Genomic DNA, 244,338 nt, shown 5'->3' with positions numbered 1-244,338 from the left:
CTAGCCCAGTCGTGGCCTCTTATCCCCTTTTTTTCCCTCTCCCCCAAAAAAAGGGAATTAACCGACTGGGGCCACCAGGTCTAGGGGAAGACACCGCGGAGACCACACCCCGCCCGGGGAGGGTATTTAAGTGGAAATATGTCACATGGTTTTGCCGAGCTTTGTTGGAGGTATGCCATGTGGAGAAGTCCCATGATAGGTCCTACCCTACGGGGGAGGAGTTACTACAAGCATGGTGACTGTGGCAGAGGGGCCTCTGCCCAAGGAAGATGCAGTTTACCAACAGGGAAATGAATTAGTAGAAGATATACGTCGCATGGTGTTACCTACGGGCAACCACCACATGCCTAGCACCTATCCCAGTACAGGGCTTAGTTAGCACGTGTATTGAGCCGGGCTTGGAGGAAATCAACCAGGGAACACAGTTTGTGAACACTACTGGGAGTCAACGGCACACGTCTTCATGCGCAAGTGATAAACCCGGCCGGCTGTCCCGGACTTACCTGCTTGTGCGTGCCACTACACGGGACGAAACCGGTTCCACCCGGAGATTGTAGAACCTCACAAAAGTGTTGGGTGTTGCCCAGCCCGCTGCTCTGCAAATGTCTGTTAGAGAGGCACCACTGGTCAAGGCCCAGGAGGCCGCTACACCCCTGGTAGAATGGGCCCATAGCCCTACCAGGGGTGGCGTGTCCTGGGTGTGATTATGCCATTGTTATTGCATCAATGAGCCAGTGGCGATCCTCTGCTTGGAGACAGTGCTTCCATTCCGCTGTCCACCAAAGTAGACAAAGAGCTGCTCAGAGATTCTAAAGCTCTGCATGCGATCCAAATAGATGCGTAAAGCACGCACCGGACACAGCAATGTCAGGGCTGGGTCTGCCTCCTCCTGGGGCAGCGCTTGCAGGTTCACCACCTGGTCCCTAAAAGGGGTTGTGGTAACCTTGGGCACATAGCCCGGTCGGGGTCTCAGGATCACGTGAGAGTAGCCTGGACCGAACTCCAGGCACGTTTTGCTGACAGAAAACGCTTGCAGGTCTCCTACCCTCTTGATGGAAGTGAGCGCAGTCAGGAGGGCAGTCTTTAAAGAGAGTGCCTTAAGCTCAGCTGACTGCAAGGGCTCAAAGGGGGCTCTCTGTAGACCCTGAAGAACTACAGAGAGGTCCCATGAGGGAACGAGGCGTGGTCTGAAGGGATTCAACCCCCTGTGCCTCTCAGGAACCTGATGATCAGGTCGTGCTTCCCTAAGGACTTACCGTCCACTGTGTCATGGTGTGCCACTATAGCGGCTACATACACCTTCCTCTCCTGCAGGAAGGAAAACACCGATCTGACTGCGCATCTCTGGGGGTCTTCGCGTCGGGAAGAACTCAGGAGGCTGAGAGGGGGCCCTAGCCTGAGTGATCGTGTCTACCACCGTGGGAGGTAGACCGCTTAAGTCTTCCGCGTCCCTTCCAGGGGCCAGACATGGAGATTCTAGAGGTCTGGTCGCGGATGCCAGACAGTGCCCCATCCCTGAGGATGAAGATTCTTCCTCAGGGGAATTTGCTGGGAGGGGGGGGGGGGGTGCCTGTCGCGAGGAGCGTGAGGTCCAAGAACCATGTCTGGGTGAGCCAGTAGGGTGCTACCAGGACGACCTGCTCCTCATCCTCCCTGACCTTGCACAGAGTGTGTGCAAGTAGGCTCAGTGGGGGAAACGCATATTTGCGAAGTCCAGAGGGCCAGCTGTATGCCAGCGCGTCTATACCAAGAGGTGCTTCGGTCAGGGCGTACCTGAGCGGGCAGTGGGAGGATTCTTGGGAGGCGAACAGGTCTACCTGTGCCTGCCCGAATCGACTCCAGATCAGCTGGACCACCTGAGGGTGGAGTCTCCACTCTCCCCTGAGGGTAACCTGCCGTGGCAGCGTGTCTGCTGCAGTGTTGAGGTTGCCAGGGACATGAGTGGCTCACAGCGACTTGAGGTGCTGCTGACTCCAGAGGAGGGGATGGTGGGCGAGTTGTGACAACGGGAGTGCAGACAAAAATATGCTACCATTGCCATGTTGTCTGTCCGAACTAACACGTGCTTGCCCTGGATCAGAATTGCCAGCAACTTGAGGCAGTTGATGTGCCAACGCAGCCACGGGCCCGTATTGGAGGTGTCTGTCGTAAGCACGAAGCGCCTGGAGACCTGCTCTAGGGGAACGCCTGCCCGTAGAAACGTGAGGTCAGTCCAAGGGCTGAAGAGGTGGTGACAGATCGGCGTGACGGCCACGCGATGTGTCCCACGGCACCATGCCCATCTCGGGACTCGAGTCTGAAGCCAGTGCTGAAGCTGTCACATATGCATCAACCCGAGCGGAGTGGCCACCGCTGAGGATGCCATATGCCCCAGGAGCCTCTGAAAGAGTTTCAGTGGAACCGCTGTTTTCTGTCTGAATGCCTTCAAACAGGTCAGCACTGACTGTGCGTGCTCGTTCGTGAGGCGCGCCATCAACGAGACTGAGCCCAACTCCAAACCAAGAAAAGAGATGCTCTGAACTGGGAGGAGATTGCTCTTTTCCCAGTTGACCCGAAGCCCTAGTCGGCTGAGGTGCGAGAGCACCAGGTCCCTGTGTGCACACAACACATCCTGAGAGTGAGCTAGGATTAGCCAATCGTCGAGATAGTTGAGGATGCGAATGGCCACTTCCCTTAGCGGGGCAAGGCCTGCCTCTGCGACCTTCGTGAAGACGCGAGGGGACAAGGACAGACCGAAAGGGAGGACCTTGTACTGATACGCCCGACCCTCGAATGCAAACTGCAGGAAGGGTCTGTGTCAAGGTAGAATCGAGACGTGGAAGTACGTGTCCTTCAGGTCTACCGCCGTGAACCAATCTTGATGCCGGACACTCGCTAGAGTGCATCATTGCATCAGCATCTTGAATGGGAGTCTGTGTAAAGCCCAGTTCAGTACTCGCAGGTCCAAGATTGGCCGCAACCCACCGCCTTTTTTCGGTACAACTAAGTAGGGGCTGTAAAACCCCTTCTTCATCTCGGATGGAGGGACAATCTCGTCGGACGTACCGGTGGGTGGGGCCTCGCGGCGGGGCGGAGCCTGAGGTGCCACACCATGTCGTGGCCGTGCTGAGTTCAGGGACATCGAAGTACTTACCTGGCTCCTTGTGACCACCCCTGGAACAGCCTGGGACGGGAGAAGAAGAGACCTGTCCTCATGACCCGTGGAGACTGTCACATCGGGGGCGGATTTGTGCCACAGCTGGGTGCTCAGGGGCAGGGAGACCGCCGCTGGTGTGCCAAACCTGCCAAAATGGAGTGGTGGACGGTGGTCATGATGACGGCCGTGCACACCGGGTATGCGACCCAGGGAACAAGGAAACCGCTCTTGCTGAACTCTTGGGTACCGCAGCCACTTGGGCATGCGGCGCAATTAAATGCAAAGGTAACAAAAGATTCTCCTCCCAGCCCTCTACCAGGGGATGGAGTGGTCTGCTTACCAGCTCCAGAGCAGCGGGTTTCTTCGTCCCTGGGTCGCCCGTCTCAGGGGCGCTTCGAAGCCTTTCGCAGGTTCTTGGCGGCCATGAGATGGGTGGCGTCTGCTTCCTGCAGTGGGCTCCATGCCGGGGCTGGGCTGCAGGGGCGGGCTGTGGCGGAGCCGGTGCAGTCACCGCAGGGGGACGCCCTTGGTGACGAGCAGACGGGGTGCGGGATCTTGAACCACGCTGGGGCAGGATGTGCCGGATAACATCCGTCTGCTGCTTCACCGCTGAGAACTGCTGGGCAAAATCCTCGACGGTGTCGCCGGACTGGCCAACCTGGGAAATGGGGGTAGCAAGGAACCGTGCCTTGTCGGCCTCTCCCATCTCGACCATGTTGAGCCAAAGGTGGCGCTCCTGGACTACCAAGGTGGACATTGCCCGCCTGAGAGACCGCGCCGTGACCTTCGTCACCCGGAGAGCGAGGTTGGTCGCCAAGCGCAGCTACTGCATCAATCCCAGGGCGGAACTACCCTCGTGCAGTTCCTTTAGTGCCTTGGCTTGGTGGACTTGCAGGAGAGCCATGGCATGCAGGGCGGAGACAGCTTGTCCAGCGGCACTGTAGGCTTTGGCTGTCAGGGACGACGTAAACCTACAGGCCTTGGACGGGAGCTTTGAGTGCCTGCGCCAGGTGGCGGTGCTCTGCGGGCATAGGTGCACCGCGAGCGCCTTATCCACCGGGTGGATTGCCGAATAGCCCTTGGCCGAATAGCCCTTGGGAAGCTGAAAGATCGGGACCGGGCAGTAAAAGGTGCCTCCCATGACCTTGTCAGCTCTTCATGCACTTCCGGGAAGAAAGGAACGGGGGCGGGGCGTGGCTGTGAGTGGGAAAGCATGTCCTCATCTCCGCGTCAGCCTGTGACTGGGCGACCGCACCCGAAGGGAGGAGCCCAGCTGAGGCTTCTGCGTCCGACTGGACGAGCCCGCTCTCCGATGCTGCGCTCGAGAGCTCTTCATCTTCGGGGGCTCCGAATAACAGATCGAACTCGCCGTGAGACGAGCTAGCAGACACATCCGGAAGCCCGATCGGGGCAGACGAGCGTGCTGGGGAATGGGAGGTCCATGGGGGATACTCGGTGGAGGTGGTCCCATTGGGGTCCCCAAATCGCCCCCAGTGCTAGCTGCGTTGGCCTCATACCCTTGGGTAGAAGGACCGAGGCGGGGAGCCTCTGGGGTGGCTTGCTTTCTTACGAAGGTAAGCCGCAACCACATCGTTGCCATGGACATGTTCTCGCAATGAGTACATGACCCATCCACGAACGCTGTCTCCATGTGAGCAGCGCCCAGACACGAAAGACAGTGATCGTGGCCGTCAGAGGGCAAGAGATAACGAGCGCAACCAGGAATAACATACAAACGGAAAGGCATCTTTAAAAAGGCGTGTCTTTAAAAAGACGTTCCATGTGTGCCGCTCTTTTAGAGAATATACTCTTTTAGAGAAATATCCTCTTTTATTTCTGCCGAAGTGCCCAGGGGTGTTCTCTGCAGTGCACCAGTGCAGAGGGGGGAGAATGCATTGAAATACGCTGTCAGATCCAGCAGAGGTGAATGAACAGCCGTGGGAATTCAGCTCAGTGAGCATCGACCATTCGGCTCCGAAGAGAACATCCTGAATGAGTGGTTGCATACCAGCTCCTTTTATAACCGTATGTCCGGGGGAGTGGTATTCAAATACCACTCGCCAATTTTCATTGGCCTTTTATCAAAGACCAGAGGTGTCTCGGGCTCCCAAGAGTGACCCCTAGTGTCACTACATCGACACAACGTCGAGTGAGTGACAGATAGGGAACCAGAAATATTCTTTAAGTAACAAAGTATTTGTTCTTAGTTACTATACACCTCTGCCAATGTAATTATTATGTACACACTAGCAACACATGGAAAGGACCGTAACCACTGTCTGACATTAAGATTTAAATATTGTCTCTTTTTAACATACCTGGTGACTTATTAACAAAATTTTGCACACCAAGTAGAGTTGGAAAAATAGTTACCATTTTCAAACAGGTCTCCCAAACATTTCATCCCTTACTGCATGTACGTACATCCCCCAGACGTCTATTTGATGTGTGTGTTTTAAATCTGGAAGACATATTTTTCTTGTTTTTTGCTAATCTGCAATACGTCTATAAGACGTATGTAAATTTGTATGTCTCGGAATGTTGAAATGTTGAAATGTCAAACAAACTGGTCATGCCCAAACTCATGCCATTGGTTGAATTAATGTTGCTACGTCGGCCTGCTGAGACATACGTTCATCAAACAAACAAACAAACAAATGCAGTAGGGCATCAGAAAATTTGGGGCTTTACAATTTAATGACCAGGACAATCTCAAGCATCCAGACCAGAACAACATCTTGTCATGTTCACACAACTCTCTCAGTGCTTCCAAAAACTTACAATTAAGATAAAAAATAAAATTGTTCCAACCATTTTATTTCCTTTGCACTGTTGACAATTACTTTCTAATTGTTTTATTTGATATAAATTTCTTACATTTATTCCATACAAAATACATTCAGAAAGACACTTCAGTTTTATTCCTTTTTGAAACAGAAAGAATGTGATGATCAAATTTGAAAGCCTTTTCAAAAATAGAGGTGATACTCTTCTATCTTTTAAAGTCACGTAGTTCTCGTTTTGAGCATTGCAAAAATATATGTGTATTTACATGTATTAAATGTTATTTGTTAGGTCTCGAGCTGACAAGCAGGAAGTTACTGATTGATGTTTAGAATCTCTGAGAGTCTCTTACACATGTTAATTCATACTTGCTTTCACCCCTAATTTCTTGATTATTTTCTAATTTATAGATTCTAGTGTTGACTTGCAGTTTTGAATAAATAAAAATTCTTCACAATTAAAACTCTAAAAACAAAAAGAACAATTGTGAACAATTTCTAGAGAACAAGTTTACAATAGCATCCACACCATGATTCACAGTATATATTGATATTTTGGGAGGAATTATATGAGGTCAAGGGAAATGGAAAGTACACATTATTTCAGTGCAGCTCTGTAACTGCTGTCATTATCTAAATTGGGATACAAATTGGTAGAGAAGGGGTTTTTGCCTACACATTCTCATGGCGAAATCGTAAGGATTCATATGACTTTTCTAAATTTGGCTAAATTGTATGATATCGTACGACTGCACTCGTATGAATTTGTACGACTTTCACTACAGCCAATGACGTCGCTGGACATCGTTTCCATCTAATACGCGACACTTGCTTCTGTCACACACAACAGGTTCCTATCATGTTTACACACTCTATTGATCGGATAGGTCTAGATAAGGGGTTTTGGGTTAGGACATAATATTAATAAGCATGTCCTTAATGCCTTGTCCTCGAAACTCGCGCCTACTTCTGCATTAGACATCTGGGCATTTGCACGTGATGGAATCGTACAAATTTATACGAACAAACTCGTATGAAATCATATGAAATAGCCAACTCGTAAAACATGTATGGATTTTCATGAGACTCGGTTGGTTTTTGCTTAATAGATAACTGTACATGTGATGGAGAAAGGGGTGGAACTCTAAAAGGGTCAGTCATTGTGCTATTTCAAGCAATTTACAAGAAGCCCCCATTCTCTTTATAAACATGGGTTACTTTATTATTATTTCCCACTGCAAAATGTCCTAAAACCTCTCTGAAATCCACAACAGATGCTGTCCACACTGAATGAAGAACAGACCAAGAAGGTCTATTAAAAATACATTTTCTGAGCACTGGAAAAAGCTATGGGCTGAAACATCTGCTTACTGGTCTGTTTTTAACTCACTGCACATTGCACTTTTTCACTTTTCAATATTTTATTTTTATTTTTCATTCAGTGTGCGGACAGCTTCTGCTGTGGATTTTGGATATACATTTTTTTTTTTTGCTCTATGCACCTGAGGATATACGAGTCCTACTTGACCGCAACAATTCTCTCAACCTCACAAAACCTCACTTAAAAATAAAAAAGTAAATAATTTCAATGAAGTGTTCTAAACAGATCCAGCAGAAACAGAAGAGCAATAAGGATTTTATATTTGTAACTTGGCTGCAAATCACTGAAGGCTTGTACCAGACAATATGTCATGTTTATGAGTTGTCCATGCATTTATCTAATACTAGTGGCATAGGTTTTTGTTGTTCTTAGCTATTTCTTTAATCAATTACAAGAAGCACCATAACATCTGAAGGCAATGTCCAAATCTTTGTGGGGACAGGAAACTGGGGTACAGGTTTAAAACAGAAGAAATCACAATATAATCCAAATGTGACTAAAGTGTTTAAGGGATCATTGTCTTTAGAGGTGGCTGAAAAGGCCGGTGTGATGTGTGCAGGGGAAACACTTGTGTCCATCTACTGTAATGTCTAACTAATATTATAGAATATAAGCCTTCATAGACAGCATAAATAATCATTGCCTGGGATGAAAAACTTAATTTGTGATACTGAGTTAAAGGGATAGTTCCCCCGAAAATGTTGTCATCATTTCCTAATCTTAATGTTGTTCCAGACCCTGTGCGATAATGTTGGAATAACATCCTTAGTCACCATTTACTCTCATTGTGTGGAAAAAAGATGCAATGAAAGTGAAAGGTGACTGAGGTTGTCAGTCCTTAACATTCCAGCTTTTGTGTTCCATGGAAGAAAGTAAAACATACAGGTTAGGAACAACACAAGGTTGAATAAACGATGACAGAATTTTTCATTTTTGGGTGATCTATCCCTTTAAGGAAGACGGCCCGATGGTTATTTAATTTAATGCCAAATGAACAAAAGCCGAATTGTTGTATCAGCCCATTTCTTGTAATGATCTTAAGATCATTGATGATTGTCTTTCTTTGTTTGGAGGTGACGACACCAGTTATATTTCAGTGTTCTTTTGTGGAATACATAAAATTATAAAAGAAATTCTAATTATAAAAAAAAATAAAAATTGAAATTATGAAAAAATGATTATTTCACCCATAAATGAAAATTCTGTCATCATTTACAGTCCTCACCCTCATCTTGCACCAAACCTGTATGACTTTCTTTCTTCTGTGAAACACAAAAGAAGCAGTTCTGAATAATGTACTGGTGGCTCTTTTCTATGAAATTACAATGGATGTGTACTGGAGCTTTCTAGCTCGTGCACTATATTCCAAGTCTTCTGAAGACATATGACAACATTGTGTGCCATGAGCGTGAGTAAATAATGACTTTTCATTTTCTGTGTGCTATTTCTTTAAAACTGTACACAAACATGGGGAACAACAATAAACATACAGTTTAAAATTCTAAAAAGGGGAAAAAAGATAATATAAAAAAAAAATACTCAAAGCTGAAAGTGTGTGTGTCTGCTGTGAAGTGTAAAAGATGAGTATCATCTCGGCCTGTACTCCTCAGGTACACCAGACAGTTTTCTCTTTTTGAGTGCTGCGTCTACAGTCTTAATGAGCCCATCAATGGTGGCACGCATTTCAGGCGTGTAAGGGTCATATTCCAGCTTTCTCAGCCCAGAACGTTTGAAGTTCCCATCTTTTTGTCCTTCCACACACAGTAGACGTTCCTCTGAGACCTCCAGGCCCAAAAAGATAACCATGCCCTTTAACTGAGTGAAAAGGTCCCGCTTTAACTCCTCAAAGTGCACCACGTGAATTTTCTTCCCATGTTTTAGCCAGTCTAGTGTGTGGGATGCCCACCATGGAGCGTAGTTCTTCACAAACTCTGGCCACTCTGATTGAGAGAGAGAAAGACAGAGTTTAAAGATTAAGAGGCAAATTCACTAAACAGCTGCACCTTTTTTGCGCTTGACAATTCAGTGCAAAAGCGTGCATCTTATTCAGTAATCTAGTTTAAGCAGGCACAATCAGCACTGAAATTGCTCTATGTTTTGAATTTGTATTTAAATTAAGTCATTGTCATTCCTTTCCCTGCAAACATGCCTCCTTTCTGTGTAAATTAGGCTTATTATAGATTGCACTTTATTTACAAAATATGCCTGCCGCAATTTACATCGCGCTATTACTGCTGAATGAAAGCAGGCGGAAATTTTTTTTCTTTAAAAGAGATGTTTGTACACATTTTCTGTTGATCATATCTGTAGTAATTCCTAAAACAATGATGAAATGGAGAAAACAGCATTATAATTTTGTGGCCGTGTTTGTACATAATTCTATGAATCGTGAGCTTAAGCAGCTCAGACAGTATATGCAAATAACCAGTGTTTTTACTGGGTGCAATTTCATTCTTAGTGAATTTCCCAGAAATTGTTTAATTTCTTAGCCCCTTACATCACCAACAGAATGGCAGAATGGTTTTCCGACAGGTTTCCTAAATGCTCCTCCCATCAGTCCATAGGAGGTCAAACAGTAAGTCCCGCCCAAAATCATGCCACAGGGCCGGGACTGGGTCAGGCGGCCTGGGAGGCAGCCACAGGGCCGGGACTGGGTCAGGGGTGCATTAGGAGTGGGCACAGCCACTGTAAGAAGAGTCTCTGGGAGAGCGGGCGGAGCCGTGGAAGACTCTGAGGGCGGAGTCACCATACTCAGGAGCGCTGGCAGAAACTGGGATATGACCTCTGTGGTCGTGAGCATGGGCAATGTCAGGGGAATGACCTCCGTGGTCGTGAGCACGGGTAGTGACAGGGGAGTAGGAGCCCTTCTCTTCTGCTTCCGGACAGCCGTGAGCACAGCTGTGAGAGACTCCGAAGGTGGAGCCGCGGGAGGTGCCCCCCCCCCCGAAAATTCCACTAGGGATGAAGCGGGCGTGAACGCTGGCTCTGGGATGGACAAGGCTGGCAACGCTGGCTCTGGGACGGATGAGGCTTCAAGACCTGGCTCGTTGGCTGCGGCAGGCGTGGGCGCCGGTAGCGGCACGGGGTTCCCGCCATACCCCACAGTGTAAGGGGAGAATGTGAACCTCAAAGCAAGGTCAATGAACTCTACTAAAGAGAGTTCACACCTGCCTCTAGGCATGCAGGACTTTTCCGGCTCATTGAGTCCAAGGCGATAGATGTCCTTAAAACAAAGCTCTCCCCAATCAAAATCCTGGGCGAGACTGCAGAAACGTTCCATGTACTGCTCTATGGTTAGGTCTCTCTGTTTGAGATGCAGCAGTTACAAAGCTGCTAGATCCATGGTTGCTGGTCAGTTGTTCTGTAATGAATGCAGGAAGAGTCAAGAGAGCAGGATCTAAGTGCAGCTTTGATTTAAAAAGAAAACGAGTCCGGATACAAAACTTGGAAAACAAAGGAACCAAATAAAGCTAAAAACCAGGAACTGAACAAACATTACATCCATGGGGATAACAGGAAACAACAACTGACCAAGCCACAAGCAAAAACAAGGACAATAAATACATTGTGGCAAACAAGGTAAACGAGAAACAGCTGGGAACAATCAGTCACAACAATCAAAACCAAAAATCTCTTAAACTCCTAGCATCCTCTAGTGGCCCCTAAGGCATAAGTCTCAGGTGTGACATGGAACTACGTTTTAGAGGTTAATGATTAAAAGATTTGAATTTTGTAAATTTCAAATTTTAGGCATGTGGCATTTAAGAAAATTAAAAAAAATTTGTGGCGTATTTTATATATTTATATTTTTAAACAGCAGATTTTGCAGATCTGCAAAATATGCACACATTGTCATAACAGCGCTTTTTTTTACATTATAAGAGCCAAATTTATGAAATCATGTTTCAGCACTGTCACATCCATAATGTTTTAGAGGTTAAGATTATATCACTAACACAATATTAATTCAAATAAGTTGATAATTTCTGTACAAAGCTAACTTATGTTGATGTTGAGTATGATGAACAAATGCTCTCCCTGTTTAACACCCATGAAAATACGTTACGGACGTGACCGTTATGGATGCTTCATATCAAATCATATGAACTGTATGTCAATGAGAGAATCACAAACATCAGCTCTCCTTCTTTTACTATGATTATTCTGATAGATGACTGACTATTGCTTTGATCTGTGACTTGTTTCAAGCTACTGCATTTATAGCCAGCATTTGGGAAGGGACCATTTTGACACACTTTGCGATTTGAACTGTAAAATGACAAAACATAATTGCTGCACTACTTGCTTTTACTCCCGCCAGGGCGCCACTCGCTCAGGCAACGCTGTCTGAAGCAGTCAATGCAGACTATATATATTTAAAAATGCAACCTTTAGCAGGTTAGGATTTGTGCAAGGCCATATCGCGATTTCAATCTTATTTAAATCCATCTATGCAGCCTTGATGGTTATATCATTCAGATGTCTCAGAGATCAAAGTCTACAAGTTTTAGCATTTTGGATGATTTTCCCCTCACCAAGTAAGTGCTGCTTTCACAACTGTCATGTCCATAATGATGTGTTTTCCTCATTAATGAGAAAACAACAATAAATAAAAAATAATTACAACATGTTCTTAGGAGTGTCAAACCTTCTACATTATGTGGCTGGTACTATTCAATACTACTTTCAATTCAGAGTTTTTACAAAGTGTGTGGTTTCCCAAAAACTCATGTCCACTTCAGTCACGTCTGTAATGCAAGTTCATTTCCCGATCAAAAGTGGAAGAAAACTTGTTTAGACTGAACATTTTCTGATGTCTGGACTTTATCTGCAGGTGTCTATGATTATTCATTGAAATGGTTTGATATATACTGGTCATGGGTACCTGATATATGATGTTAAATTTTACGTTTTCACTACAAATGTCACATTCGTAATGCTGGAATTGCCATATTAGCTCTGTGATTGGCCAAAATGTTGAGTTCGACTTTTCTGAAAGCCTTTACTTTTCTCTGTGAAATCTGGAAGCTTGACCTCTGGCCTACTTTCTGTAAGATCTGAATTTCTGCGTTTCGAATTTTGAATATTGAATTCTACATTGAATTTTGAATACTGAATTTCCTCTTCAGCTGTAATTTTATAATCTGAATATTTAAGGCTAATTTCAGAATCAGAACACAAAATCTGCTGTTCAAAAATACAAATCTATAAAATATGCCCCAAAACAATTAAATTTTCTTAAATACATGTCTAGAATTGAAATTTACAAAATTCAAATTCAAAACTATAAAATACGCCATGGAAAATTCAATTTTGTTAAATGCCACATGTCTAAAATTCTAATTCAAATCTTTTAGTCAATATTCTAGCTCCATAAACAACAACAAGGAATGTGTTTTCGTAAAAAAAAAAAAAAAAAAAAGCATTGTGTTTAAAGACACCAGTCATCAATATCCGATAAACCCAATCAAATATGAAAAGAAAACATAAAGATCATGAAGTTCTCATTTAAAAAAAAAAAACAAGACACTAAAAAGTCAAGAGCATCAAACGAAGAAAATAAAGCAGAAGAACAAAATGCAACATTGCTTAAAACTGGATTTCATTGGGGTAAGGACAATGTTGCACATCTATTTACTGAAAACAAAAGTACTTCACAAACTTTTGATCAATGAAATGGGACAAAATTTTCCTTCTGGTAAAGTACGATTGCATTAAGGCTCAACTGTGAAAAACTGGCATTAAATTATTTTACTTTCTCTGCATTAGTCTTCTGTAGATGTTTCACACAAAGTTATGAAAGGAAAATATCTCATTATAGGAAGTCATGGAATTTTTATGAGACTAATGAGTATATACTCTAGGCTGTGGTACAGCAGCTGTGATCTGCGTGGGAAAATACAATCTGCTTATCCCTAATATTCAGCGTCATGCAGAAAATGGAAAGTTTTTCCAAGAAAAGAGAAACAGCCTCTAAAATCTCTACAGAAGTATTCATGCAGAGTTGTAACAGAAAATTTTGTTCTAAAACACAAACAACAAATAAAAACGTTTACAGGGATGTTCAATATCCCAAGATAACAAGTCTTTCTTCTGTGCTCAATAGGGAAAGTGCCACTAGATAAATGAAAAGAAAGCAGTTTTATTCTGGGGACCTTCTAGGGTCCATCTCTTTTCTCTTACCTTTCCCCCTCCAGTGAGCTTGGGAGGCGAATCCAATATGGCCGCCGTACTTTCGGTTAAATTCAGCCATGAGGGCTTTGTAAGGGTTCCGCATCATGAGGATGCTGCCGTCAAAGGCCTCAATCTCTTTCCTGCCACTCTCATGAGTCTTGATACATATAGTTCTACCACTGCGCCAGTGATCTCTCTCCCCTTTAAAACCTGTATATCCAAAGAAAGACATAGAAAAAGAAAGAAAATGAGCAACCAAGGCAGGAAAAGATGCCCAGAAAATTATTTAGCAGAAGTTCACCTTTGCTGTACAGTGAGCCATCAAAGTAGTAGCTCCCAGTGTAGTAGCCAGTGGCCAGTTCAATAAGGTGACGGGCCCAGGTATTCCCAGCACCTGGGAAACTAGCCAGTGCCATTAGCTTCTTGGTGCGAGTGGGTAAAAAGCGCCGGTCCATGCAGCGATTATCTGTAGAGATAAAGAAGGACTTGTTTTACATGGGCACATGTTGGCACACGTATATATAAGACATTAAAGTGAAAAATCCTCAGAAAGACTCATTAAGAAAAACCAAAAATTGAAGACTGCAGTCTTTGAAAGAGAGTAGAAATGTCTCTTTGCACAAACAAGACACAAATTTTAAAATATTTGGGGTGATCATAGAAGCACACATACTGTATTTGCAACTGCTCAAATGCTCCATCAGCCACTAGCAGATATCTTCTATTAATAGTCTTGTGAAACCATCTGTTAAAGGGATAGTTCACCCAAAAATGAAAATTCTCTCATCATTTACTCACCCTTACGCCATCACAGATGTGTATGACTTTCTTTGTTCTGCCGAACTCAAACTAAGTTTTTTAGAAGAATATCTCAGCTCTATAGGTCCTTACAATGCAAATTAATGGTGACCAGACCTTTGAAGCTCCGAAAATCACATAAAGGCAGCACAAAAGTAATCCATATGACTCCAGTGGTTAAATCCATGTCTTCAAAATATGATAAGTGTGGGTGAGAAACATACCAAAATGTAAGTCCTTTTTTGCTATAAATATCCACTTTCACTTTATGAATGTGAAAGAATGTGAAAGTGGAGACTGATAGTAAAAAAGGACTTAAATACTGATCTGTTTCTCACCTAGGCCTATCATATAGTTTCTGAAGACATAGATTTAACCAATAGTATCTTATGGATTACTTTAATGCTACCTTTATGTACTTTTTGAGCTTCAAAGGCCTGAACATCATTCATTTGCATTGTAAGGACCCATTTTAAGCAGATATTCTTTCAAAAATCTTTCTTTGTGTTCTTCAGAAGATAGAAAGTCATCTACATCTGGGATCAGTGCTCGAATTGAGGGGGGGCTGGGGGGGATCCGGGACCCCCCCATAAGAAGTAAAAAAAATAGACTTAGGGGGGTCCCCAAGATACTTATATTTTAGTAAAAATAATAATGACAAATCTGATTCAATTCATGCAGTGGAAAGAGTAAATTTTGTGAATTAATTATTTACAATAATTTATATCAAGTTTGTTTATAGGCTAGTTGTCATGTCTCTTTAAAATGTAAACCCCCCGCCCCACATCTAAAGACCGCTAAGCGCATGACATCGTTGACATGACTGCTTGCTTGGCGCCGCTCCGGTGAAGCTAACTTTAGCTAAAAAATGGAGAATAATAAACCTCCACTCGCAGTCGGGAAGAGAAAGCTTCTTACTGACTTTTTTGAGGGGTAATTTTCTCTCTCTCTATATCTTTCTACTATATCTATCCACTCCATATCAGGGCTTTTGTATTCCTTGCATAAATTGGAAACATTTAGGCTTACTAATTTTTCATTATTAATAGGCCTGGTTCTACGGGGGTGCTAGAGATCGTGATGAAGATGAGTGACAGCTTTTAATGATTATAAAGGGAGCGCTCATTGTGCACTTTCTATGCTATATATAATCCATTCAGAATTTGAATAAAACTTGTTTTTCATGCTGCTTGTTTTTCATGTACGTACCAATGGCCACGTACACGCTGCAAAGTTTCGGGAATTACATCCGCATATAAATGCGGGATTCACTCTTGAAATAGCAATGATTGACATATTGATAACCATAGCATTATTTGTTCCTGAATAAAGCAGCCTTTTTGACTGAAATGGTTGAATAGTCTGCTGACTGACTGACTCATAACTGTCCCTTGACCGCTACTGACGTAACAATGTAACTGCACTGAAATCGTTGAAAAATCCCCACCAACACTAACACACAGACTGACAGCCTGTCTTGTCACAATTTATATTTTTAATATCTAATAAACTAGTTTCATGCATTTAAACAAGTCTTTTGGAACAAACATTATTATCACAAAGTGTCACATCAATCACCCACTTGTTTTTAGGGTAGTAAATACTACACTGGTAAATAATGCTAGAATTATTCTGTTGGATGTACACTACTGTTCAAAAGTTCAAAAGTCTCTTCTGCTCACCAAGCCTGCATTGATTTGATCCAAAATACAGTAAAAACAGTAATATTGTGAAATCTTAGTGAGTCTGGAAGCCATCTGATTATTTTCTACAGTTTTTGAGACATTTCAATGTATTTTGAATCCACATGCTTTTACGGGTCTTCAAGTGCCATATATGTAGTCCCCTGGTATATTTGCCTTATCCTTTTGGGTCTGCTGCTTTGTCACCCTCTAAATCAAGTATTACTTGGAGTAAGCCATTTAAAAGAAGAATAGTAGCTTATCTCTCTTTGTTATATAACATTTGATTGAAAATGTATATATTTTTTTGTTCTTTATCAAGACTTGATTCAATACGAGCACTGTCTGGGATGCCATGAGGGTGAGTAAATGATGAGAGAATTTCCATTTTTTGGTGAACTACTCCTTTAAAGGTATGGTTGAATTAATTCAGTCTGTTCGTCACACTAAGTTGTTAATATTGCTTCAAAACACTTGGAATATAGAGCAGTAGTTTTACGAACTACTTTTATGGTGCTAATTTGTCCTTTTTGAAGATTCTTTATGATCTATTTTTTTGTTCTATGGAAAACAGCAGTGTGAGCATTCTTAAAAAATATTTTGTGTTCCATGGAAAGTCATACAGGTTTGGAATTACATGAGATTGAGTACATGACCTATCCATTTAATGTCTTTGAAAAAGACATTGTATGCATTGCTTGCCATCTTTCCTCAGCCAAGTTTTTTTTCTTTTCTCACAGTGTGCACCTTTGTAAGTAGGCACTCTTTTTAATAACTACAGTATATTTGAATAACATCTTTTACATGCACTACATACCTGTACATAAACAAGTCCTGCAGTGTTAATAAAGCTACTACAGATTTATTAGCACGGGGTAGTGAAGATCCATGCTGTTTTGAAAAAGAAGTTTAGGCCAATAACACATGTTCATGGGTGCTAAAAAAAACAAACCCAAAACCATGAACTGGTACTGTGTGCACAGTGGTTGATCTGGGTTTAAGCAACATGACAGAGGTAAAGACAGTTTTTTCATGCCAACATCACCATGATGGTTTGTTTTTCTAACTTTGATGAAGTGAGATTTGTTGGTCTTAGAATCTGCTCTTGAAAACATCTGATTCACTCTTGTCAGATGTTTTCTTGCTTAGGTTTCAACTTTGGTTTGAAACAGAACAGTACATGATGACCATACAGAATTTGAACCACAGAGTGGATGACATCTGTACCAAAATAACAGGATGAAATTAGATGAGTTTGTACATTGATTAGGGAGTGATTAGGGAGTGAATAAATAGATGTGATAATAAGATAATAAGATGTGATAAAAATTATAATTTTATTAAAGGCATAGTTTACCCAAAAATGAAAATTCTCTTATCATTTACTCACCTTGATGCCATCCCAGATGTGTATGACTTTCTTTCTTCAGCAGAATACAAATGAAGATTTTAAGAAGAACATCTCAGCTCTGTAGGTCCATACAATGCAAGTGAATGGGTACCAACAGGCAGCATAAAAGTAACTCACATGACTCCAGTGGCTAAATCCATAATCCATATGATACTGTAGGTTGGGGTGAGAAACAGATCAATACAGATCAGAGCTTCAAAATGTTGGTACCCCTTCACTGGCATTACATGGACCTATAGAGCTGACATATTATTCTAAAAATCTTTGTTTCTGTTCAGCATAAGAAAGAAAGGGATGGCATGAGAGTAACTGATGAGAGAATTTTCATTTGTATCCCTTTAAATATTGTAAGAAAGAACTCAGTATAAGGCCATCCCTGCTGAAAAGACCAGCTTCCCATGCTGGTCGAGGCTGGTTTGGTGCTGATCTAGCTGGTGGACCAGCAAATCCATGCTTTTTACTAGCTGGTTGACCAGAATGATCTTTATGATGAAGCTGGTTAAGCTAGTTTAAACTCCTTGTGGGGACACCAGAACACCTAAAACATAACATAAGCTGGTGACCAGCAATGCTGGTTTTTTCAGCAGGGAGGGTGCTGAAAAATATATACAGTATATATATATAAAAAACGTCAATTCCTAAAAAGGAAAAATGAACATCCCGCAACATTTGACCTATGACCTATTACAAAGCATCTGAACCTTTTCTATATACAGTACAATATAACTTACTTTGCCCATAGACCACACATACAATACTGACCACTTATAGTATGTTAGTTCCAACTTGGTATAATTCCAACAGTATATTATATTTAATTTAATTCTATATTTTTTTTACTATTTTGTATTTTACTATTTGTTTTATTTTTTAAGATATTGTATAATTTCCTGCATAAACCTTGTGTGTAAACATTTCTTAGCACAAATAATTAAATAAACATTAGAAAAAAATGTCAATTCCTCCTCCCTTAAAGTGTACAGAGTGTTCTTGCTTGGTTTTGTGTATTTGACAGTATGCGTGCATTTCTGGGGAAGGTGTGGCTTGCCAAGCAGGCCAGTTGCAGTAAACAAGTGTCACAATGGTGCATTTTTTAAAAACCTTAATGCATTAAAAAAAACATATTATGAATTACAAATGTATAAAATGTTTTCAACTCAGTGACAAATTTACATATGTGGGAACAACAGCTTTCAGCACAGTTGAACCCAAAGCAAACTCTAAGCATTCACACTGTTTATGCTGAATTTGTTAAAAAAGTCGGAGGAAGTACAGAGGAAGTGTGAATCTAGCAGACAAGGGGCTCAACCTGTAAGATAAACATTAACTGATATGTGGCCACAAGTTCTCACTCACAAATGCATACACACACGTGCACACACACTCATAAAACCGAGAAGAGAGAATGTCGAAGCTGCACAGAGTGAGGGATTTTTTTTTGCTTCGATGGTGACCTGAACTGTAAATACTAACAGTTATCAAAATTTTTTTACTTAAGCTTAATGTGTTGCTATTCTTGCTAGTTATACTGCAAACCCTGTCATTAATAAAAACAAAGTGTTACTAATTAAACATTTCTTGAAATGTCACATTTTGGGATCATAACTCAAATTTCTATGTTCCTTAAATTCTTTGGCCCCAAAATACTTCAAATAAAAAATTGTAATGCCAAAAACTCAAAATGAAGTACAAAATTCAAGCTGTGGAGAATGCATGTTTGGAAATTATGGAGACACAAAGAAGCTGTTATTAAGAATTTTTGCAGGTTTTAGCTCTTTTGACTGATTTTGATTAGTTGTCCTGTAGCTGGTAGTAGTGCTTTAGTGAACTTCAGGGTCTCTGGTCCTGTTGAATAAAAGCTATTTCTCTCAATACGAATGTAAATAATTAACAAAAGTACAGCTTTATGTGCACTAAGAAGTGCTCAGAAGTCATAGTTTCCCTAAAAATACCAGGTGCTAAAATAGCTTCTTTTTAAAAATAATTTTTATCTAATTCAATTTAAATTATTATGTAAAAACAATGATACCTTTAATCACAGATCTGAGTTTTGTGTACTACTAACTAGTTAACCTTACTTAAATGGATAGGTTCACTCTGGATAAGACCACATGAGGTGAATATAGTGACACAAGTACTTACAGTACAAGTACTTAATTTGAGCCAAATAAGTATTTTTACTTATTTTTAAAGGCAATCAGTTTGCATGTTTTTTTTTTTTTTTTTAGTGAAGTCAACCAATGAGATTGTACAGAGTGGCATGTGACATGCTTGTTTTAAAATCAAACCACTATGATGATAAGATTTTGCATGCATGCTGCCTGTGGGTCAGCTTGAGTACAATGTTTTAGTCAAAACAAGCTGACATTACCCTGCACTTGTGTCTGGTACACTACAAAGAAGTCACTATTCCCACAGCTCTCAAAGTCTTCTCCTGCGCATCGCTGCAGACACATTTCCTCGTCCTCGTGCTCGTGTAGGGTAAACAGAGGAGTGGGAAATCCACAGTGACATTTTTCCCCAGCCAACGCTGCCAGAGAATATTCCTAAATCACACAGAGGAAGAGACTATATAGAGTTTGACAGACTCACACAAAAACAAACCCAAATATAACTTTCCACGAATGGGGTGCAAAATAAGACCTTTTTAATTTTTTGGTCTTTTAAACACACGGCTGGGGAAAGGATGTGCTTAAAGGGATAGTTCTCCCAAAAATGAAAGTTCTCTCATCATTTACTCACCCTCGTGCAATGCCAGATGTGTATGACTTTCTTCCTGCAGCAAATATGTCAAATATAAAGAAAAATATATCAGCTCTGTAGGTCCATACATGCAAGTGAATGGTGATCAAACTTTTGTAGCTCAAAAAAATAACATGAATTAAACATAAAATTAATCCAAATATCTCCAGTGTTTAAATCCATATCTTCAGAAGCAATATAATAGGTGTGGGTGAGAAACAATATTTAAGTCCTTTTCACTCTAAATCTCCACTTCAGCTTTCACTTTCAGATGTGAAAGTGAAACTAAACAGGCACCACATGTGACTGTCAGATGTAAAAGTGAAAGTGGATATTCAGAGTATTTTATCGCTTCTGAAGATATGGATTTAACCACTGGAATCTTTTAGATTACTTCTATGTTTCCTTTATGTGATTTTTGGAGCTACAAAAGTCTGATCACAATTCACTTGCATTGTATGAACCTACAGAGCTGAAATATTGTTCTAAAAATCTTCCTTTGTGTTCTGCTGATGAAGGAAATTCGAACACATCTGGGATGCTCGGAGAATCATCAGAGACTCCAGCCACCCTAGCCATGGGCTGCTCCCACTGCTACTGCTACCATCAGGTAGGCGGTATTGCAGCATCAGGACCCGCACCAGCCGACTTCATGGCATCTTCTTCCCCCAAACGATCAGACATTTGAACTCTTGATTGCTCACGATGCATATTGTGAGATATGTGAGAGTCTCAGACTGGACTCTCACATTTTATACTTCTCTAAATAACACACTGGCAACTGACTATCAACCGACAGCCGAATGTCAACACAACACTTGCATATTTATTTCCAACTGATTACATAGATAAGTCTTATCTTATTTTGTGTATATTGTATACTGTATATTGTATATTATTATGTGTATATTGTGTTGTATAAACAAGATGTGTTAATTGTGTTATGTGTAAATTAGATGTTTATTGTATTGTCATGTTGCTTGGAACTGCACCCAAGACTTTCACCCACTGTTGCACTTGTGTATATGGTTGAGTGACAATAAAGGGATTTGATTTGAGATGACATGAGCGTGAGTAGATGATGAGAGAATATTCATTTTTGGGTGAATTATACCTTTAACCTTAAGAAAATCATCAAGTTCAAGAAATCAAACTAAACATTATATGAGCTGTTTTATTTTCTATTCATTATTTATGAGGTTTGTACATTTGTAAAATTCTGAGCCACTAGCCCCATTAAACAGAAATGCAAAAGTATATATTGCATACTCACTTTCTCTGTGCACATGTCTACACACTTGTCCACTGACATGTTTTGAATGACGGCACAAACTGGAAGTGCCAGGGTCACATTCTCCGGCCTCTTGAAACATCCCTTAAAGATGGCACTCCCATCTAAAGAGCAAAAATACATACATACATCCTTAAAATGTGACAACAACAAATTTATTGCATTTTTGCATGTTTAAATGTGAGAGGTTTTTGCCTGTGCAAATATACTAGGGTGTTTTGTGTTCTATTTTCAGTCCCACTGAGAGCCCACTGTCGGCCATATTGTTTAAAGTCGTTTAGTTGCTGAGTTTGGAATGGCATACAACCCATACTACACTTATTACTTCTGCCATATCTGTCTGTCGCAGAAATAGTAAGAGTAGTATGGTAGTATTACTATGCTATTCCGAACTCAGCCAGTGTCAAAAGCTGTGTCCCAAATGACACACTATACACTATGCACATACAATATATACTATGCATTCCGCCTTAGAATATCTGAATTTTCAAAGTGTAGCATCGTCTCAAATGACACTTAAACATTTTTTTTACTAAATGTAAACATTTGCCATTTAATAGCTGATGGAAGTGACACTAGCTTTAGCATGTTAGCCAACCTCAGTTCAACACTTGTATCTCAAACAACATACATATTCACAACGTGTGGGATGATGATAAAGCATTCAGTCAACATTTGTAAGGTGCTGTCTTCACTGAACTTCTACAGATGCTACAGTCTCCATTATTTACAATTGTTTTGTAAGACCAGAAATGTAGCCAGGTAAATCTGCCCCTTTCGCTATGTATGGCAAGCCGCAAGCATGATTGCAACATTCTACACTCCAACATTCTATACTCCGTTTTGTTGGTTGAAGAGGTGCATCATTCGGGTACTCATGGAACAATTCTTTTTGTTGCATTTACAGTTTGAGCATACCAGAATATTGCAGAAGTGTGTGATTTAGGACACGCCTTTACTTTTGCCACAAAGCAATGCTAATCAGCCTGTCTTATTAAAGACAGATATAAGCTTGTTTTATGCAACAGGCTTTCTCTGGCACCTTTAATTGGTCATACTAATTGTTGGACGTTAATCGCTAGGTGTATGCAACCGGCCCCTGGGTGGTTACTAGGACATTGCTAACTGAAAGCCCACGTCAAAAGAGATCACTCCCTTTACGATTTGTGGTATCATTTCTGCCTGTAGCACAAACTGTATAAGATATGTGCCATGCTTAATATTTAGGGTTAGGGGTTTGTTCAAATCCTTACATGCATTAACAAGCACTCCTAATAATTTAAATAACTCATTCACCAATTTACAGAGTTTCTGCAGGTTCGAAGGAATGAAATGTAAGACTTTTTAAGACTTTAAGGCCAAATAAAAGAGAAATTTAAGACCACTTTTGCAATATTTTTAATAAAAAGAACACATTAAATAATTCTTTAGCTAGTAAATACAAAACCGCTGAGACTACTTGGATGACTCTGGACATGTTTCTTATATTTCATTGTGCATTTATGTGTTTCCTTTTTTTTAAATAAGTTAATAGAACATTAAAACTCTAAATGAATTCATTAAGAATGCATATAGCCTAAAGTATGTAGCCTATATTGTGACACTTCTCTTTAGTCACTTGCTTTCTAGCAAGACGTGGTGCAATAGACCAATGCTTTGGCAATGTCACCGCTTATGTCAAACACGGAAGTGGTGGCAAAAATCATGCGTAAAAAATAAACTTTTATCAGATTACGTTGTTGAAAAATGATTCCGAGGGCTCTCGTTGACTACTGTGGCTTCAAGCCATCAACAGAGCTGACTGGACTGAGGAGATCATTTCAACTCACAACTTTGCAGCAAAAATTTAAAGCGAACATGATTACATGTTTGTTATGAACTCATTTTATTATAGTAATTGTATCGCTAAGAATATGTTTGTATTTATGATGGTTCTGTGTCATACTTTCGTTTAATCATCTAATCTGTCAAATCTAACGCAACAGTCAGTGGGCTTTCTGCCACCACACTGCACATGCACTGACATTTTTGTAAACAAGAGGACTGGTCTATAGACCTTATGTTTGATTTTTAGTGGGAATGGAAAGGAAGCTGTGATGGATAGACTTACCATCTCTTCAATGGCAGGCACGGTGTAAATCTGTAAAAAGCTCCAATATCCCATCTGATTTTCCACAACTCATGTTGTCTGGAGTTTTTTTTTTTTTTGTCTACTGAGTATCCTTGAAAAGATACTTTTCCAATGTTTTGTCTGTGGAACGATCCAAAAACACTTTAAACTGCAGTACAGCCCATTGAAGAGACTGTACATCTATCCTGCACAGCCTCGTTGTCATTCTCGTCAAAAATTAAATATGGTGCTGCTGTGAATAAGGTCTAGCATGTGCTAAATAACATTTATATTTTTTTTCTTGGCAGATACCTTTACCAAATACTTTAACAGGTAGTTAAAGGGCAGTTCATTTAAAAATGAAATTTCTGTCATCACTGGTCACTCTTGAGTCTGTATGAATTTTTCTCTGCCATGGAACAAAAAAGGAGATGTTAAGCAGAACGTTTAGTCTCAGTCACCATTCGCTGTCACTGCATCTTGTTTTTCATTCAATGAAAGTGAATGGTGATTGAAACTCCCTAATATCTCCTTTTGATATCCACTGAAATAATAAAGTCATACAGGTTTGCAACAGCATGAAGGTAAGTAAGTGATGACAATTTAAATTTTTGTGTGAAATATCTCAAGTAAAAGTCAAAACTCATCAGTTACCTTAAAAATGGCTGTTAAAGTTGACAATATGTACTGAAAATGTAAACAGATTAAATTATGAAAGAGAACTGTGCTGCATAATTAGTTATGATGTATATTGAAAAAAGATTATATACAAAACATTAAATATAGATAATATATTTTCATATTATGTATATTATTAATATTATATTTTTTTTAATTATATTATTATTTTGTATATTATAATTTTTTTTTTTTAAATTGACAGATTCAGATGGCAGAGAAAATACCTGTATATGTCAGATGGAGCTCAAAAGAGGAGGAGATGAGAGATATAACAGGAGTAACTCTGCAGCTGAGTAGTTCTGTTAGCTTAACAATTATTGTCAAAGGTAATGCGAAATAAGGAAGTGCCATGATTTGAAAGGCGTCAAAAGACGCTCCAACCTCACGCGCTTACAAATTGCAATGTTGACAGCTTTATCGATTATAAACAGGAACGACAGTGTTAGCGCATCGCTCGCTTACAGAGATGCAAAATAACGGCATTTGCATTTCTGATTAATTTTATCACACATTTGCAGTGAAATTCTTTTTTTCACATATCCCAGCTAAGCTGGGGTCAGAGTGCAGGGTCAGCCATGATAAGGCACCCCTGGAGCAGATTGGGTCAAGGGCCTTGCTCAAGGGCCCAACAGTGGCATCTTGGCAGTACTGGGGCTTGAACCCCTGACCTTCTGATCAATAACCCAGAGTCTTAACTGCTGAGCCACCACTGCCCAGCAGAGCCACTACTTCATAACGGGTTTATGAAGGTTTATACATGTGTAACATCGTAAGTTCAGTAAAAATGCTCTTCCCTACGCGATCTCACCCTAAACTCAAGCGACAGCTGCTAAATGACGGATGCACGAGAGGGAGAGATGATTTTGATTCTGCTGTTTTAAGCGTCTCCTCTACTCACGCCCCAAAATTTAATACCTCAGCAAACTAAATTTAAGACTTCTTGTAAGTTATTTAAGAAATTTAAGACTTTTTAAGGACCCGCGGAAACCCTGAATTTATTTGTGTGTTTTTTGTTTCAATGTATTTACAATAGACTAGTTTACCCTTTTTATTTTATTTATTGTCTTTTTTGCTTTTATTAGAGAGGAAAGTGGAGAAAGGAAAACCGTGATCGGGACATGACCCGGGGCGCATTCGAACCTGGGTCTCCTTTTACACAAAGCTCTTTATACTGACGTACTACCCTCTGTGATTGAATTCTGCCGGATTCCAACTTTTTTTACATTTACTAAAACATATCTTAAGATCTTCTAAGAATATTTTAGAGAACAATGACAGAATCAAAGACATATGTCTCTGAAATCAAATACTGTATATCACAATAAAAGAAACATTTAACGCAAATCTCTGTGACGCCCAGGACTGCATAACCGAGGGTATTATCATGACTGTACCTGGACAGCTATAGTTTTTGCTTGCAATGTTTATCCACATAACCTCTTTCTGTCTGACGCACCCACACATCCTGTCACATGAAAAAAATGCTTATTCAATACGCAGGGATGGATTGTCACAAGTTCCTGCATAGGCTATTTTTTGACCAATATCGAAAACATGAAACACAAGGGAAAGGGAGAAGAGTATGCCAAAAAGATCTGTACTGTGTATGCTATGCATGTCAGCTTGACAATATTAGCACATGCCAAGTTTACAAAATGTAATGCATGTAAATGCAAAGAAATTAATGAGAATAGGAAATTGCAAACAAAAGCCCACTAACGTTATCTTTCTGAAACAAATCTCCCCTCAAGAGCTTGATGGTGGTGAGCCCTTTCCCCTCCATTCTCCTCTCTGTATGCATGCTCTGATTAAGAAGCATTTTGAGATAAATATGATAAGAAAATTTCCTGTTTGGTGGTAGTCACACGTCTTTCCATTTTCTTGATAACAACATCAGTGTTATGCTTGCATGCATGTAAACTGTAAGTGCATGTATGTATGTGTGTGTGTGTGTGTGTGTGTGTGTGTGTGTGTGTGTGGCAGAAGCATACATACTTATGTGATCATATAGCAAAAAAAGTGTATTTGTGCTTTTGGACATTTAAGCCACACTTTAATATCACACTTCACATATCAAATCAAGTGACATCTTCAAAGAAGTGATGCAAAACCTTTTTTCAGAACTAACTTCACATTTCTTTGCCAATTTTGCCATTACTTTTAATAAACTGGCCTCAATGTTATTTTTAGTGGATGTATGACTTCAGACCCTCTAAAGTTCACACAGATGTCCTAGCAGAGTAATGACAGGTGTGGTTTCTATGGACATTTTGGCTTGCTTGAAAAGTGTACTTGAGCTAATTATCTTTAAAGTACCACTTGGTTTGATATTTTGTTATACAATTCAAAAATATTTAAGTAGCTAAAGCGTTTAAATACTTTTTTGGGAAGCTGTATGTCAGTGTAAGCATCCAGATGCATGTGTGTTTGTAAGGGTGCTCACATCGGCGAGCAGACTCCTGACTCAGCTCTAGTCTGTATATGGAGAGTCGATTAGGTCCTCCACAGAGGTTCCTCTTCTCCCCTTTACACTCCATATTGCAGTCACTCTCTGACACATTGGGTGCCTGGATCTTGTGGCCACAATAGCACTCTGCTCCGAACTCCAGACCAGCATAGAGATAACCCCTGGTGACACACAAAAGATTTATTATTAAAATTAATTACAATGTAAGGGCTGTGGTCTGCTGGTTAGCACATATGGTCAGACAGGCTGAGCTTTGGTGCTCATGCAGTAATAATAATAATACGTTTTATTTATATAGCGCCTTTCAAATCAAAGTTCGCGTAACAGAAATATCAAACAAAACAAAAACATAAATAGAGTGCACAAGAAACATGATATGAAAAAAACAGCAAGTGAGATTAATCTTGAAAATAACACGAAAAAAGATATGTTTGGAGCATTGTTTTTAAATCAGACAGAGAACGTGCAGCCCTGAGATTTGGAGGAAGTGAATTCCAAAGTCTAGGGACAGCCACACTGAAACCCATTGAAGCTAGTCTAAATTTTGGGACAGCCAAAAAGCCAGCATCAGAGGACCTCAGAGAACGTACTGGGGAATAAACCTGGAGTAGCTCAGCTAGACATTGAGGCACGAGATTATTTAGAGCTTTGTATGAGAGAATGAGGATCTTATACTGTATACGCAGAATGATAGGCAGCCAGGGTAGGTGCAGAAGTATAGGAGTAATGTGCGCAGTTTTTTTTTTTGTTTTTTTTTTTTTTTAAGGCATAATAAGACGGACTGCAGAGTTTTGTACATATTGTAAGCATTTGAGTGTTTTTGTAGACAAACCAATGTAAAGTTGATTACAGTAATCCAGCCTTGATGTTACAAAGGCATGAATTACAGTTTCAGCATCCTTGAGGCTTAAAGAGGAGCGAATGTGAGATTTTTAACTGTAGAGGAGGGCGTGATTAAATCACCATCAAGATCTATTGTCATGCTTGAATATTTGGAAGTGAGTGATTCTGGGCTGGGATGCTGTCTTATCAGAGTTAAAGTGTTAGTTCACTCAAAAAAGAAAATTCAGTTATTGTTTACTCACACTTGTGTTGTTATAACCCCATATGACTTTCTTTTTCTTAACACAAAGGGAGAAATTGTGAAAAAATGTTGTGCTCTGTGCTGTCATACAGTGGCAGTTTATGGCCACCTCTTCAAGCCTCAAAAGGATGCAAAATTATAATTCAGAAGTCTAAGAAATTATCACATGAGACTCATGATTGTAATGAAAGAATACAATGAGGTTTGGTGAGAAACAAACCAAAATCTAATGTATAATTTAGTGAAACTGTTGACAGACCCTTGCTCTCCTCTGCGCGTTCATGAGACTGCACGAGAGCTGCAGTCTCACAGCCCCACTGGCGAAATGGGTCGTTCAAGCGAAAACTCATTTTGTTTATCTAAAAACATGTCCACCACAGCCATAAAAAGAACAGAACACAACACAACACAGCTGCACAAAAACCAGAGAACCGAACTTACAAAATATGTCCGATGAGTGTGTGTAGTTGGAGAATAGATGCATTTCTATGCCCAGCCTCATTTGTATGAAACCAAGTACTCAATCAAACTGAGAGAGATAGAGGAAGCTGGAATGTTTACTCTCCATTCTGAAATGGTGAGTGTTCGTGACAGACCTCTGACTGAAGCGATCGATACCTCAGCGAAAACATTCGGTAGGTGTAACATTCTCGGCCAAAATCAAGTAGTGTTTATTTTTATTTTTTAGGGATTTTTCCCCTTTGTCTCCCAATTTGGAATGCCCAAATCCCAATGTGCTTTTAAGTCCTCATGGTCACATAGTGATTCACTTCAGTCCAGGTGGCAGAGGATGAATCCCAGTTGCCTCTGTGTCTGAGACCATCAGCCCACGCATCTTATCACGTGGCTTGTTGAGCGCGTTGCCACTGAGACATAGCGTGTGTGGAGGCTTCACGCCATCCACCACGGCAACCACGCTCAGCTCACCACGTGCCCCACCGAGAACAAACCACATTATAGCGATCATGAGGAGGTTACCCTATGTGACCCCAGGCCAATTTGGTTGCTTAGGAGACCTGGCTGGAGTCACTCAGCACACCCTGGGATTCAAACTAGTGAACTCCAGGGGTGGTAGCCAGCATCTTTACCACTGAGCTACCCAGGCCCCCCACAAATCAAGTAGTTTTTAACCAGCTAGCGAGATGCAGGCTTCAAAAAACTGTTTTTGGACTGGTTCCAGTTTATAGTGGGTGGGGTTTCCCGCCCCGATGCCAAAAATAGAAACCAGAATGTCTTGTCGCTCATCACAGCCGGTTAGGACCAAAACTCTGATTAAAATAGAATATATCTTTTATCATGTGTTAGGACACAGTGTGACTGTAGCTGCCTTCAGCCTCCTCTGTCTATCTCTCTCAGCTTGATTGAGTACTCTGTTTCAAACAAATGAAGCTGGACAAAGAAATGCATCTATTCTCCGACTACAAACTCATCAGTCATATTTAGTAAGTTTGGTTTTCTGGTTTGTCTGCAGCTGTATTGTGTTCTGTTGTTTCTATCGCTGTGGTGGACCTGTTTTTAGATAAACAAAATGGATTGTTGCTTGAATGCCCCATGTCACAATGGGGCAGCGTGAAATGTTTCTCTCGTGCAGTCTCATCATGAACGTGCAGAGGAGTGAATAATACATTAGATTTCGGTTTGTTTCTCACCAAAGCTTATGTAAATAACATTTATAAAAAAACATTTAAATACAGATGAAAGGACATGAAGGTGTCCTGTGTAAGTCCCCTCTGCTGTAGTTTAATCTCGGATGACAGGCCCTCTCTCCTCTTCATCTGAGCAGTGAGCACCAGTGGGCGGGGCCAAAGGTGCAATTACGAAAGATAGGCGTTGATGTCTTGTTGAAGAGGCAGTCATATGCAGATGTATTTGGTCCTGTGACCAGGGATGTGCACAGACATTTTGGGGGGCAGGGGCTCAAGTGGAAAAAAAGGGCACTTCTTATAATTATTTATTTAAAAAAAAAATTTTTTTAAACAAAACGTTAAATATATTAACAACTCTTGTTTCCTTACTAATTTATTTGAATTCCCTCACACTCACGCAATTGTCTCATACTCAACAGATTTCTACAAAATAATCAGTTCACACAGAGACCATGGCCTTCTTTAGTATTCACTAGGTTTATCACATGAGCAGGCAACAGCAAAGGAAACTATGCCACAATGTGCATGTTTTCTATGCTACTAGTTTCAAGTATATATTTAGAATAAATGACTGCACCAAGGAGAGGGACATAGTTTCACTAATAATTTGTTTATTGTACGGCAATAAATAGTTTTAATTCTTTTGGTGTTATTGGAATACATAACACTTCAAAATCAACAAAAATCTTCACACTAAACTGAAAAAGACTGTTGCTGCTATTTTGTTAATTTTACAGGAAAAAACAGCAAAAATAATGAAAAAACACTGCAAAAAATGATTGACAAAATACAAAAATGCAGCAACTTCACTGAAATTATTACAAAAAAAGGTCTTGAACTTTGAAATAAAATCTGTTACTTCCATTCCCTGGTGATATGTTTTATTTATTTTGTTTATCCTATTCACCTGCAGTTCCTTGTCAAATGTATGCAAATTAGCGCATTTTAATTAGTTAACACCTAATTTGCATATCAATGTGGCGACTGTGATGACGTTATTAGACACAAATTTTACTGTATTCACCTGTAGTGTCTCCATTAAGTACAGTACATTAGGCTGTATGGCCATGATATATTGCCTTAGCTAAACTTTAGCTAACTTATTACATTAGCTAGTAGTTCATGAGTCATGCATGTTAGCAAGACACAAGTTAACTATATTTGTCTTTTGGCTAATTAGCTGTAAAGTCAAGGCACTGGTAGCTTAGTCTTTTGTTCATCACCACTCACCTCCACTCAAGCCAAGAAAAACACAACTGGGATAGGAGCTGGGAGGGGATACTGCCTGCCTGTCTGCCTGTCTGTGTGTCTGATGTGCCGATGTGTGCTGCACTGCTGCGCGGAGACGCGGAGGGAGAGGGAGGGAGGGCATCGGAACTCGACAAAGTCTCATCTCCCGACCTGATATTTAGATTTTTTATTCAATAAATATATTTGTTATGTGTGTATATATATATATATATATATATATATATATATATATATATATATATATATATATATATATATATATATATATATATAGATATAGATGTAGATAAAAAAATAAATAAAAAAAAACACCCCAGAAAAAAGGGGAAGAAAAAAGGCAGGTGCTCAAGCCCCCTTTGATGTCTATGTGTGCATGTGCCTGCCTGTGACGTCACAAGTTCCACAAATTCCAAATGAGCCGTTTCTGCAGCTTGATTTAAATGAATGCTATTTTTCTATTAAAGAGGACGTTTTCAGTTTTGAAACTTACAGTATGTTTTTATAGTACAATGACCTCTTATATGTCAAAAGATCAAGGAAAATGTGATTTCTCATATCATAACCCCTTTAAGATTTAATTAAAATCAATGCCTGTAAAAGTGTCCAAAGAAGAAACACCCTTAAAGGGGTCATGACATGCCTTTTTATTATTCTAGGGTTACTATAAGAGGTTCACTTATAATATTAGTAAAGTTTTTTGTACTCTCAGACTCCACTGACCCCACTTCATCTGTCTTTATACCCTGAACCACAATCTAGGACACAATAATCAAACAGTTATCATCCATATTACAGAATCCGTCATTTTAGAATGACCTGAGGCCAGTTATGGCGTCAATTTTGTCAATTTCTGTAAAGCAGGGCAGGAAAAGGCTATTTTTATTCAGTGCCTGGCATAAGCCAATCCTTGAAAGCTGTCTGGCTTCCACTTCTCCTAATCTCCTCAACAGTTTTTTTATGACAGGCCTCTTAAACTTCTGAGCGGATGTAGTGCTGAGAACAGACAGAAGTGCCATTTATGTTTAAACACTCAAATCCTGTCTCTGTCCTCAAATCTGTCTCTTTCACATTTCCCTTCACTCCCTCCACCCTCTACCTCCCTTTCCTTCTTATTACCGCTCTTCCATGACAGATTAATGTGATTGAGTGCATCTGTGTTATGCATTTTGTTAAGACACAATAGAAAACAGGCAGGGTTGAGGAACTGAGGCAAAGAGGAAGGAACCCAACAGCAAATCAACATCAAGTTTTAGAAATCTTGAACCTTTTTAAGAGTATTTTTATCATGGTTTTTATTCCATTTTTAAACATAATTGCTATTGAATGCACTGTAAAACGCTTTCCCTCATTATGTTCTAACAACACCACTGTTTTCATCCATTTAACTTATTTTCAGATTTTTCAGTTTCTTATTGATTTTCTTTGCCGTAGGTAAATTTAAAGTGGTCAAAAAAGTGCAAACAAGGTATGATTTTACTTAAAAAGGGATAGTTCACCAAAAACAAAACAAATCAAAACAAAACAAAACAAAAAAACATTATTTACTCACCTTCATGTTGTTCCAAACCCACAATGGCTTCTACTTCTTTTTTTCATTAAATAAAAGTAAATGGTGACTGAGATTGTCATTCTGTTTAACATCTCTTTTTGTGTTCTATGGAAGAAAGATTAGTAATTCGGGTATGGAGCAACATTAGGGTGAGTAAATGATGACAGATTTTTTTATATTAAGGTAAACTATCCCTCTAAAACTGCAATATAGTGTTTTAGTTTTTAATTTTAGTGGGTTGATTTAGTTTTTCTAAAACTCATAGGAGTGCTTGTTAAAGCAAAAATCCTTTTAAAATTGAACACAATATCAGAGAAAACAGCAAATCTATCTTTTCAGTCTCAGCTAATTAGGGGTCAAAGCAACAAGCATAACACAGGGAATTAGATTACCGTAGCAAATGTTAAATTAGTCATGTTTGACCATTTGTGACATTAACTCTAAGCATGAGAAGCAATTACATGTGTGACTCATTGTGAGCATCTGTGCATGATAACATAAGTGTTTAAGTGGGTATGTTTGTGTGCGTTCATGCACACTGAGATTAAAAGTTTCAACAGACCTTTCGGCACAGTTGTCCTGGCAACGGAAGACAGTCATTTTTTTGTAGTCAAAGAAGGACACTCCTCTAAGAGCCCGCTTCTGTGTGTCATCAACATAGCAGCCGACGTACTTTGCTTAAGAAAGAGACAAATGCAGAGAGACAATGTCATTACTAGTGCAGGGAATTTAAAAATGAAATAAAAGACCTATTTTGAATCCTGTTGATAATTAAATCCTAATTAAATCATGAGATGTTTCTAAAATAACATTCATCAGTGTGATGCACTGGCACGTTTAGTAATTCTAATTTTGAAACACAGTACCTTCTAGTGGCCAACAAGTGAAATCACAGCTGGATCTGATTGGCTTTGCACAGAGTGAGGGAATTTTGAATACAGGTACATATCTTAAACATGCAAAGTATCAGATTAATCAAGGTATTTCATTTATCATAAAAGTATTCTTATGACTGAAAGACTTTTACAGACATAACCAATAATAAGATTGTGTAATTTCATAAAAAAGCTTAACAAGTCCTCTGACAGGCATGTTAACTATTCAAAACAAGATTTTCTCAAATGGCAGCGTCTAATATGTACTCATCCCTCAGCTTCTTAAATTATTTTTATTTTTTTTAAATGTGTTTTCAGTAGTACACTTACAATGGAAGTCTATGGGAAAAGGCGATGGATTTAAAAGCTTAAATGTGCAGCTCGTATTTTGTTAAACAGCTTTTATTGACTCTTCCATACAAAAACATTTTTTTTGAGCTGTAAAGTTGTTTTATTATGGCTATACTTCTGAAACATTATCCCAGGGCAATGATTTGCCCCATAGACTTTCATTGTAAGTGCATTACTGATTGTTTTTGCAAACTAAGGGATACGTCTAAATTATTTTCTGTGGTAACTGACATGCTGTTGACACAGCTTTAATTTCAATGAACCTGGAACATCCCTTTAAAAATGTACTTAAAAAAATAAAGCAAATGCTAACACCTGACAAGTGTCAGGTTTTAGTACATCAGATATCATGACTGTACCATTTGCTATTCTATAGAGAAAAACATTTGCAATTGCAGATGAGAGTCATTGACATAAAGTAAGAGATTATAAAACCTACAATCTGCATATTAAAATCTGCAATCTTATTCTGGGTTGTTTTTATCCTCTAAAACTTTTACAGCCTGATGCACCATCATCTGCTCAATCCTTCTTACCTTTTGTGACAAAGACAAGCAAACACACACACTAAAATAACCAAAATGGCCTGTTGTATAACATTTATTCTTTTTCTGTAATCGAATCTCTCCCCATTAGGATTGAATGTCTTTTCTAATAGTTTAGACGAACTGGGAAAGGGTGAGGGGTGGGGTTAATGTGTCACATACAGTACACACACTAAACAGTATTGTAATTACAATTGTCTAAAAAGCAGTAAGCAGGATCGCAAGCTGTGGTCTAATTGTATTGGCAGGCACAGAGGGCAAGCTCAGTAATCTGCTTTATCTACAAGTCAAACTCCATTCACTCAACACTGTATTCCATTCTCTGAAACAGCTAAGTGCTAGGATGAATATCTCACTCACAGCATGACCACAGAGATAATGATGCTCTGCTGTACTCACATTGTGAGGTATCGTTGTGAACAGTTTGTGCTGGATTTATGTAAAATAATGAAGAGGTTGACATGACAGGTTCACATTTGATACATTTTATTTAAATATATTAAAATGCAATCACTGACTAAACTGGAAAGCTTGTTCTAAACTCTCCGTTACTGCTTATAAACTCTGGAACTGTAGTGTCAAGACTTAAATCTGTTTTTAATAATAATAATAATAATAATAATATGAAAGGATAATTTAGGAATTTTTATGTTGTTGTTCTTCTACTGTTATTTCATTAATTAATTGTTTATTTAACTTTTAATTTATTTGTAAAACACTTTGAGCCACCAGGTGGTGCTTTATAAATGAAGATTAGTGTTACCATTGTTGTTAATAATACTAATTATACTACTAATAATAATACTAATAGTAAAATGAAAGCATCCTTTAGTCACACTGACAAAATATTATCATGGTAGTACCACTGTATTATTTGAAGTTCCTTAGAATACCATGTCAATTCCATGGTAAATAAATATTATGCATAAATATTATTGAAAAAATATAGCAATTATTCAGAACCCTATATTAAAGTGCCATATGTGATATACATATGTACCATGATATTGCAATCTAAAACCACAGTACTTTTTGTAAGGGCATGAACAGTGTGAGAATGAGTGTGTCCAGAAGGAGGCAGAGTGGAAGCATGCAAATGGATGAGTAAATCTGAAGAAAATCAAGCATGTTGACCTTTCAAAATTCACCCATGTTTTAAAAATGCTCCCTGGTAGATTCACACTCTCTCTGTCTTGATCTCTCTTTTTCAGCGTGCAATATAGTGTGTTTGTGTTTCTGCCGGCATTAGAATGCAGAGTATCACAAGAAGACAAAATAGTTATCATTTGTTTGAAAGAGTAGTTCACCCAAAAATTAAGATTTTGTTATCATTTACTCACCCTTATGTTGTTCCAAAACAGTTTGAATTTCATTCTTTCATGGAACACAAAAGTACATTCACCTCAGCCTCAGTCACCATTCACATTAATTGTATGAAGAAAAAAAAAAGAAAAAGCAATAAAAGTGAATGGAGACTGAGCCTGTCATTCTGCCTAACACCTCCTTGTGTGTTCCACGGAATATAGTCATACAGGTTTGAAACCACATGAAGGGGAGTAGCCTAAATGATAATGGAATTTTCATTTTGGGTGAACTATCTTTTCAAGCTTGATTTTGATGTATAGTGTACAGGGATACAGCGCTTTGACTCATCTGTCGCAGCCTATCACAATTTATTCTCTCCCCAAAACACCTTAAAACTATTTTAACTGAGAGAGAGTGCCAGAGTTTTGCATTTCCACCTCTGGTACTTATTTTCACCCTATCTGGTGCTTTCGATGTTGCAGATATTTTAGATTACAGAAAAGGGTGTTGTCGGGCTGAGCTTGTCTTCCTATCCTCGACTTTCTTGAGATTAAATGTATGCCTTTGCAGAAATAATGAAGATAAAATCTCCCCAATTATTATACAGCATCTCTCTTTTTCAGAGGATTATAGTGAAAGTCATGGCACATATGATTGTCATGAAGTGTTTTCCTAGTGGCCCATATAGTTACACTTGAGGACCATCTGTTTAAAATCCTTTAACCTCACTATGGATAACTGTAATGACCGGAGACTTACACAATCCACTAATTGGCTTTCTCGTGCCTTTGTTTTGGGGGGGGGGGGGTATTACAAAGGGCATTATTGATGAGTGCATTCTGTATCTAGTCCATCTTACACAAAGAGAGCAATTGTTTACATTTTCAAGAGCTCATATTTCTATCAAGTTGTTTCCAACTGTGGCTTAAACTTTGAGTAATTTGCTCTTTCATTTGCTTTGAAATGCAGTCTCTTAATTTAAAGAATATACTGTAGTGTAGAATATAAACTATATAATGAAGTCTTATAAATTCTATTCTCAACTTAAAGAAATAGTTAAAGCAAAAATTAAAATGATGTCATCATTTACTCACCCTCATGTTGTTCCGAACCCATATGACTTTCTTTTGTGGAACATTAAAATGAGAAATTTTGAATAATGTTCTAGTTGTTCTTTTCAAAATTTCTCATCTTGTCTAACATAAAAGTGAGTCATTAAGGTCATAAGAAAAGCCAAACAGGTTTGGAACAATATAAGGGTAAATAAATGATGACAGAATTTTCATTTTTGGGTGAACTTTGCTTTAAGAGTGTAAAAGCAGCTTGGGCAAATGCATAGACAATGAATTAGGGATGATATTCTCTGCCCTGGACTAGATTGTTCATTCTATGGTCATTAAAATACAAAAATGATGCATACACATATATTAAATCCTGCCATAGTTCAGCTTTATCATCTCTTGAGCCACAAGTCCTTCAGCAAACACTCTCAAACACTTTCCTAGAGGGCCAAATATGATGCAGGTCATGTCATATATGTTTAATGACATCACCTCACAGAAGAAGCTTTTATTTTCAAAGATTAACAAACTGACTTTACCTTTATGCAGACAGGAAAATTGAGTTCTTGAGAAAGTCTGAGGTCAAATTTTTCAGCTGTACAGGACTAACTTACTGACATTCATTAAGAGCATTACTTGAATTCTACATTTTCATTCATCCACAATAAAATTCTGCATATTCCATTAATTAAGAAAAACAAACGGGAAATTTGAAAGATACAATTAGTTGCATTTAAAAGCTATGAAGTAACTATCACAGGCTATGCAACAAACAACAGTTCTCAAATGTGCCACTCTACAACGCTTTGAAAAAGCACATTATTTATTTACTTAAGCAATCACCAAAAGTACACTTCATTCCTCCAGCTTAAAGCTGCAAAGACCCATATAGATCACCATACTCCACTAAACTTAAACCATGTATGTCTGTGATGAGTCGACTGACCAGTGATAGGCTGAATCTTTCTTTTCTGATGTTGAAGAGCCAATCAAGCTTGTTCCAATCATGTCTTTCTGTATCATAAACAGTGATTCTTTAAACATACTAAGTTAAGACTCTCTGATCTCCAGTGAGTGTCAGAAGTTTCTGTCATGAAGAGGAGAACTGTGCTTCGTGGTTTGCGTCATGACCGAAGTGAAACTTTTATCATGTCTTTTTTTTAACACATAAAACCACCCGTGACATATGTGCTAGAAAGTGTAAGGTATTATGTTAGGCGAGAAAACCTACTGTGTATACCCTGCTGAAAATACCAGACCATTGCAAGTCATCAGTATATATTGTGTTTTGATGCTGGTCCCCAGCATTGGATGTTGGTGTAATAATGTTAACCTGTAAAACATCCTTATCTTCAGAAAGACTTGCATGGCTTACCGACCAGTTTAAGTTTTGCTGTAGATTTCTTTTTCTTCATAACACAAAAGGAGATGATAGAAGGGATGGAAATCATTAGGAATTTAACGATTCTAGTTCATGATTTCTGGTTCCTTTTAATGATTCTAATTCCTTAAAGGTAACTTTTCGCTCGTGTCATCTTGGACTTACAGTGACACCTAGTGGTGTGGATGTAGCATAATTCAAAATCAATAGTTTTCAGTTTCAGATGCCATTGTAGAAATTCACTATTCACAGTCAGCCATGATTAATTTAATCCAAGAGTTGAAGTGTCCAATAATAAGACGGTTACTGAGATAAGCGAGTTGTATTCAGCTGGTCGTGTGATTATAAAATGGCAGCATGAGGGCGCCCCTACCCCATGTAGAATAAAATAGATTTTAGAAGGTTACTGATATGACTAGAGTCCTCATTAGTGATGTCCAGTTCGTGAATGAATCGTTCCTTTTTAGTGAAGGAGTTGAACCAGTTCACCAAATCGGACTGAATCGTTTGAAAAAGTTTGCGTCTTGAGTCAACACTGTTCCACAAGTTACTCTATCTTAACCTGTCTCTTGGATGTGCATGACACTCCGACTCGAAATGAGCCGATAACTGGGAGTAATATGATCCTAGAAATGGTGATATCTGCTTTTCCTAACTCTTCTTTGCAATGAAACCGCTCAAACTAGTTCACAAATCGGACTGAACGCTCCACTCATTACAGTTCATGAGTCAACAGTACACTGAACTGAGAATCGCCTCTTTCGGGGGTGTCCGACATACTAAGAACTGATGAGATGCTGACATTGAGCATGTGTGTGATTAAGGGGCGAAATGTATGTTTCAGGTGTATTTTGCTGAACAGCAGAAAGTATAAAAAATAAAACATACTGGAAACATGTTTATGACTTGATTGTATTACCGTTTTATCAAAGTATGATGAGGATCACTGAACTGAGAATCACCTCTTTCGGACATAATACTGAGAACTGATGATCAGTGAGCTTCTGATGAAGCCTGAACCGAGGTCTTGAACGAGGGGGCGAAACGTTTCAGTCGAGAGATGTAAATGAATTTTACTATTGAGTACTGTGCATGCAGATTATATCTGAAGTTGTTATGAGCTGGATCATGGTTTCTGGAAAAAAGGGTGAGTTGATTCAGACTAGTTTAATCACTTTATATGCTTTAGACAGGTAGATCATCCACATTTGTATATCAGTGAATGGATAAGTTCCTACCTCTCCCATCATCTATCTCTTTGGTGGTTCTTCCTTTGGCTCCATGGCTCCAGCTGTTGGTATGATCTCCTCCTCTGCCTGCCCACTCTGGTGCATCCTGTGCCCCATTTTCCTTCATCCACGGTGGTCCAAATCTCTGGGGGGCTCTCCGTGTCTCTTTAAACATTCTTCCTAAGAGTCCCAAACCTTCAGAGGTAGAGCTCCCACCACCTGTGCCGCCCCCACCTTCAGATATAAGTGGGCCACGGCCACTCCCAGAACTGGCAGTGGTGGAGCTATCGCTGGACAAGCCAGAGTGGAGGAAAACAAGGCTGCCAGCGGTGAGGTAGAGGAGGATGAAGGAGAAAAAGCGAACCGGTTTACGCCGGAAATAGCGATGGATCCTTAACAGAGGTCTGGCCATGATGGGCTCTTGAGCCACAAGCACTGGCCTTCGATGTTACACAGAAACATATAAAATAAGATTCAACAACTTCCCAAAATGTTCCTTGAACCTTGTCAGCCTCTTTGAAACTCTCAAAAGGATTTCCTATCCTGGAAACAGTAGTTGTACAGTTTGCTTTAAAGTTGATAGTGAACACCTTAAAATCGATGTCTTGAAGTCTGAAGACACTTTCTGAAGCGTTCTACAGGAATGCGTCCATGTGTCCAATATCCAGGGTCTTGCTACATCCCCAAAGAGGCAGAATTAGAGGAAAATAGTGCCACTGTAGAGGCCATGTTGTGAAAGACGAGTGGCAGTAAGGACTGAAAGATGATATTGCCGTGGCGATGCTTTCACTCCTGTTATCGGACTCGTGCTCTCTCTCTCTCGAGGCCTTGTTTCCCACTGAGCTGTCTGTCAATCAAACTCGTGCTGATTCACTCCTGACTCAGCCCCTACTCCCAGCCTGAAGAACACAAAATGATAATGAACAAGTACTAAATACTGGTGACTTTTACTGACTACTTAATCAGTTATTGGTTCTTTAATATCAGGTCTGCTGAAAAATGTCACCATTAGGTGAGTCTCTGAAGAACAGCGTCCAACAAATGTCATTACATCAAACGTTGAACTTATTCAAGGTATTGTTTGCATAAATTACTTTCTATCTAACAGCATTCATTCTCAAGTGAGAAACGCATAGCATTTTCAGCTTCACGGTTAGACACAGTAAAAAAAAAAAAAAAACAGTTTTTAAAATAATTAGCGACCATTTTGATGGTTAGAAAACGAATTTGCATAAATATAATGTCATAAATAATATTTATACACATATTAATTATTATTATTATATCCATAACGCATATTATGTTTGCAGTTGTGTTGTTGTAGTGATGATTTAGTTAATGTGTCAAAAAACAGAAACGAAGCAATAATTAAAAATTGGTTCTGTGTATGGGTTATTGGACACTTACGTAAGAACATAAGAATAATCAGTGTCAGATGTAAAACATCAATATTTGTTTATCTCTAGTGTGAAGATACAATTCAGCTACACAGTGCCACAGCTTTACTTATGAACACACAAATCTTCAAACAAAGTGACACTCTATTGAGTACTCAGAGAGCAGAAATGTGCCAGCAAGGGCCTATACGTATTTACATAACAGATACACTGAAAAAGAAAGGTACTGTTTACTTTGAAATTATCCAAAAGATGTTAGGTTTGAGGACAGTGTTGGTGAGTTTACATCTCTGGATGACACTGCTACTATCTATTCTTAAGTAGATTTTGACATTTGCTGAATAGAAAGTGTTGCTTGCCCATGCAAACCTCCCCGCAAGAGAGTTCTGTGTGTTTGCCAGGGTATTGCTATGTGGTTGCTAAGGTGTTCTGAATGTTTTCTTTTTGTCTGTTGCGATACGGTTGCTAGGGTGGTTGCTTACTGACCCAAGTCAAAATAGTCCATCCCCAAGTCTCTATGATATTCTAATCTCTAGATAAGGCTTGAATCCCCCCTTCAGTAAAAGTCAGTACAAGTGATTCAACATTAGTGATTTTTTTCTCTTGTTTTATCATCTTCCAGGTGAAAAAGACAACTTAATTTGCTTAGAAAAGTAACATTACACCTCTCATCAATAAGCCACATGATTTGATCTGTTGAACAACAATTTTTGAAAAGCCACTACAAGTACAGTAATAGTAACATTTACTTAGGCATGCACCTCTTATTAAAAATAACAGTCAATGATTTCATGAACTTGCATTACATTTAGATCATTAAAAGTTGTTTAAAAATGTATGTGTTCTTTTGTTAATCTCTTCTTTTCATATAAAAAAATTCAACATTATATAAATCACTGGTACACTGTCCCAAACACTAAGACAAATCATTAATTTGCTTCAAAGAAGGAAACGGCCAAAACAAATTGCTTTATTCAGAGGAAACGAAAATGAATCTGTGTCAAAATGATACTGTGTCACAATCTTACTCCTTAGTATATTAGTAACAATGGAGTATTTTGCCAAGTAGAACAGGCTGGCTTTCCGAACACTGCAAAATAAATTTTCATAATTAGTATATTTCTATTGTTTTCCAGTAAAAGACCTTAACCTTAAAACAAAAGAAGCAAAACTGAATAAGATATGAAGACAAATTTTCAGATACAGTAAAAATTAAGCTTATTGTCTGATCCAATTAAGCAAACAGTTTTTTTTATTTCATTGCAAGTTTAAATGTTAACTCTTAAAACAAGTAAAAATTATTTGCCAATAGGGTAATAAAAATACAAGTATTTTAACATATATTCTCTGAAAATAAGCCTTATTATTTTACACAATTTGCTGCTCAAGTAAATTGATCTTGTTTTAACAGTGTTTAGATTTTTTACTGAAAAACAAGACCAAAATACTGATTCAATGCTGCAGTGAATGAATTGTGAGAGGTAACAGAACATTTTTGAAGCTACATGAGGAGAAACGGACTGTTACCCCTCTCTCAAAGACTCCAGTGTCCACAGTGGGAAAAAACATTCAGGCAGAAAGTCATAATCAGCCTCCTTCTGAGGTTAACGGAATTTTCCGTAACTAACATCTCGCTACAGAGTTTGCGTGAGTGTGCATGTGAGACTATGTGTGTGTTTGGGTAAACAATGACCCAATGTCACCGTTACCTGACCCTCCGGTCTTCCACCTGCCACAGTCAGAGCGGAGTCAGGCTGATGTTATTGTGACAACATTGTACACCGCCAGCACACAGAGTTCATTCAGTGCAGATATAGCTCAGTTCCTACAGAGAGGGGAGGGACGAGAAAAAAGGAGAGGGAAAAAATAATTAAAATTCACATTGTACGCATGGGTGTTAAAGGGATAGTTCACCCAAAAATGAAAATTCTCTCATGATTTACTCACCCTCCTGGCATCCCTGATATGTGTGACTTTCTTCTGCAGAACACAAATTAAGATTTTTTTGAAGAATATTTCAGCACTGTAGGTCCATTCAATGCAAGTGAATGGGTGCCAGATTTTTGAAGCTCCAAAATCCACATAAAGGAGCATAAAAGTTATCCATAAAACTCCAGTGGTTAAATCTGTTAAAACACTATATGATAGGTGTGGGTGAGAAACAGATCAATATTTAAGTCATTTTTTTGTCATAAATTTCCCTCCCTGCCCAGTAGGGGGCGATATGCACAAAGAATGTGAATTACCAAAAAAAGAAGAAGGAGAAAGTGAAGGAAAAAGGACTTAAATATTGAACTTTTTCTCACCCACACCTATTATATCGCTTCAGAAGATATGGATTTAACCACCAGAGTTGTCTGGACTATTTTATGCTGCCTTTATGTGGATTTTGGAGCTTAAAAATTTTGGCACCCATTCACTTGCATTGTATGGACCTACATAGCTGAGATGTTCTTCTAAAAAATGTTTGTGTTCTGCTGAAGAAAGAAAGTCATACACATCTGGGATGGCATGAGGGCAAGTAAATGATGAGACAACTGTAATTTTTGGGTGAACTACTGTATCCCTTTAAGGATTTCACTTATTGTAGGCTCTTAAAGGTGCATTCAGTAATTTGGGGCTAATTTTAAAAGTTTTACACATTAACAAATTAATTGTGTTTTTGTGAAGAGTGATCTGAATGGTGTACACTCATATGAGTTGAAGACAGTACTCATAATAGTTTTCTATAAAAAGTGTTTTTATTACACATGGTGCAGATCACCCCCCTCAATGTCTGTCACCATGTTGAAATTACATGACCTGCCGTGTTTCACTAAACGTCAAAGAATGATCCTCATGCTCATTGGCTGCTGCCTATGTAGATACCCTTGGCTGTGTTTAGCGCAGTGTTGTTTGGTGACGCGAAGAGCGAAAAGAACACAATGGAACATACTTATTATTGTGCTTTAGAAGCGGAGACAACAGGAGATTCAGTAGCTGTACTGCTGAAGTAACGAAAAGGGTCCAAAGCAAGAAGACAGAAAGAGCGGCAAAGACTAAAAACTAGAGTAAACATCGGTACAGCATACACAAGGTGGAAAGATTGGATGACGGAGAAAAAAAGAGTAGTGATGCCAAAGTTGCTGCTTTTTTGTTGGACAGGTAAAAAATGATTAATTGTTTAGACCACTCTCTAAAATAGTATCAGTGGAATTTATAGAAAACTCATACAAGTTTCCCTTGAACTTTTTAAAATGACGTGTAGTCAACGTATGTCAGTAATGGACAGTTTTCAGCTGTGTTTACAAACGCAACCGGAAAGCAACTTTATTTTCTTTGTTATCACAGCTATAGTAAGGGGGGCCCATCTACCTCCACCTCTATGAAATGGCATATGTCTTCATTCATTTAGTAGACTGCCACAGCGATTATTGTGGATTTTGAGTAAACCATGATTTTGTTTTGCTTGAAAAAAAAAAAAGAGTTCTTCAAATACAGTGTTCATGGACATGCTAAATTTGATAATCAAAAACAATTCAAATTTTTCCTTTACCATGACATTCTGTATCGCTAGATAATTGAAGTTTATTTCACGCTAAGCAGTTCTCTAATAAAGGTAATAACTGTCTTTAGAAATAACGTGAAATGTAGACAGTCTCCAAAGATTATTGCGATTATTGGGTGCGAGCGAGAGTTGTTGGGGGAAACACTGTGCTGCTGCTTTCCCCCTGATTGGTCTGAATAACTCGCTGTTGCACGGTGCTGCCTGCTCCGTCTTGCCTGTCCTTGCACTGTCAGTGTCCTCTTTGCTCCGCGACGTTATCACCGGTGAGAAAAGGGACATGTGGCGTGAGAGTGTGAGAACAGTGTCAATTGCGTGAGTCTCACACTCAGTGTGTGAGAGTTGGCAGCCCTGCATATACTGACTGTTAGTGTGACTTGGTAAAAAAGCCTAGAGTGTAGACATGTTAAATGAACAATATGATTACACGGGAGGTCGGCAAGTTGTTTTCCGATACCTTCAGTACCCTATGATTGGCCACATTATGCTGACACTCTGACAAGTGGCATCTCCAGTCAGACATGTTATGAATCCATTTGGAGGATGCATTTTTCCCTTTAACATTTTTACTCCACAGATGTTTAGGTTTAGGTTTGGGATTTGGTTAGGGGGTTCAGTTTATAAAACATTCATCTTCACTGTGTTACTGCTTTTACAGCAAAAACAACTTGCTTCAAAACTTGCTTTTGGCACCCCCTCCGTGGAGATTACATCCGAAAAATGGAGCTCACACGTGCAAATACGCCAAACTACACTTACCACTTTGGCCACTGGGGGCAGTGTTTTGAATTTCGGTGACCACAGACAGATTTTAGCTAAAGAAAAGTCAACCCACTGTACTGTTTCCAATTTCAATATGAGATCAGTCTGCAATGAAGGACTGATGGACATTAGGACACTGACTAATTTCACTGATGTTTAAACAGAATAGCCTGAAGGCGGACAGACATAGACACTTTACAATGTTTCCTTTTGTTAACATTAGTTAATGTGTTCGGTATCATGAACTAACAATGAACAATACTGCATTTCTAAACAGCATTTATTAATGTTGGTTAATCTTTATTGGTTAATGTAATTAGTTTATTTTAGTTCATATTGCATTAACTATTGTGAACAGATACAACTTTTGGTTAAATGTTCAAATTAACATCAACCAAGATTAACAAATACTGTAAAAGTATTGTTCACTGTTATTGTAGTTAACTAAATTTAACAAATGGAACCTTCTTGTAAAGCATTACAGAATTATTTACAGGTGTTCCAATGTGAATACATCCAGCAATGGTTAATTTAGGACAGTTAGATTAAACAATGGTTAATACTGTTATCTGCAATCCTTGAAAACAATTAGGAAGAAAAATGGTAGACGTGGACAGAGAAAGAAATTAGTAATGGTTCAAGATACACTTCAATTGCACATGGCTGGCATTATCTAATGGCAATTTTTTTCACATTTGGACCGAGTACACCTAAAAATATTCAGCAAAAGGGAGAATTATGGGCAAATCATGTCAGGATTAATCTTGACTGCTTCAGCTAAGGGCCATAACCTCAGGTTATGGTCCACAGGCCTTTCCATAAATACACACTCCATTAATGCTAGAGCGGGCAAGCCACTGAGCATCAGCACATAGTGCTGCACTGTGCCATTATAGAGCTTTCCTGCATTTGCCTCACTGTAAATAAAAAATACCCCTGGTCCTGAGGGACCACCCACACATACAAACTGTCAAACCTCATCTGTAACTCTGGTCACTAAACAAGTGCAACACTGCAGTGTTTTCCAGATATTTGTTGGCCAGATTGGTGGAGATTCCAAAATCATTCTTACTTTATAAGAATTTAAGAGTTAATATAAGAGTTTCAATTTAACTTCAAACTTAACGTACACGTTAAGACAAGTGAGACAAGAGAGCAGTGTAAATTTCTTCACTTTCTCGATACAAGCACTGGCAACAAGTCTAGTCTCAGAACTCCCTTGTTCCCCATTTGAGTGATTGAGCAATAGGAGCAATAGAGGTCAAGTGAGGGAAAAACATAGATCTTTTCACTGTCAACTCCTCCCAGACAGTTCACACAATGAGGAGTTTTGATTTCAAATCCTGAACTGTCAGAATATGTCTGAAGAAAATAAGCTTGCTTATGTAATGTAAGTAATGTATAGTCCATTCCTTATATAAATGCATACCAAAAAACTAAACAAATAAGTACATAAAATTAATAAAGAAAAGGATCATTTGTGAGTATAGCAACAATAATCTGTCCATTTCAGGAAAACAAATGATTCCATCATAAATTATGTAAGTGATACTCTCCACATGTGATCGTGGTTTGGCCGCAGTAATGGTAATGTAAAGCATTCAAAAGGCCTTACACATGTTGCCAAAAGAGATGTTGCTCTCCCATATGTTATGCAGTCAATTTAATAGCCTCTTCCAGACCTTTACTTTTGTTTATTTATTTATGAACGTAATTGAACCCTCGACTATTTATTTCAACACACTCTCAAGGCAAAATCGTCAGGATTCATATGACTTTTCTAAATTTGGTTAATTCGTATGATATCGTGCGACTGCACTCGTTTGAATTCCTACGACTTTCAATACAGCCAACGATGTCGCTGGACATCGTTTCCATCTAATACATGACAATTACTTGCTTCTGTCACACACAACAGCTTCCTATCATGTTTACACACTCTATTGATCAGTTAAGTTTAGATAAGGGGTTTGGGCATAATATTAATAAGCATGTCCTTAGCGCCTATTGCGCGGAACTCGCACTTACGCATTGGACATCCGGGAATTTGCACGTGATGAAGTCGTACAAGTTTATGCGAACAACACTGTGCGAGACCATACAAAATAGCCAACTCGTAAATTATGTACGAATTTCATGAGATCGGGTTGATTTATTTGCTTAAATTGGCAATATATAATTTAATTTCACTATTTTCATGCATTGTAAGGATTGAAAACCTGTTGAACTAATCAGAAACCTAACAAATAAATATCCTTGAGTAGTTACAATGTGATCTAAACTAGGTGACTAATGTCAGACATGATTGTGATACAGAGAATACATACAGGGTGGATACAAATAGAAATATGTTTTGTATGTTATGGATAACAAACCTTATTGAGACAAAGGAGATTCATGGGCAAAATCAATCATTTAAAAATATGGAAATTATTCAAAATTTTGATATAAAATATCATTTACAATAAAACTATGTATTCCATTACAATATGGAGGTTATAACTAAAGACATTTTATGATTTTTTTTAATATTTAACAATGAAATGTAGGACTTTTTAATACTTTTAATGCAAATAAAAAATTTAAAAAAGTTTGCAACAAAACAAATATTTAAAAAAAAAAATCATATTAAATCATAAAATAATAGGGTTCATCAGGAAAATATAGCTCTACACAATCAAACAATGTCCCCAATTTCAGAATATCCGAAAACAAGAATATTTAAACTATTTACTATATTTAAAACTTTTTGGATTGTTTACATGTTCATTTACACATATAACAGGGTTTTTATCAAAAGCAACTCACGCATGAGGAATGCTACATCATTAGCTTATTGTAAAGCGCTTAGAGATTGCCTTGCGATGTAAAGCGCTATATAAATGTAATGTATTATTATTATCAAAATCCTAAGGAGACAGTAACATGGTAAGAGCTGCAATACAAAGTACCAAAATTGCTTAGAAATGCTCATGCTGGACCAAAATGTAGGTATGTCAGTGAAACAACAGAGAAATAAGAGTTTTTCTTAGGTTGTTTTGCAGTAGAGGTTTATATTATTCTTTGTACAGGAAAAATGCTTTATCCTGATCAAGAGGAGAAAGGCATTCCCCAGTCCCAGCTAATTTCAGGGCAGCACCCCATGTAGTGGGTTACACGCATAAAACATGCCGTGACCCCACAACCACAGGGGCCCTTCTCTCTGTCTCTGTAACCCTCTCTTGCTCTGCCTCCTGATGTTTTCTATATTTTTCTATTCAACAGCCACAGCTTTCACTGCAGATTAAAGGCTGAATTCCACAGGAACAACCTTAATGATGTTTACATTATAATCAACAGGACTGCAGGCTTCTAGCCATGTACCAGTATGTCTCAAACCACTGATTTCCACTTACTTTTGCTATGAATACCTTAATGATTTACTAAGTGATTGCCTTAGTGCAGAGTTTCCCATCCTTTTTGTCTCTTGTACCTTCAAAGTCCCATCAGTAAGGCTTCATCAAGTACCCCTTCATCCAGACCAAACCAGAAATGTGTTCATTTTAACTCAGATTATGCTGGATATCATTTAGCATTATCATTAATAACATACAGTGTATATATATATATATATATATATATATATATATATATATATATATATATATTACTGAAAATTTAATAAATAAGCTTTACAGTTGAATTTAAAGTAAAGCTGATTTCTGTAATTTTTCAGTGTTACAATTACTTATTGTCTCTCAGCATTATATGCAGAGACAATTATAAGTAAGCCATTTGTAGGTTGATTTCACCTAAAAAAAAAAAAAGTAAATCACAATGTGGTGCGATTGAAGTCCTTGAGCAATCTGTCAAGCCTGACACAGCAATAATTATTTGACCAGTGGTGTGAGTTTGGGGGCGCAACTAATTGTTTTATTCTTTCCTTAAAAAGCAACAGAATGTGTTAATTACACACACACACACAAAAAAAAAAGATTAACTGCTTTTAATAATTTTCATCTTTTGAAAGCCCTAATATTTTTATTTTAGAGTCTTAATTTCTATTTTATAGGTTTATCAAAGCCAAATGGAAATCTTTCCAAGTGCCCCCTGGAACCTTAATATAATATTTCAAGCAAATTCGGGCACATAATGCTCATTATATCATTATATTTTAGCATAAACTGCACTTAAAATGATATATCTTGAATGATCAGTTTTCCATGACTATTGGCACAAGGTCTATCTCACCCTGTTGCTTTCATGCCAGCTATTTTAATTAGAGAGATGTCTGATCTCATAGCATGTGTCTGTAACTGGCTCTATGCCCAACTGCAATTAATCACTGGTGTGCCTACTCAATCGATCTGGCAGCCAGATAATAATTTCTCACTGAGAGTCCGCAGGGATTTCCTCTCCTCTGTTTGATCCTACTGCTGGGGTTTGCACGCCACTTAAGGCCATTTTCATGGGTAAAGCAGGTGAGAGAAGTGGTATATCTGATTTGTGAGGACAACTTCTGTGAAATCGTTGTGTCTCTGATTCCAGACACTTGCGCAAACATAAAATCTTTCCTCAAAACTGTATAAGGGCACAGCGGAGAGAGAAGGGGTCCTAAGGTAGGTAGGTAACTGTCAACTTCAATAAAACAACACTCAAACTCTGTGTCTGGTCTGGTTTCACAAGTACCACATTCCATTGGTGTTATGATTTGCTGCATACATTATTTCAGTTGCTTGGATGGGCTGCTGTTAAGAGTTCAAATCCTTAAAGGTGAAATGTGTAATTTCTGAGCCACTAGTGAGAATAATGAAAATGATAACTGTTTCCGAACAGGTTTCCCAAACAATCCCCCTATCTGCTATTGGTCAGACAAAGCTGATAGTCACACCCCAAACTCACACCAACGGTTTGGCCAATCTTGCTGTGTCAGGCTGGTAAGCATGCTCAAACAATGATTTGCACCCTAGTGTTTACACCTTTTTGGGGAAATAAATCTACAAAATAAATAAATACACACTCCAGCTTTAAACAGTAAAACTTATTTTGTCAGTTTGAGTTCAGATTTGTGAAAGCAACAATTTTACTACTTTTTCTGTTCCCTTTTTAACTGAGTTTCTAAGTGGATTGACTGCATAATGCTACTTTTCTACGGTTTTTATTTTTATTTTTCCATTAAATTACCAAAATTGCATTCTGCAAATTGCTGAACTAAAATTATAAGAAACTGGTGAAATACACATGAAATTAGATTTAGCTGATCAGCCCTAAAAATAGGGATCTAGGAGGACATTAGACATACCGTATAGACAGAAAGAAAGAAATAAAAAAAGATTCCTTTCTCTGGCCCAACAATTAAAATGCTAAGAAAATACCTGTTTGTGCCGAATTGTTCCTTTGTTCTCCATAGGCGCCATGCATCTATTTCATACAACTGTCTAACATCGGCTAATAGTGTCTGTTGGTTCTATAAACAGCACAATAAAAGCAATGGGTTTTATGGTGAAGCTCAAACCGAGGGATTGGAGAGGAGTGCCTCATTGTAAGCTTTATAATAATATATAGTCCATTACCCTCAATCCTCATGTTTTTATTCGTCTGAGGAAATAAAGGGTGGTATGGAGAGAGAAAGAGACATTACAGTACAATAATCACTCACATATATGGTGAAGAATAGCCCTGATTTTGTGCATGATATTCTATTTGTACTCTTATATGCATATTTATGCATTCTTATGCTTGTCCTCTGTTGCCCTCAGTGGATTCTGAGTGAATTCCTGCATCTTGCATTTAAGAACAAATCATGGCAAACTATCAAGGCCTTTAATATTTTTGAAATATTTTATGAGGAAGAGGTGAACTCTACTGTGGCTTTTACACAAATGAAATCCTAACCATACTGATTCTCAAAAGAGAAGTATAATAAAGAAGCATAACATTTTATCCAGCTGTTGGGAAGCAACAGAGGTTCATTTTTAACAGCCAATTAGTGCAAGAGACCTTTAAAACTGCCTCTTTTAATGGATTATATTGTCATTAGATACAAAATTAGTTTTGTTTTTGTGAGAGCTTAAATGCTGAGAACAAAGATCTCTATTCAGCTGATGACTGCTCTTCTCATACGCCTGGTTCATAACATATTTATTACATGACTGCTGACATTTCTCATGGATTTAGACTCCTGGTATGGAATTTAAAATTAAAGAAGGATTATTTTGTTAGGTAGAATCCTCCATTGTAGATTTAGATGACATTTATTAAGCAATGTACTTAAGTACTTGTACTTAAGATGTTATTGTCTACTGTTGTCTTTCTTTATTTTGTTTGCTTGTCCTCTTTTGTTTTTGTGCTCTTTTGGCTTTCGTCCCCAATAAAGGAGTTTGCTTTGAATGTTGCTTTAAAAGACATTATTGTTGAGTTTACAGTTAAGAGTTAGGTGCACTCAAAATGAATAATGTGGGCATTCCTGCTATACTCTTTATTGCACAACTTTTTCCACAACCAATTTGGTCAAAAAATGTCACTGAATCTGTCTTGGACCATGATTTGTCCTGTGTCAGACGGGTTGGCTCAACTATGCTCAGATTCAGAGAAAATGCATTTTTTTATTTGCTTCATTTGCACATTTGCTTTTATGAAACAATTGGTTAGGTTTAGGTTTAAGGTTTAGGAAAGGGAGGTAAGTAGGTTTTGTTTATTTTATATCTTTCAAAAACATAGCAGGCAACTCGTGAGAGCTGAGAGTTTTGCCATTCTATCATTAAAAAAAACAGACATGAAAATGTATTTCGATTGCTAAATGTGCTTGGTAAATTAAGCTAACTATTGTTGGCGGATAAAAGAAAAGAAGTAACGTGTGACCAGTGATAGGCAGTAGCTTCGCTACAAATAGCAAAGCTATAAGTTTAACATCTCTCAGTAGCGAGGTGATAGCTTCGCTAGTTTTAAATCAAGTAGCTTTTCAGTGACAGTTAGCGTTCATTCTGTGTATCTGGTGTTTACAGTTTTTAATCAGAACTAAAGATGTCAGATTCACAAATAAATCACTCTTTTGAGTCGGTTCTTTATAAATGAATTGGACACATGTGATAGCAAAGCAGTCTGAATCAGTTTGTGATTCAATCTGAATGACTGAGAAAGCTCATGCGCGCACTGCTGAATCATTTAGTGCATGCTCTCGCCAACACCCTAATGGAATACTTTAAAACACGGAAAATAAAGATAGCACTGGTTGCAGTGGATATTTATTTACAATCAATGGAAACCAAACCAGCAAATGAATCTTATCTTTTGCCAGTAATGAAGAAGGTCTTTATTAAGTTCAACACGTGTGCATCTTGTGAATGACCACTGCAGGTAAAGACATTTTCCAACCAGAGTATCAAAACACTTTGTAGACTACATGAAAACACATAAAAAATGTACCATGGCATAACCATGTTTTTTGGACATGTACAATTACCTGGGAGCACCATGTGAATACAGTAGTATATGAATATGGTAACCATACATCATAGTACAATGGTAGCACCATGGTATTCTTTGACTTTGAAACACCATGTTAATACAACAGTATATGAATATGGAAATCATATATCATAGCACCATGGTATTCTTTGAAGTACTTTGAAGAACAATGTAAATACAGAATGGTACATAAATATGGTAGTTGTAAATCAGTGATTGGAGTGTTTTTGCCCAGGTATGCTCACAAACTCACACACACACAATCATACACACAAAAGGAATTTAGCCTCTGAACAGAAGCTTCCCGTACAAACAGAAATATAATAGCTAGACACAGAATTACAGTATAGGCTACTTGTTTAGGGTATTGCACATACCTTGGCTTTGATAAGCACCATGTGAATAAGTCTTTTAGATGCTTTGCCTAAGTGTATTTATATAGTATGCTCTGTGCATCTGGTTAAAAAACTAAAAGTTGCTTAAATGTAGCAAGCTACTTTTAGCATGTAGCTTCTAGTGTAACGGCTACTTTCTCTGAAGTGTAGCTTTTAGCTTAGCTTAACTAATTTTTCTGTTGAGTAGTTGGTACACTCAAAAAATTAATAATATGCACTTGTAGAGGTAAAGAAAGTTATTTAATTTAACTTTAATTGAATTAATCAATTTTGTGAATTAATTTAAAATACTTAAGTTGAACCAACATAACTATGCCATGTGTCAACTCAACTAATAACATTTACATTATAGTAATTAGAAAAAGTTGTGATTTTTTCAAGTCTTGCAAGTTTTCATTGCATCGCAAGACCCTCAACAAGCACCTTTACATACCTTGTGGAACTTTGGAGAAGGAGGGAAAGGGAATCGTGTCGAGTAGTGTAAAGGTAAGAGCTCTTTTAATTGTTTAATTCAGTTAAAACACATGCACTAGATCTGTGCTCATATGTTTTCTGTAACTTTTAATTGTTATCTTGCATAGATTTAGTAATATTTTTGGCCATTCTCTGCTTTAATGACCTATCGACACGTGCTCTTTCTCTGGCTTTCAAAATTGTTAGCCATTCATGTTAATTTAGATATTCTTATTTTGTCTGTCTAAACGTAGACCTACTGTGAAATATTATTATATGCTTAAATTAAATGTACAAAACTTTTTGTGCTGGTCTTGTCTTTTACTGAAATCGCAGTCGACCAGCTCCCCTCCCCTGCACACTCCACACACGTTTTTTTTTTTTTTTTACCAGTAGACAACGTATGTTCATTTAAATTATTTTAATCAAAACTACTGATGAAAATGTTTGTTGATGCTTGGGTATTTTGATTTTGTCCTCACGAAAACGACGAGACAAAAAAAATCATGATAAATTATGTAAATTAAATGATTATGCTATAATTAAAATGTACTGTGGACTGTAACGTTGGGGTCTGGAGTGGAAACACACAATAAATCTTAACACTAATAATCGCTGGAGTGGAACAAATGCTGGAGTAGAACTAACAATAAATCGTAACATAACACTTCACTAACTCAACGTAACACTTCAAAATAAGAGTCCTTGAAGAAAATGAGGGAGACAGACTGTGACATTACTCCCCCCCCCCCTTAAAGGGTGACTCCTGGCGCCCAACGACAGATGAGGAGGGTATGATGACGCAGAAGAAGAAGAAGGATCCAGGGAGGATGATCAGGAGGCCTAGGGGGCGGCTTCAGGGCTGGGAAAGGATCCGGAGGCCTGGGGGGCGGCTTCAGGGCTGGGAATGGATCCGGAGGTCTGGGGGGCGGCCACAGGGCAGGGAATGGATCCGGAGTCCTGGGAGGCAGCCACAGGGCAGGGACTGGGTCAGGAGGCCAGGGAGGCGGCCACAGGTCTAGAACTGGGTCAGGAGGCCTGGGAGGCAGCCTCAGGGCAAGGACTGGATCAGGAGACTCTGGGGAAGCGGGCGGAGCCGCATAAGACTCTGAGGGCAGAGCCGTGAAAGAGTCTGAGGGCAGAGCCGAGGGAGGTGGAGCTGAGGAAGGAGGAGCCGTGGAAGACTCTGGGGGTGGAGCCGTGGAAGGCGGAGCCAAGGAAGGTGGAGGAGCCGTGGACAGCAGGGCCAGGAAAGGTTCGAGGGGCAAAGCCGTGGAAGGCGGAGCCGTGAGAGGCTCAAGGGGCAAAGCCATGGAAGGAGGAGCCGTGAGAGGCTCGAGGAGCAAAGCCGTGGAAGGAGGAGCCGTGAGAGGCTCGAGGGGCAAAGCCGCGGAAGGCTCGGGGCAGAGAGCCATGGAAGGCTCAGGGCAGAGAGCCGTGGAAGAGAGTACAGGCCCAGACTGGGGATCGACCTCTGCGGTCGAGAGCTCGGGTAGAGACTGGGGAACAACCTTCGTGGTCATGAGCATGGGCAGAGACTGGGGAGGAGGAGTTCCTCTTCCGGCCAGCAGGGAGTATAGATACGGGGACGGTCGAGGCTACAGGCACTGGCTCTGGCTCTGGGACGGTCGAGGCTACAGGCACTGGCTCTGGCTCATTAGCTATGGCAGGCATGGGCACTGGCTCATTAACCGTGGCAGGCTTGGGCACTGGCTCGCTAACCATGACAGGCATGGGCACTGGCTCGCTAACCGTGGCAGGCATGGGCACTGGCTCGCTAACCGTGGCAGGCATGGGCACTGGCTCGCTAACCGTGGCAGGCATGGGCACTGGCTCGCTAACCGTGGCAGGCATGGGCACTGACTCGCTAACCGTGGTCGCTACCGCTGACTGCAGCAGGGAATCGACCACCGGAACCTGGAGAGGATGAGCCCCCCCAATAAAATTATTTAGGGGAATAGAATGGAGAGGAGTTACCTTGGAGATAGGGGGCGTGGAAGGCGTTACCTTGGAAATGGATGATACTGAGGGGTGATGGATGATAAGTGTAGCTACTGTATGATATTATCCGCTAGGGAAAGATTCCCCGCCTCCGGAAGTGCTGTGGGTCTGTGAAAATGTAAACCCATACCGTAAATTGACTTGAGGTATAAATCCGATATGGAGGTTGTAGCAGCAAGTTGGTAGAATTTCGTAAGGATATTCCAGGAGGGGAAGATCCTGCCTGAAAAGCTCCATGAATAATTATATACGGCAGATATTACTCAAGGCTCGACATTAATGGTTGTCCGGAACAAGTGAATTTTTGCAGGGGCAAGTCAAAGAGAATTTTACTTACCCGAACAGAGCATAGGCCTTTGTCAATTATAAAAAAAAAAAAGTTCATATTCTGCTGTTAAAAATAGTCTACAGTTCCTGAAATTTTGCACGGGATTCTAAGTATTACGCACAGTTGTAATCATTCCTGCATGTTCCATGTTCATAATGTGGGGAATTCCTGCACACTTTTATTCACATAAACATTTAGATGAGAACTGGTAAACCAATCCAGATAAACACATCAAATCAAGTATATTGTCTTTGTATTAATTCCAGAATTTGCGCGAATACAGGAAATCAGCTTTGGCGTGTCCCTCTCCCTCTCTCGTGCAGCAGCGCTTGTTGAATTTGGTACAAGCGTGCGAAGTGGATGCGCATTTTGTTGCAATGCCATTCGACACGCAAATTGCACTGTACCACGTCTGAGCTATGCGATTGAACTATCGCACCTATTTATAAACAACAAAGCTGTCAACGCTGCAATCGCGCGACGTTGGAGCGATCTAGTTTTGCCACCTTTCATATTGTCCCTTATAAGTCACAATATAAAACCTTTGACAAGAACAGCAGAAATAGCAAAAATGCTTTTTGTAATGCTACCAGAACTACGCAGCAGCAGGTTTAAGACAAATGCTTAAACAGCTATTACATCTCTCATCTCCCTCTCTCTAGAGCTCCTTCAGACATACACAAGTATCAGACAGTTTTAATATGTAATAACATATATACATACATAAAAATAAAATGGCAATATAAACACTAACATTAATGATATACATAAAATATTTGATGTCTTTAAAATACATGGATCAATGATAAATAAGGTTGTCCATGAAAATCTACATAATCTAAATGTATATACTCTACTGGTCAAAAGTTTTGAAACACTTGCCTGAAATGTTTCTCATGATCTTAAAAATCTTTTGGTCTGAAAGCATATGCTTAAATGTTTGAAATTAGTTTCGTAGACAAAAATATAATTGTGCCACCATATTAATTTATTTCATTATAAAACTAAAATTTAATAGTAAAAAAAAAGTTTTTGAAATTGATGACTTGGACCAAATAATAAAGAAAAGCAGCCAATAAGTGCCCAACATAGATGGGAACTCCTTCAATACTGTTTAAAAAGCATCCCAGGGTGATACCTCAAGAAGTTGGTTGAGAAAATGTCAAGAGTACATGTCTGCAAATTCTAGGATAGGGTGACTACTTTGAAGATGCTAAAATATAAAACAGTTTTGATTTATTCTGGATTTTGTTTAGTCACAACATAATTCCCACAGTTCCCTTTATGTTATTCCATAGTTTTGATGACTTTACTATTATTCTAAAATGTGAACCGGTAATGTATCTTAGAATTGTAATACTATACTATATTTATATTGCAGTTTCATGAGTTTTTAAACATACCAAACATTTTGAACACATAAAAAAAATGTATTTAATCAATAAAATGTCAGATGGTATAACCATCAAGTAATATGTAGTATAGCCTATTGTATTTTCCTTACACCTGATTCAACAAAGTTTTAAAAATATATATATTATTTAAATTAAAAAAAATGTTGTGGTAAAATTATTTAAGCATATACCATACATTTTTAAGACATTAATATTATGATTTATTTATTCATTTTTTATTATTATTTATTTATTTATTTATTTTTTGGTAGGATGTACCATCTGACATTTTACATCCTGCTGGGACATGCCAAATGCCTCTTGAAAAAGAGAACTTGAAAAAATTGTTTGTCAACGACCAAAGAAATAAGGTTCTTTCTCAGAAAAACAATTAATAGTAAAAATGACATGTTGAAATATTAACAAAATTTAAAGGACATTTTCATCAAAAGACAAATTATGGGGGCTTGTGTAGCTCAGCAAGTAAAGATGCTGACTATCACACCTGGAGTCCAAAGTTCGAATCCGGGGCATGCTGAGTGACTCCAGTAAGGCTTCCATAGCAACCAACTGGCCTGGTTGCTAGGGTGGGTAGAGTCACGTTGGGTTAACCTCCTTGTGGTCGCTGTAATGTGGCTCGCTCTCAGTGGGGCACTTGGTGAGCTGTGCATGGATGCCGTGGAGGACAGTGTGAAGCCTCCACATGTGCTAGGTCTCTGCGGTAACATGCTCAACAAGCCACGTGATAAGTTGCGTGGATTAACGGTCTCAGACGCAGAAGCAACTGAGATTCGTCCTCTGCCACCTGGATTGAGGCGAGTCACTATGCCAACACAATGACTTAGTGCGCATTGGGAACTGTGCATTCCAAATTGGGAAAAAAGGGGAGAAAATCCACAAACACATAAAAAAAAGACAAATTATGACCGAAACAAAAACTGTGTTAAATGTAACACTGGTTGTAGTGTTTATAAAAGACATTATGCATAGTTGTCAACTTAAAATATACAACCAAAGTTTGTGTTGGTCTAACAATTGTATCCATCCATTGTTTACTGTATGACATTGCCTTTTGATTGGAAGTATTTCAACCTTTGATGTTCTAACATATTTTCATCGTCATGCATCAGGCAAATTCCATAATGAGTTCTCTCTGTTTTTACTTTCAGATCCTGAGTGTGCTGTTGACGTTTTATGCCTCTGCTCTCCTAAGGCTTTTTGCAATTACTGAGTAAACTCAAAGTTTACTTCCATTAACAATATTTTTTTTTAAAACTAGTTTTCCCTTTTTGATTAAGCAGATGTGGAAATGTAAGGATTGCGGTGTAGATGTTCCAAGCAGCAATTAACTTTTAAAGCATTTAAGATTGCAGCACCAAAACTATGGACGTCCATGTACATACACGTGCTGTCCATGCACTTTCAAATCATGGAATGCCTTGCGTATCAAGTAGAGTTCATGCTACAAAGAGTTCTCAGAAGCAACTGGAATTTTTTGACTGTCAGAACAATGGAACAACATGACTCCCATGTGAAAACAGCAGTAGAGAATGGTCAAAGCTGTTTTGGAGTGAAAAGACATTGTGTATTCACTGAAAATCTCACCCACTTCAACGTCTGCACTGGTTATCCCCTAGACATCATACATGATGTGTTTGAGGGCATATTGCCAGTTGAGCTAGCCCATTGCTTGGCATTGCTGATAGCCAATAAATATTTCTCTCTCGAAGACCACAACAAGGCTATCTTGACTTTCCCTTTTAAATGAGGAGACAAGACAAGTAAGCCCCATGTAATCCCACTCACATTTGCAAAAAAGAAAACCATAGGTTGGAACGCTCATGAAATTTGGGCCCTCTTAAGTCTACTCCCGTTTATAATTAGGCGTCTAGTTCCTGAGGGAGAAATGGCATGGCAAGTACTTCTGGATTTAAACGACTTTGTCAAACTTGTTGTTGCTCCAGCACACAATGACGAGTCCATTTCAGAACACAGTCTTTAGTATCAAGAACTCATCCCTGGTGTGAAACTGCTTCCAAAACATCACTATGTGGAGCACTATCCCCAAATGCTCATAATGTTTGGTCCTCTTGTGGGTGTCTGGACCATGTGTTTTGAGGCCAAGCACAGTTTTTTCAAACAGTGCGTGGGACACACCAACTGTTTTAAAAATGTGCCCCTGTCGCTAGCCAAGAAGCACCAGCTTATGGTTTAATATCACCTACAATCATCTAAACTTGTAAAATCTGACATTGATATGACAAATGTCTCAACTGTACAAGTTTTGAAAAAATACATAGCTCAGACTGTTGCTGAAAATTTCCCTGATGTAACTGAAGATCATATAGCCAAATATGTGTAAAAGAATGGAGTACATTACAGAGAGGGAATGATTGTTGCCTATGGATCTGCAAGTGGATTGCCTGAATTTGGGCAGATTGTTCAGATCTGCGTAGTGAAGGAGAGGCTGTGCTTTACAGTGAAAAGATTATATGGATGTTACAGGGAGCATTTCCGAGCCTTTGAGTTGACTGCATGTCCATCAGGAGAAAATGTTTTCATTGAGCAAAGTGATTTGGCAGATGAGTATCCTTTGGCTGACTACTTTGTTGGACCACTATGAATGGTGACACTGAAAAGGCACATTCTCATATAAGATTTGGCATCATTAATACTAAAATCCTTAAATGAAAATTCTCTCATTTACTAACCCTCATCTCATCCAGATGTGTATGACTTTATTTCTTTCAACATTCTCTTTGTATACTTTTCATTATGGAACTACAGAGCTTTGTGTTCTGCAAGGGATCAAGTCTATTATATATTATTATATATATTACTTGCAGCAATGCCCTTTAATTGTTATGAATCAATTGTGTTCTGATCAATGTGTAGCATGATATAACTTTCATTCTTATTTATTTGCAGACTCACTACTTGCAAAATGTCTATGAAGATTAGGGTCATTCTTGGTGAGAACAGCTCCCAAAAAGTAGTCCTGCCAGATGGGATGAATCTGCTGATGAACTTTCACAAAAAATAAGGAGGCAATGTGCAAAAAAAGGAAACTTCAGGCTGCAGTATATAGATGCTGACTTTGGGAAAGAATTTATTAACTTGACCTCAACATCAGATATTGAAGACAAGAGTACCATCAAGGTTATTTACTTGATGGATGACACTACCTCTGGTAGTCCTGTTTCACCTGGAGAAAACACTCCCTCCTTAGACAGCCTTCCTACTCTTTCTGAATATGACACGTAAATACTTTCGTCACCTAAATCCACGTCCTCATCAAAATCCACGTCCTCAAGGTCCTCTGGATGGCTTAGCACCTTCCTTGTGCCTCAGTTTTCTTATGATGCTGAGATTCAGCTGCAACAAGCCAACATTGCCTTCCAAGAAAATTGCATTTTTTTAATCCTCAATTTAAACTTAAATCTGCCATTCTCAAAGGCTTGACAGGACAGATAATGAGTACAAAGTCTACTGCACTGACGCAGGGTTTAATGATGTTGCCAAAGCCCTTGTATCAGCACATCCATGCTTAAGAGAGCCAGCTTCCCCCTACAGTGGATGGAAGTCAAGCTTGAAGTATAAGCTTGCAAACTACAGGACAAAACTAAGGCAGCTTGGCTGCCCAGAAGTTGCTGTAAATGCGTTAAAATGCAAACCTGATGGCAAATACAGTCCAGCTTATGGCATTAAAAATCTGAAAAGAACAGAAGTGAACTACTGTCCCACCATTCCATCAGGCGAAATGACTGAATCTCTTGAAGATATGAGAGTGACAATGCTCTCAGAATCAAAGAAAAGAAACAATTAACAAAAAATGAAAACATTGATGGACAAGACTTTTTCAGTAAGAAGACAAGAGGTGGTTCAAGACTCTCCTTTGATTGCAAATTTCAAAATAAGATGGCCTGCACTTTTTGAGGTGAACAAGGTAGGTCGTTTAATTATGGGAATGCATATTGCTTTTGTACCCATGTAGGACAGGTGGAGAATAACTCATATTTATCTAATTCTTTTGTCTTTGCATTTATTCCTAAGTGAATGCTGAATTCAGATGAATTATAACAGTGCATTTGCAGTCAAAGTTCTTCTCAAAGCTGGATTTGCTCACAGAAAAACTTATAAAGGTGTATGCAAATAAGGGTGGAGTAGCTGGGAGAAAAATCAGGACCATTATGGCAATCATGACCCAGGTAAGTGTATGCTCCTTATTTTTGTGCTGTATTAAATGTGAATAGGTAAATTCATTAAAGTTCAGGGCTGTGTTAACCTTGAAGGAGCTTGGTGAGGTAAGTAAGGCCTTGCCTTGGCTCTGATAGCATACTGCCCGGTAACAGCTTTTCAGCCAGGCGCCTTTCAGTGGCCCAAAGAGGGCATTAAGTATTTGGGTATTTTATTCCCAGCAAATTTATGTGATTTAGTCAGAGTTAATTTTGAACCTTTAATAAAAAGGTTTTCGAGCGATGTGGACTGGTGGGCTTCACTACATTTATCTATGACTGGAAAGGTTAATGTTATAAAAATGAATTGTATTCCAAAATTCAACTACCTACTATCAAATCAAATCAAATCAAATCACTTTATTGTCACACAGCCATATACACAAGTGCAATGGTGTGTGAAATTCTTGGGTGCAGTTCCGATCAACATAGCAGTCGTGACAGTGATGAGACATATACCAATTTACAATAACATCAAATTAACACAACGCAATTTAAACATCTGTTATACATAATTAAACTCAACTTAAAACATCAAATTAAAACAACGCAATTTAAACATCTGTTATACATAATTAAACTCAACTTAAAACATCAAATTAACACAACACAATTTAAACATCTGTTATACATAATTACACTCAACTTAAAACATCAAATTAACACAACACAATTTAAACATCTGTTATACATAATTACACAACTTAAAACATCAAATTAACACAACACAATTTAAACATCTGTTATACACATAATTACACTCAACAATATACAAATAATAACATACACTGTACAGTATACAATATGCTGTTTTTGTTTTTTTTTTGTTTTTTACTACATAGATACTATATAGATACACATTATTCAATAAAAATTAAAATATATATGAAAAAAGTATATATATATATATATATATATATATAGAATGTACAGTATTGTACTGTATTGACATTCAGGCTGTCGGTTGATAGTCAGTTGTTAAGAGAGACATAATATAATAACAGTAATATAATTTATGACAGTCCGGTGTGAGATAAAAGAGTAATAAAGTGCAGGGCTGATGTATTTTGATCGTGGGAGATCAAGAGTTCAGAAGTCTGATTGCTTGGGGGAAGAAGCTATCATGGAGTCGGCTGGTGCGGGTCCTGATGCTGCGATACCGCCTACCTGATGGTAGCAGTGAGAACAGCCCATGGCTCGGGTGGCTGGAGTCTCTGATGATCCTCCGAGCTTTTTTCACACACTGCCTTGTATATATTTCCTGGAGGGAGGGAAGCTCACCTCCGATGATGTGTCTGGCAGTTCACACCACCCTTTGCAGTGCTTTGCGGTTGTGGGCGGTGCTATTGCCGTACCAGGCGGAGATACAGCCAGTCAGAATGCTCTCCACAGTGCAGGTGTAGAACCGTGTGAGGATGTGGCGGTTCATTCCAAACTTCCTCAGCCGTCTCAGGAAGAAGAGGCGCTGATGAGCCTTCTTCACAACGACTTCAGTGTGGACGGACCATGTGAGTTCCTCAGTGATGTGGACACCCAGGAACTTGAAGCTGCTGACTCTCTCCACTGGTGCTCCATTGATGGTGATTGGACTGTGTTCTCTGTCTCTTCTTCTGAAGTCCACCACAAGCTCCTTTGTCTTACTGACGTTGAGGGAGAGGTTGTGCTCCTGACACACTCCTGTCAGAGTGTGCACCTCCTCTCTGTAGGCTGTTTCATCATTGTCAGTGATCAGACCTACCACCGTCGTGTCATCAGCAAACTTAATGATGGCATTGGAGTTATGTGTTGCCACACAGTCATGTGTGTACAGGGAATACAGTAGTGGGCTGAGAACACAGCCCTGCGGGGCTCCAGTGTTGAGGGTCAGTGATGAGGAGATGTTGCTGCCTATTCTAACCACCTGGCGTCTGCTTGACAGGAAGTCCAGGATCCAGCTGCACAGCGAGCTGTTTAAGCCCAGAGCCCGGAGTTTCTCATCTAGCTTGGAGGGCACTATGGTGTTGAATGCTGAGCTGTAGTCTACAAACAACATTCTCACATAAGTGTTCTTTTTTTCCAGGTGGGAGAGAGCAGTGTGTATTGTAGATGCAATGGCATCATCAGTGGAACGGTTGTTGCGGTAAGCAAACTGCAATGTGTCAAGATTGAGTGGTAATACAGAGCAGATGTAATCTCTGATTAGTCTCTCAAAACATTTGCTGATGATGGGGGTCAGAGCAACAGGACGCCAGTCATTTAAACAAGTTATTTTCGATTGTTTTGGAACAGGCACAATGGTGGATGTTTTAAAGCATGTGGGGACTACAGACAAAGAGAGGAAAAGGTTGAAAATGTCCGTAAAAACACCAGCCAGCTGGTTCGCGCACGCTCTGATGACGCGGCCCGGAATGCCGTCTGGACCCGCGGCTTTGCGGATATTCACCCGTCGGAAGGATCGGGTTACATCCGCTACAGAGACGGAGAGTGAACTAACCTCTGTAGCTTCGGCCGTGAGAGCTCTCTCCGCGAGGGCGGTGTTAGTTCCCTCGAAACGAGCATAAAAAGTATTTAGCTCATCCGGTAGAGAGGCAGCGGTGTTCATGGCGGAGTTTTTATTCCCTTTAAAGTCCGTGATGATGTTAATTCCCTGCCACATGCTTCTAGAGTTGGTGGTGTTAAACTGTCCTTCAATCTTGCTCCTGTACTGGCGTTTTGCTGTTTTGATAGTTTTTCGGAGGGCATAACTGGCTTGTTTATGCTCCTCCGCGTTCCCGGAATTAAAAGCGGAGGTCCGCACATTAAGTGCCGCGCGAACATCGCTATTGATCCACGGCTTCTGATTCGGATAGATTCGCACAGTTCTGGTCGGAATCACTTCCTCTACACACGTTCTGATGAAACACATTACGCTATCAGCGTAAAGCTCGATGTCGTCATCAGAGGCGGACCGGAACATCTCCCAGTCCGTGCGATCAAAACAGTCTTGTAGCGTAGAGTCTGATTGGTCCGACCAGCACTGGATCGTTCTGAGGGTGGGTGCTTCCTGTTTCAATTTCTGCCTGTAAGCGGGCAGAAGCAGAATGGAAGAGTGGTCCGATTTGCCAAATGGTGGGCGGGGGAGGGATTTGTAGCCATCCCGGAACGGAGAGTAGCAATGGTCCAAAACCCGGTCCCCTCATGTGTTGAAACTAATGTGCTGGTGATATTTTGGTGCGACTGATTTTAAACTGGCTTTATTAAAGTCCCCGGTCACAATGAACGCGGCCTCAGGGTGCGCGGTTTCCTGCTCACTTATACTCCCATACAGTTCCTTGAGTGCCCGGTCTGTGTCGGCTTGTGGCGGGATGTACACAGCAGTGATAATGATCACTGTGAATTCCCTCGGTAGCCAGAATGGTCAACACAGAAGCATAAGAAATTCCAGATCAGGAGAACAGAAAGACTTGATGGAATGTACGTTCCTCTGATCACACCAGGATTTGTTGATCATAAAACATACACCACCTCCTCTAGTTTTACCTGAGAGGTCTTTCGCTCTATCCGCTCGGAGCATGGAGAACCCCGTGGGTTCAATGGCTGAGTCTGGAATCTCCGCAGACATCCAAGTTTCCGTAAGGCAGATAATGCAGCAGTCCCTCGTCTCTCGTTGGAAAAAGATCCGCGCTTTCAGCTCGCAGAGCTTGTTATCCAGAGACTGAACATTTGCCAGTAGAATAGTGGGTAGCGGGGGTCGATTTGCGCGGCGTCTTACTCTGATGAGAACGCCGGCTCTGTTTCCCCTTTTCCTCCTGCGTTTCCGCGGCCGTGCTGCCCAGACAAAGGGCTCCGCTTGCGTGTTTGTAAACAGCGGGTCGGCATTGAGGAATGTGAAGTCCGGTTTACGGTGTGAGATCGCTGAACCAATGTCCAAAAGTGTTTGTCTGTCGTAGACAATAAGGCAGACAACATCCAAGACAAAAAACATAAGAATTGTAAACAAAACAAACAAACCATTGCTATGTTGTGTCGGAGCTCGCAACGCAGCAGCCATACTCGGCGCCATCTTGAGTCCAGAACTCAAGTCTCTCCCCATTGAAGTTCCCCTCTTTTATTTTAAACAATTTGATAGTATAGCTAAATCTTTTATCTGGAATGGTAAATATCCTCGGATGCATTTTATTAAGTTACACAGGCCAACTGACAAAGGTGGGTTAGGTCTCCCCAAGATTTTGTTTTACTATAAAGTTTTTGGTCTCAGACATTAGGCGCATTGGTCGCATCTACCTGAGAGAGCCCCTCCCTGGCTCTTTATTGAACAGGAGCTCCTTGCCCCTATCTTGCCATTGCAAAGTCTTTCTACCAAGCTGCCCGGAGAAGTAAAGACACATCCCGTTATCTCGCACATGCATTTAGTGTGGACAAAAGTTTCCCACAAGTTCAATTCGGACATTTACCTGAACATTGCCGCAAGTTGTTGGTTAAACCCTAAATTGTGCATTAACAAGTCCCCTTTCTGCTGGACAGAATGGATTGAGAAGGGAGTTGCTACGCTGGATGACGTGTATGAAAATGGAGCGTTGAGATCTTTTGAAAATATTATTCAGCGGTTTGGGATTCCCAGATCTCAATTCTTCAGGTACTTACAGCTGCGCCATCTACTTTGCACCATCTTTGGGTGTAGTACGCAGCCCCCTAAAGAGGCAGACACTCTTGAGATGGTGCTTGCTGCTTTTGAAAAGGGTCATGAGGCTTCAGTGTACTGAAGTGTCCTGACTAATTCAGAGGTTTTAACATCTCTTAAGAAGTTATGGCAGAGAGACTTTAATGTAGTACTGGAAGATGAGAATGGGGTAAGAGTTTAAAAAACGTCAAGTCTACCAAGAGTGGTGATCTACAATGCGATAAGGGCCACAATTATTGACTATGTTGTAAACCATGGCCTCTCTTTGAGAGAGGCTGGTCTAAGGGTGCAACCAAATCTGCACCGTTCAACAGTTGCATCAATAGTACGAATTTTCCGGCAAAACAACAGGTGACATGAGCATCCTTTGATGATAACTGAACTACATATTACAGTACAATACAATATGTCTACATTTTTACATGTACTGACATTTCGAAACCTATTACAATACAGTAATTGTTGTGTTTTAGGATCCAAAGGTTGCCTCCGAGAGGAGGGAGAAGCAGAATCTTTTCAGATGTGCAGGAAATTGCCATTGTTGACATGGCAATTGCCAACAATGCAATAAAATTGCAGGAAATTCGGGACAGAGTGTTAGCAGACAATTTTACTTTTGGAAATGTGAATATGGTCAGCACAACGACAATTGCCAGAGTCCTAGAGAAACATAAAATAAGGATGAAGCAATTGTACACTATACCCTTTGAGAGAAACAGTGAATGTGTAAAATAACTCCAGTATCAGTATGTCCAGGTAAGATGTCTATTCAGTAACCAAATAGGGTACATACACAGTTATGCATAATGTAAATTACTGTAAACTGTCTGTAATTTAGAGGGTAATGGAGATGGAAGCCAGCCGAACTCCACATACTTTTATTTTTGTGGATGAAGCTGGATTCAACCTGGCAAAAACACGCAGCAGGGGAAGAAATGTGATTGGACAGAGAGCAACCTTGGATGTCCCAGGCCAGAGAGGAGCTAACATCACGATGTGTGCAGCACTGTCCAATGATGGTTTGCTGTTACACAAACCACTCATTGGCCCCTACAATACAGAGAGGCTTATTTCTTTTCTGGATGACCTGCATAATCGACTTGTGCCAGCAGAGGAGAGAAGGCGAGAGGCATCAAACTTCCCTACCTTCGTTGTTGTGTGGCATTCCACCACCCTGCTGCAGTCAAAGACTGGTTTGCTGCACATCCCAGGATGTCAGTATTATTCCTGCCTAGAGGAGTTTTTCTCTGCATGGAGGTGGAAGGTTAATGACCACCATCCACATGACCAGATGACTTTACTGGAGGCAATGAATGCGGGGTGTAGAGACATTTCTCCTGAAGACTGCCAGGGTTGGATTAGACATTCCAGAAGGTACTTTCCAAGATGCACTGCCAGAGAAGACATCAGATGTGATGTTGATGAGAACTTGTGGCCAAATGCAAGAGAGAGGGAGGACTAGAACCCTCACAGTACTTTACAATCAGTGATTAGACTACACATGTTGTTGATGAGTTGACTTTTTTTTTTAGTTATCATTGCAGCACTGGAATTTCAGGAGTTTTTTTTTTTTTTTTTTTTTTTTTTTTCACCTTTTATTTTCACAAATAAAGTACTATATTCAAAGAAAACAAATTGCAGCATTTCTGATTCATTCTTGTTACATATGCTTGTTACATATTTTTATGAACTGAATGGGAGGCTAAACAAAAAGTAAAAATGTGACGAGACTACAGTATACCCAACAGACTCGTGCAGCGCGTGCAAGTCATTTGCGCATCAAAAGCAGGTAGCGCTTCACTTTCTGTTAATCACACGAGTAAACGCGCCCGCATTGCTTCGCTCAGACTGCGCGGATGACAGCCTACATTCCGTGTTTCATTTGTTTCTTTTTGCTTTCAGAACAACACGTGATGTAATACGAAAAACATGGAAGTTCTTGAAAAGGAAAACTATCAATGATGGTTATGTGGGACAGTGGGATAGAGGTGTGCCATGGGATTTGTTTAATTGTAAAAAGTGTGCCGTGGCAGAAAAAATGTTGGGAAAAACTGGTCAAGTGCATTACGTTTTTTATGCAAATTTTGAGTTTATTTCCATATCAAGCGTTTTCATTCAGGATTTCTAATGCACACTTTCAAAATGAACATCAAAATAGTTGGATGGAAACCCAGCAACTGTCCTTTTAGGAGATCACTGATATGGGTCACAGTACACTTTCATTGTATGGAAAATGATAGATTAGAGGTCTTAAACTGTGTTGCCGGGAACAAAGAAAAGCATAGGCGTCTTGAACAACATCACATTAAATAAATGACAGAATTTTTTTTTTAGGTAAACCAGCTATTCGTGTATGGCAGCCATAATCATAATACAGAGTAAACATAATTGTGCAACCCTACACTGAATACTTTGATTAACAATGTGTTTGTATTAAAAACTCATGTCATTATTATTTGTAAATTGCCATTTTTAAATAACTCCAGTTGATGTCATGAGGTGGTATAATGAAATTATAATTCTCATACAGTATAACATGAATTGGTGCCTCCTTGGTTAACATTTGGAATGTTGTGCCATACACCCTGTTTTCTTGATATCCGAAGATAAAATTCCTGATGTGTTAAATTTCTCTGCTCTTTCCTAGAATGACAGCATTGATGTCAAGCATGATTGTGTTCTCCGAAGTCTATGTGTGTACATGAAAGAAGATCCAGGCAATCTGGTGATGGAATATTTGGTATGTTTATCTAACCCATTCTTACACTTTTATTATTTTTACCTTGTACCCACCTTTACCTTGTAAAGCTTAGAAAATTGTGCACAAAATATCTACATGGTTATATGGGTTATATCTGTTCTGCAAGATTTCCATACAACTGTAGCAGTAGAGGTCTGCAAAGTGCAAACTGAAGTATTTGCATTTTTAAGGTACTAATGATCATCTAATATTTTGTCATAGGACACGGAGAACTGCCAGAAGATGATGTCAGAGACAGTCATTGGAATCTTCTTAGTGAAACATGAAGGTGCATGAAGGTCCGCCCCAGCGGAAATCGGAATAATCCTGGAAGGTGTAGAGGTGCTCAACGAGTTACCTAGTGTACTAGTGGTAATGCTTCTGGGTCTTGTATATGCACTCAACCCAAGTTATCCACCAGAGCGTAGGTACACTTTTGAAGTTATCCAGAAAATAATTATTGAATTGGATGGAAGCAACCTATCTGTGAAAGCACAAGCACTCAAATCCAAGCCATTCTGTGTGTGATGTCATTGAAAACATGATTTTAAAACACTGAGGCACTTTTTTTGGAAAGTTTCATTTGTAACTTTTTTTTGTTGTTGTTCTCAATAGTGTTCATTGTAATTTTGGTTTACTTTTTATTTGAAAGAAAAAGTCTACTATTCTTTCTGCAATTCTAATGCTTTGTTTTTTGGGGGTTTTTTTTACATGCATGTTAACCACAAGAAGGTAAAATTTAAAGTGTTGTTCGGAGTATTTTACTAAATATAAATTAATGTTTTTAAAATATCTGAAGGCAGACTTTTGTTTTCAGTTACTTACTGAACTTCAAACAACTATAACCACTAGAAGAATATTATGTGCTTCTTAAAATACTCTGAACAAGGTTTTAAAATGAAATGTTTTACGATTCCTCTGTTTTAAAGACAGATGTTCCCAATGTTCCCAACAAGAATGTTTTAACTGTAATGTTCAGTGTGTTTTAAGAAATACAGGTTGACACTTTTGCAAATCTCTTAATACAGGATTTAGAGTATGTTGAAAAAGACAGTTATTTATTTTGTTATTATTATTATTATTGTCAAATCCTGTTATGGGGCATTATTTGAATGCTTTCAGTTTTGTTTTTAACTATAAACTTCAGAATAATAAGTGAAACATGAAGTGTATTTAAAAAAATAAAACATTATATATATATATATATATATATATATATATATATATATATATATATATATATATATATATATATTTATTTTTGGCAAATACTAAGACAGGATTGTAACGCTTTTTTTTTTTTTTACTTTGCACATGCAAAAAATGTATGTTAAACTTTGCACAATGTATGTAATACAAGTTAATGAGTTTGCACTCCTGTCTTTTATGTTTTCATATATCTCTTGCATTTAAGTTACACACATTCTCAAATTATTCAATATGTAATAATAAATTGTGTGCAATACCAAAAATATACTAAATATATTGAGAAAATCTATTTATAATAGTAAACATTATGAAATTATTAACAATCAAATAATTCCATTTACAAGTAATGCTTAAAAAACTAAATTAGGTTGGACCAACATATGAAAATTAATTAAAGCTTAGTAGTTAAAGTTAGCTTAACATAAAACAATCAATAAAATAAACCATAGTAAATTAATAAAATTATGCTGGATCAACATAATAAAATTAATTAAATAAACCTTAGTAAAGTAATAAAATTATACTGGACTAACATAAAAAAATTAAGTTTGATTAACCACATAAAGTTGCGTTAAACCTACTAAAGTAAATTGATGACCTAATCCAACTAAATTATGTTGGTTTAATGAAACTGAATTAATTTGAAGTAACTTAATTAAATTCCTTGTAAATAATTTCTTAAATTAAGTAAAGGTAATGAATTTGTTTGAGTGTAGCTTAGTTTTTTAAGTAGCTTGCCCATCACTGTGTGTGACCTTATGGCCCATGAGTGACATAGTAGGCATCATCTTAGATCTTTGCAGGCAGAGAAGACTAGACTTGATATCATGTTTACCTTATGCTTCTTTACAGTTTCTATATTGCTCATTTGAACACTAAACCAAGCAATAGCTGGACCTAAAAAAATAACTTACCTGAAACACTCTCATGCTATTCCAATCAAGATAATGTACAGGACAGAGGTTAGAGCCATTGAACTGATTAGATCAGTCAGTATAAATTGGCCTTAAACATTTTATAATGATTGCTCTGTAGGGCTGATATTTTTTACCATACTGATTACTGGTATTCATATCTAGGCAGTCTATTAGTTGTGCAATGCATTTCGCTTGAACAAACATTTTCATTACAGAGACTGATACAACCTTAATCTATGTGCTAAATATGGACATCAAGAGATAAGCTAAACAAATCAACCCGAGCATTTACAGGCTTCTCCATCTCTGTTTCCCACATAGAGTAGATCGTGCTACTGCACTGTTTCCTGTGTCACTTTCAGTCAACAGAGTCATTAATTAACTTAGGGGAACAGTATGTTTTTCCACACTATGGTCAAGCTGGAAAAATGCTTCACTGATCCTCCTGTGAGGAGTGTGGCTCTCCCTTCCTGTCTGCAGTTCCCAAACTCCAGTGATTTCCCTTTCTTTACATCCCAATCCTTAATATAGTCATATGAAGTCCTAATACACTATAAAGAATTTTTGTGATGGTTAAGGAAATAGTATACCTACAAATTTTAATTCAATAATTTACTCACCTTCATGTCTATTAAAACCTGTTCTTTATTTTGTTTATGGAATGCAAAATAAGTTATTTCTAGCAGAATATCCAAACTGCTCTTTTTCATACAATGAAAGGTGAATGATGACCACAGCTGTCAAGCTAGATTTTCTTTGAATAATGACTTTATTGTGCTCCTCACACAAAGCTATTATATGGCTTCAAAAGCTTTTATGGTGCTTTTTTGTCCATTTTTGTATCTAGACAGCCCCTGGTCACAATCCACTTTCATTGAAGACAGCGGCTCATATATTAGGGCTGTTAGAGCTGCACAATTAATCCTATTTTAATCGTGATCATGGTTTCTGCCTCTCACTGTTATTTATGCATAACCGTCTGCTATATTAGTGAGCCAGCAAGCAGAAATCACAGCCAGGTGAAGTTGGAAATGGTTGTTCATTTACATTATAGGCTGTGTCTATCGATGACTGTAGAGCTGGGTATCGCCAACAAAGTGAAGATCCAATATGTATCCAATATGTATCACGATACATGTTGATTTTGTAATGCATTTCTCCTGAGCATATGTCAGTAGTAAAACAGTTGTTTACAGTGAACTATCATTTTGAAACACAATAAGGTTCATTAAGATAAGAGCAAAATAAATAATTGTCACCAAAAAGCAAATTACTGTTATTGGTCTTTTCTTCTTTCTGCTTTGAAGTATTTTGTGCTACCCTTCCCTTGCTATAGATTAAAATATTCTGGTTTAAAAACCAAATCCTGTTTTTAAACTGTGCAACCGATACGGAAAAGACTCTAGAAATAAACACAAGTCAAACACAACTCTCTTCTACACACTGATCTTGTATTCCAAAGAAGAGTTGTATAATATAATAATAACATTAAATAAACATGAAGAGTCACAGATTATAGTCAGTGCAAAATATACTGTGCTAGACCAAGTGAAAAGACATATTAGGCTGCAATTGCAATTTTAATTAAAGTTAGTCTAACTCACCCTCACATGTGATATCAATGTCTTCACTGCAGATCTTTGATATTTTTAATAAAAGCAGGGTATGAAGCTAACTTTTTTGTGTTCCACTCTGATCTGTAGTGTCCACGAATTTCATCCCGTGCTCTGATTATGTGTTATACACTAAACAGCTGTGTTCAGTTCATTTCATGTATGTCCCTATCATGCGTTGACCGTGTCATTTTTAAAGCGCTCCAGATTTACTTCAGTTTCACATTTGCGTAATTCCAAATGTTTAGCCATTACAAGTTTCTAGACAAATTTAAAGTAACCCCATGGCACCAGACTTTTGTGGACAGAGGAGGAGATGAGAGTATTTCACCATGTATGGAAGGAGAAGCACAAAGCTGTTGTCAACTAAAACTAAACACAGAAACAACAACAAGCACTTTCTTAAATTTTCCGCCAAAATAAAGGCTTGAGACCAAATAGCAATGCTGCATGCCAAATTATTAAATAAATATATTACTATTGTATATTGCAATAATAATTATAATTTCTTTTTTTTTTTTTTTAAAGAGGACTAAAGTGTGAACTGCCTACAGAGTAACTCTTATATTGGCAGTAATGTATAGGGAAAAACATTACTTAATTTTGGTCAAAAGGAATAATTTAGGCCTACTAGTTTGTAGTTTTAACAACTTGTTCAACAAGAAAGGTGCTGTTTATTGTGCTTTATATTTTCTTTCTTTCAGAATTGATATCTTAGCAGTGGCAATAGTTTTTTTTTTTTTTGGCATATTCTTTTCGCAATTAGCAATAGATGCTATTTGCACTAAGTGTGAATAGCAACCAAGAGCATCTTCTTTGTACTAAGTGCAAATAGTGTTAGATGTTATTTGCACCCTGGTGCAAATAATGGCAGATACTATTTTCACCCCTAATTAAACACTAACATACAGTATAGGGGCATCCCTACAGCATGTTTATTGTGTTTATTTAGAGTCCCACTGACACCCTACACACACCCCTACCCCTAAACCTTACCCTAACCTTCTCTTACAAAAATTAACAATGGTTTTACTACAGTAAATATAGTATCACCATGGTATTTTGTAGTAAAATCATAGTAACCACAAATTAAACATGGTAACTACAGTATATTAACACCATATTATTGTAGTAACACAATGGCTAATTGCATTAAAACTATAGCTTCCACCAAAAAACATGGTTAATATTATTATAGTAAAACCAAGGTTAAGTTTACCCAGATCAAACCTTTCTCTAAACTCCCTGACATTCACAGTGACCAAATCACTGCGAGGAAATCAACCTTGATATTCATTTTTATTTATTATTATAAGTAGTATTAAAGGAAATATTAAAAGAGTGGAGACCAGAAACAGGATGGAAAAACTGGGACAAAAGGAGGAATCGAGCCCAGGTTGTCTGTATGAGAAAAACACATCTATAGTGTCTTTACACACCATGCCATTGATGAGATACTTAGGGATGCAACTTGTCTTTAATTCCAGTGTTTCGACCAGACTATTTGAGTGCAAACAGCCTCACAGTGCGGCAGGTGCTATTTGCACCTGTAGTGTAAATAGTCAATACATCATTTTTTTAATCCAAATCATGCAGCCCTGTAATAATAATAATAATAAAATCTTAAATGACAGAATAATTGTGATTTAAATTTTGAGCTAAGTAATTGTGATTATCGTTTTAACCATTATCTTGCAGTCCTTCATTCTGCTACACATTTCCTTTTGTGTTCCACGAAAGACAGCAAGTCAAATGTGTTTGGAACAACCTGACAGTGTGTATATGATGACAGAATTGACACAAAATGACACAAAATGACACAAAATGACTTTTTTTAGGGGGTGAACTATCCCTTGAACTATCCCCCCCACTCCCCCAACGAATGGATTAGTATTGATGGAATAGATAGGAGGAGATGGGGGGATGCCGGAAACTCTCAATGCTACATAGAGGTAAGCAGCTGTTTATATACACTCACTCTGGCTGTGTGATTGGTCAGATTAAATGAACTTGCTCCTCTCGAATTTTGTTAAAAAAACACCATTTCACAAGCCCTAGAAACACACAAATATCTGAAATCAAAGCAAAGAACACAGATTAAAAAGCACAAAAGTGTGCACAGCTACTTCAATCTACCATACACTGACCTCTGCATATCTGAGTCAGAGAGATGGGCCAGTGATTATTTTTATTTTTGAGCTTGGCCAGAGGATGTATTGTGTTACCTGACTAATGTCAGTCAAACAGCCACCCACACAGACCCCCAGACTCAACACACAGCACAACGCTGCTAAAATCCAAACTTGTTTCTGCTCAACTAAAATTAATTAATTACAATTAACTTACCAACCAGAAATCTAAAATCATATTTAAAACAACTATAGTTCCGATTTACTCCACACCACTACACAGAAGATGATGCTGCAGAAATGACTGTAAATATTACAATTTAAAACACTTTACAGCTCAAATAATACACAAGTTTTAACAGAAGAATTAATGTAAGTGTTTTTATCAAATTAAAAGCTTCAAATTGACCCTTCACTAAGCCCTGCCTTAAAAGTATTTCTGACCTTAGCAACTGTTGCCAGGCCGCCATTACTGCCATGACAGCCTATGGGAGCAATGCGTGTTTGAGTAGTTTTAAGCAGGAGTTTATCAAAATGATCCAAAAAATTCAAAACACGTTGTTTCCAGGTCACTTGCAATAGTAACATGGGGTATTCAGAGAGGATACACACCATGTTTTTCCTTCTTTAAATTAATTTTAAAAAATAAATGTAGAGAAAAGCATGCTATGGTTTAAACTCTGTCAGTTCTCATTCCCAAATGGACATGAATAAACATCAGCGAGGACACTGACATTTGCTCCAAGGTAAATTAAAACTAATAACTGAACGTTAATTCATTTACATATTGATTTAGGTCACAGTAAAAGCTAGAGTAAATAAACAGTTCTCAGCATCAAAATAAGTGTTTTATGAGACATTATTAGCAGTTCTGTTTGCTTAAACTAATGTTATCAGATACGTAATCGCTATCAAATGACGCTTTTCTCTTTTCCCTTTATTCTGATTCACAGTCTTCACAGTTTTCAATCAAATAACTGTGTAATTTAACAATTTCTTTTACAAAAAACATCATATAAATATGCCTTACAATGTCACTCTTCATTCAAGCCCACTTAAAAAAAATATTATCCATTCCGTTTGAGAATATTCTGCCAAAAGCCACGCCATTGATGGCAATCTCCCATTCATTCCTACTGGAAGATCTGCAGAGCTTGTCAGAGTGAGCGGCTGTAACCAAGGGGGGCCGAGCTTAGCGAAGGGTCAATTTCTGCCTGTAAACCTTCCATAAAATTAGCCCCATTCACTTCCATTGGAAGTGCCTCACTATAACCTCGATTTTTCCTTTTTTTAAAGAAAAGGAGGGATGAGTCAAAATACATTTTTGCGATAATCAACATTATGCCACAAATGCTGTTGATTGAGCTTAACTTGTATTGAACCTGGAATATTCCTTTAAGCTGGGATAAGAAAAAATCTTTTAACAATCCCCAAAATTACACAGCTTTAATTTTTAATCAGCATGACCATACAGTATGCTATTTGGATATACACAAAAGCAGTAAAATGACAATCCCGATCTGTAAATTTAATACCGCTCAAAAGGATGTTGTGTTACATAACTAAGCATAAAACCCACAGAAGTTAAATGTGAGATCTCCAAGAGACTTTACAGTAAACTGAGTTTGAGGCACCAGATTAAAAAATGTGGAGATAAAAGACTTAAGAGAGAGAGATTAGACTTTCAAAATCTGCATAAAATTTATGTAAATAATTTGTGTCAATTTCTACGTTTATGTCATTGGTTTACCACTAAAAGCAGCACATCCTTGTGAAAATACAAAAACAGTAAAATCTGGCTAAATTTACAGTAATATCACCGAAAACAATGTTGTTGTGTGTTACATAACTAAGCATAAGACTCACAGAAATCAAATGTGACATCTCCTGTAGACTTCACATCAGTAAACTGACTGCGAGAAACCATAATCTCATCTGTCTTCTGCTCCCAAAGCCACTTAGTCTAGACTGATTCCTCTCAACAGGTCAAAAGAAAACAAGACTGGACGCTGTTAAATAACAAAGTCACCACCTCGAGCAGGGGTAGAATTATATTATCAAGTACATATTTACAGATGCATGCCCTTTCATTTTCTTAAACATCACTTTGCTCTCTTTGCCATCACTGCCAACTTGTAGGCCTATTATTTGTAAGATAAAATAGCTGATTAAATAGCTCATTCAAAATGTTACATCTCTACTCTGTTTCCATTCTCCTACTTAAAATCATGTTTTTATATATATATATATATATATATATATATATATATATATATATATTAATTATTATATTAAAGGGATACTGTAGTTCACCCAAAAATGAAAATATATACATACTGTACATGCCCTTTCCCTTAACATCACCTTGTTCTTATTACCCTCATTGGGTACCATCAAGTGTACAGATTAAATAGCTATAGTTTAAATCATTGCATCTCTACTCTGTTTCCAATTGACTGCTTTTAATCATGTTCAATATGAAATTGTATTTTTGGAGATTATATTAAACGGAATATATTAAAGTTGTTCAAAATGAAAAAATAAAATTCTGTTATTGTTTACTCACCCCATGTTATTCCAAACCTGTATGACTATCTTTATTCCGTGGAACACAAAAGGAGATATTAGGCAGAATGTTAGTCTTTGTCACCATTCACTTCTATTGAATGGAAAAAAAGATGTAATGAAAACGAATGGTGACTGAGGCAAACATTCTACCTAAAACATCTCCTTCTGTGTTCCACAGAAGAAAATGTTCTTAGCTATTTCTGATGTTTATCTGAAAATATAGGCAAGCAGTTATTACTGAAATAGCAGCTAAAGTCAAAAAACAGTATTTAGTTTGTTTTCCCTGGCTCGAGGTACTATTTCATTATGTGTTTTTAAAGGCATCATTATAAGCATCTTAAAAGCTGGTTTACAACTGACACTGATTTAACCTTTATGTCATTTTACTGTGTTTTTGAGTCTACATTCATGCCACAGGAGAAACAGTGCATATGAATACCATGGGTATAAAAAGTTGAACTTTACGTAAAAGCATTGAAATTTTATTTTAGTACTTAAAACATAAAACATTTCTCAGTCTTCTCTGTTTCTGTCTCATGCCATGAACTTAAAGTGATAGTTCACCCAAAAATTTAAATTCTCTCATCATTTACTCACACTCATGAAATCCCAGGTGTGTATGACTTTCTTTCTTCATCTGAACAAATTTGAAAAAAAAAAATAGGAAAATATCTTAGCTCAGTTGGTCCTTACTGTAAAATGCAACTGGATGGAGATCCGACTTTAAAAGCTCCAAAAATCACAGACAGTCAGCATAAATGTCTTCCATACAACTCCAGAGGTTAAATTAATATAATGTCTTCTAAAGCGATGCGATCCCTTTTGGTGCGAAAACAGATCAATATTTAAGTACTTTTCAACTACAAACCATCGCTTTCGGAGAGCGGCACGATCAAGTGGTCTCTCGTGTGACGTATTCGCGTTGGCATATTACGGACTTAATCTCACGTTCTTCTCTCAGTAGAGAGATCCATGATAAGCACACAAACGCAGTATTGTGAGTAAAGAAATGAAGAGAGGACAGGACAGGAGAGGACAGGAGAGGAGAGGAGGATGTGATTTTTGTCTGCACAACTTTCTTTTAATTGTAAGTATATTCTGTACATGCTTCAGACTGACATCTCTGGCTGTTGTGTCTTGCTGATTTTTTTTTTTTTTCCAAAAAAACGTTTTTTAAAAGATGCAATTTATCTCTGTTCTGTATTCCACTGCACTCTGTCTAGCTGCTGAATGCCAGAACATGTCCTGTTTGAATGGTCCTTTAGGACACATCCACACTAATCCATTTTCATTTGAAAACTCAGTTTTCAGTTTTCTAACATTATCATTTTCCAAATTAAAATTATACTCTTTACATGTTCAATGCAAATGCAATACAAACGTGTTCAATGCATTCGCACTACGACTGCATTGTGAAACTCTTTTAGAGAGTTTTGTGTCACGCCTACTATGCGCGTTCCAATCAGCAACACAGACATCCGGAGTACAGTATACTTTGGCCTTACGTCTGACTTGCTGAATGATTACTGAAGTGTAACGTGGTTCTAATCACAGCAGGAGCACGAACAGAAGTCTAGATTCGTCAGTCTCATTACAGTAATTGGGACATCACATTTTGACTCTTAACGCTGTTTCAGGAGAGTACTGTGTCTCACAATGCAGTGAAAATACTACTAGAAAACAAACTTGCACATCAACACACAGAAAGACTTCCAAAGTGTGTGTGTGTGTGTGTGTGTGTGTGTGTGTGTGTGTGTGTGTGTGTGTGTGTGTGTGAAGTGCAAATGTCCTTGTTGGTGAGCTCTGTAAGCAGCTCTGAAGTCTCCATACCTCCTTTCAGAAACCATTCTGAATATGAATAAATAATGAGCTGTGAGAGCAAGAGAGAAAGAGGGCGAGAACATGACAAGGAGCTGGTGAGTCTTGAGAGAGTGGGAGGAAGAGAGATTGCAGAAGTAGGATAAAGTATGAGAAGAATGGAATACACACACATATGGGAGGGGGACCAAGGAGAAAGGTGCCTGCATGATAAAGAAATGGTTGCAGGTCCCTCTGAGAGACTTGAGGCTTGTTGTTGCTAAGATGCTATATTTACTTAGAGATAATTCACTAAAAAAAATTTAATTCTCACATCATTTACTCACCCTCATGCCATCTAAGATGTGTATGACTTTCTTTCTTCTGCAGAACACAAACGAAGATCTTTAGAAAAATATCTCAGCTCTGTCCATTCAATGCAAGTGAATGGTGGCCAGAACTCTGAAGGTCCAAAAAGCAGATCAAGTCAGCATAAACATAATCCATCAAACTCCAGTGGTTTAATCAGTGTTTCTGAAGTGATCCATTTGGTTTTGGGTGAGGACAGACTAAAATATAACTCATTTTTCACTGAACATCTCGACAGAAGTCTCCTTGGCGATCATGATTTCAAGCTCGATTACCCTTCCTATAGACCATTTCAAGGACTATTCATTGGTTAAAGGAAGTGAAGTCTTTGTCCCTTGAACATTTCCTTGACAGAAGGTCTACTGTGGCGCAAGTCATAGAAAATGTTAATGATGGTTATGGGAGGAAAGTGTCACAACACACAGTGCATCACACCCTGGTGTGTATAGCCGCAAACCAGTCAGAGTGCCCTAGGTGACCCCTGTCCACTGTCAAAAGTGCCTACAATGAGCACATAAGTGTTGGAACTGGACCTAGAAGCAGTCGAAGAAGTTTGCCTGGTCCAATGAGTCCCATTTTCTTTTACATAAATTGGACACCCATGTACGTGTCAGCCGTTTACCTGGGGAAGTGATGGCATCAGGATGCACTGTGGGAAGACGACAAGCAAGTGGAGGGAGTGTGATGCTCTGGGCAATGTTCTGCTGGGAAACCCTGTGGCTGATCCTAGGGTACTGGAACTCTCGGAAACAACATGCCGATTTCGCGTATGATCATGTTGGACTTTCACAAAAATTGACATCAGTCTCCTGTGATGCATGTACATACATTGTTTGACACTGTCAGTAGACACATTTCAAAAAATGGTGAGAGTGTGAAAAATGTTTTATAGAGACTTAAAGTTTACAGTGCCAAAAGTGACAGAAGTTTGAAGAAACATCCAAATAAGTGCAAAATCAAACAATTGTGAAAGACAAATGCTTGTTTAACCCTTACTTAATTACAAAGCACTAAACAAATTGACCTCGGTCAAATTGGTTCCTTTTCACTCTTGAATCTGACTGATCTAAGTGATTCATTGACAGGCCTAAGGCTCTAAGCCAGATAAGAACAGAATACTCACATACACAGGTGCACTCTTACAACAGAATTAAATGTAGGGTAATACCCAAGTCTGCTTAAAGGAGATTATCTAATTTGATTGCTACCCTGTAGAAGTCTAGTTCTCAAATCAGACCTGTACGACACTAGTAGAGGAAGCCATTTTGACCTATTATATGTTGTGTTTATTCAGCATGTTTATTCAAAGATGGCGAAATTGCAGAATTCCAAGGTTGACATCAAAATCGCAATTGTTCGTTCTTATTACGTCACTAAAAACCAGACCTCCCACCTGACATTCAGGAATAGCTGTTGACATTCCAAATGTGCCTAATTACATTGTTTAAACTCTCCTCTTTGGTGGGAGCAAAGCACTTGATGTTTTGTCCAAAGTAAACACACTCTACAGAGATGAAATGCCTCATAGCAGTGTAAGGTAAGACTGACTCATTAGACTGCAAACACACCACTACCACCAGAGAGGTTTACATTTTTTGGTAGTCTGCAAGGAGTAAATCTGAAGTGCTTTATATACAATGCAGTTTGTGACGAGAAGGAGGGCATGGCCAGGCTGTGATGGAGCATGGCTGGTGCTGAATCAGCTGATCAGCGGGAGAGTGAGATAAGGGGCAGACGGAGACGTCGGTTCGAAAGAGAGAGACGCACGTGGCCCCTTATCTCGCTCTCCCGCTGGTCAGCTGATTCAGCGCCGGCCGTGCTCCATCATGGTCCGGCCACGCCCTCCTCCTCATCACACAGTGTTAATAAAGTTAAACAGAGTACTACTGATGTGTTAAGGCCTGTTCACACCAAATCCGTGACGATTTTGCGAGATGAAACTATTTCACCCCCTGTACAGTAAGGTCCGCTGTTGCTGACCTACAAACAACCTGTATATACCAGTGTCCTGCCCGCACCTTCAACTGTTAGAGATTAATATATTTAATGATGTTAGAGCATTTATTTACCTAATTTGGCATAACTGTTTCATTATGTTCTTTCCATGGTGTTGATGCATTTTGAGGAGTATATATTCTAAAATGAATATATAATGTCTTTTTTTTGCGAGTGAGATGAGTAAAGAGCACTGTTGGATATTTATTTGCACATGTATTTTGCTACGAGTATATTCCAAACGGACTCCCGAAGCCAACTTCTCTTTTAATAATGCCTGGATTAATGCCTGGATAACATAACACAAGGTACAATGATATAAATACATGTGGAATAATGTAAGTTAAGAATAACAGGTTTATTATCAAATATGAAGCATAATATTAAAAATAATGTACAAGAGAGCACTGGCTCATGGTCTTTATATAAATTATGGCAATCCTTTGTTATATTATCCTTGCAATACAAATAGCAGTGTGGTTCAATTCGTTTGTCTACAGTAAAATATAGCATGTAAAGAGTCTTTTTATGGGATTTTACTACGAGCTTAATACAAACAAACTGCCAAACCTTGCTGCCATATTTAATGCCATGAGAATATAACAGGCACAGTGATATAGGCTACATATTAAATCATGTACATTTAGACAAAACACCATAAGCAGACTTTCAAAAACGGACCAGATTTATGTTTGCAGTACAAAGGGCTCATCGTTCATGAACTGCAACTATTTATTTTTAAGTGTATAATTTTTGGGGTTGCGCGTCAAATGCCAGTGTTTGCCAATTGATTAGCGCCACCAACGTGCTGCAAAGACTCTGGAAAAATGACAAAAAGCTCTTATCTCGTTGGTCAGTCAGTTTTCATCGCTGTCTGTAGAAGAAAAAAAATGGACCACTTTCCATAAAAAAAACTTCAGATTGTCACAGATGATTTGTCGGATCCGATGTGAATAGCGCTATAGGAATGCACTGTTACCACTCAAAAACTCGTACAGACCGAACAATCGCATTGAAAAAAATGGATGTGGTGTTAACATGCCTTTATTTGCATAACATGGGATGAAACAGACCACGACTGCAGCATGTGTTGCAATGATGAATTTTTTACATTTACTTATGTAGCTGACAATGTAGCTGAAAATAACACATAAGGACAGTTGACATTGTTTCAAAACAAAGTAAATCCATACCTAAGCAGAATTTGTGTTAAGTGAGCACAACAGTCTGATATATCTTGCTGATGTATGCAAATTAAAGGAAACCTATTATGCCCCTTTTTACAAGATGTAATATAAAAGTCTCAGGTGTCCCCAGAATGTGTCTGTGAAGTTTCAGCTCAAAATATCCCACGGATCATTTATTATACCATGATGTAAATGCCTCTTTTTGGGTGGAATCAAAAACACACTGTTTGCATGTCTCTTAAAATGCAAATGAGCTGCTGCTCCCCGCCCCCTTTCCGGAAGAGGGCTGTGCCTTTACAGCTCATGCTTCGGATACTATAGCAACAACAAATCAGAACCAATATGACTGACACCGTAAATACCGGAGTTCAGCCATATATGTATGAGCAAACGTAAACGATGCAAGACATGGGCATTTTAAGTTTGTGAAAGTGCTTCTTATGTAGAAAATCACTTCCTGCCCTCCATCTGCATTTCACGCCACAGCAACGCAGTGACGTGACATCATGTGCAAACAAGCTATAACGACATGGCTCTGTTCTCCGTGAATACAATCAGAGACAATGGTAAACTTTAGCTGCATTAGCCGTGGAATCAGCTAACAAGCACATTCGGAAAGGCGATTTGCAAACATTCACAAAATATAAAGTGTGATACTTACATCATCAGGATATAAAGCTGGAACACAAACAGTTGGTACTGATCCATACTTGAGAGTCAAATTTTTTGAAAATACTGCTTTATATTGATCCTCATTCACAAAGCAGTCCGGTGTAAAATGATTTGCACAAACATACACGAATTTTGGTATGTTTTGGGGCACATTTTCTTCAAAAACAAAACTTGTCCACTGCGTCTTCAGTGGCTCTGATGTCGGGAGTACATGAAGACTCTTATGTTCACTTTTACAGCCAACAACAGAACACTTATGACGTTTACGAAGTTGAGACATTATTCTTCTCACTGTAGCTGCACCAGCGTGGAAAAAAATGGCGGACTGTGTGTCGATCACTCAGGGGAGGATCTATGATAATAGGGTGGAGTCCGTCACCAGTCGTGGGCGTGGCCTGCTCTAAAGTGATGTCACTTTAGAGCGGATACGAAAACCAGTCATTTTGAGAAACTGTTTTGATTAATAGAAATATAAGAAAGAGGAGTGGGTGGACTTTTAACATTGTAGGGTGGTTGTGTGCCAACTCACATTTATGTTCAAACACCATGTAAAAGTGAATTTTGCATAACAGGTCCCCTTTAAAGCTAGCATTTGTATGTGCAAAAATGCACACAGGGACACTGTGAGCAATTCATATCTCAGAAGTAAATGTTTTTGCTCAGAGGATGTTCTTTCAAAATGACTATATAAACAACATAATATACAGTATACATACTAGTGTTGTCAAAAGTACCGGTACTTCGGTTCCATACTAAAATAAAAAAGATGAAACGATACCAGTGTTTCTGCAGTACCTGTAATACCGAGCACCGACTCAATCCGGTACCAGCGTGCAGTTTGACTGACACTCGACTGTTTTAAAATGCTCATTTTGAACATTTGCTCTGTTACTTCTTACACTGAAATAGACAATTTATCAAATTAAAATTGTGACATGTCCCAGTGTGATTTATTAAACTGTTAAAGTCTGCAATCTTAGTGTGGAAGAGCTGCGTACTTTGAATGAATGTATAAATCTGACCTCAAAAACATACTGAGAATCATTCATGACACGTTGTATCAGATGACAGAGCAGAGCACTTATCCATTGTGAACCAAGCAGCACACGTAAACTATATATTTATATAGCATTTGTGCTTTAATCTCAACTCAACTTTATTTATAAAGCATTTAAAACAACAGAATTGAGAAGTACTTCACAATAATACAATTTAAAGCATAACATTTCAAAATGACCACATACACAAACACCAATAATCTAAAACACAAAATACAAACACTCCAAAACTGTGTCCTACATTCATTTGTCAGACTCAAAGGCCAGTGTAAAAGATGAGATTTCAGATGTGACTTAAATGTGTCGCAAACTGTTTATCCGGAAAGTGAAGCTTCCGAAAAAAAAAACACACGTCACAATAAAAGCTCAATTCAAAATAAAAGCTATATGCCTAAAATGGAAGAAATTGTGACAGAAATATATTACAACTGTATAGTCAAATGTTATATTCACTGTAATGATGATGGTGATGATAATAATAATAATAATAATAATAAAGCAATATATCACAAGCAAGACTGCTGTTGAATAAAACTTTGGCAAAAAAAAAAAACAATGCAATGACGTTGAAAAGTTCTAGTTTCACTTATTATAATTTTTTTTAATTAACTGATTAGACACCATTTTGATGATGAAATTAAATTAAACTAAAAATAATAAAAATGATAACAAAAAGGAAAACATCACTTGGTAAAGAATAAAGCAGATTTCAGTAGGTCGTTACTTAAAAACACATAAGCAATGCATCCTTGATTGAGAAACACTTCAAGGAAACATGGATTAATTTTAATGTATTATTTACATTGAAAAGTAACTTTTTAAATAGGCTAAACGGGTGTGTTCAGTAGCACATTGTCATATTAGCATATTTATGCTGTGGTACCGAAATTGGTATCGAGAACTGTGAAATTTCACTGGTATCGGTACTGACTACTGAAATGTTGGTACTGTGACAACACTAATACATACTGTATGTGGTAACACTTTACAATAAAGTTCCATTTGTTTACATTAATTATTGCATTAGGTATCATGAACGAACAATGAACAATATATTTTTTACAACATTTATCTTTGTTAATGTTAGTTCATAAAAATACAGTTATCATTGTTAGTTAATGTTAGTTCATAGTGCATTTTATATATATATATATATATATATATATATATATATATATATATACAGTATATTAGTGCTATCAGCGATAATGCATGCGATTAATTTAAAATGTTTAACGCGTTAATTTTTCTTAATTACAATTAAGGCATGTCTTTAGATTCTGACATTTTATTCAGCTCTGTGTGAGTTGTAAACACTGTTAGAGAGCGGAGCCTTTACGATGTGTTTAGCGGGGACATTACACTCTTACACACTAAAAACAAACACACAACAGCAAGTCTGTGCCAGTGATCAGGTGCTGGAGAAAGAACCTCTTCTAAAACTAATGCTGAAGGGGCTTCGCGGGACTTCACAGAAGCATGTCAATTCTTACAAGCCCACTGTGCAGCTAGTTTTTCTCCCTATTAATGCTCTGCTAAAACTGAATATAATTTCAACTTTGTACCCAATGCCGCCAAGCTTTTGAAGTGTCAGCTAATGATCACCGGACAGTTCGGATGAATTATCTTTATATTGGAAGTACCACCACCGCTAAAAGCTGAACAAGACACACTTTCATATGGAGTTCAATGCAGTTCAATCAATCAGTCAACATCCCACTTAGACTTTGGGAAATGTTTAATGTTACTCAAATCAATCAGTAAATTTCTGGCTTTATACTGTGGAGTTTGGAAAATGTTAATAAAGCACTTTTGTTACATACTGTATTATTTTGTTCTATTGTGTTGTTCTTTCCAAAGAACACATAAATCCATTATGACAGGAAATAACTAGTGTATATATAGAGTCAAATTTTACTACTTTTAAAATCTGAGATTAATCGTGATTAACTATGAAAAATTATGAGATTAATCATGATTAAAATTTGTAATCTACTGACAGTCCTAATATAAATATTATTTTCTTCCTTTTTTATTTTTTATATTTATTTTCTTACAGGCAATGTTGTCTCCTAAAAGACAAGGAGTTTCTCCTAAAATTGTTGACATACCGTACAGTTAGAGAACAGATTTATACAATTATTGTGGATTGCATTGCTCAGATCATTTGATAAGATATGATAAATGTTGAGGTTATCTTGAGATCTGACTTTTGATAGCAGACTTTGCTATATCTGCAAATCTGACAACAGTTTTGAGACATTGTTGACATCTCTTCTGAAACTCTAGAGACACATACAGTATGAGATTACTTTTTTCTCAGAATAAAATCAGCAAAAGGCTACTATTTGAATTACATTTAATATTATTGCTGTCTAGGAGATATCATTTGTGATTTTTCATTCCTATGGGATTGTCCGACTTGATTCATGTTTCATACTGTCCTCATTTAGAGTGCATTTACAAAACGGAATGCTGAAAAAGATGGAACAGAAAGCAGAAAAAACAGCAGCAGTATGTTCATCTTTCTCAATCAGTCCTGCTGATTAACTCTCTCTGAGTGCTTTAATTACTTCAGAATAGGAATTAATTTAATGAAATTAAGCATAATACGGCTAAATTCCACAGATGGGAGTACTGTGTGTATATTATGCTGTGCTTTTTTCAAAGTCACATCAATAGGAAAAAGAGGGGATCTTACCATCCTTCCTGTCTCATTCATTTCCTTTAATTCACTCTCTTCTACTTCCCTCCATTTACATGTATTCTATTTCCCTCCATCGCATTCTATTGTTACTCATAATGCATTCTGAACTATTCTGTTTCATTCCATTATGCACAGTCCCATTCCTAGCCATCAGCTTCCATTCATTTTCATTCTGTTCTATTCCATTCCATTGGTGAAAGTGGATCTCACATTGCCGCCATTGTGGCTGGTAACTGCATCCAACATCCTGATTGGAGTGGAAGTGGGAGTATAAATTGGCAGAAGTTCAGACTCTAGTGGCCCTGTGTACGGCCACCCTCTCAGGTTCACACCCACCCACAAAGCCTGTCCTCTGAGCCAACGGAAGAGTTCACTATCGAACAAGCACTGGTCTGCTGTTCCCAGAGGGTAATTATTGCTTGCTGCAAGCCCAGCAACCAGCTGAATGTTATCTCAAGACCACTTTTAAGTCCTATTATTCTGTCTTTCAGGAGCCTCTATCTCATGGTCCTCTGTCTCTCACTAACACAATCAGTTCTTCATTATGCCGCTTCACATTCAATCTACCCTTCAGAAAAAGAGACTGCAAAAGCGGGTGAGATGGCCACCCCACTTCTGTGAAGGTTATCTGTTGAGGAGATGAACAGGGCAAGTAACTAAGGCTTTGTTCACACTGAACACAATTCCAATCCGGCTTTCAAATCCGTTCTTTCATACTGACTTCTGTCATTCTGCAAATAATGAAATGTTATTCATTTGCTCACACAGTGTAGTAAATATCCAATGTATATCTATATCAGTTGCTATAATGATGATATAGGCCTAAACATCAGCATGATGCCAAGAGACTCTCGTACAACAACTGGGTAGCTGTCACAGTGGAAAGAGAGAATGGAAAACTGGAAATTTTGCCTCCGCTCATGTCCACTGCAGCAACACTAAACTCACAAGGCGCATGAGAGAACATATGAAATAGAGGCATTTTACGCATTCATGCATATACTTAAACTCATTCACTCATTCACTATTCACTACATAATGAATGTTACATAGTATGCTATGGGATGAAAGAGTAAGCATAAATGAGTGCATTACGGACACAGCTCAAGCACATTACATATGCATCCTGTTCTGAAAGAGAGAAAAATCTACTTCCATTTTAAATTTTGATAGGAATATGTCAGGCAGCATACAAGTTAAGCTTAATTGACAGCAAAAAAGAATTTTGACTCGTCCTTACTTTAAAAAAAGCAAAAATCGAGGTTACAGTGAGGCACTTTTGAATGAGAATTGAATGAGGCCAATTTTTTGAGGGTTTAAAAGGTAAAAAACTGAAACTTATAATTTTATAAAAGCACTTACATTGATTCTTCAGTTAAAACTTGTGTATTATTTGTAAAGTTGTTTGAATCGTGTTTTTACAGTCGTTTAAGGTTTTAGGGTTTACTGTGTTACTCATGCAAGAAGTTGTAAAATAGGATATAACTTTACAGAAAAAAGGTTGGTAATCTAAAATCATGTTAACACACATATAGTTTATGCCTTTTGGCTATACTTATGAAACAGTGAGTATTTTAAGATTTACAGATTTGCCCCATCTTTTTTTAATGAAAAGGAGTGACAAGTTGAAATGTATTTTTGTGGTAATCAACATTATGCCACAAATTATATATGTGAAAAAAAGAAGAATTTCACTGCATATGTGCAAATGTATAATGTGTGATAAATAAAGAAAATTATTAAATTATTATTATTAAATTATGCCCTTTTTTTAACCCAGAATATTCCTTTGTCACATCCACACTAATACATTTTCATTTAAAAATACATTGATATTGCTATGTTTATGCCTCTTTTCCACACTGGAAACCCGTTTTCCTGCAAAAACTGAGACTTACGAAAACACTCTCGGACATGGCCTAAATCTGACTGTTCAGACTGAGACACATTTAAAAAAATCAGAATTTCATCAGATTTCAAACCACATTTGGATGTAGTTTGAATCAGGGTTTATGTGGGTTCTTGTTGATCTTGCTGTTCAGACTACATTAAACTTGGCGGATTTGATGAAATCAGATTTTTGCTTCCTCTCTGAAAAAAAAAGTATAACAGACAGATGAACTGGCTACATAATATAGTGAATCTTTAATCATGCGTCACTGCAAATTCATAATTGCAGATTCATCTTTTCTGCCATTCAAAAGCATTCTTAATTTCAAGGACTCTCTTGGCTAAATGAAGAGAGACTCATGTCATGCAAAGGTCTCGTTTTAGACCTTTAAGAAGAGCCCATTAATTACTTCCAGTTTCTTTTCCACTGAGGCTTTTTTCTGAGAAAATCAATCACTTGTTTCTTACACAGTCATTTCTGCTGGAGAAAAAAAAAAACCATTTCCATATCTTTTTATGTTGCCACATAAAGACAACTCCATACTTGTGTTTCTTTGGACAAGTACTCTATTGCTGTCTTCTACAGCATTCCTTTGTTGGAAAATGACACTTTCTCCTCCATTTGCTACACCTCACAAGCTACTAAGGACCAAGGCTGAAATCTCACCTTGTGTTCAAGACCTTGAGGAATGCCCATTAAATTCTTCTGCTATATTATAGATGTCTAAATGTCAGCACCCCACCTTTTTATCTTGGTTATGTTGTGTGATAAAGGCCTATTACTGGCCTGGCCAGTGTCCCATGAAGTGCACTTTGAACTTTATTAACCACTTAACATACCTTGTTAGTGGTGCTTGCTAAGGCAAGCATCAATACTGTTTCTCATACTTTACATTTTACACATACTTTTTCGACACTCCAGACCTTAAGTATTACATTTTGGCATGTAACTGTTTGCACTACTTATATGAAAGATACCTCATATTGTGCATCTTGTTGAGGCTGTTACTTTTCAAAGCAATCAGATGTACAATTGTTTCCTAGTAGATGATAAAACAGGAAAAAAAAAAAATAATTTAAATCCCATTGACTCACATGATGAAGGGACCCAAGCCATCTAAAGACTTGGGGCCGGAATCTTTTGACTATGGCCAGTAAGCAACAAATGAGAACAGAACACCTAATATCAACCACATAGCAACATGCTAAAAACTACTCAGAACATCTTAGCAACCATATAACAACCGCACCACTCTTCAGAAAATGTAAAAATCTTATTTCGTTTTTGAAAGTCCTATACAGACATGCCATATTAGTTTCTGTTGTGATCAGTCATCCTCCATTATAGATATAAAAGAGTCAGTTTCTCAGTCTCCCCACAGAATCCTGTAACAGGGCCATTAATCAAACTGATTCATCATCCATGAAATAAAAGTCAGTCATGGCTTAGAGTTGAAAAGTTTACTGATGTGAGACACCGAAGCATCTGGAAAGCAGCTTTCAAACACCCCCTGCTCACACCTTCACAAGAACACACACACAACACAAATCTCTCCAGACTGTACACTGTAGTTAATTCCAGGGGCACAATGAAGTGTGTCAATCACTGGGGATTTAAAATATCTGGCCAGAGTTTTTATTTCAAAATTCCATTTCAGGTTTGAAACTTAAATTGTACCGATTGATTCATAAAAACACTTATTCAAGAAGTATGCGTAAATTATTTATATATGTTATGAAAATATTTTTTTGGTATCACTTTACATTAAGGTAAATGTATTATTCATTAATATTAATTAATGCATTATGTATCATGAACTAACACGAATGAACAATATTTTTTACAGCATATATTAATCTTAGGTGTTAATTTATCAAAATACTATTGTTCATTGTTTGTTCGTGTTAGTTCATATTTCATTAACTGAACTTAACATCTGAAATTTTAATGTTAAAAAAAGTATTAGTATATGTAAAAATGTACATAACCAAGATGAAATGTAAAAGTATTGTTCAGTGTTAGTTCCAATTTTTTCATTTTGTTTTTTCTCCCAATTTGGAATGCCCTATGCGCTTTTAAGTCCTCGTGGTCGCGTAGTGATTCGCCTCAGTCCAGGTGGCGGAGGACGAATCCCAGTTGCCTCCACGTCTGAGATCGTCAACCCGCACATCTTATCACGTGGCTTGAGCGCGTTGACACGGAGACATAGCGCGTGTGGAGGCTTCCCGCCATCCACCGCGGCAACCACGCTCAACTCACCATGCGCCCCACTGAGAACAAACCACATTATAGCGATCACGAGGAGGTTATCCCATGTGACTCTACCCTCCCTAGCAACCGGGCCAATTTGGTTGCTTAGGAGACCTGGATGGAGTCACTCAGCACGCCCTGGGATTCGAACTAGCAAACTCCATGGGTGGTAGCCAGCGAGTTCCATTTGTTAACAATAGATAGCATGATCCTTATTGTAAAGAGTTACCATTTTTTATTTTATTATTTTACAAAATCTGATTAAATGTAGGAACCTCAACAACCTAAACCTCAACAAACAATGCTAACAAATAATTGCACTGACAGAATTGTTTATTTTTTTCATCATGCCAACACAACATTGCTCTTTTCTGCCATGGCCAACCACCTGTCCAAAGAGCGATTACTTGAGTATTATTTACTGAAAAAGCCCAGTGTTGCTGGTAATCCAGTACTAAGCTGACAATCTGTCTGAGATGTATACGGCTGTTCTGTAGTCAACCCATTGTTCAGGCAAAAAAAAAAAAAAACCTCAACAACTTTTCTTTCCTCCATGGCAAGAAAGATGAACACAAAGATCTTGAGGCCTAATTATTTGTTTATAAGAGATGCTATTAGAGGAAGGGGTTTATAAAAATGTAATATTGTCAGGCCATGGCCAAGTGAAATGTGACTTGCCCTGTGTCTCAATCAGCTCCCTAGCTTCCTATGCCGATAATCATTATATCATGAATACGAATTTGGGCACTGGTAATGGTACTGATCCACTGAACATTGGGACACTTATGACTCAATCACCTGCGACATGTTAACGAGCTCGCGCATTGAAGCGCAGCTGCTATTAATCAGCACCATCGATGTATAAATGACACTATCGTTCATTTTCCTTGAAGATATTGAAAGGTACAGTGTTATTATAACAGATAAATGGCATAAATAAAGAAATAAAAATATATATGAGTGTATTTTAAACCTTTTAACAACTCAAATATTTAAAAGATTGTGTCACTTTCATGGTACAACATTTTTTAAATAAAAATAATAATAATAATAATAATAATAATGCCTTACATTTATATAACACTTTTCTAGACACTCAAAGTGCTTTACGTAGTATAGGGGGAATCTCCTCAACCACCACCAGTGTGCAGCATCAATCTGGATAATGCTACTGCAGCCATAGTGCGCCAGAACGGCCACCACACACTAGCTATTGGTGGAGAGGAGAGTAAAGTGATATAGCCAATTCAGGGATGGAGATTATTAGGGGTCCTTGATAGATAAGGGCCAATGGGAGGAATATGGCCAGGACACCAGGATTATACCCCTACTCTTTACGAGGAGTGCCCTGGGATTTTTAATGACCACAGAGAGTCAGAACCTCAGTTTAACACCTCATCCGAAAGACGGAAAGAGAAAATAAAGCTTGGACTTCATAGTTTTACACTTGTGATCATCTTCTAACGACTTGAAAAGACTTCATGATGACCTTCGTGAAGCCCTGATGATGTTTCCGGTAAGAGAACATAGTGAGCAACGATGCTCCCTGGTTTTTACGGTGCATTGTGGGATTTCTTAGGGAGCGAACGTTTCAGTGCACTGGAACAATTTTACGAATGAGACAGCCCTAAAAAAGCCTGACTCACTGATCAGTGCCCTGACTACTGAACTAGGGAACTGACTGAGATGCACCCTTGTTGTTTTCTGATCTTTCCCCCATTTTTATCCATATACATTCCTGCACACTTTTGACAGTCAGTGTGAAACAAAAAGGCACAAAAGAGCACTTTCTAGGAGTTTTTTTGGTGAATAACATATAGAGGAGTGTGTGGTAAGATGTGCAACTTTTTACTTAAGTTGTCTTCTTGGCAGGATGTCTGAAATCAATGGAAAAGAGAAGAAAGTATTATAACATCATAACATAGGGTTTATATAATAATAAGACCGTGAAAAAAATAAATAAATAAATAAATAAAAGTCTTGCCATAGAAATAGGACTTTGCAAAAAAACAAAACTTGCCATAGAAGTAGGACTTGGCAAGATTTTTTTTTTTTTTTGCAATATAAATAGGAGTTTACAAAAACAAAAAAAAAACTTGCCACAGAAATCGGACTTTGCCAAAAAAAAAAAAAAAAAAAAAAAAAAAAACTTGCCACAGAAATAGGACTTTGCAAAAAAAAACTTGCCATGGAAATCGGACTTTGTAAAAAAAAAAAAAACTTGCCATGGAAATAGGACTTCGTCCTAGTATGGTCCAGTGACACAACTTAAAATCAAAACATTGAAAAAAATAAAATTAAAAGAAATTACGAATAAATTTTTCTCACTGCACATTAATTGCAATTTTAGTAACCATTAAGGAAAAGGTTTAATATTCTGAATATTTGACTACAGAGAAAACCCTTTTCAATATTTTGTTTTTGTTTAAATATTTTGTATTAGCAATAGTATTTCCTGCATTTGGATGCAAAGCTCACTAAATATTTTCGTGAATCACTAACACAGCTTTCCCAAAGCATCTGACTCACTTTACCCCACAGCTACGATTTTGAGAAATGTAATAATTCATGGATAATCTTTAGTCAAAAATCATTAACATAGTTTAAATTACTAATTCAGCAACATGCTAGATGTGTACTTTTAGACCTGGATACGAATTCATTTTACCTGCCATGTAGAAAATCATTTTTTCTCATGTGCATCTTTCAATCACATGAGCTTTTTTGTAAATACTGTATATGGTCATGTGACCAAAATTACACACAGTTGGCTAGATTAAGGGAGTGAGACAGCTTCCCCACTGACAAATCTAACTACACTCTCCCATATATAGTAAAGCCACAATCTTGTACATTATCTCACAGTGTTTCAGCTAAATGAATCTGGAGTTTCCGAACAGCAAGATAACTCAGTCAGTGCAGATAAAAGTGCCAGGCCAGCCTTTCACTATGTGGCAAAAAAAAAAAAAAAACTGCTGAATTTTTTTGTTAAAACCCATTCTCTGAGCCAAGTATTTGCAACAGATTTATGCTTTTGCTGGCTTGACCACACATCCCCTCACAACCCGGGCATCTTATTTGCAAATATCACTTACCCAGACTCTGAAACCAACTCAAAAAGGTTAGTGGGATCTTCCTCAAAGATGATTTCATCTCTTGCCGAGTCAACAAATGGTCAAGCAGAGGACAGGGATGATGAAAGAAATATATTACACACTAAGCTCTAAATCAACTGAAAAAATTCATTCAAATGCTTGCACTACCCCTCCCTTCTGTGGAGATACAAGACATGCAAAATCTCAAATGTAATTGTAAGGTTATTATCACTTAACATCATTATATCTGTGCAGGTTAGTTTTATAGTAAGAGGTAGAGTTGGGGTACTCGAGTTCGAACATCAGCCCAAGGTGAGTTTGATCTTGACTTTAAGGAAGTAGGCTACACCTGGAAGTGTAGTACTGTAGTATATAAATCTTTTTTTAATGGTATCTGATCTTTTCTGTTTTTATTTTCTGTTGTTTTATTTATTTTTATGGGCATTATTAAATGTTTTAATACAACCATTTATTAAATGTATTAAACACATTAAATTTATTTAATTAATTATATTAAATGTATTTCACCCATAATTTTAGATAAAAGTAAACTAAATTGAATGGACGAATTGAAAATGAAGAAGGAATAAAAACTAAATTAAAATTAAAAATAATAATAACTTTGGTTGTAATGGTTTAAAGCAGCTTTCACTTTCTTTGGTGTATGTTTTGAGTGGAGGGAAAAGCAACAAATAACTGCAATAAGGGGTTTTGTCTTCATACACCTAAAGCATAATCTTTCATTCTGAAACCACTTTGAAATTAGTTCAGCAGGATACTAATCATTTGTTTTTTGCATTTATATTGACAAATTGTTTTTCTTAGTTGTGAAGGTTAAAATCAGCTTAAAATATTGATGTTGAGTTTACGGTTACAATTTTAATTCAGATTCTTGAACAGATTCATTCGGACTCGGACTCGGCTCAACTCGGCCTGTTATGGATTCAGTCTTGAGTCCAACTCGGCCCCTTTTGGACTCGGCCTCGACTCAGACTCGATTGTTTAAAGACTCGGACTTGACTCGGACTCGACTAAGGTGGAATCGAACTGAACACTAGTAAGAGAGCATATTATAATAAGCAGTTCAGACTGAACGTGTTCTTGCATTAAAAAAAGCTAAACGCAGTGCAACGAATGGATCAAAATGCAAGCGTCTCGCAACATGCTTTTAAAAGTTTAGGCTCTTGTAACTTGAAATGCTGTCTTAAAATGTGCCGCTTTATATATGAGATGCTGCAGCACAATGGTCGAAGAGTACATCTTTATTTAGAAAAACAATTAAAAACAGCTTTAGTGTATTGGGTGCGGTTTGCAGATGCACGTCAGAGTTCAGAAAATGGCTTACACGCCAATGAAACGAGCCAAACTCTGACATCAAACAGACTCAGGTTTGCACCAAAAGTTCTAGTGTGCAAAGCACTCTTACACATGCCACTTAGCCAATCATTTATTTTTCATCTACTTCACTTTTTTACAGTGAACCATCTCCAGGACATGCACATGTGTATGCAGGCTAAGACACAAATCTGCAGCCATGCAATCAGCTTCAGCTCTGCCAAGGTCATGAACAGAGTACAGATATAGACAGTAAGTCTTCAACTCATACACTCAGCACACTGATAAGAGAAAATTAAAAGCATAATCATAAATACAGTGCAATGAAAAGGTAAATCAAGGATAAAGTATCACAGAGCCCAGGGGATTGTTAAAAACACTTACACACACACACACACACACACACACACTATCCTATCTTTCTAAGGAATGTTGTAGAAACAGCCTGATCTCATATTCCTCTATCGAGTTTAAAATCAACAAAGCCTACCGCCCTGCCCCAAACTCTAAACCTAAATGTAGCCAATAAAAAGCAAATGTGTGTGAAAAACATGAAGTTTTTAAGATTAATACTCTATCGATTTTTAAATAAACAAAACCGACATCCCTAGTACCTAAACCTTAAACTCAAACCTAACCGATAGTGTCATAAAAGCAAATATGAGGTGTAAAACGCAACTGCTGAAGCTCTTTCAACTTGATCAAACTTCAATGAGGTTGAAAACGTTGTTGGATATGTAAAGCAAGTAAGTCGGGCACTATAGTAAAAGTGTTTAAATGTCATCAGATAGCATTGTGTGAGGAACAGGATGAGTAAAGTAAGTGTTTATGAACTCATAATCAGCCAATTTACTCAATTTACATGATTTGTGTGAAAGAGAATAAAAGTCTTTGTTGTTTTAGTGCCTCTAGTGTTTATTTCACTAGGAAACTGGCACAATATGTAGAACAAACCACCAAAAAGTCACTTTGCAAAAATGTGGTTATAGTTACGTGATTCTAGGAGACCAGGTTGTGAAGAAATGGATTTTCTGATAGTTTCCAGAGACTTGCTGTTGGATAGGAAACTCAGTACTGACAGACTTGGTCACAGCAGCACACTGGCTGGACTGCAGAGTAAATCTTAACGATGCTCTCAAATGATCTAGATTTTTGGAAGTTTGTTCAGATGCTCAAAATAAGTAACAATTCTCAAACTTATATTAAATTTCAGCAAAAGAAGAAACATCCAAACTCTCTTTGTAAGAGGCAATTTGGGCATTCAAGGGTGTACGTAAAGGCTATCCTTGGCCCATCGGTTCTGTTAATAGATATATGACTTAAATGACTGCTTTCATGAATGGCAACTGGCTGAAATTCCCATTAGACAAAACCAATTTAAAAACCCATGATATGTCTACAAACAGAACATGCCATTAATTAACATAAAACATTTAAAAATGGGCCAGAAATTCCATTTGTCCCAGATCTTGCTGAAACAAGATTGTAGCCCTGTTTGTTCTACACATGGATAATGTTCAATATGACATCCACCATACCCTCAGGAAAAAGTTGATTGATTTCCTCTACCGGACTACTGAGCTCCAGTTCAGATCCTTACCTTACCTTACCTTTCAATTGCAGAGATTTTACACTTTCAGACCAGTAGTTGATTGCAAATTAAAAGGGTGTTGTGTCTTATTTAACACTTACTGATTAGCAATCACAGTCAGAATTCGAAACAACTATTAGAGGACAATTAACCGCTTTAACTTAATTAAGTGCAACTAATTAAAGGATTGTTCCAGGTTCAAAACAATTTAAGCTCAATTAACAACATTTGTGGCATAATAGTTATTAATAGAAAAACTTGCACATTTACTGCTCCACAAAATATGTCTTTAATAAATAACCATACTGTTAACATTTCAACCCATGTAAGAGTACTCCTCGGAACATTAAGACAAACTTTGTGATGTCAATTTCAACAAAATATCAGTCATGTCTGCTCTAACCAACATATCTCTTATATTATGTTGTATGTATGTTGGTATGTTGGTTAGAGCAGACATGCCTTCTCGAAATATTGGAACGTTCTTAGATAATATACCTGATGGCAACTATAAATGTGGGTCCCGTGCCCAATGTAATTTTACATATAAATGTCGATTTTTCAACCATCCTAGTACAGGCAAAAAAAAAAATAACATCAAGGGTGTGATTAGTTGTAATACGAATAATGTAATTTATCTTAAAAAATGTCCATGTGGTTTGGGATGTGTAGGTAAGACAAGGAGACCTTTGAAGATTAGAATAGGTGAACATCGCAGCAATATACACACTGTTTCAAAAGAATTAGTGCCCGACCGATATATCGGTTGGCCGATATTATCAGAACATATAATGCAGAAAACAATGCTTTAGAATTGGTGTCATAGCGTAGTTTGTCCAGCAGAGACTCCATTGTTTACAGAGCTGACTCTGAACTGATTATGGCTCTGCAGACAGGGCCGGAGTTCAGCGGTGTCATCACGGTAAGTTGTTAACTAGTTTGTTAAATACATACTGGAAACTTAATAAACAATGACCCCATCATTTTCCCTTTTCAATATAACTAATATAATGTTAACATTGTCCCTGACAACCATGTCACTCATGTCTGTTTGCTGTTAGCCAGCTATAGTTTGTCAGTGTAGTAAGTAATGTAGCAGATTGAAAGGTAAATATCAGAGCATCTTTTTGCAGCTCAGCAGACAACAGTTGGTAGTGGATTGTGTCTGTCTGTTTAGTGTTGATTTCACACTTTTTATTACCTAGTTGGTGAGACACAATGCTGGAAATTAAAATAAACAACGTCCATCTTTTACTCTCCATGACAACGAGCTTATAGCTATCTAGCTAATCACGTAGCTACTTTCATTGTTGTCAGCTGAGTGGAAGCTAATGAGTAAACATGTATTCACCAAACTGTTTTGTTCAGGAGTCACAGTTTTGTACCCCCTTCAACCGAACAATTCCAGTCGTGTCATTTATAAAATGTAATATTTAGAAGTCTGGTTTTCCACCGTTGAAAGTTTCCCCTGTACTTGTATAGCGGAATACGGTGTAACACCGCTGCTTATCTGTTTATCTTGACTCAGATGTATTAATATAGTCAGCATTTCACTGATACTAAACAGTACTGATGTTTATTTAGCTATTTATTTTATTTTTATTTATTCTAATGGTCAGCATTTGACTGATACTAAACAGTACTGATGTTTATTTAGCTATTTATTGTATTATTATTTATTCTTTATTTTAATGGTCAGCATTTGACTGATACTAAACATACAGTACTGATGTTTATTAAGCTATTTATTGTATTTTTATTAATTCTTCATTTTAATGGTCAGCATTTGACTTATACTAAACATACAGTCCTGATGTTTATTAAGCTATTTATTGTATTTTAATTTATTCTTTATTTTCTCAGTGTTCATTTCTAGAATTTGTTGACAATGTATAATAATAATGTCAAATATTTGTTTAAGAAAGCAGCCTTCTGACTACCTTTGCATAGTCATCTCGGTGCAAAATCAGTGAAAAATCCACATAGAAAATGTCTGTTTTCATTCCAGATCAAAAATTAAATATATCAGCCACCATATCGGTAATCGGTGAATTTTCCCTCTCTAAAATCGGTATTGGTATCAAAAATCCCATATTGGTCAGGCTCTAAAGAATAGCCACAAGATGCATATATTAAATGTGTTGACATGATTTTAATGTTATAAAATCAGAGAATTACTGGCATTTACCGTGTTTACTGCACTGTAAAAAACTTCTGTAAATTTACAGCAAAATGTATACAGCAATCTACTGTGATTCTTAAATACAATAGTTTGCTGTCAAAAATGTTGCATTCTGGGAGATCAAGAGCAGGCTCACTATGAAGTGACTAGTTTTACGATAAATAGCTGTTGTTTGTAAGGCATTATGGGAAAAGGAACATTTAAAATCATGATAACATCTTGGTGAAAACTACTGACACATAAACATTTATTGAAACATACAGTAGTGTGCAAAAGTTTTAGGCACTTGTGAAAAATGTTGCATAGTGAGGATTTCTTCAAAAATAGTGCCATAATTAGTTTTCATTTTTCAATTAACATCATCCAAAGTCTAGTAAACATTAAAAAGCTAAATCAATATTTGGTGTGACCAACTTTGCCTTCAAAACAGCACCAATTCTCCTAGGTACACCTGGACACAGTTTTTCTTGGTTGTTGGCAGATAGGATGTATCAAGCTTCTTGGAGAATTCACCACAGTTCTTCTTTCTACTTAGGCTGTCTCAATTGCTTCTTTCTCTTAATGTAATCCCAGACTGACTCAATGTTCAGTGGGGGGCTCTGTGGGGCCATGACATCTGTTGCAGGGCTACATATTTTTCTATTCTATTCTATTCTATTCTATTTGCAGAAGGAATGTTTGGGAGTCTAAAATGTATTTTACCTATTGACACACTACATCTAAAAGATATAAATAACCATCTTAAGATAAATGTTTTTGTTAAACATCTTATGTGCCTAAAACTTTTGCACAGTACTTTATATTTTAAACCTTAACAAAACTTAAGGTTAGACTGTAAGTCTGATCATAACTTGCAAATGACACTATACAGAATGTGGCAATAATGAATGCATTATACATAAATCATATTACTAAAAACAGTGAAGGATATTTCTGCAATGTGACATCAGTAAACTGAGTGTTTGTTGTTTCAGGTGAACTTACAGTATAATATGAGTTGTCAACAAGACACACACAGATATCAACACTTGGCATAAAAAACTCATCAATAGTGATAATCAACAAACATACTTTTACATAAAAAGGAAAAACTGAACTTTAAAATACAAGTAACTAAGACTGCATCAAAAACAACAGCAAAATAAACCAGTAAATAGTAAAAATACATGTAATTTCTTCATGCCACAGTGCATCCTGGGAACTTAAGCGACAACATAGTACTGTGAACATCACACTGTTACAGTTAATGTGTAAATATATACAAGAGATTACTGTACTAAAATGCAGTTATGAGTCGCATTTGTAAATACAGTGTGCAGCTAGTATGGTGTTATATTGAAATGTACTACAGCAGTAAGAGAGTATAGAGAGCTATATATATATATATATAAAAGTTAATTACTAGTGAATTTGCTACCAGTAACATACTGAACATCACTGCTGCCAGAACTACTGTAATTACTTTGAAAAACAGTATCTGCTAGTATTTGATGAATACAGTAAAAACTGCATTTGAGCTTTACATTATGTGTGCTGTTTATTTGCAGTAAATTGCTGGTAAAATTGCTGGCAATATTTTACTGTAAATCTAAGAGGAAATTTTTTTACAGTGTGGGTTTACCAGCTGTAACAAGTTAAATGGAAAGGAGGAGGCGAGAACCGGCTAAACAATATAAATAATAGTTTAATAATAAACTTAACCAAAAAGACACAAACATAAACAGGTGTCAGACAGCTGTCCGTAACTCTCTCTCTGTCGCACTGCCGTCTCCGGTAGGCCTTATCCCTCTTGGGCTTAATCAGCCTAATTCGGGGCCGGGTGTGCGGAATCACGACCCGGCCCCGCCCTCCGCCCTGCCACACCAGCCCTACGTTTTTATGATAAAATTTGTAAAAGCTGGATATAACTTTACATAGATAAGTTAGCGATTTTATCACACTACAATCATGATAACATGAATGATGTTTACACCTTGTAATTATACTTATGAAACAGAGTTTATTTTAATGTTTATAGACCCATTCACTTCCACTGAACAGTAAGTGCCTTACTTTAAAGGAATATTCTGGGTTCATTACAAGTTAAGCTCATTCGACAGCATTTGTGGCATAATATTGATTACCCCAAAAATTTATTTTGACTTGCCCTTACTTTTCTTTAAAAAAAAAAAATATCTTGGTTACAGTGAAGCACTTAAAATGGAAGTGAATGGGGGCCAATTTTTCAACGTCAGAATACTCACTTTTTCACAAGTATAGCCACAACATAAACAATATGTGCGTAAACATGATTTTAGTGGGATAAAACCACGTTCTAACCTTTTCTGTGAAAAGTTATAGCCAATTTTACAACTTCGTTTGCCAAGACAATGTAATGTCAACAAACCCTAAAACCATAAAATGACTGTACAAAGTACAATTTAAACAACTTTTAAGCTCAAATAATGCACAGGTGCTTTTATAAAATTATTAGCTTAAAATTGGTCCCATTCACTTCCATTGTAAGTGACACACTATAAACTAGATTTTTGCTTTTTTTGTTTTGTTTTTTTTTTTAAGAAAAGGAGGGAGAAGTTGAAAATTATTTTTTTGGTAATCAACATTATGCCACAAATGCTGTCGATTGAGCTAAACTTGTATTGAACCTGGAATATTCCTTTAACTGTGATTGTTGCTTCTTTTTTTCTTAAATAAAGGAGGGACGAGTCTAAATAATATTTCGTGGTAATCAACTTTATGCCAAAAATGCTACTGATTGAGCTTAACCTTTATTAAACCTGGAATGCACCTATAATGAACCTACCAGTGAATGCACCTGATGTTGAGATAAACCCTGAAAGTACTGTATTAACCCTATAATGCATGGGTGTTTTGCCAAACATTATTATATATCTCGGGTCTTTAGTGACCCGGCACTTATATCTGTCACAAATAGATCCAAAGAGTGAAATTTTCAAAGCATTTTTAAGACAATTAGAAAATAATAGAATAGGATATATTCTGATATATTTTTATGTTTTATTTTTCATATATCAAAGATATGATGCAACAAATGATAGAACGGGATTCATTACTTCCATGCTGAAATTTTATGAGATTCAACTGGCTGTTGAAAGCAAACTGAACCACAGTACACTTAACACATAAGCTAGTTACACATATGTATTTTCTTATGCACTTATTGAGTCTAAATAGACAAACCACTTACAAAATGTCAGTAGTACACCCAAATGTCAATGGCCTTATCATGTGCTTTACATGCTATAGTTCACTTCCATGATGCTTCTTCATCAAATAGCAATGTGAAATTAAATCAAGTCAGTCACTAAAACAACAGTGCCATTTTGAGTAACAAATAGCATTTATAATTTCTACAGTATGTGTAAACACATTTGGGGTACTGATCACTCACTATCATTATGCAGAAAATTGACATGATATAGCAGTAATTTGTCTTGTCTTAAACAAAGATATAGATGTCCTGTGACAGTAAACTTAAATAGATAAAATAATCATAAAAATATGATTTATAGAAGTGGAAATATATATTATAACACTATTACATATCTCGGGTTACTAAAGACCCTTTACACTTTTGAAAATAAAACAATTATATATATATATATATATATATATATATATATATATATATATATATATATATATATATATATTTTTTTTTTTTTTTTTTTAATTCGACAATTCATAAGAGAAAGGTTGGGGGAAACTAAAGTGGGGGCATAACTTCAAAAAATGGATGAGGTAAAGGAGGCAGAATGGGGTCCCATGTCACTAAAGACTTGTGGTATGCATGAAAGGGTTACGACATGAAACGAGATTGCATGTCAATATAGAATTGTTTTTAAGAACACAGACCTACAAGAGTAAAATTGACATTTATGGACAATAGACATCTTTAGGTGAGGAATTTCAAATAAAATGAAATAATCCTGATAAAAATTAAAAATAAAAAAACAAGTACACAAGCTATACAGTTTATGGAAGGAATCTAAGTTAAAAATATGTGCTCTAGTTTAAAACCCATCATAGATCACATAGATTGTGACAGTATAGACATCAAACATCAAACAAGCTCTAAAGATTCTGATAAATCTGGCGCCTTGTGTCCGATAGCGAGTCACGTGAAACACAGTATCAATTTAGAGGACTTTTGTATCCCCCAGATACAAAGACTAATTAATCTCACCCCACTGATCAGATAAAAAAAATAAAATACAAGACTAGTGCACTCAGAATCTGTCACGAACAACACAGATTAACACAATGCTGCCTTGCAGCTGGTCAGTTATGTAAAGTGGCAATATACTAAATTACAAATCTACTAATCTAAAATGTAAATTAGGGCTGCACAATTAATAGAAAAACTAATTGCGATTACAATTACGGTTGCCACAATTATGTAATTGTGAAAACTGATGATTACAGTGTTCAATTTAAGTCTGCTCAAGTTGCGTCAATGGTTTCTATTTACAACGTGTTTTTGCAGCGATTGAGTATTCTAACCAATCACAGACATGTCCATTGAGCAATAAAATGGCAATGGCCAATCAGATATGCTTAAATTAATCGTCTGTCCTATCAGTAATGACAACTGATCCTAATCCACAAGTTTTGAACCATCTGAATGCCCAGATGCTTGCTTTATGTTTCACCTCTGTTCGCGATGGCACACGAAAATTAATACTGAAGAAACATCACCTGACACTCGAAAAGAAGCTGTAGAACAAGAGCGAAAAACACTTTGGAATTATTTTGGATTCACTGCATATAGCGCAGTTCGCTTTATGTTAAATATATTGCAAATGAGCAACACGACAAAACTAAAATGCTCCCGTTCTAATCAAGGCATAGTCAAGGCATAGACATGGGGTAAATAATTGATTTATTATGCTGATTAGCCAGCTTTGTTTTTAATGAGAGCATTCGCGAGAGTGCAGAACTTTGTGTGGAGCGTCAGTGAGCTCGCGTCAAAATGCAGGTCTCAAACAGTGTAAACCTGCAGTGAGTGACAGCAGTCATTGTAATGGGAGAGTTTGTTGTGTTGCTTGATTTCTTAACAGTTTTGTTTTGTCATGTACAGTTGTGCTCAGATGTTTGCATACCCTTGGGGAATTGGTAATATATGTACCATTTTTAAAGAAAACATGAGTGAGTAGGCAAAACACCTTTCTTTTATTTCTTATGGGATTCATATTCAACTGTAGGTTATAACAGAATGGCACAATCATAAAACAAAACATGGTAACAAAGAAAAAAATTAAATGACTCCTGTTCAAAAGTCTGCATACCCATAGATCTTAATACAGTGTATTGCCCCCTTTAGCATCAATGACAGCGTGCAGTCTTTTGTAATAGTTGTCTATGAGGCCCCAAATTCTTGCAGGTGGTATAGTTGCCCACTCGTCTTGGCAAAATGCCTCCAGGTCATGCAAAGTCTTTGGTCATCTTGCATGAACCGCACGTTTGAGATCTCCCCAGAGTGGCTCGATGATATTAAGGTCAGGAGACTGTGATGGCCACTCCAGAACCTTCACCTTTTTCTGCTGTAACCACTGGAGGGTCAACTTGGCCTTGTGCTTAGGGTCACTGTCGTGCTGGTAAGTCCAAGAGCGTCCCATGCGCAGCTTTCGTGCAGATGAATGCAAATTGTCCGCCAGTATATTGCTTTACAGTGGAGATGGTATTCTTTTCACTATAGGTCTTGTTGACCCCTCTCCAAACATAGCGATTGTGACCATAAAGCTCTATTTTGGTCTCGTCACTCCAAATTACAGTGTGCCAGAAGCCGTGAGGCGTGTCAAGGTGTTGTCGGGCATATTGTAACCGGGCTTTTTTGTGGCATTGGCACAGTAAAGGCTTCTTTCTGGCAACTCGACCATGCAGCTCATTTTTGTTCAAGTCATTCAAGTATCGTCGTATTGTGCTCCTTGAAACAACCACACTGTCTTTTTCCAGAGCAGCCTGTATTTCTCTTGAGGTTACCTGTGGGTTTATCTTTGTATTCCAAACAATTCTTCTGGCAGTTGTGGCTGAAATCTTTTTTGGTCTACCTGACCTTGACTTGGTATCAAGAGATCCCCGAATTTTCCACTTCTTAATAAGTGATTGAACAGTACTGACTGGCATTTTCAAGGCTTCGGATATCTTTTTATATCCTTTTCCATCTTTATAAAGTTCCATTACCTTGTTACACATGTCTTTTGACAGTTCTTTTCTGCTCCTCATGGTTCAGTATCTAGCCTGCTCAGTGCATCCACGTGAGAGCTAACAAACTCATTGACTATTTATACACAGGCACTACATTTATGCATTTGGCAGACGCTTTTATCCAAAGTGACTTACAGTACCCTTATTACAGGGACAATCCCCCTGGAGCAACCTGGAGTTAAGTGCCTTGCTCAAGGACACAATGGTGGTGGCTGTGGGGATAAATTGCACTAATTGCAATTTAAAAAGCCACAGGTGTGGGAAATTAACCTTTAATTGCTATTTAAACCTGTGTGTGTCACCTTGTGTGTCTGTAACAAGGCCAAACATTCAAGGGTATGTAAACTTTTGATCAGGGCCATTTGGGTGATTTCTGTTATCATTATGATTTAAAAAGGAGCCAAACAACTATGTGATAATAAATGGCTTCATATGATCACTATCCTTAAATAAAAGACTTTATTTTGCATGATCAGTCATATTTTCAAAATCAATGCCAAAATTTCACAATTTCTGCCAGAGTATGCAAACTTTTGAGCACAACTATAAATAAGTAGGCCAGTGTGAATTTTTACAAAATAGCAATAAACTAATTCAGCTTAACTGTTCTAAGTTTGTTCTGAAGGTGTAACCAACATAAAGAATATGGCATGAATAGCATATTTCAAGAATCACCGTCATTATCAAGTCTGCTCTAATAAGACCCATTTGCCACGCAGCTGCTATTGGTAGATTTAAAATTTTCAAGAATCGCACAAACTACGATCGCAAATGGCTGTTTTTAAGTGCAACCACTGAGGCCAAAAATTATCTAACAACATAGCCGTAACCATGTCTTGAACATTGGGGGGTACCAAACCATTTTGGGGGTGGGGGGGGTCGCGGGTGTCCTCGGTCCTTTAAAATAGTAAATGCGTTAAATGCAATAATCTTCTGAATAAAGGCTTTAAAGTTTTTAAAATGCCAAGTCATATGGACTACTGTTATGATGTCTTTATACTGAACCTTTAATAACAATTTATAGAATGTGTCTTTTTTTAATCTTGACAGCTCCTGCTCTCTATAAACTGTTATTTTTTGGAATAGAGCTACTTAAATATCTATTTTTATGTTCCAAGAAAAAGTAACAGCATATGGGTTTTGAACAACATAAGGGTGAGTAAATGAGTGAGCAAAAGTACATTTTCCATTTTTAGGTGAACTTCTCCTTTAACTGGTGGCTCATCCTCAAAATCAAATGGTCTCTTTTAAAAGAAGACTCTTAGGAGATGCTGTACAAAATTCAGAATTAAAGACATTAAGAAATTATTTATAAAATCTTAAATTGATTGTTAATTATTATCTTATTCTAGGTATTATTCTTATTTACACTAAAAATATATGACACTGTCCTTGCCACTAGGGATGCACCGATACTACTTTTTCTCTTCCGATCCGATTCCGATATCGGAAATCTCATTATCTGCCGATACCGATCCCAAGCCGATACCAGTGTTGTTGTTTTTTGCATAATCAGTTTAGAATATCTTTACCTCATTGTGTGGAACTAATTGGGAGTACTCTTTAATATGTAAAGAAAAATCTCTAAATACACATTATTTCAATATAAATGCATACCTTATTAAGAAACACTTTATTATTAACTAGTATACTGGATAATGTAGCAGCAAAATTAACAGTAATTCCAGTCTTCAAGTCTTCAGTAGAAAAGAAACCAGTGTTTTATTTTTGCCCTTTTTTTTTTTTTAATGTTTCAACTTGCATCTGGACTTTAAAGGATTCAGATCTCTTTTTTTTTTCAATTTAGTTAGACATCAGTCCACTTTTCATTCACAGTTATTTTTTCGAACCCATTCAACTTAAATATTGTTATAAATTGTAAACAAATACTAATGATGACAATAATAATAATAATAATAATAATAATTATTATTATTATTGACTTTTAATTTTAAATACAACAGTAATATATTTAAATCATGCACTTTTTAAACCCTCACACTTTTATTTTGACATTCTAAACTTCCCAGGAAGTCCTGTATGTGTCTGTTTGTAGGCAAGTTCACAGTAGTTTAATTCACTTCTTATTCAAATTCTGGTAAAATGAACCGAACTATTGAGCATCTACATCTGAGATGTTGTTCATGAGTACTGCTCAAGTATTGCACACCTCGTGCAGGCTGAAAATAGCCACGAGTGCACCAGGCTGCGCATGCTTGTTGTGTGTCAACAGAGCAGCGCCATTCACTAACGCGCTGGCTATATAAACTATATTTACTTATTAAACACAGCCTTTTGTGATTCACAGAGCTATCGCACATCTTCAAGTGGCTTTGAATAAAATGCACGAGTCATATTAACTGCTTTAATGGTGTTTTTATGGTTCTTTTATGTCATTTTTGGAGCTTGACAGTAACGAACATGACTAACACATAGTATCGGATTTGGATCGGGCTCGTCGGACCGATACCCCATCCGTCTAAAAGCTTCAGTATCAGAGCCGATACAGATCCAGGTATCGGACCGGTGCATCCCTACTTGCCACAACCTAAAAACACAATGGAAGTTACAAGTCACAGGTCTTAACATGTTCTAGTTTTAATCAGAGGGTGAAAACACTCTACTTTGTGTTATAGATCATTTTCTAAGACAATGTCAAGTGAATTTTCTAAAAAGGTACTTTAAAAAACCTGCCAGATAACCACATTCATTCAATTCCTTTATAAAATACACACATTCGCTTTTTGTCTTAAATCTGAACTGAAGATCTAATGGGATGAATGGTCCCCTGTCTCGCCACCACAGTGCTTACTGAACGCAGTAAGTTACTTGCTCAATTTAAAACAGCTGTTAATATGTTTGAATATTGAATATGTCATATTATTTACTGTACGTTCACTAATAATTTGTGCAACAATTTAGCAATAATTTAATTTATTCTATACCATAGATATCCATTTAAAAAAAACTTTTATTAGGCCTAACATTATCAAACATTGCTACAATATTTAATGCTTAAAAGATGCTTAAAAGAAACTGGACCGCAGCTCATATCCACCACTGAAACCTCTGAAGGTTTGCACAGTTGCCTACTTTGTGAAGTTACAGTAATTTAATATTTTAATTGACATTAATAATCATGATTACAATATTAAGGGCAATAATCGACTTTTTCCATAATCGTTCAGCCCTAATGTAAAGTCTAAAATTCCAGTGGAGCATTAGTAATGAAATGAGAGGAAATAAAAGGAAATATCCTCCAGTAAGCGCCAATGTGTTTGTTCACTAATGCAAACTAAAATCCCCCAGTTGTTTGAAGGTTCATGTCGCCATTCATTACCTCTCTGTTTTACGTTTGCTGGTTTAGACTGGCACTTCTTTTCAACATGAGAAAGATCTTCTAAAACAACAACAGACTGAACAGAAAATGCATTCCGTAGATAGCATAACAGAGAGCGTTCAATTGCATTACAGATGTATTTCAGCACTTAGGAGGTTTCTAGAGGAGGTTGAGGGTGGACAGAGAGTTTAAGAGAGAAGAAAGGCTTTTGAGAACCATTTTACATTACAAATGGACCTCTTTGAAAAATAAGTATAAAACAAATCAATGGACCAGCAGAATCTTGGAATATGCGGATGGTTACATGAAACTCAATAGCAACATCTCAGCATTGGAGAATGCATTTTGCAGAGAAGCATTTCAGACAGTAGCTAGTTATTAAACCTTATTGTTACATGTCAAGCTCAACACAACTGCTCACAAATCAGTTGCATTCAGAAGCTTGCCGTTCAAACTTGTCAATGTGAAAGGGCCCACTTTCTTTTGTAGTTGAGGAATTTCTGTTATGTGAACAGTCTAGAAGTTTTGATGTGCTAAAGTGCCTCTTGTGGATTTTTAATATCAATATTGGGTCTAATTCTCCTCCTGAACATTACACAGCTTGAGGAATTCAGTCCCTGATGATAAAGGCTGCTCTTCAACAAGAGCACCAGATCATGCACAGCAGCACTTCTTTCAAAACACTGATCATGTTACATGAACACATACTAATGGTCTGTTATGTATCAACATGTATATTCCAACAATGGTGCATGTTTTAGTTACAGGCAGAGTATCAGACTGTTCAAAGACACACAAAAACTATTTGACTTCTTTTTAACATAAGGTCTTCTCTAGATAATGTATGTCCAGGTGAGACAGGTGCTGATAGTAGCTCATATTGGTATAATAATTCACCCATCCCATGTGGCAGGAGTTTAAAAGTCTAACATGCTAGAATATAACAACTCTTAGTAGTTTACATTGGCATGCATGAACAGCAGTGTCCTGCAATGTGACATGCTATACTTCATCTAAATCTATTTAAAAAAAAAAAAAAAAAAAAAAAAAAAAAAATTCTAAATATTGTAAAATAAATAAATAAATAAACTTCATTCAAAAAAAGCAAAGTGATTAAAAAAGATAAAAAACTGAAATGTTGATATGCGCAACATCTAAAACATGCTATTTGTTCTAAAAAGACGCTATTTGTCATGCTACTTCTTAAAAGACAGAAGTTAACGGTGCATGTCTCACCAAACATCCACGTGTATGCAACAATAATGACACAGGAACTCTGTTAAGGCTGACTGATATTAAATTTGCCCCAAAACGTCATTCTCAAAATCAGCAGCTTGCATGTTTGACGTCTGATAAGACTTGTTAACTTGTATGTTGACTGCTTACCTGGTGTCTTTCCGGCAGATCTGAAACTGACCACCGACAGAGTCTGCAGAATCACTTGCACCGAACCCAACGAGTCTGGATTCGCATTAAAATGTTTTAAGCTTGCCTTCCTATCCACTGTGATATTTCGATCAAAGATTGGATACGTCTGCAAATGATTGTCTAGTTGATTATTTGCTCAATAATCAGCGTGCTTTTCCATGTCTCGCTGAGTTTCCCAATCCCGTTATTCCGCGTTCACAGTTGCCGCAGAATCTGCACGCGCTGCCTTTCCATCGTCGCGCACTAAGAGCCGCACGCACGCACCCACAACGCGGGCACATAGTACCCGCAATTCGCCTCCTTTTCCTCACAGGCAGTGGATCAGATCGGAGAGGAGGTGTCCTGTTTTTGTTATGTTGGCAAGAGACTGTCTGTCTGTTCTCTCCTTGCGTGCGCGGCGCGTGTCTGACATCCCTGTGGTTCACAGCAACAGCAGCCAGCCGCGCGTCAGCTCGCGCTCCACACGGCCCGACAGCACTGCCTACAGTTCTCATACAGCCACAGCACACCACGACACACGTTATTAAATAAATAAAACGAAGTGATGATAGCCATAAAGTGCGACCGCTAGAACAGAACGTTCTGTGCATAATAATAAAAAATAAAAAACCGTTTGACTCATTAGATTCACAGGACAGTGGCAAGGGAGTCAGGGATGCAATCCGTTTTATTGTCCATTGTAAAAATAAATGTAACTAATTTAATTTAACTTTATGGACGCGGTTATTCCTCGCAAACTATCAAACGATCGACAAAATCCCATTGACCTTATTCACAGCAGCGCCATCTTTGAAGTTATCTCTCCAGGAACATTCAGTTAGTAAAACACTCCAGAAAACATGAGTTGTGGAAAATCAGATGGGATCTAGGAGCTTTATACAGCTTTATACCATGAATAGAGGGTACATCTATCCCTCACAGCCTCGTTTTCATACCCGTTAAAAATCAAAGATGGCGCTACTGTGAACAAGGTCTAGGGTGACCACCTGGTTATTGCTCTAACATGATTTTGCTTGACAGTGCAGGACACGTGGGAGAGAGGGAAAATACTGTTATGAGACTATTTAAATATTTATTTTTTTATTTTATTTTTTTAATTAGACAGAACACCTATTTGTATTGACTTTGAAGGAAAACATGCTTTAAATGGCCGATTAGCTTTATGAAATGCTAATTCTAAGGCAGTGCTCTGACCAGCACTCAATTTGCCAAGGCTCAAGTGATATAATCTCATTTTAACAGCACAGGACATTCAGTCTATAATGAGCTGAATATAACAGTCATTTAAAAAGTAAGTAACTCCAAAGTTCCTTTTTCAAAGGAAGTCAATCCACACAGCGGCCATCTTTGGAACTCTCCCGGGCAGTGTGGTCAGCTATTTTTCTATGTAAATAAGCGGGATGAAAGTGCAGCTCCTATCTACTTTAATGGGGAAAGATCTAAATCTCCAAAACGGTTGGTCAAGATTATGACAAAAGAACATATTTCAAATCAGCAGTAAAATCTGACAACAATGGTATCAGTAATTGTGGTTCTTTTGCTCAGATCACACTAAAAAACTAAATTGTTTCAGTCTGGTTCAGCTAATGCACATGTGTTGAGTTGACTGACAGGCAATCTCTCTATCTAAAAGATGGTTGGCTCTTTTACCTGTGAGGCAGGACTTCCTTTTCAACATCGTTGGGGCATTCCAATTTCTCCCATTCATTTAAATAGAAGTCCTCCATCTCTTCTAAATAGTCTCTGGTAACACCCTAAAGACCTTGATGTACTTCCGGAGAAGTTCTTCTTCTTTCTTCATTCAGTGGTAAAAAGAAGTTCTAAACAGCTGACCAATGGTATACTGTTTCCGAACATTCAGACACCCGCCACACCGCTGTGGGACAGCGTTTAGAAGAAATTTAAATATGAGAACGCTCAAGACTACATGTAAAACATCAACAAAATTGACATTAAAATGTGTTATCAATGACTTTATGCCTCATTCTATGAGTAGAATTCATATGAGGTCAGTAAAAGAAGTTGTTTTAACCACTCGATAATGATTTGAAGTAATATATATTCAGTAGAAAATGTTAAAATTACCTTGATTAAATTCTAAATTAATGACGCTAATGCACTAACATGCTACATGCAGCCATAATATGCACCGATAACATGCTGTAACTTATACTATTGCAAAGATGAGTGAATAAAAGTGTTAATGTGCAGAATAAAGACAAAAGAATGATGATAGAGGCATATCTTTCTTTGGGCAGATGTGTGAATGGCTTTCAGCTGCAGATGGCACATGAGTGAATGGGCATTTGAGAGAATTCGAGTAGATTTGATTCCTTTTGTGGACTAATTAAACAAACAAACAAAAAAAATCGCATGGCATGGTCTTGGAAAATGTCTCTAAGCGAACGATTGTACAGATGTAGTTACATTTCCACCAGCTCTCTAATAACTCTTCACGCCGATGTGTTCATGTTGACTAATTTTGACTGACTCAAAATGTAAATAAAATTAGCTGTTGGCCTCAAGGTAGGTGAAGCTCTAGGTTACACCTACCAATGACATGGACCAATGGCGGTAAGAAGGTGTTTAGCAGCTGGTCAGAAGTTTTCCTAAAAGTTTGCCCCAGCTAGCTGTTATGAATCATCAAAACAAACTCAAATACACCTTCTTTTTGTTCTAAATGACATCACACCCATTCATTCTTCGATTTCGTAGGAAGTAAATTGATGCTTTAATAATGGCCTAATAACCACCCAGAACACCCTAGCAACCACCTAGCCACATGTCCAGTGTTGCTTGAGAAAACTCAATTTCCAAATCAAGGTTGAGGCATGCAGTTAAAATTTAACTATAACATATAACTATAACTTTAATAATCACACTATAAAATTGATAATTTGGTCTGTTCATTCAACAACCAACTTTTTGCTTGGCTTTTCTACAGCCATCCTTCCTTCTATCCATCCTCATATCTATTTATCAGGGTCTAATTGAGGCTTCTTCATTTGTTATGTTGATTATTTCACATGCTAACTGTTCTCCTGCCTGCTCATTGAAATGAATAAAACTTTATCCTCTCTGATCTGAGGCTGATCTCATCCTTCTGAATCTCTCGCCCACAGACCCCCAACTCAAAGGGGAATACAGAGAGCTCATGCAATACTTCATGTAAGCTCTTTTCATGCCCCCGCACTGAATAAAGCTTCTGTCTGGTTCATCCATTTATGTGTTGTGCTGTATGTCTCATTTGGGTGAGTGTCTTCTGGTCCCCACTTCTGTAAACAATCAGACAGTAATGGATTTTATGTGACCACATACACGGCTAATAACTAGCCTCAATTAACTGTCAGTTTTGACTCATACACACATTCAAATTAAAATGTAACATGAAATCCTTACTGCAAGAGCCTCCTGAAATGCATAAATACAAACATGTATAGTCTAGTGAAATCAGATGTGTAAATATGGCATAATAATATTTCAAACAGCCTCTATTCCAGTTCCAAAAGGAATAGTTCACACACCAAAAAATGAAAAAAGAAAAAGATCATTTTAAAGAATGTTTACATAGCTCTTTCTATGCAATGACCATTTGCAATGACCCATCTGTCAAGTTTCAAAAAGGACAAAGAAGCACCATTCAAGTATCATAAATTTAGTCCATACGACTCATGCACTATCTCTGAAGTCTTCTGAAGGCATACTGTACAATAGCTTTGTTTGAGGAACAGCCTGAAATTTAAGTCATTTTTCACTGAAAATGTCAACCTGGTCTAATAGAATCATGTTACCTACATTTTTTCAAGAAAATCTGTACATAGCTTGTTTTGCATATCATGGCAGTTTCCTGGTGAAATGAACACTAGAGGCACTACAACAACAATGACTTCTATTTCCTTTCATAAGAATCACAAGCAAAATGTCAGATTATCCATTAATACATTTCTCCCTGTTCTTCACATAATGGCATCTTATCAAAACACTTTTACTATAGTGCATTATTTTTTTTATTTATTTTTTTTTCCCCCTTTTTCTCCCAATTTGGAATGCCCAGTTCCCAATGTGCTTTTAAGTCCTTGTGGTTGCGTAGTGATTCACCTCAGTCTGGGTGGTGGAGGACAAATCCCAGTTGCCTCCGCATCTTAGACCATCAACCCACAAATCTTATCATGTGGTTTGTTGAGCGTGTTGCCATGGAGACATAGCGTGTGTGGAGGCTTCACGCCATCCACTGCAGCAACCACACTCAACTCACCATGCGCCCCACTGAGAACGAACCACATTACAGCGACCACGAGGAGTTTACCCCATGTGACTTTACCCTCCTTAACCGGGCCAATTTGGTTGCTTAGGAGACCTGGCTGGAGTCACTCAGCACGCCCTGGGATTCAAACAAGCAAGCTAGCAAACTCCAGGGGTGGTAGCCAGCGTATTTTACCACTGAGCTACCCAGGCCCCCATAGTGCATGACTTTTGCATTACATATCCAACAACATTTAAAACCTGTTCAAGCTATCAAGCGCAATAGCTTAACTGATGAATGCGTTGCATTCCAGGGTAGGAGTGAGCAAGGACAATAGGAGTCCTGAAGAGCACGCGAGTCGACACGTGAGCTGAAACTGTCAAAGAAGTACTACAAAATGACTAATTTGCTTCAGCAGATATGTTTTTCATGTCAAATTAGCTTTTTATGACACTATCGGTTAGGATTACTGTGGGTTTAAGGAGTAGCGTAGGGGTTTTATTTTGATTTAAAACTCAACAGATCATTAAACATAAAAATCTGTTTGAGGGAACATTTAACCCACTTTTAGTGGAAATTTTACCTCAGAACTGCCACAATATGTTCAAGGAACCACGTCACATCATTTTGCAAAAATGTCACCACAGTCACATCATTTTCATGAGATCTGGCTCGAAAATCTTCCCCTGCACTGAAGCAAGTGTCTAGCAATCACGTCTAGAAATATCATATGAATAACAACGAAACCAGCATAAAGGTTTAGAACAATATGAGGGGTATGAGATTTCATATCTTAGGTAACTATTCCTTTCATTTTAGAAGTAAAACCTCCTGTTTTTAAATGTATCACCTATTGACAGCGGAACAGCGATTTATTGTTGTAAGGGGATGATTCATGCTGATCAGACCCTTTTACTAAAAGCATCTTGTTGGCAGCTGACCCTCTGAACTGCTGGAGGGCAGTAAAATGCTATGAGAGCATATAGGGCTGGTTTGGGGGTTGAAGAATTCCACTGATAAGAGTAGAAGCACTACTCTGCTTCAATCATAATATTAATGCTGGGCCAGACAAAGACCTTTCACTGCCCTCAAACCAGACTGAATAGAGCTGTACTGTGGAGCCACTGTCCTGCTGGACAGACATATGAAAATGTATTACATTTGAACGTATTCTGAATGGCTTAATAGGAAACATTCTGCATCTGGATTTGTAGCATCAGGTCTAAGTGTTTATGTAATGTAAAAGAGTGGACCCCCCCAGTTGGATGAAGAGATAAAGGGATAAAGAGATAAACCCTGAAGGTGAAAATGCAATAATTTTCAGAATAAACAACACTTTCACCGAGTTATGTAGCTCATGACATTTTCCTAACTGTATGATGTTCCAGCCTGATCTCATTATTTGTATTATTATTATTTATTTTTATTATTTTATAGATATTTGAGATCCCCTAACCCAACTCTAAACCTAACCACTAACCACTCAATGATAGATCAATGTAACCATTTCAATGTACAGTCACAACAACTTTAGCTACAATATACTTTTATATAGAAATGTTTGAGACCCTGCCCCTAAACCTAACCATTTTTAAAACAATATAAAAAAAATAAATAAAAAAAAAAAACGTACCAGGCAGATAAATATAATCACAATAATTTATTGTAAAAAATAATGGCAAAAAGCAGTACAAAAGTAGTCCAAAAGATGACATGCATGTATTCGAATTGCTTTGACGGCATACAATATTTTTGTGTACAATATCTAATGAACCAATAAAACGGATTATTTTAATGATCATTTTATGATGCTTTTGTGGTGTATTTTATCGGATATGTTTGCCGCAGTCTATTCAGAACAATTAAATGATTAAGTAATGATAAAATAATGACAGAATTTTTCTTAATTTTACCATTTTGAAATTTAGTCTTGGATAAAGTGAAGGAAGTCGTCGAAAACGCTTATTATGGCACTAGAGATCAAACAGAACCGAATGAAACCATAATAATGTCAAATTAGGTAAATGCATCAACTGAGTTAAATAAATGTGATTGCATTGAACATTTAATTACTGTAATCTCATTGATGTAAATACAAAAAAATGGAATGTTTAATTCCATGAATACAATATAAGGATTTGTAAAGATCTGTACAGTACGTCTCTAAAGTTGATCAGTCTTAAAATGATTTATATTTTAGATGCTGTTAAACGTCAATGTTGTATGTGTTTTAGTGTCTATGCCGACGTGAACAAATGTACACACTTTACCACACTTTAATAGGAATACCTATGAATACTCATGAAATCATGTTGGATGTTCAATGTCTTTGCAAAATGACACAAATCCTTGCAGAAAACCTCCAAAACAGTGAAAGAAAGCTCTCTTTAAAACACTAGTCCACAAACACATCATTGTCACAGCATTCAGTATGTCTGTTTCTCAGAGCATGTTTTCGAGCATAAGGCCTCTTTTAATGTTACACATGAGATCATATTTAAAGCTGAGGTACAGTTGGGTGGGAACTACACTGTGGCCTACGGCCTGTAACAACAATGAGCTTATACAAGCCAAATGTCAGAAATATGAACAACTGTGTCTTTTTCTTTAACAGCATCTTCATAACAACATTTTAAGGTTTAAACTCAACTTTCAACTCAGTTTCATTAAACACAACAGATTCTTTTTACACTATGAATGTTCCTTTTGAAAAAGTAAGAATAAGGATTCTAAAAACATTCAATAACTGTATATACTGTGTACATGCTCCATTTCATTAAAGAAGAATGAAAATAGCAGTGAATCGCATCATAAGAAAAGCCAGAATGAAAAAAATCGTAATGTTGCAGTATCATATACTGTCCTTAGAGACACAGAGACTCATTAAGTCAAAGGGAAAACCAGGACATTTTGGACATTATTGAAATAGCAACCAACATTTATCACAGACAGCAAAGTCTGTTGAAATGAATTATTCATCTTGGCACTCGCAGAAAACTACAGAACAAAAAGGATGTGAATTGTTGAAGGCACATGCAGAATTAATTAGCAGTCAGATGAATAAATAATGAGATTATCTTAAACTATCGCCTGTAATCCACAACTTCAGCTCCCCCACAATCAACAGAAATATCCGGTAGGTGATTTCAGTTCTGGAATGTAGGTTTTATTATTCAAATTCAGGAACCAGAATCCCATCTCATGTCCTGAACAAGACTGATCAATCAGTGCAGGCAATGGATTCATCCCGCTGGGGTCCAGAATTAAACACAGTATTTATTAAAAACCAATATTTTATTCAAAACTTGTTCAAGATACTTCTCTCTTTAGATGTCACTAAACTCCAATGTGTTTAAAGACCTCTCAGGATTTTATTTGCTGAGATATCTCGCAGTAAACGTAATTAACTGGAATAATGGAATAATGTGTTGTGCTGACATAAAAGGACGCCTTAGGTTTGGAACACAATAAGGGTAAGTAAATTATTAAAACATTTTTTGGGTGAGCTGTAAATTATTAAAACTAATTTAATCAGGGGTTTAATTTTTCCACATGCCTCTAAATTTACCTCTATTTTACCTAGGTTCAATAAAGCTTTAAACCATTTCATTGACTGAAGTCCACCTATTCTTTTCGATGCTTCTTTATTTCAGGTACAAATGAGAGGCACCTTTATTGGCCATCCCACTGTGAATATAATTTATAAAAATGGTCTCTGCAATTATTATTATTGACTGACTGCAAGGTATTAGGGTGACTAAAAAACAGCTTTTAGACTATTCCCGGCCATAACCCTCGACAAAATCACCAGCTCCTTAAATTAGGTTTATTATCGAAGAACAAAGGCCAATAGGTTGGTTCAAAGGCACAAAGAGGATTTTTTCATAGGAGACATCCTACCTCACTAAACTGTTATTTTTCCACTTAGTTGTGCATTCCAAACAGTGCATCAGTAGTGAGACTGAGTTAGAGAGAAAGAGATTTTTGAAGTTTAAATACACTCCATCGAGTTAAAAACAAACTATTATCACAGGCAACACGAAAGTGAATGATGTACGCAACTGTCCCTGGTCCTCATCCACTTTCTTTGTAAGGAAAAATGCAGCTTGGACATTCTGCAGGTTTGCTCCTTTTGTGTTCCATAAAAGAAAGAAAGTCATATGGGTTTGACTACATGAGGGTGAGCAAATGATAACGGAATGTTTATCTTTAGGTGAACAATCCCTCCCTGTAACGGAGTGTCTGGTGAAGAGACAGATGTTTCGCTGTTTAGACCCACACATAAAATTACACTACGCTGCAAATCATGGGAGCGTTAATAGGGAGTGACAGCTCAAATGTTTACTGCAGAGACACTCCATATCACAGCTTATTTTCATGAAAATAAAAGCTATTTAAATCGAGGCTGACAAATGCAAAACTATGCACTGATTTGTAGACATGCAATCATGCATAAAATGTTGTGTCTGACATTTTCATGTGAGCTCAGGGCCTAACTCACCAACATCTTATTTGCTATTTAACTGTTCTGTATGACGTCCATGGGCATCTCAAAGGGAACATAAGAAATTCCCCCTGAAATAACATTCAAACTTTCTTTCACAAGCTCCGATTTCATCTCTTTAAATTTCATCTGATTTCCAGCTGATTTTATCTGAAAAGAACTGAACCAAAACAGAAACAAAACAGACTGTACTTTACTTTGTACTATACTTTGATTTAAATAAATACAAATATTTAATTTAATTTTAGATCATTTGACTTGATTGCACTTGATTAAAACTAATTACTGCTGCTCATTACTAATTAAAAGCTACAAACAAATGTAATTGCTTTAGAAAGACATTCAAACCTGTCTACCCTGCTATGGTGAGCTGGTTTCCCGATCAGACTAAACCAGCAAAACTTCATCAACCAGCTTCACCAACTAGTTTTGGTGGTGAAAAGCATCTGGGCCTTCAGCTAGCATTAAACCTGCATTAACAAAGATGGTTTAAACATGCCTGGACCAACATGAAAATTAAAGCTGGTATAAACTAGTCTTTCAACAGTGGTCACAAACAGCTGTTTTAAGACTGTGCTTAAACATAAACTCCTAATATGGGTACTGTACGTAAAAGGGCTAATAAAGGAACATAAAAGCCCATTATTTTTAAACTCCTCCTCCACAGCAGACAGCCACATGTGTGCCTTGTTTAAAGGGAGTAGAAACTCAATACTGTACATGCAAGTTGAGTTATCTCATTTCCTCCCACATACTGGTATTCTGTGGCTCCTTTACTTTCCTGTTCTACAAACACGTCACATTTCACTTGGACCCTGATATTGGATCAGAGTGAGACCGGTGAACCATAAACACCTGGACACTTAATCTGGGACAAATGATATGAGACAAACTCCTGGAGCTTTATATTGAGGAATGAGAAAGAGAGATGAGAGAGTATTTAACTTCAAAAATTGGCAAAAATCCCATTGACCTACGTTGAAGGAGGGACTCTAGCCAAATCTAGGGGCCAGAATATCATGGTAAGCAACCACCAAGAACACCCTACAGTAGCAATGACCTAGCAATCCCCCAGAACATCTTATCAACCATCTAAAAAGGCGTCATTTACGGGTGGGACAGGTGGGACATGTCCATACCACTTTTTGCCTTTGCCAATTTTGTCCCCACCACTTTTTAAAATACACTTTCATCAGGTAAGTGTCTAATGCAGAAGAAATAGACACCTGCTCTACTCGCTCCGCACTTCGTGCTCCTTTCCAGTTAAATTTCAAAGCAAATTGCAAACAAATGCATCCCCGCTCTTGCAATCTACATTTATTAAAATAAAAGGTTATATAAGAGCCGACTAGTAGCAAAATCTTTACCATGAAACCATTAATGAGTTTCGTCACTTCACGACTCAAGCTGCATCCGAATATGCATACCTCCCTACTATATGGTGTGCCAAAAACAGTATCCCAAAGGATTAGTATGTCCGAATCCTCAGTTTCATAAAAGAGTAAGTGAGAAATCCTGGATGAAATTCTGAAGTATGAATTGACTGGCACTTACTATCCCATAATGCCTCTTGAGCTGAGAAGATGTCACGTTCAAACACATGTTCAAATGCTTGGACGGCTCTTCTCATCTGTAAGTGCTATATATACCAAGAAAATTGTTCCTTAAAGGTGCTTGTTTAACAAAACCAGAGTAGATTATTTTCATGGTTGTTGTTATTTCATCATATATTCGGGTCACAGGACAATTCCCACGTTCCCGGATGAAGTATGTCTGGAATTGATTCATATTACTCACATGCATACCTAAAGAACGCAATGTTTTACCATTCGAGAAGTGCGTCCTTCATCAAAAACAGTACATACAATACTGTACTCTGACAGTACTCGATTTCAGATACAGCTTCAGTTTTTTTTTAACAAATCAGTTGAATAAATGATTCAGTGACTCACTCGTTACACATAAAAGACACTCATTTGTTGCCACCTACTGCCGTAAAGAAAAACTATGTATTGCTATATCGCAACACATTTTTGAGTCTAATGAAAATATGCAATTTTATAAATGTAGATGTGCAAGTCTCTTTCAGGTGAGAGCTAATGGCACAGATGGAGATGAAGCAGCAGTGGATGTGCTGGACTGTATGATTGACTCAATGCTCATGGGGAAGATGAGGCCAGTGTGTTAACTGCATCACAGAAATCTAACTGAGATCGCTATGGGACGCCCATGAAGCAGGACACAGAAAACAAATCCTCATAGGAAAGAGAATAAACTGAATTTGGGCTGTTGATGAATGCAAAAAAAAAACAAAAAAAAAACAAAAGAACTAGGATTTCCATCTCTGTTTCCTCTCTCTACAGGCCCCTGTTGTTTATTCAACCAAATCTGACAAGGCAGAGGAAGAGAGGGATTACATTTACATTCTTAGCAGGTACTTTCTTATGGGCTGCTGCTTTGAGTAGACTGCAAAATACACATAGGCAAAGCAAAATAATTGACCTGTTTTCATTCATGGAGAAATGGACTGTTTAATAAATGAAAATGATGATGTGCCCTCAAGAAAACAATCCAAATGGTATGCAGCAAATGCACTTGAAAAAAGTGACAATACTATTTCTGTCACGGTTCCGGCATTCGTGCCAGCTCATACTGTTGTTTGTTCTTTCTCTCCCTTGTGTCTCGCAGGTGGAGCCAGCATGCATGATCAGTGTGTCCATGGGAACGCTGATCGTTCTTGGGGAGACGCTGATCACGGCAATGATTTACTCACTCGTTCCACCTGCTTCACTCTAATTGCACTCCCTACTTATTCCTTGTGTTTCCCCTCTTTCTTTGCCAGTTTATTGTTCGCTGTCATGTTTAACTGTTCTCTCATGTGTAGTTGGAGCGTGCTCATGTATCTGTTGGTTGCCTGTCTGTAGAGGTGCGGTTACCTGCCTGTTTGCTGTCGCTCACCAGTTCGGTGCCTAGTTCATGTGGAAGAGGATTCCTCTGCCCGCATCTCAGGAGAATTGTCTGGACTTTGCTTCGCACCACACCAGCTTCAACGGACTCTCTTCAGATTGCTCCAGACTACCTCAATGCACACACTCGTCTTACGAACACACTCTTCACTAGCCCATAGCGGCTCGTTGGATCTGCATCAGCAGCCGGCACCAGGAGCACCTTTCATTGAATTGAATTCCTTTGTTAATAATCCCTAACTGTCATCTCTGCTTTTGGGTCTTTTGTCCAACACTTCCGTGAAAATTTCATGATTATACCATAAGCAGAATACACTCATAAATTATGGAAGTATTTTAATGAAAAATGTCATTGAAACAAAAAAAACACAGTGAATTTCATTTGGTTGTATTTTTCAGCTGTGAATAATTCAATTGAAAACATTTCACATCAAATTTCATCATTAAAAATTAAATAATAAATATATACCTTCTAAAATTCAAAAAAGTTTCAAAACATATATATATTTGTTTTACTTTTTTTTTTTTTCATCTTTATAATTCAGCAGGTAATATTCGGTCCAATATATTTCACTTGCAAATTTGCCTCTAAAATTTGTGTAGTTAAAATTAGAAAATTATTATATGCCATCAAAAACACAATCCACATGGTATGCAGCAAATGCACAAGAAAAAAGTGAAAATACTATTTCAAGATTATACAATAAGCAGAAAATACACATAAACTATGCCATAGTAAACAATAATAAACAATCAAAAGATTGCATAAACAATCACAGGACTGACAACTCTCAAGTACTTTTGGGCAATCTTTGTTTTGGGCACAATTTATTTGTACTGTATAGTGAAATAAATTGGTTTATAGACAGTATAGTCTTAGAAAAACTTCTGATTGGCTCTCCTGTCTAAATGTACATATCTGCCATATTTGTGCACACATTTTGGATGAACACAAAGAAGAAAAGTTCCATTTTGGTATTTCCATTCTGTTTTTTACCTCACTGCAATTTATCCTCATAATTCTACTTTTGTCTACTTAAAAAAAAAAAAACAAACAGGTGTATAGTACATGGATTGTTGACATCATTTTTGGATAGTTTTTCACCATTTTTTAATTAGTCTCTCAACTAATATAAAGTTATAACAACTGCATGTATAGTTATAATTAATTTTACAATATACTGTAAGATGGGTAAAGCATGTCACATCACAGGGCACTGTAACTTACATATCTGCCTTACTGTGTTTCATATCATGTCAATTACCCACATCTAAATATTAAAGCTACTTTTGGAATATCTGCATCAATATTGTGTGGTTAACTACATGGAAACTTTTTCATTAATTGACACACTAATGCTCTCTATCCCCAAACCAGCTTGAACATCACAAAATCACTCCTACTTTAAAAACATCTTGTTCATTCAAAGATTACTGTCACATCATCTTGACCAATTTAAAGCAGAAAGTGGAGAAAAAAATCATTGTTAATGACCTGTAAACATATCTAAACCAATTTGATCGAAAAGCCTAATTAATCTTTAATGTTTGTAAATCTCTAAGATCTACATTGGTGTATATGCAAAGTATGCAGAATACTAAACTATTTAAGTATATTACAATTATTAAATGCATAGTCAATTCTCAGGTGAATGGTGTAGGCTACATTTGACGTACTGTAAATGCACAAATGCAAAATTATAATATGCACAGATGTTAAGCAGATGACCAGTGTTGGCAAACCTAATCATATATAAACAATCTTATATGTTGTGAATGCGATCAAAAGTTTCCTACAGCAAATTACAGCATTTGGCATTCTCCTCAAATACTGAACTCATGTGGTAGACAACAGAAAGGTTGAGAGCATTTGAAAAGTGTACTATCATAGCAAAACTGAAAGGCAGGATGCCATCACTGAAATGCAGTGAAAACAGAGTGCAATGCTCTTCTCTGCTATGCTGACTTAAGGCTATGATGAAAAGAGTATTGTATTAATTTTCTGATTTCCTGTGAATAGAAAAGGTCAGACTGCAAATATTGCAATAAACAACTCACTTATATTATGAGGCATCAAACATGTGATTGAATACAGGTTTAGGAAGTGACAACAATAACATCTTAAGTACACATTTGCAGACAACTGCTGTAACAGCACTATTCTCTGATAAGACCATGCCAAACAATACACTTGCTTGCTACTAAAATCATTATACGAAGTGAAAACAAAAAGCTCAGCCAAAATTACACTGATATAATTACTGACTAGGGGGTAAAACTTAAAGAATTGCACTCAGCTAAAATACTGTGAGCAGTAGAGTCACACAACACAAATATGCCCATTTTAGGCGAGCCTATTTTAAGAGACCAGAGCCTGGTTTGAAGTCTGAACAAACATACACACACAAACTTGTTTTTATATCATTGTGGGGACTCTCCATAGACTTCCATACATTGTATGGATTTTATACAGATGTAATGATGATTTCTATACCTTAACCCTAAACCTAACCCTCACAGAAAACCTTTTGCATTTTTACATTTTCAAAAAAACATCAATTAGTATGTTTGCTAAGCCATTTCCCTCGTGGGGACCGCTGGCAGGGCCCCACAATGTAGGTGATCTCAGGTTTTACTATCCTTGTGAAGACATCTGGTCCCCACAATGTAGCATAAACATGTACATACACACACACACACACACACACACACACACACATGTTGGTGCAGCTATCCTTATGAGGACTCTCCGTAGACATAATGATTTTTATACTGTATGACCTATAGATTCTATCCCCTAACCCTACCCCTAAACCTAACCCTCACAAAAAACTTTTTGCATTTTTACATTTTCAAAAAAACAAACAAACATTATTTAGTATGTTTTTTTAAGCGATTTGAATTATGGGGACACTAGAAATGTCCTCATAAACCACATTTATAGCACAATACCCTTGTAATTACCAGTTTGTAACCTAAAAAAAAAAAGTCCTCATAAACCACCCAAACTCGCTCACACACACACACACACACACACACACAAAACCCATCTCAAATGTTTATTGCAGATTCATAACCACTATAAGCAGACACATCAGAGCAGCCTTTCATGAGAAGGGCACATGCATGTTTACAGCTCACAAACTCATGAATATTTAAATACACTGTAAAAAAAATAAAAAAAATAAAAAATCAAAATTTATCAAAATGTGTCATGTGATTTAACAAACAAATTCTGTATAAATGGAATACTTTAAATATCTGTTTTTTAAAAGCTTTTAAATGACAATTTTAATAAAATTAACCGTAAAAATAAAGTATTCTTTATTGACAAAAGTAGCATCATTTTCTCTAATTTTACCAAAAAAAATGGCTTTTGTTATGCCGATATATCACTATCAAATACATAAAAAATACTGTTAATAATACATTTAAAAATGTATAATTGCAAGAAAATGCATGACTAAAGAAAGAAATATTTTGTCATTTTGCATAACTTAACCACTACTTTACATACATAAACTGAAAAAACACAGGTATTGACTATCCTATGAGAGAGTTAAAAACAAAATTCTATCAGATTTTGACTTTCACTTTATCACTACATTTGTATTAATTTAAAGATTGTTTTGTTATATAAGTGCATTTCATGTCAAAAAAATAAATAATAATAATAATAATAATAAAAACTGTGTAAAACCATAGAGTTCAATCTGTGTTTTACGCTTCCTTACATTTATATATGTAAATGAAGCATAAATTACCCATCACTACATTCCCCTATCACTATCATTCCAAAATACAATGTATAACGCCATTTAAAAAGGATTTGACCTGAATAACAAACTTACTGTGTATTGAAAGAATCAATTAACATTTTTATGTGATGTGCAAAGCAAAGCAAGTACATTAAAAACGTTAAAATGTTGAGCTGGAACAGACACCTTTACTGTCGTGCAAATTAATTTGGGCATAATATCTACTTATTTATTGCACCATACGCAACAAAATCAGTTTGCATGTATTTAAGACATGCATGTAGCTTCTAATTAGAGGACTTTTGAAGGAATATATTTCTGTTCAAACACATGCTGTCTCTGAGCGCGCACTTTTCCTCCATCAAGATGTTCGCTGCTGTCCGAGTGGATTCTAAAGTAAGTTATTTCAAGTTCAATCATAACTTCTGTTATTATTTTTGTAATATGGGAACTACACATATATTAAATTTAGATGTATTTACATAAATATCACAAACAGTACTTAAAGTTGCTATATGTAAGACTGACAACAAGCGTTTTCCATTTTCAAAATATTGGAGTGTTGTCTGCCCCGCCCCAGACTCGAAGCTCATGCGGGTTGCCAGAATATTGACACGAAAATTAGCCAACTCAGCATCCGTTTTAAAGAATTTCTGGGCTTTGAGCTGTCTCCATCTTCCAAAGGTATCTCCAATATTTATCCTTGTTTTACTACACCTCTGGTCATGGTGGTTTTTAGACGGATGGCGAGGCTTTTTATGTCGGGTGGAATCTGTTATCTCTGATCCAGTTTGTTTGCTGGCTTCCATGGCTGCAGCATAGTGTTGTGTGCCTGCAAACTTGTGCAAATCTGGCAACCCGGTGGTGTCGAAATACTATTGGTGAGTGGGCAGTGGGCGGGATCACACAGGCCAAAACATAAACAGAAATTCCAGCCCGGAATTTAAACTTAAGAGTAGCCATTGTTATCGGAGAAGCCAGTATTTCAACTTAGCATGTTTCCTAATTCTGTAATGACATATGATGGTCATTTCATGATATAGTACAGTAAAAATATTACAAATAGCACCTTTAATGTTGGAAGGAGACATACAGCAAGTTGTTGGTTTAGGTAACTTAAGTAACTTCTTAGTTTAACTTCAGTTTAATATGATATTAAAGGATATGTAGAATACAAAACAAACAGCAACAGTTATCTAAAGAGCATTTTGTCCATCTACAGGATATTATTTGAAATGATGCAGCGTGTGCTTAACTTAAGCAGCTCCTCGGTGTATCGACAGAGGTATAATGTCTACATTTTACAAGCATTTTAACATTGAGGAATTTTTGTTTAGTGGAGTTAGCCTTTGATTATTTAGATTAAATTAAGTTTTTTTAAGGTTTCTGTTGTATAATTTAACTGATAGATTTATATGCTATTCATTTTTCTCCCCATTCTAAAGAATATTGAGAGCTCAAAGGACTTGTTTGGACTAGTTTCCCTCCCTAGTTTGAACAAGGTGGATGTATTCTTGTAATATGCTGAACAAAATAATTTGTATGTTGTTTTTTATGTTGTTTTTGCAAATAATAATAAAGAAAAAAGAAAAAAAGAAAACCAATGGTGGTGGTGTATTTTTTCATTAGTATTGTGAACTATTTTCCAAAACGTTGCTACAGGCATAAAGTTTTAATTTCTATAGCATAACCTTTATGCAATATATATATATATATATATATATATATATATATATATATATATATATATATATATATATATATATATATATATTTCTTATTATTATTATTATTTTTTCACTATTTCAGTGATTTTAAAGGATTATGCAGACAAATCTTATCCTGCTTCAATAAGATAATTAGTTTTTTGCAGTTTATATATTTTAAATGAAGAATGACACAATGCAAAAGTACAGTTAACCTACATTTAGAGAAAGAAAATGCATTTATTTTGACAGTTTATTAATGTATTTGAATAAAAACAAATGGACAGATTTTTTTGTAACACTTTTGCAAAGTAAAATTACATGGTGTGTGTGTGTATGTGTGTGTGTTTTATATATAAATGGTCTTAGATTTACAGTATTTTTTTTTGTAATAACAGCAGTAATGATCTGTACTTAAGCTTTTCTTTATCATTCTTTTAAAGATAATTATTCTGTGTTTTAGAGGTGTATGACTCTATTTTAACAATTAATATATGTTAAAAATAAAAGATTTCATGGAATTATAGGGAGATTTCTTGTAGAATTACAGTAATAGATGTTAATTATGGTAAACCTAATTATTATTTTTTTTTTTATAGTTTATTTTTTTTTTTTTAATCTGACAGTACTTTTCTGTTTTTCAACAGACATTTTCCGGCACTCCTGCTGCCAGAAAAATACTGTTTTTTACACTTTTTTTTTTTTTTTTTACTGTTTAGCCATCCAGTGTAACCAGCTGGGTTTTGTGTGTGTGCTTTATTGCAAAGATTAGATTCCTTCTCATATATAAAACAAGGCTCAAGATCCAACTCACATTTCCTGCACAGATCCTTCTCAGTTCCTTCCAAAAATCACCAGCAGGAATTATTCCTGTTGTCCAAAAGTAAACTTTTAAACATATATTAAAAAAAAAAAAATTCTCCCCTTTTCTCCCAATGTGCAATGCCCAATTCCCACTACTTAGTATGTCCTCGTGGTGGTGCGGTTACTCACCTCAATCTGGGTGACGGAGGACAAGTCCCAGTTGCCTCCGCTTCTGAGGCCGTCAATCCGCGCCTCTTATCACGTGGCTCGCTGTGCATGACATCGCGGAGACTCACAGCATGGGAGGCTCATGCTATTCTCCGCGAACCACACACAACTTACCACGCACCCCATTGAGAGCGAGAACCCCTAATTGTGACCACAAGGAGGTTACCCCATGTGACTCTACCCTTCCTAGCAACCGGGCCAATTTGGTTGCTTAGAAGACCTGGCTGGAGTCACTCAGCACACCCTGGATTGGAACTCGCGATTTCAGGGGTGGTTGTCAGCGTCAGTACTCGCTGAGCTACCCATGCCCTCATTGTTTACATATTTTAATGGACTGCACACAATAAACTAAATGTAAATTGAAATGTTGAATATGTTGAAGAATTATGATGTATCAGCTCATTTAAATTGAGTTAGCGGCAAAAACACACAAAAAAAACTTTTTTGAGTATGGACTCCATCCATACCTGTTTGTGGTACCACATCAAGCCCTGTATTCTTGATGTGGTACCACATTCTACCCCCTGTCCAAAACAGTCAATAGATATGCAACCATATCAGCATCAACAGTCTGTTAGAGACTGAATAAAGATGATCTAGAATCTATCTGCTCAAGTAACGGATGTGAAAAGGACACAGACAAATGGTCTGGCACCAGACTGAAAGGTAAGACTAAAGGTGACTGAGTGAGTGTGTATTTTCAGACATGGTTTTTTTTTTTTTTTTTTTATCTTTAATGTCTTTCTATATCTCCCCGTCTCTGTGCTCTGAGCTGAGCTGCTCTCATTCGTCCCTGTCATTTTCAGACACAGCTTCACTACACAAACATGCAGGCTGCCCCCTTAAGCAACCTCTAAGACATGCAAACACTCAGCTGCCTCTTCCTTCCCTATATTATATATAGATGGCTTATGATTTTATAAAAGCACTTGCATTAATTCTTCTGTTAAATGTCATGCATTATTTGATCTGTAAAGTTGTTTAAATGGTCATTTCTGCTGTCATTTTGTTGACATTACATCGTCATGGCAACGAAGTTGTAAAATTGGCTATAACTTTACATAGAAAATGTTAGTAAGTGATTTTATCACACTAATATCATGTTAACACACATATTGTTTATTTCTTGTGGCTATACTTTTGAAATAGTGAGTATTTCAACTTTTACAGATTGGCCCTCATTCACTTCCATTATAAGTGCCTCACTGTAAAGAAAAAGAGGGATGAGTCTGTAAAAAGCCTAACTCAGATAATTTGGTCTTGAAAGAATTTAATGAGAAATCTTTGAGATCAAATTGAAAGATTTAGAATTTTGATTGCAGACTTCAGTATCTTGGCAAATCTGAGCACAGTGTGAGACATTGTTGAGATCTCTGAAACTGAAGTGGACACATATGATTACTGGGGTCTTTTTCTCAGGATAAACATCTGAGAAGCAGGAGATTTAAAGTGAACATGATCCACCGTTCATCATCCATTTTACTTAGAGTGAAATAGGATATTCAATGAGACAAAAACTGTAGGGCGGGAGTTGGTTTATCTCTAGAAGATAGTCTGTCACTGTATATGACCTGTACACAGGGTTGGGAGGGTTACTTTTGAAATGTATTCCACTACAGATTACAGAATACATGCTGTAAAATGTAATTTGTAACGTATTCTGTTAGATTACTCAAGGTCAGTAACGTATTCTAAATACTTTGGATTACTTCTTCAGAACTGGTAGATTTTTTCACTTGTTTTGACTATAAAAACTCTGCCAGTACAGTAAGACAAAATACACGTTAAAAATACATTCTCTGAAAAACCTAAATATCTTATGCAGTGTTGTTTCTAAAACAAGATAAATCAAACTGATCATGTTTGAAGGATTTTTAGATATTTTTACAGGAAAACAATACAAAAATTATTATCAAGAATACGATTTTTGCCCTAATATCAAAGGTCTTACTAAAAAAAAAAAAATTATGATCCAACGTGAAGTTTCTTGATAAAAGATATGATCGTACCTGATAACACGTGCATGTAAAATGGCTAGAAATAGCATTTTAGCTTAGCGTAAAGATGACAATTTACACAAGTTTTATTTTTATTTCTTCTGCTCCAAACTTCAAACGTACTTCTCTGTCTGCTCGTATGAATGTAACACATCATAAGAAAGTGTTTCACTGCTGTTCAAATGCACTTTGGATCGCATCATTTATATGTATAAATGTTTTCCATCTGAAAGGACTAAATATTAAATGAAACAAATGACAATAAAATGCAAAGTAATCTCTTCAGTAATCAAAACACTTTTTGAATGTAACTGTATTCTAAATACCAATGATTTAAATTGTAACTGTAGTGGAATACAGTACATCTTCATGGTAACAAATTGTAAAACTGAAAATAACTTTGGACAGAAAGCGTTAGTAAGCGATTTTATCACACTAAAATCATGTTTACATGCATATTGTTTATGTTTTGTGGCTATACTTTTGAAACAGTGAGTACTTTAACGTTTACTGATTGGCCCCATTCACTTCCATCATAAGTGCCTCACAATAACCACGATTTTTGCTTTTTTTTTTTCATGGTAATCAACAATATGCCACAAATGCTGTCGATTAGGCTAAGCTTGTATTAAACCCAGAATATTATTTTTAAATGTTGACTTTAAGCTAAAGTCTCTAGTATTTGCACTCTATTTATTTATTGCTATAAATAAATTAAAAATTATTTATTGCTATCCTAAAGAATCAGTTGAGATATTTAATTTGAGATTTTTCTATCCTACAGTATCAGACGTTCAGTCTTGCATAGATGTCCACCATTTGACTAACACTGAACAAATGGCCTTGAGTTAAACAATTTTGAGCATAGCTACAGTTGTGGTTTCACAGTAAGCCAGCATTCGTGATTATGTGATGTCAGTTATGTAAAGTCATTGTAAATACTTACAACATTGGATGTTATTTTTCCCACCAGAACAGCCTGTATGTGTGTGTGTGTGTACGTGCATGCGTGCGCGTGTGCGTGTGTGGAAGGGAAGAGAGGACATGTGTCTTCATTTCCCTTTATGGTTGATTTCCCCTTTCACTGCAAGGGAATCTACCCCAGCAGCGACTCCGAGTGTGATACATTAAAGTGCACCTGCGCTCTTCCACACTGTGGAACAGAAAGAGAAGTCAGATCTGGCTGGGGTACATGCAAAGTTACACCACAGGTCAGCTAGGGGCCAGACAGAGGTCTCCAAGAGGTCATCCAAGCCCTAGGGCAGCTCTCCAAAGAGCTGAGCTCCTCTCTCATTGCACCGGGTCCTGTCGGGTCACAAAGATATCAATTCCCTATGCCAAACACGGATCGAAAGCCCCATGCATTCTCTGTTATACAAGCACACACATACTCACACATTTACTTAGCTATCTAAATGGGGACATACAATTATTTCAATTATTATTATATAAAGCTAATTATTGCTAATAAACTTAAAACTAAGCCTAAGCCAAAGCCTAACCCTACTGATAAAAAGCTTTTTGCACTTTTAGAATGAAAACAAATATATATTTTTGATTTATGAATTTACAAATTGCATATCATACCTCGTTAAATTATTTTATTTATAATAATAAATAATAATTTATTTTTATGTCACTATATGTATACAGGTGCATCTCAATAAATTAGAATGTCGTGGAAAAATTAATTTCAGTAATTCAACTCAAATTGTGAAACTCGTGTATTAAATAAATTCAATGCACACAGACTGAAGTAGTTTAAGTCTTTGGTTCTTTTAATTGTGATGATTTTGGCTCACATTTAACAAAAACCCACCAATTCACTGTCTCAAAAAATTAGAATACATCATAAGACCAATAAAAAAAACAAAAAAACATTTAGTGAATTGTTGGCCTTCTGGAAAGTATGTTCATTTACTGTATACGTACTCAATACTTGGTAGGGGCTCCTTTTTGCTTTAATTACTGCCTCAATTCGGTGTGGCATGGAGGTGATCAGTTTGTGGTACTGCTGAGGTGGTATGGAAGCCCAGGTTTCTTTGACAGTGGCCTTCAGCTCATCTGCATATTTTGGTCTCTTGTTTCTCATTTTTCTCTTGACAATACCCCATAGATTCTCTATGGGGTTCAGGTCTGGTGAGTTTGCTGGCCAGTCAAGCACACCAACACCATGGTCATTTAACCAACTTTTGGTGCTTTTGGCAGTGTGGGCAGGTGCCAAATCCTGCTGGAAAATGAAATCAGCATCTTTAAAAAGCTGGTCAGCAGAAGGAAGCAAGAAGTGCTCCAAAATTTCTTGGTAAATGGGTGCAGTGACTTTGGTTTTCAAAAAACACAATGGACCAACACCAGCAGATGACATTGCACCCCAAATCATCACAGACTGTGGAAACTTAACACTGGACTTCAAGCAACTTGGGCTATGAGCTTCTCCACCCTTCCTCCAGACTCTAGGACCTTGGTTTCCAAATGAAATACAAAACTTGCTCTCATCTGAAAAGAGGACTTTGGACCACTGGGCAACAGTCCAGTTCTTCTTCTCCTTAGCCCAGGTAAGACGCCTCTGACGTTGTCTGTGGTTCAGGAGTGGCTTAACAAGAGGAATACGACAACTGTAGCCAAATTCCTTGACATATCTGTGTCTTGATGCCTTGACCCCAGCCTCAGTCCATTCCTTGTGAAGTTCATCCAAATTCTTGAATCGATTTTGCTTGACAATCATAAGGCTGCGGTTCTCTCGGCTGGTTGTGCATCTTTTTCTTCCACACTTTTTCCTTCCACTCAACTTTCTGTTAACATGCTTGGATACAGCACTCTGTGAACAGCCAGCTTCTTTGGCAATGAATGTTTGTGGCTTACCCTTCTTGTGAAGGTTGTCAATGATTGTCTTCTGGACAACCGTCAGATCAGCAGTCTTCCCCATGATTGTGTAGCCTAGTGAACCAAACTGAGAGACCATTTTGAAGGCTCAGGAAACCTTTGCAGGTGTTTTGAGTTGATTAGCTGATTGGCATGTCACCATATTCTAATTTTTTGAGATAGTGAATTGGTGGGTTTTTGTTAAATGTGAGCCAAAATCATCACAATTAAAAGAACCAAAGACTTGAACTACTTCAGTCTGTGTGCATTGAATTTATTTAATACACGAGTTTCACAATTTGAGTTGAATTACTGAAATAAATTAACTTTTCCACGACATTCTAATTTATTGAGATGCACCTGTATATGTTTAAATGTATATGTTTGAATGTATGTATATATGGTTGCATTCTCTTTGCACTGGAAGCTTCTGTCACCATGACACATTGTGTGTAAGCATACTTGGCAATAAAGCTCATTCTAATTCTGATTCTATTACAGTTTTCCAGTTGAGAATGTGCCCCAATGGCAGGTTTTATTTGGTTAGGCTCACATTTGGAGACAATAGCCCGCAAAATATAGCTAAGCACACACACGTTTGTTATTCAGTTATGTTGGGGACTTTCCATTGACTTCTGTTTTCATACAGAGCTAATTGCATTTTAAATCCCCTAACCCTATGACTTCTGTATTTGTACATTTTCAGAATGTGCAATTTAGGAGATTTCAGGTTTCACTGTCCTTGAGGGGACATTTTGTTTCACCATAGGTGCTTTTCCACTATTGGTTCTAACAGTTCAGAACCGTTCGTTCGCCCGATGGTGGAAAAGAACTTAAAGGGATAGTTCACCCAAAAATGAAAATTCTCTCATCATTTAATCAGCTTTATGTCATCCCAGACGTGAATGACTTTCTTTCTTCTGCAAAACACAAAGATTTTTAGATTTTTTTTCAGCTCTGTAGGTCCATACAATGCAAGTGAATGGTGACCAAAACTTTGAAGCTCCAAAAAGCACATAAAGGCAGCATAAAAGTAATCCGTACGACTCCAGTGGTAAAATCCATGTCTTATCAAGAGATTTTGATCGTTTTGGGGTAAAAACAGACCAAAATGTAACTTCTTGAGCTACAGATATTCTTGAGCTGAGATATTCTACAAAAAATCTTTCCGTGTTCAGCAGAAGAAAGTCATCCACATCTGGGATGGCATGAGGGTGAGCAAATGATGAGAGAATTTTAATTTTTTAAGTGAATTATGTTGGTAAAACCTTACTTGACACACACAAATATAGGTCCACACGCACATTCATGTATTTTGCCTTTTCCTGTCCCAAAAACACACATACATACAACTGTTCCTGTCTCTGTACCTACACCCCCACATACACACAGTTCAGCTAACAGGAGTGTGGCATGTCGCTCCCACAGAGGCACTGCTCTGCTGCAGGCTGCAGTGTATTGATCTGCTGCTGGCTATAAATGAGACACTGTGGTGGCATCCAGCCTGCTTTTGCACTGAGGGAGGGTATTGATCTGCCATCACAACAGCAGTCTCAACTAACTTCTATTAGTACTTCCTCTTTCTGCTTTATTTATACATTGACACAGGAAATGCTTGAAAATTCTATTGATCTACAGGATGAAGTTACCACACTTACTAGTGTACCACTTGTGCTTATTGTAATCTGACATAATTAAAAACGTTTATTTTAAAGTGCAGTATGTAAGGTTCAGAAACCCATGTTATTAATGGCACCTGTGGCCATTAAGTGAACTGCAGCCAGCTACCTGTTGCTCGCGCACACACTCCATAGGGATGCGAGCTAGCTAGCTTCGACCAAAACAATGACGTAACGTACAAAGAGACTGAATGTGATCCACCGGCATCATGCTGACAGATGAGGTAGCATAATTAAAATTACACAGTTATGATTGTTTTACTACAAACTTTGAGACTAAACTAAAACTACTTATCAGCTAACATAGCATACTGATACACACATACAGCTACATACTACCGAACTATACCAGACAGTTTACTGTTGCACTGCACTGTTATGTTGCACTATTGTGTGTTTTGTATGTCATATGTTGTACTACGATCAAGAAACCAGCATATTTGCTTAAATTTATCATGTATACCTGACTTTTAGTATAAAGAGAAGATCGTTGAAATTATTTCAAAACTATGAAGCAAGATAGCTCGCAATTCATTAGCGTTAGCAGGCAAGATCAAGTTAGCTAAAATTACACAGATCAGTCCTTATGGCACTATATTTCACATGCTTTGCACTTATGTAAGCTTACCTGTCCAATAAGAAGAACGCCAATTCAGGGTCGGTGTACCTCCAGAAATCAAATGCCCTGCCGATGTTGACTCTAGTTTTCGCTCGACCATGATCACGTTCCCGCTTAGCCAGACAGGATTCAGTAGATAAATGTGTTTTTTTTTGTTTTTGATTTTTTTTTTTTTTGGCTTACTCGGAGTTTGTGTAGGAGTTGGTGTTGTGCTGGGTGCTGGACGTTTGCTGGATTCCACCTCTAAGATAACGTTACCTAGTGTTGTAGTTTGTTGTCGCTGTTGAATAGCGGAAGAGAATCACTGAGGCAAGGCTCTCGGGAGTGCACATAAACATCACATCCTTTGGATTTTCCCGGCAAAAGCGACCCACTCCCTTTGCATGAAAATCAGTCTACAGGCTTTAATAGGCAACCTAGGAAGTTCAGGAAGGGCTCATTTTTTAAGTTGCATTAAAAGCCGTTCACACATTGGCAAAAAAAAAGGTGAATATTACATGAAAATTGTTACATACTGCACCTTTAAGGTGCACTCCGTAACTTTATGTTTGTGTCATCTTGGACTTACAGTGACACCTAGTGGTGTGGATGCTGCATCATTTAAAATCAATAGTTTTCAGTTACAGATGTCATTGTAGAAATTCACTATGGGTAATTCCCAGGATTCTGTAATCTTTCAGTCCTCCAGACCTTATGAAGAGGTGGTTCACTAAAATAAAATGTTGAAAGCTTTTTACAAGATGTTGATATGTCCATTATAATGAATTAAATGAATTATTGCATTAAAATAATCTTTATCACAAAAGAATGTCTTCTTTCTATCTTAAACCAAGCAAAGTGTCATGTCCCTGAGGCACTTCACTGAAATTGCACCTAGAAAAAATAATTTTTGTCATGAATGTAAAGATTTATTTGTGTTCCTTTGCTGAGAAAGATTTTTTTATTTATTTTTTTTATTATAAAAACCAGGCTATAAAAGTTTGTCCCTCAGTCTGAACTCAACCCCGTCACACCAACCATTTTCAGCCCATAAAAATTTTTGTTCTGCCCATATGTGACATTATTAATCAGAAGTAACATCATTCACCTGTCTTCAACAGCATGGTACAGAAACAGCTAAGAAATATCATAATCTGTATTCATATTTTGAATACAGCTTACGATATTTTCCAGTGAAGAAATGTGACAGGGTTGAGTGTGACGGAGTTGTGGATTTTTGCTCAAAATGGACACTGTTCCTCATGTGGTGTAGGACAGAAGACTACATAGCATGCATGATATTAATAAATTACATATATATATATATATATATATATATATATATATATATATATATATGGATTAAAATATCATATTGAAAAGTACTGATTTAATATTTTAATTTCATGCAACGCCGTTGAGTTGTTGAGCTTCAGTATGATGGAAGTTCATGGCCACTGTAATGGAGCCTGTTGCCATAGCATTTCTCTTTCATTAAAATAAATGTATGTTTGCAAATAATTAACTTATATTTACGTAAATGTATTTTACAAATATGCATATATATACAGATACACTACATGACCAAAAATATGTTGACACTCAAACACCATACCCATATGTTCTTGTATCGAGTTGGTCCTCACTTTTACTGCTATAATAGCTTCCACTCTTCTGGGAAGGCTTTCCACTAAATATTTTAACATGGATGCAAGGATTTGCTCTCATTCAGACACAAGAGCCTTAGTAAGATCAGACACTGATATAGGGTGATGGGGCTTCCAGATGGAAGTTAGTGTTCAATTGGGTTCAGATCTGGGTTTTCTGCAGGCCAGTGAGGTTCTTACATACACACACACACACACACACACACACACACAAAATCACTGGTTATACCCTATGACAGTGCCACATTGAATGTCACTGAGCTTTTTGTTACACCACATTATACTTAAAATGTGTGTCTAAGGAGCAGGGCCGTTTCTGATCATATGGGGACCCTAAGCGAAATCCCCACCCCCTCTGTTCTTCTTGCCTGTTTTTACTTCTTGAACTTTGCTCTTATACTTCTTTCTGGTTCTAAGTGTGTTTAAATTTGAAAATGCAAATAAGTGCAGGTGCAGGTAAAGCATTTCACTGCCTATGCACCGTGTGTACGTAACAAAGAAATGACTTTGTTTCAGTAGCTGTGCTAGGGTGACTTCGTGTGGTGAAACTGCAGTACTGCTCTTAATCATCTGGAAATGCACATTTTATCAGAATTGAAGTTGAAGACACAGACACAGGAGCTACATAAATCAGCAAATGACAAAACAATGGCTTTTATTTCAATGAGACCACTTATTGCTTAGAAAACTGCCTGTCACGACAAAAACATTTTAAATATAAAAAGGCTTTATCTCAACTTCATAGATAATCAGAAAATACACAACAGAAATGATTAAACAAGGCAAAGCTAAACTGTATGAATATAAATGATCGTACTATATTTTGTTCTTAGCAAACAACTAATGAAAATTATATTTAAATAAAAAAGTATTCATTCAAACAGATAACACACACAAAAAAGATAAAACATGACAATATGAATACAAAAATGACTCTATGGTCTTATAGCAAAATAACAAAAAGAACAGCAATGTTTTTTTTTAAGTCAGAAGGACAGACTTCAGCTCAACAGCTGTGATTGTATGACATAATAATAAAAAATAAAAAATAAATAGATACAAATAGGTTGTAATTGTTTGTGTGTTAAAACATGTAGTCTTGTTGAATAATTCCAAATTGTCCATTTTCAGTGATTTATCTGTAATCTGCTCTTTTGTAATTACGTCAGTATAACTTTTCTATTTCTAATTTAATACTACTATGCCAAAGAAATTCTAAATAAATATGTGCTTCTCTCATTTTGGTGTCAGCAAACATTTTGATATCAATTTTGGCTATTTCTTTCTGAAAAAAAAAAAAATAAAAAAAAATTGCATAATCTCAAATTAAAGACATATATTAAAGAAGCTGTTGTAAATGTAAACATTGATTTCAGTCAAATCTCTGCTTACTCTTAAGGCCATATACTTTACTTTCAACTTTTAACTTTTTCTCTAATTTTCCACAAAATTAGGAATGTTTGGCAAATGTAATGATGTTGTTGTTTTTGCCACTTAAACATTTGAATATGCTTTAATATGTGCCATAGTAACTGTCCAAGCTGCTAAGTAAGGGTAAAAGCGACAAAAGTAAAAATTGGTCAGTCCTAAAGGTGATTTTCAGTTAATTTACACTAGTATATGTCACCTTGGTCCTCTGTGAACACAAATAACGGTATCAGCGGCACTCAGAAAGCAGCTTTTCTGTATTTCTCTCTTTTCTATAATCTACTGAATCTGAATGTGCTACAGCCTGTGAGAATGCATATTGTTGTATCCACAAGGTGATGTTGACATTTGAGAAACATTCTTGTTCTGTGAAGGCGTTTTGTCGGTGCAGTGGCACCAAACATATTTTAAAATTATGTTTTTCAAATCAAGTAATTTTTCCCTAACAACATAAACATAATTTCTGTTTTTTGTTTTTTTAATTAAGTGTATCAAAAGATACATTATATGTAGACTTAAGTAGACTTAAGTCAACCACATCTTGCCATCTCTCTCTCTCTCTCTCATTACATTGTCAGATATATTTTAGATTAAAAAAAACATGCATTCAAGCTCTAAATCTGACATTAAAAAGTTCTCTTTTTTACATTATTAAGCTGTTTAACAGCCCTCTTAATTAAGAGATCAAATAATGAAACATGTATAATAAAAAATAAAAAACATTTGTATTTCCTTACAGTTAATGCCATGTTGTAATTCTGAGACCATTATGATAGTTTGCACTTTTCAGCATAAATCTCAAATACATTAAACAGAAAATAAATGCTTAATATGTCAAATATTTTTACAGTTAAAGCTGAGCTACTCTCTATCTCTAATGAGTAAACACATTTAAGAATACACACACTTGCAGGTGTCTAAGAAGTAGTAAACAATGCAATGGACTCCGCAGACGGTTTCTCAGAGACAGACTCCAGATCTACAGTCGGAGTTAAGGATATTTTCAACCTCTGCGACAGAAAGAGAGGCACTAGGTTACTTTTGGCATGGAGAACCAAGACATGTTTTTACATAATGTGAGTGAATGCATTGTACATACCTGCAGCAGAGATCCTTTAGTGGTCCAGAGCTCGTGTAGAGCCCCCAGTGGGATCCAGATGATGGAGACAAGAGAGATGAACCAGCCCATCACCTCTGCCCACAGCGGGTATGTGTACGACTTACCGTATCGAGCTGGAGTATACTGAAAAATACTGGAGATCAGAATACCCTGCAGAAAGAGAGAAGATGCTCCATTATAATGTACATTTCTCCTAAATTTCTCTTTGAAATGAATATGAATTTCCCATCAGAACCTTTCTGTTCTTATCAAATTAACATAATGTAAACAGATACTGTACATATCAGCGCTAGGAAGGTAGTCAGTAGAAATAGCCAGTAATCAGCTAATATTGGATACTGAGACACTTCTAAAAAAATGAAATTTGTATCACTGCTCCTTTTAGTTCATTATTCCCCAACACTGATAGAGTATAGGATCACTCAGTTAACCCTTTAGTGTGGTACGGTTTGCTGGTTTCCTGCTCACCAGTACAAGCATGGGTGACAGGAACTGCCAGCACACACGGAAGAACAAATTTGGTTTTTTTCCCAACATTTTCTCCACCATTACACTGAGTCGTTTTACTCCTGCATGAGAGAGAGAGAGAGAGAGAGAGAGAGAGAGAGAGAGATGGAGAAGAACAGAAAAGAAGTGAGATGGAAAAGCATGAATTATCATATCTAAACAGGATCAGCAATAAAGTGGCAACATGGCAGTAATCAATGATCTGCTGTGAAGAAAGAAGGAACTGTGATGTTTACCAAATATAACAGTTACAGCGAGCACCTCGAAGAAGGCCAGAAACATCAGCGATACCACTGCTGTGTAGTGATCCATCAGCTGAAACACATAGATCCCACCCTGTACTCACAAACAAACACAAAATGTATCATTAGTATTGAAATCACAATCACTTCTGTTTATTTTGGTCAAGTGTTCAAGCTATCCAAGTAAAATCTAAACCGCAAGAATACAACAGATGTTTATATAGTGAAACTAGAGCATGTTTACCCTGGTAATGTGAGGAATCCCCAGCAGAAAGCCAAAACTGCACACTGCCAGTACAATCAGCTCCTTCCTCTTAAAAACTCGCAAAGCTTTCTTGCCAAAACCATCCATGATGAATGTTACAGCCACTTCCACCATGGCAAACTGCACATATACATACAGTACATGTGAGCATGTAAACATACAAACTAAAGCACCAAAATACATGCTTATGCACAGTGTCCAAAATTAACAACCCCCCCACCCCCAAAAAAAATCTATGCTGATTGTTGCAGATAAAACATTTAAAAAAAAATTCCTCCAGGTCCTCTGTGGCTGGTGCTGGAGGATTCATTAGAGCGGCTTGGTTCTACCTAACAGCGGCCTCTAAAGGTGAAATAAATCCAATCATGCAGGGATTTGCTGTATCTAAATCTTTCATCATTGACAATATTCATCCATATTTTTATCCTCACGTCAATGCAATATTTGTTATTTTGATTAGATAATTAAGTGTTCTAAATTGAAGCGAGGTCATGCAAAGAAAAATGCGACTATAACATGCCCTGTCAGCAGATACATCTTGTCTCCAACTTTATATCTTGTAAAAACCTAATCAGGTGATATATAAAATAAACATATTATAAATACACACACACACAGGCACACTATATATATATATATATATATATATATATATATATATATATATATATAATGTTTATTTTTTTATTTCACCAGATTTCTATATTAACTACTTCACCAAATCTTCCTTTTTTCTGGTTATAACTGACCCATCGCTAAGCTCCGCCCCCCTTGGTTACCTTTGCTCGCTCTGACAAGCTCTGCAGAACTTCCCATTGGTATGAATGGGAGATTGCAGTGAATGGCGCATTTTTTGGCAAAATATTCTCATAAACAGAATGGATCATATTTTTACGTTGGCTGGTCTGAAGAGTGACATTGTAAAGCATATTTATCTGAAGGTTTTGAAAAAGAAACTGTGAAATTACACAGTAATTTTATTAAAAACTGTGGAGACTGTGAATCAGAATCAAGGCAAATGATTATTACAGTCACTTGAAAAGAGAAAAACGTCATTTAATAGCGATCACACATCTAATTAGCATAAGTGAACAGAGCTGTTTATAACGTCTCATAACACACTCATTTTGATGCTGTGAACTGTTTATTTACTATCGCTTTGACTTGAATCAATACATGAAAGAATGAACGTTCAGTTATTAGCTTTAATTTACCTTGGAGTAAATGCAGGTGTCGTTGCAGATGTTATATGTTCATTTGGGAATGAGGGCGGACAGTTTAATCCATAACACGCTCTTCTACAGATTTATTTAAAGATTATTTAAAAAAAAGAAAGAAAAACACTGTGGGTGTCCTCTCTGGGTAACTTGTGTCACTATTACAAATGACCCGGCAACAACGCGTTTGACATTTTCTTAATTATTTTGATCAAATCCTGCTTAAAAGTACTCAAACACACATTGCTTCCATAGGCTGTCATTGGAAAATAGCAAACGCGTGTCAGTTTAATGGCGGCAGGGCAACAGTTGCTAAAACAGGATTGGTCAGAAGCGCTTTTAAGGCGGGGCTTAGCGAAGGGTCAATTGGGATTTTAGTTAAACAATAAATATGAGATTTTATTTATTTATGATTTTTGTAGCCTCTTTGTCTGTGCTCATCATACTAAGGAAAAACTAAGACATTTTTTGTAACATTTTATCAATCGATTTTAAAAACTTTCTGCCGATTAATCGGTTAGGCCTATCTGCATTTTCCACCACCATATTAGTTATTATATCGGTGAAATCCACAATCAGTTGACCTCTAACTACATTACTGACTGTACACTTTCCACTGATGCAAAAGTTGTTTTGCATCACACACACAACAACAGTGACTTTACTTTAGTCAGCTGATTGCATTTCTTTGATTTGATTCGCTGCTGCCACTTATATCAGTTAAAAACAGTTAGAGTCAGACTTTCATTTTATTCCATCATTCTAAGGCACAAAAAGGAGCTTGTTTATCACAAGCAAAATCACAAAGAGTTTTATATAGCATCTGCTGCAATCTCCAAAACAGTTACTGACCAAATATCACTTTATTTATGGTCAAAGGCATTTGGTGCTTGGCGAGAGTTCATTTTGGACCCTATGTATGTGTGTGTGTGTGTGTGTGAGTGTGTGTGTGTGTGTGTGTGTGTGTGTATGTATTTTGGGTGGTTTGAAGCCTCCTCTACCTGACTGTCCAGTCCGAGGCAGAGCAGCATGATGAAAAATAGAGGAGCCCAAAGCTGAGAGATGGGCATAGTGGAGAAGACCTCAGGATAAACCACAAACACCAGACCGGGGCCTGCAGGAAAAACATGCATGACAGAAATCTCATTGATCAAGAGAAAGCTGACAACAGGTCACAAGAGTCTTTATTTACAAACAAGAGCTAAAAACTAAGAAAAAACTAAAAGTAATGAAATGAGTACTATTTGTCTATTTGCAAAGGTGCGAGAATTTTTCTCAGAACTAACTTCACATTTCTAACTATCTGAGCCATTTTTGCACTGACTTTTAACCAACTGGTCTCAAGGTGTTGAAGTCAGTTCCCGTCAAGTTCACACAGGTATCCTAACAGTGTAACCACAGGTGTAGTTCACCACATTAACTATGTTTGACATCCCCAAAGTGTTTAAGTATTTTTAGTCTTATTTTGAACCGTATGTTCAAACCAAGCAAACTTCTTTTCCTGAAATGCTTTGTCGGAAAAATGTGTTTGTGCTGTCCCTTCAAATTAAATGCTGCTATGACAAAATACATTTGTGTCCAAACACTTTCTGAGGATCTTTATGAAGGCTAGCTCAGTAACTCTGTTTCTAGATATTTTTTTATTTTGCCTCAACACAGTTCATCCAGGAAACAGCTTTTTCTAATGGGAACACAATGACATCTTTTATCATTTTTTTTTTTTTTTTTTGTAATCATACTGTTTTCCCCTGCCCACCTTGCTACATTTCACCCTGATTCAGATTCTTCCATGAATAATCCCCTTGATTCTCTTTCTTTGATATCATCTTATCCAACCTTCACCTCCCCTCATATTGATCTTTCCTCCACAGACAAGAATGAAAACTTTTCATTTATTCTCCAGCTTCATCTCAACACATGGGGCAGGAATTTTTCCCACTGCATTCTTATATCAATAGCTTGAAATGTTTTGACATTGACTCCATTCCCATTGCCAAAGTGCAGTCTTTTCTGTGCGTGTTATAAAGAGCTTTAAACAGTTTTTTCAAAGCTTGAAGGGGACGTAAGAAAAAACAGAACAGAGATCCATTGTGATCCTGGTCCTTAAAGGGATAGTTCACCAAAACAATGAAAATCCGGTCAACATTTGGCTGTACTCACTCGTGGCTTTAAGACATGATTTTATGTAAAGCTGCTTTGAAACAATATTTATTGAGAAAATCACTATATAAATAAACTTCAATATTCACTCACCCTCATGTTGCTCCAAACATTCTTTCATTAAAAACACAAAAGGAGATGTTAGGTAGAATGTTAGCCCCAGTCACCATTCACTTTCACTGTACCTTTTTTCCTTACAATGAAAGTAAATGATAAGTGAGGCAGCCGGCTAACATCCTGCCTAACATCTCCTTTTGCGTTTCACGGAAAAGAGTCATACAGGTTTGGAACAACATGATGATCATAGAATCATTTTTGGGTAAACTCTCTCTTTAAAACTCAGACAGAGCAACAAAGAAACAAAACCAAAAAAAAAAAAAAACAGATGATGAATTCAGACCTTGCCAGTCCAAGAGATTCAATCTATTTCCTTCTTTTCAACAAACATTGAGAACACACAAAGACACTTGGGAGGACAAGGTCCACAGCTGCAGAAACTGATAATACAGAGGGAAGAAAAGAAAAAGAAAAAACTTACCATCTGTTGCAATGTCATCCACAGGCAGGTTGTGAATGTGGGCCATGTACCCGATGGCAGAGAAAATGACAAAGCCAGCCAGGATACTGGTGGCTGAATTAGCCAGGGTGACGATAAATGTGTCCCTGTTAAACCAGAGGTGAATAATGATGTTGACACATGGAGTCTTTTTTAAGGACATATTTATTTTTCGACTATTGAAAAATAATAAACCAAAGAACTGAGTGTATATTGGGGGTGTCCATTGTGCGTGTATATGCATGTTTGCATAGTATGTATTCTAAGGTGCTAATGTGATACAAAAAAATCTTAAAGCTGCACTACGCAAAGTTTTTTGGTTAAAAACTCACAAATTGCCATTATTGATTGAGTACATTACCCCAATTCACTATGTTTGGTAAGCCTACACAAATGATTTGTATTTTGAGCTGTCAGGTCTGATTGGTGCAGAATCGCTGGCTTATGTCGTTCATCCTTGCGTCATTACATCACATCCGTAAACACTGGAAAGAAGTACCGGCTATCGCATGTTCCGGCTGGGGAGGCTACGCTGTTCAGTTCAGTCAAACTCACACAGTTCAGGACAGCATCGCTGCAGTCTGGATGGATTTATATCTGTTATACGTTTGGCGAAGTTGTTTACCTGCTATAATGCTTGGATAAGTTTTCTGGTAGGGTTGTTGAAGCTTATATTGCTTGTCATGCTTTTATGAATCAAACATTACTCACGTGCCAACCGATCGTGATGTATCTTCATTGTCTGGGGAAGTTACTGTGACATTTTTATTAATACATATGACTTCTGAGATTGCCTCCTTGTTATTGTTAAATTGCACATTTCTGCATATTATTTATGTTTAATAAAGTATATTTTATCCTCATCATTTTTGAATCCTCGTTTTATATTTTTAGTTTACAGTGCTATTGTGTGCATTACATTGACATACTATTGTAGTATTAAGGTTCACTTGCCTTATCAACTGAGGCTTAAAAATAATAAGGTCTGCCACTGAACTCCTATCGGCAATTTTACGAGTTTCACCTCTTAAATTGATACATGTAGTACAACGCAAACATTAATGGTAGATAAAACACTTGAATAATCATATTAAAATATACTGGGAACTGGTGGTGGTTGAGGACAGTCCCCTGTTCTGTACGTAAAAGTGTAGTGTCAGAAAAGCGCTATAAGTGTGAAATTCATTCATTCAAAATATGTAAATAAGAGTGTTGTTTATCTTCATCAAAGCAAGTAATATTTCCGTTTTAAATGTTTAATCATAAAACATAATATCAACATGAAAATAGCACATTATGACTCCAGCTCTGAATATCTCCCGCTAGAAGAGCAGTGCCGAAACACCACTGACGTTAAGTGTTCTTCTGCAAATTGCTTGCAATTTTAAGTTTCAACCACAGATGTCGCTAGACAGCACAAAGTTCAGTAGTGCAGCTTTAATTGTAATTTCCCTCACCTGAGAATGTTGTTGTTGTACTTATTGTAACTGGCCATAGATATCATAGAACCAAAGGAGATTCCAATGGAGTTAAAGATTTGAGCAGCAGCATTGACCCAAACCTGAAATGTCAGATTTACAGTGTTCATCTCAAACAAACATACGCAAGCACAGCATTTTGTTTGTATCCTTTGACCATATTTTTATCACATACAGACATACATCTAAGGCATTACCTTTTACATCAACATTCCGAAACACTTGATTTATTGTGTATTTTTACATGAAGCATTGTTGTTTTTCATAGATCAGCTAGTGCTAAGGTTCTAGTTTGACCAAGCACCAATTAAACGTGAAAAAAACACCACAATTTCAGCAACAATGTTGTTTTTCCAGTGCAGTCTGCAACTAAATGACAGTACCACAATTTTACAGCAGTGTCTGGTAATGATATGGTATGGTTGTGTTTAAGCTGTAATAAATCCTTAACTTGCGGTTACTTGTATAACTTGTCTAATGAGTCTAAAATAGTCTAAACTAAAACAACAACAGATTATCTCACCTGGACTTCCAAGAGCTTGCTCCAGTTTGGCATGAGGAAGAAGAGGATGCCATCTTTAGCTCCAGGCAGCTGGACATTATTGATCAGCAATGCAAACAGTATGAAATAAGGGAACGTAGCAGTGAAGTACACAACCTAAGGACAGAGTTAATAGGAATATATATGAGTGAGAATTCAATGAGGTTTATTAACCGGAACAAATACAGTATATATTTAACACAAAAAGTGTGTTAAATATGGTTACTATTACATTTAACATACTCAACCATTTTAAATAGACAAATAAACAAATGATCATTTATATTTTGTTATAAAATGTCTAACTAGCTATAATTTGTACTGTAATACCGCTATGGTGTTCCATACTAAAGGCTAGTCTAAACACATTTCATCTATACAGTGGGGGTGTGGCCTCTAAACTCAGACCTTTCCGGTAGATTTGACTCCTTTAAAGATGCAGAAATAAACAATGGCCCAGGCCAGCACCAGAAGGCCAAACAGCTCCCAACGAATCCCTCCAGCGTGCTCAATCCCCGTTGTCATGTCTAGTACCTTATGACTGAAAAAGACACAATGATGTTCTGATTTCACAAAGCATGATCACATTTGGTCCTGATGATGAAAATAATCAATCTCATTCTGTATTACAGTAATTGTGTAACTCTCGCTCTCAGTTTGAGGGTTCATGGAACATAAAACAGAAAGCGCTAGATGAATAATGACTTTACAACTCTGAAATGTTTCCGCATGGATAAATAGTTCACAAGCATTTTCAAAGGTTAACTTCATTTTCAAAATTTTCGAAAGAAAAGGTGAATTGTGCTTGCCAGTGCAAACTTGCGGCCACATGGTTAGGAAGCGGTGAGTGGTTTTTAGCATTCTCCTATGAGGTTGCTAGGTTGTTATGGATTGTTGCTAGGTGGTTTCTTCATGGCCCAAGTTAAATGAGTCCACTCTTAAGTCTCTATGATACTTTGGTCTCTCAATAAATGTAGATCTATGGGATTTTTCACCCATTTTATTGTCCAGGTTAAAACTAATTCTGATTGCTTAAGAAAATAATGAAGCCACATGATTTGAGGTTCAAGTCGAACACTCTCACCAAATAGTATAACGAAAAGAGAGAAATAAGATTCAATCCACCACTCACTCGAAGAACTGTTGACTCGCTGATTGCAGATGTGTGGCATTACCCGGGAAACCAGTGGAACAGTTGTTAACTGCGTTCCATGTGTTGTTGCAGGATTGCCATGGCAATGAAGGGCTGAAGGAGTTAAACAGGTAGTAAAGGGCCCAGGTCATGAGCACATTGTAGTAGGTGCAGAGCACGTAAGAAATTACCACTGTGGCAAGTCCCACACCTGAGAACAGACAAAAGAAGAGTGAGAGACCAGGTGACGCCATTGTTTCCTGCCAGCTTCTCCAAGTCTCCAAGACTCATATTGGAACAGCACCTAGGGCTCTTCAGAGGCTCTGAAATGTTTAGTTTTTGTTTTGGAAAAAAAAAAAAAAAAAATGCTGACCTCCAGAAGTACATTTTAAGGTTAAGTTACAAGTTACACAAGAACAGACATAGCAAATCTCTGGGACAGACGTTTCCATTTGAATCTAAGTCAAGTCATATTGAGAAGGCATTATTTGAGAACATTTCTAAACAAAAGTGAAGAAAAAAACAAGCCTTTTCTGTTTCTCAGGATTCTATGGTTATCCTTCTTTTAATGAATATTTTGCTGGTTGTTGGACCAGGGCTTTACATTGCTACATACACCTAATGCTTGAGGTTCTGAGAAATTTAAATTGAAAGGTCAATTTTTTTCCCAGTAGTTTATGCTGGTGAATCAGGTAAGGCTGTAAAATCTATGCTAACGCTTGTATAAATAACATATTGTAGCCAATCTCAAATATTAAAGACTCCCAAGATTTAAGTTCAAAAGCTCTCTGGCATTAACATTATTAACGAGCTTCAAATGGATTTGCCCAGAGAAATTTTTGGTTGCTCAGAGGTTGCTCTTTCATAGCTCAGGAGACTTAATGAAGTTCTCAGTCATGTGTCATATAAGTTTCAACTTGGTCTCAGATGTTTCTCCTAAAATTCCTTATAGGAGAAAAAAAATGGACACAAATAAGACAGCTGTTGTCCTACAGTAAGAGTATGGAGCTATATAAATAATGAACGTGATTTGGTATTGGAACAATTTGATGAGAAATTGATTGAGTTCAATTTGAGATCTCTGACTCTTGATTGTTGACTTTGGTATCTCGGAAAATCCTACACAATCTGTAACATTGTTAAGGTCTCTTCTGAAACTCTAGAGAGTTTACATGTGAGATTAATGGGAGGAGAAAAATCTGAGATATTAAGGAGGTCTTATTTGTAATTATTCGGACTTTCCGAGGGTTGTTCCCTGACGTTTGCTAACATGCGATTCTGATTTTTGGAATTATATCCTTGGATACTAAATGTCCCAATGGATCAAATAGCCTAAATCTTCCCACTTAAAATCTCATGATTCAAATTGCTTTTATTTCCTTAATATTACACATCGGCACTTCTATATTTCTGCAATTTCAAGTTTTAAAAGCATTCCTCAGAAAACAAAAAACAGGACTCTAAGCAAATCACATAGCATGCTTTACTTTACAAAGGAGTTCAATAGTCAGGGGTAAACTTAATATAAATCCTTTGACATTCTGATATAACAAGAACTTTAGAAAAGAGTTGCTTACAGCAATCTAGATTTTTTTTACTTTCATTCTGTAATCAGGATTGAAAGTGATCTCATAGAAGCCTGGGGTGAAGCAGAATTTGAATTAGAGACTGAAAATGTTTAAGAATTAACTTTCTCATAAGAAACATTAAGCATGCTTCAACGACATGTTTAGTCACCAGGGTAGTTTAACTGCCATTAAAAATTCAGTATAAAGAAGGTTTTTCCAATGATTAACTCCATCTGCAGTTTTAATTCAGTTAAAAAATACATACTACAAGACAAAAGTTTAAACACACCATCTCAATCTTTATTATAAATATTTTCCAAATTTTAGAAAAAATATTCAAGCATCAAAATTATGAAATAACACAAATTGGAGTATGGGAATGATGTAGTGACCAATAAAATACTAAATGTATCAAAAATATCTTTTATAGTATTTTCTTAAAAGTAGCCACCCATTGCCTAGATTACAGCTCTTCACACTCTCTAACCAAATTCATGAGGTGCAACATGGAATGCTTTTTCAACAGTATTTTACAGAAACAGAACAAAACAATTGTATGCAATTTAGTTTAGTAAATAACTTAATATGTAGGAACAATTTATATTTGTCTACAAAACTCATTTCAAACACTCAAGTATATGCCTTTATATCAAAAGGTCTTTACGATCATCATGAGAAACATAAATTCAGAAATTCAGTCAAGTGTGTCCAAACTTTTGACTGGTTGTGTATAATTAAGCCAGCATATATATCGTCTACAAGTGTTTACTGTCTTCAGTGTCTTCAGTGACCCTGGACCTCATTCCACCCCCTGTACCTGATTTATTTTTTGGAGTTGTGCCTCAAGCCTCTTTAGAATTCTCCAAGCTATCTCTGATAGATCTATCTCTAAAAATGCCAAAATTTCAAAAATAAAAATAATAATAATAATTATAATGGTTTAAGTACCAAAAGTGTTTGAGACCCTAGGAATGTAAGAGTGTTGTTGTTTTGTTTAAGTGCTTATTACAAGATAAATTAGTACTATATTTATTCAAATAAATACAATCTCACTTTGATTTTCTGTGCAACAATGAATTATCAACATTGGTGAATTATCAGTATTTTATATGCATATACCCATACATATTATACATGCTTTTTCTAACTCAGGGTGGTGCTGATGTTTCAGTGATTGACTTGATTTACATTTGACATTGCTATTTGATGAAGAAACAACATAAAAGTAAACTACAGCAAGTACAACAAATGAACAGTATGATATGACTGTTGTCATTTGGGAGTACCATTGAAATTAAGTTGTGCATCTATTTAGACTCAATAAGTACCTGAGAAAATCAATATGTGAAACCTATGTGTAACTTATGTGTAGCTCAGTATGTTTTTGACAGTCAGTTACGTATTTCAGTGTAAAAGTAATGAATCTTGTTCTAGATTTATCCTGATTTGCAGCATTAAAATCAAAATATATTTCATTCTATTATTTTCTAATTGTCGTCTTGAAAATATTTTGAAAGTTTTACACTATCTGGGCATTTTGTAGATACATTTGTAATAGATTTAAGTGCTCTAAAGACCTGAATATGTTTGGGTAAATTCCCATGCATTTAAAAGTGTTAATCAACTTTGTATTAGTGGTCTATTTATGATTTATTTGTTGCACAAAACTGTTCCAACTGTTTTGAACCCAATACAAACATATCTGCTCAGTGTGACCCAGTTTTAGTACCTCGTCACCAAAATCAACTTGGCAGGAAGACAAGGCAAAAATCTTTATTTTGGCCTTGCCATGTTTGGATGCCTGCTTTAAGTCCTTGGATTAGCTATCATCACTTGATTTGTGCCCTTTTCCCACCATCTAAATAGAATGTTCATTAGTTGTTTCAGGCCTGAATAATAGGAATGTTGTTGTTGGCACGTTTTTGGTGCCTCTATGATCACCTAGATTCCCCCGCAGCATGCAGGTTTCCTGAACTAAAGCCTAAATGAGTCCATTGCCTCAACTATACAGACCACTGTGGGCTTATTGGTTTAAAGCTGGATGTTCTATTATAAATTCTATGTAAAATCCATAATGGTGAAATCAACTACAAGTATATTTTTGTAACTTTAGTACATTAGAACCTTATGTGTATTTTGCCAAATGCTACAGTTCTGCAAGTGTAAGATTAATAATTATCATACAAAAGTGATCTTAAAATCAATGTTAAAGTTATTTAAAATTCTGTATTCATTTCTATTCATTTATATTAAACGGTAGGAACAAGATTGTTTTAAAACATGTTTCATCCTAAAAATATCATTACATTCTTTTTCAGAGGTCAAAAATGTCCTTAAAACCATGTTATTGTTATTCTTTTGGGCATAAGCATTGCATTATGGGTTCATAACAGCTCTTTGGCTTTAACTAGATCAGCAACAGTGGATATGCAACTGCAGAATAAACTCTGGTTTATTAGTATTATTGGAATTGCTAGTGTTTGAACAGCCAGGAAGGAATAAAACCACAAGACCTCTGGATGAATTAATAATTGCACTCAGATAGTCTGTTGCATTTAATAAAAATGTATGCAAATGTTTTGTTTGCTTGACAAACAGTCCAAGGCATTATAAATCCGAAAGCAACATTCCAATGATAGTTTTTTGCTCTTTCATTTCAAATCCAGTCTTTAAACAAGATAGAGAAAGAGCAAATTGTGATTTTGATTTCATCAGTTTTCTTGACAGTATAAGAACTTGCAATATTTTTCCTAAGTACCACTGACAGCAGCCATTTTCACCTTGGGGTACACTGTTAATTCATTCAACCCATGTCACCATAACCTCTCTTTTTAAGACAGAACTCAGTAGAAGCCGATTATCCCAGAGACAGAAAACTATGGCGATAATTGTGTCAATTATAGATTCTGTGAGGTTATTTTCCCTTCATTATGAAACAATATGACACTTAATTTTGATCATAGCAAATTGCACCTCATTAGAAAAAAGCCCCCTGTTAGATAAACAAGTCACTGAAAAGCCCATTACTTACTTTTGTTGAGGGATCGTCAGAAATATCACAAAGAACGTGACATAAGCATACAGTACATTTCAATTAAAAGAATATACAGAAAGAACTACCTGCTTTAGTCCCTCTGATAGCAAGGAGCCGTAATCGGCTGAAATGAGCGTTATATCAAGGGACGGACCCAAAAGATTTGACCGGGTAGACTATCTCTGTCTTTGAGGAGATAAAACAAAAACTATGGAGAGAAGTCTTTAGTTAGCAGGTGAAAGAGTATGTCAAATAAAAAAGGAAAGAAAACCCTATGAGAAACTGATGACCGTTGATGGCTGAACTCCTTGGAGGTGACATTTGCTTTGGTCACAAAATGTGTATATCTTTTGGTTGCCCTATGACAAAGTTTTTAACACATAAAAGGTGCTAGTCTATCTGTAATGTACAATTGTATATTTATTTACCCTGAAAAACAATATAGTTTGGATAAAAAAAAAAATTATAGAAATTATTCTTTGTTCAGTCATTAGATTCTACATGGCGCAAACTGATAGGTATTTTGAACATTCTGTTAGCCAATTAACTTTCGTATTCTCTCTCTGTCTAACATTTAAATTGCCTCAGTTGTTTGCAGGTAAGCCGGGTTCACTGCAGCGTGCTCTAAGAATTTTCTCTCTGAAATCCTCCTCCTCTCCAGCACCACTTGTCTAAGTCTGCTTCAAGGGGATTTTATGTATAAGTGTGCAGCAACATGTCCTTCATGCTCAATGCAGCATGTCTTGTGTGTCTAATTGTGCAGCAGCAGCATGTCTTATATGCTCAAATAGAATGCCAATGTTAATTCTAGCAGAAGCAAGTCTTCATACTTTATCTGCAGCAGCAGCGTATGGAGATCTAGTCTGCCAAGACACAACCTACCAACTTTTCATATTCACTATAACACCTCAAATTTATTCAGAAGGTTGTCATGACTGAATTACATTTTTGACACAGCCTCATCATCAAATGTAACTGTTGCTAAGTTTAAATATGGCTTGTAAATAAAGTGCTGAATTTATTTCAGTACTTTAAGCTGCATGAAAATAAATCATGTCCTTTTTAAAAAACAAAACAAAACTCTGATTTACCGATTAATCTGAGCTGATAGTTACATTTTTTAACTGTTGGCTATCGGAAAAATTCAACACAGGCAGATAGTTTCCAATGGTTACTTTTGGTTTCATTTCTCTGTGGCCGTCGCTGGGGGGGGGGGGTTCTACAGTCTGAACTCCGGGGTTCTACAGTATAATGGCGCCCTCTAGAGGTTAAATAAAAACAATCACAGACTCTGCGTGGAGTTTGTTGTACAACATGACTAGGCTATGCAGAGAGACAGACGCTTCAGAAGCAGATTTAACACATCAACAGGGAAAAGCCAAGGTATGTATACAATACACATTATTATTATTATCATGATGAGGGCACATTGATATATAATATATACAATGCCATTCTAAAATTACATTTAAAAAGACAAAACTTGAGTTTCATTAACTTCAGATGGCAAAAGATTTGAATAAGGTACCAGTGTGGGAGAAATTTTTTGAAGTATCGCCATGGGAAGCGATACTTACTAAAGTTCAGCGCTATTTTACACTGAGTGGAAAGTTTCCAGTCATATTATAGATTTTAAAAACTATCGGCCGATTAATCGACTGTTAGCCTATTTCCTCACCTTAGTTATTGGCATCTGCAAATCCCACATTCGGTCGACCTCTACTATATACTACATAATTCCACATTTTTGTAATGAAATTGTCTTAAGGAGCTTCAAAGTGTCAAAAAACGGCTTAGATTTAAGAATAGTTTTTCTGTATTATAAGTAACAATGCTTCATCACTTAAAACTGAAAGGGGGGCCTGAGTAGCTTAGCGAGTATTGATGCTGACTACCACCCCTGGAGTCGCGAGTTCGAATTCAGGGCATGTTGAGTGACTCCAGCCAGGTCTCCTAAGCAACCAAATTGGCCCGGTTGCTAGGGAGGGTAGAGTCACATGGGTAACCTCCTCGTGGTCACGATTAGAGGTCTCAATGGGGCGTGTGGTAAGTTGTGCATGGATCGCGGAGAGTAGCATGAGCCTCCACATGAGGAGTCTCCGTGGTGTCATGCACAGCGAGCCACGTGATAAGATGCACGGATTGACTATCTCAGAAGCGGGGTAACTGAGACTTGTCCTCCGTCACCCAGATTGAGGTGAGTAACCGTGCCACCACGAGGACCTACTAAGTAGTGGGAATTGGGCATTCCAAATTGGAAGAAAAAGGGGATAAAATTATAAAAAATATAAATAAAAAAACTGAACGGGGTTCTAGAAGGCATCTTGTTGTTTCTGCACACTAAATGATTCAAATTTCCTGAAATGTGAGAGTTTAAAATGGCTGATTAAAGGTTGATTCGGGCACAGAACACTGATTGGTGATCTGGTTGAACACAAGAGATTAGCCATCACCAGATCATCAGGGATCAAGTGACATAGTGACCATACATTTTAAAGGGAGAAAAGTAAAACAAAATTAAAGATGAGAAGGTGAGCTTTGTACTCAGTATCCATGTTTGAACTACTAAGTACATGCAAAGATGAGTTGCTTCACTTAAAATGATTTGGATCTTGAAAACATAGCCCAGCAAAATGGTTATAATGCAGTGTGATGCCATACAATTGAATACTATTGTGCAATATAAAAAATACCAATTACTTACAGAATTTGTATAAAGTAGTTTGGTTATTCCTTTAGAACCCTGTTCAATTCCTATATTTGCAATATGGCAAACTACAGCAGTTTACAGGATGGCAACCATGCACCTTTGTTAACAGATTAAGAAAACCACCAAAAACGAATGAGGTACACAACAACTGACTAAGCAAATAAAGTGATTTGTGCACCTTATCACTTTGTTTGCTTTTCAGTTGTAGTGTACTTTGTTTGTTGTGTACCTCAGGCAAAGCCATCCAGAGTTTATACAAGGAATATTTTTCATTACTGTGACTTTTCATTACTAAAACATTTTCCTTTAATTGTTTTGATGCCAAATTACCACTGAATAGGCTTGAACATTGTTCATGTATTTATTTATTTAGCAAATGCTATTATCCAAAGCGGCTTACAAATTAGAATAATACAAGCAGATTAATCATACATACAAGTAAAGTTACTACTATTTTGCTGGACTGTGTTTGGATGGTATAATTAAACAGTGGAGATGAAGGTGATTAGGGCAAACGGACCACTCACCTTTGAAGAGGGGACATATTTTAGCTAGAGCGTGGACTGGCCCCAGTCGAGTGTACTGCCCAATGGTGAACTCCATGAAGAGAAGGGGGATGCCACAGAGTAACAACATGATAAAGTAGGGAATCAAGAAAGCACCTGAAACATAAGAAAGAGTGGAAAACAAAACATTAATTACATGATTAGATATTCTCTAAGTAAAATTGCCATTGTTTCCCAAATGACCTGACAAAAACATAATATAATTTGTAATACAGACATTTTGTTTCGCTTTAATGGTCACAAACATCTTTATAAATTTGAAAGGGATCCATCAATGGGATGTTAACACAGTCAAACTGTCATATAATACCATTGTCCAGCCCTTAATTTGACCTTTTGCTGAGTCACTGTGAGAGTGCAGAAACATTTTCTTGCAACCTCTGTTAATGCAAATTTTCAATGAGAAGAGGAAATGTCTTTCAAGAGGGCGAGATGATTTATTCACATGCTCTGGATGTTAAAAAAAAAAGGCTTTGCCAAAACTCTTTGGACATTTTGAAGATTTAGACATTTCAGAATGTCCAGGACATTCAAAATAATTTAGAAGATAAAGAAGCAAGAATCTGAGGTCCTGAATAGTGCTTCTGTCTATGAAAGTACAGGTGCAAAAGGCAAATATTACACCTGGACAACACAGACATGAACTGAATGAACTTGAATAAAAATGTATGGTGCTTTTCCAACCAGAAACAACAAGACACATGATTATCTGCTGTGAATTTGTGACAATGTCTTGTTAAATATGTTTGTTCTTCTAAATCTCACAGATCTCTTCATACAGACTGGTGGACTTCGTCACCAATGGGGCAGTGTGTGCTGCTGTGCTATCTCAAAGTTCTTATTCATTTCAAATAATTTTTGCACACCTGACCTGCACATCTTTTCTAGGATTTTAGCATAAATACTGTAGGTATAAATACATATAGGTATGGCATTGTGCCAACCCAATAACGAAATTTTATGGTCAATAAATATTTGAGGACACAGTGACCCATATATTCTGACCTACTTGTGCATTTAAGTCTATGATTAACAAAGAGAAAAACTGTCAAAAGGGCAACACCAACAACCAGGCAGAATTACAGCATTGCAAAGATGAAAAACATCTGGCAGTAGAAACAATAGGCACATCCAAATGGCAAAAGAATCTCCTGTTACATACCCTTAGTTACACAGCTACAACACATTTAGCTTAAAATAAGTTATTTAAAAGCATTTCTCTGGCATAAAGACATATTTATTAGATGTAATTTGTTGTGTCTAAAAATTTTGCACAATGTAAGACAATTGTAATTTTACAACTTTGCTTGGGATTCAACAAAGTAGCTAAAATGTTTTCAAAAGCAGCTGAAGGTAGTTCTAGTAGAATATATATACGCTAAAAACATTACCAACAAATGTATTACTAATTATGCCAGAATGTCAACTTGCATCATATGCAGCACCAGCACTGACATAAGGTATTATTTATGAATCTTTCATATATATTGCTGTGCTGCATATATTACTGAAACTTGGTTTTGTGACTCTGCAATGTGTTTGGTCGCACCTTTCTTTTGGTCAGACCATTGGATTAAACCCTGTGAAACACATAACCCTACACATTTGATTACTGTAATACACTCAGCACATGGCAGCTTATAAAATACACATTCCTTCATTATGTTTCTGTTCTGGTGATTGCTTTTTAAAGCCATTATAGAAGACTATAACTTTAAGAAAGCTTGTTCTCACCTGAACTTTATCAACCCTTTGTAACATAACCTGGAGGATCATGTTACCTGGGTGTTAACGACCATGAAAAACAAAGTAAATAATTCCCTTTAAAAATTTAAATGTGAGGTTGGAATTCAAACATTCTCAGTTTTCCTATCAATTCAAACCTATGACTTGAAATAGCTGAACCGTCCATATTATCAAGTTCCATTTTTCTTAATTTCAGGCTGCTCATGCTATATAATCATATCATGAAATTTCACTAAGGAACAGAGGCACACAGAAAGACCAAAACAGCCCTATCTTAGAAACAACTCTGTCATAAACATTCACACTATCCTCTAATAATCGAAGAGGAACATTAGATTTGCGACATTTGCAGCCATAACAATGATAGGCCATCAACCTTGAAAAAAATCCTTGAGTTCGATTTATGTATGCTGTGGTGTGGTTGACCATAATTTATTAGTGTTTTGCATTCAAAGTGTAACTGACAGCGATAACGTCATTGTAACACTTGCATACAGTCTTGGGATTGGTCTTTATTTTATTCATTTGCATAGTGTATTGTGATTAGTCTTGTCTTCCTTAATTCAAGGCCAACTGAAAACAAGGCAGATGCTCAGTTTCAAGACAACTGCACTAATGCAGCATTTAATCACTAATCCTAAAACCTACAACTTTAAATTAACACTATTATTTTGTTGCTTCAAAAGCACTGGAATTTCCTTCAGGAAATGCAAATCTAGTTTAGATTTAACCATTTAAGATCTATTTCAAAGTAGGAGTGGTATAACCCAGAGGCAAAAAAACAGGGTTGGTGACCCAAAGGTTTGAAAAACCCTTGAAAAAAAATAGTTATGTAAATAAAACTATGGAAACTTGGAATTAGCAAATCCAGTCATCAATATAAACAAATAAATAAACAAAGATTCAAAAAAGACTTTTAGATAATTTGAAGGAAAACCATAAATATGTATTATGATTTTACAGTGTTACCAATAACTATGGTCTTTTGGGCAGTAACTGTGGTTTCAATGGTACATTTTGCAAGTGGTAATGATAAGCTAACTAAACGAAACTAACTAAACTGACTACTGACTAACTTTCTAAATAAATGAATCACTAAAACTCTCTAAAAGACTCTTGAACTGTTTGAAGAAGAAACTATTAGTGTATAACGATTTTAAAATTGTAACATTAAAAGAGATAGTTCACCCAAAAATAAATATTCTCTCATCATTTTCGCACCCTCATGCCACCCCAGATGAGTATGATTTTATTTTTTTCTTCTGCTGAACACAAACAAAGATTTTTAGAAGAATATTTCAGCTCTGGAGGTCCTCACATTGCAAGTGAATGGGTGCCAAAATAATCCATAAGACTCCAGTGGTTGAATATATATCTTCAGAAGTGATATGATAGGTGTGGGTGATAAACAGGTCAATATTTAAGTCGTTTTTTACTATAAATTCTCCTCCCTGCCCAGTCAGTGGCGATATGCACAAAGAATGTGAATTGCAAAAACAAAAACAAAAGAAGAATGTGAAAGTGGAGATTGATAGTAAAAAAGGACTTACATATTGATCTATGTCTCACCCACACCTATCATTTCACTTCATAAGACATGGATTTAATAACTGGAGTCATATGGATAATTTTTAAGCTGTCTTTATGTAATTTTGGAGCTTCAAACTTTTGGTAGGCTACCCATTCACTCACATTGTGAGGACCTAGAGATGAGACATTCTTTAAAAAATCTTTGCTTGTGTTCAGCTGAAGAAAGAAAGTCATACACATCTGGGATGCCATGAGGGTGAGTGAATGAGAGAACTTTGATTTTTGGGTGAACTATCCCTTTAACACTATTCTTTTGTTGCTTCAGAAGCACTGGAATTTCCTTCAGAAAAAGCAAATCTAGTTTAGATTTAAGCATTTAAGATCCATTTCAAAGACTTTTAAGGAGTGGTGTAACCCAGAGGCTAAAAAACAGGGTTGGTGACCCAAAGGTTGTAAAAACCCTTGAACAAGACATCTAATAATAGGTTGTTCCAGAGGGACTGCTCCTGCTGTAAGTCACATTCAATAAAAGCGTCAAATTAACAAATTAATCCAGTTTTTTCCACTAGTTTTCTTCAAGAAACAAATATAAAAACAGGTACGTAAATAAATCTATGAAAACTTGGTATTGCAAACCACAGTCACTGAAATAAGCAAAGTCTCAAAAAGCCTTTTAGACTGTTTAAAGAAGAGTCATAATTTATTATGGTAAATTTTGTAGGGGTAATAACAAGCACTAACTAACCAACTAAATAAAATCACTGAAAGATTCTAAAAGCCTCTTGGACTGTTTGAAGTAGAAACCATTAGTGTATAATGATTTTAAAATCATAACATTAACTATGGTCTTTGGGGTGAAATCTATATTACCATAGTAGATTTTATAAGTAGTAAATAAGCACTAAATAAATTGATAGAAAGATTTTGAGAGATTCTTGGACTGTTTAAAGGAGAACTCATATTAATGTATTATGATTTTACAATAACTATGGCCTATGGGTCAGAAACTATGGTAACCATGGTACATTTTGTAAGGGATAGTAATAAGCACTAACTAACTAAAATAAAATGACAAATATTGTAAAAGCCTCTTGGACTGTTTGAAGAAGAAACCATTAATGTATTACAGTATGAGTTACATTGGTAACAATAACTATGGTCTTTTGGGCGGAAAGTATTGAGGTGAATTTCGCAAGAGATAGTAATAACCACAAAGTAAACAAACAAACACATATACCCATACAGGCTACACATTGATCTGGTTTCTCATTATATATATTGTAATGTTTGAAGGAAGTATGAAAGCAGGATAAATCAAAGTACAAAAACAAGGTAAACACTGGAACAAGGCAAAACTAGGAACTAAAAAAAAATCCATGATAGGAACCGGTACATGAAATGGAGAAAACACAACAACTGACAAAGACTGAACAGAAATCAAGGCATTATATACACAAGGACTAATGAGGGAATGGAACACAGGTGAGAACAATTGGGAACAGCTGACAGAGATGAGGGTAGTGCATTTTGGGAAGTGTAGTCCAGGAAAAACAGAAGACAGGGGATAAACACAAGGCCACACAACAGTGAATCATGACATATATATATATATATATATATATATATTATTATTATTATTATTTTTTTTTTTTTTTTTAAATTGATGACTTGGACCAAATAATAAAGTAAAGCAGCCAATAAGTGACCAACATAGATGGGAACTCCTTCAATACTGTTTAAAAAGCATCCCAGGGTGATACCTCAAGAAGTTGGTTGAGAAAATGTCAAGAGTACATTTCTGCAAATTCTAGGCAAAGGGTGACTACTTTGAAGATGCTAAAATATAACACAGTTTTGATTTATTTGGATTTTGTTTAGTCACAACATAATTCCCATAATTCCATTTATGTTATTCCATAGTTTTGATGACTTTACTATTATTCTAAAATGTGAAGAAAAACATTATAATAAAGAATGAGTGTTTCAAAACGTTTGACCGGTAGTGTGTGTATATATATGTATATATATATATGTATATGTATATGTATATATGTATATATATGTGTATATATATATATATATATATATATATATATATATATATATATATATATATATATATATATACAGTGGTGTGAAAAAGTGTTTGCCCCCTTCCTGATTTCTTATTTTTTTGCATGTTTGTCACACTTAAATGTTTCAGATCATCAAACAAGTTTAAATATTAGTCAAAGATAACACAAGTAAACACAAAATTCAGTTTTTAAATGAAGGTTGTTATTATTAAGGGAAAACAAAATCCAAACCTACATGGCCCTGTGTGAAAAAGTGTTTGCCCCACCTGTTAAAACATAACTTAACTGTGGTTTATCACACCTGAGTTCAATTTCTCTAGCCACACCCAGGCCTGATTACTGCCACACCTGTTCTCAATCAAGAAATCACTTAAATAGGACCTGCCTGACAAAATGAAGTAGACCAAAAGATCTTCAAAAGCTAGACATCATGCCGAGATCCAAAGAAATTCAGGAACAAATGAGAAAGAAAGTAATTGAGATCTATCAGTCTGGAAAAGGTTATAAAGCCATTTCTAAAGCTTTGGGACTCCAGAGAACCACAGTGAGAGCCATTATCCACAAATGGCGAAAACATGGAACAGTGGTGAACCTTCCCCCAAAATTACCCCAAGAGCGCAGCGATGACTCATCCAAGAGGTCACAAAAGACCCCACAACAACATCCAAAGAACCGCAGGCCTCACTTGCCTCAGTTAAGGTCAGTGTTCATGACTCCACCATAAGAAAGAGACTGGGCAAAAATGGCCTGCATGGCAGAGTTCCAAGACGAAAACCACTGCTGAGCAAAAAGAACATTAAGGCTCGTCTCATTTTTGCCAGAAAACATCTTGATGATCCCCAAGACTTTTGGGAAAATACTCTGTGGACTGACGAGACAAAAGTTGAACTTTTTGGAAGGTGTGTGTCCCATTACATCTGGCGTAAAAGTAACACCGCATTTCAGAAAAAGAACATCATACCAACAGTAAAATATGGTGGTGGTAGTGTGATGGTCTGGGGCTGTTTTGCTGCTTCAGGACCTGGAAGACTTGCTGTGATAAATGGAACCATGAATTCTGCTATCTACCAAAAAATCCTGAAGGAGATCTGTGGCCATCTGTTCGTGACCTCAAGCTGAAGCGAACTTGGGTTCTGCAACAGAACAATGATCCAAAACACACCAGCAAGTCCACCTCTGAATGGCTGAAGAAAAACAAAATGAAGACTTTGGAGTGGCCTAGTCAAAGTCCTGACCTGAATCCTATTGAGATGCTGTGGCATGACCTTAAAAAGGCAGTTCATGCTCAAAAACCCTCCAATGTGGCTGAATTACAACAATTCTGCAAAGATGAGTGGGCCAAAATTCAACCACAGCGCTGTAAAAGACTCATTGCAAGTTAGCGCAAAGGCTTGATTGCAGTTGTTGCTGCTAAGGGTGGCCCAACCAGTTATTAGGTTTAGGGGGCAATCACTTTTTCACACAGGGCCATGTAGGTTTGGATTTTGTTTTCCCTTAATAATAACAACCTTCATTTAAAAACTGCACTTTGTGTTTACTTGTGTTATCTTTGACTAATATTTAAACTTGTTTGATGATCTGAAACATTTAAGTGTGACAAACATGCAAAAAAATAAGAAATCAGGAAGGGGGCAAACACTTTTTCACACCACTGTATATGTATATGCAGGGTTGGGGAGTAACAGAATACATGTAAAGGGATTACATATGTAAAATATTAATAACTGTATTCACCTACAGTTACAATTTAAATAATTGGTATTTAGAATACAGTTACATTCAAAAAGTGTTTTGTTTACTGAAGAGATTACTTTACGTTTTATTGTAATTTGTTTAATTTAATATTTAGTCCTTTCAGATGGAAAACAATTATACATATAAATGATGCGATCCAAAGTGCATTTGAACAGCAGTGAAACACTTTCTTATGATGTGTTACATTCATACGAGCAGACAGAGAAGTAAGTTTGAAGTAAGTTTGGAGCAGAAGAAATAAAAATAAACCTTGTGTAAATCGTCATCTTTACACTAAGCTAAAATGCTATTTCTAACTATTTTACATGCACATGTTACCAGGCACGATCATATTTTTTATCAAGAAAATTCATGTTGGATCATAATTTCTTTTTTTCTAGTAAGACCTTTGATATTAGGGCAAAAATCGTATTCTTGATAATCATTTTTGTATTGTTTTCCTGTAAAAATATCTAAAAATCCTTAAAACAAGATCAGTTTGATTGATCTTGTTTTAGAAACAAAACTCCATAAGATATTTAGGTTTTTCTGAGAATGTATTTTTAACATGTGTATTTTGTCTTACTGTACTGGCAGAGTTTTTATAGTCAAAACAAGTGAAAAAATATACCAGTGCTGAAGAAGTAATTGACCTTGAATAATCTAACGGAATATGTTACAAATTACATTTTACAGCATGTATTCTGTAATCTGTAGTGGAATACATTTCAAAAGTAATCCTCCCAACCCTGTGTATATATATATATGACAGAAAGAGTCCAAAAATCCTTCCTCTGTTTGAATGAGAAACCACATTAATGTATTATGATTGTACAGTGGTAAACAATGTCCAGGTCTTTTGGGCGGAAATTTACCCTGGTTAATTATGTAAGGGTAGTAATAAGCACTATGGCAACCAAGTAATTCATGAGAGAAAAGCAGCAGTCTCGTCCCTCACCTCCTCCGCTCCTGTAACACAGGTACGGAAAGCGCCACACGTTTCCCAGACCGACCGCATAACCGATGGAGGCGAGCACAAACTCCAGGCGCCGACCCCACGTCTCTCTCGGTTCCGCCGTCTGATGATCAACCTTCGCCAGCTGCATGGCTTCAGCGTTGCCGGGTGTCAGCTGGTCAAGCTCTGCCTCCTCTTTTCCCTCTCCAACGTGCAATGCAAAATTACTAGATGTGCTCGGGGTTCTGTTCTCGGCTCCAACTCCCATTATTACAAATGTTTAAAACGCAAGTAAAGCGTTATAGTCGCTGGGTTTCGTAAACAAGAAACGGGTCGCTATTTCACACGAAATAAGACAAATATTGCCATAAATTCAAACTGAGACGAAGAATTAAATGGGAAATTAAATTGGGAAAACTTGCTAAACGAATGAAAGCTTGATTGTACAACTGTCTGGCGCTTGAAAGAATTTGCCGGTATATTATTATGTGTAACTCAGCCTCACTCGCTATAACCTTCCCGTTTTATACTGTAGCCTATTTAAAAAGAAAGTGTAGCATAAGTTAAATTCCACCATTACAAAACAACGAGACACCGCATCGTATATAACTGACACGAACACATAACACACAGATGGTTGATCTAGCCGCTTATATAGTGCAGTTACACAATTTTAAAGCCAGTCCCCTTTAAACTATAGTTTCCTGCGTTACATAGATGAATGTCACCATGCTGACCTTCAGGTCCGCCTCTTTAAGTGACGTCAGAAGGCTGTGAAAGCGCGTCGAGCTCAGTGCAAGGTGGTTCTCTGCTTTTAATGCTCACGTGCTAATAAAAACCATACACCACGCGCACGCGCGTTTGCTTTTGTTACGAAATGAAATATTATACTGATTATGTACGAGGTTTTATTTGTGATAACCTTTGCTTGAAGCCGCGAGGGCATCTCTGACTACATTTGATTCCCGTTTCGAGGATAAACTGATGGGCCATATTTTAGATATGGCCAGTTGATGAGTATTTAACCTAAATTTTTTAATTTATTTATTTATTTTAATATGATTACGCTCAACCTAATCGTAAAGGTTCCTTATAATCCAAACGTATACGAAGACAATTGTCGACTCAGCATGAGTTTGCAGAATGAGAGAAAGGGCGGTGTTAGTGAGCAGATGGGCTAATGGGGAAACGGGCAGGTTCTTTTAGTAGTAAAACAACTCAGAACGAAATTTGTTTATTTATTTCCATGCCATTTATTCATTAAGTGCAATAGTATTTGCAGTATTGGGCTTGAAATATGTTTACCTTCTTTTTCCAGTCTAACACGTACGCGACACAGATCTTACCACAAAACCACACACACGCTTTTGGACCTAATAATTATCATTATTCAGTTCGGCGGTATCCAGAGCCGGAGTGGCAATCGGGAAGATCGGGAGAATTCCCGCTGGGCCGGTCAAAAATTGGGTCCGCATGTTGATTGACAAACTTTCATAATATGTCGCATAACAATTGCCAACAGTCCGTAACATCCGGTATTTAAAGGATCAGGACTGCGTTTCGTATTATAGCGGACGCAGTCTGTATTTTATCATCTCACACCCAAACAAATAAGAGAGTATCCTGTGAGAGACGAAACTGATGTGCTTCACTTTACAGCGCGGGAAGGATCACGGAAGATCCACCGAGAACAGATAGGCTACTATAGCTGAATGGATGAACGTGCCTCAGGTACAAGATCATCACAAGTTTAATACTGACTGCAGTCTCACAATCTCAATCAATTAATCTCTGAAATCCTCTTCCTTAGCAGTGCAGAATGATAATAGCAATATTATTTTTTGTCACAAAATAACAGAATACTTAAAGTAAATTAATACAGATGCAACAGCACGACACGGTACGACAATAATGGGACTTTACAGCTCTCAAAAGATTAAACTCAACGAAACAAACTGCATAGAGTGCCTTCAATGTTGTATAATGCGATAAAACCCTCTTAAAGAGACAGAACATTTACATTCCAAGTAAAAGAAAAGTACAAATGTGTTATTTTTAGTCTTTTATTTCACTCTTATCATTGTAAAATGCCACGTTTTTGAATGGCATGTAAAAATGTAAAAACAATCACTCAACCTTAATTGTTTCACTGGATCTGTTGCTATTTTAATTATCTAAAATAAAAAGCACTGACCATTTAAAGTGTGAGCCTGTACATCTTGAAAGAGTTATAAACATTTACAGTTCTATAGTGTTATTATGTGCCTAGATAGTCTTTAAAATAAACTTAGTTTACCCAAAAATGAAATTTCTCTCATCATTTACTCATGCCATCCCAGATGTGTATGACTTTCTGTCTTCTGCTGAACACAAATTAAGCTTTTTAGAAGAATTTATCAGTTCTGTTGGTCCTTTCAATGCAAGTGAATTGTGATCAGAACTCAGAAGGTACAAAAATCTCATAAATGCAGCATAAAAGTAATCCATACAACTCCAGTGGTTTAATCTACGTCTTCAGAAGCGATATGATAGGTGTGGGTGAGAAACAGATCAATATTTTTATTTTATTTTATTTTTTTACTATAAATTCTCCTCCCTGCCCAGTATGGGGCGATATGCTTATGTAAATCACCAAAAACAGAAGAACTCTTAAGAGCGCTTATGAAAGTGAAAGTGGAGATTTGTAGTAAAAAATGACTTAATTATTGATCTGTTTCTCACCGCTTCTCATTTACTTGCATTGAATGGACCAACAGTTCTTCTAAACATCTTCATTCATGTTCTGCAAAAGAAAGTCATACACATCTGGGATGGCATGAGGGTGAGGAAATGATCAAATATCCCTTTAACATTCACTTATTTTTACAACACATACAATGATGTCTTATGACAAAGTGAAAATCTTAGTGAATGCCGTATGTGGTATAATGACATGGAGAGCTTAAATAATTTTCAAGTAATTACATTTATTGCATATTTTTGCTGTGATCTTGTTTTATTGTTATCATCTTCACCACCAACCCCCCATTTGGGTGTGGGCTGACTTGGACATGACATCCCGTGCTGAATATGAATCCCACTCCAGCCCTGGTGGTATCACAGCAATTTAGGATAGTGGTGGTGCTCACGGAACATCACGTAATCTCGAGGCAATTGCCTTTTCTTAAGGGTGTATATTTCTTTTAGGTTTTAGGCAACAACAGTTTAAGCCTATTCCGCTCATATGTCTTCATGTAAAACATATTTGGTCTGCTTATGCAATTTTAAAGACACTGACAGACAAAAGTTTATAATGTCATAAACATGCTTTATTTATTTTTTTAATCAGGCAAAATTATTTTGGAGCCTATACTAATTTTCTTTATGTTGTAGACCTATTTGCAGCTTAGCGTGTAGATTGCACTTGTTATTATGTGTGTTGAATGCTGATGTGCACATGTGTGACGTTAACAGGCAGTTTGCAATTTGTCAAATTGTTTGAAGTTCTTTTGTGATGGTTTAAACATGACAAGGCAAATTTATTCTTTTTCATCCTGGTTCTATGGCGTCAGCATCCTTTGAGCTGTTTCCACACATTTTCATTATCATCCCAATTTGAGCAATCTCATTCTGACGTGCATTTGTGACACCTGAAAAAACATTTGTCCCGTTAAACTGATTGGATATACTGAATTTACTTTTAGTCAAGCAGCTAAACTAATGGGTGTAGCTGATGTATTCTGACAAGACAACACATTACAGATACAGCTTCAGGCTTATGTAAAAGTGTGTGGCAGAGGGCGAGTTAGTCTTCATTGTTTAAAACAAGGAATTTGAACACAAAAGAGTTAAAAGCAGGTGTGACAGACCTGAAATGGGTTCAATTAGGTTTTTGAAAAAAGTTACTCAAATACTTATAGCGACAAATTTTTTCACACATCTACTGGCTTCGTGTAAAAAAACGTAAATAAAACTGCGCCAATGAGAAGGCCCAGACGGAATCTGTTGTCATTCACAAAAGTTATATGCGTTCCACACCCTTTAAATCAGCGGCGGACTGGCAGTCGGGAGCACCGGGCATTTCCCCGGTGTGCCGCTAGGTAATTTGGCCCGTCCTACAGGCGATATAGGCGGCCACCCTGGGCTCCAACATGCCCGGGCGGACCCCCATTTCATAGTGAATTTACTAAAGACTCTGTAAAGTCAAACTTATAAAATGGCTTTTATTTTGAAAGTACTTACACATCGTAGCATATTTCCACGTGCATGTATAAACGCCGTACCTCGCGTGGACCTAATTATTAGGGCTGTTCGATTCCAGAAATTTGGGAATCAACTCCGTTTCCGATTCCTGGATTTGGAATCGTTAGAATCGATTCCAAGAGTCAATTCCAGACCTATTTAATCGAATCGGGTTTATTCTCATAATAAACAAAGAGTTCTTTGCACTGTTTATAATAGCATGAATGACATTTACTATTAATAGGTCTATTCTCAAATTAAATCAGGGCCTGTATGCACATACCCAAAGCTCGATGCTTCAATCCCATGAGATAAATTTGAGGGACGTTTGAGTAGATGCGCCTGTATTTCCAAGAACTACCGAAAATAATCTTTAAAGCACCATTGAAATCTGGTCTGTTGAAAGAGTCTGTATTAGAAGGAACAGTAATTGTCCACTACCTTTTGTACACTGAATAAAATGTCCAAACAATACATTTCAGTTTTATAAAAAGAAAATCCATTGTTGTACTGGTTTATACAATATATACACACACACACACACACACACACACACACACATATTTGAACGTGTATTTAATATTTTTGTTTTTTAATTATGAATTATTATTTTTTTATTTAATTTTAATGTACATTTTTTAAATGTAGGCTAATAAAAAAATAAATATATGCAAAAGGTTTTAAACACTGTAAAAACATCGAGAACGAGTAGAGAAGTGTTAGATTATCGCTTTAATAAGTGCAGCACAATGATCATTTAAACTTTAACATACCGATTTATTGATGTGAAATGGGAAGCTATATCAACTCTGCCATCTTCTTATTGCAGACTTGTGTTGTAACATCAGGGAAGTTATTACTGTATGCCAATTTACTGTCACAAATTTGGCATGTTACTTGATTATTAGTTTAATCCAAAGTAAAATACCTGCAGACTATCCAGGTCTGGAAAGCAGGTGTTGAAGGGCTTGTGGGATTACTTCATACAGATGAACAAACAGAGTGGGTTTGATTCAGAGTCAGATTGATGATCGTTAAGATGCAGTCATTTTATAATCATTTTGTAAATTGTATTAGTGCTGTTAAGCTTCTAAAATGTGTAGTAGTTCAGTGGTCGAGGAAATAAGCACAGTCCGATAATATCAAACGGTTTCCCCGGAAGGAATCGACTACAGCTTTGGAGTCGATTCCAACATTTCGAAACGATTCTCAATTCCCAACGCCTCAGAATCGAGGCCTTACTAATTATTTGACATACGATTAACAATAATGGTGTCAACCAAAGACAACAAATTAAGTATAAGATGAGCTCTGAATAATCACAAAATGACAAATAACTGCAAGTTACAACAAATACAATAACAGTAGCGTAAATAAAATCAACAAACAGTAAAGCTATGAGCAGTACATAGTCATTTGCATCATTTATTGATACCGAGGGAGCTGAAGTGCAGCTTGCTGAATAATGCTGACGTCTGATACAAATCAGAAAAAAATCATGCAAAATATTACTTTGAGTCTATGAGGTTTACTTTGTTTAAAGGAAAGCAGAAACAGCGCTTGTCAAAGCATTGGGTTTTTCACTTTTGCTCAAGAATAATCTGGGGAAGGAATTAAAACACTGCAGATACACACTGGCGGCCAAAAGTTTGGAATAATGTACAAATTTTGCTCTTATGGAAAGAAATTGGTACTTTTATTCACCAAAGTGGTATTCATCAGATAACAATGTATAGTCAAGACATTAATAACGTGAAAAATTACTATTACAGTTTACTTCTCAAACTACTTCAAAGAGTTCTCATCACAAAATCCTCCACGTGCAGCAATGACAGCTTTGCAGATCCTTGTCAGAGGACATGTGAGGCGTCTATTTCTCAAACTAGACTCTTATGTACTTATCCTCTTGTTTAGTTGTATCTGGGCCTTCCACATCTCTTTCTGTCCTTGTTAGAGCCAGTTGTCCTTTGTCTTTGAAGACTGTAGTGTACAATTTTGTATGAAATCTTCAGGTTTTTTTTTTGTTTTTTGTTTTTTTTGGTAATTTCAAGCATTGTATAGCCTTCATTCCTCAAAACAATGATTGACTGACGAGTTTCTAGAGAAAGCTGTTTCTTTTTTGCCATTTTTGACCTAATATTGACCTTAAGAAATGCCAGTCTATTGCATACTGTGGCAACTCAAAAACAAACACAAAGACAATGTTAAGCTTCATTTAATGAACTAAATAGCTTTCAACTGTGTTTGATGTAATGGCAAGTGAGTTTCTAGTACCAAATGAGCAATTTAGCATGATTACTCAAGAATATGGTGTTGGAGTGATGTCTGCTGGAAATGGGGCCTGTCTAGATTTTATCAAAAATTACTTTTTTCAAATAGTGATGGTGCTGTTTTTTACATCAGTAATGTCGTGAATATACTTTGTGATCAGTTGAATGCCACTTTGGTGAATTAAAGTACCAATTTCCTTCCGAAACAGCAAAATCTGAAAAAAAAACAAAAAAAAACTGTGAAAATATGAGCAATTAATCTGCAAAATATCTGCAAAGATCTACACTTTAAGAGGTATGTTTATTTTGTTTTACATATATTTATAATTGTTTATATTTATATATGTACATATTCTGACCAACTTTCTTTCATTTTGTTTTAAATAAACATTTACATTTAGTTATGTGAGTAATTGACATGAAATGTTAAGCATTGTCATTAGTGTCCTGCTGTGTGACACTTTTTTCATCTAACTATTTTAAAGAACATTTTATGATCTTGTATAGCTATATATACATATATGATATATTATATTATACTTGTTGTTTCCCTTAACCTAATATTAACTAAGATAATAGTTTATTTGCACTTCTAGAAAAATGCTGAAAGGTGATTAAGATCTTTAAAAACTTTGAAGAAATGCTGACTTGTCACAGCACCTAAAATACACACTTTCCCTTGTACTTTCATGTACATTTTAACCTAACATCTGTATGTTTGGAAAAAAGTTTTCGGACATGTTATTTGTCTGATCTATAAAGTACTTATTTGAGTGCTTTTTCTAGAAAAATCCACTCATCACATTTAAAGTGGTTTTATATGTTTTAAAATTATGACCATTTGTGCACTGTGGAGCCCGTTGTCATGACTAGACAAGCAGTCAATAGAAATGTTTTTTATTTATTTTATTTTTTTCCAAACACAAAAACTGGAAATTGAGCCGAAAAATGAAATCAGTGAGCCAGTGTGTTGTGGTGTGGTGTATTGCGGGCCGGGTTTGGTGGGCTGCTCTGGGCCAGAAAGTCCAGGGCCACTTTTTCGTCCCAGTCCACCCCTGCTTTAAATGTTTTTTTGTTTTTTTTGGTACATTTACTTTTGCTACTTTTAGCTAAGAGTGTAGTAGAGCCTACTCTCAGCTCCATTTAATGCTTTTGACTATCTTTAAATCCCTTCTGCAGAATTCTGCATATTTTCCCCCAAATTAAACCACAAACACTATGGGAAAGTCACAACACAACAAAATTAAACCATTACACAACCAGGGTTGGGAGGATTACTTTTGAAATGTATTCCACTACAGATTACAGAATACATGCTGTAAAATGAAATTTGTAATGTATTCCGTTAGATTATTCAAGGTCATTAACATATTCTAAATACTTTGGATTACTTCTTCAGCACTGGTAGGTTTTTTCACTTGTTTTGACAATAAAAACTCTGCACGTTAAAAATACATTCTCTGAAAAACCTAAATATCTTATGCAGTGTTGTTTCTAAAACAAGATCAATCTAATGAATCTTGTTTTAAGGATTTTTAGATATTTTTACAGGAAAACAATACAAAAATTATTATCAAGAATATGATTTATTTAATTTTTTTTGCCCTAATATCAAAGGTCTTACTAGAAAAAATGAAATTAGGATCTAACGTGAATTTTCTTGATAAAATAAATTTGATCGTGCCTGGTAACACGTGCATGTAAAATGGCTAGAAATAGCATTTTTAACTTAGCGTAAAGCTGACAATTTACACAAGGTTTATTTCTATTTGAAATAATGAAATTAAGCCTTTTCTTTTCTGAAAATACTGTTGTTTTGCAGCTTAATTTCATTGTGTTGTGGCTTAATTTTGTTGTGTTGTGCACTCCTGGGCCACCATATAGTAATGACTATATGAGCAACGACCACCTAAAACATCAAAGGTGTTGTACATATTAGAATATGAATTGGATTTGTGAATTAATGGGATGATACTTCACCCAAAAATTTTAATGATCTTATCATTCATTCACCCTCATGTCATCCCAGATGTGTATGACTTTATTTCTTCTACAGAACACAAAGATTTTTAGAAAAATATCTCAGCTCTGTAGGCCAATGCAATGCAATGCAATGCAAGTGAAAGGTGGTGACCAGACCTGTAAAGCTCTAAAATCACATAAAAGTAGCATAAAAGTAATCCACAAGACTCCAATGGTTAAATTTATGTCTTCAGAAGCAATATGGTGGGTGTGGGTGAGAAACAGATCAATATTTAAGTCCTTTCTTACTATAAATCTACATGTTCACTTTCACATCCTGAAAGTGGAGCTTCAAAGTTTCAAGAGGAAAGGAATGACAACTAGGCTATACTAGGCCTACATCATACCTCTTGTTTTTTCACATTTAGATGGATTTCAGAAATTGGAGATTGAAATGAATAATATAATATATTCTGTAATAATATTTCTATTAAAATGTCGATGAAGCACATAGATAGAATTGTGTCTATCTATGGGTCTTTTTCTGCTTTCTGCTTTGAATAATGAACTGCAAAGACAAATGAAAGGGAGAAAAATCTCTAGAGAGTGCTGACGCTTCTTACTTTAAAGCGACAGATGGCGCTGCTTGACACCGGCTTTGTCGCGCAGCCCGCAAACGCTCCTGCTTCAGGTGATGCTGTTTGATCCCTTCCGGTCTCCGTACATTTTTTACATTATGACATCATCTCTTCGGACAAGGGAGAGAGACACTTTGTTTTTCGTTTGATTGGACTTTGTTTTTCCCTCAAGATTCATCTGGATTTACTTTGTGGGTCTCAGACGTGGGTCAGAAATGGAGCATCGCTGATGCGCAGCGTGTGACATTTCTGGACCAGCATGTGAGCCTGAACAAATATAATCGAATCAGATCAGGGAGGACATGGACGAACGAGAAGGTGAGGATTCCGTGAACCATATTTACTCTTGTACCAGTAAATGTTTACGTGAGCTGCTTAAATTACTATTGTATCTGCGTTGAGTCTCTCACAGTTCACAGACGCACCCAGTTTCTTTAGTTACTCAACGTTATTCTGCATTTAGATAGGAAAAAAGTGACTTGCTGAAGGGATTTGCTCAATCGCTTGTACTTTCTTTTGTAACTGAAAAAATGCAATAATAAACTTGGAGTTTGTACTATTTTAAAATGTAGCGATGTATAAACTAATATTTATATTCTGAATGTTAAACCATTAAACTATTAGAATAATTTTGTCCAGTTTCCTCACCAAAACAAGTAAACAAACTACTAAAATGGACTCAGTTGTAGCTTTGAACTGTTTTTCATTTCTAAAAGAAAAATGGAGTCTGCTAAAGTGTTTGTCGAAGAACCGCCACTACATTTAAATGTCTAGGTTTACTTTTCAAAGGTACATTGCAACTAAATGGTGTCAATGTAACTTTAAACACAGTGGCGTGAACATAATGTAAAACTGCTTGCCGCTCAAGGCACAAGTTTTGCCCTGTTTTAAAACGCTAAAAGGACATGTATACGTCTTTGAAGGTCTAGGTGTGTTTTCACATGTAAACATACTCATTACCTGCATTAAGGATTACCAGAGGTTTTGGTTTATAAAGGTTCCTCTTGTATTTGATTGACAGATGTGACGGAGCGCGCGTGCACGGGCTGTGGCGGGACGATTCAGGACGCGTTCCATGTGAAGGTTCTTCAAGACGCCTGGCACAACTCATGTTTTCAGTGGGTCTTAATCCTATATAAATCATAATTCCTCTTTTAAACTGAGCCAGACTGGCAAATAATTGGCTGAAATACACAGACGTGGGGTTTAATTGCTTTTCTTGGATTTGTCTGACGCTTTTTGTAGCCTCAGAGCGCTTTGTAGTATCAATGCACAGTCATAAGTTCATTCATTAGAATCATTTAACAACAACGTTTCGGTCATTGCCCATAAAGTGGAAGCACCAACAGACATGTCAAGCCATACGAAATTACCAAGGTGGCCCAGTTGACCCGTAACTTGAAACCTAGACAGCGAGAAATGTTTCCCCCATCTCAAGAGGAAAACATGCAGACTATTGCATTCAAATGTAACCACTCACTATTGTTTGTTTGCACACCTACATGCAGGTATTATGGGCTGTTTAACTCAATGACGCTTGTCAGCATCTACCGAGGACTCCTAGAAGCTTAGGGGTTAGATATTTTGTTTGTTTATGTGTGTCAGACATGTCTTTGTACACAAAACAAACAGTGGAATGATGAGCAGTTGTCGTAATGGAATGCTATTTTGTTATTAGAGGTGGTTTGTTTACCATGTTTTTCATTCATAAAGCAGATTTCTTGTCTTTCTGGCAAACTTTTGCTACTGATCAGTGTTTAACTTTCAAATGGTGTTTGTCAGGCTAATAAAGTAACTCTTAGAAGATCTATGTTGACAGTGCTTAGCTAAATTACAACCTAGTCTCATAGAATGGACATTACTATAACAACGTTTTTTGCAAACTTAAGGGGGTCACACACCGTACGTGTCTGGCGACAAAAATTATAGTACAGCTACGACTCTGGAGGCTGCTCAAATTTCTGCTGCGCCACAAAGCACAACTCACATATTTTCGCTGGACATTTTACAGCGAAACTGCAGCGAAACGTGAAATAAGGCACGTAATTTCGTTTTGCAAAAATGTTGCCATGGTCACGTAAAGTTCATGAGATCAGGCTGCTAAATTAATGTAGTTAAACCAGAGTCCATATTGCTAGGGCAGCAACAAACATTTCTTTATTGTACTGTTGACTATTGTTGCTCAAAGGACATCAGTTATCATAACGGACCTCAGGAAACTTATTTTATAAGTGATCCTATTTGAATGGACGTTTCAATTAATTGCAGTTGAAGTTTGCTTTCGATGACCTGACTTGTATTTTGTCAGGGAATGAGGTCACTGGGACAGGAAGGTTCAGGTCTCAGGTGAGCTTTTAATCACAAACTTAGGGATAACACAGTCACAACTGGCACAGTAACTTCTTCAGCTTCACAAACTCTTTAGCGTCACAGGCTCCTAGTCACAGCCTCTTAATCATCACAAAGTCTTTATCACAACTCTGTAGTGTCACGAACTCAGTAGCTTCGCCAGAAGAGGGAGGGAGAGTTTGGCACGAGAGTCTCACGGTGGTGGTGTGGCTATTTATATGCCGCACTCCCCAAGCTCACTGGAATTAGAGACAGGTGTTAGACATAATTTAGCTCAGGTGTAAGTGCCCTTACCACTTTCTCTCTCTCCGGACATGCGCTCAACCACGCCCCCGCTGCCACATATCCCCACCGCCTAACTCAGGCCGGGGAGACATCCGGCCTGTCTACCACTCCCCCCCCCCCCCCATTTCTGAAAAGGAAGTCAGTGACAGCCATCTGCGCTCCCGGTCTGTGGACCACCTTGAACTTAAGCGGCTGAAGAGCCAGATACCAACGGGTGATCTGCGCATTGGTATCTTTCATGCGGTGGAGCCATTGGAGTGGGGCGTGATCCGAGCAGAGGGAGAAGGCCCGCCCCAGCAGGTAGTACCGGAGAGTGAGGACTGCCCACTTGATGGCAAGACACTCCTTTTCTATGGTGCTGTAATTAGTCTCCCTCAGCGAGAGCTTGCGGCTAATGTACAGCACCAGGTGCTCCTCCCCCTCCACCACCTGTGAGAGTATGGCCCCCAGCCCTCTGTCTGAAGCGTCCGTCTGTAAGACAAAAGGGAGAGAGAAATCAGGTGAATGTAAAAGCGGCCCCCTGCAAAGTGCGGCTTTAACCTGCGTGAATGCCTGTTGACACTGCTCTGTCCACTGGACCGGGTCTGGAGCTCCCTTTTTAGTGAGATCAGTCAGCGGGCTGGTGACATCCGAATAATTAGGCACGAATCTCCTATAAGAGCCAGCCAGCCCCAGGAACTATCTCACCCCCTTTTTGGTCTTGGGCCTCGGGCAGGTCGCAATCACCGCAGTCTTGTCAATTTGGGGACGCACCTGCCCGTGGCCCAAGTGGAACCCCAAATACCGTACCTCTACCCGCCCAATCGCGCACTTCTTGGGGTTCGCTGTGAGTCCCGCTCGTCTCAGCGATCTCAGAACTGCCCTCAGATGCTGCATGTGCCGCTGCCAACCATTACTGTAAATGATGATGTCATCTAAATAGCAGCGTAAGCCGAATGCGGTCTGAGGATTCGGTCCATGAGATGCTAAAACGTAGCCGGGGCTCCAAACAAACCGAACGGAAGCATAAAAAAATTGGTGTAATCCAAACGGTGTAGAGAAGGCTGTTTTTTCACGGGAAATTGGTGTCAAGGGGATCTGCCAATAACCCTTTGTCAAATCCAGTGTCGAGTAAAATCGAGCAGTGCCCAACTGATCGAGCAACTCATCAACGTGAGGCACTGGGTATGTGTCAAATTTAGACACCGCGTTGACTTTTCTATAATCCACACAGAACCGTACAGACCCGTCGCTCTTAGGAACTAGAACAACTGGGCTGGACAAATCGCTGTGGGATTCCTCTATTACCCCCATATCGAGCATTGCATCCAATTCTTCCTGGACAATTTTCTTTTTGTGCTCGGGTAATCGATAGGGGCGGCTACGTACCACCACCCCCGGCTCGGTCTCGATGTGGTGCTGGATGAGGTTCGTACGACCCGGCTGAGGGGAAACCACGTCTGCAAACTCCTTTTGCAACTTGGCAACCTCTGCGAGCTGACACGGTGAGAGGTGGTCTCTGCAAGTGACCGGGGTGAAAAATTCCCCGCCAGCAGCCATTTCCGGCACACATCTCGGAGCTGTTGGGAAAAGGCAAACGGGCGGTCTGTCTTCCCTAGCTCCAAGGTCCGGAACAGTTGGCGATACTGTTACGGGCTATGACCCACCCGCTGCAAGATGGACTTTTTGAGGTCATCATAGACCAGGAGATTAGCCGCCGGCAACTGTTGGGCCGCAAGCTGGGCTTCCCCGGACAGTAGTGGGAGGAGCCTGGCCGCCCACTGTTCATGCGGCCAGGCCCAGATATCCGCGGTCCTCTCAAATAAATCGAGGAAGGCCTCGGAATTGTCCTCCGCACCCATCTTCAGGAGTGTGGGGGGAGGCTGTTGGCTGCGGTGATCCGGGGTTGCCGCTTGCTCTCTCTCCTGGCTGAGGAGGCTCCGGATCACGAGCCGGTCCTCTGCTTGAGCTCGCAGGATCTCAAAAAACCATCATTCCTGGTCTTGGCGTACCTCAAGTAGGGATTGCTGGTTGGACTGATGCAGGCTGGCGAGGGACTGGAGGATCTCGCCCACCTGGGAGGACTCCATGGGGCGTACTTTGATTCCTGGGTTTCGGCACCAGTGTGAGGGAATGAGGTCACTGGGACATGAAGGTTCAGGTCTCAGGTGAGCTTTTAATCACAAACTTAGGGATAGTCACAACTGGCACAGTAACTTCTTCAGCGTCACAGGCTCCTAGTCACAGCTTCTTAATCATCACAAAGTCTTTATCACAACTCTGTAGTGTCACGAACTCAGTAGCTTCACCGTGAGACTCTCGTGCCAAACTCTCTCTCCCTCTTCTGGCGGTGGTGTGGCTGTTTATATGCTGCTCTCCCCAAGCTCACTGGAATTAGAGACAGGTGTTAGACGTAATTTAGCTCAGGTGTAAGCGCCCTTACCACTTTCTCTCTCTCCGGACGGGCGCTCGACCACGCCCCTGCTGCCACATATTTGTTTAAACCTTTAGACTCATTAACTGACTTGAAAGCCAGAAGATTTTTAGGAATGGTTGTTGTTGAGGTAAACCGGTTGGCCTTAATGCATGACTGAAAGGTAAAAAAAAAAAAAAAAAAATCCTGAGTCATTTAAAGTACAAGCCAAAAGGTCATGGAACAATTTTGTCATCAAATCAGTCCAGCAACAGGAGAACAGGGCCAAATGGAGGGTCTGATGATGATTTACTAACCCTAATGAGGGCAGCAATTTGTCTCAAGCCCATACCACAGCATTTTATGTAATCTGGAACAAGAGTGAAGTGTGGACTCCTTTCAACTCTATTGAATACGTTCCAGGTTGAATCGATATGAAATAAAATGTGTGTGTTCCAGCAATTGTGAGCTAAGCATTTCTGGCTTAAAACCATTACAAGGTTTACTACCGTAGTCTGGTGCTCTTGAATCGGAGTCTAAGCCCAGGATATATTTAGTATTTAATTGTATGTTTTCTGTAACTCATCTAATCTTCTTCGTTCCTTTTAGAATCCTCATTATGTTATGGCAGGCATTCCCTGTTTTCCTGTAAGCATTTGATTGGTTGTAATGCTGGTAGGATCTCCTCTTTAGTTAGCTGTCACATTCCCAGACATTGGCTCATAGCCCCTCCAGACAAATGCAAGACTGTATTTTCTCCCCTTTTGTAAAGCGGAGGCTGTCAAGTGTCTTCTAATGCCACTTTTTTTTATTTTATTTGAGGGACAGAGACTGAACTCTTATGCCCTAATTACTGTTTGAACTATAATTATGGGACGGGCAGGAATATCTTCTGAAAGCATCCTGCATGCATGCTGATGTTCTTAGTACCATAACAGCCTTGATGCCACATTTTTTTAAACTGTGTCTTAGCCTGTTAACTTCCTTAATTAAGTAATTAATCTGAAAGTACCTGTTAAATAGCTAGCCTTTCTTTATTATGTAACTGAGCTTGTCAAAAACCTTATAAACATAGCTATTTGGACTATGACAACAATCCAGATTAAAAATAATTGCTTTAAGCACAGGTGCCGTTTGAGTTAATTCATAAATGTTTTTTTTATTTTTATTTTTTTATTTTTTTTTGGTAAATTAAGAATTTTGAATGTTAGATGATGTGGCAAGGAGGAGGGCCAGGCTGTGATGCACGCCCGCCCCCTAATCAGGCAAATCAAGCCCATGAGAGGGATAAAGGCGGCCGGAGGTGGCAGTTAGGGAGAGAGAGAGAGCTACAGGCAGCTGCCCTGTATGCGTGTGTGTTATATGTCCTTTGCTTTAAATTAATCATTAAATTATTATTTATATTGTCAAGCCGGTTCTTGCCTCCTCCTTTCCCTTATACCCCGTTACAGATGATTATTTGAATGGGCCTGTAGGACATCCGCAGTCTCCTTCAAAACAATTTACACTTGTTCATCTCTCTCCTCTTTTTATAGCTATGCTTATTTTGTCTCTTTAGTTCTTTTTCCAAAAGAAACCCAATAGACAGTGATGGGTAACCTGCAGGGATCAGTTTGACTGAATACCAGTCATGAGCACTGAGCAGCATGAAGGAAGTGAACAGAGTGTTTGTTCTGTATCTGTAATGTTTGTCTTGGAGTGTGTCAGGGCTTGAATAATTTCTTTTATTTCACCTGTTGTTTTTTCTCTGGGCGTAAACTCAGAACAGGAAGAAGAATAGGTTCTGACTCCTCAGAGCAGAATGAAAGGGACAGAGTTCTTGAGATTTTTGATAATTTAAAAGGGTGTTACAGAGTTGCATGGTTTTGATTTAGAATTGTTTACAATGGAGAAATTCTTGTTTTTTGTGTTATTTATATGGCCCAATAGAACAATGGCTTTACCCTCCACAGTGAGAATTTTGGAAGGTTAAAGGGTATAGGGATCGGAAATAACTGTATCTTTCCGAGCCAAAGGAGTATTTGTGTTACCGGCGTCACACAAATTCTGACGTTAAAGTAATATTTCACCCAAAAATAAAAAAATCTGTCACCTTTACTTACCCTCGGTGTACTTTTTTATTTTTATTCTGTAGAACACAAAAGATGGTTAAGCCCAAAGTATACTTCAGTCAGAAAGGACATGTGATGCAAATTTTGTTATCAGTAGAGTACTCGAGTACTGAACGATTGCAGCCAGATTTTTCTAACCGTGCATACTCGTGCACCTGGAAGTATACCGGTACTTTGCAAGGCTGCACGTTGTGTAGCTGTGCTTCAGAACTGTTTGCCTTAGATGAAGAAATTTTAAAAAGGTTCTAAAAAGTCATAAAAGTAAAATTATAATAGTGAAAGACCTTTATAAATGCAAAGTGATCAAAGGCTTCACAGCTTTTTGTTTACAAAACCAGAGCATGTTCGCAGGTACAGTTGGTTAAGGCTATGTCTACATTAATCCGGATACATTTGAAAATGCCGTTTTCATTTTCGAAACGCTCTCTGTCCACCCTGCCGTTTCAAGCATTTTCCAAAAGTACTGCACATTCAAAAATCGCTGTTTAATGTACGGTCTGAAACGCAATTGTCATCGTTTTCCGTCACCGGACACCAATTCCGAGTAAACTTCCCGTCGCCTTTGAGGGAATGCAATGTGAATGTTGTACAAAGAAACATTTATCTTTAGCAGTGCTGTCAAAGTGATTATCAGGCACAACAGCGCTGCAATCACACGGGCCGCCATCTTGATTTTTTTGGTTGAATGGGTCACATGACTGCATCACATGACGACAAATAGGTCATCGTTTGCAGATATATCTGTTTTTCCAGTCCACACAGCAACATGAAGACAGCGTTTTCAAATGTATTCACTTGGGAGAGCATTTTCAAAAAGCTGTAATTTTGCTGACAAAAACGCCATCTCTGTGGACTGAAGGCCAAAACGTAGAGAAAAAGATGTGTTTTCAAACGAAAACATATTAGTGTGGATGTGGCCTTAAAGGGATAGTTTACCCCAAAATTAATATTCTCTCATCATTTACTCACCCTTATTCCATCCAAGATGTGTAAGACTTTCTTCTGCTGAACTCAAATTAAGGTTTTTAGAAGAATTTCTCAGCTCTTTTGATCCATACAATGCAAGTGAATGGGTGCCAAAATTTTGAAGCTCCAAAAATCACGTAAGTCAGCATAAAATAAATCCATAAGACTCCAGTGGTTAGATCCATATCTTCTGAAGCGATATGATAGGTGTAGGTGAGAAACAGATCAATATTTAAGTAATTTTGTACTATATGCTCATACAAGCTTCACTTTAACTTTCACATTCTTCTTCTTGTGTTTTTGGTTATTCACATTCTTCATGCATATCGTCCCCTACTGGGCAGGGAAAATAATTTCTAGCAAAAAAAAATGACTTAAATATTGATCTGTTTCTCACCCACACCTATCATATCACATCTGAAGATATGGATTAAAACATTGGGGATGTATGGATTACTTTTATGATGCCTTTATGTGCTTTTTGGAGCGTCAAGAGTTTGGCACCCATTCACTTGCATTGCATGGACCTACAGAGCTGAAATATTCTTCTAAAAATCATAATTTGTGTTCTGCAGAAGAAAGTCATACACATCTGGGATGGCATTAGGGTGACTAAATGATCAGAATTTTCATTTTTGGGTGAACTAACCCTTTAATTTACATTTATACTAGGGAAACCATGTGCAGTTACATGCCGTCTGCTCAAGACTGAGGTTTTGGTGCAGCACCAAATAAGCTTGTGAGGAAAGTGTCCAACTGTTAAGGGCCCTTTCAACTTCTTCTTGAACATTTTCATTTGCAACAACACTAACAAGGCTACCGTGATTGTTCTTTCTTCAAAGTGCTCTACAATGGAATCATTTATAACCTTGGAAACGCACTGCCTATCAGATATGTTTAGAAATGTGACAAAGGTACGCATCTGGTTAACAGGTGAAATTTTGTCATTTGTGCACACCTGCTCAGCCTTCGTCACATCTTCACAGATGTTAGTTCACTCATGTTTTTAGTGGGTGATTCACAAACCTTATCTGGAGGGATTATTATGATGTCACTATCGGAACACAGGTTGCCCAACTCGCAAATTCAACTCATAAATTCCTCACAGGCATACAAATGGTGTCTCAGGATTGGATGACGGGGTTCTGCCCACTCTACTTGGGTGACTGGCTTATTGTGTCTCACTCTAGAAACAGAGCTTGTCAACATTCCTCCAAACAAAGGCACCCACCGGGCAAATGGCCAAAATCCAGCCATTCCGTCTGCAATCTAGTGGGTTTGGTGGCCTTCTCACACTAATGTGATCGTTATCAGGACTTCTCAGCACTGTGTTGCTTTTCCACATCCTCCCTGTTTTCATACCATTGAGTGGGGTTTTTATATAATCTTTGGTCTTTCTTCCCCACTTTTTCCCTTTTTCTGGCACATGGTGAGTCAGAGAGAATGGCCTTCATGCAGAATATAGCAAGCCAGAATCTTCCCTGGCACTTCGTCTCGTTGGGTTTAGGCAGAGAGTGAGCCTGGCCTTCAGCATACAAGCCTTGATTCAGACTCTAAAACTCTTATAGTTTACCCCAAAATGACAGTTCTGTCACCGCCCCCCCCCCCCCCCCCCATGTTGTTCCAAACCCATATGACTCTCTTCTGTGGAACACAAAATGAGACTTTTTTTAAAAATTTTTTTAAAGAATATCCTTGCCGTTCTTTTCCATATATTAAAAGTGAAAGGGGACTGGGCTTTCAAGCTCCAAAATGACACAAAATCCTTCATAAATGATGCCTTAAAGTATTTAAGTAGAGGTAGACTGTTGTATCTGTTTTACAGATTAATCTGTGCCGATAGTTGCTTTTTGGAACTATCGATTATCGGCAAACATCTATGCCGATTGTTGGCAGTAGTTCTTCTTTTTATTTCTCAATTAACATCATCTGGTGAAAAACACCTATCAGCCACAACATTAAAACCACCTGCCTAATATTGTGTAGGTTCCCCTCGTGCCGCCAAAACAGCACCAACCTGCATCAGAATAGCATTCTGAGATGCTTTTCTTCTGACCACAATTGTATAGAGCGGTTATCTGAGTTACCGTAGACTTTGTCAGTTTGAATCAGTCTGGCCATTCTCTGTTGACCTCTCTCATCAACAATTCATTTCCATTCACAGAACTGCTGCTCACTGGATGTTTTTTGTTTTTGGCACCATTCTGGGTAAATTCTAGAGACTGTTGTGTGTGAAAATCCCAGGAGAGCATCAGTTACAGAAATACTTAAACCAGCCCATCTGGCACCAACAATCATGCCACGGTCCAAATCACTGAGATCACATTTTTTCCCCATTCTGATGGTTGATGTGAACATTAGCTGAAGCTCCTGGCTCATTGCAGCTGCCACACAATTGGCTGATTAGATAATCGCATGGATGATTGTTGGTGCCAGGCGGGCTGGTTTGAGTGTTTCTATAACTGCAGATCTCCTGAGATTTTCACACACAACAGTCTCTATAATTTACTCAGAATGGTGCCAAAAACAAAAAACATCCAGTGAGCAGCAGTTCTGTGAATGGAAATGAATTGTTGATGAGAGAGGTCAACAGAGAATGGCCAGACTGATTCGAACTGACAAAGTTTACAGTAACTCAGATATCCACTCTGTACAATTGTGGTGAGAAGAGTAGCATCTCAGAATGCTAGGCAGGTGGTTTTAATGTTGTGGCTGATCGGTGTATATTGGCTATAAAAAGCTTCATTTGGTAAGTACTTGCATGTAGAGCATTGTAACGGAGCAAAGTCTGTAATTTCAAAATAAGAGTCCCCTGTGTATTTGGGCTTGTTTATAGTTAAAAGTCCAGTGTTTCCTGGTTATTATTGGGATAATAAAATTATTGCTTTTGGGATTTTATTCATTTTAGACTCTTGTGGCCTCTATGTCTGTGCCCATCATATTAAGGAAAGACCAAATTTTTTTTATCATTCTGTAAATTGATTTAAAAAAAAATATCGGCTGATAAATCAGTTATCGCCCTTCTCCACAAACTTAGTTATCCGTATCTGCAAAATCCACTACTGGTCAACCTCTACTTGATAGTGCCAGTCCCCTTTCACTTTAATTAAATGGAAAAGAGTGGTCAGGATATTATTTTAAACTTTTGTGTTCCACAGAAGAGAGAAAGTCATAGGTGTTTGAAACAAACTGAGGGTGATTAAAAATGATCACAGAATTTTCATTTTTGGGTGAACTATTCCTTAACTCCAAATCAACACATCCTTTGTGGAAGAATAAGTCCATGAAGCTTGTAGTTGTTTAACCCTCAGAAATTTCCATTCGTACTGCAGACCAAACCATTCATGCTGCATATTTTAATAGGGTATTTAAAAAGATTATTCGTTAATCCATTCAGCATTGGAGAGTATTCATGTTTTCCTTAATGTGGAAATGAAGCGCATTGTACTCCTGGATCGTGGCCTGGATGTGATTTCCTGACTGAAACTCTACTTTGGTTCAGACCGGGTGACTGCTTACCTCCTTTCCTGACCAGATTCAGATGCTATGCTCAGACTGTCAGTCCAAATGCATTTATTTTTTGTTCTTTTTTTCTTTTTTTGTGTATTTGATCGGAATCCGATCTTCATGACTGACTGTCCACACTGTATATCGCAACTGATCAGATCTGATTTGTGTGTCCCGTGGCTATCTTCATTTTCTGGCATGTCTGCATTGATTGCTATAGCAATGACGTTGTGTCAATACGCAAAAACATGGAGGGGAATGGAATAGAGATTTTAGCGTATAACATGGCAATTTGTAGATACAGCGCTGGACTACTGCTTTATGAGGCAGCAGCAGCAGAGACGGAGAAGTCTGGCATGCATCTCTTTATTTTGTGCTGCCGTCTCCGCAGGTAGCATGCGGGAAGATTCCATTAATAATATTCTCAGCTAGACCTACACTCGGACACCACACAGCTTATTTCCGCCACTACTGCCAGCATGTTTCCTGCAACGTGTTACGTAAAGTGTCTTTACATAGCGTGAAAAAGTGATATATGGCAAAAAGCCACTTGAGATCTGATCTGAGTGGTCAGACTGAAACAGATTTCCAGAAATGTCTTTTGAATAGGATTTCAAACCACATATGAATAGCTTGAAACAAATTTGTTAAAATCGTATTTCATAGTTGTTTGTTTTTTTGCCATTCCAACTTGTCAAATATGATCAGATTCCAATCGGATATGCACAAAAATCATATTGGGACTGACAGCCTGAACATACCTTGAGTGTTACAAAAAACTTTAACTATTTTCCAACCTCATGACTGATTTAATCATTGTCTTAAGAGTTTAGTCTTAAATTTTGCAGCTAAATATTTTCTTTTTTGCCTCCTGGCGTTAACTAGCATTAATGGCATTTAGAGTGTTTAGTTTCTTGAACTCTGAACATGCTGTCCTCATTGTTGCTCTGCTCACAGTGGAAAGTTTTGCCAGATTCACTCAATCCCTTGCCAATGCTGGATGCAAATCGTTTTAGCTTCGAGGTTTTCTGACTGGTAGAGTAGTATGCAAAGGATTGGCTGCCTGCTCTTGAGCTGCAGTTCTGTCCTGATAGACTTCAGCCTACTGTGATAAATAATGACTCAATGTAAAAACTAGAGGTGTGAATCTTCACTGGCCTCACGATTCGATTACGATTCAAAGGGTAACAATTCGATTATAAAACGATTATCGATGCATCATGATGTATCTTGTCCTTCAATTTTTTCTTTTTTCAGTTTCTTCAAAATTTATTTTTTACTCTATTTTTTCCCTTTCAGCTTTTTATTTAACAGCTGTTTTAAAAAATCAGAACGAGTCACATTACATAAACTGGCCTTTTACATTCAGTATGAGCTGTGAATAAAACATGGAACATCCACAAGATTAAATAAATGGTTCTATAGTTTAGGTCAGGTGTGCACACTGTCCTGACAAGCGAGTAACCTGCAATAAAGCAAAAGCCAATGAAATGGAGAGCGCGCAAGAGTAGAGAAAAAAAAAAGAATTAAATGAAAACATCACCAACATCTCCCGAACTGCTGCCTCGTCATTATTTTCTTCTGTGTTTTACCCTATTGTGTGCAAATCAGTGCAATAATGGGTGCGAGCTCGTCTTTCATGTTGTTTGTAGGCTTGTTATCACGAATAAACTCTCCCGTTGCTATTCGTGTGGGTTTGTGAAAGAATTTCAGGATCGTAGATTCTTTCGGGCACAAATGTTCATGTGTTTGATATAGCTGGTCTGCAAACAGTCGTGTTTGTGCACTTGACTTTAGTGTATGCACTTAACTCACGTCTTTGTTTCTACATCTGTCTTTGGTGCGCGCCACTGCTCTGCCGTGATTTAAACTGAACTCAGAATCGATCCTGATTCTTTTGAGAATCGATTCAGAATCGTTTAAGTATGAATCGTGATGCATCGCTGAAAGATTTTATTCCCCCACCCCTAGTAAAAACTATCCAGTACAAAGTTGAGATTTACCTACTTTGATTATAGACAGACAACTATGACAAAATAGTCAAATATTTGAGCAAGAGCAAAGAACATTCTAGATTTTTGTATTTTAGCATTGGATATGGCATGGTCATGGGTTTAATACCTGAAAAACACCATTAATCGCTAAAGATAAAAATTCATCCTAATGAATAAATTTAAATCTAGTGCTATGTCTGAACATTCATACTTGCCTACTGTATGCAGAAAAAAAGAATATGCCAATGGAATAGTATATCTGAATCCTCAGTATTCATTAAACAGTAAGAGAGAAATACGAGAATGACCTACTATTTCTGGCAAGATTCTGAGGTGCAGATCGACTGGACACTTTACGATCCCATAATCCCTTGAGAGTTGAGGAGACGTCACATTCAAAATGCTGGATTTAAAATAATGACACTGAAACGGAGTCGGATGGCTCTTTTCAACTGTAAGTGCTACATAATTAGAAAGCAGGATGATGTCCCTGAATGTTGTATTTCTGGAAGCTATTCATACTCCTCTCATGCATACCTAGAGAACGTACTGTTTAATTGGCTAAGAAGTGTGTCCTTCGTCAAATACAATACACTGTCTAACAGTATGCAACATAGTCGGATGCAGGGTAGGTTCTCAGTAGTTTTTGGTGTCTTGCTTTGCTGTTGTTAGAGTGTTCTGGGTGGTTGCTCGGTAGTTGCTTACAGGCCCAAGTTGAAAGAGCCCACCTGCAAGTCTATATGATATTCTGTTCCCTAGATATGGCTCGGGTCCTTCCTTTTAATGCAAGTCTATGGGATTTATTTGCTCTCTTTATTGTTCACCAGGTAGACGTCTGATCGCTTAGAAAAGAAATAGCACACCTTTCCTCAACAAGCTGCACAATTTTAGGTATAGCATTCATTTCCGTAGCACAAACGGTGTTGGATGAACTACTTGCTGAAGTTTAATACTTAGGGTTAAGGGTTTGTTTAAATCTCCAGCCCTAAGTAAGAGCAATAGTAAAGCTTGCCTTAGCTAGCACCACTACTTCAGGCAGCACACAAACAGTGAATACATGTTGCAGGGCTCGGTGTGTATATTATATAGAGGAAATATTTAGAGCATTTATCATGATAATGCCGTCTGCCTTTAAGACTGTAATTTCCCTCTAAAATTATGCACCCCCCAGGTGTTTCACATCTAATGTGGGTCCCACTATGTTGCTCAGTTGGACTTGTGTATGCATGCATCTCCTTTGACATCATCATTTACAGAAGTAGCTTTCACTCACATATGTTCTGCAACATTAAGAGGAAAGATTTCTTACAGTACATTGAGCCTTATGAATCCCTAACTTCAATCTCTTGGCTGAAGCACTTCCCTTTAAAAAGTCAGCCACTAAGCTTTGAAATTAAGCCTCACTGCTTCCTTTCATGTGCTGCAAACATTCTAATAACTTAAGATGTTTTTTTTTTGTTTTTTTAACCTAACTTTGCCAGAATGTTTAGTGCAAGTTATTTACTCTGTCATGTTGTTCCAAACCTGTATGACTTTTTCACTTCTGTGGAACACTAAAGGGGAATTTTGAAAGAATATTTAAATTTTCTTTTCCATATAAAGAATGTGAAAGAGGACTGGGGGCTGTTAAGCAAAACTTTTATATTTGGGGTGAACTATTCCTTTAAAACTTCCTTTTACACATACAATTCTAATGTCACAGTGAACATGTCAAATACCTTTAAGCAGTCACATGCTCTTGTACTGTTTATGGCCTAACAAAATAATCCTCATTACCTAAACATTTCAGCAAGGCAGGTTCCTCCCCTGTCCTGGAGAGCTGATCTCAGATCAGTTGCTCAAGGGAATGTCTCCAAACAGAATGTTTCACTTTTCCATTCTTGTTCCTCCAGGTGTTCTGTGTGCTTTGATCTCCTGACAAACTGGTACTTTGAGAAGGAGGGGAGGCTGTACTGTCATAAACACTACTGCGAGAAGTTCGGAGAGTTGTGCCATGGCTGCTCGCTGCTTATGACGGGACCTGCTATGGTAAGAAAAACATTTCTTGTTTTTTGTTTTAAAAAGATTGACCTTATTCACTGGCCCTGCTTACACCTGGCATTAACATCTGGATCAGGCAATCTGATCACAAGATCTAAATGAGTGTTGGATGGGGATTATTAGGAAGCCATGATTGATAAGGGCCAATGGGGGAATTTGGCCAGGAAACTGGGGTTACACCCCTACTCTTTTTGAGAAGTGTTCTTGGATTTTTAATGACCACAGAGAGTCCACGGTTTAACGTCTTATCCGAAGGATGGTGCCTTTTGACAGTATAGTGTCCCCATCACTATACTGGGGCATTAGGACCTACACAGTCCACAGGGTGAGCAGCCACTGCTGGACTCCCCAATACCTCTTCCAGCAGCAAACTTAGTTTTTCCCAGGAGGTCTCCCATCCAGGTACTGACCAGGCTCAACCCTGCTTAGCTTCAATAGGCAACCAGTCTTGAGCAACAGGGTGATATGACTGCTGGCAAATATATTTGAATTTGAGCGTAACCACAAACGTAATGTTTCAAATGGATTTGACAGTAAATTTAGTAAATCTGCTTGTGCATGCTTCACATAATCTGTGACTATGTTTGTTGTTATCAGCTATACTGAAATTGCGTGAAGTCTTGTGCATGATTATGTATTAGCTTTTCCATTTATTTATTTTTTTATAAGTATAGGATAAATATTTTCTTAAAGCCGGCAAGTATGTTTTCTTGCAATGGATGATTGACATGCGAATATGCAGTCCTCCACTGTGGTCCAGGATTTCACAAGGCAAAGACTAACCTGGCAAGAGCTTCTTAGAAAACATGCCATTGTCTTATTCAGTAAATATTTACACAGTTTAATGAAGACAAAAGAAACTGAATAGATACAGATGTTTTTCATAGTACTTAGAGGTCACTGATAATATAAAAGGTGGTGAAGCCTTTAGACTCACTATTCCATGTTTGCATTCCTAATTTGACCAGTGAATCACATCTGAGTGATGCTTGTGGGAGGAGAAATTGCAAAACACAGTGTTTGAGTATCTCTTTCTGAAGTCCTTACCTCAGCACTGGAGTCTACAGTCTTCCAACTCAGAATTTTGAGGTCATATGTAGGGTCTTATTGGAATAAGGCAGAGGTCATCAGTCCAGACTAGGGATGTAACGTTGTCACGGTTTCATGGTATACCACGGTTTTAAAAAGAGAAGGTTATCAAACCTTTGACATTTATAATTCAAAGTATTGCATTCACGGTATTACTTTGTTTCTAAAAACCAAGTAAAGGAATTAAAGTTTCCATTGTAAATATCAGCTAATTTAAGAGAGAATCGGTTACATTCACACTGCATCATATAAACATGATCAAATAAATCTCTAAATTGTGATGTACATCTCCTGTTTCACTGACACGTCACTTCATTTTAAAAGCCACACGCGTGGACTGCACGGCAGAGAGCGCAGCGCACTGAAATGTCAAAGACTGAACCTGTATTTCCCTCCACCAAGCGGCTGAAGTCCACTATTATTTAAAAGACCCACAAGGCATAGTCAATAACTATGTTTCCATTTTTTGCGGAAAAAGTTTTAATGGAAAGCTGATGGAAACGCAAACTATCGCTAAAATCGAGTCGACATAGTATTTTTCCGTTTAACTCTAGTGCATAAACTCTGTCGATACTTCAAATGTCGCGAAAAACTGGTTTGTCGAGAAAATTGGCATTAGCGCAAAAATGTAGTGTCACATGACAGAATTTACCCCAGTCGTTAGCCTGTGTTAATCATGACGACAGTATACATCCTTGAAAGCCAATTTATTGTACGTGATTATGGATTAATCTTAATGGCATAGCAATCCGATGCTGCAAACATGACACTTCCAGGAGTGCTAACACAAATATCTCCTATCATGCACATCAGCAGTTGCACAGAGAACAAATTAATGGCCACTGTTTGTGATTAATCACGGTAGCCATCCGTTTATTTAGGAAAGTTGCTTTTCCACACCATTCAAAATAATAGACGGCAGTCATGGAATTAGCCCATAATACAAAAAACATATAATTTCTATGCACAAAGTGGAACAACATGAGGGTGAATAAATTATGACTGATTTTTCATTTTTGGTTGAACTATTCCTTTAACTGTCCTTAAGTCTTTGTCTTTGATTGCAGACCAGACTTTATTGCTGACTGACTGCAGTAAATGATGTCATTCCTGTGAGCAGGGTGACTGTGATCTGAAGGTTGGAGTGGCCTCAGTCTTGTGTTGTTTCATCATGCGTCTGGAATGCCTTTGCATGGGTTTCAATGAAGAGCTTTGTCATCATAACACTAATGGGAGCCATATCAACATGAAAGTGAGATTGACGAATTTGTCTCTAATGTAAACAAATCGCTGCTCAGCGAAAGGAGTTTTTAATTGGGTTAATAGAGGACCTAAAAGGAACTTTGGAGAAAGAGGGGAGAGAGAGGAGAATTTGCCAGCAAGCAAAACACATAATGGGCCTTTTCTGTTTGGGCTCGGATTGAAGGATGCCAAGTATTTCTGGTCAGGGGTGCGTTGCCAGTTGTGGGCCCAGAAAGCACATGCAGCGGGGTGTCAAAACCTCTGAATGACTGGCAGAGGAAACCACGTTGTCCTCACAGCTCAAGTGTTTGTTGAAATATGTTTGTCAGACTAACTCTTCACGATAATGTGTGTTCTAATGAAGATTCTCGAACAAATGCTAAACTTGATGGACTATTATTATTATCTTTGGCTGCCCTCGTTAAATCTTCCATTGTTCCGAAACCTTGGTAATTTTTGTTCCTCTTTTCTTCTTCTTTTTACCTTAACATTTTTATATCTAAAGCTGCTCCATCTGGTAGAGTCCTGACCTTTTTTTTTTTTTTTTTTTACACGACATTCTGGCCGTACAGATAATCTTAACCAAATTAGCTGTAATGTTAATATTGGTTTTGAACTGCAGTGGGTTGCAGTGGGTCTGTTCTAGTTGTGGACGGCAGAGAAAAACAATCCTAAATGCAAATAATAGTTAGCCATATAATCATACAGTTAAAGTCAGAAGTTTACATCCACTTAGGTTGAAGTCATTAAAACTAATTTAACCACTCCACAGATTTAATATTAGAAAACTATAGTTTTGGCAAGTCGTTTAGGACATCTACTTTGTGCATGATGCGAGTAATTTTTCCAACAGTTGTTTACAGACAGATTGTTTCACTTTTAATTGACTATCACATACATTAAGTTAACTGTGCCTTTAAGCAGCTTGGAAAATTCCAGAAAATGATGTCAAGCCTTTATACAATTAGCCAATTAGCTTCTGATAGGAGGTGTACTGGATTGGAGGTGTACCTGTGGATGTATTTTAAGGCCTACCTTAACTGGGAGCAATTTCCAAACGCCTGAAGGTACCACGTTCATCTGTACAAACAATAGTATGCGAGTATAAACACCATGGGACCACGCAGCCATCATACTGCTCAGGAAGGAGATGCATTTTGTCTCCTAGAGATGAACGTAGTTTGGTGCAAAAAGTGCAAATCAATCCCAGAACAACAGCAAAGGACCTTGTGAAGATGCTGGAGGAAACGGATAGACAAGTATCTAAATCCACAGTAAAATGAGTCCTATATCAACATAACCTGAAAGGCTGCTCAGCAAGGAAGAAGCCACTGCTCCAAAACTGCCATAAAAAAGCCAGACTACAGTTTGCAGTTGCACATGGGAACAAAGATCTTACTTTTTGGAGAAATGTCCTCTGGTCTGATAAAACAAAAATTGAACTTTTTTGGCCATAATGATCATCTTTATATTTGGAGGAAAAAGGGTGAGGCCTGCAAGCCGAAGAACACCATCCTAACTGTGAAGCATGGAGGTGGCAGCATCATGTTGTGGGGATGCTTTGCTGCAGGAGGGACTGGTGCACTTCACTAAATAGGTGGCATCATGAGGAAGGAAAATTATGTGGATATATTGAAGCAACATCTCAAGACTTCAGCCATGAAGTTAAAGCTCGGTCGCAAATGGGTCTTCCAAATGGATAATGACCCCAAGCATACCTCCAAATTTGTGGCAAAATGGCTTAAGGTCAACAAAGTCAAGGTTTTGGAGTGGCCATCACAAAGCCCTGACCTCAATCCAATGCTCAAAAGTAATTGGACAAACTAACATTCATAAAAATTAAAAAAAAATCCTTTGTAGTGAACGACTGTCTGAAGTCTGGAACCCATTTACATCTCCAAATTCTGGGTTCCCTCTCTTTACTGCAGTGGTCTTAATTTGCTGCTTGTTCGTGGGTCTTTCTGCTGTCAGTTTTGTCTTCAGCAAGTAAAATGCATGTTCAATTGGGTTGAGGTCATGTGACTGACACAGCCATTGAAGAATATTGCACTTTTTTGCCTTAAAAAGCTCTTAGGTTGCTTTCACAGTATTGTGAAACGCCGTCCACTCAGATTTGCAGCATTTGGTTGAATCAGAGCAGAAAGGATTGCCTTAACCACATCAGAATTCATCCTGCTGTTCTGTCAGCAGTCATATCAACAAACAATTGTTTACTATTATTTGTGTGATTTTAATATTTTAATTATTTAATTATTATAATATTTAATCTAATTATTTAATGATTTTATTTGATATTTTAACACATTTGCAAATACTTCTTTCTTTGTTTTTTGTTTTTATTTCCCAATTTTGTGCAATGAACAACTTTGGTATTGCCCTCGAACAAGGCACAGTAAATGCAGACTGAATTTAATGTTATGATATAGACAGAGTCATTTTATAATGGTGACACATTTCCCCGATACCTAGAATGAGCAAGACCTAAACCGAGAAGGCTTAAAATCTTCTAATTGCCAGTCTGCAAGTTCTAAACTCTGATTGTTGATTGGTTTAGTCTGCATGCGGAGGCATGGCTTACTCAGCTGAGAAATTACTCAAGAATTTGGTTAGTCAAACCCTGTGATCTTGATTCACAGCTCAGTGAGCATTTTTGATAATCTGTCTTTTGTGGTTCATGTTAAATGAAATCTCAGTGTGATCTCATACTTTCTCCATCTAAGCAGAATGAGAGGAAGAGCCAGAGGCAATTGTGCAAATCATTTTCCATTTTAAATAAGAAGTTATAAGTTGTCTTTTTTCATTTTATAACCCTTGTTGATTGACAGTTTCATTTATATTAAACTAAACTTCATAATGCATGTTTTTTTAGCCTCTGTTTGCAGTTATCATCCCGTCTCAGTGCAAACAAAGTGTTGTTACCTGTGAGTGTTATTTGTAATCTCTAAGAAGCAGCAAGAAAATCTACTATATAGAGCTGCACGATAATGGTAAAAATGATAATCACGATTATTTTGCTCTAAATTTTAATCATTATTAATCACGATTATTCTGTTATTTGCACAAAAATTTAATTACAGGGCTGCACAACTAAAAAAATAAAAATAAAAATAAATTAAATACTGTTGCCACTGCTTAGACTTTGATTCTAAAAGAACAAAAAACATAAAATTACATTAATCAGTAGCTCTCATGTTAAACAAGTTGTTAGAACTGCTAACTAGTAAATTATTCCTTTTGACCAAAATTAAGGCATGTTTTGCCCATTCTTTACTGTTAATAGAAACAGTTACTCTGTAGGGTGTTTACATTTGCATCCTCTTTTTAGATCCAATCTTAAATTATTATTATGATTATTATTGTAAACAGTATTATTATATCCCCATTCCCTACAGTAATATAAAGGCTAATGTAGGCTAATAGTAATATAGATTCTATACAGATTCTATACAGTCTCAAGCATCTATTTTGAGGGAAACCTCATTATTTTATCAACCCTTTTATTTTGAATGAAGACAGTGTTGTTTCTGTGTGTTACCAGTAGAAGTTACAGTGTGGCGTTTTATGCTCCTTCCATACATGTAGAAATGCTTTCGTCTCCTCCTCGCTCCACACAACCCCGGTGCCATGGGGTTACTTTAGATTTGGTTACACACTTGTTATGGCCAAACATATTTGGAATTAGGCAAATGTGCAACTTAGGTAAATGTGTAGCACTTTAAAATAACTGTGCACATTAGCGATGCACACAAACCGAACTCAGCTGTTCTGTATAAAACATACATTATCAAATCACGAGATGGAATTAATTTCATGTACGTCGAGCACAGAATGCTGCATCATCATCCTCGTGCGGCGCACATATGAGACTCGTAAACATCTGCGGTGCGGTTCTGTATTTCAGCGTGTGCTTGAAAGAGAAACAGTGATTGGTCAGTAGTGAACTTCTGAAGAGAGCATGATTGGTCAGGTGAGGTGAAAACGGACTAGGAAAGAGCTTGTGATTTGGTCTATCATCCATAGACATAACCTGTAATGAAAATGAACAACAATTTGCAACTTTACCTGGACAATAACTTCTGTTTGCTAGCTCACTAATATTGCAGACGATTATGCTTAATTAACCGTAAAAGGCAGAAATCGGGATCACGATTAAAATAAGATTAGGTGTGCAGCCCTACTACCATATATCTGGCACTGAGATTCTGCTATTGGCAAAGTAGAGGTGTAAGGCGTGTGTGCGTGAGAGAAAGAGAAAGAGCCTCCATGAGAAAGTCTAAAGGAATATGTGTGTGGGTGTGGCTTTTTCTTATGCAAAAAATTGTAAGTAACATCTGTTTCTGTGGACTTATTTGTTGCTAGTGAATGAATGTTTACTGTATGTTTAATGTATTTCCAAGATTACATTCCCAGGTTAACCCTTTGATGCATGGCTATTTTTTTGCAGAATATGATGTTGCATCCGAAACAACATGGGTGATTACCTTTGACTGTTACTCGTATTCTATATGGCTATCATTTTTTTTATTACTTTATTCTTATCAGTTTGAAAAAAAAAAAAAGACCATTATTAACAAATCACAACAGAATCAATAAGAAAAAAACTAAACAAAATAAAAATACGAAAACGCACAAGCAAAAAAAAAAACAAAACAAAAAAAAAAACATATGGGCCATTTACACATGTATAGAAATATAGACTTGTAATAATTACCATAGTTGGTGTCTTCACTAACATACACTCTATGGCTATCCTTTTTATGCCATTATGTGTTTGTTTTTTCATATATGACAACATAATTCGAAAATGGCCAACAAAGGGTTATCAGTGTATTTTCATTAAGATTTATTTTCATTTTGACCTTTAGGTTGGCATTTTTTTTTCTACTACTGAAGACTACTGTTTTTCTGCTGATCACTAAATAACCTGGAATAGAATATGTTATGTATCAAATGTTAGATAATAAAGTAAAAACACAAGAGGAATTTACTATTGGGGCATTTTTGCCCCCACAAAAATCATTCCCAAAGATTGGAAGTTATTATATTGTTGTTTTGAAGTAAAAGGAAACGTCACAAGTATTTCCATTGCGATTTAACAATTCATACATCAAAGGTTTCAAATGTATTTGTGTGGTTCTGCATTTGAAGACCTTGTTGTGATTGTTTCATTACTCAGGGTCTAATAATGTTTGAGATTCAAAGTAAAAGACACAGGCATGCAATTAAAAAAAACCCATCCAAAACATTTCTGATAACAAAAGCCTTTTATTTTCTCAGAATTTTTTATTTTCTTAGATCTAAGAGAGGAGTAGAGGGGGCCTGGGTAGCTCAGTGAGTAAAGACGCTGACTACTACCCCTGGAGTCGTGAGTTCGAATCCAGGGTGTGCTGAGTGACTCCAGCCAGGTCTCCTAAGCAACCAAATTGGCCCGGTTGATAGGGAGGGTAGAGTCACATGGGGTAACCTCCTCATGGTCTATCTAATGTGGTTCTCGCTCTCGATGGGGTGCGTGGTGAGTTGTGCGTTTGATGCCGCGGAGAAAAGCGTGAAGCCTCCACACGCACTGTGTCTCCATGGTAACGTGCTCAGCAAGCCACGTGATAAGATGCGCGGATTGACAGTCTCAGACGTGGAGGCAACTGAGATTCGTCCTCCGCCATCTGTATTGAGGTGAGTCACTACGCCACCATGAGGACCTAGAGCACATTGGGAATTGGGCATACCAAAATTGGGGAGGAAAAAAAGAAGAAAAAAAGAGAGGAACAGAGAGTCAGAGAGATGGCCAGCATTAGAGAGGAGATGTGAAAGTAGGGTTTAGACCGATATTGAGACGCATGATGTGTTGTTAAAAGGGCATGGGATCATTGTTTCCGGGAGGAGCTGGCAGCATTATATCACCTCTGATATCAGACACTTGCAGGTGTTGAAGAGAAAGTTGGCACGCATACTTGCGTCACTGCCAAGGAACGCAGACTGAACAGACACAAAACTGATGAAGCACAATGAAAACATCCACAACTGCCTTGTATTGACAGACAGAGAACTTCTACACTGAGCTACAGGAGTACTACTGTAAGAGCGTAACGGGGCACTGAGGATTCGCTGTTGGGATGTACTGTACAATGTACCATTAGGGGTAAATGCTTGAGGTGCTTTGGTGGTGTGCTGATCTGCACTGGGCTTTCATGTGTTTCAGGTGGCAGGAGACTATAAATACCACCCCGAATGCTTTGTGTGTTTGAGCTGCAGGGTGGTGATTGAGGAACGGGATACCTATGCCTTAGTGGAACGTGCAAATCTCTACTGGTGAGAAACTTTACACATTTCAACTACCAGCTGTGCTTGTGCGGAAACTTTTAATATATTAACTCCAATCTGTACTGAGGAATGTTTAATGGTCTATAAAAGTTAAACAAAGTCGACAGCATTTGTGGAGTAACGTTGATTACCACATACTAATTTACAATGCATTTACAATGGAAGTAAATGGGGCCAGTCCATAAACATTAAAATACATACTGTTTCAAAAGTATATACTCAAGATGTAAATATTACACGTTAACACGAGTTTAGCGTGATAAAATAAGTGATTTACCATATTTACCAGATTATAGGGTTTGTCATTGTGACAACAAAGTTGTATTATTGGATATAGTTTTACACACAAGGTTAGTAAGCGATTTTATAATATTAAAATCATGTTAACACATAAAATGTTTGTGTCTTGTGGCTATACTTTTGAAACATTTGCATTTTAATGTTTATGGACTGGCCACATTCAATCCCATTATAAGTGCCTCAGTGTAACCACAATTTTTGCTTTTTTCATAAACAAGGGACAAATCAATAATTTTTTTTATTTTATGTTTTATAATTTTATCTTTTGTAGTGATCAACATTATGCCACAAACTCTGTCATTTGAGCTTAACTTGTATTGAACCCAGAACACTCCTTTAACCCCAAAGTTTACTGGCGAGGAAACTTTACACATTGAATCCAAACAATATTGATGTAAAAACTTTATATTTAGCTCTAGACTCTGCTGTTGAGAAACCATATTTACATCATATTAACACCACATAGCGGTTGTATTTTTGTTTGCTGTATTGTTTGTTTATTCTCTTTTTTTTTTTTCATAGTTAAGCAAGTGTTGACAAAAATGCTTTCTTGAAAAGTGTTTCGTAACATGTCTAGAGGTGTATTGCTCTTGTCAGGTCTTGCCCTTAAAGTTCAAATTGTGCTTTAAGGACTCTAGTCAGGTTCATCAACTTCTGTTTCTCACGCAGTGGTAAATGCTACAAGCAGGAGGTCCTGACTCCGATGTTGGAGAAGCGTGGTTTGGCCGACTCTCCAACCGACTTGCTCCCTCACACAGTGACTTTGGTGTCCATGCCCGCTGCCACAAATGGTAAACGGGGCTTCTCTGTCAGCGTTATTAGAGACTGCACCAGTGCCACAGCCAGCGTACAGGTCAAAGAGTAAGTACTGACCAGAGCGAATCAGTAGAATTGTTCTGCATTTGCGGTGCTAAATTAGATTTGATCCATTCCAACCATTGGAAAAATGTATAATTTCCTTCAAATGATCTAATGAGCCGTAATATTAAAGGTGTTCCAAATAATATTTAGTTCATCCAGAATGAAAATTCTGTCCTTTAATCACCCTCATGTCATTTCAAAACCTGTATGACTGACTTTCTTCTGTGGAACATGAGGAGAAATTTTGAAGAATGTTTTTTTTTTTTTTGTCATACAATGAAAGTGATTGGTGACTGAGTCAGTCCCTAACATTCTGCCTCACAACACCTTTTGTGTTCCACAGAAGAACATGAGGGTGAGTAAATGATGAAAAATGAAAATTTCTGTGTGAACTATCCTTTATATTAATGAACAGGTGAGGGATGTTTAGGACTTTGTCGATGTCAAGTGTTCCAATTCTGCGAAAATTTGCGGAGCTTTCTGCGAAATTTTTTCTGTATTACACATTGCCCTGTTAAAAACATCTCCGTAAACACTTTGACGTGAAAACTCTTCATGCATTCCCCACTCACTCTTGTTTGAGATCTTAGTTTGAGTCCTGGTAAAGGCAGGCAGCCAGCCAGTTTTGGCAGATTAAATGAGGGAACATTTGGAATAATAGAGGCTTACTGAAGGAAGTTATTTATCACCTCAGAGATTCACCACAATGCTGCCACACCCCATACCAGAGACATTGTAAATGCCATATGGAATGTGTTGCATAACTGTGGTGATACGACTGCTCATGTAGAAATGAGGGCACAGACTGACAATTTTTGCTTTGTTCCCCCTGCACACAAAACCATGTTGTTCCCATGTTGTTTTTTATTGTTCCTCCTGCGTGCAAAACAATAACATAAACTGTGATATTTACCTGGCTTTGATGAAGTAAACCACCCAAAACATATTGTCCTTACAGAGTCAGAGGTATGCATATTAGTCCAGAGGTTCGGAATGCCATCCACGTTGGGGACCGGATCCTGGAGATCAATGGGCTCCCAGTGACAGCTCTGATGGAGGAGGAGGTACGCTTCATTTTAGCACCAGCATGTTAAATGGATAGTTCACCCAATCATTTACTAACCCTCATGTCATTCCAAAACCATATCACTTTTTGTGAAACACCAAAAGAGACTTTTAGCAGATTATTTGAGCTGCTCTCTTCCATACAAAGAGAGTGGATGGAGACCAGAGGCTGTCAAGCTCCAAAAAGGACAACATTGAACCGTAGAGTCACCATAAATTAAGCCCATATGACTCAAGTCTTCTGAAGCCATACAATAGCTTTGTTTGATGAACAGACTGATTCATTATTCACTTAAAATCTTGATAGTCATGGTCACCATTCACATTTATTGTATGGAAAAAAAGAAGCTTTACCATATTGGTATAAATAACTCATTTCATGTTCCTCAGAAGAATGTCATGCAGGTTTGGAACAACATAAAGATGAGTAAATGATGACAGGACATTCATTTTTGAAACATTGCTTTAATAATAGCTTTTATACCAATGGGTGCGGTGAATAGATCGAATATGTAAATGCTTTGCATTCTTATCATGCATTTCAGATTTGAGTTTGTTTTCCCACAGTTTCCTCTTAACAGTTGGCTAATCTGTATTGCTCTGCTTTGCTGTCATTATGGATCTTTGCCTTAATTTAATCTCTTACACTGAGGTTCTTGGACTTATTTTGTTACTACAGTTTGGCACCAATCTTCCCGTTGTAATGAGCAGCCTAATGTCCCGCAATTCTAAATATATTGGAATAGCTTAGTGGTATCCAATATAGTTAAAGGGATAGTTCACCCAAAAATGAAAATTGAAAATTTACTCACCCTCATGTTGTTCCAAACCCATATGACTTTCTTCTGTGGAACGCATAAGGAGATGTTAGGCAGAATGTTAGCCCCATTCACATTTATTCAGTGTTGTATAAAGTATCCATTTGTCATACTTAAGTAAAAGTAAAGATACCTTCATGAAAATTGACTGAAGTTAAAGTAGCTCATGAGAAAAATACTTAAGGAAAAGTATTAAAGTAACTGATTTTAAATTTACTTAAGTATCAAAAGTACAAGTAAATTGCATAAATTACGGAACAGCTAATTAAACTTATTTGATTGACGGTGCTCATCATTTACTCACTCTCATGCCATCCACGATATGTATGAATTTTTTCTTCTGCTTAACACGAAAAAAGATTTTTAGAAGAATATTACAGGAGAAGAATAGGTCCATACAATGCAAGTGAATGGTGACCAGAACTTTAGAGCTCCAAAACGGAGATAGTCAACATTAAAGTAATCCATACGACTCCAGTGGTTTAATCCATGTCTTCAGAAGAGATCCTGTTAGTTTAGGGTGAGAATAGACCAAAATATTACTCCTTTCAATTAGTTTTGTAGACAAAAATATAATTGTGCCACCATATTCATTTATTTAATTATAAAACTAAAATGTAATAAAAAAAAAAAAGTTTTTGAAATTGATGACTTGGACCAAATAATCAAGAGAAGCAGCCAATAAGTGCCCAACATAGATGGGAACTCCTTCAATACTGTTTAAAAAGCATCCCAGGGTGATACCTCAAGAAGTTGGTTGAGAAAATGTCAAGAGTACATGTCTGCAAATTCTAGGCAAAGGGTGACTACTTTGAAGATGCTAAAACATAAAACAGTTTTGATTTATTTTGGATTTTGTTTAGTCACAACATAATTCCCATAGTTCCATTTATGTTATTCCATAGTTTTGATGACTTTACTGTTCTAAAATGTGAAAAAAAAAAAAAAGTTATAATAAAGAATTAGTAAGTGTTTCAAAACTTTTGACTGGTAGTGTATATTGGAATCCAACTTTAGGGATATAGTTAGATATTCATAACTGGGTATCCAGATTTGAAGGGCTAAAAAAATGGAATGTCATCTCAAACGTATTCCACTGCTTCTATGTATTACATAATTTGGAATTCAATGTTGGTATTGCCTTTTCTTTTGGCCCATTTAAGAAGACCTTTTTAAGTGTGGAAAGGCATACTTGGGAGGTAAAATCAGAGTTATATATGTGAACCCGTTAAAAAAAAATGTATACAGATAACTTAAAGCCATTGTACAGATTTTCTTGTTGCTTATCAAGAATGGTGGTTGTGGTGTTCGTTGCAGGTTGAGGACCTCATCCACCGGACCAGTCAAACGTTGCAGTTGTTGACTGAGTATGATCCAGTCAGACAGCGTCTGGACCGACTCCGCCTGGGCTCATCACGTAACCAGCTGGGTGTCCCCGCAGCGTCGCGAATGCGTCTGTCCTCCCCATCAGATGCTGAGATTGAGCGGAGTGACTCTGTGGACAGTGGGACATTGAAGAGAAGGTCCCTCAGGTAGCTTATGTCATCCAATCAATTCCTAGCACTGGACTTAAAGATTTCAGCACAAAACATTTAACACTGCGTCCTTACCCGGCATGACGTGAAAAGGTGATTTGCGAAAAACTAAAATCAGCCATTCGGAACATATTTGATATATGAATATGCAGTTACGTTGAGCAGGATGTTGGACCAGTAAGATTTCACTGTTGATGGAGCAACTCACTGCAACATGAGAAACAAAAAACAAGTGATGGATAAAATATCCTATCACTTGGAAAATGTTGCATAGTGAGGATGTCCTCAAAAATATTGCCATAAATAGTTTTCATTTGTCAATTAATATCATACAAAGTCCAGTAATAAAAAAAAGCTAAATCAATATTTGGTGTGACAACCCAAACAGCACCAGTTCTCCTGGGTACACCTGGACACAGTTCGTGGTTGTTGGCAGATAGGATGTTCCAAGCTTCTTGTAGAATTTGCCACAGTTTTTCTATCTATTTAGGCTGTCTCAATTGCTTCAATCTCTTCAGGTAATCCCAGACTGACTCGATATTCAGTGGGGAGCTCTGTGGGGACCATGCCATCTGTTGCAGGGCTCCCTATTATTCTATTCTATTTGCAAAATAAATGTTTGGGAGTCTAAAATGTATATTTCCTATTGACACACTAAAGCTGAAAATATAAATAACCATCTTAAGACAAATGTTTTTGTGAAGCATCTTATGTCCCTAAGACTTTTGCACAGTACTGTATATATTTCCAATTTCTTTTTATACAGAATTGATACTGTTGTCTATGTGTTGTAGACGTAGCAACAGCACCTGCAAGTCTCCAGTCTCTGCATCTCTTAAAGACCCCCAGGGCTTGTCCCGGGATATTGGGCGCTCCGAATCCCTCCGCTCTACTTCCAGCTGCTCACATCGTATCTTTCGTCCCTGTGACCTCATTCACGGGGAAATCCTCGGAAAGGGCTTCTTTGGGCAGGCCATCAAGGTGAGCTAATGCAAAACAACATTTTCCCATTTATGCCACCAGTCTTGTTCCTGTGTGATGCAGACAGTAGGATGTGGGTCACTGGATTTGAATAACCTTAGTTCACAGGGCAGATCTTTACTTCCTCATTTAACAATTCTTATTCAGATTCACATTCCATGGTTCTGACAGAAGTTTCTTAACAATTCTGTTAACGATTTATTAGACCGTCTCAAACCGATAACACGTAAGTGTTTTTGACCAATTCAATAAGAAAAACTGCTCATGAGAGTCATTCATTTGTGAATCAGACTATGCTGGTCACGTATGCTGGTACACTGTATAAAAGCACTTTATTACAGTGTTCCGTTTGCATCACAAGAAGAATACACATGTGCAAGATGCATTAATGGAGCTAATGTCATGAAAATCATTTGGTTCTAATACTTTTTTTAAATGTGATTGGTTCTGAATCTGTTCTTCCAACCCTAATACATTGTCTTCTTTCTTTAGGTGACTCATAAAGCTACGGGTGAGGTGATGGTCATGAAGGAGCTGATCCGTTGTGATGAAGAGACACAGAAAACATTCCTAAAGGAGGTAAGATTTTTTTCCCTCTTTTTTTTTTTATTGCTGTTTTTCATTCTTTCATCTGATTAACCCTTAATGTTTTCCTTCATCTCTCTATTGTCTGGTCTGGGTCAATATCAGGGTGTGATTTAAACAGCAGATAAAGCAGAGCTATGTGGCGCCATTCTTTAGGGTTTATTATTTTCTTTCGAGGAAAAGAGACTTAGGCTTAGATTTATCCAGTGTGTATTTAGTATGAATAACTTTAGGAATCTTATCAATTAGTATTTTGGTGTTTCTCTCTCTCTCTCTCTCATTCAGGTTAAAGTGATGAGAAGTCTTGATCACCCACATGTTTTGAAGTTCATCGGCGTTCTGTACAAAGACAAGCGACTCAATCTGATAACGGAGTTCATTGAGGGAGGCACTCTGAAGGATTTTATCAGAGACACAGTGAGTCCTGGTTTATAATTCCCTCTTCCTTTCCTCCTGCAATAAATCATCTGTTAGTGTGTTAATCTTGGTGACTGTCTCGACTCACCTGAGATGAACTTTACAAAGATTAAAGGAGAGAGACAGGCAATAGGGGTTGGAAAACACACACATTAAGCAGTTGGTGAAATGAGAGAGTGAAAATGCAGCTGTGTGGTTGCATGGCATGCGAGATAAAGAATGTTTGAAGTGTTTCCAGGTGAGGGATTCTAGAGGGAATGTTTTCCAGATCACCCACTGGGTTTGCTTTAAAATATCCGTTTCAACACCAAACATATGGATAACAGATGAGATACAGGGAGATGCTGCTGTCTATGTGTGTGTCTCTCTCTCTCTCTCTCTCTCTTTCTCTTTGTATCTCTTTAGTACACTAGAATGATTTCTAAAAACAAAAGTCTGCTTGTTATTCGTGTCTGTAATTAGTGGCTGCTATTATGTAACAATTTCCTCTCTAATTCATGGACAGCATAGCGTGGTCACACTGCGCTGAATAATAGTGTGGTCGTAAACTAGGCCAGCAATTCATCTTCTGTCTTTCTCTCTCTTTCTGTCTCTCTTCCTCTATCACTCTCCCCACAGGACCCATTCCCATGGGAACAGAGAGTTAGTTTTGCTAAGAGCATTGCAACTGGAATGGTGAGTGGTCTCTTGGGTCTGCACACATATAATATTGTCACCGGTACAACAACCGCTCATGTTGCGCAAGATCCGAAGCACATTTGGATCAGAAATGGTGATATAAAGCAGGCCATGAAAGTCCATGTGATGTTTAAATGTAATTAAACATGCTCCAGCCTATTAAAAGTATTGACGTGTTGTTCCCATAAGCATTAGCCTTGTTAAAAGATTAATCTGTGATATTGCTGTCTCCATGGTCACATTTTTTGAGACATGGGAGGAGAATATTCAACCTGCGTGACATGATAAAGTGCAATAAAAGTGATAACTCTTTCATGTTGAAATGAGTTTTTGTCCTAACCTGCTGCGCCAGCGATGAGTCCTTCCTGTTTTCTTATTATTGATCTGTTATTTTTTTTTTTTTAATCTTTTTTAGGCATATCTGCATTCAATGAGCATCATACACCGAGATCTAAACTCACACAACTGCCTGGTCAAACTGGTACGAGATGACTTTTCCCTTATCTTCACAGATGCACATATGAACTAATATTAAAATGTACATTTATTTGGCCTTGCTTGGGATCACAGGACCTAGAAACAGATTTTCATAGTCAGCAATAGCTTAGAGCAGGGGTTTTCAAAGTGTGGGGTGCGCACTATATATATATATATATATATATATATATATATATATATATATATATATATATATATATATATATATATACAGGTGCATCTCAATAAATTAGAATGTCGTGGAAAAGTTCATTTATTTCAGTAATTTAACTCAAATTGTGAAACTCGTGTATTAAATAAATTCAATGCACACAGACTGAAGTAGTTTAAGTCTTTGGTTCTTTTAATTGTGATGATTTTGGCTCACATTTAACAAAAACCCACCAATTCACTGTCTCAAAAAATTAGAATATGGTGACATGCCAATCAGCTAATCAACTCAAAACACCTACAAAGGTTTCCTGAGCCTTCAAAATGGTCTCTCAGTTTGGTTCGCTAGGCTACACAGTCATGGGGAAGACTGCTGATCTGACGGTTGTCCAGAAGACAATCATTGACACCCTTCACAAGGAGGGTAAGCCACAAACATTCATTGCCAAAGAAGCTGGCTGTTCACAGAGTGCTGTATCCAAGCATGTTAACAGAAAGTTGAGTGGAAGGAAAAAGTGTGGAAGAAAAAGATGCACAACCAACCGAGAGAACCGCAGCCTTATGATTGTCAAGCAAAATCGATTCAAGAATTTGGGTGAACTTCACAAGGAATGGACTGAGGCTGGGGTCAAGCCACCACACACAGACAAGTCAAGGAATTTGGCTACAGTTGTCGTATTCCTCTTGTTAAGCTACTCCTGAACCACAGACAATGTCAGAGGCATCTTACCTGGGCTAAGGAGAAGAAGAACTGGACTGTTGCCCAGTGGTCTAAAGTCCTCTTTTCAGATGAGAGCAAGTTTTGTATTTCATTTAGAAACCAAGGTCCTAGAGTCTGGAGGAAGGGTGGAGAAGCTCATAGCCCAAGTTGCTTGAAGTCCAGTGTTAAGTTTCCACAGTCTGTGATGATTTGGGGTGCAATGTCATCTGCTGGTGTTGGTCCATTGTGTTTTTTGAAAACCAAAGTCACTGCACCCGTTTACCAAGAAATTTTGGAGCACTTCAGGCTTCCTTCTGCTGACCAGCTTTTTAAAGATGCTGATTTCATTTTCCAGCAGGATTTGGCACCTGCCCACACTGCCAAAAGCACCAAAAGTTGGTTAAATGACCATGGTGTTGGTGTGCTTGACTGGCCAGCAAACTCACCAGACCTGAACCCCATAGAGAATCTATGGGGTATTGTCAAGAGGAAAATGAGAAACAAGAGACCAAAAAATGCAGATGAGCTGAAGGCCACTGTCAAAGAAACCTGGGCTTCCATACCACCTCAGCAGTGCCACAAACTGATCACCTCCATGCCACGCCGAATTGAGGCAGTAATTAAAGCAAAAGGAGCCCCTACCAAGTATTGAGTACATATACAGTAAATGAACATACTTTCCAGAAGGCCAACAATTCACTAAAAATGTTTTTTTTATTGGTCTTATGATGTATTCTAATTTTTTGAGATAGTGAATTGGTGGGTTTTTGTTAAATGTGAGCCAAAATCATCACAATTAAAAGAACCAAAGACTTAAACTACTTCAGTCTGTGTGCATTGAATTTATTTAATACACGAGTTTCACAATTTGAGTTGAATTACTGAAATAAATGAACTTTACCACGACATTCTAATTTATTGAGATGCACCTATATATATATATATATATATATATATATATATATATATATATATATATATATATATATATATATATACATATGTGTATATATATATGTGTGTGTGTGTGTGTGTGTGTGTGTGTGTGTGTGTGTGTATGTATATGTGTATATATATATATATAATGTGTGTATTGAGTTTAACTATTATGTTATATTTAAAATGTTATTTAAACAGTTCTGAAAATAATAGGCAAAAAAAAATAATTTGTCAAGCCAGTCAATAAAGCGGACGTGACATATTAGTCTGTAATTACAATGGAGCAGTTTCTGAGACCACCAAATTCGAATCCTTCAGTTTCAGGGGTCAAATCCAAAAGACAACGATACGATGAGCAGTATTTAAGTTTAGGATTTACATGGACAGGATCAGTTGATGCACCAAAACCTTTGTGTCGTTTGTCAGGATATTTTAGCTAATGACAGCATGCGACCTGCTAATCCCCACAGACACCTTGACACCAAGCATGCTGAGCTAGTGGGAACACCTCCTGAGTTTTTCCAAAGAAAACGTCAAGCCTTTCAAGGTCAGAAAAAATTTGCCAGAGAATTTGTCAAATTAAATGTAAGGGCCACTGAAGCTTCATATCATGTTGCGCTGCGTATTGCCAAGGCGGACAAAGCACATAACATTGGAGAGACATTGATTCTGCAAAAGATATGTGTTCCTTGATGGTATGAGAGGCAGCGGCTTCTAAGCTTGATTCTATTCCACTCTCTGACAACACAGTGGGTCGGTGCATCTCTGATATGGCACAGGATGTGAAGGAGAACATGTTAGACAGCATCAGGCACAACCCATTGTTTGCACTCGAGATCGACGAATCCACTGATGTGGCCAGCTGTCCTTTGCCCACACACACACACACACACACACACACACACACACACACACACACACATACACTCCTCTCTGTTACAGATTTTCTGACTGGTTTGACTGAGATTGACCGTTATTGGAATTTCAAATTGTTATTTTATTTTATTTTTTTTGCTAGGGACTAGCATTGTGTTTGTTCCATTTTTTTCTCCACCATTGTAAAAATGATGTAATATAAAAAGTGTGTACGTTGTGTCACAAGGGAGGTCCACTCTCTTTGACTTTGAAAACCCCTGGTTTAGAGGCATGTGTCAGCACAAACAAAAAGGCTAAAGGAGACCCCAAAACAAGTTACGCAAGAACACTTGAGCTGGAGATAGAGAAACCTCAGAGGAGGGAGAGGGGTCCATTCACACTTTAGAATTGTCTAACTGGTGGTTGGTCATTCTGATAAGAAGATAAGACAGTAAATTTGGTCTGATCCTGACTGACCTCAGCGATTCATATAACCCGAGTGTTTCAGTTCGTGCTATTCAAAGAGCCTTTTTTATGAGGACATATAGCATTCCTTTGGGAGGTAGTTAAACATTCAGACTTGCGTAAACAGATTATAGCTGTGGTGCTACCGGTTTCTTTGCCACCCTGCTTTGAGTTTTTGATTTTTTCTTTTGTTTGTTTGCTTTTGTTTTTATTTAGCTTTTTGTGCGTGTTTTGGTTTGGTGTGCCTTTTTCTTTTTTGCTCTTTTATACCCATTAACTTGTTTTATAATAGTAGCACAGTATATATATGTCTTGTAAGCTGTAAGTGCAATGAGACACCAGATAATTGAACTCATGAACTTAATAGCTGTTACATTATTACAACTATTATATTCAACAAAGTAAACTGGGCCTGTGATTTCGTCATAGTTAACATTTATTTTATACCTGTTAAGGAAAGTCCCTTGTAGCTGAACAATTTTGCATATTAAACATAAATATGTTCTGTCTATTCATCTTTGTTCTACATGTCTGACCCCTGCAGGACAACACCGTTGTGGTGGCCGATTTTGGTCTGTCCCGTCTTATCATGGAGGAAAAGGTCAAGCAGCCGCCTCCTGACAAGCCAACCAATAAGAAAAGATTATTCAGACGCATAGACCGCAAAAAACGCTACACAGTGGTGGGGAACCCTTACTGGATGGCCCCAGAGATGCTCAATGGTGAGGAGAAAGAATTACATTTTGTGTTAGGGCTTTTCAATATACTTCAGTTCAGACTTTGCTGCCGTGATCAAGTATTGAATTTGTGAAAATTGCAAGTGTGGGTATCTTAAGGATCTAGGCTGGTAACACAAAGGTTGTAGGTTCAGGAGGGTATATAGAGCTTGTTGTGTGATGTATTTGTCCAATTAAAGTTTTAAACCTCACAATTATGCAAAAAATGACAGTGACCCATGGTTTACTAATATTACATTGCAAATTCTTGCGACATAACTACCGAGGATTGTTTATAAACTCAAGGTAAATCATGGTGTGAAACATGGAGAAAGATATCCCAGGGTTAAAAATTACCTTGGTTTAACAGTATGGTTTTTGCCATATTTTGGTTGCACCGTAAACTGCATCTGGAATTTAATTCAATTTGGGCTCTTGTAGCCTCTGTCTGGCCCTCCCCATCACAGGAAGGAAAGACTAAGAACATTTCATATAGACTTACAATTTTAAAAAACTGTTGGCAGATTAATTGAATTTCATTAACTCATCATATCAGCAAAATCCAATATTGGTCCACCTCTATTTATTTATTTATTTATTTGTTTATTTATTTATTTATATAATGGTACATAAACCAATTCTAATGTGATATATTTGTGGTATTTTAAACTTGCATATAGCCTACCCTGTTTTACTGATAAGCAATGTTAAGGCCATGTTGAATGTGTGCACCTACCTGTTTAAGTAAGAGTATGTGATACATTATTTATTTTGAGATTGTGTTTGTTTTGGTATGGGGATATGGTTATTTAATTATATTTGTTCAGGTCTTGAAAAGGTCTTTAAAAAGTCTTAAATTAGATTTTAAAAACTTTGGTTTAACAAGTAACTAAATATGGTAGCAGTTTGGCTGCAACTTGCTGACATACCTTTTTGCTGTTATGCATAATCAGTGCCAAAGGTGTTAACTACTTTATTGCATTCTGAGAATATTGTGTTCCAGTTTATTGGCATCATCTGCAATAAACAAAATTGTTTTGAGAACAGTTGTGTCTTGGGGACTTCCTGATTGGTTTCTTTTATCTGTGTGTAAACAGGTAAACGCTACGATGAGAAGGTGGACATATTCTCCTTTGGCATTGTGCTTTGTGAGGTAAGACACTTGTGCCAGATTTTATCACTCTAGAAGGACAGCATGTGCTCTTTGCACACACTAATAATTTAAGCGATTGCATTTGAATGTCGGAATGCTGAAATAAAATTTTACGCTCAACTGGTTGGAGTCACAAGTGCCACATTTAATTTTCAGTTCTCTCTTATATAAGCGTAGTCATGAAGGTTTCATATTTATTTCTCTCCCCCCCACCTTTCTTCAATTGGACTTTTTTGATCTTCTTGCGCTATAGATTATAGGTCAGGTAAATGCAGATCCTGAGTGTCTTCCAAGAACGCTGGATTTTGGGCTCAACGTGCCAAAGTTCATTGAGAAATTCCTTCCTGAGGACTGTCCTCCTGCTTTCTTCCCATTGGCTGTGGCATGTTGTGACCTCTTCCCTGACAACCGGTAAGTGGCTACAGATCTGATAACTGTCCTTGTCTCTTCAACAGTGATGGTTGAAGTTGAACAGATGTGAAATGAACATTTACCTGAGGGTGATGTGGCATTATGATGAAAGATCTGATTTGGTCACCGAAAAGTACCCTGCATGGGAGATCCATGTATTACCATCATTGTGTCCTTCAGCAAGACACTTAACATCTAGCTGGATTGTCCCTGTAATTAGTGTTGTGTAAGTCACTTCAGATAAACGTGTGCTAAATAACTACTTTATTACTTTGTACTGATAAGACCTCGAACTACAGACTATTGTCAGGAATCCATTTAACAACTCTCATTATTTCCTCTCCAGTAATGACTGTTCTTAACAGGTGAGTCAAATCACTTATAGTCACAGTGGAGTCTAGTTGAGCATTTTGTTGATCCCTAGTCCAGTCCAATACTTGAGTCTAGTGAAGAACAGATGATCACTCCCTCTGAAGACAGTAAACAGACTTCACATGCCAAAGCCGCAGCAGCCATCAGCAAAGACGCGCCCAAACTGCAGTACAGAGCATATAAAACCAGCATGCTTTCCCATAAACGCACCCAAAACATTTTCCCTCAAACTTTCATATGCAGGTGGAAGATACTACTAAAAGAAACAGTAGATAATTTGTCAATTTCAAGCATATGATTGTGGAATCTCTTTTTCACAATTGTCCCATTCACTTCCATTGTAAATGCCTCACTGTAACGTAGGTTTTTTTTTTTATTTGATTATGTTTTATGTTCTCCCCAATTTGGAATGTCCAATTGTCCAATGGTGTAGTGAATCGCTTCAATCCAGGTGGTGGAAGACGAATCTCAGTTGCCTCCGTGTCTGAGACGGTCAGTCCGTGCATCTTATCACGTGGCTTATTGAGCGCGTTACCGCGGAGACGTAGCTTGTGTGGAGGCTTCACGCTATTCTCAGCAGCATCCACGCTCAACTCACCACGCGCCCCACCGAGAGCGAGAACCACACATTATAGCGACCACGAGAAGGTTACCCCATGTGACTCTGCCCTCCCTAGCAACCGGGCCAATTTGGTTGCTTAGGAGACCTGGCTGGAGTCACTCAGCATGCCCTGGATTCAAACTCGCGACTCCAGGGGTGGTAGTCAGTGTCTTTACTCACTGAGCTACCCAGGCCCCCCAGTTTTGCTTTTTTTAAAGAAAAGTATACATTACCAGTATACATTTTGATCAGTACACGATCTCAGGGAATAAAATCTATGACCTTTGGTGTTGCTAGCACCATGCTCTACCACTTGAGCTACAGAACAATTGCTATCACTGCTTGAATTGTCATGTCTATATTGCCAATATGCATGTAATTAATTTACATTATAAACAATGGTCATTGAACTTGCCCTCTGTTGGAAGAATAGTTCCTCTTAACCACTCCCTCTTTGTCTTCTTCAGGCCTGCTTTTCAGAAGTTGGAGGACTGTTTTGAGGCATTAACTCTGAATCAGGAGTTGGGCATCCCTCTACCGGCTGAGCTAGATGAACTTCAGCAGAAGTTTGTAAGGACTTATGGAGCAAGTGGCATTGCCTCTGAAAAGCAGGATAACAACAGGACCTAATCCATTGGTCACAGCTACCAAAATGGGCTCAAACTTTTTTTTTTTTTTTTTTGGATGAGTTTACAGAATTAAACCAGTGCATATATTTTGGATTTGCGGGGGAACACGGACGCTGGTATGCTTTCTAGAGATCGTCACAGCATGCAAACCTTTTGAGGGCATTCGCAGAGTTCTGTTACAGGAACAGGTACATTTCAAATACCTTGAGTTTCTTTCTGAGGTCGAGTGGCACTTTTTTTCTTCTGTCTTTCATAACAGACTAAATGGGATGGTTTAGTGTTGGTCTAACTCAAAACCTATTTGAGTGCCTTCCACTGGATGACAAATCTCCCTGATGGAAGTTTCCTCACCAATACGGTAAATTCGTAATGTAGCAACACATTGCATTGATCATTAAGTATTTTGACGATTTCAAGGATTTCAAAAGTGTGTATGGTTGAATCTCATGAGGCATGTGGGGAACATGTCCAGGTCATAGTTCACATCAAAATCAAAAGAAAGAAATTAGATTCGGCTTGAAATGAAGTCTAAAAATGAAAAGAAAAAAGTTAAGAAAATGAAGCCTGCTTTAGGAGGGTTAAGATTTTTTGCATTGTAACACTATTTTCATGACAATTAACACCCTGCCCTCGCACGTATTTATATATCATGGTAGTATTTGTTGCGCTGCCTTTATGCTGATTTTGCTATAAAAAAGTTGTATTGCAATACTGAGACTCTTAGGCCACATTCGCACTAATACGTTTTCATTTGAAAACTGTTTTCAGTTTCCTAACGTCAACGGTTTCCAACGTATGCTGTACCAGAGAGCATTTTCGAAAGTCTTAAGTATTCGGTGGAGGAAAATGCTGTTCCAGTGTGAATGAAATTAGTAAACGTAGCAAAATCAATGCGTTTTTAACTGACAATGTATTCGTGTGGATTCGCCATTGAGAATAAGGGGAATTCAAAAGAAATACAAAGCAAAATGTCTGGCTGCATTAAGGAATGAGAATTGTTCTTAATTGTCATAAAAATTGTAACATTGAAAGAAAAAAAGCTGTAATGATCCTAAAATAAGCTTCATTTCTTTTCATTTTTTTGGGACCTGGACATGTTTTTGTGAGATTGACCCATTTATGTCAAATTAACATGGGCAGTTTAAAGTATTTTGTGGTTATTGAAACTACCTTGAACTCTAGGAATGCAAATCAAGCATTGTTGAATCACACTGCCCCCTGCGGGTAGTTGTGCATATGTACACTCGATCCCTTTTCAGTCAAATAATAATATGATTATTTCTGTACCACTAGCACTTGAGGTCATGACCTCTGTAACTTGATAATCCAAAAACAGAGTGATACAACTGTTATGAAAGGAAATAACTAGTTTCTGAATTCTGATTTGGTTTTCCATGTGTGGTTTCTTGGGAATACTTTTCTATATTGTAGAAAAAACTTGGTAGATCAGTAATTCATTAATTCCACAGTCATGGACGTCTTGTATTCCATGACACAACAAGAGTTCTTTTTTTTTTTTTTTTTTTTTTTTATCTAAACTTGCGCTGGAGTTGTTCTCTCCAAGTGAAATGATAAGTGAGATCGTAATGCTGGATCTTGACTGGCTGTTTCAGAGTTTTCAGCTCATTGAAACGGGCTCTAATCAAAACGTTTGCAATCGCAGAATGTACTGGTGACATTTTGTGAGGATGCTTGAAAATTTCATCCTCACTTTGATCACAAATGCTTAAATTAATAACTGGAAATATTTTTCATGTTTGTATAGATTTGAAGAGGTCAACAGATGTTGGATTTGTTGATCACAGATGTTTGTAGAACGTGAAAAGCTGTGTAAGAGCATTTTTCTAGACTTATATGTCAAAGGTTCTGACTTGTACAAAATTATAACCTCTACTTGTATGTCGCCGATTTTCTGACACTAATGTTTCATGAATAAAAATGAGCAGATATGTACTGACTCCACTAAAATAATCCACCCATTTTTCCTTTGTGTTTAATTAGTCACACAGAGGCGCTGTTGTTTTAAGTATTTGGTGTTGACACAAGCTGATTATTTCTGTCTATTGCTGTACTGTATGTAGTATGTAGAGTATACTGTGCATAGTATGCAAATGCTCTGCATGCACAGAATACTCATTGTATTACCTACTACGTTTGCCAAAATGTGCAGTTTACAACCGAGTACACTGCACTTGGTGGGTACTGTATACTTGACCTTCATTTATAGTGTGACAAATCTGGATGAATTATTCACTATGATTTTTATCATCTTTTCTTGACTCGTTATTTAAATACACTGCCAAGGGTTGAGGTATTTATTCAACGTTGGATTAAAAAAAAAAAAAACATTCGTGACATTTTACATTTAAGGATCCATTATTTAACATGAACGAACAATGAACAATAATTTTGCAGCATTTATTAATCTTGGTTAATGTTAATTTCACCATATACTAACACACATACAAATTTTTTTTATGTTAGCATTAGTTAATGTACTATATGAACTAACAACGAACAAATGTGTTTTTATTAACTAATTTGAACTAAGATTAATAAATGCTGTAAAAAGAATTTAACTTTGTTCATGATACCAAATGTTAACGAATGGAAACTTTATTTAAATATGTTACCAAATAATTTTTTTAATTTAAAGATGATACCTGGATTTCACTTGCAGGTTTAAACATGTACTGTGTGACAACTGTGTAGCATGCTATTTAAAAACATTAGTATTTTGTGTATGCGATTCAGTATTCAGTCCCAAATATGGTTTTGCCCAAAGGGTACAGTAAGGAAAACAGCTACTGTGGGTACAATACGACAGTATACTTCTCTTCAAACTGATTTTATTTCACAGCAGTAAAAACTGCTAAACATAAAAATGCACACTGGATCTTTTGAAACTACAAGCAGTTGTACAGTCCAATGTATCACAGGAAAAAAAATGCATACAGCAGAGACTAAACAAAATCAAAAGTTACAACTTTGAAACTTGTCTTTGCACACAGATGCACAGAACCATCCCATTTCAGAGACTAAGATCTTTACAAAATGCTAAATGAAACCTTTTTAATCAGGTGGAAAAAATATAAAACTGATTATCTCCACCTTTAGTACAGTGACTCAAACTCATCTTGCACTCTCTTTTGCAGTCCTTGAGAAATCTTGACAAACTCATTTGCACCAATTGCTTGGAATAAAATGCAACCCCTAAACAAGCGATCAATATTTCTCAGCGGAACAGTTGGATCTTTTAATTGTTTCAAAGTACATTGTTCCTGACCATACAGAAGGACGGGTCTAAATAGGACAGAGAAACAATGACCGCGTTTACATGCGTGATGATTGTGCAACAAATAAAGTCGTAAATACCTTAAATGGTTTTCCTTAAGGTCATAAACCATTTAAGCATAAACCAACTGCCACCGGTACATTTTTGCCTATTACCCTGATTTAGCTCTGCATGCAAGCCCTTTTACCAGCTTATCCAAAATGCACAAGTGCTGTGTGCATGCCTATGTTTATGTTTTGAAGTCAAAAGCAGAGAACAACCTGATGATTTCCAATGTCATGTACACACAGTGTTCTTGCATTGTTGGAATTTTTTAATCAACTGATTTTTGGGTGTTACCAGCTTGTTGCTGTGCATGTAAACGCGCTCATAAACAAACAAAATGTATCAAGAAGCCCCTGGTGCGACCCTTTTCTGACTGGTCTGCTGAGGTTTCCTTCCTTCAAGAAAACATTGCTCATTCAGTTTTCAACACTCATGAACCAAAAGCAATAATACATTCAAAAGTAAGGCAACATCTCCAGAAAGCTAGTTTTTGTATTTGCTTTCCTCTTCACTTTCAGTCAAAATCCTTCACTTAGCAAAGGCAGTACTAGAGTCCCAGACCACATGATCTGACTAACTTTATGTATTTCTGGGATAGTGCTATCAAAGACAATTAACTCTAGTCCTGCTCCAATAGCACAGCACTGGAGCATCAGTTTCAATTACACATTTACACCATTTCAGTTTCTAAGACACTTTTTTTTTCTCCATCTCAGTTGCATTAGGAACAAAAACAAGATACAGTAAAGTTAGAAAAGAGGAATAGCATGTAGTCTCTTTCAAAACACTATCTCTTTAGCTGATCTGATCCATGGTCACTTCGTAAAAGGATACATTTTAGTCAATGGCACTGTTGCCCTCTCACTGGAGTTAACAAGCAGGGAGTAATACCCTGTAATGATGTGCAATGCACTTGAAATTTACTTGCAAGGAAAATGACAATCCCTGACATGCATATTTATACAAAACCACATTTTTAAACCCTTTCCAGTTCACCCGTAAGTACACTAATTTACCAAACAGATCCATTGAGGAAATAAAGACACTATTTGGGGGGGAAAAGCGTTCCACTGCTCTTTCAGGGCACATGCTCTACCTTTTACATGAAACCGTGCTGTAAAGGCAGGGCACAGAGAATAGAGTTGACAGACAGGAGGTGGATGTGTGGTTTGGTCCTCTGAATGTTCTACAGTAGTGCACTGTCATGTCTTAAGTAACTAGGCCTGTCCAGGCACCCATCCTGTTCCTCAATCAGGCTCCGGGAGTCCCCGCAGGCCCCATAAGAGGGTCGGCCCCCTCAGCGGGCTCCTGGGTTGGGGTCTGGTTGTTTGGTTCAGCTGTGATGATGATGGTGTTTTCGTCGACCAGCTCACAGGTGGGGTTGGCAAAGGCAGAGAGGGGAAGAGTAATGCGATGCATCTCACGCTCATAAACGCGCTGGTCATGCTGTTTCTTAAGGTTACGACCCCTGCAGGACAGACAGCAAAAACATAAGTAGTGTTTCAATAGAACTTCAACAGTCACAACAGAGATTTTTTGTTTGTATCTACAGTCAAGTTTGAGTTGTCAACTGATCAAGTAATACAGTAGCGTGCAAAAGTCTGAGACCACTATTGAAAATGTTTCTATTTTGCATTCCACGAATTTCATAATTTCTTAGTATTTGGCATACTTTTGCTTTAATGACTGCATGCGCTCAAGTTTGTAAAAACTCAAATTTTCCAAAGAGCATCTTATGTGTTTCATTGGAAGCAAATCTAACATTTTGTACAAAAGAATTAACATATCAATGTTCATTATTAGTGACCTAGAAATAGTGCAAAATCTGAAACATTTGCCATTTTGTTGTCATGTCACAAAGAAATACAAATAAAATACAAAAATAACACAGAGAGGACCCCTTTAGACCCTCCATATGTGTGAATTTAAAAAATATTTTATTGTTTATGAAAAGGCACATTTTGTTTAGGTCATATGAAGTAACATGTGAAAACGTCTTGATATTCTTAACTAAAAAATTCATTGAGATATATATATATATATATACACACACACACACACACACACACACACAGAGTATTGTGCAAAATCTTAGACACCTAAGATGTTTTACAAAAGCATTGGTCTTAAGATGGTTATTTATATTTTCAGCTTTAGTGTGTCAATAGAAAATATAAATGTTAGACTCCCAAACATTAAATTTGCAAATAGAAAAGATTAGAATAAAAGAACAGGGAACCCTGCAATAGATGTCATGGCCCCCACAAAGCCCCCCAATGAACATCGAGTCAGTCTGGGATTACATGAAGAGACAGAAGCAATTGAAACAGCCTAAATAGATAGAGGAACTGTGGTGAATTCTCCAAGAAGCTTGGTACGTCCTATCTGGAAACAACCAAGAAAAAGTGTATCTAGGAGAATTGGTGCTGTTTTAAAGGCAAAGGTGGTCACACCGAATATTGATTTAGCTTTTTTATGTTTACTGGACTTTGTATAACACTAAGTGATAAATGAAAACTATATATGGCATTATTTTTGAAGACATCCTCACTATGCAACATTTTTCACAAGTGCCTAAACCTTTTGCACAGTACTATATATACACTATATGGACAAAAGTATTGGGACACCTACAGGAGCTTTTATGACATCCTATTCTAAATCCATAGGCATTAATATCGAGTTGGTCCCCCCTTTGCAGCTATAACAGCTTCCACTCTTCTGGGAAGGCTTTCTACAAGATTTTGGAGTGTGTCTGTTGGAATTTTTGCCCATTCTTCCAGAAGAATGTGAGGTCAGACACTGATGTTGGATGAAAGGGCCTGGCTCTGACAAAGTTGGAAGAATAGAATTTTCAGAAATGTTAATGCTTCAGCTTACCAAGACATTTTGGAAAATTCTATGCTTCCAAATTTGTGGAAACAGTTTGGGGAAGCCCTTTTCTGTTCCAGCATGACTGTGCCCCAGAGCACAAAGCAAGGTCCATAAAGGCATGGTTGGATGAGTTTGGTGTGGAAGAACTTGACTGGCCCGCACAGAGCCCTGACCTCAACCCTATCGAACACCTTCGGGATGAACTAGAACGGAGATTGCGAGCCAGGCCCTCTCGTCCAACATCAGTGTCTGACCTCACAAATGCTGTTCTGGAAGAATGGGCAAAAATTCCAACAGACACACTCCAAAATCTTGTAGAAAGCCTTCCCAGAAGAGTGGAAGCTGTTATAGCTGCAAAGGGGGGACCAACTCGATATTAATGCCTATGGATTTAGAATGGGATGTCATAAAAGCTCCTGTAGGTGTAATGTGTAGGTGTCCCAATACTTTTGTCCATATAGTGTGTATATATATATATATATATATATATATATATATATATATATAGATATATATATATACACACACACATACACACACACACACACACACAACCTTAAAATATGTTTAAAGACTTATTTGAAATGAATGGTTAAGTTATGTACACTCATGTTTTCAAGGTTCGAGGAAAGTGTATTTTAATATTCTTTATTTGATGGTTACACCACATGACAGTTTTGAAGTCATAAAAATTATTTTAAATGGTATCTAAAATGGTATGAATGTTTTAAAATAATTAAAACCAACATGGACACACTGATAACATTTCAACGAACTTGAAACGTGTTTTAAACTAGATATTTAAAAGATTTCTCCTTTTTATCACTTTGGACAACCTTATTTCTCAATGACCCACAAGTAACTTCTTGATATACCAAGAAAGAGTTTTCAGAAGTCATTCTTCAAAGAACCATTCAGTACATAATCCACTACAATTAATGACATATTATGCAGCGGATCCACTTCATTTCCCCTGAATATTCACAATATTAAATTAAGCCTCTCAAGTGCAAGTCCATTTGAGCTAGACTGATATTTATCAGTAAGGAACTACAGACTGAGGGAATGATTTGGCTCCAATAGGTGATATATTTAGCTACAAGATATGAATCTGCTTCTTTAAAGAGTGAGGCCAGCTCTGATTCATCATCCATTGCAAAGGAAGAGATGGATCTCAAGGATTACTATCTTTTACAGATTACTAGAAGTAGTTGAGACAGAAAAATGGGAGCTGAATACTGGACAGATGTCATATTGCTCAGCTGCAACTGAACTTCGGTCTTTCCATTGAGGTCATATTTTTTCTAGTTTCCTTCCTTCAACTCCATCTCTTTCTCGCTCTCTCTTCTTTCAGGCTGCACTCATCCAATCTGCAGCAGGTTATGCAACCCTCCTATTCTCAGCACTTCTAGAGCCTGTGTATCTGCTTCTCAGTGAGCTCTATATATCAGAACTGAGCAAAGCCTTCTGCATCAGTTTATAAAAGACATGGGCAAACTATGGCCTGTGGACCAGATCCGCAGGTCATTTATCTGGAAAGTTTTTATATTCTATGCAGTTCAAGTCCATTACATAGCAATAGCACCTAACAAGCCTTCACAAGCTTTTAACATGCTAAGGGTTGCCAGAGTTCAAAAGATCCAAACTCAATCAGAGCTTTAAACATTTGCCCAATCTAGCAGGCATTAGCGTGTGGACGGATGGATAGTTTTGGACTTGATTTAGGGAGTGAAAAAAACAAAAACATGTCCGTAGAATAATACTATGTTGGCTTTGTCAAGCCAACAAAATTATACTGTGGGCATAACATAATTTTACCCCCTACCTCCAACTTACCCCCTGTGTACTTTTTAAAGTCTAATGTGGCCCCTGTGCCAAAATCTTTGCCCACCCTGGTATAAAGTCTTTTATAATCATATATGACATCCATGTGGTTTTACATCATAGCATGTTTCCTGTGGGTGACATTGTCCTGGTATTACACACAAACTCTTCTCTCAACTCAATGCCCTGCCCCGCTTATTAGCCAATTAACTGCAATAAACACAACATAAACACATAATCAGCTGACATACAAGTACATGCCTAAGGCAACTGGGTGCCCTGCCAAATCCAGATTAACACTTTTTATTGATTCTTCAACATAATCCAAAATAAAGCATAATATATATGAACAGAATCAACAATTATCCCTTTTTAACCCCCACTATTTCCCTATCCCCCTCCCAATCCCAAATCTCTGTGGTCAAGCCTGAGTTACATAGGTATAAACACAAACATACACAAAAATAATAATAATTGAGAAAAGAAAAATATAAAAATCAACAAAGACTGATAAAAGAGAAGAGAAAAATTCACACAAAGAATACAATTAACAATTTCTACCACAATCATGTTTCTCTCTACATGGTCCTCACTGAGAGCCTTCCAGAAAGGTCATGTACTTGTCACATTTTTTACTATATGCATCTAATCTGCCAAGCTGTATATGACATCTTTTCAAATGCCACCACCCTGCCCAATTCGGTGAACTATTCTTGAAATGAGGGAGCGCCTTTTGACTTCCATCCTCTAAGAATTATCTGTCTGCCAATCATTAAACTAGTATGGACCAAGCTTTTCTATATTTATCACCTACTTTAAGAACTGCTCCCTCACCCAATATACATACTCAATTTGAGTATCTAAGCTTCATAGATAAAATTCCGGACTCTTACCCAGAATTCTTGAATCTTAGCGCAGAACCACAGAGCATGGGCTATGTCCCCATCCTCCAACTGACATCGCCAGTAGATAGGTGTGTCTATTAAACCAAGCCTAAACAATCTAGAGGGAGTCCAGTAGAAACAATGCAAGATCTTAAACTGAATAAGCCACATCCTTGGACATAGTTTTAACATTTATTTTTATTCTTTCCCACTCCCCATCCTCCAATACCAAGTTCAAATCTCTTCCCAAAACCTCTTAAGAGCTGTTAAGGCTCCGTAACCAAGACTGAATAAACTAGGAGAAGTACACGGATGCTTCATGACCCTTTCCAAAGGCTGTGAGCACCATACAGAGAGTGTCTGCAGCCTTAGGGGGCTGTGCACTACCACCAAATATAGTACAAAGTAAATACTTGAAAAATTGAGACATAGAAATTCCAAATTGCAGTGTTATATTTTCAAATTACCTCAAAGCTCCATTTTCATAAAGGTCACCAAAAGTAGCAACCACCCTCTCAATCCATTCTTTCCAACAAAATGGGGACTTGTTACATAATTTGGGGTTCAGCCATGTACTTGAGGAAACATTTAGGTAAGTATCAAAATTGAACATACGGGAAAACTTTCTCCACACTGAATGTAATTGTGAAATAATAGGGTGCATTTTTACTTCTCTAGGCAATTTAATAGAAAGACTTTGCAATGGTGAGATTGGGGCAAGGACTGCTTGTTCAATGTTGTACCAGGGAGGAGCTCTCTCTGGTGGAAGAGACCAATGGGCCAGGTGTCTAAGATTAAAAGCATAGTAATAAAACAAAATTTTGGGGAGGCCTAAACCTCCATTGCCAATTGGTCTATGTAACTTACTAAAATGCAACCGAGGTCATTTAACATTCCAAATAAAAGACTTCGATATTCTATCAAATTGTTTAAAATAAGAAAGAGGAACTTCTAGAGGGAGAGACTGTAGTAGATAATTTAATTTGGGGATGCAATTCATTTTTATAACATTGACCTTCCCAGCCATAGGCAAATGTAGTGAAGCCAATCAACATCACATGAGAACCTTTTCATTAATGTGTTAAAATTAACTTAAACTAAATCTCTCAAATTTGCAGGAAATAAAATGCCTAAATACCTAATGCCTTGCTTGGGCCATTGAAAGGCACTAGGTTGAAAGGCTGTGGCAGGGCAATTTGCTGTCAGAGCAAGAGTTCCGATTTAGACCAATTCAACCTGTATCCTAAAAATCTGGAGAAAGAATTAATAATTCTATGGAGACTAGGCATAGATCCACTAGGGCTGGAGACAAATAATAATATATCATCTGCATAGAGTAGAAGTTTATGCATCACACCTCCTGCTACAATACCGGGAAAATCATCCTCTTTTCTTATTGCGGCTGCTAATGTTTCCAGGGCAAGACATAATAAAGAGAAGAGGACAGCCTTGCCAGGTTCCCCTACCAAGAGAAAAAAAATTCTGAAATGCATCCATTAGTTTGCACTGCTGCAAACGGTTGCTTATAAAGTAACTTAATCTACCCAATAAAAGTGTTCCCAAACCCGTAAATTTCCAAAATCTTAAAAAGATTAAAATGGCTTCTCAGCACAGAATAGAATTCTTTAAAGATCTTATTAATATCTGTGGCAGAAGTAAATATATTCCCTCCAGAAGACTTCAATGATGGGCTCTTCAAACTCCGTTTTATGTATCTGGCAAGTAGTTTCCCTGCCTTGTCTCCTGACTCAAATTATGTCTGTCTTGCCCTGAATAAGCAAAACTCTACCTTCTGTGACAAAATTGTATTGTCCCGATATTTTAGCTGAGTCAACTCTCTAAGTCCACTGGATGACATTCAGCACTTTAGCTCCGTTTCAACACTTTTAATACTCTTTTCCAATTCCATGAATTCCAGTGCTTTGATCTTTTTAATGAATGAGGCATATTGAATAATCTGCCCCTAAGAACTGCCTTAAGCACCTCCTATGCCACGCCCACAGAGGACACTGAGGACCAATTGGTTTCTACATAAACATTAACTTCTATCTTTAACATTTGTTGAAATGCTGGGTCCTGTAGAAGGGATATATTAAAGCGCAATCTACATGATTTTCTTTACTCTATATACGGCAACATCTCTAAACACACCAAAGCATAATCTGAAACTAAAATGTTCCCAATTGAGCAATCAGAGGCAAATGGAATAAGTGACTTAGATATAAAAAATATATATATTCTAGAGTCAATCTTACAAACTGATGAAAAAAAGGTGTAGTCCCTCCCAGATGGATTCAGAAGTCTCCAAATGTCTGTAAGACCAAGATTTTTTACACATCCTCTGTAGTGTCAACGTTGCTCTAAAGGGTCTACACACTTTTGCATCACTATGATCAAGGACCGGATCCATTAAAAGACTGAAGTCTCCGCCCAAAACCATATCATGGAAGATCCCAGCTGCTTGTAACTTTCCCTCAAGATCTATAAAAAAGTTCTAACCATCAGCGTTGGATGCATAAATATTAGCCAAAATAAGATTCTGCCTCTGTATTTCAGCCAAAACAATAATGACTCTTCCTAAAATATCTTTAATCTGTTTGATACTTTTAAGTTGTAAATGTTTACTTATCAATGTGAGGACTCCCCTGCTCTTACTCGAACCAGCACTGCAAAACACATGCCCACCCCAAGCCCTACCAAGTTTTTCAGCTTCCGGTGAAGAAAGGTGCATTTCTTGAAGGAACACTATATCAAATTTTTTACACTAAAGAAAAGATACAACCTTCCTTCTTTATATAGGGTGCCCAGCCCGTTAACTTTCCACGTGGAGAGAAACATTTTAACTATATTAAAGTGTGACATATTGACGTTAAAAAAAAAATAAAAAAAGGATTGTTTACCCAAGGCTAAATTATATAGACCACTATCCAACATTGATGTAACCACAAAATCCCCAACAACCCACAGAACAGAAAAAAAGATGCTTCTCAACCTTGCGCATAACAGTCCCAACTGGTGTCCATCCCCCGGAAATCCGACGGTCCATGGACACTCACCAGATTTTCCGCAACACCATTGCTACAAGATTACTTCAGTCCGGTGTTTTTTTTATTATAATTTTTATGTAAACCGTACAATTTAACTGCACATAAAAGTTTTCAATGAAATAGGCCCCAGTAAATAACACCACCAAACCCACAAAATGAACAAATAAACCAATAAGTCAATAAAGGAAAAGAGAAAAAATTATTTTAAAAAAAAAAAGTAGATTGAGAGAGAGAGACAGTGGGCAGCCAACCGAATAACAAGCCCTCTCAGACCGCATCAGCAAAATGCAAGATGTGCACAAATTCGGAATGAGCCCTTCCAAGAACTTAACCATACCTTGACCTTCCTTCCCCCCAGGGATTCCAACGAAATATTATTATGTCTGCTTCGATTCTCCATATCCTCTAATTTTTCCCACACATGATCTATATCAGTTCTGGTGGCAAGAGGGTTAGACTGCAGCTCTTTTTCGGCCGCTTCCATAAACTCGATTCGCATTTCAACCTCGTCTATTCTTGTGATCAGGGTGGAAAATTTTGCCTCCACAGATGTGGTCGTTCAACGTACAGTGCTGTGAAAAAGTATTTGCCCTCTTCCTGATTTTTTCTATTTTTGTGTATTTTACATACTAAATTGTTTTAGATCTTCAACCGAGATATAACATAAAACAAAGGCAACCTGAGTAAACACAAAATACAGTTTTCAAATATATATATATTTTATTGAAGCAAAAAAGTTATCCAACACCTATATCACTCATGTGAAAAACTAACTGCCCCCTTAAACTTAATAGCTGGTTGTGCCACCTTTAGCAGCAACAACTGCAACCAAACGCTTCCGATAACTGGAGGTCAGTCTTTCACAATGCTGTGGTGGAATTTTGTCCCACTCTTCTTTGCAGAACTGCTTTTGTTCAGCCACATTTGAGGGTTTTCAAGCATGAACTGCCCATTTAAGGTCCTGCCACAGCATCTCAATCAGGACTTTGACTAGGCCACTCCAAAACTTTAATTTAGCTTCTTTTGAGCATTCAGAGGTGGAATTATATACTTTAGAGCATTGTCTTGCTGCATAATACAGTTATGCTTGAGCTTCAACTCATGCACTGATGACCGGACATTCTCCTTTATGATTTTCTGGTAGAGAGCAGAATTCATGTTTCCCTCAATTATAGCAAGTCTCCCTGGCCCTGTAGCAGCAAAGCCTCCCCAAACCATCACACTATCACCACGATGCTTGACCGTAGGTATGATGTTCTTTTTGTGGAATTCTGTGTTTGATTTACGCCAGATGTAACAGGACCCGTCTTCCAAATAGTTCCACTTTCGACTAATCAGTCCACAGAACAATCTCCCAAAAGGTTTGAGGAACATCAAGGTGTGTCTTTGCAAAATTCAGACGAGCCATAATGTTATATTGGATTAGAAGTGGTTTTCACTTCAACATTCTTCCATGGATGCCATTTTTGGCCAGTGTCTTTCTGATAGTGGAGTCATGAATGACCTTTACTGATGCAAGAGAGGCCAGCAGTTCCTTGGATGTTGTCCTTGGCTTTTTTGTGACTTCCTGGTTGAGTTGTTGCTGTCCTCTTGGAGGAATTTTGGAAGGTCGGCCACTTCTGGAAAGGTTCACTACTGTGCCAAGTTTTCTCCATTTGGAGAAAATGACTCTCACAGTGGTTCTTTGGAGTCCCAGAGCCTTTGAAATAGCTTTGTATAATGTATTTCAATCACCTTTTTCCTCATAATTTCTGGAATTTCTTTTGACCTTGTCATAGTGTGCTACTGTCGGTGAGATCTTTTAGCCAACTTCATGCTACTGAAGAAGTTGTATTTAGGTGTTGATTTGATTGAACAGGGCCGGTAGTAATCAGTCCTGGGTGTGTCTAGTCCAGCTGAACCCCATTATGAATGCAGTTTCGTTAAATTTAGGAACTAAGGGGGCAAACACTTTTTCAAACATGCCCAGTTGGTATTGGATAACTTTTTTGCTTTTCATTATAATTTAAAAACTGTATTTTGTGTTTACTCAGATTGCCTTTATGTTAGATTTTGTTTGAATTTGAACACAGCACTTTATTTCCACGAGGCCCTACATGTCAGTCGAGATTTTCGTTAGTGCTGCATAAATGTTCACAATATCTTGACCTACGTCATGAGGCTCGCTGTCATTCCCAAATTGACCACCGCCATCTTGCTCTAGAGAGGCGTCAGACGTGTGCGACCATAAATGCTTTTTAATGTCCCCACAGGCAGACGATTTCGAATTCTTCGACATCCTACACTCCCAGCACAGTTTAACAATCAAAACTAATTCAGTTCTCACCGAGTAATATTGATTAAAAGGATAACTGTAGCAAAGTGAAGCAGAGCTCACCTCTAGGCTGCTTCCACTTGCATAGCGTCATGTGACTCTCAGAGAGGAGAGATGCCTAAAGTTTTAGACCTAAAATCAGATGTCTGCATTCTGTTATCGATTTGTGAAGTTTAGAATAAAACCTTCAATTTGAAGGCTTCCTATTACATCAGCACATGGTTCCAGTTGGGTTCTGGTTTATATTAACAGTACATTGTGATAAGATATGCATAAGCAATTGATATCTCTAGATATCAGCTTTCAGAGTCCTTCAGTTCCTTCCCAAACTCAACACCCAGTTATAAATATCAAAACAACCTCCTATAAATAGATAGGCAAGAAGCCTCAAATAAGTCAACACAGCCACCATATCTCTCTTTCTCTCTCTCTCCATCTCTCTCTCTCTCTGTCTGTGTGTGTGGCATTACAGTGGCACAGATCCTAGTATTTTAAGGGTGTGTTGCCAGCTAATGCTTTGTGATCTGTGATTTTTTTGTTCCCTTGAAACCATCCTAGATAGCACACATCTCCGAGATGTCGGTTTAAGAGCTTTTCATCTGGAAATCATTACATTCTAATTAACATCTGCTAAATATCTTAAAAAGTTCAGATTTACCAACATTCTAAATCATACACATCTCAAAGACATTTGCTGAATGTTTTATTGACATCTGAGAGGAAACATCTTTTAGACATTTACATATAGTCATTTAGCAGATGCTTTTATCCAAAGCGACTTACAAATGAGGAACAAAGCAAGCAATTTGTCATTCAAAAGTCAAAAGTATTTCAAAGTGGCTGGAGTAGTATAGAAGCTAGCGCAGAAGAAAGAGTCAAACAAGGAATGTTTAAAAAAATGTTTTAAACAACCTAAAAAATACGGCTTCCAGATGTAAACACACACATAAAATAGACATCTGGGTAATGTACGTGAGCTATCAGGGATGCTGTAAACACAATGACATTGTTTATCTTTGTTCCACAGATAGCACTTCCGAGCAAGATAAAATCAATTTATTAACTTAAACACTTTTTAAGATTAACCAACTGTCTGCAAATTCTATCCCAAATAATGAATAATGAATTGTATGTGAATTTTCTGAAGCTATATTGGCCAAACATCTCTTTCCTTCAAGTTCATTATTAAGAACTAAAGTTTCTTTTTTGCCTGTATTTTGTCTGTTGCCTTGCCCTGTTAATTGCATTCATTGTCTATCCTCTCACACATTAATTGTGTCGGGTTGTACTCACCGTTTGTAGAAGTATCCCATTGTGATGCCGCCTCCGAGGAGGATGATGATGGCCATCATGAGTATGGCGAGAACATAACCTGGTGTGATACAAAATAAGAAGTATAGAAATACTTCTTAGTTCTTCTGGATATAGTACACTAACATCTTGAAGGTAGTCTAATTTGAGCTGAACAGTCTCTGGCAGGATGTATTTCTGGATCAACATCTTATGTTGGTCGTGGAATAACATTCCTGTTAAATTAACATGGATATAGACGGAGTCGGAGGAGGCCCTGCCCACGTGGGGGAAAACAAATCCCAGTTACCATAGCTACCAATCAGCCTTAAACCCAAGCATAACACTAACTCTTAAGTCTGACTGGTTCATAGGAATGTTGCTCCAACAACACTGGCAAAATCACAGTAAGCACTCGGAACCACATCATTAAGACCACATTTTTTAAGTTTGACATCAAGAAGTCGCAATATCCCTAACATCCAACCAACTTCCTCAGTTACATCTTGCTTTTATGATAAGCAAGCCTTTGGAATGTTTGAGGTTTAGGTAATCTCAATCTAAAGACCTACCAAGAGTCCCAAGGTCTTTCTTCTTTTTAGGTCCTGTTCTGACTGGCCGTAGGACTCCCTTCACGGGCTGCACCACCGCACCCTCGGCCTGTGAGGGGAAGGAGTTTGCAGGTTCAAAGGTCTCCACCATCATCAGGGTTGAGACTGGAGTGGGGACAGACTCTTGAGCCGTGGCTTCTGTGGAGTTGTGGTCTGTAGGATGATAGGATGGACAGAATATGAAATACCATGAAAGCTCTTGTTGTTTTTCTCCATTACCTCAAGCTGCACTGCTAATGTAAGGGAGCTCAGCACAACCAATTTATTGGTATCACAAAATTACAATACACAGTTTTACTGTGGTCTGGGAGTGAGTTCATTCTACCTATAACTGTCTCCTCTACTACCGGTGTCTTGTCTACTGGAACATAGTGTTTATCAGTGCATTATACAGTAAATGAAAAAGTGAAACTTTTGTTCATTTTGTATCTGTTGGTTCTTTCATTTTCTGAGGTGAGATCTTGTCTGGTATTGCAGTTAAAGCTTACTGTAGATTAAATGTCAAGCCTTGAGCAATGAATGAAAATTATCTGAATCAGATCCAAAGTTGACACTGTCATATCTGTCAGACTTCATAAGCCACATGGATAAAAGAGTGCAAAAGTCTGGTTCTGGAAGTAAAAAATCCCATTTATTATTTCCATAGACTCTTTATTTTTAACGATAACATATACATCTTTAAAGACAGGCCTGCTATGAGCTCTGAGGTCATTCAACAATGGTATATGCTTCCATTGAAGCCGTCAGTCTGTGTTATTTCGACTTCATTGTTTAAAAACGTGTTTAATAGCGGAATTCCAGGTTAACAACTGTATACCTGGTGACTGCCCACTCCCATGATGCACTGTGAATATAGCAATGTGGTCGGTCTCTCTTCACTCCTAAACTACATTTATATTTGTACATATCTGAATATTTTGCATAAATATATTGTTTCTATCCACAGTTTTCCTGACCAACCACTGGGCGGCGCCATGATGATTCTAGTTGCCTGTTTTGTATTTCTGGTCTTGAAACACCAAGTAAAAACTGCCAAAACAAGCGATCCAGAGGAGAACAACAACCATTTAAGTGTTGCTTGGTGTAAAAATGAATTTCTGGCTCAAATTGTGCCATTGTTGGCTGTCATAACAACTCAGAATAATGAAACACACACTCTTGCAGAGTTTAAGTACATGAGGTCACAGTTCAGCCACCCAATCAGTGGCTGTCACCGTGGTGAGCATGTTCCTGTCAGCCAATTAGAATCCAAGAAGGAGAGGCCTACACTTTCTCTTCAGCAGCTGCAAGACAAGATTCCTTGTTGTTTGTTTCTTTGTCTTTCCCATCTGAGGAAGCCTCAAGGCTGATGAGTCTAGACTTGTGCTATTGTTTAACTTTATCTGTCCTTGGCTCCTAATCCAAACAAGTTTGTTTAAGGAAACCACATCAATGTGGATTAAATCTGACCAACTACCCTGTCTCAATAAGGTGTCTCCATCTCAGGAAGAAAAAAAAGTCCTTAAATGCATGTCCTGTGACCTTATCAATAAACTAGTAGGGCTTTTGGATCAAACAGTTGAATAGAAGTAACAGCTATTTAAAAGCAAAAACTCAGTTTCGTTCAACATCAGTGTGTAGAGTAAGCTTAGAGAAAAGTGTGTGCACTAAAATATTTGGTGCTGGCCTTGTTTACTCCCTAGGGGATGTTGTCTTGAAACCAATTTCTCTTTCCCACAAGAAAAATAAAATCGCACATTTCTGCATTACGTAAATATTTTTGAATCAGCTCCCTTTAAATTCTAGGAAGAAAGCATCCTGCTAAAAGTATGAGCCATTGGAAACAGAGTAGCATGTTAGTAGGACGCCATTGTGAAATACCAGAGAAAGGCACGAGTTAAAAAAACACAAATTAAAAACACATTTTGTGTTGGGCTCCAGTTAAACTTTTCTTTTCACTTATTTCCACACTTTTGTGATCCTTATTTTCATTTCAAAATGTGATTCTATATTTTGGAGATGGGGAAGGATTATAGAAACTAAAGAGAAGCTAAAAACAAAAGATATTATGGTAGACATACATTTTGTAAGTTTTTGGCATGTTATGCTATATACTGTATATATATATATATATATGACTATATATGCTATAATCCATTTAAAATGGTTTGAACAGTATTTTGCTGATTTATATGAATTGAAAGACTACATGGAACATTTGAATTTAAAAAACAAAAATTGTCACACCAAATGACCATTTAAATGAAATATTCAAGGAAAAAAGGTATTAAAATTTGCGAAAAAGAAATTATGACCAGTTACCGGTCCAAGATCTGCTTTTTCCCATATTCTGTATATATATATATATATATATATATATATATATATATATATATATATATATATATATATATATTTAAATTGTAACCTCAAATCTTGAAGTTGAGAAAAAAAGAAGCTTATGGGCTTGTGGTGTCAACTATCAATAAGCAGAAATTAATCTATTATTCTCACATATAGAGGTCTGTAATTTAATCTAAATATATAATTATTAATCTCATGATTTAAGAGTGAACATAGCTACCTTGGCATGTCCTAATTTCACATGCTTCTTTTCTGGCCACTCCATTGGACCCAGACACATAGCACCAGGGCTTCTCTGAACCATCTGGGTTGCGACAAAAATTGTGGTCCCCAACACCTGCGATCAAGAAGAGAACAAAATTATTAAAACAATAAAAAAAGATTTAATGAACACTAAAAATGTATCTAAAAATTAAAATTTTCAAATGCAGACATGGCCAAAAAATATATATATTTTGTTGTTCATAAGTGTGCATTATATTGCTAACTTGTGAGAGTGCTTTTCTATTCAAACATTTCGTGTCTGTATATTGTGGTGTGTGTTCTATATTAACATTACAATAAATGCCCTTGTCTTTTTGAGTTGAGGCTTATAATATAATTTGGGCAGCGTGCCCACACAAAATCTACAGTATAATCTGCAACATTATTGACAATTTACATATCGCACTCTCTAATGCACTACAACAATTTGTCAATATGTCTCCAACCCTTAGATTAGTCTAACCTGATTACCTTGATGATAAACATCACATATTTTGGGCATATTTGGAGAATGTTTAGGTCTTGGGAATCAAGTTTGATGTCCTTTGTTTTAATTGCAAATGAAGAGTTTAAAACGTACAAAAAGATAATTTAAATCTTGGGAAATGTTCAGCAGATATTTTACCTGTCTCTGAGTCTTTAAACTTTAAGTTTAACTTATTCCAGTTTAAACAAATGTTCCCAATGAATGTCTTCTGTTGCATTCCCCTGTAGTCCTCTCCATGGGATGTTATGCACTCTAAACAAAGAAATGAACTTTCAAACACTCTTTCAGTTCAGCTCAGTTTAGGGGGAGGTGGTTAAAAATATATTTTCAGTATTGAATTACAGAAAACTCTGCATTTATTTTTCTAATAACAAATAACATGCTTTATGATTTATTATAAACGATATCCAAATGTAATCTTAAAACATTTCATACCATTTAGATAATAATAAAACAATAAACAATGTTGGGAAAATATATGCCCACATGCATCAAAACTCATATTCCAAATTAATTAAACTTAACTAATCACACTACTGTTCTTAGAAAGTAAATGCACTATAATGTAATGGGGTCTTACCTTCAACAACAGATGAGCAGTCCACCAAAACAGAGCTCAGCAGCAACACAAAGTGAACAGGTCGGAACATTTTCACTTGTCGATATAATTCACTAAACTAACAATTATGCTTCATGACGGACCGAACTGAGAACGGTCTGTTTTAATGGAGAAGCCTATGGTGAATGCAGCCACACTGCTCTCCAAACACACTGCAGAAACGCTGTTGTTTTTGTGCTTCGGCTGTGGGCTGGTAAACAGATTGATGGCAGGAACTCCCCATTGCCGTGGGGCTCTCCGAGTCCTCCAGGTCCTAGAACTATCCGGTTCTCTATCATCAGCACTATGCATGATGCATACGGTTTATGAAATGTCCAGAATATTCCAGTACACGACAGACTGTGATTGGACATCATATTTGAAAAATACACATAACTGTGCATTATAAAGTTTTCGGTTTTTAGCCTGGTTAGCTCAGTGGTAAAATACGCTGGCTACAACACATGGAGTTCGCTAGTTCGAATACCATGGCTGCTGAGTGACTCCAGCCAGGTCTCCTAAGCAACCAAATTGGCCCGGTTGCTAGGGAGAGTACTCCTCGTGGTCGCTATAATGTGGTTCGTTGTTGGAGGGGCGCGTGGTGAGTTGAGCGTGGATGCCGCGGTGGATGGCGTGAAGCCTCCACACGCGCTATGTCTCCGTGGCAACGCGCTCAACAAGCCAGTGATAAGATGCGCGGGTTGGCGGTCTCAGACGCGGAGGCATTGAGGCGAATCACTATGCGACCACCAGGACTTAAAAGCGCATTGGGAATTGGGAATTCCAAATTGGGTGAAAAAAAAACAACAAAGAAAACATTGGGATTGGTCTATTGGTTTCACTCAATTTTGCGTGTTCATGGCTTCCCAAATAGTGGTGGGGATTTTGGTTCATCATTCATTTTGATATCATTCATTTATTCATTCAGTGATCATTTTTGGAGATTGCAAATTCACGCCAGTAGGTGGCGACAAATTATTTTATTATGCTATGAGAGAGTCATTCAGTCTCAACTGATTCATTAAAATACACATAGTTCACCACTGACACAATGGAAGTGATTTGTTCACTGAAAAGTTTAATTCAAAAACACTGATTCTTACGAACGAACCACCACTAGTTCATAACATAGTGTGACTGTCATGCAGAGAGCGAAGTTATGCTTGATGCTTTGGATTCTTTTGGAACTATGTTGTTATGTATTATTATTTACTTGTTTGTTGAACTGTTTAAAGCTTGTATACACGTAATATCACACTCGCAATTTGGCTGTAGGCATCTCCTTTTGTGTTCCACGGAAGACAGAAAGTCATATGGGTTTGTAACAACATGAGGGTGAGAAAATGTTGACAGAATTTTCATTTCTGCGTGAACTATTCCTTTAAAATTCAGATGACACTCTGCCCCCTTCTAGAGAAAATTTTCCTTAGATCTGCTCAATAATGAAGTATGCATGCAATTGCATTCTTTTTCTGATTAACACTTTTTATTGATTCACACAATTGACAAAGAAAAGCAAAACTTATATTCACAGAATCAACATTTAACCCCCATTATTCCCTTTCCCCCTCCCAATCCTTAACCTCACCCTGATCCTCAACAAATATCCCTGTGGTCAGACTTGAGTATACACAACAAAAAAAAAAAAAAAGAAAGAAAAAAATATAAAAAAAATAATAATCACACATATTTAAGGGGCCGTTTACACGACAATGTTTTCAACTAAAAACAGAAAACTTTTTATGCCTTTTGGCTGTTCGTTTACACGACAACGGTGTTTTGGGGCCTGAAAACACAGACTTTTGAAAACGGGTTTCAAAAATGCAAGTTTTTGAAAACAATGCCACTATCGTCTCCGTGTAAACACACAAAAACGCGAATTTGTGAAAACGATGACGTCATGCGCACGTATTACATGTTCAGCCTATAGGCATGCGCGAGCACTTCAAAACAACGCGCGAGACATTAAAAACTACAATGGCGGACTACAGGACTGTGTTTGTGCTGCTCAAGATTGAGTTTATTGACGCTTCTCCAGCAAAGTGTAGATTTACTGCATCACTACTACGACCAGTGATCGCCATCTTCGTTGTTTGTATTCACTGCTCTGTGGAAGAATGCTTATGTGCGCAGGCGTGTAGTGTCTCTTCACAAAGTGACATCACCGACTACTGGTCTGGCATGCATAATACAGCGTTTTTAGTTGTTTTCGCGGATCCGTGTGAACAGGGATTGTTTTAATAACGTTGTCGTCTGTGTGCGAAACTTTTCAAAAACACAAAGGAAAAACGTTTCCGTTTTTAGTACATCGTTGTCGTGTAAATGTACCCTAAAACTACACTTCTCTCTCCACTGCCCCTCCCCGAGAGCCCTCCAAGAAGGCCAAATAGCTGCCCCATTTTTTATTAAATGAATCTAAGTTGCCTAGCCTTCTACATGACATTTCCTCAAATGCCGCCACCCTCCCCACTCTTGAAATGAGGGCACTCCAGCCGACTTCCATCCCCTAAGAACAATCTGTCTGCCAATTATAACACTGGCTAGGGCCCAATTGTTTTATGTATTTATCCCCTATATTAATGACCGCTCCATCGCCTAAAATACAGAGTCTGGGGCATAATGAAATTTGAGTATACACATGTCAAACATAAAACTCTGAACCCTCAACCAAAATTCTTGGATCTTAACACACCATCAAAATACATGGGTTGTGTCCCCATCTTCTGATTGGCATCACCAGGAGGTGGGTGTGTCTTTAAGACCAAGCCTATACAATCTAGAGGGGTCCAATAGAATCTATGTAAAATCTTAAATTGCATAAGTCGCACCCCTGCACCTCTATATGTAGACTTGACATTTTTAGAATCCTAGCCCACACTCTCTCCTCCAATACCAAGTTTAGATCTTTCTCCTATAATCTCTTGAGAGAAGCCAAAGCTCCGTCCCCCAGACTCTGAATTAAAAGGGAGTAATACACTGATGCCTCATGACCTTTTCCAAAAGCAGTAACACCACTCCAAGAGTATCTGCCGCTTTAGGGGGGTGTATGCTACTCCCAAAAATAGTACAGAGCAGATGGCACAGCTGTAAATACCTAAAGAACTGAGATCTGGGAATCCCAAAATGTTGAACCATATTTTCAAAGGATCTCAACACTCCACTCTCTTATAGGTCACCGAGCGTATTAACTTCCCTCTCAATCCACTCTGTCCAGCAAAAAGGGGAATTATTAATACATAATTTTGGGTTCGGCCATATGCTTGGGGCTACATTTAAATAAATGTCTGAATTAAACACTCTGGACACTTTTGTCCATACCGACTGCAAATGCAAGATAACGGGGTGTAACTTAACTTCTGCGGTTAGTTTGATAGAAAGGCTTTGCAATGATGAAATGGGGCAAGAACTTCCTGTTCAATACAAAAAAAGGGAGGGGCTCTCTCAGGTGGAAGAGACCAGTGAGCCAAATGTCTGAGACCGAATGCATAATAATAAAACAAATTCTTGGGTAGGCCTAGCCCACCTTTGTCAATCGGCCTATGCAACTTACTGAAATGTAATCTGGGACATTTACCATTCCAAATAAAGGACCTTGCTATACTATCAAATTGCTTGAAATAAGAGAGGGGGACATCTATAGGCAGAGATTGTAGCAGGTAGTTGAATTTTGGAATACAATTCATTTTAATAACATTAACCATCCCAGTCATAGATAAATGTAATGAAGCCCACCTGCCCACATTGCTTGAAAAACTTTTTATTAAAGGGTCAAAATTAACTCTAGCTAAATCACACAAATTTGCTGGGAATAAAATACCCAAATACTTAATGCCCTGTTTGGGCCACTGGAAGGTGCCTGGCTGAAAAGCCATTACTGGGCAGTACGCTGTCAGAGCCAAAGCTTTGGATTTAGACCAATTAACTCTGTATCCTGAGAATTTAGAAAAGGAATAAATAATTCTGTGGAGGCAAGGCATAGATCTAGTGGGATCGGAGACGAATAATAAAATATCATCTGCATAAAGCAAAAGCTTATGCGTCACACCTCCCGCCATCACACCTGGAAAATCATCCTCCTTTCTTATCGTGGCTGCTAAAGTTTCCACGGCAAGACAGAACAATAATGGGGAAAGAGGGCAACCCTGCTGGGTGCCCCTATCCAGAGTCAAAAAATCTGAAATTAATCAATTTTTTGTACCGCTGCTACTGGGTGTCTATAAAGTAACTTAATCCATCCAATAAAAGTATTCCTGAACCTGTACATTTCCAAAATCTTAAAAAGATAATCCCATTCTACCATATCAAATGCCTTTTCGGCATCAAGTGAGATGGCAGCGACCGGAGTCTGATTATTCGCCAATGACCACATGATATTGATGAAACGCCCAAAGTTATCAGAAGAGCTATGGCCCCGAATAAACCCCACCTGATCTCTATGTATAAGAGATGTCATAACTTTACTTAATCGGTTAGCCAAAATGTTTGACAATATTTTAATGTCTAGCTGGATCGGGGATATTGTATGGTAACTCTTATACTCACTTGGATCTTTGTCCATTTTAAGAATCAGACTGATCCAGCCTTGTGTCATGGTTGGCGGAAGCTTTCCATTCTTTAATGATTCCATATAAACTTCTAGCAAAAGTAGAGCATAAGATCTAATAAAATTCAGCGGCAAAGCTGTCTGGCCCCAGAGTCTTGCCTGTAGGCAAGGCCTTAATTACCTCATCAAACTCCTCCAAGTTTATCTCAGAATCAAGATAATTTTTTTTGCTCAGCCGACAGTTTAGGAAGTTCTAATGGTTCCACAAAGCTTCTAAAATCCTCTTCAGTGACGAAGATGTGGAACAATAAAGATCAAGATAGAATTCGTTAAAAGCATTATTAATATCAGTGGCCGAGGTAAATATTTCACCACCAGCAGATTTCACTGAGGGAATGGTAGAAAAAGACTTTCTCTGTTTTATATATCTAGCCAGAAGCTTCCCTGCTTTGTCCCCCGACTGTCTTGCCCTGAATAGCCAAAACTCCACCTTCCGTGAAAAAATAGTATTATATCTGTATTTCAATCAGGTCAATTCTCTGTAGCCATTAGATGACATTCGGTGCTTCAGCTCTGCCTTGGCACTTTTAATATTCCCTTCCAATTCCACGAGTTCTTGTGCTTTGGATTTTTTGGTGAATGCGACATAGTGTATGATCTGGCCGCTAAGAACCACCTTAAGTGCCTCCCAAGCCATGCTTACAGAGGATACTGAGGACCAGTTGGTCTCCATAAAGACATTGATTTCAGCCTTTAGCATTTGTTGGAATTCAGGATTTTGCAAGAAGGATACATTAAAGCGCCAACTATATGATTTCCTTTTCTTCGTATGTGGTAACACCTCTAAACATACCAGGAAGTGATCTGAGACTAAAATGTTTCCAATTGAGCAATCAACAACAGATGAAATGAGGGACTTATATATATATATATAGTTTATTCTAGAGTCAATCTTATGGACTGATGAAAAAAATTTATTGTCCCTACCAGATGGGTTCAAAAGTATCCAAATATCTGTAAGACCAAGATTTTTACACATCCTGTGAAGCGTCAGTGTTGCTCTAGGGGGCTTGCACACTTTTGCTTCACTATGATCAAGGACTGAGTCCATCAAGAGATTAAAGTCTTCTCCCAATATTATATCATGAGGGGTGCTTGCAACATCCCTTCAAGATCTATAAAAAAGCCCTGATCATCAACGTTAGGTGCATAAATATTAGCCAAAATAAGACTTTGTCCCTGAATTTCAGCTAAAACAATAATGACTCTTCCTAATTTATCTTTACTCTGTTTGAGACATTTGAATTGTAGATGTTTACTTATCAGTGTAATGACTCCCCTGCTCTGACTGGAGCCAGCACTATAAAAAAAAAATTGTTTCCACATTTTTCAGCTTCCTGCGGAGAAAAATGAGTTTCTTGAAGAAACACTATATCATATTTCTTACGCTTAAGAAGAGAAATAACCTTCCTTCTTTTTATGGGGTGTCCCAACTCATTCACATTCCACGTGGAGAGAGACAATCCACTTATATTAACATTAGTTAATAGTGCAACTAGTAACATTAGTGCGACAATCAAAACCCAAACTTCCCCAGAACAAAACAAACAGAAAAAAGAAAAATGTGCGCATTAACCCTGTGCACGACAGCGCCAACTGGCGTCCATCCCTCCAAACTCAAACAGTCCATGTACGCCTATGAGATCCCCCACGACAACCTTGCCGTTGGATTACTCAAGTCCAGTGTTTCTATACAAATTTTGTGAGACAGAATTTCACAGCAAAAGATAATCTATAAAACAAACTCCAGCCAATAGGTGGAATAAACGCAAAGAGCGTGTAGCTTCATTCTTAAAACTGTCCTGAAGGTGTGACACTCTACAAAATTCATTGTACACTCTCCATTGTCTTTGCAACAATTGCATTCTTCTTAATCTACAGCACAATTTGATGCCAATTCATATATGATATTATATCTTGTGATGAAAGCTATGTGACTGAATGTTCTTCTTTGCAACATGGACATACGAAGGATGAAATAGAGTCCAAAGCCTGCGCACAAATCCATCATCACAGCACTACACCACCTACGGCACCATTCTCTGTCCATTTCATTCACATCATCCATCCTTGTTAAACAAATGTGACAGAGCAGAACTTCATTAGCACATAAAAGAACAATGAACACGCCTCTATTCTTTGCAAGGAAGTAGAGGGGCCCCTGAGGAGAGACTAATAGGAAGCTGTGAGCTGACTGGTGACGTGACAGAGTCGGCATTGTCTAATCAGCTTCTGAAACAGCTGTTCCTCTCAGAATGGATGAAAGACACACATATACACCCACGTACGTGGACTTTCTCGCTTTGTTCATATTTATGGCTCCATTCTTTGTGTTAAATGTTGCTCAGTGGTCCATTCAGGAATACTCTATGCTCATATTTCTTTTTGTTTAAAAAATGCTGTACACAGCTACTATAAATAGAGCCCATTGGATCTAATACAGCACAGCTTCATGTTAATTCAAATAGAGGTCTAGGTACTATGCACTGACTTGTAGATAAAAAGGTTACATAGATATACATTTTACGACATCCTGGAAATTGTGTTAAGGTTTTTATGGCATCTTGGAGGGTCGAAGTAAACAATCAAGTTTAATTAGGTCAGACTGGCTGCTTGCTTTCTGCAGTACTCCTGCCAGGTTAACTGGCACACTTTATTTTTCCAAATGAATTACTCAAAGTTTCCAAAGTAAAACTGCAGTCATGCAATTTTAAATGTTTTTTGTGTGTGTGTATGGAAAAACTCAAACATCTAAAGGCTACAGTCGACTGGATTGAGAGCTGCAGAGATCTGCTTTTTGTTGTGTTGAAGTTAACTGATTATGCTGTTGCTGTTTTCACTCCCAGTCATTCCACCTATTTGCTCTTTCTGGTGAGGAAAGCTGTTTAACTGGTATAATATGTTGTTATTTTCTTTAAGAAGTCACGTGACTACATTTTGAAAGCTCAAACTAACTACAACATGCACACATCATGATATACAGTATAGTGCATCAACATTTTGTAAAAAACAAACAAACAAACAAAAAAAAACAACATTAACACTATCCATTATTTACATTATGTTCTGTCTCCAAATATCTACATTGTAAAAGGTCTTTAAAAATAAAACAGTGGTGGATTAACTTGTGATTTCGTAGGTCAATACACTTTTGCGCTCTGTTTGGGATAAACAGGAAGTGTAACTTGGGTTTGTATAAAGAAGACAGCAGCTAATGAGTGGAAAAATCCAAGACAAATATCAGCCCTGAAAAAAGACTTCTATACATCTCTCTCTCTCTCACACACACACACACACACCTTATGTTAAACAACTCTCATTCAATATAGTTTAAATGAATAAAGAAACACATTTAAATAGCACATTTATAGCCCATTTGGAAGTTATGAGCTATATATATATATTTTTAAATGGCAAGCAAAAAAGATCAAACAAAAACAGCAATATAAATGGTAAAAATACACTGCAGATGCTATAAAAAGCCACAGTTTAGAATGGTTTTCTCACAATACAAAAGGTATATGGCATTTACTTATATATATATATATATATATTAAAAAAAAAAGTTATTAAATGATAAAAAGGCTTTATACCAAATTACTTTTACATGCCTTACATTTAAATTTTAACATTTAGCAGACACTTTATCCACAGTGAAATGAGAAACATTGGCAATTTATAATACGAGTGAAAAATTGTATCAGTGCCACAACTTCAAATGTAAACAAGTTGTAAAAAAGCTAGAAGTGTAAAAAATGTGAAAACAAAGTGAAAAAACATTTATATATATATATATTATATATATATAATTTTTCATTTTTTCTTCATAAATGGCCTTTATCTTTTAATCCAGTTTTTTTCTTCTTCCATATTTCATACATTTAGAAATAAATACAACTAAAAGATCCACCCAAAAAAAAAAGATCAATAAGACATTTATAATACAGTCGAAGGGTCCAGAGAGGAGCGATTTCAGTGTTTGTTGTAAACCCTGACCATCTGCTCCACTGATGGCTACTGGGAAACCCAGCTGTGTCCTTGCACTGCATCCTGAGATACACAGGAGTGTTGCACAGCAACTGAGCACATATCTGAGCACTGAATCATCACAGCCCAAAGCTGAGGACAAAAAAATGGACACTTAACCTGGGAGACGAATCTGTAATGTGGCATAAAACTGGCAGTATTCCCCTGCTGTTACTCCAACTCCACTGTTGCCACAAAAGCCATTAAATCATTGTTTGATGCATTTACCCCTGCAATGGAAACTGGTGGAAACCAAGAGACGAGAAGAGGGATAAGATGAGCAGGAGATAGAAGGATGTGAAGAGATGGAAATACAAAAACATAACAGCAGGATAAAAGTATAAAGCATGTATTAAAAAGACAGAAATAGGAAAAAACAGAGGGAGAAGGAAATTAAATGACGGGGGTAGGGGGTCAGAGTGTGTCTGATTTCAACTGTGTCAGAAGATGCTCTGAGGTTGGTATAAGGCAGCTCAAACAAGTTTGGACTTTTGTGGATTTTCCTTTTAAAGGAATAGTTCACCCCAAAATGAAAATTCTCTTGTTTACTCACCCTCAAGCCATACCAGATGTGTATGACTTTCTTTCTTCTGCAGAAAACAAACACACACATTTTTAGAAGAATATCTCAACTCTGTAGGTCCATACAATGCAAACGAATGGTTACCAAAATGTTGAAGTTCCAAAAAGCACATAAAGGCAGCATAAAAGTAATCCACATGACTCCAGTGGTTTAATCCATGTCTTCTGAAGAAATTCAATCGATCTGGGATGAGAATAGACCAAAATATAACTCCTTTTGGCAATCACGATTTCAAAATGTACACCTTTTTCACTGTACATCTTGTCATTGCAGTCTCTAAGCACAATCATGATTTCAAGCTCGATTACACTTCCAAGCGCTTGACACATGTGCAGAGAGCTAGACGGTGCAAGGAAGTGCAATCAAGTTTGAAATCATGATGCCTAGAGACTGCAATGGCAAGATGTACAGTGAAAAGAAGTTACATTTTCAATTGGACCGCTTCAAAAGACATGGATTAAATCACTGGAGTCTTATGGACTACTTTTATGTGCTTTTTTAAGCTTCGAAGTTTTGGTCACCATTCACTTGCATTGAATGGACCTACAGAGCTGAGATATTCTTCTAAAAATCTTTTTTTTTTTTTGTGTGTGTGTGTTCTGCAGAAGAAAGAAAAGTCATACACATCTGGGATGGCATGAGTTTGAGTAAATGATGAGAGAATTGTAATTTTTTGGTGAACTATTCCTGCTGGACCAATGGGCTCACAGCTAACTATGAACCACAGCACTAAACAAAAGCAGTAGCAGCAGAGTCTGTGATGTCACAGCATTAAAGGGTTAGTTCACATCATCATTTACTCACCCTACCAAGAAACCTGTATGACTTGTTTTCTTTTATGGAACACAAAAGGATGTGTAAGGCAGAATGTTAGGGACTGACAGCCTCAGTCACCATTAACTTCCACTGTATACAAAAAGATGCGAAGATGCCAAAGAAGTTAGTCATACATATGGGTGAACTATCCCTTTAAATATGTGACCATTGGACGAATAAGCTCAAAGCTAACCAAGAACCTATGAGGTCACATCATTAAGAGCATGACACTGGGTATTAAATAAACAAAAAAACAAAAACAAAACAAAAAACACTTTCTTTTCTCGAGGGTACAGGATACCAAATGTTTGCTATTGTGATTATAGATAAAGCTAAATGACAAAAAACAGGGTTAGGCAATCAGTTTAAAATGATTCAAATTGAATTTATTAAATATATATATAAAATATCAAATAAACATAAGTCGCATTTGAAATAAATTGGTTTATCATAGGTACGTGAAGAGTGGGAAACACAAAATGTCACTGTGATATGTTCTTCATGGATGATTATGGCTAAAAATACATGCTCCACCCTCAAATGCCCAGGGTGCTATCTGGGTGCAGTCAAACATGAACAAACACATACGCATGAACGTGCATGCACATACACTGAGCCTCTGTGCTTCTGCAGGCAGTCTGGTTTGTTCCTGTTTTCCAGCCATTGCAGATATAAATGTACTCCATTTATAGAGTTACTGTCATCCAGTTATCTGGAGTTGGCAGTTGATTTTGGTTTTCTTTTATTGTCTTTCCAGTATTACACAGCAGGGGATTGTTATTCTTCCTTTTAGTTTTCAAATAGTTTCCACTCAGTACAGTGATGAAGAAGCAGCTTCTTTGAATCAATAATGATTACTGTGTTAATTAAGTGTAATTGCAGTAGGGCTACTCTGCACTTAGTGCATCAATGAAGGCTTGAGAAAGGAAGACTCCATTTAGGACAAACTGTCTGTGAATGTGATGTAGGTCTGTAGATAAGTTCAAGGGGTCAAGCAGGGGTCGTATGGTATCACACTCCCTGAGCAGCTGGAGTAGAACAGACGCCCTGGTGAACAAGCCAGAAAGTGCGCCATGGAAACGGGGCTCTGTCAGCAAACTCAGCCAATCAGGATTCAGGACGTCCCCTAGACAACAAATTAGAGGCATAGTAACTGTTTTACATAAATAAGGACTATGTCGGCAATGATAAATATTACATTTTCATAATAATTCTAATTACAAGGTTTTTTTATTTAATTGTTAGGGAGTATCAGGAAGTTGACTGAGGTTAATTATAGGGGTGTAACGGTACATGTATTAATTCCGAACTGTCACGGTACTGACGTCACGGTTCGGTGCATGCAGTCAGATGAAGAATACATTGAGTCAGTCACAGGCGATCCACACTCCAATCCAGAAGGGGGCACGTGCGATAATGCAATGCTGTTTGCTAACTGCCACAACAGGAAATAGAGCAGAAGAAGAGACCATCTATGCACCAACCCAAAACAAGAATGACGAGTTCAGATTTTTATAATGAAGTTACCAGTTGGCAAATACTACCTGGATGTACCTGGCCTGCTACCTCAGTACCTCCCTTCTAGCAAGGGTGGTTTGTTTTTCTGTCTTTTTGGAGGGTTAAATGTTAATGTTGAATGTCTTAATGCTTAAGCGTTGAATGTTTAAATATAGTTTAAGTGGAACAAACAGAAACACTCCTACTAATGCACAAGTTTTATTTTTCATTATTCTATTTATTTTGTACTTTTATAACACAAGAGATACTTTTCAGTTTTGTAGCTGATTGTGACCAAGTACCTTTTGTTTTTTTATCAGCCCTACAAAACAATACGGCCTATGCAAGAGTGCATTCTGTTTACTGCTTAGTGCTTAATACACTAAAGGAGGCTGTACTGTACCAACTACCTCAGGGGGGACTAAATGCCACTAGGTGGAACAAACTGTAATTTGCACTACTATCTGCTCAAAATAAAAGAAAAGAAACCTAGCATTTGGGATTTGTTGCTCTTTCCTGTTGTACTGAACTCGTATCGAACCGTGACCCCAAAACTGAGGTACGTACTGAACCATTACTTCTGTGTACCGTTACACCCCTAGTTAATTAGTGATAATTAATGTATGACAAGGAAAAAGAACAACGTTCATTACAGAGTTCTGGTGAACCCTAAATACCTAATTGAAGCTGCATACAAGTTGTAATATTCTTCCTGACAGTGGCTGCATTGTTTCGGGCCCAGTGCTCGAGGTTCTCTGCGAGAGTTGAGGATTCTGGGTAATGTTTAGCCATATGTAACAGGTACGGCAGCAGGCACTCTGAGATCACAGATGGCTCTGCAAACACATTAGCCTCATCTCGCTCATACAGACTGTGGCACCTGACCAACAGAGAACACAAACAAATTAAAAACAACATTAAAACACAATAAAAGAATGACGATAGCAGTGTACATGCCTGTCTAACACTACATTTCGTCAAACTCCAGAAACACTAAAATGACATACAATCTATGACCTAGATGATAAATACGTACATATAGTAATAGTGGTTGGTCTACTCTAAATAAGACCCTAAATGTAGTCTATGCAATTATGTGAATGCAAACGCTTCAAGTTACAAAAGCTCAATTTCATTTGTTGTTACATTCCACTACGTGTCAAAACGCAATTGCATTCTCAACGTTGCCACAAGGGGCGCTATAGTGGGCATTACCAAGGGGCGGCCGGACTGGAGGGAGGGGGCCAACAGAAATCTGTTCTATATTGTATAGCGCATCTAAACACGTGACAGCACGCAACAGCGAAAGCCGGCGGAGCAGCGTACGTCGATGGAAGGACTGTCCACACCCCGACCCCACTTCGGACAACTAACTGGAATAGGGCCCGCTGAATACGTTTTGTACCGGGCCCACACATTT

The 244,338-nt window shown here is 37.6% G+C and overlaps 5 protein-coding genes across 9 annotated transcripts in view; 1 reads left to right on the top strand and 4 right to left on the bottom strand.

Moving 5' to 3' along the window:
• Positions 1-5,932: 5,932 nt before the first annotated feature.
• On the bottom strand, positions 5,933-110,278 carry wscd2 (WSC domain containing 2). 3 transcript variants are annotated; one of them, XM_051695856.1, is made up of 10 exons: positions 109,787-110,278; positions 42,040-42,155; positions 38,943-39,832; positions 32,749-32,863; positions 26,633-26,817; positions 21,381-21,502; positions 19,737-19,911; positions 13,776-13,940; positions 13,484-13,684; positions 5,933-9,240 (listed from the first exon to the last, which is right to left on the bottom strand). In XM_051695856.1, exons 3-10 carry the CDS (start codon positions 39,343-39,345, stop codon positions 8,888-8,890), a joined length of 1,719 nt encoding a protein of 572 aa, XP_051551816.1. In that variant the 5' UTR covers positions 39,346-39,832; positions 42,040-42,155; positions 109,787-110,278; the 3' UTR covers positions 5,933-8,887. The 3 variants fall into 3 exon arrangements, with proteins under 3 accessions (XP_051551816.1, XP_051551817.1, XP_051551818.1); XM_051695857.1 differs by lacking the exon at positions 38,943-39,832 and having other exon boundaries at positions 109,787-110,273; XM_051695858.1 differs by lacking the exons at positions 38,943-39,832; positions 42,040-42,155; positions 109,787-110,278 and adding an exon at positions 37,270-37,363.
• A 27,184-nt stretch (positions 110,279-137,462) lies between these two features.
• On the bottom strand, positions 137,463-164,040 carry si:ch211-225b11.1 (uncharacterized protein LOC561694 homolog). Its single transcript, XM_051695853.1, has 13 exons — positions 163,408-164,040; positions 155,326-155,460; positions 147,487-147,697; positions 146,763-146,895; positions 146,337-146,471; positions 145,793-145,896; positions 144,318-144,442; positions 142,621-142,733; positions 140,382-140,522; positions 140,132-140,231; positions 139,857-139,957; positions 139,368-139,538; positions 137,463-139,278 (listed from the first exon to the last, which is right to left on the bottom strand). The coding sequence occupies exons 1-13, from the start codon at positions 163,670-163,672 to the stop codon at positions 139,186-139,188; spliced, it is 1,827 nt and encodes a 608-aa protein (XP_051551813.1). The 5' UTR covers positions 163,673-164,040; the 3' UTR covers positions 137,463-139,185.
• An 8,457-nt stretch (positions 164,041-172,497) lies between these two features.
• Positions 172,498-213,045, top strand: LOC127439632 (LIM domain kinase 2-like). Its single transcript, XM_051695852.1, has 16 exons — positions 172,498-172,813; positions 173,517-173,613; positions 187,992-188,127; positions 196,667-196,776; positions 197,758-197,949; positions 198,908-199,013; positions 201,150-201,364; positions 202,162-202,348; positions 202,841-202,927; positions 203,219-203,350; positions 203,969-204,025; positions 204,444-204,509; positions 208,180-208,357; positions 209,449-209,504; positions 209,758-209,915; positions 211,356-213,045. Exons 1-16 carry the CDS (start codon positions 172,798-172,800, stop codon positions 211,516-211,518), a joined length of 1,956 nt encoding a protein of 651 aa, XP_051551812.1. The 5' UTR covers positions 172,498-172,797; the 3' UTR covers positions 211,519-213,045.
• A 1,304-nt stretch (positions 213,046-214,349) lies between these two features.
• On the bottom strand, positions 214,350-231,609 carry pik3ip1 (phosphoinositide-3-kinase interacting protein 1). Its single transcript, XM_051695872.1, has 6 exons — positions 231,376-231,609; positions 230,934-231,047; positions 230,265-230,381; positions 227,663-227,854; positions 227,094-227,172; positions 214,350-216,325 (listed from the first exon to the last, which is right to left on the bottom strand). Exons 1-6 carry the CDS (start codon positions 231,443-231,445, stop codon positions 216,109-216,111), a joined length of 789 nt encoding a protein of 262 aa, XP_051551832.1. The 5' UTR covers positions 231,446-231,609; the 3' UTR covers positions 214,350-216,108.
• A 7,925-nt stretch (positions 231,610-239,534) lies between these two features.
• si:ch211-225b11.4 (thyroid adenoma-associated protein homolog) overlaps positions 239,535-244,338 on the bottom strand; it is a 30,858-nt gene continuing 26,054 nt past the window's right edge. For all 3 annotated transcript variants that reach the window (XM_051695761.1, XM_051695763.1, XM_051695762.1), the window contains 2 exons: positions 243,596-243,798; positions 239,535-242,547 (listed from right to left, as the gene is read on the bottom strand). In XM_051695761.1, the coding sequence (XP_051551721.1) occupies positions 242,309-242,547; positions 243,596-243,798 (442 nt within the window). In that variant the 3' untranslated portion in view covers positions 239,535-242,308. The remainder of the gene's footprint in view (positions 242,548-243,595; positions 243,799-244,338) is intronic.

The sequence above is a fragment of the Myxocyprinus asiaticus genome, chromosome 4 (assembly GCF_019703515.2).
Source record: "Myxocyprinus asiaticus isolate MX2 ecotype Aquarium Trade chromosome 4, UBuf_Myxa_2, whole genome shotgun sequence".
Taxonomy (NCBI): Eukaryota; Metazoa; Chordata; class Actinopteri; order Cypriniformes; family Catostomidae; genus Myxocyprinus; species Myxocyprinus asiaticus.
The sequence above is the reverse complement of the archived record's forward strand: the minus strand, read 5'-3'. Positions and strand labels throughout refer to the sequence as shown.

Excerpts from the sequence above, each read along its gene's own strand:
- wscd2 (XM_051695856.1), bottom strand. The coding sequence starts at position 39,345 with ATGGCCAGACCTCTGTTAAGGATCCATCGCTATTTCCGGCGTAAACCG. Across the intron at positions 13,941-19,736 it reads GTACCAGACACAAGTGCAGG|ATAATCGCTGCATGGACCGG; the intron begins GTAATGTCAGCT and ends TTATCTCTACAG. Across the intron at positions 13,685-13,775 it reads TGGCTCACTGTACAGCAAAG|GTTTTAAAGGGGAGAGAGAT; the intron begins GTGAACTTCTGC and ends TTGGATATACAG.
- si:ch211-225b11.1 (XM_051695853.1), bottom strand. The coding sequence starts at position 163,672 with ATGGGAGTTGGAGCCGAGAACAGAACCCCGAGCACATCTAGTAATTTT. Across the intron at positions 146,472-146,762 it reads GAGTCAAATCTACCGGAAAG|GTTGTGTACTTCACTGCTAC; the intron begins GTCTGAGTTTAG and ends CTCTGTCCTTAG. Across the intron at positions 144,443-145,792 it reads TACAACAACAACATTCTCAG|GGACACATTTATCGTCACCC; the intron begins GTGAGGGAAATT and ends CTGGTTTAACAG.
- LOC127439632 (XM_051695852.1), top strand. Across the intron at positions 203,351-203,968 it reads AGGATTTTATCAGAGACACA|GACCCATTCCCATGGGAACA; the intron begins GTGAGTCCTGGT and ends CTCTCCCCACAG. Across the intron at positions 209,916-211,355 it reads GACCTCTTCCCTGACAACCG|GCCTGCTTTTCAGAAGTTGG; the intron begins GTAAGTGGCTAC and ends TGTCTTCTTCAG.
- pik3ip1 (XM_051695872.1), bottom strand. The coding sequence starts at position 231,445 with ATGTTCCGACCTGTTCACTTTGTGTTGCTGCTGAGCTCTGTTTTGGTG. Across the intron at positions 227,173-227,662 it reads GAAAGACCTTGGGACTCTTG|GTTATGTTCTCGCCATACTC; the intron begins GTAGGTCTTTAG and ends GTATCACACCAG. Across the intron at positions 216,326-227,093 it reads ATGGGATACTTCTACAAACG|GGGTCGTAACCTTAAGAAAC; the intron begins GTGAGTACAACC and ends TCTGTCCTGCAG.